This window comes from Chelmon rostratus, chromosome 2 (genome assembly GCF_017976325.1).
Source record: "Chelmon rostratus isolate fCheRos1 chromosome 2, fCheRos1.pri, whole genome shotgun sequence".
Taxonomy (NCBI): domain Eukaryota; kingdom Metazoa; phylum Chordata; class Actinopteri; order Chaetodontiformes; family Chaetodontidae; genus Chelmon; species Chelmon rostratus.
In genome coordinates, this window is record NC_055659.1 from 6,592,116 (window position 1) to 6,880,473 (window position 288,358).

Here is a 288,358-nt window from a genome sequence, read left to right on the forward strand (position 1 = left end):
AACAATGGAAAAATACTTTTATTTTAGGAGTCGAGGTCCTGCACTCAAAATCCTCCTCAAGTTAAAGTTTTATCAGCAAAATGTACTTAAAGTAGGAAAGTGAAAGTACTTGTTCTGCAGGAAAATGCATTATTAGTATTCTATTGTTAGATTGCACATTTTACTGTTGTAGCTGCTCGAGGTGTTTGAACTGCTTCGTATGCGGTTCAGTAGTTTAATCTAGTGGTTCATAACCTACGGATGGGAGGGTCATGAGGTAAATCCGAGGGGGTCGTGACTTGATAAATGTCAGAAAGAAGAAAATACAAAAAAAAATCTGCTTCACATATTTGTATTAGTTTTCAGATTTTCCTCTTTTTTGGTAAGACACTGGATAATTTTGGGGTGGGAGAAGTTGTGTGCATGAAAACGTCTGAGGGGTTCAGAGAAAAATCACTTTGATGGAACTGCCAATAATTCACAAACATCTGACAAGAAGCCAAACTAAACACTGCTCTGTTGTATTTTTGTAAGGCGTCTGTGTTTTTTCATTGGTTTTGTATTTTTCAGGAATATCATTTATGTGAAATCTGAATGTGAAAGTAGCTGCAGTGGAGTTAAAAGTGCTTCAATGAGCAGAACTCCCAACTCAGAGCTTGTATTTGTAATCAGGAGCTGGTCTAGAAAGTATTAGTTTTCCCTGTGAAATGTAGTGGAGTAGAAGTATAAAGCAGCATGAATTGGGAACTGTAGTAAAAGTACATGGGTGGAGTAAATGTAATCACTGTCTACCACCGGGTCAGAGCATGCGGTTGGACTCTGGAGGTAAACGAGCATCAGGATCTGCTGAGGAAGGTCGACGCTGTTTGTCACACAGACCGATTCCAAACACGTAATCTCCCCCCTGAAAATGAGGATTTCTGAGTCGGTAATGAGTCGGCCTCTGTTTCCGTGTGCCGAACTGAACGCTGCAATCTGTGAAGCTCATTACCCCCAAACTACCCTGAACTGTGTCAGAGCCTTTGAATGCGAAGCTTACGACACATTAGAGCAAGTACAAGCAATAACACGGAGCGCGTCTCCGTTCTGAACACACAGGGCCCCCGAAAATCCATCCGTATCAATATTTGATTAGCTGGAGAAACTAATGCTCATTTTTCTTTCCTAACCACCAGCTCAGTCGGACTGCGATTGTGCCATCCTGATTTACGACCACAGAATAAAAGCAGTAGTGATGTATTTTTAATACCAACCTCTGACAGAGTGCTCTGGTGGAGTGCCCTGTTGAAACCTGGCCAACAGCCAGCCGAGTGATAGATTACACGCAGCCACGTCCCGGCAGAGCTGCAGCTTCACGTCGCCGGCACAAAGGCACTTCTACCTTTCTTAAGGCTTTTCTTGAAGTAATTAATTACCAAAGTTGTGATCTTAACCCAACTTCTCAAGATCAGGGCGCTCTCAGCAGGACAGCAGCGAGAGCAATTTACATACGGGTAAACAAAGCTGAAGGAGATTCTGCAGTCTCTCTAGAGCTTCAGACACAATAAAACAGACCATAAATCATCTGAAGCATTTAGTAAAGATAAAAAAGTATAGAAATGAAGCGTCCAGATTTAACCCAATCTGGCCTCTAGCATCACATCAATGTCATTCACTTGCTAATCTTCTATTTCTAATTACGTCAGCTGCTCCAAGAACTGCTTTTCCTCTGATGGTTAAAGACATTACACCCCAAATTAAATAACATGTCCCACATTTGTCAGTGTTTGAAAGCATAAATACTTCGATCGCAGTGAAAGATCCTGAGTCTTGTGCTCTCACAGGGTCAGAGGTCTCCAGGAGGTCAGGGGTCACACTGGTTATGGCGGTGCGGGCGCCATCTGCCACGCTTCAGGGATACAAAGGCTCATCTCCTTTAAGGTGTACGAGAACAGAAGCACGAAGGGATGAGTCACGCTCAGGAGACGAGAAATCACCATGAAGCCACATTAGCATTTTAAAGACTTGGCTGCCGCCCTCGTCCGTGGTATTTACAGTGAGTTCAGGAGTTAAATGTGCTTGAATTCAGTCGTTTCAGACAAGCAATGACGAGGAGGGTAAACGTCAACATGTCATGGTTTTGTGAATTTAGAAAAGTAAGAGATGAAGAGTCAAAAGTGAAAGCAGATTTGTTTATCTGTGTTATACATTATTTATAGATACATCAACAAGGAGGAACTTGAGCTTGGTAATAACTCAAAGTTCACTTTCTAGCTTTTTCCAGAGCTTTTAAACGCATCTCAGGGTCTTCATCATGTGATCTAATGATGGAACTTCAGTCACATGATAGCAGCTGTGAGTGTGATCTTTTGTTCATAATTGCTATCAGTAATGTTTCCCATTATGCTCATTCAGTCATTACTGAGCTCTGTCTGATCAGTTTTTTTTGCGCCTGCGGACTTCATTCATTGTTGGGATGTCGGTGTGTTCACAGACCTCAGCATTTTCTCTGCCGAGTGAAACCCTAACGATCCTAAATAGAGACGATGGGAAATAAGACCCAAATGGATAATAACACGAGCTCCATTTCTTCCATTTGCAAAAGTGCAGCTGCAGTTGTGACCACAACAAGACGGCAAAAGATGAGATCACGCTTTATTTATCCTGAGGAGGACGCTGACGGTTATAAGTGAGAAAGAGAGAACACCGACGAGTTGTCCATTATCAGAAATTAATGTACGATATGTGTGTCGGATGTTTGCCTCCATAGAGGCCATTAATTCCTGATTATGGACACCTCGGAGGGCATTATCCTGCTTATGCCAAATAAAAAAATGAAGGCCACTAATAGTTTCATGCACTTTTAATGCAATAAAATTCTAAAGTTTTTCACAATGAGGGTCTGACTAATACCTGGAACAATCACTACCATCCTATAAGGTTCTTATGCAGTGAAAACGTTGTTCACTATGCCAGGAAATGGGACGCACCTCAGATACGACTTCAGTTAAGAGATATATCTCGTCCGCTCAGCTCATAGAACTCTTTGGCTCAGCTATGATCTGTTAGCAAGATTCAAAGTCAATAACGCTGCATACAGTCGACATGTTACCGTAATTTAACACCATGTTTAACAACAGGACAAGCTAAGAATCAGCCTCGTCACTGTCCCCAAATCTTTTTTCCAACTCATCAAATATAAAATTGATTGACTGCTGATTGATTGCATTGATTTAAAGGTATTGACCATGAATACAAATTGCATCAAAAGCCTCCTCAGTCACAGTAAGACCTTTTCATATTATCACACTGCTGCTGGCATGTGATGAACTGTAGTCACGTTCAGCTGTAAAATGCAAAAAAAAAAAAATCACTGATTTTAAAGTGAGCAGAAAGTTTTATTTTCATTCTTTAAACGCTCAAACAGACACGCTTCATTCCTGATCATTCATAGTGAACCACTGGAGGGACACCAGCTTACTGAAAGCGGGAAACTTAAGAAAAAAAAATGTGACCTGTGTCGACGCTCATGTGCTTTCATCCCTCTTGAGAGACTGAAGGCTGGAGCAGAGCAGAGGGAGGAGGAGGAGGAGGAGGAGGGAGGCAGTCACATGGGAAGCAGTCAGGCTGCTGTCACATGGTTCATGTTTGCAGGCTGAGCCGAGAGGAGGAGGAGTTTTGCAGAGAAGTTTGTGGTAGAGGAAACCTGCTGTATTCTTTCATGTAGCCCCCTCAACAAGTTGAAGAGCTGCTTTGACCGTTATGGAAATCCCTGCCATAAATCTAAAGGTGAGTTTGTTTGATTGTAATGTTGAATGTAGCCTCTGTTTGTACAACCATGTTGCTCAACTCTGTTTGGTAAATCCTCTGTGTGGCAACTACCTGCTTGAGACACAGATCACAGTAAAGTAGAGGAATGTTGCTGTTTTTTCTGTTAAGCGTTGGAAGAAAACCATAGTTATTTCAGAGACGTAGCCTCCAAAGTGCATTAAAATGAGAGGGTGCACTTGTGTTTTCAGCAGGGCTGTGAATGGAGTAAACCACATTACTGGATGTTAGAAACACAAACACAGTGATGAGTCTGTTCACTCAGATATGGATAAGATGTGTTTGTGTGCAGCTTTGTTTGACAGTGAATTTGACGTGTTGTTTCCCACATGAAGCATCTCCTCCGAGCTCATCTCTTGTGTTTAAATGTTTTTAGAGGCAGTGACTTCTCTGTAACATGATGCACATGTCATGTCATAACCTTTAAAAGGGAGAAGCATTTAATTAAATTACGCCCTTGTAAAGCAGCTCCTATTCAAAGCTCAGAAACTTTGACTTACATGTGATGCTAAAAGTCAGAGCAGAACATATGACTCATAATTTGGGTTGAAGACATGTCAGACCAGACTTGTGTCTGACGTGCGTTCTGATGCAGCTTCATGTCGTTTTTGTCGAAAATGGTGAACTATGTCCATGAAGGTGTCGCTTCAGAGAGATTCTGTTGAAAACGACATGAAACTCTCGCTGTGGAGAAGCTGGAGACGCTGAATATTTGGAGTTTTGTTGACGACTGACTAACTGTTCCTGAACAATCTGTATTTCTTTTCAACACTTGTCTTCTGTTCTCTATCTTAGGCCATAGTACTGGTGCACTGGCTGTTAACAACATGGTGAGTGCGAGCGCAGGTTTCTTTTCCACAAACCTGAGGAATTTCTCTCCTCTTCTGACGCACACCCTCGTATTCACACAGAGACTCTTGATTCAGGCCTCCCTGCGCTCGTTCCTGTTCAATCGAACGCGACTCTTGAAATGCGATGTGATGCATGAACTGTGTGTTTGCTGCAGGGGATGCATGGCGTGGCTGCCCACCTCCTTTGCTTGGGGGAACTTCAGCGTTTTAGCCGTCGGGGTCTGGGCCATTGCGCAGAGGGACTCCATCGATGCTGTGCTCATGGTGAGTGTTTGCCTTGATTCCTCCGCGCTGGCTGCAATCTTAACATCATGTGACATGTACAGGAGTCTAACTATAGGCGCGGCAGTGCGTATCCATGCTAACCTATTTGTCGATGGAATGTAGGACAATCTGTGAGCATCCCTTTGAGAAAGACAGCCTTCCCTTAATTCTGCACAGAGAACAGTTACCGTGGCTTTCATGGTGCAGCAGCACCACAGGCCGGATTCACAAACATGATTTAGACTGGCTTGTACTGTTTGGCCAGCCTACACTTTGCTTTTAGATGAGTTTAAAGACAGTTAGCGACTATGAGCTGTGTTTCCAATCAGTGTAACCTGCTAAAAACTGGCACCAGATGACAAAAAAGAGGAAAACATGGCTTATAATTTGTGGTTTGCTAACAATGTTGGGTTGCGAGTAATAAGAAGTAAAGCAGTTTTTAGAGAGCAGAGTAACCTGTTGGAAATACACAAAGACGCTATCGGTAGCATGACCCCTAAAGTCCACCGGGCATAATGTCCATGTTCTGTCTGCAACGTGTCCGACAAAGTAAAACACCCTGTGCCGACTCCCGATTGTACACCAACAATATTTTAACAACAATTTAACGACCCATGACCGCATCAGTCAACAAATAAGAAAGGCAAAATGCTCCACCTCTGAAACGTGCCGGTGGAGGACGGCACAAAAACACATTGCGTACGAGCGAGACGTGGCGAAGAAGCCACAGCCTCTCAGCTCTGCTCTGTGCTCAGACTTCAAACTGTTACTGGGATTTTTTTTCTCAATTTTCCAGCAACATGTCCTGAATTCCTCCATAGAGCTGGGAGGAGTGAAGGGAGCAGAGTGGTTTGACGTGGTTGCTCGGTCAGCCATGTTTTTTAGAGGTCTTAATTTACCCAGAATTCATGGCAAATCAGTCCTACTTAAGAAAGTCAAGAACTACTTTGTGCAGCGGATGAATTTACAGGATGTCTATTAGTTAAATCTAAGCCACAGTCAAAGTCTGTCTTTGTGAAAGCCAGTATGCCACATCAATGAGTTTCATGCTAAACAAATACACAGCTGAGGGTCAAGGAGAGGCACCTGAAGAAAAAGCTACCTGTCCACTGTCTCTTCCAATGACACTTTTGACAGTAATGGATTCTGACTGTCACTGCCGTCAGGAAGTAACCGTAGGGGAGCCTTTTACCTTGTGTGCTTCACAGTCCAGTGTCACTGCAGCTCACATCCAGGGTCCCGATCAGGAAGGACTGAACTGGCCAAAGTGGAAAAAGGAAAAAATGAATGCGCAGGATTCTTTGCGGTTCGTGATGCATCTTCAAAGTCTGTACGAGATCTGGAGATAAGATGGATTAGAGATAGTCCTGCTTCCTTACTGCATGCTTTTTTTATGAAGAACTCCAGGCTTCACTTGTCTCAAGTGTCTGAAGTGATTTCAGTGTAAATTTTCTCAACTCATCAACTCACATTTCACTCCAATTCCTTTTGTTTCTGGCTTCAGGAGTATTTTGTCACATTCTGAAATACGGAATTGACTCTGTGTGATAATAACAACGATTATTTTCTTCTGCGCTGCTTGCAGGTTTCATTCTGACCTCCTGGCATCACATTTTTCTCTAATAACTTAATTTTCCACTCGCAGTGCGTTGCAAAGAAGATTTCCCTGTGGCATAATAACATTAAAAATGTGTGATACTGACATGCACAGCCAGACACACCATCTGTGTCCACTGAGACGTCCCTCTCTCTTGTTCTTTCCCTGTAGTTTCTGATTGGGATGGTCGTGACGATATTGACCGACATCATCCATTTCGGGATCTATTACCCGCTGAATGACCTCTCGGTGGACAGGGGAAGGGACGTCTTTCGCTTCAGCGCGGGAATGGCCATCCTCAGCCTGCTGCTCAAGCCCGTGTCCTGCTTCTTCGTCTACCAGATGTACCGCGAACGTGGAGGCGATTACAACGTTAACTTTGGTAAGTGTGCCGAGATGAGTCACGCACAGTAGCACGAGGAGTACGCAGACTTTAGAGGAAGTGATCATATGTCACCATGAGGCTTGTTGTGAAGAAGGGTGAGTGCGGCACTCCCGATCATCAACATGAATTAAAATAAGATCTAAAAAAATTCTAACAGTGGAAACTGATGCTATCTTCCAGCATACTGGAAATTTTTCTTAGAAAATTAACCAGCTGACACAGAAAATTACTCATCACAGGACGAAACAATCTTTCATTTCAGAAGCAGGGAGAAATTATCTAAAATATCTGAGGTTTCCGACTAACACAAATCGCATAACAAGTGTGACCAAAGCTGGAGGTGCGCTGTGATGCATGTGTCCAGGGGCGCTTTGAGAGCCTCCCTGTGTTGTTTTATGCTGTTTGTCATGAAAAACCTTCCGAGTGCGGCACAAACTGGGAGGACTCTGTGCTAAACCACTGGCAGATGATTCCACAGTCAAACTAATTAGATACAGTCACAAGACATTTCAAATGCAAAGCAAAATGTCTGAGCTGCGGTGCGGCCGGGCAGGGAAATTATTTATCCACGAGTTGTTTATAACATTCATGTGCCGTCCTGGCCAACGATTTATACTGCACGGAGGAACATATTAAACCCATGCAGGCTGGAAAGCTAATAATCTGCAATAGGAAAACAGACTGATGTGGAAGAAGCAGAGATGGCGTCTGAAGCAGAAACAGAGATTCTGTGATGTTATTGTCCGTTGAGGGTGCAGCTCTCTCCTTGTGGGCAAACAAACGATAAGTACACTTCTTCCAATGACCGGTCAGGAGATACTCATGATGTGCTCTTTGATTAACCGTGTGCGGCCATTGATTTTTTTGGACTTGGACTCGCACTGCCGAGAGCTTTTCCATCAGCAATCCAGCTGAGCTGCGACGTGTGCCGGACTCTTAAATTCTCCAAAACGTCAATCAATTCATCTGTGTGGATTAACCAAAAGTGGCAGCATACACAGGGCTGGATAGCTTTTCTTAAAAAGAAGACAAAAATAAACCAGGATATCACCAGCTGAAATAGTAATTTATTACCCTCTGCAATTTCTCCTGCATTGCAACTAGCACTTGACAAAATACATCTCCTGATTTGATTGTTTGGATAATTGAATATTGATGAATCTGCTCTCGGTGCTTTTACTTTAACGCCACATACACACAGCAGGTACATCCATTAGACTGTGATTGGCTGCGTAGTGACTGATGAATGTTAGTTTCAGACAATGTGTGTTTTAATTGCAGTCTGATTGCATAGCTGGCATTAACATGGTTCCCTGCTGCACCGAGCACTCTGGGAACCAGGCAATCAGGGCATGTGAGTGAACTGTTGATTCAGGCATACAGCGAGCACGCTGAACTCAAGGTGGCGGCGCTCTTATGCTGCTTTATATCGCTCACAGTTTTCTGTGTTTAGTTGCTTAATACAATAAAGGATGTAGTGATCAAACACACAGCCTATAAACTGTGGCATGTCAGCATGGAGCTGTACTAACAGTCAACATATGAGTTTAAGGGTTGTCTTTTTTAGCCTTTTTAAAATAAAAAAGTGTCTCGAGCCACAAATGTTAGCATGCTAGGCTAACTAGCTTACCAGCTGCTGTATTAATGTTTACCATGAAGCTAGCTCTCCATTAGCTCACAGTATTATTTTGTGAGGTTACAGGTGGTGCCAGAAGAAGCTTCATGACAATTATTAAGAGTTCATGGTAACGTTAGCATTTGAAGATTATGCTAAAGCAACCCCAGCTCGACTCATTACCCGCGATAGCTCGTCCTGTCCGTGGGTTTTCAGGTTGTTGTGAATGTGATATCTCAGGAACGCCTTGAGGGATTTTCTTCAAATTTGGCACAAACGTTCACCTGTACTCAAGATGGCGTTCGAAGGTGAAAGGTCACTGTGAGCACATTTTAGACCACAACTTAGTGTGTGACGACATTTTGCATTTTACATAGAAAAGGTCAAAGGTCAACTTCACTGCGACATCATAATGTTCTGCAGATACACTTCTCTGGCCGTTATTCAACACCATTGTACAGATTGTCGGCGCCGCCTGGTTAAAGATGTGTGTGAAGCATTTACGTTTTGCAGTTTGTAGCGTCTTTGCAGCAACATAGCGCTGTCGTCCACCAGGAGCTCATTGGTTCTGCTGATAATGAGCTTCAGGTGATTGTCGTTGCACCGTGTGATGAAGCGCTCTGTCAGTCCTCTGTGCTCCTCTGGAAAAATAGCATGTTTTTCACTGGTATCATACATGTCAATACAGTGAAAGGTCTTAACTACATATGTTATGAGTCTGGACTGACATGGATGCAACTTGAGTCCTTTCCTGTTATCAAACTGTAGGCCTACTATAATGCTAGGGCTAGCTAGCTAGCTAGCTACCTTGCGATCCCAAGCATCATTACAGAGCGTTGGTTTAGCTGCCATGTTGGCATCAAACGTGTATTTAAGAAACTTAAAGGTTTTTCATTTTGAGACGTTTCAGCTGGAGACAAAAATCAGTCAGAGGTCACAGAATTAATGCTAATTAGCTAGCTAGCTAAAGCTGCGACAGTCGTCCTTTCAGCCTGAAAATCGAATCACCAGCTAAAATGAGAAAACTGCTTTTCAAAACATAATTATTTTTAGCGAACAGCTACTGCCCGCCATGCTTTCCCCTGACTGCTCTCAGCTGGTTATGCAGTAAATTAATGTGAATGTTTGTCAATGCCTGAATGTCCCTGTTCTTTTCTTGCATGTCATCACGTCCACTCTCACAGTCTGTCCTGCTGTCCGTCACACTTACATGTTGTTTTTTTTCTAAGTGAAACCTTGTGCTGTCTCATGTTATGATTTCACCATTTGTCTTGTGTCTCTTCTCTTCTTCTCCTCTCCACTGCTGACCTTTGACCTCTCAGACTTAGAGACCTCTGTGGACAGCCGATGCACTACGGATAGTGCTGACAGTGCCTTTATTGGCCGCCGCTATTGATTTCCAGCTTCTTCCTTTTTACCGTTTCTCTTCTCCAATCATCCTCTTCCATCCTCTCCCACGCAGGAAGTAAGATCACAAATTAGGCTTCAGGACAAAAAAAGATGCTTACTTTTATTTTGTTAATTGTTGTCTTGTTGATGTTGTCCACCTTTCTCTTTTTCATTATTTATATCAATTTCTCTTTTCATCCATCTCTTCCCACCTCCATCAGTCGTCATTACTCTCCCACACCTGGCTGTATATCTGTTTGTCAGTAAAGTCTGCCTGTATGTCTGTTGTGTTCTATGGGTTTATATGATTCTGCAACTTTGCATCTATGTATTATTCATATCTTTTACTCTCCAGACACCTCATTTGTGTTTGTGTATTCTGTTTGCATGCATTTAAAGCAGAGCTTCATGATGGTGCACATTCTCAAAATCAGCCTAATTAAAGTCAAGATAATGTTCACATATGATAGACAATGAATGTGACCTGCTTGAAATGCACAATTGGAGTAAGATGAAGGTTTGTTGAGAAATGTGATGCATTTTTTAAAAATAATTATTAATGTATTTTTATGCTTTTAAATAAAATATAATGACGAAACATCACCGTTTTTCATCCAAATCCTCCACACTGATGGTAAATGGCACATGTGATGAGCGTTAAAATGTGCATGTTTGTCACAATAATGGGACTCTGGGCCATGCAGAGGTAAGAGTGTGCCGGTCTTTGAACATCCAAAAACATGTCATTGGTATTCTGGCCATGTCAGAGCTGGGGCTGCTTGTTTTTGAGCATCATAGGGAGTCCTGTCAGACTTTTCACATGGCTTACACCGGCGTAGAATTCATTATTAAGCGTTTTTACATGAGGTGTGATGCACGCAGGCAGGTTTCAGTGTGAACAGATCCAGAAGCCTTAATTACGTATTAGAGGATGATTCTGCTCACATGAGAAATGCTGTTTTCAGACTCAGTCTCAGATCATTGATGGTGGTCTGCTCCTCTGTGCAAATTACCTTAACACAGCCACAGTACAAGCAGCTAATCAGAGCGGTAGTGGATGTGAAAAACAGAGTAATGAAGTGGGAGGAATTTAAGCTCCGTTCAACAAGGTGTTTTTAAACGTAATTTGCCGATTTCTCAGCCCGGCCTCCATCAGAGGGAGTGTGTGCTTCGCTGTGTGTTGGCACAGTTTCCAGCAGTGTAATCTATATTTATCCAGAGGGGCCAGATGCTCAAGTCAAGATAACAAATCTGCCCAACTATCATTAATCTATGTGTGTAAAAAATTCAGGAAAAAATCATTCGTGTGGAAGTGTCTTTTCTCCTGCACACAGCTTTAATACTGCAGCATCCTTGATTAGTCGCAGTGTTTCTGCATATGATTATGAATAATGCATTTGCGTGGCAGGGGTCGTGTGTGGTGAAGACCTTCTGGCTTGTCTCTGCAGGTTTCCCCTCTGTGTCACGAAACAGGGACGACTACCAGTCCATTGACCAGCAGGAAGAGTCTTCCGGCCCAGCGAATCCCTTCAACCAGGCCCAGGACAGCAAACCAGGAGTCCGCACATACTGAGAGACCCAGGCGGGGAACAATGCAGTGTTTACCTCTGATTTTTTTATGCAGCAGTTTGTTGTTTGTTAATTTTTACAATCGATTCCACATCGATCCCTGTGTTTTGCACAGTTGGCCTGCTGCAGATTACAGCACTGGAAACAAATTGAATACTTTTATTGTGGTAAATCATTAGCTCTGTTAGGGTTTTGCAATGAAACATGAAGTAAATAAACCCATTTAATTTGTCCTTCAAAGGGGGTGATGTTTTTTGCTGTGCTGGCACATCACTGCTGAATAAATACAGAGGAAATACTACCCTACAGCTCCCACGCTGTGTTGTTAAAACCTGCTATTTTTAATAGAGAGGTGCTGAATGGAGCTGTCTGTCTGCAGCAGATTTGCCAGTTAACTTTTTTAAGTGAGTCATCCCCTTCTGCAGTAATTATTAGTTTCCAATTAGTCTTTGCTTTACAGTGCAGGAATGTTTAAAGCACTGGACTTCTTTTTAACACAGCAGGGCTGAAATGAATGGTCAGTGTCACGCCTTAGAAGCCACCTTGTGCCTTTTGTGCCTTTTTTAACTAATACAAGCTTTGAAGTTCTTAGACCATTAAGGACATAATGACCAAAGTGAAGTTACAGCTGGAGCACAGCACAGCACGCCGACAGACACTGTTCAACCGTCTCGATCTGTGCAAAATGATAAGAAAACTGTCACATCTTGCACTGCAATTATGAAGAATCCATCAAAACATGAAACCTTGAGAAAAGAAAAATGAGGGTTTTTGTAAGGATCAGTTCACTGTGCATAAAAAACAAGATGTTCTCATTTCAAACCAGTTTCAATTCATCATTCTTACAGTTATTGTCAAACAAGTGAAGGGCCGCTGCTCTGCCATAAACACTCTTTTGTAATGTAAAACCTGTTTTGCTAAATTACAGAACAGAAGCTGCGCAGCCTCTGATAGCTGTCGAGTTTTTTAACCTCTCAAACCTGTGTAGTATCACGCATCATTCACTGACTGCCAAACAAAGGGTGCACTCTCAGTTTTAGTAAATGATGACGCGGTTGGAGGGTGAGGAAAGCGATCAGTGTGGCTGCAGGGTTGATTTTTCTGACTGATTGCATCATTTGGACCTTTTTTTTAACAATCAGTTCTCTTTTGAAAGTGATTCAAGCTCTGAGTTCCTGTTTCGAAATCATGATGGCCGACGTGGCAGAACGGAGATGTGGCAACTGTGTTGGTCACGTTAGGATTGTGTGTTCACTGCTGCAGCACCACAGGCTCGAGGCATGTAGGTCATAAGATTTGCTTACAAGCCTCATGTAATTCAACCTGAGACACACTATACTGTCCTCTGGTATCAAACCATACAGTTATTAGTTCCACATCCAGTGAGCCTGTGAGAAGCTCTAATTAAATCACTGCAATGGCACCCACTTACAGCTGGGGGGTGGGGGTGGCTCGGCCAAATAGCGTCACCGCTTTGCATCAGCAGTTTGTTGCACTTTAAATGATGTTTTAATAAATAGGAATGTTCTGCATGGTGCTTGCAGATGATTGTGGATTGAGAAACACCTGTTGAAAGGCAGCGGAATTGTTTCTGTAATTATGTTCATAATTAGAAAAATACTTTTTTGTACCAGGACCACTGTAGGTGTGAATCAGGTCATCAATCAAGCTAATTGATTCATTACATCCTGTTAAAAGCTATAAGATCATATTTTACTGTGGGAAAACCCAGCACATAGAGTTAAAAACAGTTTTGTGATACCTGTATTAAAATATATATTTTCTAGACATCATATCTAACATGACGAGAAACACTCTTTTTTATCTCGTGCTGTTTCATTTGCTTCAAGGATCCCTCTGGAAAGGTGGGAATATCCTCAAATAAGGCAGCTGTAGTGGCTTCAGCTTAATGTCTGTGATGAAGAACGGGTCTGAAAGGCACAAAGCTGCATTCCTTTAAAAGACTGTTACAACTGCTGAATTCTAGTTTTCACTAAACTAGGATCATTGGAGAAAAGATGAAACATGTGGGCTGAATTTTTTCATTAAAATCCTGCAGCTCGGCTTTAATTTTGCTCCTGATTTTTCCAAGCGGTCTTTTTATGACTGGTCATAAGAGCGTTTGTTGTGGACACGCTTTTTCATTTCAAGGTTGCGTCTGATGGGAGATTTTCTGTGGTTAGCTGTCTTTTTTTTTTCTGGAGAATAAAGAGCAATGATGTCGAACATTTTGTTGAATGACAGGTTATAACACAAATAAACCGCATGCACAGAGTATTTGCATAGTATTTGCATTTGTATGCCCTGGAATATTAAACATTTTCAGAGCGTATGTATTCTTTCTTCTTCTCCGTCACCTTTCCTCTGCTCCTCTCAGAGATCTCTTTATTGCCCTGCTTTTATTTATCCAACCAGACAACACATTTATGTTTCTGCTTTTCCCGTTTTCACCCCCTTTCTCTACTGTGCATATTCATACAACCCAATTTCCAAAGATGTTGGGACTGTGTGTGAAACATGAATAAACACAAAACGCAAACAAACTGTGTTTACTGACGACAGTTTTGTGAACTGCTCCCGAGCTCATGCAGTAATGTAGAAATCTTCCAAACAGGTAATTTTGGAGCTTTTAGCAGTCTTTTGTTGCTCCTGTCGCAGATTGTTTGCAACGTGTTGCTGCATCAAATTCAGACTAAATTCAGAATAAACAGATATTTACAAAAATCAATGAAGGTTAAACATCAAATATATTGTCTTTGTATTATTTTTAGTTGAGTACATGTTAAAAATGATTCGCAAAATATGACATTGTGGTTTATTTAGGCATCCCAACTGTTTTGATACTGGATTTGCACCTTCTGTGTCTTCACTGAGTGCCAAAACTTGTCAAACCTCAGCTCAGCCACACTACCTACAACAGCACTTGGTTTAAATGTTAAAAAATAGGAAAAAGCATCATGAAAGTGAAAGATTTCTTTTCTGTCTGCTTGCACTGCAAATAAAACGAGTGATTAGAGTAACTGCCGGCTGCACCTGATCCTTCTGTTTCAAACCCGGTGAAAACAAGTGTTCCTCAGTAAACTACATAAACACTGGGAAAGTACACACAGAGTATGAACTTGCTTTCAAGGTTTCTGTGCCTGACGGCTTTCATTACAGTGAAGCAGCAACTCTGGTCAGCTTGAATGGTCCATTGTCCTCAAGTGTGTAGGCTGTGGAGCCCTTGAGGGAAAAGCATTGTCATTTGTTTGTACACTTGTACATTTATAGTTGCTCTCGTCCTCTTAAGAAAGCATGAATGGAAATTCTACTCCTGCTGAAGCAACAGTAGCAATCTTGCACACACCCTTATAAACACACCCTCACGCCCCCCTGTAACACATCAGAGTGCAGCCTGTAACGCCATGTTTACTTGCTCAAAATGAGTAGCAAACACCACGTTTTCATGCGAGTCCGTCCGCCATGCTGCAGAGAGACAGACAGAACGATGTCACCACAAAAAGCAGCCTCGCATCCATCTTTTCTGAAAGCAACAAGTGTTTCCGCTGTCTCACGGGAGTGTGATAAGAAAAGCAGTAAGAAGAAAAGATTGGAGGAATAATTCATCGTAGAGAAGATGCATGTTAATATAATTCTCAGTGGAAACAAGCTTGGGATGTCAGCTCGGTAAATGACTTGCAGTTAAATGTAATGCTTTAGTTTATGGGTCCATAATTTAAGAATAATTTCCTGATTCTTTCTTGGTAAGTTCCCTAAAAGAACTATGTGGTGCTAACCATGGGGAAATAGAGACAGGGTTAAAATGGTGCTGTATAATTAATGAATTCCAAGTGAAACTTTGAGTCGTTCTGTCAGTGCACAGCAGATCAGCTGAGCATGAAAACAATGTGTGCAGATTAACATGTAAACAGAGAATAAAGTTTCCAATAATTAATGAAAATCAACTGTGGTTTTCTTATTTTTCTTTCCCCTGTGATTAGCAGCACATTACGTAATGTTGTCCCAGAAACTGAATAGGAAATTATTTGAATTTTCCCAGCTACTGTGAATAACTGTATTAATCAGCATATTTTTGAATAAACAAACACAAATGTAGTTGATCAAGTCCTGAATTATCCAGCTGACACTTCACTCTTCAGAAAATAAGGATCTAAGTTCCTCATGAATTTCTCTCAAGTTAACACGACCAAACTTCCAACAAAAAAGGAAGATTTTTGAGACTGCAGAAGCAGTTTGTACTGACATGTTCACGTCTACAGCTCATTGGTCGCTTGCCATGTGGTGGGTCAGCCAGCGGGGGTGTCAGCCAATAGCTGCCTGTAAAACTCAAAGAATCAGACACTGAACAGATTGCAAAGGAAACAAGTTTATGCGTTATTGCCAGAAATTTCAAACAAATTTCTCCTAATTTGAATCTAATTTGGTTATTGAAAGCCAGGAAAGATGCTAAAGTCATTTGTCCAAATTGTCCAAAAATTAACTGAGTTGTCTGTCAAAATTATATATTAAATATCTTGTTTTTTGTCTTTTTTCCACCATGAATCCTTAATTTCTTTCTTCTATGAAAGTGTGAGGGAGGCGTCTAATTAATGAGTGACCTGTGCTAAGCTCCTGACCAGACTGGGAGGCTAAACAAGAGAGAGAGAGGTGGAGGAAGAGGATGGTGGGGGCATAGATGGAGAGGGAGCAGGAAGGAAGAGGTGGGGGAGGAGGTGAAGATGGAGCAGGGTTGGGTGGGGTGGGGTGGGGTATGGCCGGCAGCCCAACAAGCTGTTGATTAATAAGGAGCTGCTGGGCTGCCTCTCCTGAGCCTTGCATGCATGCAGGCCTGGCACATCCTCGGGCTCGCACCTGTGATTCCTAGGAGTCAAGGACACGCTCGCTCGCCGCCATTGTTGGTCGATGCAATAAAAGGAACTCAATTTGTCAGCCCTGTTATTGCATTAGTGGCAATCCTTAGAGACGTGTTGAAAGAATGAATTCATGGGCTTCAGGACTGCAGACTTCCAGCACAATAAGAGACGTCTTATTTACAGCATCTCAAAGAGACCGATACGTCTGAAATCGAACTGACCCATCGGTTTTTTAAAGGAATTCATGTTTTTTATTCCCGAGAAAATCTATGATGGTGAAAATAGCACCATAAATAGCTTTTACTCCTTCTTTGCAATATATATAATTGCAATATAGCAAATCCACTGAACATATGACAAGTGAGCTGCCTGCAGGCACCTTGTCATAAATAATCATTCAGACTTTGCACGTTTGATGCAGATTTCTTGTTTCTTTAAATTTAAACCTTAAAAATATCAAAATCAGCTACATAATCAAAGTCGAACAAGCTTAATTTACCATTTTTATTCACCACATTTTTGCCCTCTCACCAGTCCTCTCTGTTTTCATTCTTGATTCACAGAAAACAAGAACTCAGTGCAAACTAGACTCTCATACTGAGCCCAGACCCCCAAAATATCTTTGCAAACATTTTAAAACACAAAAATAGATTCAAAGAAAAATGCAAATAGCCTGTTTTCTTATTGATGCACTTCCAGATGTAGGCCAAGAGTAAAAATATGACCCTCAGAGCTGCTGCGGTCACATGGAAACCCTTGGCTATGACTCCTGGGTTAATTATACAGCACTGGGGGGCAGTGAGTGATCAAGAATATTGACAAGCTTTGACTCAAATGTCTCTAATTGACTTTTAGGTCCACAGAGGAAATAATTCCAGGTGGGTGTGGATGGGAAGACCACAGCAAACAAGGTGCTGGAGTAATAGTCTTCTTATCTTAAACATCTCACTTAACCCCAACCAGCAAAACTCTGAGAAGCACTCGAACCCCTCAGAGATTAAACCAGCGTTCATATGTGAAATTGATTCAGGAGTGACATTTTTATGCCTCAAGCATCTCCAGTCCCCCCAGGGGGGGCTCTCCCAACCTTTGACCTTTTCACACTGCGGCCTCGTGCATCTGTCACCGGCGATAACGGCATCAAAATTGATTCCAATTACCCTCCAGCCCAGCGCAGCCGACAATCCCTCGCCGTTAGACCAGGGAGTGATTGGTTTTATTTGCTAGAAGTGAAATAAAATAAAACACTGTAAAAAACACGCTGCTTGTTGTCTCTGGAGGGTGCTCCCGTAACGAGGCTAAGAAAAGCTAGCCTTAACAGCTCCAGAGGTGCTGGTAGGTGGCTAGCTGTTTCCCCCTGTTTCCTCTCTTTATGCTAAGCTAAGCTAGCCGGCTGCAGGCTGTAGCTTCATTTTGGCCGTACAGAAACAAGAGTGGTATCAATCTTCCCATCCAGCTATTGGCAAGAAAGCAAACAACTCCCCAAACGTTCTGTTCCCACGATAGAAAATCCAGGTTTTCCACTTAATGTATTAATCCTCCTTTCTGTAATCGCCCCATATGCTCTCATCTTATTAGAAAACCACAATCCATAAACCAAATACAATAATCTATTAAGACACCTTCACACGTGCATCTATCTTTATTCAGTAAAGTCTTTGCAGCCAGTTCTGCATGCAGCATAATTAAGACTCTTAACTGCATTTTTCACACTCATTATATAACCATTTGTGGTTTCTAAATCAGCTCTATTTGCTCTAATTGTATTCTTCTTAATGTCACACTCTATTATTTCTTCAGTGACCCAATTTTTCCACAGAGATCATTAAACTTTCATTTTATCTCATCTTTATCTTTCTCCTCTGTCTTTAATGTTTTTTTCAATTGCACGTTGAAGACTTTAGAGTTGGAGAAGCGACGCCTCGGAGGCAGAGCTCTTCTTTCATCACGTCCCGTGCGAGCGTGCACGCTGGCAGCTGCTGGGAAATCAACAGGGCGAAGGTGTGTCCCGGCGTAACCGCTGCATCTCTCTGTGAACTGTACCTCCAAAATGTGCCTCTAAAAAAAAATAGCTTTTTTTTCTCTGGGAGTGAAATAACCTTCGGATTTGTTCCCCCCCTCGAGCAGGAGGTGCGGGAGCCCAGCAGAGACTGAGAGAGAGAGAGAGAGAATAATGAACATGGACCAGGTAGTTCGATGAGTACAGATGATGAATGACCACGGGGAGGGAGTACAGGACCAGAGCAGAGGCACAGCCATTTGTTACTCTGCTGTCACAAATGTATTTTTAATGAATGTGCACCTCTGACTCCTCTGCAGAGCAGGACTGTTCCTTAAGGCCAGCGTGACCCCAATATTTCCTGTAAAGCGGCGCCTCTGAACAAACCTACTTCAGCTCAGGCTGTGCAATGTAAATAACCTTCCTCTTCTGAGCGCTGAAGCCATCAGTCTCGCTCCTCATTATCATCCTTACCTGCGCCGAGAATAGGGGCCCTTCCCGTCTGCGCGCTGGAAGCAGGTGGGGAGGTTTCACCTTGAATAGCTCCTGCGCACTTAGCTCTTCTCAAAGATGCTGTTTTTCTCGGCAAAAAGTCCTTCGATAAAAGCCGTTAAAGTCAGCAACACTATCTCCCGAAATCATTTCAGATTCAAATTTTTCTGGTGATGTATGGCAGCTCCTTAGATCCCCCCACCTTTGCTGCAGCAGGGTAAATACCGCTATGTTCCACTTCTCGTCCGTTTTAACAAGGCGTCTGTTTGGAACACATGATTAATTAAGAAGAATATATAAGAGGAAGAGGAAGAGAGAGGGGAAGTAAGTGAGAAGGAAAAGCTACCTGCTGATTTCCTGCAGGGCAAGCGCCTTAAAGCATGCTGCTGACACTGACACAAGCGCTGGAGTCAAGAGCCAAAACCAAAGAGGAATATATTTCCTGCGGCGCCGCGGTCGGCTGGGATGTCGAGGGTGAGCATGGAGTCTGGAAAAACTAGCAGGAGATCGAGGTTAAGCCAGGGCCAGTTCCATTCACACACCTCTGTCACTGTAGCTTCTCCACTTTTTACGTGGCGATGTGGAAACTGCAGGGGGGGGGGAGAAAAAATCCCCAGTGCAGGCGGGAAAAGACGGCCTCATTTCAGAGGAGACTGATGCATGAGATGCCACACATGACACACATCAACATGTGACCTACGCCGACACCCGCAATGACACACACATCATTGCATTTGCTGTGTTCCATCTGTGCTGTCACACCGGTTCAACAATCTTACGGGGGATCGAACCTGGGCAGCCATCCATCATCAGCCTCCAGCACCCAAACAAAAAAAAAAAAGTGTTTTATGCAAAGAATGGATACTGCAGAAGCAATTCCACACACACAGGAGGGGAAAAAAGACAGAGCGATAATTCACACTCTCAGCATACTTATCATTTTAACAGCCAAAGCACAGACAGAACAACACAAGGCAATCCAAGACTCAGATATATTTCACTCTGCTTCCTCACTGCAGCAGTGTGCGGCTTCTTATCTTTATCCATTTTGAACAAGGCGGCTGACAGCAGTGAGTCTTTGACCTCGTGTCCGTACGTCCGCTCGGTGTCTGAGTGTCTCGCCTCGGAGCCGTCGGCTGCTGAGAAAATGTTACGTCCAGTTTCTGGACGGCAGTTGAAGTCAACTGCCGTCCCCGGCCTGTTATGGTTGAATTAATGCACGTCGCTGTGCAGGAGCGGGACGGGGAGAGGGCGACAGAAATCGAATGACATGGTGATTATGAAGGCATCTCGTTGTGGCTGGACGTCTCCGTGGGAACCCTCTGCCTGCCCGGACGACTGTTCTTGACGGAGCTCTCCCCCGAGTCGAGGATCAGCGGGCGGCCGCTCTTGTCTCTCTCTTGGTCTGTGACGCAGGTCTGGTTGTTGCTGCCAAGACAAAACAAATGAGTTGCCTCACCCAAAATGAACACATATTTAAGAGATGTCATTATTTTGATGGGAAAGGCTTTGGGCTGATAACTTGGTTTAAGGTATTGCTACTTGCAGCTTTTTGGTCCTGAGCAACACACGTGCCATGACATCATTACATCCCCTCACAATGCTAGAGTATACGTGTCAAACGTTTTATGGCCTCAGTGAAGTCAAAGCCGTTCAATGTCCATGCAAACGTATCGAATGATGATGCCCTGACAGATAATCAGCTGTCATTGCTAACAGCCGGCGACAATCCCACAGTTGGGACACTGTGTAAAATGCAACATGTCAAATTTCATTGTTTTTTGGACATTATATCCCCATTTATAATTTGATGGCAGCAACATGTTTTTAAAACGTTGGGTCGTGGTCATGTTCACCGCTCTGCTGCATCACCTCTTCTTTGAGCGTCACTCTGTCAGCGTTTGGGAACTGAGGAGATGAACGGCTGTCATCCTGAAAGTGGAATGTTTTCTCATTCTGGCCAATTGGTGTCTCCTCTGTCGTATTTTGTGTTTCATGGGTGATGAGTCAGGACTGCAGGCAGGTTGGTTTTGCAGCTGGACTCTTTGACTACGGGGTCCTGCTCTTGGAACATTTGCAGAATGTGGTTTAGCATCATCTTGCTGAAATAAGCGAGGCATCCCGAAAAAGATGTCATCTACTTGGCAGCATATGTTGCTCCAAAACCTGAATATGTGGTTCAGCATTAATGGAGCCGTCACACATGTGCAGGTTACCCATGTGCCATGTGCACTACTGCACCTCCACTTCGCTTCAGTTCATCTTAATCGAGCTCAGGACCAGAGAAGGGGGCGGTGTTTCTGGATCTGGTTTATATTTGTTTCCTCTTCCGCTTCTGTGCTGCAGTGATGAGCTGTGTTAAGGGTGGTGACCCCCTCCCCATCTTCGCTTCACAAAGACTCCACCTCTCTGGGAGGCTCTTTTTATGCCCAATCATGTGACTCACCTGTTGCCAGTTAACCTGATTAACTGTGAGATGAACAGCTGTTTTCTTTTAGCAATTCACAGCTTTTCAAAAAACAATGAATTTTCTTAGATTCAACATTTGATATGTTGCCTTTGTAATATTTTCACTTAAACATGGGCTTTCAATGTTTTGCACATCATCATATTCTGTTTTACATTTTTCACAGTGCCTCAACTTTTTTGGAAGGTAAGAATGTTCAGCCTTGTGGATTTATGACGTACCAAATATATGATAGAGAGGTCAATAAATAACATAAATTAGTACGCAAACAAGCTTTCCTCTCCCAAAATCTGCAAAAAAAAAAATCAAGCACAAAGTTGTCTCCTCCATAACAGACAACTCAAGCTCTTTGTTATCATCCAGCCGGAGGGAACATAAAGCCCACAGCTGTGTGCAGAATATGTCAGTACCTGTCTGGACCGTCTTTAGCGATCGTGCTGTCTTCGTAGATTTTCAGCATCGTCTCTGTGCGGTCGTCATGGTGCTCTTTATGCTCCTGAAGCCTAAAAAAAAAACACACGTCAGTTGTCAGTGCTGTAAAAGGACAAAGGCGGTGTTGTTCTTGAATTATTAAAGAACAAAAACAACAATGTGTTAGTTTATCTCTAACACTTCCTGACTTCTGTGCTCTCTCTGTGGCACTCAGCTCCAAGCTAACTGAAGATGTTAAACTTTAAAAACAGATCACAAATATTTAGTGTTTGAAAAATAAGGAGTCAGGAGTTTCCTCAAACAGCTTCTCACTGTAGATTTTAGGAAATATTATGCAAACAGGTGTAAATATTGTATTTGTTGGGGACTATTTTTAGCTGCGGATTAATACAGATTTGCTGCTCCGGTCCATATTTGGTCTTTTTTGGGATTTGTTGCCAATAAAAAACAGAATTTAATAAGTTGTTTCCTCATAATGTCTAACCCTTATTTAGTTTAGTCAAATTATTGTTTAAAAGGAAAATAAAGCAGCTTCAAAGTGGGGAAAACCTACACCAACTTTGGTAGAGCGACACATCTCCAGAAAATTTAATAATATAATTAAAATACCTATTCCTGCTTACAAGGCAATCAACATTTTTTGTTGTCTTTTCCTTTATCCATATTCTATATCTTTTACATACACCCCCCTGCTTCATGAAGTGCATCATATCAATGCCATGGCAACAGTCTCCATTTCCATCCAATCACTGTCATCAGTCAACCAATATGGCAGCAGATGGACAACATGGGGAAATAAATCCTGTGATTAGGACACCTGGGCTCCAGCCTCTCTCTGACTTTGGCGATGGACAGGATGTAGGGGCTGATCTGCCTGGCGATGGTGGTCAAGTAGGAGTTCTCCTGCTTCAGCTGCATGAGGTCATGAAGCTGGGCTGGAATCAGCACACGAAGATGATTCGATCAGAATCAGGACGTTAAAATATGACGGAGATACGTGTTTGAGTAACGAATAGAAATGTTCACCTTCATAGATCTCCTGCTCGTTAGTGACCCTCTGAAAAGTCTCATCCCAGATCTGTGAAGAAAATGTGGAAAGTTGATTGAACTGCCATCACTGGACATGTGGGATACTTTGACATTTCTTTTCACTCTGTTTGGATTCCCAGCAGTTAAAATGTATAATATTGGGTGAAAACAAGCTTGTTTGTATGCAGCTGGAGGTTCTGACTGAGGACAAATGTAGAAAGTTTGTGCTGTCAGAGCTGCCTGGCAGAGGCAGGTACACACTAAAGGTCAAACCATCAAGGTATCACTTGACGCACCTCTTCAAACATGACTCTCATAGTTTCCACAGTGGAGTACTGCGCTGCTATCTGGCTGTCAATGTGCAGCGATCTGTCCAGGATCTCTCCCATTTTATCTGTGTTGATGGTGGTGTGGTGCTTGGTCAGATCTCGGTGCAGCTCCTGGACCTGGTCCTTCAGATTCTGAATCTCCGTCTGGAAAGTCTGTGAACGCACACACAACACACGAGACATGACACCGCAGGGCTGTTTGGATGTCTTTAAAGCAGCAGAGATTTGATGGGCGTGCATGTGGCAGGTGAGGTGCATCTGAGCGTGAAAACAAGCTTGTTGCACACTAGACAGGTTGAGGATGAGATCCTCTGCTGACTTTCCATTGTTCTACTGTGAGGATCAGAGACGGCCTCATCCCAGGAGGAAAAGACGCTGTGGCAGTTAGCTAATACAGGAGATTTTTAAACTGTGGCCATAAAACTAATAAAATACTTTAAAAGTGCTTCTTGCCAACTTATCAAAGATCTTAAATATTAACTCTGCTCTTAGATGATGACCCTCTAGCAACAGGAGCATGAGCCCCTCAGAATACAATAAGTTCTTCATCAGCATGTTAGCACTGTCATTGTGAGGACGCTGCAGGCTGATGTTAGCTCAAACTGCAGCCTCACAGACCTGTTAGCACGGCTGCAGACTCCTTTAAGCCTGAAGCACGATGTGACGGTCAGAGCTGTAAATCCACATCACAAACCACTCACCCTGTAGGTGTTCTCATAGTTGCGGCAGTGCTCGGTGAAGGGCGTCTCCGTCCCCTCAGCCAGGAGGACCTTGGTGCAGATGTTGCGGTGACAAGTGGGCCTTCGCCCGAACACCGAGCCCAGGGGCATCTCGCTGAGAGACGGGGAGCGGCAGGACACGGAGAGAGGGGACTGGTGCCTGAGGCGATGGGAAGAAAATCACAACTGCCTTTAATCTCCCATTAACAACCATCACCAAAACATCACGGCCGGCTGATCCCTGTCTCTGAGACCACATACAGTCAGCTCTGTTCTGACTGCATAGATATTACTGTAATACAATATAAGTGCAGCATGTTCAAAACACGCAGAACCCAATGCAATATACTTAGAATGTTAAATCTAGGTACCTTTTAGCAGTTACTGCTGGTTGACAGAGCTAATCATTCAATCATCAACATGCATACATACACCTTTGTTTCCTTCCTCTATATACCTTCTTATCTAAAAAGACATATTTTCTACTTTCACAATCATTTCATTTTGCTTTGTGTTGTATTGTGCAGTGACCTTCTCAGCCAGTAAAACCGATTCTCATACGGCACGCTCATTAACGCGTGCACGTTTCTCGGTACAGCCGCTTCTGCTGCTGGCCTCGGAGCAGCTCCAGCGGAGCTGAGTGCTCCACTCAAGTGCCCCTCCGTGGCAGTTTCCATCTCTGCGTGAAAGGGCGGGTGAGGAGGTCAAATGTTTGCACAGACCCTTCTTTTGAATCAAATGAACACTCACTTCCTTTGACCTGCCTGACATTTATTTCTCCGAGTTTCTTTTTATCCTATAAATACGATGAAAAGTGTAGGACAGGGCTGTGACTGCTGGAGGTCTGACTTCATGTCTGAATATGTTTATGTTTGAAAGTAACCAAACGAGGGGAAAATCAGTTACCCTTATTTCAGTCCTGAAATAAGTAAACCCCAAAAGGAAATATGTGCATCTATTCCTCTGGTGTTTCACTTGCTGATTGAGATCTACCTGATTAAATATATATATTTTAGATATGTGTGTGCGTGTGTGTGTGTGTGTGTGTGTGTGTGTGTGTGTGTGTGAAGTACATCAGTACACTTGCTGTCACTCAAAACACTCACATCTCTTCACCAACACCTTCACTGAGAGTGTGAAAGCACATATGAAGAGCACACAACCACACACCTAGATAAACATGCAGTTATCTGGATTTATCCAGGACCGGGGTCTTGGCTTCATGCATAAGCACGGCATAACTGCCCTGCAGCCAGTTTCTAATAACCCGGCTGTGACTACATCCCCCTCATATGAATGTTGTCCTGTGAGCATCCGGACTGAGTCCCAACACGGCCAATTAAAGACACGGTCGGCACTAAAGCAGCAGCATCGGTTGCGTGAAAGAACACGGCTGTACAACTTCACTTCTGTTCTGTGAAACAGGGCCAGCTGGCCATCCACCAGTCCTTGCCCGGTTTGCGTCCTGCATTAGCGGCCGACAAGTCCGGGGAAGGAGCTTTCAGACAGCAATTGAGGATGCATCAGACACAACAACACATTCAGTCACACTGAGTAACAGGCTACACCATGTGGGCGGCATTCTGAGGCGACCATATGGTGAGGAAAAGCCCATTTCCTCCTCCGACTGTGAACTGAAATATGGAGTGGACTCAGAAAATTGTGGAGTCGAGCACCTCGTCTAACGACTGTCATCCTACAGCGTCGACGGCGTCAACGGAGATTCACTAAAGAGAGTAGAAAGCCAGCATACGACTCCACCTCTGATCCCACACTGACAATCCGGTCGGTAAAACACTCCAGCCTTCACTGTAATCACCATAAACACTCAAGACATTCAACGATAAAAGCTGAATTCATGCCAGGTTCACACTGCAGGCTAAGCCACTTACTATTGAGACTCTATTCTGTACAAGAGAAGCAAACTGCAATGCCTGGAAATAAAATACACAGAAATTTACCTGTGGTCTGGTGGGCTCTTACTCCTGCTTTCGTGCCCAGGGTTGATGCAACAGAAGACCTGCCTGAAACATGTATCGCCCTCCCTCTCTCTCTCTCTGCCACACACATGTCATCCTCTGCACAACCAGCTTCTGTCCCCCCATCACTGACGCCAATTAAAGACTTTGCCCGTGCTAAAGCTGTGACCTCAGCGGCCTGGAACAAAGCGGCCCGGCCGCTCCTGCATGCCAACTTCCAGATGAATCCTGGAGAGTTCTGTGAAATTACGATAAAAATAGTGCCAGCCGGCCGGCCACCAATCCCTGCCCACTTTGCGTCTTGCTTTGGCGGGGGGGTAAGCAAGTTGGAAAAGAGAGTTGTCAGTATGTTGGCATTAGTGGGTGGGCTTAAAGACCTGTGAACAGTTGGGAGACGCTGATGTGGAAAAAAATCAGTCAGGGGAGTGCGTGTATGTGGACGGGAACAAGACTCTTTGTTCTGAGCAGCGATGGGTGTTTAAATAAAGGTTGTATTTACCGGTGATTTGACATAATTCCCAAAGGAATCTACTGCATGAAGGGGAAAGACCGCATCTCATTATCAAAGGGCTCTCCGATATTTTGTTTTTCAGCTACAATGCAACTAAATTCAAGTGAAACAAAACCTAAAAATGAAACGTCTCCATCCATCTGCACTCACTCATGCACGCTGTCACGTTATCTGCTGTGTTTCTGGCCCGGCTGCAGCCAAACCAGGGCCCTCCAAAGCAGGATCGACGGCCTCCTTCCCAGCACCCGTGCAGCAAGGTGAGTTACGTAAACGTATCAGCGCGCAGAGCTTACAGACAGACAGAATGACTGCCATAGTGGGACTCAGCATGGCGCCTCCTTTCCTCTCACTGCAGTCATCGCTGTCTACCATCTGTACTTGCAAACCATTTGGGGATTTAGAGTTTGGATCCTTCGCAAGTGTGAAATTTTCTGCCCAGACTTTCTGATTTCTTGGAAGAATCCCAATGATGCCATGGTGATGTTCAGGCAGCGAGAGCTCATTGTCAGAATGAAACCTTAGAATGAGGGATCACCGTCATGCAGGTAGATGATCTCACCTTGTTGCGACACCTGTAGATCCGGCAACAGAAGGAGGGCAGCGCTGACCCAGCAGCAGCAAGGGCTCCAGACAGCGAGCAAACTCACTCCTGTAGTCTGTGTTGATCTAATGGAGCACAGACAGGAAGTCACTCAGTCTTCTATTAGACTTGTATATAGTTAAAATAAGGTGCATTTAGAATAATATATAAGAAAAGAGAAAGACAGAAAGAAAGAATAACATTTTGGTTTTGTACGATTCTGCAAACTACAGATACGTTAAATTTGTACATTTCATACCCATCACATCAAAGTTTCTACAATAGGTATCAAAATGACATAGTTCAGAATACCTGTACATGCATATGAGCTGAATTTGGAGCGTCAAACAGCAGACTGCTGTACGAACCGGATTTGTGGCGACCAAACTGGATATTTTAACAAGATATTTATAAGAAAAAAGAAAGAAAGAAAGACCCTAACAACAACATCGACATAATAAATATTACAATAACAACAGCTGTTATGATTATTATTCTCTGATTATAATTCCTATTATTATGATCATTTAAAATGAAATAAATAAGCTTAACTTGATTTGGCTTGACTATTTTTTTCTGGAGGTTGAGTGGATCTTGGGTTTTTTTTTATGTTAGTACAGAGTGAACTTTCAACCTCATAAAAGACCATTTTTAAGACCATTTGTGATGTTTAGCTTGTTCGTTCCTCTGATTGTCATATGATGACTTCCTGAGTCTCCTTTCATTAATGCAGTGTCCTCCTATACCTGCTTCTGATGTCTTATGTCTTATTTGTTCCTTTTAATGGACAGCACTAACTGTCCAGGGACAGATCTACATCGTATTGATGTTAGTCCCTGACAGATAAAAGAAAAAAGCTCTTGATAGAAGGGGCTGAACTCAACTTTCATACAAGAAAAATTAGTTCTGGGCTTTCGGGCCACAGAGGAAAAGCCGCAGAAACTGCACTGGGAACAAATGAAGCATCTAATCAGAAGCCGGCAGCAGATCACACTCTGAACGTAACCTTTCCCAGCTCTGCGTGATGCTGTTCCTACTCACTTTGCTGCTCTGCGCTGGTCTCAGTCGATGAGGGAGCTTTACGATCCTCTTCAGCCTCTCCATGAGTTGCTGTGTAAGCAAGAAGATCCGGGTGTGATTCAGCGACCTGTTTCACCCCGCTGACACGTTCCGGACAGCCTCCACTGAAAGGCCGCTGCAGTCCACTTACTGCCACCTCTCTCTTGGCAAGTAAACTTCCTCAGAATAAACTTTGTTCTTTGTGATGTATGAACAGAGGACAGGATGCTGATAGGATCACTGATAATGTGTCATCCCCACATCACAGGAGCAGTGAATCATCCTGTTATCTCTATTCTATCTACTTTCTCTTCTTTTTGGGTTATGTATTCATTCCCCCTCCCCCACACACTCCTCCTATCTTATCCACTCATGTCTTGCATTGCAGCACTCTGACTCTTTATGCGTATTTTCTAAAATATTCGTGAAATGCAATAATAACAAAACGCAGGTCGTAGTGTACGAAGCTGTACTCACGTAGCCCATGTCCAAAAACTCAAACTTGTTGGCTGAGCTGAGGAAGGCCGAGCAGGTGACGAGGTGAACCTACGACCATCACAGATTAAAGGTTCAAACAGAGTGAGATTCACATTAAATGCAATTAAATTCATCCCATAATTAACTGCACACTGAGCAGGATGAGTGAGAGAAGTACAGAAGTACAGGCAGTGGCGGAGAGTAACTAAGTACATTTACTCAAGTACAATTTTCAGGTGCTTTATTTGAGCTCTTCTGGTTTATGATGCGTTATACTTCTACTCCACATTGTACTTCTTACTACATTTATCCAACAGATAGTTTTCAGATTAGAATTTGACATAAAAAAACACATGATAATCTTATAAAACACAGAACTGTGGATCAGATTAAACCATTTTCGTGACTACACGTTGTGTTTCAGATGTTCAGAGCTGGTTAGCAGTTCTACCAGAGAGCGACTTCTCATATGTTTTCATTTGAACAACGGCTCACAGCCCCAAAACTAAATTAGCCAATATTTCAGCAAATACGTACAGATTAAAGAAAACCAAAAAATTAGAACATGAACAGACCCGTCATATTGGTTGGGAACCATGGGACTAAATTACAAACTGTACATAAAGTAGATAAAAATATCTCCAATGTAAAACACTGCTCAATGCCATGCTTAATAAATATATCAGTTTTTACTGCAGAACGAGCACCAATATTTGTGCAACTTAAAGTACATTTTGCTGATAATACTCTAGTACTTTAGCTGAAGTGTGACTGAATGTGAGTCCTGTGTTGAAGGAGTTCTGACAGGTTTCTCTCTGTGCTGTGGTTTTTTGTGACTGACTCTTGTGTCGGGTCTTTATTTTGCTCTACCTGGAGGGTTGGTAGGAGGGCAGTAAGGTGTGAGAGCTGCTCCTTCAGTGCTTTCTCTTTCTCCTCGTGTTGACTGCAAACACACACACACACACAAACATGTAACGCTACACCTTCACGTCCACGCCTGCCGAAATTCTCAGAGGATTCAGCTCAGGAGGCGCAACCACAAACAGCATGCTCCATATTTCCAGCAGCTAATCTATCTGTCTTCTCTATCTGTAGCAAACATGCAGACGCAGACGCAGGCCGGACACACAGAGCCTGACATAAATAGCCTTTAACACCCTTCCGGGAACTCGGCCACTGGACTGCTTCCAGGCAATGGAGAGAGAGAGAGAGAGAGAGAGAGATGGAGGACACTGGGCACAAAAAAATCTCATTAAACATCCCCACAGTGTGCAACCCGATACACTCACTCACATGCACAAAATTGCTCTCATTCAATCAGGCGTACGTACACATGGAGCGCACAGTGAAAAAGAAAAGTGCTCCGAAATGGTTCCCATCCAGATTTTGTCATTTGGAATTCTTGCTGCTTTTGGAAATGAGACTTTGCAGATTCACAGAGAAAACAGAGCCCGAGATGAAACACAAAATGTCACACATATAACATATATTAGCCAATAATCTTACGTAAAATGTAACTGATGTACAATAATTTGATCTTGGAGACTAATTAGCTGCAAACCTTGGAAGGCGTTAAATCAAACTTTAATGATTGCTGTGGGGATGTAAGGTTTTTAATCATTTTAGCGGCTGGATACTTAATGTGGAGTTAATGTTAAATTAATGGTTTTGTCATTATCCTGTTTCTGCAAAGTTATTTCTTTATTTTTTTTAGCACCTTACAGTCTTATTTCTGCACAAGCAAGCAGCTACTAACTCATAGCAAAAAGTTATGATCCTCCTCTCAGGACAGTGTTGTGTTGGAAATGGCTCAACGCCACATTAATGGCTGCTGCAAGAGACACATGTTGGCCTGATGGCAGGTGCTAAAGGAGCTGGTGGTGCTCTGGTTTTCTATAAGGGGAGGATATGCACAGGTTTTCCTACAGCTCTTCCTGCTGATTTCCTGTAGACTTGAGAAAGTTTGTCATTTACATACTTTGTATATTTGCCTAGCAATGCTCCTCAGTTGGCTTCATTTTCATTGAGTCCAGGCACAAGCTGCAACCACTGGCTTGAAATCTGTAATCCCACTGAGGCGGTTTTAACTCAGCACCAAAGCTTTTGTTAAAATGAAAAACAGCCAAGAAAATGTGTTTGGTGAGGAGAGAGATTATTCCAGAGCAAACAGGGTGCTGCTATTCATCCCCCTGAATACAATGCAGCACGATAACATGGATCAAGTGACCCGGTGACAGCAGGATAATAGCGTTCAATTTGGTAAATATTGTGAGATGAGCTTTGTGTCAACAAAAGAGCATTTTCATATAATGACTGTAAATCTTTACATATTTTGTTTTACCTCTGAGCAGCTTTCAGCAGAATCTTCTTCCTCTCTGCTAGTTTTTCCTGTCAGATGAGAGCAGAGAAAACACCCCCTTTTATTCCTCACACTGCTGTGAAAATGGCCTTGAGCTCTCTGATGCCTAATGAATTTTCAAGATAGCGGGGAACAAAGTGGTGCAAATTCCACAATGCATCTGCTCTGGCGTCTGCTCTCTTGGATTGTTCATTATGCAAAGAAAATGCACTCTTTGCTCACTATTAGGTTAACAGAGACATCCAGTGGCCAGACGGTGCACACGGTGACGGACTGAACCAACTTCAGGCTCAGATCACAGACTGTCTGATACTTAGACTTCAGGTTTGCTTTGTAGAGGACACGATGTGTTTCAGACACATGTCACAATAACAGTCACTTACAAAGCTGATGCAGTGAGTCTAATAATTTAGTATACAAAGCAGCAGTCAGATAAAAGCCCACTATGTTTCATATATAGATGAGACTTCACTAGCTGCTTGAAACGACGATGTTAATTCTCATAATTGAGTATAAAAAGAGTAACGGCTGCACGCTGACTCTACAAACTGCAATTTTTTGATCCCATCCAGATCTTTATCAGGTCAAAATGTTGCCGTGGAGCTTCAAACTCTGACACAAGAGGCATGATTTCAATGCGATTTTCTATATTTACATATATTTGATGATAAGATGTGTGTTACTGTATAATAACTGAAAAATATGCATATTTTCTGGGGTCTTTGCGATATTTCTTACACTTGTATAATTGATGTATTGTCTCTTTGCTGCAGCTCTTTGGGGTTAATGTACATTTGAGTGTGTTTTCACTGCTGTATACTGGTTGAATCGTTAATTGCTATGGGATGTTTGTCGCCCTGAGCTGGTTTAGAATCATCTGTTATGTTGACGTTTGTCTTCCTTCCTTCAATAACGGCTGGAACAGCAGAATTCAGACATCAAATGGAATTTACATTTGAAGTCACTTTGGCACCATAACAAGAATAATTAAATGATTAAAACTTCCATTTGTTCGATGTCCCACATTTTTTCATGACAGGGGAAAATTCTGCTGTAACCATTTTTCCCCTGAACACCCCTTGATTTTAGATTGTTTTCCAGTCCAGACAAGCGTTACTGACCCTCGATCACTCGATTACGGTGAAACTGGGCCCTAAATATTATGGGAACCTGTTTTTTTTTTGGGCCGCTCAGTGGTCAGACTGAACAGGTTTAAACTGTGATTTATTGGTCCATAGTATGTTCAGCTGGTATTAAGTAAGTGGTATTAGCATTATTGTATTCAGTTACAATAATGCTAAACCTCGACTAACCTCCTGCTTCTATTTTGAAGTTTTAAGAATAGCTTTGTTAAAGCAGCACACCTGTTAGTTCCAGCTTGTTATAGGCCAGTGGTTCTCAAACTGGGGGTCGGGCCCCACTGGGGGGTTACAGAGCCACTGCAGGAAGGCCGTGGATGACCAAGGGGAAAATATGGAGTGAAACTAAGTAGAATGAATATTATTAATGGAGGGAAAATAAACAAAAAAGAGTTTTCTGATCATGCTACCCTTTATTTCACTAATATTCAACTTAGGTCGTTTTCTATCCGCTGCTTCATCATTGTTAATGATTGATCGAAATTGTTGGGTGCATGAGGTTTTTTCAGCTTCTGATGGTGGCCTGACGGATAAAGTTTGAGAATCACTGTTACAGGCATTATTGTGCACTGTGATACTGAACCTGTTTCTACTTAAATCAGCACAGACTCTTTAGAATGACAAATGATTTCTTATATTCACATCTAAATGGTGCGCTTTGTCTCTTTCTGTCCTTTCTGTTGTCAGTCTGGTTGAGTCATTGTCCAGCTTTTTGTTCCTTATGTACAAAACATAACTTTTTTGTAAACCCTTCATACAAAATCTATTTTCAAAGAGGACTTTCTAACACCAAACAGCACGAAACACCATTCAAATATACAGAGCATTCGCCTCAGTCATCTGTACTTAATCAAGTTTTATAGATGTAACACTGTCTGTTTAAAGGACCAGTGTGCAGGACTAAGTGACATCTAGTGGTGAGGCTGCAGATTGCAACCAACTGTAAATCTCTTACTTTTGGTTTGACTTTTTGGTTTCACACAGGACACAAACCCAGGTGTGAAAGTCATGTGTTTGTCTGACCCATCCACCCACCCCACCTTCACCTCATCCTTCCCCATGGAGGCTGAAAAAATGCGAAGGGAGCTTTCTGGAGCCAATGTTTGGTTTGAATACTCTGGGCTACTGTAGAAACGTGGCGGTGCAACATGGCGGACCCTGTGGAAGAAGACCTTCTCCCTCTGTAGATATAAAGAGCTCATTCTGAGGTAACAGAAACTTATCCATTAACATACTTATTTTAAAGTGATTTCACATGAACGAAAACATACTTTTATTCCCTTTCTGCCATTAAATCCCCTTAAATCCTACAGACTGGACCTTTAAAGAAATGTGCGGTTTCAAGTCAGCATGCAGGATTTACTGCTTTCATTGAGTGAAAAAACAACAGCTGAGACAACACATCACATCAGAATCATTATATAACCTGCAGGCTGTTGAACAGAGTACAGATTGCGCTCTCCTCTTCCTCCACATTCAGACACACTTCTCCTATCATCGCTCTCAGCAGAACGATCGCCTCTCGTGCTGACGTCTGCAGCTCCTTCACCACCTACAGATGGAGGAGGCCCACTGTCAGTGAAAGGCCACGTAGGCGAGTGCACCGCCACACATTTGTCATCAGAGCCTTAATCAGAACTTCAGGCTGAAACAGGCGAGCACAGCAGAGGACATTTTGCTGGTCAAATACACTAATTAAAGGTTACTTCAAGCTTGAGGTAGAGCAACCAAAGCCAAGCTATTTACTAATGTTGGCTTTGGTCCTCTCGTTTCATATAAATAACCATATGCAATGCAGTGGTGGAAATACTCGGAAGTAAAAGTAACAATACCACAGTGTTACAAGTAAAGATATCAAAATGTACCTAAAATCCTAAAATCCTACCTAAAAAGTGCAGAGTAATAGAAATTGATTAGGTTTTAGATTAGAATTTTTAATTCAATGATATTTTATAGATTATAGTTACTGATGCATTAAAGTGTTCATTAATTTAATGCCACAAAAGGTAAAGGTGTGGCTAATTTGAATAAGTTTATATACTGCTTAATCTTTAATAATACATAAATATATTAGTTGATTTATATCTATATTAATAAACTGAATCTGCAAAGTAACTAGTAGTAACTGAAGTTATTGAATAAATGGAGTGGGGTGAAAAATACAATATTTGGCTCCCAATTGTAGTGCAGGAGAAGTACAAATTAGCACAAAATGAAGTACTCACATGAAGTATTAATACCTCAAAATTGTACTTAACTTGAGTAAATGTACTTAGTTACTTTCAGCCACTGATGCAATGTTGCAAAACTAACATGAGCAGTGCAATTATAGTGAAAATGATTTGTATTTAACCTCGGTTGATTCAGCAATGCTCAAAATATTATTAAAAACTAGTCCTCATTTGTATGTTTATGTATTCAAATGGCAGTGTGATACAATGTAAAAATACAATATACTGTACACATTCATAGTATCACTGTATCATCACTGCTGCTGAGTGCTTGAATTATTCATTGAGCCAAATGTGCAGATGAACAGACACGACTCTCTCACCAGCACAGCCTGGTCCAGCATCTCACACCCCTGCACGTAAGCTGTTTCAATATCAATGCAGTGAGTGCGACTCTCCCTGTGACACACAAGCAACAACAGCTTATTTAGAGCGCAGAGGAGGAGATAAGAGAACGTCCAGCAGCCACACATTGCAGATAGCCGATTCACTCACACTTGCATGTCTCTGAAGCACTTGATGCAAAGCATAGACTTGTTCTCTGTTGAGAACAGGATGTAGGGCTCCTCGTGGAGAGCTGCAGAGAGAGAGAGACGCTTTTTAGCTTCAGTCCACAGTTCAATTATTCTGTTTTCCCAGTGAGCAGGTTTGTGAAAGGCAAATACAGCCCAAACACAAGTCTGCTGATTAACATTTGCCACCAAGTGTTAACATCATGCCTTTCACGCTGCTTTGTTAGCGCACAGGAGGGACTCTCGCGAGCAACATGCTTCTACACTGCTGTAATGAAGCCTTGTTGGCCTGTTATTCTCCTGGAGTAAATTACAGGTGGCACTCACAGCACTTCCTGTGTTTGGCTTTGCTGCGTTTGGCCAGGGACACAATCTCATGGTGGGAAAACATTCTGGCCTTGTGAGTCAACTCCCTGCAGGCGCTGCATAGCGGCTGGCTGCAAGTGTTACAGTAGTACATCACCCCGGTGTCCTGTATGAAAACAACAGAATACAGGATGCAATTAGAAGACGAAGCGGAGAAATGTCATTTTATGTAGTTTGAGGCAATATTTGATGAAGAATACACCTGCCTTGGAGCTACTGTGTCTGTCATTTTAAAAGTCCTCCAGTGGCAGTATCCGAAGACTCAGATGCATGAATAAACAGCAGTAATATTCACCACGATTGTCTCATTTCTTTATAAACAAAAACTTTAGCTGTTAAAATGACTTGAAAGATGCTATAATCACACGAACAATTCTACACAGAATGGCTTTAGCATCCAGAATCGTTGTGGGTCTGTCTTATACCTTTTTATTACTTTCCTGGTCACAGTTGGCGCACTGCACTGTCTCCTCAGCGTCCGCATTGTTGTCGACCAGGAACCTAAGCAGGCGGTCCTCTGGTGGGAGGGAGCTGTTCCCTTTTATTATGGAGGGATAACTGTGGCAAAGACAGACATTCAGTCAGCCTGAGTGATTTGTTATACATTTATACTGGCAAGTATCCATCAAATAGGGGTATGCCAGGAATATTTATAATTAGTAAGTAGTTAAATTATTACTTAAATCTATTTGAGTATTTGTATATATCTTAAAACAAACAAAAATACAATATTGCAGTGCACATCCCTTGAAACAACAATAAAAAAATAAAAACAGCAAGCATACAAAAGGCAGTCACGTATATCTAATTTGAGATATCCATGTATCTGTCTATGCAACATTTCCACATGAGCAGTCCAGCAACACTGAGATCTTCCCCAAGTTAAGTTTTTTTAAAAAAGAAAAAGAAACTAGTAGCAACAACAATACAATAATTTGAGCGAAAAAAAAACCCCATAGAATTGAAATATTCGATTTTTACATGAGGAATTTAAAGTAATAGCTCAAGCCAACTCATGTATAACAAAATTCATCTAGCAATACAGCATCCGCTCCACAGCTGGACAACTACACGTGGCCACACATCTGAAAACCAAATCTGAAAAATATATACTTCTTTTTAAAAGACAGAGTAAGGCAAGTTTATTTGTTCAACACATTTCAAGAACAATGTAATCTAAATCCGTACATAAAATATAAAGAGGCACATATTTTACATATAAAAAATCATATAGCCTAAATCGAATTTTTAAAATTGTAAATAAAATTGTAGATACTCATAAACTCCAATTGAATAAGTAAGAAAACAGAAAAATAGAATGAATAAATTATCATAAAAATAATGGTTTTAGGAACTTTTTTAAGTTTAGGGCCCAATTTAATTTTTAACTGGGGAATAACTTCTTTGCAGTACTGCCGACAACCTGAGGGGGGCAGCAGTGATGTCAGGGACACGTCTACGGTAGAAGAAGAGAACGCGGAAGTTGCTGTAGAACACGGTGTGTGAGGTGTGTTTGGGTGAGGTGCTTCGGTCTGTCTTCTAGAAAGTTCCAGCAAAAGACACCACTCAACGAGGGTTGAGAGCGCACGTCAACAGTTTGTCCACCGAGGGAAACGCATTCGCCGTTGAAAATGTCTGTTATTTCCGAGGAAAATGTGCGAGGTGGGAGTCTTTTCAAGGATATCAGCGCCGACAACGAAGACTTGGAGCCCACGGAGATCGAGAGCATGTGTATGAATTGCTTCCAGAACGGTACGACACGTTTACTTCTGACCAAAATCCCATTCTTTAAAGAAATAATCATCAGCTCATTCAGCTGCCAAAACTGCAGCTGGAGTGACACTGAAATCCAGTCTGCAGGCCGGATTCAGAAGCAAGGCGTTTGCTACACGCTAAAAGTAAAAACAAAACAGGACTTGAACCGGGAGGTTGTAAAAGCAGATAGTGCGACCACCAGGATCCCCGAGCTGGAGTTTGAGATCCCTCCTTTCACCCAGAAAGGTGCACTTTCAACCGTTGAGGGCCTCTTAGACCGAGCAGTTGCAGGGTTGGAGCAAGACCAACCTGTCAGGCGAGCCACTGACCCCCAGGTGGCTGAGAAAATAGACGAATTCATCCAGAAGTTGAGGAAGCTGAAAGAGGTTGAAAACGAATTCACTCTGGTGATTGAGGATCCATCTGGAAACAGTTTTGTGGAAAATCCATTCGCCCCTCAAAAAGATGAGGCTCTCAATCTGTCCTGGTTCAAGCGGACGGTCCAGCAGGACATCCAGCTGGGACTGAGAGCTGATGACGACTTGGACGAGGAACCGGCTGGCAACAACATAGAGGCCATGAGAAATGAGGTTTTGGTCTTCGACACCAACTGCCCAGAGTGCAACGCGCCAGCCTCGACCAACATGAAGCTCGTCCAGATCCCTCACTTCAAGGAGGTCATCATCATGGCCACCAACTGCGACAGCTGTGGCCACCGGACCAACGAGGTGAAATCAGGTGGAGCCACAGAGGACCTGGGCACCAAAATCACCCTTCACATCACCGACCCTTCAGACATGACCCGAGACGTGCTCAAGTCAGAGACGTGCTCCGTCGCCATCCCCGAGCTGGAGTTTGAGCTGGGGATGGCAGCCGTTGGCGGGAAGTTCACCACCCTGGAGGGGCTGCTGAAGGACATCAAAGACTTGATCGTCGCCAAAAACCCCTTCATCTGCGGCGACAGCGGCACTACAGATCGGTTGCAGAAGCTGAATGAGTTCGGGGAGAAGATAGACAAGGTTGTAGCTGGAGAAATGAACGTCCATGTCATCCTGGACGACCCGGCAGGGAACAGCTATTTGCAGAACGTGTACGCTCCGGAACCAGATCCTGAGATGACCATTGAGAAGTACACCCGCTCCTTTGAGCAGAATGAGGAACTCGGCCTGAATGACATGAAGACTGAGGGATATGAAGAGTGAAAATGAACTGGCAACAGCAGCTGAAAGGACTAAATATCCTGTCAAAAACCCAGTGAAATTATACTGCTCCTTGTTTTCATACATTTTAAGTTAGAAACTGGGTGGATGGTTGTTCATGTCAGCATATTAATCAGTAAGAGGAATTCTGAGTTGTCTAAATGTACATTAAAGTAAAAATCAACCATAAAAACATGAGTAACTTGATTTGTACACATGGATACTGCTGTTACGAAAGATAAATCCTCACTCTTGCATTCTTGTGACTACCCAGAAGATGGCGCTCTCTTATTTCTGATTAAAAGGGTTATTTTCTCTCAGGACCACCCACCATGCGACAAATTAATATTTTTATACACCTGTAAGCACGGCATCATCTAAATAAAGTGCTATCTGAGTTGATAGCTTAGGTCTTTGGATTGGCAGATGTTGAAAGACAACGCAAGGTTTAGGTTGTGTTTTACAGTCAAATTCTAATTTTCTGCACTAATCTGTATGATTATTAGAGCAACAGCCAGAATTTCTGCTGTACAATGAGAGTTATTGGTTTAGATTCTTCTAAAATCTGTGTGCTTTTCACAGATTGACATGGCAGTTTCTACTGGATCATAGTATAATTATAATATATTTGGGCTGCACCTAAATTCGTTGCCAGGAAATAGTGGAAAAGTATGATTTCCCAGAGCCCAAGGTAAGATCTTGAAAGTCTTTCTTTTATCCAACCATCAGTCCCAAATCCAAAGATAACAATAAAATTACCAAGAAAAGCAGCAAATCTTCACATTTGAGAGGCCAAAACCAGAGAATGTTTTGCTTGGAACTGCCTGCCTTGCTGAAATCATTATCAGAATAGTTGCCATTTAACTTTCTCTCACATTAATTGACTAATTCTTGATTAAAAGCTTAACTCGGTCAGTTCTTGTTAGCCCACAGAGTGAAACAGTTGTGCACGGTGACCCTTTAATCTCAGGTAGAAAAGGACGCTGGCAGACGCAGTGGCCAGTTTCTGCCACATCAACCTTATTTACTCAGGCCTGTTTGATTCAAACACAACGCTGTTTGCCTCATTTTGATTCAGTTGCAGTTACACAAATGCTCCTCACCCCTGTCTGATGTGCATGTTTTATCTGGTTTTCATAGCAACAGGGATCTATTGTGCTCTACTAATAGCAGAGTAGTGAATTCCTAGATTACATGGTTCTTGAGTGAGCAGCTGTTAGCAGGCTGTCGATGATGGAAATAGTAGCTGCCAGGCAGCGGGCCCCTGCAGCCTGAGCCCAGACGGCAGAGCACAGTGGCTCTGTGCCCGCAGGCTTATTTCCATAGAAAACCGATGATTGCCTGGGTTTTCCCCCTCATTTCTCACTACCTTGCGCTGTGAATAAAAGCACTGCTGTTGGTATTACTGTGATTTATACAGCTGACTCGTGCACATTATCTTCCTGAAAACAGGTTAATATCAAATTCAGCTAGTTTGTCTAAGCAATTTAATTATTATAATACTTTCACAACAATTAGCTCATAGTAAAGTGTTTCTGAGCCCATGTAGTAATCTCCTTTATACAATCATGTGTTCACAAAGTGGTGAACCTCGCTCCATCCTTGCTTGTGAACAACCAAGCCTCTGTATGACTAACCCGCACGGTGGTGCTGTGTGGTGCTGGTAATTGTTATTTTAACTTTTTAAAGTGATCCTCTGGGATCAAAAAGTTAATTCATCGGTCAGTTAAACTGTATCAATGGGAATAACACAGTGAAGTTGAAACTCATCATCACTGATTTTCTTCATCTACACTGTAGAAAAATCAGAAGAAATCACTCCTGGTTTCAGCGCCTGGCACCTTTTCTATGCATCCCTGCGTGCTTTGATGGGAGAGCGTTAATACTGCAGACCTGAAGGAGACCGTTAACCACGTGTCATTCCTTAATAAGGGATGAAATGGATTGGTATCATGTGACTGCTTTTGATTGCTCTAAGCTGCTGGCACCTGTGCCAAATACCAGTATGCTTTGTTTGCTGTGTGACAGGTCTTAGAGGAACTTGCTGGCCCCGCTGAGCGCTGCGGCCAAGGACTAAATGAGAGACTGGGTTGACCCTGCAGCTGCTCCAGCCACTCAGGGCTGCCCGATCCAGACCAGGCCAGCAATGGGTCACTGAGCGGCACCCTCAAACCAAAACAGAGAGACTTGATGCTCTGTGAAACCAATGGGATTCCCCTCAAATCTCCTGCATGAACCAAACCAATCTACTAATCAACTTATGTGGAACGAATCCCTTTGAGCAACGCTGCCCAAAACTGGGGCCTGTGGGAAAAATTTGGCTTTTCACATAAAGTGTTTGACCCTCCGTGGGGATTCGAGGGGCAAAATTATATTCTACTGCAGGAAATAAAACAGCTTAATAATGTTTGAGCTGTTTGAGATCACCTGCTCATTACACAGCATCACCACCATGACACAAGACGTGAGAGGTTGTAATGGGAATCGAGTGTGTCTGAAAGACATCAAAAACAGTGAGTCCGTGACCTTTGGCCTCCATATTTTCACTTTGTTTGGGGATTTATGGCTTAGTACAATAGATGTGATATCCAGGCTCAGATATCCCACACAGAGACCAAAAGACTGTGTTCATCCATTCCTAGTTCAGAAACTTAATTTAAACATTCACTTTTTGGGGGGATTTTATTGTTAATATATAAGGAAACGTAATTGCTTGAGAAGTTCAAATAGAAAAAAGTTCCAGAGCAAAGCATCTGTTTCTAATGCAATCTCACTGTGGAGAAAAAAACATATGTTTACGTTGTCCATAAATCACAGACTCTTTCATTGCTTTCAAGATTGCTAATGTATACTGCTCCTGATCAGCGCCACAGTGCAACCTCTTACCCACAGAGGGGGCAGCTGAGACGACTGTCAATGGTCCGGCCACGTAGACAGCGGGCACAGAAGATGTGGTAGCATTCCAGCAAGCATGGGGACTGGTACTGCTCGTGGCACAGGTGACACACCAGAGGGTGGACATTACTGCAATCCACATTACAGAAATTGTCCAAGTTGGTGAAGATTCCTCCTGCCATCTGCCAACAGTGTGCTATGCGAGTATGTGGATAATGACAGAAAGTGAGAGTATCACTCGATTGGCAATTTTTAAAAAGCAACATCATCACATCACAAAAAAATAGTATGTGTTATACACAAAAAACTCCTGTTATTATACAAGAGGCCAAGTGTTATATAAAATAAGTATGATTTAATCAAGAGAGTCAAATATTAATGAAAATAAACAAATGAATGGTTTTCTTTTTCTCTCTTACCTCTTCAGATGTGTAATGAGTGCCCGAGGCTTCAGTGATGACACACAATCCAAATATGGCAAATAAATAACATCAAAGACATTGTCGGCACCAACATTAAATCCAGCTAACAAATCCTACTATAAATGCAGTAGTAGTCTGCAGGAAAGCACAGACAGCCACTGTCTTACCTCTCTGCGGTGCTATCAGCTACCCCCGGCAGGAATGACAGCAATGCAGAAACTCTTCAATAGTAGGCCGATGGGGTCCCTCCGCCAGGCAGCTGACAGCACACACCTCATGCCAGCCCCCAAGTGTTGCCAAAGTGCAAAAGGGACATTTAATATTGGTGCTCCCATACAGATTAAAAATACAGTTGTCCTATTTCTAATGTCACACTGCTGGACTCCATGGCAGGGTGAATGGAGGGTGAGGGGTGGAAATTACAGCACTGCAAGTAATTTAATCTGCTGCAACACTTACAGAGGAATACTTTCACCTTGCCACATGAAGCATTATTTTTATGCCTTCTAAGCACTTTGTAAACACTGTTTTCGAAAAATGCTACATAAAGGATGCTTGGTATTATTATTTTTATTATTCTGCATCAAAGTAATACCATCACTTTCCATATCCAGAGGCATTATCAATTTTAATTCAAGAGCAAGAATGTCTAAACGTTTAATGCGGTGAATGAGCTTTTCTGGAAGTCCATAATTTTTATATAATTTCTAACTAATTTCCTTGGAAGGTAACTTGAACTTTTACTGACTGACTGCTATTAATTTAAAATACCTCGAGATCACGAATTAATTATTTTGTTAACTCCTCCGTACCAAATAATTATGAAGTCGTTTTCTCGTGATAAGTTATCTCGAGAAGTTAGCCTTTTGTTTTTCTGGAGATGAATTAACCAGTTATCGCGAGACAACGAGCCTTGTTATCCCGAGATATGGAAGCAATTCATTCTTGATTTCGAGATAAAGGCATTAAAAATAATTGCACTGTCTGTTTCCGTATGCACGTATACATGATTGTCTGTTCGTAGATAATTAGGAGTAATCATAATGTTACTCCGAACTTAAGCATAACTCTTGCCCCTGCAAGAGGTTTTAACATTGTTTCTAAATTGTAATAATAGTTTAAAAAGGCATGGTTGCGTTTATTTAGCATTGACTAGCTACACGATTAAGCTAACGCAATGCAGCTGGCTCACAATCATACTTACTGTAACTTACAAATGAATTTGGAATCCACACTTTGCTTAATCAATTCCAGATAATTCGATGCGATCGATTTTTCGGCCGGGTACTGTACTTCCTGCGTAGCCCACTTAGCTCCTTCCTTTTTGCTGAATGTGTCAGCCATGGCCCCGATTGTGAGTAGTAAAACGATCAAATAAACTACATACAGACCATGTTTTTTAGCTTTTGTTTGGCACTCACAGAAGTGTTTATACTCTGTGTACCGCCATATATGAGCCAGGGATGTTTTAGCCTGTTTTGTAAGCTTTGTTTACTGTGTAGGTTAACACCACGTTGGGTAAACTGTTATGCTAACGATAATGCTAGCGATAGCTAGCAGTAGTTAACAGGAAACATCAGGAGCGAAGTTTTATGAGTGGTACAAAATTTGGAAGTCTTTACTTAAAGACTATTCTGACATAATCGGTAATTTTTGAAATGCGTCTATTAGCTGTTTTAAAGGTACATATTCATTGATGGTACGTTGTATGAGTTTGAGTTTCCCTCTGTATTTCTGCTAGAAAAAGCAGGTGGTCAAGAAGCAGGGTGGGAAGAGGAAGAAGCAGATCCTGAAGTTCACCCTGGACTGCACTCACCCTGTAGAGGATGGCATCATGGATGCTGCCAACTTCGTGAGTAGACCAGTTCAGCTGTGTGCAGTCGCTGTCAGACACAAACCCTGAGTATCAAATACTGCTGTCACATCAGCGGGATATCTTTAAGTCATTGGTTATGATGGTTACAATTCAGAATAAAGGCAGGACTCTATAATCCTGTTTGGTGAAATCTTAATTTCTGTTCAGGGTTGCATGTACCAACCTTTGCTGTGTCGTCTGCACTTACAGGAGCAGTTCCTGCAGGAGCGAATCAAGGTGAACGGCAAAGCTGGAAACCTCGGCGGGGGTGTGGTGTCCATTGAAAGGAGCAAGAGTAAAATCGCCGTCAACTCTGAAGTTCCCTTTTCAAAGAGGTACAAAACAGAATGCAGCTCATATCATTCAAGTAAATATGGAATATGTGTGTTTGCATATCACGGCTTGCTACAGTGCTGCAGCGATGTGTCGAAAACAGACATGTCTAATTTTTTTTTACAAGTCTCCCAGAGTAGCTAAATGATTAGAATCCCCACCATATACATATATTTTATATATTTTGTCTTTTTGTGAGAGAGTGAAAAATCCCATTGAAAAATAAGACAATTTGAAAAATAAATTTCATTGAATATTCAAGTATGTAACAGACTCAACTCGTAAACAAATATAGCTCTACTCAGCCTTGCTGACGGGCTATTAAATATTTTTGGTTTACCACTTAATGGAAGCTGCAGTCAGCCTTTTTCTCTGTCGTCATGCACTACCATGTGAGAAGTTGAGAACTGAGCGTAACATTTATAAACTTAACATCCTTAGCTGAATGTCCTTCAGTTTTGCCCCTACCACACATGTGATTAAGATGATAGAAACGGATCATAATTCAGCTCAAAGTGCTAAATAAATGCTCTTCCATAAATACAGGAAGCAGCTGTTCTGAACAGTAGAATTAAAGTTGCAGCACTGATGGAATAAATGTGGCTTCAACTAAAGCTTTGCGGGTGTTTAAACACACACAGGACTATGACATATGCACATCACAGCACTGAAGCAGACATTTGGTAATGTATTGATATTAATTTTTTAATAGTCAGCAGTGTAGATATACTATGCCAGTGTTTCATTATGCCTCTGTGCCGGCGACAGCTGAGGCTAGAGGCATTATGTTTTCGGATCGTCCATCTGTCCCATTCCTGTGAACACAATATCTCAGGAAGATGAAGAAAAAAGTTTGTTTTGTTCAAGGATTTTTTTTAAGGGTGATGACTTTACAAAACATGACAACTCACATTTGAAACTTTATTAGAAAACCTCAATACGTTGAATGAAATTTAAAAAAAAAACCCATTTGGTACAGTCCTACTTGAAACTGTGGTGATTGCATAGATCTTCTGTGATTGAAGTGTTAAGCATCCATGTGTTAAACTCTGCAGCTTCTTTGCAGTAACAGCCATATTTGAAGCACTGTAGTCCACCACAAGCTCATTGGTTCTGCCCATATTGAGCTTCAGGTGATTGTCGTTGCACTTGTGAATGAAGCTCTCTATCAGTCCTCTGTACTCCTCTGTAAAATAGTCTGTAAGTGAAGACGGCATGTTTCTCACTGGACATTATGCATTGGAGTCATGAATGTCAATATACCTAACTTCCATTTTGCAAAAAAATACACTTTAATGCCTTTTATTAAATTCCTTCAGAGTCCTCAATACATGCATTATGAGTCTGGACAGACGTGGGTAGGCAAACAGCTGTGTGACGGTAATTCTAGTTTCCATTAAAAATCAAGAGTTTTTATTCTATTTTCGTAGATGTGAAAGACAATTTCTGCTTTTGCCTTCATGGTGGTGTCCAGCCTTGCTGGTTGTTGTATTTGTAGAAGTTTTCTGAGGTTTTTACTGCAGAGGCTTGTGCTACCAGCCCCATACCATAAGACTAGGAAAGAAAGTGGAATTTTGTTAAGACATTTTCGTCAGGAACGACTCTAATGAATGAACACTCCACGACCTTTTTCACAGGAGACATTTTGACTTGTCATGGGAGGAAAAGCACCGGTGTTTCTCATGACATTAACAGTGACTATGTTCTATTCAAGTGTCTAAGTAAGCTCTGACAGTGTGCCAATGAGGCACCATGCTCACCTCCCTGACCCTGAAACCAGAGCAGCTAAATGGAATTCAGCCATCATTGATTTTATTATTTACACCTGTGTTTTCCTTCACTGACATGTCACATGTCTTCTTTGAAAAAAGCTTGTTTCCAGCAAGGTCAGTTATTATGAGTTACCAGGACTCTGTATGCCTCCTGGCGTCCGAGGCCAGAGGCATTATGCTTTCAGGTCATCCACCCGCATCCATCCATCCCATTCTCATAAATACGATATTTGGGGGAGTTTTTTTTCTTCTTTCTTTCTTTTTTGTTTTTTTTTTTAAGAAATGTTACTGTGGAGCAACCACAAACAAAATCCATTTGGACTCAGTCTGCATGGGTGTGCACCACTAAGGTTAAAGTTGTTTGCACACAACAGACAGTGCCTAAAGAGCACTGCAGTTTTCTGCTGCTTTGACAGTGACAAATGAACCTTATGCATTCAAGAATGCTGTAAATAATAATACTCTCTAATGTTAATTTAGAAAAAAAAAAATAGAAAGTCTATACAGATGCATAAATACTGAGTGAAGTGAGTCAACGTATTTTAATTTGAGCTAGGAACACCACCACCAGAGGGTGACTCCACCACTGTCAGTCTTAAATGGAGCACTTGATACTACAACCCTGATCCCAAAAATGTTGGGGCGCTGTGTAAAACATCAATAAAACAGAATGTGATCATTACCTAATATTTTTTGACGTATGGGAACAGGAGAAAGACTATATTTAATGTTTGACCTGATTAGCTTCATTGATTTTTGTAAATATCTGCTTATTCTGGATTTAATGCAGCAACATATTTCAGACAAGTTGGGACAGGAGCAACAAAAGACTGGGAAAGTTGTGGAACGCTCCAAAAACACCTGTTTTGATCATTCCACAGGTAAACAGGTTGATTGGTAACAGGTGATAGTATCATGATATGGTATGAAAGGAGCATCCTGGAAAGGCTCCGTCATTCACAGCGAGGATGGAGCGAGGTTCACCACTTTGTGAAAAAATGATGGGATAAAAGATGTTACTGCATGGGCTTGGAAACATGAGGTTGGATGATGGAAAAAGCTCAGTGGGAGATGTTCTCAGATTCATTCAAATATACACAGACTGCATTATTATTTATCAGTGTGTACCTGAAGTAATATGAACCCCAAGTTTGCATACTGCTTTTATTATTTGAAATGACTTCTAAGTTACTGTATCTTGAAGCAAAACACGAACTGCATCTAACAATTACAGCCCTGCAAACTCTCTTATTCAGTTTCAGAGTAAATAGGAATAAGAACTGAATATTAGCTCCTTTGACTGATCTTCTCTGTGATGGTTCCCTCTTCCCCCTCATCTCTCTCAGGTATTTGAAATATCTTACCAAGAAGTATCTGAAGAAGAACAACCTCAGGGACTGGTTGCGGGTTGTGGCCAACACCAAGGAGAGCTACGAGCTGCGCTACTTCCAGATCAACCAGGACGAAGAGGAGGAGGAGGAAGATTAAACCTGAGACCACTTTTAATAAAATTTCGAAAGAGAGAAGAAAGTCCGTGTTGTCTTTTTGGAAAAAATTGCATTTGATTAAGGTCTCTGGGCACCACACACAGCACCACTTGCTTATGTACATACCAGAGCTATGGATATTTTTTTGCTGTGTTGTGGTAGTTTTTAAAATCAGAATTATTAATGCATAATTAAAACAGTCCAATTAACAGTGCAGCTACTGCTACATTTAAAACCAGCCATTTGTACAATATTGGTACCTTTACCTGAATTGGATGTCCAATGAGAAAATGATTTTCTTTGGTGCCCTATGTGTAGAAATTAGCGCCAGCAAAGCAAATCACATAAACGTGAAATTAAAAGTAGATAAGTGCTTTTTGTTATTAGGGAAGACAAAAGCTGAAAGCAATTAAGATGCTTGTGACTAATTGAGAGGCTGCAGCTGAATAAAACGTGCAGAACTGGAGGTGATGAGTGGAGAAACTGCTGCAGCATGTGAAGTCAGGACACTTGCAGCTCTTGATTTGTGTATTTTGAGACAGTTGAAGCTCATGTGCTCTCTCTGGTGAGCTCTCTGCGGGGCATCCTGTGTTACAGCTGTGGTAACCTTGACAACAGTTGGACCACTGGCAGTCAGGACTCCTCTCGCAGCGTGCAGCCATCACGCTGCACTTGTGTATTATTATTATTTTTTATTTATTTTATTTTTTTGTCTTGAAAAGTGGAATTCTGCAAAATAAAGACAGATTTCCGAGTCGGGTTATTTCTACTTCAGGTTTTAGGCGTTAATCAAAGTGTAAATTCTGCCTGAAAAATAGAAATTAACATCAACATTCCCCCCCCTCGAAAGAAATCGTGTGTGCTTTTTCCCCCCTACTGGCTTCATATTTGGAGTAAAGGTTGTGAGTGAACAGCGAAGCAGCTGTGCGAGGAGGCAGGAGAAGTTTCTGTCTCGATCCTCCGGACTTGAAGAAGGAAAAGGGCAGGCGACGGGCGCGTGAGTGCATCCGCCTATTAGCGGCGCGCGGCGTTGCCGCACGGTGTGTTTTTTCGCACACTACTAGTTGAAGTGGTAACTAGGAGAGCATGACTAACTAGTTGTGGGTGAAATTATGGGATGCATCGTCATGGCAACAGACCAGACGTCACAATCTGGGCATGTGTGTTCCATTTTTGTCTTTCTTATTTTTCAGACTGGAAGACCTGGATAGAGATCAGTGGGGAAAAAAAAATTATGAATGTTTTTTTATTTTCTGCTCCCGGAGAGAAAGCCCCAGATTCACTGCAAAAAAAATAAAATTTAAAAATTCTGAACTGAGCGACGAATACATTTCTTTTTTTTTTTTTTTTTTTTTTTTGGGTGAAGAAAGAGACTGGGCTGCGGCGTCTGGAGGGTTAACTTTCAGTATTCTCAGCCTAAAAGGGGTTTGGGGGCTATGAGATAAAGATGCCGGGGTCGCTGAGTAATGAAGACGAGGGACAAGACGACATGGATTTTGAAGACGATATGCCAGGTGAGGGAAAGGGGGGAGGCGGGGTGTCCTTCAGATTATTTTGCGCCGCTACGCCTTGAATGCGGGGAAAAGGGCTTGTCCTGCGTTCCTGAGACCAGAGAGGAGGAGGAGGAGGGGTGGGGTGCAATAAGCAGAGTCATGCTATTATTTTTTGCACGACCCAGTGTCTTAAAGGTGGGAACGGGTTTTTGGATTTGCCTCCGGCCGTCCTCACATCCAGCCTGATTTTGGGGGCATGATGAAAACCCTGCTGCATGGTTTCTGACGGCTGTCCCCCCCCCCCTTTCGCAGGCTGCATGCGTGTACAAGTGAATGGCTTCGCCTTAAGTGTAAAAACACAAGTTTGCGTCGGAGGGCTGTGTTAAACCGTGTGGATGTGGTCGCCGCTGTGTCGGCGTGTGCCGTGATGCCCCTCAGTTAATGTGTGCGTGTGCTTTTAAGCAGAAACGGGCTACAGTGACAACATCCGCGTTGGTTTTGTTAGAGAGGATGCTGTTTCCACTTGTGCTCAGGAGGCTGCTCCAACTTTAAATGCTTTCCTTTTGCAGCCCTGCGTGGCCGCAGAGGTGCGAAAGCCACGTGTAGGCTCCAGTAAACAGCGCTTATGGAGCGTGTCTTGCTCCTGATGACCAGGGCCAGGGCACCAGCGTCCCTTCCGCTCGAGGTCGTGTACTAACTGAAATTAACAGTAACCCACATTCACGACATGCGGCTCCTCACGCAAGCCAAATGTGTGCACTGTGGCTGTGAGATGAACCTTTCAGCCGCTCTGACAGCGCACCAAATGTGGTAGAAATTGCATTTTCACTCCTTGAAGACGTTAAGAACTAGTCAAGGCACAGGAGATGTTGTGATACAGTCATTAATGGCATGTGCACAAGGAGCTGATGATCATTTTTGTTTTCTTCTGGCTGTAAGTTTGTCAGTCACTTAATGATTGTGCTGAAAATTGTGCAGGTGAAACAGATAAAGCACCTGATCAGTTAGGTTAGCCAGTTATAGTGATAACTTGACTGAAATTGTGTTTTCTTAATCGGTACAGGTTTCATTTATAAGGTGCTCTGACCAGCTGGTGCGGTTATTAAACATCTATGTCCATGTATAAAGAAGGTTTCCTCTATTTTCTTGGCTGGTGCATCATGACTTCAGCTCCTCTGGTGATGAAAACAGTGGTGGGATTAGCTACAGGGTATAGCTGCCATGGCTATGACATGTACTCAAACTGATAACTGGGATGTCTGTCATGTGCAGCCAGGGGCCGGCCTCATCAAGATCTACATCCGTCTTAGTCAAACCAGGTCCTAAAGTGCTTAGGATCTGTTTCCTGGTTCGGTGTGTCAGGGGCGGTGATGAAGTGCCCCGCTGTGGCATTCTACAGGGGAGAGTAGCCGGGCATCTTTATGCCATGGTGTCAGTTTGGCCAGTGCAGTCAATAGATTCATATTTTTCTTCTTCCCTTGCAGCTCGCTCAGAGCCAAGCTGATTTGATGTCAGGGGCAGGACTTAAAAGATGCTGCCTGTGCCCTCTTCTTCCCTTTTACATCACAATGTGGGAAGGTTTCATGGTTACAACAATAGACGGAGCATGAAAGGACAGTTGAGGGAAAAAAATGCAATGCAGTGTTGTCTCTAGCCATAGGCCTGCCTCTCATTAGCTGCTGCTAGAGTTCATTTTTGGAGTTGGTGCAAGTTTTTGGTCAAAATGAAGGAACTTTCCAGTTTGAGAAAAGGTAGCATGCGTAGGCTAACCCCTGAAAGGGTACACGGAACAATTAGCGGCAAAATGATGAAAGTAAATGAATAAATGTCGCAGAACACGGTTGCCATGGTGCATTTCTTGGTTATTTTTCATGCTTAAGTCCTTGAAACTCAAAAGATGGTATATTTTGTACTGCTGTCACAACAAAGGGAATAGATTAATGACAGTATAGTTTATGTCATTGTCAGATTATTATTTATGTTTCTGAGACATATGATTTTCTAGACAGGTTTTAGAACTTGGCTTTTGCCACACTGTCACACTGTGGAATCAGCATATATGCCAACACATTTTTTTCCTGTATACACGCAATATTTTTGATTAGCCAGATTAATACCAGCAGGCCTGCATTGGAAGGTGTGCAGCAGGGAGACACAGAGACGAGTGTTGAGCTGTCGAGGCATCGTCTCTGACTGCCAGCCGTAGCCTGAGGGAGAACACAAGCACTGATGCGTGTCCCCAATAACCCAGGAGGTGGTGGTTAAACATGTATGAGACAGGAAAGGTGCAATTGATTATGTTGGGTGAGTGAAGACATGTGGGTAGTAATCCAGTTTGAAAAATCCAAACATTGTCATGTGTCAGTCAAAATTACTTTACGTCCAACTAATTTTGTGTTTCTATGTTGTTGGTGATAAACATATCAAAGGGACTCTGTAAGTCAGTCTTTGGTGTGATGCATATGCTCAGAGATATATTAGTGAACAGTAAATGTGGATACATAACCATGTCATAACAGAAGACACGATAATTTATGTTTATTGTGTCTTAATGAATAGTCTTGTTGATAAAGATATTCACACTATATATACATATATACATACACAGACACACACACACACACACACACACACACACATATATATATATTGCACTTATAAAGAAAAATCATGCAAAGTGGAACAAAATCAAATTAGAATCAAGATATAAAATAGATATATAATATGGAGTAAAATGTAATACTGTGGCAGCCAGGAGAGTAATATCAAATTGTATAAAATAAACTGTAACGTAATGGTTGTGCATTAACGCAGTATGTATGTACATAATAAGAAGAGACCGTCGACAAGTCGCATAGAAATATATAAACTGTTCAATACATACATAAATATATGCACTGTAATGGATAAACATCTGATAAACAGGTAGATGAACAAAATAAATACATATGCTGTGATGAACATGTAGTAAGGAATATAGATATGCTGATATGTGACCATGATAAAGTGCTGCAAATCCGTTGTTATGCTGCTGATACAGGAAGCAGTTTTCAGAGAGTTTGCGACCTCAAGCCACAGGCGTCAAAGTGACAGACGGGTCAGGAATCCTGGGCAGATTGTTCCCAGCATCAAGATGCTTCCATGCAACAATGTAGAAGCGTGTCCCAGGGGGACTTTAGACCCCTAAATGCTATCCCATCACAGCCTTTACTTGTTGTGGCACATAAAGTGTCCTAATTCCCTTTGTTTCACTCTGGGTGCTTACACTGTCACAGATTGTTCCATTGTGTTTTCTGTTTTAATTGTTTTGTTCTTCCCTAAAATTGAAAGATTATCATGGGCTTTTGTGTGCCTACAAATGTTATCCCCAATTGGAAAGGGGTCTATTTTTGGATCCCTCACTGTGAAAGTTGACACCATTTTTTCCTGCTGCGCGTGCACGAAGGCTGCGCATGAAAGATGCTTTTTTTAATGTGTATTTGCAGATGAGGGCTGCAGCGTTCCAGTGGGTTTTATATCGCTTTATCTCGCACACATTATGATGCATATATTTGCCTGCAATAGATATGATTTTAATGGTGTTACTTGGACTTAATCCTTCCATCACTTTGATGATTACGTTTCCTAATAATAGTCTATGGATGTCTTTGTCTGAAGGCGTTTGAGGCCTCAGTCATAAGTACTTAATCAATGAAGAGAGGAAGACCTACGGCTCTGCTTTTCCTCTTTCATGGCGAGCAATGCTGGGCAACATTAAGTGAGTATTTCCACGCGGGGGCCAACAGAGAAAGAGCTAATGCGCCTTCCAGTAAACCTGAGCTTCCTCGCTTGGGAGTTGCTCATGAATCTCCGTTCTAATAGGTCAGTCCGGTGGCCAAGCCCTTGCAGGAAGGTCATAACTGTGTCTGTGCCATCCGTCCACACTTTACAGAAGGCTTGTTTGCCAAGTGGAGCTTTGGTCCTCTTTCTAACAGATTCTGGTGCCAGACCTCCCTACGCCACATGACTGAGCGACCTTCCCCCATTCCAACACCTGGCACAGCCTGGTCCACTCACCGAGCAGAAAGATTATCATTCCCCCGATGGGTTTCCCTTCGGGGCCTTCACAGGCCATTTAGGCTGTTCTCAGCTTATAAGGCAATGCAGGTGTTAGACACAGACACCTTTTGTGTGTGTGTGTTTTCAATCAGTTGCATTGTTGCTGAGCCATCTGCCTATAAATGAGATTCCATTTGAGTGCCGTTTGTATATCTGTTCAATATTATTGTTTGGTTTTAAATCTGTCTGTTGCAGCTGTGAGGCTTTACTTCAGGCACAGTGGTGCTTTGAGCTAAAGGCTAACATCAGCATGCTAAAACACTCACACTGACAATGGTGATGTTCAGCATCTTAATTCAGCAAGTCAGCATGCTAACATTAGCTAATTAGTGCTAAACACAAAGTACAGCTGAGAATGGTGGGAATAGTTTTACAGGTCAAATGAAAAAAAAAAAAGCCTAGTTATGGAAAGAAAAGTCAGAGGATCACCAAACTAATTACAGTTCATTTAATAGGGGGCATTCATTTCGGCATTTTCACTAATTTAACCTCATTGTGTTGCTAGAGGAAAAGGCAGAGGGTCAGCAAAGTCAATAGGATTCCTCATCTGGGTATGAATGTATGAATGTTTTAACAGCCCCACTCCTAAAAAACATTGAGAGGCTGTGGAAAACTTAAATTAAAGCAGAATGCAATCACTTGCAAGCAAAGTCCTTTATACAATCATGTGTTCACAATGTGGTGAACCTCGCTGCAGCCTTGCTTGTGAACGACTGAGCCTCACCTGTTACCAATGAACCTGTTTACCTGTGGAAGGTTTTTTGGGGGCTTTTCACAACTTTCCCAATCTTTTGTTGCTCCTGTCCCAACTTGTTCGAAAAGTGTTGCTGGGATCAAATTCAGAATAAGCAGATATTTACAAAACTCAATGAAGCTGATGAGGTCAAACATTGATTTATTGTCTTTGTACTGTTGAGTATATGTGAAAAAAGATTAGCAAATCAATACATTCTGTCCCAGCTTTTTAAAAATTGGGCTGTACAAAATGCTGTGCCAGTCCATCCAGTAGATGTTGACATATCTCACGGGATAAGTGAAAACTATGACCAGCTGGTGGCACAACAGGGAAAGTCAGAGAATCACCAAAACCAGCAGGATATCCTCTGGGAACCGTGAATGTCTGTGCAAAATCTCACAGCAGTCCATCCAGTAGTGCTCTGTCCTGATTCACAAGCATAGCTAGTGCATCTAAACAAAGTTTTTAACCCACATCAGTAACACCACACTGCAGCTGAGAGGTTTCAGTGATTTATTGTACAGAAAGCAGACAAAGGGACACACAGTCCGCCATCCTCTGGTGTATCTAATCAGCGATGTGTGGTCGACCTGTCAGTCACGGTTCACTCATCGAAAGACGGGGGTACCGAGTGATGGACTGTAATCCAGGGCCGTTTCCATCTGCATCTGAGCCATGTCATCATCTGTGAGTCTAAGAGAGATGTAAGGCTCACTGTGCTGCCATCATGACTTGCCTGGCAGGCAGCTAACATACATCTGAGACATAAAAGAGCCCCCTGTTTGAGATCCTGGATACATAAACTCAAGGCTTTATTTAGAAAGAGAAAAATGAAGCAGAGAAGCACGTGGGCCTCCGTGTGAGGCAGAAAGAAAGAACGAGGAGACAAAGCACAAATACAAAGAATACAAAGAAGATAGATTCTAAAGCAGAGTTTCTATGACATTGAATGTACATCGGTGGTTATCCCGCCTCAATCAGCCACTAACCTTCAAATAAATTAATTTGGGCTGTGGCGTTTTAGTGCTGCAAATGCTGTCGTAGAGGCTTTCGCATGCCGGTTTAAAGCTCAAAATGTACGGCTTGCATTTTTACGTGAAAACTGTGAGACACCAGAGGCAGGTGTTGTCAGCTTCACTGTAAATATACTGAGCACACAAATCACAGGTTACCCTCAATTAGCACTAAAGGAGGGGAGACATATTTCATTTGGTGGTCAAAGGAGACACAATGAGCCTGACATTGCAACTGATTAAAGCTTTGAAATCACTGGTGTGTATGTGTGTGTATGTGTGTGTATGTGCGCACGTGGGTTACCTCCTGCTAGCTTTGCTAAATAGAGGATAAGTGGTTGGTGAGGTTTGTGTGTCTACTACAAAGGAATCCCTCCTCCCCAATCTCTCACTCCAGCTACCCAGGGGAGTGGTAGACTGCAGGACTAGTGTTGGCTGATTGACTCTGATACATGTGCTGCATATTTCATGCCCTCCAGTCTGTCTGCATGAGACGCAGAGAGCGAGGGAGACACGCAGAGGAGAAAGAAAGACGGCTAGAGACCAGATCAGATGGAGCTCCGCGGGGAGGTTGCATCCTATGTGCACCTCCATGCGTGTCTCTTTACCGTGATGTATTGTTTGGGACTGCCGCTCTTCCTTACTTACTCCTCTGTGACCCACCATGGCATCGGTGAGGGCTGCTGCGCTCAGCAGTCAGCGCGTTTGCACACAGCAGCTCTGAGACAGTACAGCTGACAACCAGCAGCAGGTCGCTTTAGTCCCAGCAAGCATTAAAGGCAGGCGATATGCTCAGTATACCTCGGTGGTCCTCCAGGGAGTGCCCATTTACCGGCAGGGCAGGCACTCAATCTATTTGTGCTTTGACGGGTAAAGTTGATCCACATTCAATGATGTGTGATTATGAGCTTTATTTTGCCAAGTGCTCCTGTTGATCTGGCATTGAATCATCATTTTTATTTCCAAAAACGGACTTGACACTTTGCGGTATTCTCTCAGTATACCAGGCCTGCAACTAATGATTGTTTCATTATTGATTCATTTCTTTGCATATATTTATTGTTTCATCAACATAGTGGAGACCAAGGTGATGTGTTCACACAGCTTGTTTTGTCTAAGAAACTCTCCAAAAACCAAGATAAACAGTTTATAATGATGATAGATGCTGGAACACCTAAATATCCATCACTGGTCTTTGACAAATTACTTAAACTATTAATTATTTTTTAAAATTGTAGTCAAATTGCAGGACTACAGTGCATTTGTCAATATAAAGATTCAGGCTCATTACAAGTTGAACTGGCTGTTTATGTGCAGTACGCTACATTATGTTCCTAAGCAGATCGTGTTTTTGTTTCTGTGTCCAGATGAGGATGATGAAGGTGAGCGCAACACTGTTCCCCTCACACCCCTCGACAGCTTCTTCTCCGACAACGACTCGCTCAAACAACAGAAGAAGAAGAAGCCCAAAAAGATGAAAGAGGGGAAAATGCCCAAAGTCAAGAAGAGGAAAAAGGAGGTAAGATGTAATTCACGCTCAACACAGTCTGTCATGACCTCGGACACAAGAGGTTGGCAAGCGTTTCGGCCCAAGCTGTAGCATGAATTCTCTATTTCGCAAACTATCGCTCCTTTGATGTCTCGGCAATTGGATCAAAGGTGTGTTTTGGCTGTCGGTCTGCCTCTGTGATCTAAATGAGAGGCAGTAGACCGTCTCAGGCTTTGGGGAGGTTGGCAGCAGTGTCACCGTCATTGCCAGTGTAAGCTGTGGCCACCGAGGGCCAGTTTAGAGCGTAGATTTGTGCCTGTGGTGCTGGTGCTGATGGCAGGGACTGTGGGTCAGAAGTAGAGCGTTTGTGCCAAGCTAGCGGTGGGGGTCGGAGCTTTGACAGAGAGGTTTTGACAGTCGAGTTTCTGTAGCCTTGAAGTCTGCAACGTTTAGACAGCGGGTCAGAGATTTGAGCTGCTCCCAGCTTTAACACCGGTCGCTTACTTTAACCAGATGTGTTATGGAGAAATCACTCACTCCAGTAAGCTAATCCTATACACATAAGCTACTTTTAAAGCTAGCTTATGTGACTTTAGCTCAGCAGTGCCCACTGGGGACAAACACGATAAAGACGTGATTGTAAATGTAGTGTAACAGCAGTGAACTGAGTCAGTAATGTCATTTATACAGCAATAGCTAACACAGATGAAAGTTTGCTAACATTAGCTAGCATTAGCCGAGTAGGCTGTAGCCACAAAACCCCAAAATGATTGGAGCAAGGTTGTGTTAGCCTCTCAGTTCATTTTCGATTTCAAAGGGGCATTATCAACAGGCCGAAATCAAAATGCCTCTGGACGCAATTCAATAGACCTACAACAAATAGAGCAATGAAATGTATGATGTAGCGCTAGAGCTAGTGGAGCTAGTTAATGGGACGGCAGAGCACACAAAGCACACGTGAAATGTAAGCTTGTTAGCTCCCTCTGAATCAGAGTTTAGAAGCTAGCTAGCAACTACTAACGTTAATACAAAGAGCAGCATGAATAGCCGCCTGCTGCTTTGTTTGTGTTGCCGTTGCTCATACTGTTATTATGTCATCAACTCAACTCTGTAACTACTAGCAAGCTAGCTTCCGTCCATGGGAAGCTAACTTATCCCAGTGGCAGCCTCCAGGGCCGAATAATGAAGCCTACACAAAGTGCCAAAAACTGCAGTTCCTTGAATGGCCACTTTAGACTGGTACCAAAAGCTGGCCAGTCCCCATAGACCCCCATATTAAAATGCCCAACTTTACGGCAGAAATAAACATGTAGCCTGGTACAAGAAAACCTTTTGGTCTCTATAGCCAATTCCCCATTCATGCCAACTGTGCGGTGGGTGAATTTTTATATAGGCACTTGTTAAAATGATGTTAAAGCTTGAAGTTATGCATAGTTATAGAATAGCTAGGAAAAGGAATAGCTGCTTCCAGTGACAGCTAGCTGGTGGGTTTCACCATCAGGCTTCATTTGGCCCATCTCAGCTCCACCCACACTTCTTTGCCCATTCTTGGATTAGCTGGGATTTTGGTGGAGTCAGGCACTGCCAAGATGGTGATGACAAATGCCACTGGCGCCACTGTCACGTGTGAAGTGACAGTGGAGTACTTCGTACAACCCTACTACTCATGCTTAATCCCCATTGGCTCCCTGAACATCGTATCAAATCCGTTCCATATTAGATTAACAGTTTTGATTGGCAACAAATGCAAAGGCTTTGTTGTATTGCTCACGGTTTCATCATTATTTGTAAGTGGAGTCAATGTGATACTTCAAGCGTTACAAGCTGCATCAATCAGACATATCATATCATCATACTATGACAAATGTTAGCAAACACTGACCTATTTTCACATCCACAGGACACAAACCATCATTAGACGTGATTTGGAGCTGCGTTTCTGGTCACCTAGCAAATCCAGTATTCACCTTTATTTGAGCTCTGTTTTGGTCTCCACCAGTATCTCCAATGCATTCACCAGCTAGTTGCTAACTGTCTGTGTGCTTTGTCTACGTCTTTGTCTATTGGTGTTGCAAGTACTGTACAGTGGGTTTACCAGAGTTTACCAGCTCCCTACTATGATGATAGCTGGGTTTGAAGCTTCCATTCCACTATATTCTGTGACCAGCTTTGCCCTACCCCCAACCATCTGCACAACTCCTAACAATAACCTAACTTAAGACATAGCACCAAGGTGACACTGACTTTGTCACAAGACATCTTGTCAAGTTGAAACTTTCTAATCAGGTCACAGAATTTGAAGAGTTACAGAACTCGGTGTAACGCCAGAAAACCAAGACAATGAGCTAAAAGAGAGGTGCAGCTGGGTGGTAGCTGTCAGTAAGCGAGGGGAATTTGACAAACAAAGGCAGCATCTCATGAAGTCACCTCTCACGTCGCTGTGAGAGTCTCATCCACCTCAACTTTTTCCCGCCAGTTCAGCCAAACTCAGACACAATAAGAATTTTCTGTTTAGTGATTACAGGAATTCACTGTATTCCCGCCGTGTTTTCCGCCTGTGCTGGGGATGGCTTTAACAGTGTCACTGACACAGCCAGGATGTTCCCCTCTGCTGGCTGGAGATGCCAGCAGTGCTGTGAGGAGCTTGGCTGGCCAGGCTGCCTGCCGGCCCTTTGGCTGCTTGTGGTAAACACTGAGCTCTGGGTCTCACTGAGCTAATGAGGGGGGGACTCCCTCTGACACTCTCCTCTCCCTCTCCCTCACACACAGACTCTGCTCTGTATTCTCCTCTCTCTTCCCTCCCCTCTCATCTCTCACACGCATCACCTCCCTTTGCCTTGATCGTGATGCCGCTGCTTTTGTTACGGCCTTTGCGTCACAGGAACTGCAAATTTCTTTCTTTCTTTCTTCCCTTCTTTCTTTCCTTCTTTTCACCCTCCTTATTATTTCTTTCTCTCTCACCCTCCCACTGAGGAATCGCTGCTGCTGTAATTCACTTCCAATCACTCCCCAAAGGTTGGTGTCAGACAGGGGCCAAAAGTCAATTGGGGTCAGAGACTGTCAGTGGCAGATCCCAGTCTCAGGTCAGAGCGACTGGCGGCACAAATGGTAGCCAGGGAGATACATACTTGCCTTCTCTCTCTCATCTGCAGTGAAACAAAGGAGCTATATAGACATTAAGGGATGTTCTGTGTCCCTTTAACCAAAAAAAATCTGCTAAATCAAGGCAATGTGAGTTTATAGAAGGCAGTTAATTTTATTGGGAAAAGAAGAGGCTGCAGTTTGGCCACAATAAAACCTCCATGAGGCTGCGAGGGAGCTGCTCGTAGCTTTAACATTTTGCTGAAATACAGTCGGTTTGAGATGAGCCTCTGTCTTGTTTTTATAAGTTTAGTATCCTCTCAGGATTGTGAGTCAACAGAGAGCTGTTGCTGATTTCTGGGAAAAAGAAGAGGCTGTTGTTTTGGAACCATAAAGTGTTTTTACAGCAGCATTTTTTTTCTCCTTTTTTGTCCGTGTGCAACTGGATTTTATTGAATATCCACGTCTTTGCTCATTTGATATTTTCTGTGGCGTCCTCTGCAATCTCCCTGAGGCAGAGCCATTATGGGGAAGCATCTAATTTGATTACATTATCAGCACTTATCTGATTTTCCTCCCTCTGAAAGTAGAGACACCCTCTTTGTTGCTGCCAGTGTCCTCTTTGGTCCTGTGATGTGTGTGTAGCATTGAACTCTGGGCCACGGCGAGGTTGTTGCACGGTTCCACCTTGTCTTTGCAGTTGCTCTCAACAGTGGTTCTGCTTCTTTGCTTTTCCCTCCTCCATCTCCACCCCCACTCCCATCCCCCATCCACAATCTTCAATTTACTCTCTCTCTCTCTCTCTCTCTCTCCTTCTTCTTATGCATAAATGAGATTTGTCTAGACGGGTGCTGGAGCACCAGCTCTGCAACCACAGGCCTCTGCATAACAAGCTCGTTATGCAAACGTGTCTGATTGGATGGCGCCGTTCCATTGGCTGCCACTGTGATAGAGTGTGTGTGTGGGGTGGGGTGGGGGGGACGTGGGGGCGGGGAGTGAGTGGCAGGATAGAAAGAAAGAGTGAGAGAGAAAAAGAAAGGGGGAGCTGTTGAGAGAGAGAGGGAGAGTGAGAGAGAAAATAGTGGGGGGGCTGAGAGATGTGAAAGAGAGAAAGTGAGAGGAAAGGAAGGCGTACGGGGGGGGGGTGAGCTATGAGAAAAGAGAGAAAACTAGGAGAGAGAGAGAGCTAGAGCCAGACACTGCTCAAATTTGGTCACCATGGCAACACAGCCAGGCTGCTGGTAGGGTTGGCGGGCGCTGCGGCAACGTGAGCCTTTCCACTGCGCTACAGAGCAAAACGCCTGTAAGTCTCTCCATGGAGCCACACAGGCCTGCTGAGCAACAGGCAGCGAGCAGAGCACAAAGCTGCTGTGCACTAATTCACTCCATAGCATGTGCACACACAGACACCTACGTACTGTACGTGTACGCACACAAATATGTCTGTGCACAAACGGGAATGAAACACACACACACACACACACACACACACAAAAAAAAAAAAAAAACAATACCAAACCCAAAAAAGGCAAACACAGGAACTGACAAACATGCATCCAAATAAAATTCAGATACATACATACTGCACACGCACAAACACGTTTCCCGTCTCCCGCTTTCTTCCTCGCACACAGACGCACGAGCATGCACCAGTGGATTTGTTCATATGCAACACTCTTGATCACACAAACAACACCTGTTAACTGTTAAATCCATATAGCCTTCCAGATGTCTCATATTAAACAGGCAGGAATCAGCTCAGTCCACAGACCGGCTCTGTGCGCCGATTGGCTGCAGATCTTCTGTTTCTTGCTTTAGTTTGTTGTCGAGGCATCTGGAAAAGGTGAACGTGCTTCTGACGTGATTCTCCTCATCAATGCGCCGCAATCTGTTGACTCGTAATGTCATAATTTATAAATTTCATCACAGGCAGAAGAATTATAATATTAGCAAAGCAGTGACACTTTCCAATGATGTAATTTAATTTATGTAAATACCATCAAGAAGAAGCTTTTATCCAAAGTGCTTCATACACTGACAGCACATTTTTTTTAGCGTGGGTGGCCTCTGTGGGAGCTCTAATCCCTAACCCTGGCAAAATTAATGCTATGCTTATTTGCCCTATCATTGAGTTTCATGTTTTAATTATTCCCCCTTTTTTTATCGCCGTATTTGGAATTTGAAGATACCTCTTGATTGGAGACAGATTTACTTTGTCGTGTCAGTGGTGAAAGTCAGATCTTGACTTGGGTTGTGACTCAGGAATCTGGCTTTGATGCCAGCTTTAGTCAGTCACAGTCACGTCTTGAGGTAGAGCGCTAAAGCAAGATTCAAAGTCAGATTGTACCTGTTTACGTTTATAAAAATAGCAGCTTGGCAGGAGCTTTTGACTACATCTAAGAAATGTGAAGATGGCTGGGGTGAAATTTTACTCGTAGTTTTGTGGAGATTACACACATCTTCATGCGCTGGAGGATGAGAGAGATCAGTGAACCTGACGTGTGCCCATGTCCTGCCATAACAACCAATGTTGTGCGTTCATGTGTCCATGTGCCTCAGGGAGGAATCCAGGCAAGAGTTGACAGTGACCTGGAGGAGACCTCAGAGGTGGAGGAGGAACGCGAGCGTCCAGAAATAGGCTCCGAGAGCGAGAGCAGCACGTACGGCCCGACCAAAAAGAAGAAGAAGAAACCGAAGGAGAAGAAAGAGAAGAAGCCCAGGAAGAAGAAGAGAGACGAGGAAGATGACGACGATGACGACGACGACGGGAACATGAAAGTGAGTCTGGGTCGAGGTCCACGAGGCCGGGCAGATCACGCCTCGTACTCTGCTGGATTCTGTATTTTTAATTACTTTAACTTGAACGGAGGGCCTATAGAGTCACATTAAATTTATCGTCTCTTGATATGATCATCTAATAATAATAATAAATTGGACTTGAAGTGCTTTTCACATACCCAGGGGACATGTGACAGAAGAACAGCTAAGCCTGTCAAAAAAGAGAAGTCTTAAAGGACCAGCCGGTTTACAAGGATCTGCTGACAGGAAAATATATATCATATTCATAGGTATGTTTTTATTAGTGTTTAATTACCCGAAAATAAAAAATGTTGTGTTTTCATTACCTGCGAATGAGCTCTTCATATCTACAGAAGGAGCAGATGCTCTTCCACGGAGTCTGCCATGTTTCTACAGTGGCTCAGAATGGACAAACCTAATGCTGGCTCTGCAGAGCACCTTTCATGTGGTTTTTTTTGCGAGTTTCATGGCCACTGTAGCTTCTCCTTCACGCTTGGAAAGGGAGGGTGAGGCGTTGGTTGCAGTCTGCAACCTCACCTCTAGATGCCACTAAATCCTCCACTCTGGACCTTTAAGTCTAGATCTGCAGAGGGGCTCAGACTGAAGCAGGAAAGGTGTGAAAGAGCTGCGGATGATACTTCACTGATGATCAAATTAATGATTCATGATTAAATTAATTAACCTTTCACTCCTGCTCCTTCTATCTAATTCAAAAATCCAGACAGTTTATCTGCTGGACACAAGACGTCTCATACTTTACTCAAAAGTCCGTCCCCAGCGTATCAGCGTGTGAGCACTGGAGGCCTCCACGTCACACTGTCAGCTGCATGCTGCGCCATGATTGGCCTCCAAACTAGCCGTACATGTAAAACTGAGGTTAAAGGAGAGCACGGAGAAACTTTCCTCCTTAAATAGGTGAATTTGAAAATAGCCTTTTAGTGTCAAACAGAGCACAAACATCATCATGGAAAGAAGCAAGCAGGGTTTTTAACCTTTAACCTTTTACTTTCCACCTTCGTCCAGACTCGTTCATTCATCACTCCCATCTGTGTTTCCTCAGGAACCCAAATCATCCAGCCAGCTGATGCAAGAGTGGGGTCTCGAAGACGTGCAGTATGGCTTCACCGAGGACGACTATAAAACCATCACTAACTACAAGGCGTTCAGCCAGTTCCTCAGGCAAGCATCTAATTTTGTTAACTGTCCTGTTTCTGTGGACTGTCAGAAGCCCCCGCTGACACGTCCAACAAAAACTCCACAGTGAGACCAGAGTGCGGTGTGACGCGCAAACACTGCTCTTTTTGTTTGAGCTAGAAAACTCGGCTGTTGGTATAAAGAGTCTGTCTCACCTGGGGCTGTCTGGCTCGGCTAAGCCTCCGCTCCGACAAAGTGGAGCATGAGCTCCCGCGGTGCCCCCTGTGAGTAGTCAGCTGCTTACTGGATGCCTGTGACAGCCGGGAGGCTCTGGGACTCGGTGCTCTGACCCACTATCTCTCACAGGCCAGCGTGCCAAACCTCAAGCTGTTGCCTGACAAATCACAAACATGACATACACACAGCAAAACAGGGAGAACAAAACTTAAGGGGCACCGGGGTGTCAGCAAATCAAGACCCACTTCCCTGCAGTGCTGAGGGAAGTAGAAATTACATCAACAGGAATGAAGTGTGACATAATAAAGCTGCTGTTGTTGTCTCCTCTCCCCCCTGGTTTTACTCAGGCCTCTCATTGCCAAGAAGAACCCGAAGATTCCCATGTCAAAGATGATGACAGTGTTAGGGGCCAAGTGGAGAGAGTTCAGCGCCAACAACCCGTTCAAAGGCGCATCTGCCACCGCTGTGGCCGCCGCTGTGGCCGCCGCCGTGGAAACGGTTACCGTGGCGCAGCCGACGTCTGTCAGCAGCAGCCAGCCGAGCTCTCAGCTGGGGCCAATCAAAAAAGCCAAAACCAAAGAGGGAAAGGGTGAGGCCCGGTGAACCGTGACAGAGGACGTATTCATAGAATAATAGCGAGAATACCGCGTGGTTAACCCGTCTGATGTCTCGGTCTGTGTGTCTCAGGACCCGGAGTGAGGAAGAGGAGTAAGTCTGTGAAGGAGGTGAAGAAGAAACCCAAGCCGAAGAAGACCAAATCAAAGTCGGGCCAAAGTGGGAAGAAGAAGAAAGCGTCCTCGGTATGTGTTGTTTTTCTCATTTGAGCTTCTCCTCTACTGTATATTTTCTCTGGCATCAAAGTGACCAGACTGTTTACCGCTCTGACTTTGAAAGTTGGTTTAGTTTAAGTTTTTGCATGTTTCTGAGGTCTTCACTTGGTGTGTGCTTTCCCAGAGCGAGGAGGACTTCCTGGAGGAGTCGGACTTTGATGACATCAGCGTCCACAGTGCCTCTGTGCTTTCTGATACCTCGGGGGCCGCCACCAAGAAAAAGGCCCGACGTGGGCGGAAAAAAAGAAAAAGTATGTTTACTGTCTATGCTCGCCATGCTCTGCGGTGTGTTTTTTCCCTCCAAAATCCCTTTGAAATCTCTCAGAACCAGACTGTTTGATTATGGGCAAACCCGGAAATTAAAATGTATTTATTTAAGCTTTATTTGTTTTGGGAATGTTTTCTGAAGGCACATGCTCTTTCTCAGCAGCTATTACCCTCTTAGAGTCTCATGCACATGCAGAGCTTGATCACTGTGACGTGTAAATTGTTAAATCTTGTGCTGTTCATAAAAGCTGCATTCAAGTGCATTTCTGAACGTGGGAACCGCTCACGTTTGCCTCTTCCTTTTCCTTCTCCAGAGGAAGATGGTGACGGTTATGAGACGGACCACCAGGACTACTGCGAGGTCTGCCAGCAGGGTGGAGAGATCATCCTGTGTGACACCTGTCCCAGAGCGTACCACCTGGTCTGTCTGGACCCTGAGCTGGAGAAGGCCCCCGAGGGCAAATGGAGCTGTCCACACTGTGTGAGTATATTAGCTTGACATGTAAATATATTCAGGAAGTTTTATGTTTTTATGTATGACAACAACCTGTGGAAGTGGTCATCTGGGAGAATTTTGTATAGACTAATTCAAAAGTAATCCCTCTCAATCATCTCTAATGACCTACTAGAAGTGTGTGGCGGTGTATTTACCTGCAGAGCTACCTGTATTTTCTTATTTTCTTTTTTTGGTCGTCACATTTCCGGGCTGCAACCTTTGGGCAGTTGGTGTTTAGCCCAGAACAGAGCAGGTGAGATCAGGACTTTATAAAAAGTCATCCAAGAGGACGCTACAAAAATGGCGGACACAGCACCCAAAACTGTTGCCAGCAACAGTTTAAGCATTTGAGATACTTTAAGATTATATTTCATTCGCACACCCCGAGTCCTCTTATCTCAGTTTTCACAAGCCTGCTGCTAGACTGCCGTGATACTCAGACATCTTCCACCACTTACTGTCAGGTTCTTCAGATCAGCACATGTGATGCTAACATTCTGTTTAAACAGCACACGTGCTCATATATTTGATAGGAAACGGGAGATTTGTGAGTGACACGTAAAGCGAATACGACCTCAGTTAGAACTATCTTCAACAGTGTTCCAGTTCTTTTTGACGCCTTAAAATGAAGCAACGTGTACCTGCAACCCGACATCACAGGTCGCATATATCTGCTGGGTGTGATTAATTCAGCCAAAGAGTTATTTTACTTTTCTCAGATTCTGTCATTTGAGCAATTTTAAAGGCACTAAGTGGTGAAAGTCACAAGATTTGAGAGATTTTTAAAGCATATACACTTTTTTACCTCATGACCTTTTGGATTTATTTTGTGACCCCTGTCGGTGGGGATGGGGGGCTCCTATGTACAAATTTGGAGCAACTCATCTACGATATTGCTGCGCTCAAAATCGTTTCCTGCTCCTTTTCACTCTGCAGTATGTGGCTGTTGCCAGTGAATATGTGAAAGCTCAGTTTGCTCAGCGTTTGAAAGTTAGTCATTTATGCTTTTCACAAATGTGCAAAATTGATTGAACACACAACAAAGCTGTGATCACGCAGCCTTTTGGAGTCACTCTCCCAGTATGTTAACGTGGTTTCCACCATAAAAAGACAAACACTGTAAAAGTAATCAAATAATATCAGCTTCATTTCACAGAAAAGGTGGGTGAATTAGATTAGCAGTGTTTGACTCTCTGCTACAACCCTCACCAAGTCCTCTGTCCCTCAGGAGAAAGAGGGTATCCAGTGGGAGGCCAAAGACGAGGAGGAGGAGGAGGAAGAGCCAGCAGGCGAGGAAGAGGATGACCACATGGAGTTTTGCCGAGTGTGTAAAGATGGAGGAGAGCTGCTGTGTTGTGACACCTGCCCATCTTCCTACCACATCCACTGCCTCAACCCACCTCTGCCCGAGATACCCAACGGGGAGTGGCTGTGTCCGCGCTGCATGGTGAGCCCACGCCGCGGCCCAAACACTGGCTAACGTTAAAAAGATGTTCGCCATCACAGTGCACGACTCGTTAGAGACGTATGCATGTGCAGCCTCACCTCTGCTCAGCTTTCGGTGGTTTAAGAGACCAGATTTAAAAGATTATTGAAAAAGCTTTATTCACTTAGAGCTTTTCTAACATTTAGCATGAACTTTAGCTATGAGTGATTTTCACCACCTATTTATGCACACTGTGGTGTCTAAATATAGATCTAGTTGCCATCATATATTGCCATATTTCAACTTTTTAACACCTTTTATAATACTCTCCTCAAAGATGTACTGTTATTCTGGAGTTGTTAATTATCTCTCCCACTTTTTAAAAAATTAATTATTTGTGTAATTGAACTCCTGATTGAAGACTCCATGTGAGGATGAAATTGTGAAAAGAGAGAAAATTGTATAACACAAGTAGGTAGTTATATCATTCTTTTGTGCTTTTTACAGTCTTTTGTTTGCTTTGTGTCATGTTTTTCTTTCTATTAATGCATAACGTCAACCTGCAGAGGGCTAAATGCTAAATGTGACACATTTCCCTCACATTGATGCTAATTAACGACTGTGTTCCCTGCTAAATAAGTGATGAAGTGTGATTAGTAAAATACGAGTGGGAGCTTATCTGTGAGGGGCTGAGAGGGGCCAGTTTAAATCTTTAGGCCCACTTTCTGAACTCATATGACTGTGATGTCAAATTAGCAGTTTGAGCTATCCCATTAGCCTGTTTATGTTTGAATTACTCTGTATAGTAATGTGGACTAAGACTCTAATGGTGCTTGTTTAGGCAGGTGGAGGCCCCCAATAATGAACTTTACCTGCTCTGAAACCCTCCACTAAGATTTTGCGTGTGTTGATGCTTTGACACAAGCTTTAAATAACTGCGTGTATCACATCACCTCTTTTTTTCCTCAGTGCCCTCCCCTCAAAGGTAAGGTCCAAAAGATTCTGCACTGGACATGGGGAGAGCCCCCGCTGCCAGCTGAACTGCCTGCAGGCCCTGACGGCAAGCCAAGTGATCCACTGACCAAGCCTCCACTCAAGGGCCACCCAGAGAGGGAGTTCTTCGTGAAGTGGGCTGGCCTTTCGTACTGGCACTGCTCCTGGGTCAGCGAGCTGCAGGTGAGATACCAGAAATAGTTGCAGTCTCAAATTAACATTTCTGCTCTTTGGCCACAGGAACTGTGCGTCCTCTTTGCAAAAAGTGGAACACACCCAACGAGCCAAGGGAGTTTTCACTGGAACCATCTTTTACAGTTTAATCTTAAGTGATAATGCATGTCCCTTTAGCCATTTAGCTGCCAGTCTGTAAGAAATATGTGTATATAAGTGCGCATTGTTGCACGCGTCAAACCGTCAAAGCACAGTTGCAAAGCAATTCAGAGGCTCAAACCTAGCTGACATTTAATTTAGTGACGTCTGAAGAACTGCTTGTTTAGAAACACGACAGCTTTCTTAATCATTTTGCATCCGTCTTCCTTTCATTAAATCCATTCTGGAGCTTGAAGTAGTTAATCAAATTAGTCTCAATATTGTGGATAAATTGTGCTGTAGTGGTGGCGCTGAATGAAACTAAGCACAAGTAATTGTCTTGTCTGCGGCTGTGCAGTTGGAGCTGTATCACACGGTCATGTATCGGAACTACCAGCGTAAGAACGACATGGACGAACCTCCGCCGTACGACTACGGCTCCGGAGAGGAGGAGCTCAACAGCGAGAAGAGGAAGAGCAAAGACCCCCAGTATGCTGTGATGGAGGAGCGCTTCTACCGCTATGGCATTAAACCAGAGTGGATGGTCATCCACCGGATACTCAACCACAGGTGGCTGCTCGCAGTTACACAGTTCTTACAGATCTCAGATCAGGTCCCAATCTGAATTTGAAGTGGTTTCACAGCCGTGATCATGAGCTGCTGCTCAGTTTGGTTTAAGCTTGCTGTCATTTTGCCATTATTTGCTCTGTAATATCACTTCATATATGGAGAATTTTCTTCACAGCACAGAACATGGGGCATGTTTCAAATCACAGGAAATGCATCGTGATGGACAACAGCAGTAAATTATTTCTCATATGTTTCCACGTTCCACGTTCCATGTTTTCTTTACAGGCCTATTGCACATATGCAGAGACATATATTTTAGACAGATTCAGATTTCCTGCTGTAGTACGAGTATAATTTTTACTATATCAGATACACTCTGGAAGTTTCAGCCCCATCAGGACAATTACAGGAAGGACAAAAAGTGACTTTTGTATGATTTCATTTTAAACTTGTCCTTAGAAAGAGTGTAATTACTGATCAGTATGTGAACCCCCTACAAGCTTCAAACACTCTGTTTTTTTTTTGTTTGTTCTTTCCAGTTTTGATAAAGATGGCGATGTGCATTATCTGATCAAGTGGAGAGACCTGCCCTACGACCAGTGCACCTGGGAGGTGGACGACTTTGACGTCCCAGAGTATGACAGCCTTAAAGCTTCTTACTGGGACCACAGGTTGGTTAACAGCACTTACGAGTTCTTTTGAACCACAGCTGTTGTCAGTAGCGTGGAGATGATGATGAGGATGACGAGAGTGAGTCCCCGGCACTCGAAAATAAACGAGGCATATGCTGCTGTTTCCTCTCTGCCCTGCTCTATCTGTGATGACCCTGTTTGAGCTTTCTGGCTCATCATGTTGCTGCAATTACTTGCCAGGGAACAAATACTAGGGGAGGACCAACGCCCTCTGGTGGTGAGGAAAGGAAAGAAACTCAAAGAGGACCATCCAAAGAGGGAGGTCCCTCCTGATGCTCCCATCATAGATGTAAGTTGGGATGTTTAGATGTTTTTTTGGCTCAATGCGTTGCCTTATTTACTGCATTCCTATTGTAAATGCAACACTGCAGCAGCTTTCTACCGTAAATCTCTCAGAAGTCGCACTGTAGGTGCCACTAATTATCAGGATTTTTCATGAGTAACCCACTCCAGAAAACACAACTGTATTCTCATATCACCAGCCGACCATCAAGTTTGAGCACCAGCCGTGGTACATTAACGCCACCGGGGGAACGCTGCACCCGTACCAGCTGGAAGGGCTGAACTGGTTGCGGTTCTCCTGGGCGCAGGGCACAGATACCATCCTGGCAGACGAGATGGGCCTCGGGAAGACGGTGCAGACAATAGTGTTTCTCTACTCGCTCTATAAGGAGGTGAGGGTGGAATAATGTCCTCTTTTATTATGCCCATAGCACATAGCGTCACACAGCGGCTCTCACAGTGGTGCGATTTATTCACTATTAGTACCAGTACAAGTGGTGATGTAGATATAGATTAAAACATATTGGACAATGAGAAAAGTACATGATGAAACCTCGGTTACATCTGCTGCCTGTGGTGTGAGAGTTAGCCTTTCCTCCTCCTCCTCCTCCTCCTCCTCCTTTCTCAGGGTCACTCTAAGGGGCCGTTCTTGGTGAGTGCGCCCCTTTCCACCATCATCAACTGGGAGAGGGAATTTGAGATGTGGGCTCCGGACTTCTACGTGGTGACATACACTGGAGACAAAGACAGCCGGGCAATCATCAGGGAGAACGAGTTTACCTTTGAGGACAGTGCAGTAAAATCAGGACGCAAGGTGTTTCGCATGAAGGTATGGAGCATATTTTCAAATACTTTTATGTATTGTACATATGCTCTAGTTGGATATGGGCCTTTGTAGGTTGGGTTGGGTTCGGGTGGTTCACATCCTACTTGACAATTTCCACTTACAGAGAAAAAACATTTGTACTGCATCCTGCAGCTTGAAATTAGTATTTTCAAGGAATACCGTATGTAGATGTAGTCCCAAATCCTTTTTCCATCACCATATGATCCCACATCTAAACTCAACATTTGCTATATTTTGTTGATGTTCTTCCTTCTGTCCCCTTGCAGAAAGACACTCCAATCAAGTTCCACGTGCTGCTGACATCCTACGAGCTGATCACTATAGATCAAGCCATTCTGGGCTCCATCACTTGGGCCTGCCTGGTGGTAGACGAGGCCCACAGGCTGAAGAACAACCAATCAAAGGTAAAAACGGCTTTCCCGGCACTGAGAGCAGCCTGTTCCAGAAGCAGCATGGATGTTATCAGGGGTGCAGAAAAACAGGAAAGGAGCAGGAACACAGGCCGATATGAGTAGGAAATGTTTGTGCATAAACGTATCCATGAAATAAAAAGACTGACGTCGAATAGGTGATTTTGGAGGTATGATTGGAGCTTAACATTCAGGAAGCTTTAATGCGTCATCGCATTCATTTTGTGTCTTATCTCAGTGTGTCAATGTGTCCTGTGCAGTTTTTCAGAATTCTCAACGGGTATAAGATCTACTACAAGCTGCTGCTCACTGGGACTCCTCTTCAGAACAACCTGGAAGAGCTGTTCCACCTGCTTAACTTCCTCACCCCAGAGCGCTTCAAGTAAATCCTTCCTCCCTTATCATCCCCTTGTCTTTCTATCCTTCTCCATCTTACCAGCATCTGCTAGCTGGTGCATCAAATATCTCCCTCCTTAGACTGACAGATAGATCTTGTGTCATTTGGATGTATGGTTTAAATTAGACATACGTGTAAGCTGTCTTTACTGTAGCTTCACTTCATTGTTTAATTTGTCTCTGTCTGGCCTGTGGTCTGTGCAGTAACTTGGAAGGCTTCCTGGAGGAGTTTGCCGACATCTCGAAGGAGGACCAGATCAAGAAGCTCCACGACCTGCTGGGCCCTCATATGCTCAGAAGGCTGAAAGCTGATGTATTCAAGAACATGCCCGCAAAGACGGAGCTGATTGTGAGAGTGGAGCTCAGCCCCATGCAGAAGTAAGAGCCTGCATGAAAAGAGGAAGAAGTTGATACCGTGTGTTGCTTCATACAGTAGATTTTCAAATAATACAGTGGAGATAAAACAGGTTATAAATGCGTACAATCAAGCAACTTACTTAACACTATAGAGAAAAAGTATAAATGTAAATTACAAAAGGCAAAGAATTAAATTTGCTGTTGTAGGTTCACCTGTAAGCAGCTACATGTTCTCCGTCTGTGTCCTTTAAACACACGTTCTCTTACTCTGGTGCATGTTTCAATCAGGAAGTCCATTTATTCACCTCCACCTCCATCCACCTGTAGCTTAAGTACCTTAATACAGTACTTGCCTGATTCGGACAAGCATGTTAGCAAATTATTTAAATAACCTTGCATAGTTGTGAATGCTTAATATCTTAATGCTGTGAATTTTCAAATGGCTTGTAATCTCCACGTCACAGGTGGTGTTTTTTATATATATATATGTGTGTGTGTGTGCCAAAAGTGATGTTTTTTAAGGAGTGGAAGTAAAGGAGTGTGATTTTCACTCACCGATTTTCTGACCTGCAGGAAATATTACAAGTTTATTTTGACGCGAAACTTCGAAGCTCTGAACTCCAAAGGTGGAGGGAACCAGGTGTCCCTGCTCAACATTATGATGGACCTGAAGAAGTGCTGCAACCACCCCTACCTGTTCCCTGTGGCCGCTGTGGTAAGCCAGATTGATCTCAGTGAGTGCTGGTGGCGTGGAAAGACTGTCTGTTAATGAGATTCAATCTGTACACCACAAACTGTACCCTCTGTCTATCTTCTAGTGGGCGACATGGCACTTTGACTTAAAGACACTGCTCATGTATTTCTCCAGTTGATGCCTGGATTTGATTTTTGTCTTTGCAGGAAGCTCCTGTATTACCCAATGGCTCGTATGATGGTAACCTACTGGTGAAGTCCTCAGGAAAACTGACGCTGCTGCAGAAAATGCTGAAGAAACTCAAAGATGAAGGACACAGAGTTCTCATTTTCTCTCAGGTGACAGTCGAATAAATATTGTGTCTGGGCTGGAAGCCATAGCTTTCATTGACCGGTGGCCGTGAAACACAGAAAATCCAGCCATCCATATTTTTAGCCTTTGCAATGTCAGCTGTAGGAGCTAAATCATCTGATATTCCAGAGTTTAGATCAGAGATGTTTTTGAGAAAAAGTGCAAACTTTTCGTACATGTTTTCTACAGATGACAAAGATGTTGGATCTGCTCGAGGATTTTCTGGAGTTTGAGGGTTATAAATATGAACGCATTGATGGAGGGATTACTGGAGGCCTAAGGCAGGAGGCCATTGACCGCTTCAATGGTGAGTTTGTTAATCCAGAATCAATCTGTGTGAGTTCGTATTGATGCATACATGGCTTTCACTCACTCTCACTCTGTGTTTTTGTGAAAGCGCCGGGCGCTCAGCAGTTCTGCTTCTTACTGTCAACGCGAGCTGGAGGTCTTGGCATCAACCTCGCAAGTGCAGACACTGTCATCATATACGACTCTGACTGGAATCCTCACAACGACATCCAAGTACTGATTTTTCAGTGACTTTCACAGGAAAACTTGCATGCTTTTGTTGTAGCTTTGTGAGATCTTTTGATCTTTTTTGATCTTCTCCTTATACTACTAACTTCAGCTGTAAGTCTGTGTCGTCCCCTCTAACTCTCCTCTCTCCCAGGCTTTTAGCAGAGCCCACCGTATAGGCCAGAATAAGAAGGTGATGATCTATCGTTTCGTGACGCGGGGCTCAGTGGAGGAGCGGATCACTCAGGTGGCAAAGAGGAAAATGATGCTGACCCACCTGGTGGTGCGGCCCGGCCTGGGCTCCAAAACTGGCTCCATGTCCAAACAAGAACTGGACGATATCCTCAAGTTTGGCACTGAGGAGCTTTTCAAGGATGAAATGGAAGCGGCGCGAACCATGGGTATGTATATGCGCCAGATTTAGCTAGCTAGACTGCTGCATCTTTATTAGACATCACTGTTGTTTGATGCTAACAAACAAATGAGACCTCGGTCGAGACATTTGGATGTTTCGTTGTTTCTTTTGCTTCTTTATAATAAGGCTTATTCTGTTACTTTCAAATGCACGGATGGGGTGTTTCCTCTCGCTCTGTTCGTGTTGGAATAGGTGGGAGTACTGGTGGCCTCTTCTAAAAAATTCCTATGTGGATCCATAATTCATCAAAAGTACAACTCAAAGTGGAGACAAGTGGAGGCTGCTGATCTCAGAAAAGCCACTGAAGGGTTTAAAAACTGACAAAAATCCCAAATGCGGGTGAATACTTGTGATCGTGGGTCGTTCAAAAGTTCTCTTTTTAGGTTAAATCCTTTTTTTTTTCATCAGTTAAAGCTTTAAACGTGGGCCAACATGTTCTGCCTGCTGGGAAAGGCCTCCTATCAGTCTTTAACTAAGAGCTTCTCATCACCAGGTGACAACAAAGATGGCGAGGAGGGCAACGTGATTCACTACGACGACGACGCCATCTCGAAGCTGTTGGACCGCAGCCAGGACGCCACCGAAGACACGGAGATTCAGAACATGAACGAGTACCTGAGCTCCTTCAAAGTGGCTCAGTATGTGGTGAAAGAAGAGGACGGAGAGGTGAGAATAAAGCCATGTTGGAGAAGTGGAAGTGGAGAAGAGACCACCAGTATGATGTCCAGCAGACTGGAGATCTCATGAGATTTGACTGTGTGTGTCAGGTTCTGCTGCAGAACCTCAAAGAGAAGATAACACAATTTAAAACCAGCATCACTGCAAAGAGGCGGTGTCAGGGTTTTGCTTCCTCGTGATGCTGAAAGCAATATTTTGATGAGCAGGTCCTTGTATCGTATTCTGCGAATGTGACACATATTTTTCCTGGTGTTAAAGGGCCGGGACATTTTAAAAGGTATTACTGGAGAAATAAAAAGTCAGCATTTGGTAAACCTTTTAAAAAAGTTTAAAGAAAGCTGAATGTTTAATGATGCGGGGAATGCTTTCAACATGTTTGTCAGGCCTTGGGGACGCACATGTTGTGTAAAGTTATTTGTTCATAAGGAAAAAAAACTCAAAGGGTACTTTTAATTCACAATCGCTCCACTGGGAACATCAGCCTTGTAGCTTGGTGTTACTCGGTGTTGGCACACTACAACATAATTATACAATAAAATATATAAGACAGCATCAACAACACAAAGGCATGCAGAGAAATACTACATGCATATAGTGAAAGACAAGGATTTGGGTTATTGTAACAGTGTCAGCATAGTCACAATGTATGCAAAGTAAAACTGGTTTGGTACATTTTCAGAAAAACTGATCATCATGTATCTGTGTGAAATAGTTGAATGAGACTGTAGCATTCAGTTAACGATGACTCATTTGACACTGATTTCAGCTATAGCTTCAACTGTTCACAACTAAGTCCAGGATTTAAAAAAGGTGACAATATCTTTTTGGATGCACGTAGTTTTGTCTCTGCCACAGACAGACAGAGGTTTACTTCGTATTTACTCTGAAACACCAGTCAATATATTTGCCTTTGTGCGTGCAGGAGGAGGTGGAGCGGGAGATCATCAAGCAGGAGGAGAACGTGGATCCAGACTACTGGGAAAAACTCCTTCGCCACCACTACGAGCAGCAGCAGGAGGATCTGGCCCGCAACCTCGGCAAAGGCAAGCGCATCCGAAAGCAGGTCAACTACAACGACACGACCCAGGAGGACCAAGGTAGGCTCCGCCGACAGACGCGTGGTGCTGGTCTGCCCGCCTTTGTCTTATGCTTTTACCAAAGCTCATGTCTAAAGTGTTAACCTTTAATATTTACATGCAGAGTTATTTCTTTAGAAGCAACAGCCATGTTCTATCGTTGCCTGAGCTTTCTGGCTTGTTAGCCATCAGTTTACCAGCTGGCTTGTGGACAGGTGGCAGGCGAGCCCAAAGCATATTTCTAAGAAAGAAGAAACATTATTTTCTAAAATAAACCGCCCTGTTCGGGCTTTATTCAATAGATCAGTTTCTCGTCTTCTCCAAATGATTTTCCAGCAGTTTGCAAGCCTCCAACAGTCAATACTAAACGTTGTTGTGAATGGCATTCTGGGAGCTGTTACCCACTATGAAAACACACATAATCGAACCAATCACCGCTAAACAGATCATCTTAAAGATTAACACTTTGTTCTGCTGCAGAGATTTTTCTGAGCCGAGCGTCAGAGCTCGATGGGTGTATTTTGACCAGTTTCTCCACGACAGAAGTTCGTTTGTGGATTTTAAAGTGACACGTTCGAGGCTTCAAAGACGTCGCTCAAATCTGTTGCATCAATCTGCTGCCATAATGAAAACACATTTGCAGTGTCCAAATAACACTGTATCTAAGTAATTAGTGGCCAGTTTGTTGATGTGATCATTGGCGTAACAATATGAGAAAACAGCTGATGGAGTTGATATGTTTCTGTTTGGTTTATCATAATATTGCACAGACCAGTGTAACACCCTCTCTGCTGGCTTAGTGCAGGTCAGTAGCTCTTGTTGTAGCATAAACATTGTGATGGACTTCGACATCTGCAGAGTTGGGTAGTAATAGATTACATCTATAAATTCAATATTTTCAGTGATTGACTTTGAATTAATCCAAAAGAAGATTCAGATTATGTTACATTTGTCACTAATTCAAAGAATTTCCATGTATTTTACAGTCAATAACTGGCATAAGTAATCTGACCCAACCCTGGATATCTCTAACAGCCCCATCAGCTGATTCAATAACCGAAGAGAGCTACTCAAGCTGCTGTCTGAGCTTCACGTGCTTGGCTTCATTAGTGAGTTAACAAGGTGACATTATCTTAACACGGAATAATTTGGGTGTATCAGTTCAGGCGAGAACAGCACAGAAATTAATCACCATGTTTATTAAATCCTCTTAGGTTGTAAGTCTCAACAGGAGCTGTTGACCTCCATTAAATCTGCCACAGAGTGTGTTATACTGGCCTAAAGCTCTCTTGTATCACATGCATTTATATAGTCTTCTCAGTGGGTTTGGAAGCACTTCTTCCTAATAGTTCAACAGTTTCTGTGTCTGATGGACTGACATATAACCTGTTTCGTACTTTTAAGAGTGGCTTCGAGGTCCTGATTGTCGCAGTTCAACAGCAGTTGAGTATGAGAGCGTAAAGATGTCGAAGCCCATCACAGCTTAGAGTACACTCTAAGTTTAAAGTGATTGTCTGGCAGAGTAGTCAACTCTCACCTCACTTCCAGAGGACAGAAGTGGTACAATATGTGCATGCCCAGCTGTAGTGGTCTGTAGTAATCTGCAGTGCCATGGCGCCCTCAGGTGGCCACCAACAGAAGCGAATGCAATGTACTGTTTCTCTTTGATGTGTGGCTCAGAATGGCAGGATGATCTTTCAGACAATCAGTCGGAGTACTCTGTGGGGTCCGAGGACGAGGACGAAGATTTCGAGGAGAGACCTGAAGGTAAAACATTAAAGCAGTCATTTAGGTGTGACCGGTACGAGATACTCCTTCACACAAATGATTCTTGATCAAGGTTCACGGTTAGGCGCCGGAGCGAGGTCTTCCTGACGATGCATTTAATGTTGTTTTTTGTAGGTGGACGCAGACATTCTCGTCGGCAGCTGAAGAGTGAGAAAGACAAACCTCTGCCGCCCTTACTGGCTCGAGTTGGGGGTAGCATTGAGGTATGAATTGCAGGTTGTTGGTCCTTCACAGGACAGCCAGTGCATCTTAAAGTGGAGTTATGCACCCTGTTGGGAGCAACTCGTAACATTTTTGGCCGCATGACTTAGTTTGCAAGAGGATAATTCTTCATTCTGTCTGTCTGATTCTGCAGCTGGCCCTGTGCTCTTGCACATTACTCTGTGGAATGAGGCAAGCAAGGGCAGAATCAGGATCAATACATGATGACATTTACGATATAGAACAGACAGCAAGCGGCATATTGTGCTGCATTACTGTTTTGATGTATGTGTGAGTGTATATAAACTCAGTATCCACAGATTGTTCTACCAGAATGTTGTCCAGCTGGACAAGCTGCTGAGTTTGTCCTGTTTTTCTGATCAGTTCTGACTTTTTGACTCTTCTCTTTCACTTATGTTTACACCATTTTCCGTCTAAAGCGGTTTCTTCTTATTGCAAGGTGCTGGGGTTCAACGCTCGCCAGAGGAAAGCATTCCTCAATGCCATCATGCGCTGGGGCATGCCTCCTCAGGATGCCTTCAACTCCCATTGGCTGGTTAGAGACCTGAGAGGGAAGAGTGAGCGTGAGTTCAGGTAGTGCCCTTATATAATTTTTTATACTAATACTGTGATGAGCGGCGTTATTCGACTCTCCATTCACACAGTGCAATTCTTAGTCAGGGGCTGGCTGCCATCAATTTAAGAGGCAGCTCTGGGCTATGTTATTCACTCCTCACATTTAATTGGTTAGCCCAGGGCGAAGCTCCAGAACGCTCACATCGAGTCTGCAAAAGGTTGGTCTAGTGGATTTCAGGGTGACTTCCTGTCAGAAAGCACCGCAGCCGAACATCACACAAACAGATATTTGGAGTGCAAATAGCTCCAAGTTGTGTTTGTTATTTCTAAATTAAAGCACCTGTTCTCAATTACTGCTATCACCCCAACTACAATTACTACTGCTGTTGCTCCTGTGATTAATATTAGTGGTAATAGTACAAATACAACAACTTGTACTACCACTGCTGCTGCCAGTAGCACTGCAGCTGGATTTGTACTGCTTAGCTGCGCTAAGATTATTATTAATGTTGTTATTACAATTATTGTTCGGCTACTATCATCAATCCTCATCTACTATTACTACTGCCATTACTCTTAACACTGTGTTCTTGCTGTTATCTTGCTGTTATTATGAATACTTCTTTATTTTCTTATATTACTTAATACCATCCCACCCCCACTGCAATTGCTTCTGTGACTATTGCAATTACTACAAGTATAGTATAATAACTAACTCGTCCTTTTTGTAAAACTACGATATCTTCTGCTACCAGTGCATTTAAAATATTGTGTTAAAATATGGTATCAGTGCTGGCAAACTCGGAGGAATGGCTCTTGTCACAAAGTGTTTTTTTTTTTTTTTTCCATCAGGGCCTATGTGTCTCTGTTCATGAGGCATCTATGTGAGCCGGGGGCAGATGGAGCAGAGACCTTTGCTGACGGAGTCCCACGCGAGGGACTGTCTCGTCAGCATGTTCTTACCAGGATTGGAGTCATGTCCCTTGTCAGGAAAAAGGTACAGGTTATTCAACCAAAGGTGTCTTTAACACAGCATACCAAATCCTCTGCTCGAGCACCGTGAGATTACAGAAAGTAGGTCAAACTGTTCAGGCAGAGGCAAATGCAGACAGGAGGAAAAAGTATACTTTGGGCACCTTCCTGTCTGACACATCACACAATCCACAAATTTAGATGTGTTGTTAGCTTTGATTTGCCATGTACACATCAGAAGTGGTCTCCGAAGTTCTCAGCAATTTATTGCTAGTTTCAAACTGGGTTTACCATTAAAACATCGGACATGTCTCAGCTAGCAAAGACTTCAGTAATGTGTAAATTGGTTGCTAGGAAACGTCTGTTCAATCAAAAGCAGTCCACTATGTAAACAGGAAGTCATCGTAGCATCACAAGCTGCAGAGTAATATCCAAAAAAATACAATTTTAGGGGGCTGAATTACTATTAGACCTACCTACAAATTCTTTGTAAAACACAGAGAAATACTTTTCACAGTTATCCAGTAGTATTAATTTAGTATGGGGGGGATATCAGGTTACACTAACCTAGCACGTGTCATTTAGCTAACATTACTGGCACAATGTTTTTGGAATTCAAGCTCTATTTTGTACTTTTTTGTTAAATGTAATTTAAAATCCTCTCTGTTTGCGTCATTATTAAACAGCATTTGGTTGTCAGGTCAGATATGTCGACCATACTCCATATTAGCTCTGTTACTCTTCACTCTAAACATGTCACACATTAGCATGCTAATGTTAGCTTTGACAGTTGATACAGTTAGCTACAGTTACTGGCTGGAGTTCAGTTGCAACTTCTGTCTGTATAACAACTGGGTTGTGTGGCACAATATGTTTTAAATTTAGTGATGTGTCCACAAAGTAGACACTTTGCATCGTATTAATTTAAGTTAAGTTAATGTTTAAGTGCTTAGTTGGAATTTAAGAGGAGTTGGTGCAATGGGATACAAGCAAATGAAATTACTACTTATTTAGTATGCCACCTCTACTTTTTTTTTGTAGGTGCAAGAGTTTGAGCATGTAAATGGAAAGCTGAGCTCTCCAGATCTGATTCCCATTGGGATGGAGCTGAAGAAGCTGACCGAAAGTTTGTCTTCTGATCCCAACACCCCCGTTCCAGCCAGCCCCGTCGCTACCCAGCCTGGCACTCCCATCCCTTCAGGTCAGAACAAAGTGTCTTGGTGATCATGTTTTATTTTTCTCTGACTGCAAGGTTAAATTCATCCTCAGGAAAAGTTTTTGATAGGAAGGAAAGTTTGAGTTGTTGTTGTTTTTTTCTGGATTGTAGAGAAGACTGAGTCTCTTTTGGGTACCGCTGATGACAAGGAGACCACAGAGCAAGATAACAAGAAGCTGTCAGAGCAGGAAGTGAGTCCTTTTTTCTTCCACCGTCCATCGCTTTCATTCTGTTCTCCTTTATTGTCTCGTCCATCCTCTCATGGTTCATCACACTTTAACCACACTCATCATCCTCAGAAGACACTTCTGTCAAACTTAGACACCTTTTAACTTGTCTCTCTGCCCTCGACCAACTTTCCTCTTTCTCCTCCCGATGCCCGTCTCCCTCAGCAGACCTCCGGTGCAGAGCCAGCATCTGCACCTGAGAAGGCAGCTGACAGCGAGGAGAGCAAGGCCAGCTCAGAGGAGAAAACAGGAGATGAGAGGGACAGAACTGAGTCACCCTCCACAAAGACAGAGCCATCTGCCAACCCAAAAGACTCCTCTTTGAAACAGACAGAGCTGTCATCCAGTCAAACCTCGCCCAAAAGTGAGTGGTGCATGATCCGTGTGCTGCAAACTTTATTCTACTGTGAGGTTGTTTAATTGATTCTTTTCTGTTTTTTTGTTATCCACAGTGGAGCCCTGCAAAGAAACAGAGAAGTCTTCAGAAAAAGGAGATACTGATTCTCCTCTGGCAAAAACTGAAGACAAGGAAAATAAGCCAGGTATACATGCTGTGAATGCTCAAATTAAACAAGTACAAATGGTACGATATTTGCTTTTATTTTTTTTTTGGGAGTCCGTTATATAGATATTTATTTTAAGAAATCCTTCTGTCATCTATGATGCTGTTGCAGATGATATGAAGAGTGAGGATGCATTAGACGGTCGATTGAATGGAGACAAGGACACTTTGGATGAGATGGACGAGAGCAGGAAGGAGGACAAAAACGGATTCAAAGCCAAGTTCATGTTTAATATAGCTGATGGAGGTTTTACAGGTGAGAATAAATCTGCCTTTGCTTTGACCTTAAATGAACAAGAAGTGTCACTAACTTAGTGTGCACATGATGGAGGAATATAGCTGCATAACTTTATTGTATTGTCTAAAATAAGTAATCTGTACTCAAAATGTAAACTTTATGAGCACAGTTCCCTCATAGGAGAGCAGGAGAGTTTCATAGTTTTTATATGCAGCCTGATTCTGAATCATAATATGAAACCAGTTAACAGATTGTGTTTGTCAGCAGGACACATTTGTTATGGTCTAAAAAAAGGACAAAAACGCCAACATAGCATAGAAATATGTTACGAAATGCTCCTGACTCATTTCCGTAACGCTGGTCTGTAACAGTGTGAAGCTCAGTTTTCATTTGTACATTTGAACGAGGCTTTTCTCAAGCAGAGAGACAAGACTGCTGCGGCGTTATCTAGAAACAAATGAACACACATTTGTCAGGTCTGTCACGGCAGAATGAAACGGGTCCATTTTCTGTCTCACCGCTGGAAGCCCTACATTTAAATAAAACTGTTTTAATGTCCTCAGCTCACAAAGACACTCAAATTCAACATTAGTGGGAAAAAGTATCTGAAATCGATGGGGTGCTTCTGGATTGTTCAAACCTAGTGAAATGGAACGAGGACACGGCAGAACTGTCCCCTCCAGCCCCTCTTCATCTTTAACACACTTCAACTTTGTGCTCCTGTGCTTCACCACAGGTTGTTTATTTCTGGTGCCACCATGAAATTGCTTTGTTTCGTCATGAAGCATGTTTGTGATGTTAATGTGCTCTCACTTCTCTGTATATGCTGGAAACATCTTGAATACCACTTTGTGCTAACACTTTGTAAAAACTGTCTGTCTTCGCACTTTCCTCGTCAGAGTTGCACACCCTCTGGCAAACTGAAGAGCGAGCGGCGCTGTCTTCTGGAAAGATGCATGACATCTGGCACCGTCGCCATGACTACTGGCTGCTGGCTGGCATCGTAACGTATCCTTTCCCAGATGTAGGAGCGAGACGCTCAGCATCTGGAAAAGTAATGTAATTACTTATGACCAGGGGGAGCTGCAATGATATTTACAAACTGGAGCTGAGGAGCGATATATAACTACGCTTTCCACAAACCTATCTGCGGTTTTTATTTGAAGAATTTTATGAGGTTCTGCTCTCCATTTGTTCTCCTTGACCGGGAATCTATCTCAGACATGGTTATGCTCGCTGGCAAGACATTCAGAATGACCCACGCTATGCTATTCTGAATGAGCCCTTCAAGACTGAGATGCATAAGGGCAACTACCTAGAAATGAAGAACAAGTTCTTGGCTCGCCGCTTTAAGGCAAGCTGAGTCTTTATAATTAAAAATTACTACTTAAAGCTGCAATAATTCAAGGATTAAAGGATTTGTTATGTCTGAACACAAATTGACACGAACTGTCTCTCAAGCTGTATCTCCCTCTGCCCGTCACTCTCTTCTCCTCCCCCTCTTCCTGTGCAGTTGTTGGAGCAGGCTCTGGTGATTGAGGAGCAGTTGAGGCGGGCAGCTTACCTGAATATGACCCAGGACCCCAGTCACCCGGCCATGGCTCTCAACACTCGCTTCACTGAGGTGGAATGTCTGGCAGAGTCCCACCAGCACCTGTCCAAAGAGTCTCTGGCCGGCAACAAGCCTGCCAACGCCGTGCTGCACAAAGGTCTGCGGGCCAGTTTCGGAAATAGCAACGGTCACATTTGTCAGAATTTCTGCGTCACCTGCCAAAGGCTGGAAAACCAGGAAACTAATCCAGCACAAATTACTTTTACAGTGAAAATGACTAACATTAATTTTTCAGAAGACATTTTCAGTCCTCAGCTTGCTTGTGCTGTGTGTGTGTGTGTGTGTGTGTGTGCGAGAGAGAGAGAGAATGTGTAAAATCAGGTTGTGCATGAAACATTCATTAAAGTGGAAATTTTAATTAGAAAGCCCCTAAATCCCCCTGGAATTACCAAAGTTTCACTATTGCTGGTTGCAGAAAACATATTTTTTTCTGTTGGTGTCCTTTCAGATGCTGCACCACTGGAAATCAATGCAATGCTTTTTCAAAACAAGTAAAAGCATCTAGTCCCAAAGAACCCACAATTATCATAAAGGTAGTTCAGCCAGACTAAAAACAAGTACATTCTTTTTGGATACAAAGAAATTCTGACTTCAGCTAAGCAGTTTTGTACAGTTTTGATCAAACAGCTTTATAAGTTAAAAGTTATGACGTCTTGAAACGAGTGAGATGCTCTAACATAAAAACTTCCTGGTAATCTTGCCTTGATTTGAGATATTTAATCTTAGATGTCGCTTTTTGCAGTGTACGTTTCATTCTTTTTACCCTGAGGCAGTTGACCTGCCTCACTCTCTCTTGTTTCCAGATGCAGACGCTTATTTGTAGATATTCCTTAAAACAAGATAAATTCAATTGGAAACAGGTTTATCCATCCGCCCAGACAGGAAATGGATTGCAAAAGACGTTTCCACACCGCTGCTGAGTGTGGAGCCCCTAACAGGCAGATCCTGTTTGACACAGTGGCTTCATTTTCCGTTAATTTGACTCACCGTCTCAACATGCTCACAGTGATTAGTGGGATGGAAGTTTGGGAAGAGGCCAAGACGCAAGACTGTTGTTCAAATGTGATCGTTTGAAAATGTTGCTGCCCGTGACCCCTATTGATTTTTCTCTTGGTAAAATATTTTATGGCATTTTAGTTCTTGACAATTTTTAATTTCAGGCCCTGCATCACAAAATGAATGAGCTTAAATGATTTGAGGTTATTTGCGCTGTTTTTCATGCAGTTGTTCACCATTTTTTTCTCATTGATCTTTTACTCACTAAATGACGTGTCCACATTAAACGAGTGTTAAAACAAGTAAAACCCCCGTTTTTTGACATGGATTGTGTGTGTGTGTGTGTGTGTATGTGTGCGCGTTCTCATGCTCTTACAGTGTTGAACCAGCTAGAGGAACTTCTGAGCGACATGAAAGCAGATGTGACTCGACTGCCCAACATGCTGTCCAGGATCCCGCCGGTGTCGGCCCGTCTGCAGATGTCCGAGAGGAGCATCCTGAGCCGCCTCACCAGCCGAGGGAGCGAGCCTCCGCCACAGCAGGTGAGACGGGACACGGTGGCCAAGAAGGTCAGGGCGGCTTCAGAAAACGCTCTTAACAAGTAATTAATTCCTCTGAAGTAAAATCAAGTCTTCTATTTGATTTGCTTAATGAAAACTTCATGAATAACAATATATAGACTCATGCAGAAATAATAACTCAATCAGCGCTAATGACCCACTAGAACTTCTGTCTGTATTTTCTTATTTTCTGTGTTTTCAGCCTCAGAGGTTGGATGCTGGTTTGCAAACAGTAACTGACAAATCCTGCATAGTGCGCCTTTGAGATGGCACCATAAGATGGAGAATGTTCTTCACTGTCTTTGTCGAATTATGAGCTTCTTTCCTTAAGCCCTTGACGCCTGAATTTATTTAGAATTATATTAAAAAAATATTTCTTTGTGTTTTTGCTTTCAAATTGATCCTAAACTAAGAGGAGTTTATTAATTTTTCTGTAGCACATGCAATAGATATAAATTCAGGTACGTTCACCAACTAGAATAGGGTTCAAACAAACAGTATATGTCCACTTTTTCAATGCTTAAATGCAGTCAAAACATCTTTTTTATGTATTCAAAATTCATTTATTTCATCAAAACAGCCACAAAATTGGCTTACAGCCATTAGATTGTAACAGCAGTTACAACAGTTGTCCTTCACTATGACCGGTCCGACGAGAAACCAGTGCTTGCCAAAGGTTCCTAGGTGTGTGTTGAATATGCACAAACCAGCATGTGGATTAAATCGGTATGATGCGAATTTGCGACAATCGGCGTTAACGGGTTAATAGTTTGGACCTGGCTGGTTATTTCTATGCAGTGGAGGCTGGTGAGGAAATAAGGCTCACTAAAATGTTCAGCCAGACGGGGTAAATTCAAGAAATAAAAGGCTGTGGCCCAAAAACTTTGAAGCGTTCTGTAGTCATGACTCAGCAACCTGAATAATTCTGAATATTCCTTCAGATACCTGTGGAGGCTCAACCTCGCTATCCCCCATGGAAGCATTTCCCCAGGTGTAATAAAAAAAAAAGAGTCCCTTAAGTTGTTTACTTTCAGCTCCGAGCTCCCAAAGGACTGAACAGAGGCTGTGTTGTCTCATTACTTTCATCTGTCCTGCACCTGTTCATCACAGTTGAATGTGCGACTTTTATTCTCTGTTATACAAGACTCCAGCCCAGCAGTGTGATTGGTCTTGCACTCAGACTGCGCTTTTTTTGGTTGCTATGCCAACTCTTGTCGTAACCAGGGAAACAGTCGGCAAATCTGACTTGCTCTGGTTTGTGTTGTTTTTTTTGTTCGCTTGCTTTTCTTCTCTGACAGAGCTGCTCACTCCTGCGAGATGCTGTATAGAAGACTGAGTCCATGCTGTGTCGCTGTAACCACAGACAGCACTCACCCTCATCACGGAGTCTTGTGAAGGTGTAACATCTCTTATGCTTGTCTCTCAGCCTTTCAGTCAGGGTGGGTTTGGCTGCTCCCAGATGTACAGCAGCAGCTTTGGTGGAGGATTCAGAGGACCAGGTGGACAGCCCATGGTCAACTACAGTCAGATGCCTCTGGGACCCTACGTCAGTGGTAAGGGCCAACCTTTACAGAAGGATGTTGTATCACAGGTGACGTAAAACAGGCTGTTCATGCAACTCTAATGATACTGACTGATAGTAAGCTTTCAATAGACTGAAAGTTACTGTGAAAGACGCTAATATTAAGAAGACATTTCCATAAATTGCACACAATTACTAAAATTGAATTGATGTGAGTTTCTATGAAATTAACTGAAACTATCTGATATCAGTATCACACCTCCGAGGAATCAGATAGGGCAAGAAACGCAGCATTCAGACAATCATGCACGTGTTAGACACGTCCACAGGTGAGCCTGACTCATTTTGGGAAAACTAAGGAATTTAAATTACTACCCAAACTGTCTTTGTTGTAAACATCCATCACAGCTCCCAGACAGGCGGCCTCGTTCAACTTTGACCGGTATGCATACTTTAGCTGCACACACAGTGAGGGCTTGCAGACATTTTGGGTTTGCTCACTTCCAGTTTTGTTGAGATGCTGATGTTCTGCTTGAAAACCACTCGAAACATTTTATCTCAAGTCAAAAAGAGAAAAACATAAAAACCTGAACTCTCTTTCCCCTGTAGTGTCCACTAATGGCCCTCCACCCCCTACAAGCCATCTGGACAAGAAGTCACTTGACTCCTTGAGAGACGTGGCCACGCCTGACCTCAAGTCAGGCAAACCTAGTGATGTCATCTGCATTGAGGACTAGACCAGCTACGTAACACTGACCTGAGGTCAGAAACTCCCAGGGATGGATTCTGTATGGATGACAGCTGCCCATCTCTTCCGCCACATCCTCCTCTTTCTCCTGCTCCTTCCTGACTTAAAATCTACAAAATCAAGCTCTCTGTCTGCGGATAAGGCGACTAACTTTTTGATTAATGCAGATGTATCTATCTTAACAATTGCACTTTTATCTTTCAAGGATTCTAATAGAAGTATTTCAGTAGATATTTGCTTTTCGTTAACCTGTGCTGGAGAGCTGAGGATGGGGAGGGAAAATGAAGCAGCTTTTGTGAAAGAGATTTTTTTTTTCAGCCCTGCACTACAAGGCGAAACTCAAGCAAGTTGGCATGACTGAGTTTCTGATGCTCTTGATTGGGGGTCGTTCTGATCTTGGAATGTGTGATTTGTTCGCGCCAGCCTCGACTTTTTCATTCAGCGTGCCCCCCCCCCCCCCCCCTTGCTTTTGTCCATCTGCCTATTCACTGTACACTGTGACTGTGCCCCACTGGAGCCTGTTCCCTGTGAAGAGGAGTGAGGAGTGGACTTAAGGACGTCTTCAGTCATAGTTTGACAGGAGGCTGTTCTCCCGAGGGCCGATATTGTTACTTTAAGTGAATATGTGTTCTGTCATTCATGTAGTAACCAGTGGATAAATTATTGATTTGAACGCATTAAAAACTATTATCATGTATGCAGTAGCTGGACACAGTCTGTCTGAATCCTCTAAAGACTGCCACCCACTGGTAATTTGGAGAAAGTTATCTCTGCCAAACCTGCGTCTGCGGTGCCAGTAACCTGTGAGGGTCGGCTTCTTGTACTGTATATACTCAGAGACTGCTGTTTATTTTACCTCACATAGGTCTAATCATAGTGAAAATATGTATATGGATGAAATCAGAAGCCTGGCTTGGCGTCCTACACGAAGATCAAGCAAGAGAAGAAAAAGCTGCGGGAGTGGCAAAAATGATTTTTAATGCATTTCAGAGAAGACTGAGTGTTTCTGTGTATGGTACAATATTTGTGATTCTTATTATATTTGAATGTTAGTAGTGGCTGTAGAGCTTAACCCTGGGGCCGCGACCAGTGGGACTGCACTATAAACAGGAACTCATCTGGTCCGCATCAACATACAGGGCTTTAATGTTCAGGCCTAACTGAGAACAGAGTCCTGAGTGGAGGGTGGCTTTTTTCCCTCTGACGTACATCCCAGGGACTTTCCCGGTTCCCTTTCATTGTTAGAACTGAATAAGAACGTATGTGCTTTTGGCCCAATGTCACCTGAAGTCTAGTATTCGTCGCAAAACGAGCTTTTGTTTGCTTCTCTTTACGTTAGGGTAAAATAAGATGTATTGGTCACTTGGTGCCATTCAAGAAGATGATCTTTGTTCGTCGATGCAGTGCGTTTCCTCCACAGGGGTGAACACTGTAATTGGTAGTGTCACGGTGGAAGCCTACATTTGGAGGGGTTTTCTTTGTATATCAGCTTCTAAGGACCAATGTTGCACAGCATTACTCTTTAGATAATGTCTTCACTTCCAGTCTCCTCAGTTATGTTTGGGTTCTGAGAGTGTATCTTGCTGCCTATTGCTTTACCTGGTGTGAACACACGTTAGCATGGTATAGCTACATATCTTGTCCATTCCCTCTCCTACTATTATGTGCTAAAGTGACTGTCCACTAAGTAAAACAATCTTTTATAAATTCAAGCTTACTCTGTTTCCTTTTCTATGAAGGCATTGCTCGAATGTGTGGACTCAAAGTGCAACTTGTTATTGACATATATTTGTCTTTTTTTCTTTTTCCAAAGATCCAGTGGCATTACCTGTTTGTATTATTATTGCCATTGCCACAGCACTTATGACATTGTTGGGATGACGATTGTGATTGGACTAATCTAAACTGAAGAGGTAGTGTTGTACAGAGTTGGTGAGTGTATTTTCTTACTCTCCTTTTTGCCACTTCAAACGGTTGTCCTGAGGTGCTCTCTTCTGACCCCTTTTCTCTTACTTAGATTGTGTCACTGCGACCTCCTCGCCCATCATCTCTCAGACAACATGCTTTAAAAGAACTATAAATTCACTTTCAGAACATCAAATGAACCTTGAAGTGCATCCCATCCGTTTTTTGCGCTCTTCTTTGTTCGTGTTTAGCGGTGCCGTTTCGTTCCTCGTGTTTCCGTTCACGCCATCAGCTACTTGACCATGACATGTATTAGGTTGCTCGACAGATAGAACCTCAGAAACATGTAAATACTTGAAAGATTTTTCAGAGATAAGTCCATCTCATACAGATTTATGTATCAACCTGAAAAAAGATGAATGTCTGCTGGATGGTGTTGCCATAGAACTGCAGTGTGCACCGTATGTGCTCATCAGTCAAAATCATGTCCTGTTCCCTCTGGAGTGATGACCATGAGATGACGTCAAAAACACAATACTCCAATGAAATGCAATCAAACTGAAGTCAGTATGAATGTAATGTCTGTTAGAAAAAAAAGGCTTCAGTCTAATATTATAAATATGTTAACAATGTATGTACATGCTTATTAACATGGCTTCAAAAGCTACCAAAAGACCCTGATTAAAGGCACCTTTATGAATGCACAGCATGTGAAGCGTTTGATATGACGGTTCACTTCGGGGAGGCGGTAGTGTATCTAGCATTTACAGACAATGAGCTCCAAGCAGTGTTATGGTTCTGATATTTGTGCTGTATAGCAATTGAATGAAAAAGTGAATTGTCATCTTTTTATTTGTACTCTGTGTATTTGTTCAATGTGTTTTAATAAATCTTCTGGACAACAGTAGCATGGTGTGATTTTCTGTTTTTCCTGTGTAGCCAGTCAGGAGTGAAGAAGCACGCGTGTGAGCGATTGAGCTGAGCTGAGCTGAGGAGGGCTTCACATTTAATTAACGCAGTTAACTTTCTTGACTTGTCCTCACACGTTACCTTGTGTTCATTGGGCAGCGTCTTTCAGCGCTGCACGTCAAAATCTGCATGAGCATGCAGTGCTGTAAACATGATCACAGGCAGAAATAGGAACTCTGGAGTAGTTAGTCGGGCACAAAAATAGCAGAAGCCATTCACAGGGTAGTTGCAGGACGGCTCAAAGACAAAAGATAAAATAAAACACTAAGTTATGAGTAAAATCTTTAGAAACACTCACTCTATTTTGATTATGCCACCACACTGGCATCAGATACAGATATGTAATGTTAGTCTACCATACAGCCCACAACAACCTGTACTTTTAGCATAATGTCTTTACATTTTTTTATATATTTTATGAATTCATTATGTTTTATCTTCGAGTCCTTGTTTTGCTCTTTACCTGGCTGCGAGACAATTCCCCCCTTGCTGATGATAAAGTTAAAGTTGAAAATTGAAGGTCAAAGCTGCTGTGTAACTAAATGAGCGTCCCAATGAGAAATGTGGAGGCAACAATTGAGTTATGAAAAGACTAACCCTTTGGCCAATGCATGGCCTAAAGCAATAAGGCAAACCCGAGCTAAGAAGAGTAGTTGAATAGGCAGACAGAGCATTTTTTCCAACCTCAGCATCAGGGAGGATATTTTCTCTGCTTTTATTGCTATTTTTGCATCAGAAAAACCTGCAATTTCAGCAATCCTGTCATTACGTTTCTTTTCAACTTGGGTACCAGTGTGCTTATTTAATGTTTTTCAGTCCAGTATAGGCTCATTTACAGATGCATGATAAAACTACACATAAACACACACAGTTTACACAGTCAGTAGAAAGATGATGGCACAAAGTTTGGGCTATGTCAGCATATTCATTCCATATTCTGAGGTTTCATTCACACTTTTATTCTATTTTGTCAATATTCTCATAAATTATTACCTGAACAGTAGCATATAATAGAATATGCAGTATATGATATATAAGACTTTATAAAGCATAATGTGTTGAATGGGTGAACACTCTTTTTCTTTTTCACACCTTAGTCTTATCATATTATGCTATTATAATGTGGAGATTTCTTGATTAAATAAAGGTTAAATAAAAAAAATCTAATGCTGTTAGTGCGTTTCTCACATACTGGCAACATTTTCATTAAAGCTACTTAGAACAGTCAGAGTTTATATTTTTAATACAAAATACTTAGTGAAGTATTATTTTGCCTTTTCTAATTTTATCAAACGTATCACACGTATTGCTCCAAATTCGTGTGGCTGCTCACTTTACATGTCCTTTGTGTTACTGACCAGGAATCAGTTCGGACTTCCTCTTTTTAAATCTCAGCCATTACTGAGAGATTCACACAGCTGACCGCGAACAGCGTCAATCGCACCGCAACACGGAAGTGCTCTGAGACAGCATTGCCCCTAATTCCTTTCGTCCAGCCCACTTGTCCTGAAAAACTCCGCTGATTGGTTGAAATACCTCGACCTAGGCTTCCCATTGGCTGAACGCTTGACTTTACCACTCTGCCATTGGCCGGTTGTGTCTGAGCGCTCTCAGCCTGCTTTGTGCCGCTGTCTGGGCAGCAGCAGGGGTCTGAAGAGAGGGAGGAGAGTGAGGAAAGCAAAGAAAGGACAGAATGAGACCGGAGGGGCTGAGGGGGTGAAAGGACCCACCTTAAAAAAGAGAGGGACAGAGAGGGGAGATAGAGGGAACAGAACCAGAGAACCGAGAGAAGCAGAGAGAAAGGGGAGGGAACAGGGAGGGTTACCTCATCTTGAGCTGCTAGTGCACACGGTGCAGGGGAGAAGTTGTGGGAAAGTAAACAGCAGAGGAGAATTCCAATCTGCTTTCAGCCACTCGCAGCCCTCGCAGGAGACTATAAAGATGAGTGTGCTGGACCCGGCAGTGTGGTAAAAACTGAGAGTTTATGGGAGGTTACCAGGATTAAAGGGTCACCAGGGAGTGCCTGAAGCTTCTCGGAGGACACACTACTGAGCACAAGGAGGTGAGAGGCGTATGTATTTGTTGTCCTGGAAACACTGTCCTTCTTCATTCTGTCTCTCTTCTTTCTCCCTCCTCGCTCTCAGCATGGTTAGCATGTTGCAAAGACAGCAGCTTTGTCCAAAGGGGCTGTTGAGGGAGTGGAATTGGGGGTGGGTGTGCTGGTCTGTGCCTCTCCGTCTCAGTCCACAGCTATAAGGGCAGCTGAGAGGACGTGGGAAGGTGGAGGAGGAGAGGATGGGAATGACAGATACCCGTGTGGCCCTTTGACAGAGTACACACCATCATGGACGATTAAACCTGAGCCTGCCTCAAAGAGCCAGTGGGGCTACGGAGCGTGAGGCCTTGTGATAGCAGCAGTTCCTGACACCAGGAAGGATGAGCGAGAGATTGGCGGCTCATCCCAGACCCACGCCTCTGGCCGGCAGTTTTTCAGCAGCGCTGCACTGCTCTGCTCTTCCACAGCCTCGGGCTATATAAAGAGAATCCCTGGCCCGAGCCCGGCCTTAACCATTCCAGTTTGACGGTTGCTTCCCGGAGTACAATAGCCCCTCCCAGGATGGATTTCACGCTGCCTCTATACTCTCAGCAGAATAGAGAGGGGGGACCGGGAGGAGAGGGGTGAAGGGGGAGCTAAGGGACCTCTGACCAACTAATTTGCATTTTGAGCAAGGGCACTGTTTCTGCTTCACTCGCCGGATGTCCAAGTGCCTTTCTTTTAAGAAACTCCATGGACTCACTGTATCAGATTTTTCTCTCCTTAGTCACAGTCCAGCACTTCCAACAGACATTAACAATCCATGCATGCATGGCCTGAAGCTACCACAAAGACTGCGCTATCAATGGAAACCCTCTGCTTTTGCCACACATTCACCCATGAAACCTCATGCAATCATATGTACCCATGCAAGGCCTTGGTGCTCAAGCACACAATCGATCATTTGATAGCAGTGATACGCCTGTCAGATGTTTACAGGTGTACTCCATTACACACTGACTACATTCCTCTGGGAATGGCAGATAATTAACTAGAAGCAGGGAATCAGGGCTGTCAATAAGTTGAGACTTATTTACAGCGTTTTATAGCCACGCTTGCATCTTCTTATCAAAACATGACTTGTCTGTTCTCCTGTAAGCTCGTCTGATAACAGACCCCAAGGCCGAAGCAACTCAACCACAGTGGTTAGAAGAACCCATAATCAGCACCTAGCATCTTGATCTTGATTGTACATTGGATTGTAGGAAGATCTTAATTTGGCCAACATTAAAAGCACTGTGTGACACTTCCTGAGGGACGTCTTCACACTTGTCATTCGTGAGTATATTTTCATATGTGATGTCTGACTTGACTGACACATCAAAGGAGCATCCGCCCCTCGTTTTGCAATGATGGTGACATCAGGCTTTGCTACCTGAGGCTGCACGGCAGCTAACACCAAATAAACCCAATGACTAATTTCCACTGACTGTGGGAATCTGAGAGTTTGGTTTCCAGAAGTGGAACCGTTGGAGACTGTTTACATCGGACATCTGGTCACTGTGGTCCCAGCTCCAGTCGTGATGCTGTTGTCCAAAGTAACAAGTCTGTCATGCAGGATCAGACACATTTCTGCAAAATATTCTGTCTGACTGGTGATGAAACCTCACAGTTATTGACTGAACCCTGGACTTCTGTGAAAGTGAGGCTCTCTATTAAAAAGGCAAAGTAGGACAGAAATTTGACGAAGATGGTGGCGAAGATGGGGTTGGCTGAGCTCTGAAAACAGCTGTATGAAACCGCCTGTGGCTTTGTAGAAGCTGTCTGAAGTCTCAGTAAATCACCGTGATGACATCTCTTGGCATGGCTTGGGCTTGCAGCGTGTAAGTGTGGAGTCGGAAAGGCGTGGGCATGTCGCAGGCAGGGAGTGTCTAACTGTTGCATTAGTCAAAGTTTGACATTGTGGGGCCCTCCCAGACAAAGTTGAGAGCCCTCCCAACCTCCCGTCTGCATCACACTGTTGGCTACAACTTAATTTTTATAGCCTATAATTCGTTATTTGTAGTTCTTGTTTGGAATGTACCAATAGATGCACTAACCAGGGCTGTGTGGTGTGAGGATAAAGAAAACATGTCTCATATTATGCTCTGTTGTTTAGAAGTGGTCTATCTGTGGACTTGCAGTAGCTATGAGACATGACTAATTCATGATACACCCTCGAAAGGCTTAGGTTTAAAAGAATACTGTATCTCAGGGAGTTTGTGTTGTGCAGTGAAGTGGTTGTGTCATGCAGTAAAGTGGGTGTGTCGTGTAGTGTGCGACGCAGCAGACAGACTTCTCATCATTTCTTTCACTGTGTTGCAAATCGCACTCTTTACGGCATTTGTGCAAAGCTTTTTGATCCTCCACGCTTCCATGCAGGCAGGAAATTTACATGAAGCAACACAAACAAGAGTGGAGGAGAGTGAACGTAGACGGACTCCAATCAGCCAAGAGAAATCAGGAGCTCATGCTTAAAAAGAGGGGCTACTTCTGTTGCATGGACGAGGTTTGGGTATGAAAAGTCTGGCATGGTCCAGAAAACTGCTTTGAAAATGATGCTGCAGACCGGTCCACGCAACACACTGAAACACAACTAACCTCTTTTACCTGCTGACGTAAGAGCAAGTGCAAAGTAAACAGTGCAGACAATACTTTTTTACATGCTTAAAAAAGGTTCTAAATAAAAGAATCTTTTTTTTTTTGGAGTATATAATTCAAAATATGATAAGAAATATGTCTTTCCGTGTGGTCATTTTATATAAAACGGCCATTATACGATGTGATCTTTCATGATATGTATTGTTAACAGGATAGGAAATGACCTACATCAGGATATTAAATATGGGTCATATCACACAGCCCTTCTGACAGTGGTCACTGGACTAATTCGATGCTGAAGAAAACTTAAAAACTTGACAAGATCGTGATGGAGCTGAGCGGCTGGCGACCTGTTGCCGCAGCTACCGAGTTTCCCATCAGTTTAGGTTTATCTGATTTTATTCTCAGGCAGGTCAGGTGGGCGAAGGGAAGAGACCGAGCGAGGTCGTGTTTTGAAATCGAGAGAAACTGACACGGAGCATTAAATGTGGAGTAGTTGGCATTGATTAACATCCCCGTCGAGCCTCTGCAGATACAGCAGTCAGTTTGTGTTACAGGATTTATCAGTTATCTTGAAGTCGTCATGGGCGGAAACACTGTCTGCCAGTGTTACTCAAAGAAATGGCTCTGCGCTGTCTAACCTGGGCACACTGTATATTTATGCTATCGCTTTCAAAAATATTTTTCTTGATAAATTAGTCAACACATCGAGCACGTTCTTATCTCTGCTCAGTATTTGTGCACTGCAGGGCACACACACACACACACTCACACACACACAGTCCAGTACACTATTGTGCTATGAGCACAAATGGCAGATGGAGGCTACTCACACAGTGTCCTTGACTAATGTGACACCACCAGCACATCGCCGCTGTTGTGGACTGACGTTACTGGAGCTGCTCTCTGCAGCAGAGGGCATACGAAGGCCAGACAGGCTCCTGAATGAATATTATATCCCTGAATGTCTCAGCAGTGGCAACATGATGGAAAACCTGGGGGAAAGCAGGAATAAACTCAAATCTCAATCTCAAATATGCATAGATAAACCTTTTATCATGTTGTGTTTACAGTGTGTTATGATATTCCACATGGCCTTTGGCACACAGTCGTCAGGAATTCATTTAAAGCGAGATTTAAAATATTCATAATGTTCACGATATATAATGCACTAGGCTTGGATTCTTCTGTGCTGTAAAATCGTCAGTAGGGCAACGTTATGTTTTAGCGAGTCCATGAAATCCACAAATGTCTGTGAACAGCCTCCCACTCAGATTGTTATGTCTTTTGACAGCCAAAGAAAGACATATTCCGTCTGTTCTCGAGGAGCTGTTTGCAGTTCCTAAATGGGCAGAGTCACATTTGTATCTCTTGATAGGAAGTCCTCGGGGAAGCTGAAGACGGAAGGAGCGCCAGAGGCAGAATCGTCTCTGCCTGGCACTGTTTGTTGTTGTCAGCGGTCGGCCGGTCTCGCATTGTCTCCGTGTTTGTGTGCCATTTTCTGTTGTAGAAAACCTAAAGTGGCGGTACTCTCAGTGACTTTCTGTTAGCCTTTCCAATGCTGTTTATTCAGTCGTCACCAGCTGCTGTCCGCTGCCATTGTCTATTGATATACCCGACTGCAACTGACCAATGGCTGTGAAGGTTTGTTTGCAGTCGGTCAAACATGGCGCTCTGTAAATCAGTGGCTGCGAGTAAATATGCAGCCCAGCAGATTCTTCAAAATCCCAACGGAAAGCTTTGAATCCAGCTACTGTTCAGAAGCTCCTCCTTTTGTCTTTAAACTCTGTCATTTCATTTCTTTTCTTAAAGCAGATTACTCATCCTCACTGCTCTGTGAAATGAAGTACAGCACGATGGGGGAGCGGAGATGGAATCAGGCGACATGAAACAAATGCCAATTACACGCACGATCCAATGGAAAGACAGGAAAAAATATTAAGAAAAAGCTAAACATGCAAATCCAAGAGCTGCTACATTTTAAACAAGAGATACTACAACTTTGAAGTTTTCTGTTAGGTTGTCGACACGCATGCGAATGCGACGTGCACCACGGCTCGCCCACGAAAAGCATACATGCAGCTGACTTTCCTCTGCACACGTACAGCATCCCTCCACTCAGTGCAACATTTGATACACAGCGGGAGAGTTGTCAGAGCTCTATGTAGGTCAGGGACAGGGTGTGTAGGAGTTGGTTTCATCTCTATTCTGTGATGTGTCTTATTTTCCCCTCAAGAATAGCTTTCACACAGCACCGCTCCCGAGGCTCTTTATTTTTCTAAGCTGGGGTTTGTTTGATGGCTTGTCCAAATGTCTTCCCTCAAAGACGGCGGCTCGGGACACCTGTCATTTTGATTCTGAGGAGGGCCTTTTAAGTGAGAAACTTTTGAGTTTCAGTGTAGCTGAACTTTTATTCAAGGCACCAGTTGATCGTAAATGTGAAAATCAGTTATCTCCATGGTTTCAAGGCGCTTTTTTTGCTTGCTCAGCCCATGTCGCTCCAGTGAACGATCATGAATGTTGGTCGGCCAGCACGGCTTTCATATATAGTGGCAATGAATTTTGATAAAATCTTTCACCGAGGCTTTCTGCGACGTCCGTCCAGAGAGGATGCTGCTTTCTTCTCTGACGAAAATCCTCCATTTCTCAGTTACACAAGCGATAGCATAGAGCGCGCAGCCGTGGCCCAAATGACCTGTGAGCTAATCAGTGCTGCAGTGACGAATGTAGAAACAAAGCCTTCTAAGGCTCAACAGAAGTTTTTTTCCCTCCACAAAAGAGCCTTTGTTGATTTGACCAGTGAGTGGGCCGACTGGAAAAACTGTGTTTGTGGTACAGAGGAGGCGACTGGGTCCAAAGGCTGCAGTGGCACTCGTAAACAGGCAGAGAGTTGATTTCTAAAGAAGGTGTCAGTGCTTCACATAACTTTTATTTTCACTGTAATTTTAAGACTTCTTAAACATGCATGGTGGTAATTGAGGATTCAAAGTCCTCACTATTCCTGAACCACAGTGCAAACACACAGCATGCCCAGATTCAGCTGTCAACAAGCTGCAGTAAAAGATAATGAGAACCATAATGGACATCGCGACAGCCCTCGTATCCAGGTTAAACAATAAGTGCTGACAAAGAATTTCACAATCCACAAGGCTTTCAGGGCTGCTTTCCCGTGCAGCCGGCCCACGTTCAGCCGCCTCCGCTCCATGCTGTCATTTTCCCAAAGGAGCCTGACAGACTGCCCTATCAGGCCCAAGAATGCTCCGGCGTTGGAAGCTGTTCGATGCTCATCAAAATGCAAAGCAGATGCTGGGCGCAGGAGTGGTGCGCTAACATGTACAGAAACAGCGCGTCATAGAAAATACCCACTTTGTGAAATAATGAAACAATTACTGCAGTTTAATACCTTGCGGGCATGCGTGTCATGGAAAAATCTTGAAAACATGCTAACAACAAATCTAATTTACATGATTACAGCTGACAACTTACATGCCCGGCTATTCGTTTTCCATTACCATGGGTCCAAAATCACTGTGTGCAAACACTGTAGGTCTGTACTGATAAACTCGCATTAATTTTTAATTAATTCCTAAAATGTCTTGTCTGTTGTCATACCTGTTTCACTGATAAGACGAGATGAAATTAGCCTGGCAGATAATTGAGGTCTGTAATGTTATGGAACATGTTTTCGTCAGTGGGTGTGCGGATATCTTAATTAATCTGCCACTAAGCCTCGCCAGACTCTTTGATTTAACTAACAGTCTTTTCAAAGGCCATATGTCATGTTTACATTGCTAGGATTATACCGTTTCTCTCTCTGGGCATGTCACATATGGAGTGGTTGTAAATGCACTGCAAACAGTTTGAAAAAGTTGCTCAGTTCAGGATGTTTTTATGCACTGCAAGAAAACACTTTGCTGCATGCACGAGAACAGAAGTGTGAGACTTTCAGTCTGACTTTTAGTTGTGAACACACTGTCGGGTTAAGAGTTTGTTTCAGTTCAGCTCAGTGTTTAGAGCAACACTGATTTTTATCTCAAAGGTATTTTACATGCGGCTGTTTTTGTAAAGCAGCTTTCGGATGTTTATAAAGACCAGAGTACATTCCAATCCTGAGTCCATTTATCTTTTTCTGCCTTCATCAGAGTAATGAACGGTGGAAGTTAACAAAACGGTCTTAATGTCACTGCTTTGGAAATAGCACATAAAGGTTCGAGCAATAATTCCTGAGTTCATATTAAAGGCAGCTTATTATCAGATGCAGGAGGGCAGACTCGTATTAAAGCAATATTTCAAGGGTTGCAAATCCCTGCAGAAAGAATAAACATTATCTAAACTTCATTATTAGTGGGCTTATTATCAGAAGATTAAGTGTTATCATTCTGTCAGTCAAAGCCTCAAGAAAATCTTTTCAACACTAAAATCTTTGTCGATTGTGTGACATCAATCTTTTTGTCACTTTCACCTCAAACGGTGGGCATCTCATTTTTGTGTTAACACTTGAATTTTGCCTTTTTTTTCAGGGATTATGTCTACTGTGATGTCTCAGCAGCTGCCAAAGGAGGACGAAGAGGAGGAAGATGAGGAGCAAGGGGAAGAGTTTGTGTTTGAGGACAGCACGGATGAGGAGAAACTCCAGGAGGACAGTAAAGGGATCAGCTCTGACTCTAGGCCTGCCCAGCTGTCAACAAAGGAGGGCAGTGAGACGTCAGACAGTGCTGCACAAACAGGCACAGACAGCACTCCACATGTCAGAAGTTCGCCTCCTGCCGGACAGGAGGGTATCAGCACCAAGGATGTGGCTTCAATTTCTACACCAGGTAACACATTTTCATGAATGACATATATATTATTAAACCGGTGCTGAATCAATGGCGGTTGTTCACCTGCAGAAATGATAGAGCTCTGGTTCAACTGTTCAATGAGTGAGAGATGTACTTAGATCCTTTATTCAAATAAATATATCAATATCATGGATATTGGTGTAATTCAGAACTACAGAGAGCAAAAGTACATTATTATTCAAGATATTAGCCGACTAGTACCTGACATCTTTAATTCTTTATTTAGGTATTAGTGGTGAAAGAAGTTGTACCAGTACTGTCTCAGTATTTTAAAGATATTAAAGGGAAGATGTTTCAGTTTATGGGCCAAAGAGAGGGTCCAGAGAAAATATTAAAGGGGACTGGGCGAGCCATGCCTTTTTTTACTAGGTAAAATAGGTTCAAATTCCGTTACAGTTACCTATTCGTTACGTTACTCAACGTAACTCTTAGCTCAATGGAAGGTGCAATTTAACAACTGCAGAAGCCAGTCTAGCTTTGGGGGTGTTTAAGCGAACGTTATGCTAATGTCACTGAAAGGCTAGCTTAGCTTCGGTGACAACTCCGATCATTTGCAGCGAACCCGCGGGGTGTACACACCCTCCAACCCTGAACAAAGCCACCATCAGACCACCTGTATGTAGGCAGTGACCTGCTAGCCAGCTAAGACGACGCAGTGTAACGTAAATGCCACGTACGCCGATTTACCGGAAGGCGTATTCCTCCGTTTTTGGCGTAAAGATAGCCGCGTTCCCCACAACACCAGATCCTTCATCAAGCTAGGTTAGCAAGTGTGGGACAGCGTGCGCAGTAAGTAGAGATGTAGCCCACAAAGTATGACAATATAAAGCTCATAAGACAGCAAACAAGCCACGCAAAATGTCAAAATATTAGTAGCTGTAGCGTAAAATAAATTAACTTTCAGCATGAACAGCTACTAATTTATACAAGGCGTTACCGTTACTGAAAAAAGTAACACTAGCTTGCTAACTTAAACACATTACTGCAGCAGTTTATCGTCAGTCACAGTAGTCTCATGTTATAGCGTTACGGTCTTATTTATAATGTTATCATACATATCATATTTGGTTAATATTTAATCATGATTACTGATTACTAATGTAATTGATAGAGTTGAAATAATTTGCATGTTATGTACTTATGTACTATAGTTGTACAATGAGTCATATCAGCAACAAATCAATCATAGATCAATCACGTGTATTGTATTGGGTTTGTATTTGAATATTATAACTAATAGTAATTAAAATGTGTGATTAATATTCCTGAGTGTTAGTGAGTTAGTGGCGAGGAAGTATAGCACCGTAAAATGGAAAAACTGCCATAAAGGACAAATAGATCCCTTCACACCCAGAGAGACGTGACATTGTGGTTAAAGTTGCTGTGCTGTAACTAAAACCCACAGGCTTCATCCTCTCAGCATGTGCGCTGTCATTCAGATGCTGCTGGGCATTAAACTGAACCATTACCTACTTAGTCACTGTGCAATTATCAGTCTTTGTAAAAACAGATTGACTCTAGTTTGTCCATTTTGTGTTTCTTCTTGAGTTAATGTAATTTGATCAGTTCCCATAGCCAGGCACTGCGTGAGTGACTCCAGCCAGTCATATGTGGTTTTAATCTCCATTTAACAGGATTTAAATTTAGACTCGGGCAGACAGGCATAATTGAGCACATTTAACTTCCCCCTTAATTGGATGAAGTTGCGTAGATATACATACTATGATATATTTACTACCTGGCTAGTGTTTCCAAACTGGCCGTGGTAATTAAACGCCCAGATAAAGAGGGAGATTTAGGTCTTGGAGAAGTTCTGTTGGACAAAGTGAAGTGATTAGTGCTTAATTAGAAAGCTTTTTTACCAAGTCTGTGTGTGGTAATCCGTTAAGTGGGCTCTGGAGATGCATAGGGGAATTCCGGGTGTTGATAATGGTGTGTAGCGGAGGTCTGTTATGTAATCGAGGGCTGAGAGCAGCTGAGACTCAGATCCCTCCCTCGCCAGATGACTTGAGTTTACATGGCGGGACCCAAAGGAAATCACTCAGAGCATTTGTTAAACAGCACCTTCCTTGTGCATACCTTTGCAGTGAAAGTACAGAACAACCATGCAAAATGAGTTTTTAATTGTAACTACCTTACACCATCTGCTTACTCATCCCAGACTTAGGTGTAGCCTGGGATGAGTAAGCGAGTGTGATTTAGTTTTTGATGGTAACTGTAAGTGAAGAGTGAAGACTAAGTAATTGCAACACAAACCGTCTTTTTACAATTCTGACCAAGTTGCATTTGTCATTTTTCAAGTCCTCCCTTGTCTTTGGAATAGTTTGTCTCATGGTTGCTGTTTTCCTTATTTTGACAGATGTTCCAGTTAATGAATCACCCGACTGGTAAGTTGCCTGTGTGATTCCTATCACAGTATGGGGAAAATTACTAATGGGCGGTGGAGAAAGTAAATCCAACATCACACCACATCAGTGTCATGTCATTGTGTCTGAGATAAATGTCATTCTCACACTCCATCCAAACACACCAACACAGTGGGTATGAGTTAGATGTGATGTTACGATGATGTTGCATCTATTCATGCCAGATGGCGTGTCACAGCCACAGTGGTGAGGGATAATGTCAAGTATAAAGTGATGTTGCTGATGCAATTCTAGAGGGAAATCACAGGATTGCTCAATTCACGATGAAGCACACAGCATGATATGATTATCTTACTGTTACGCAGTGTTAAGATGAGCTAAATTAAGTTTTATTCGGTTTAAGTCATTTTTCCACATTGCCTGAGTGGTATGTAGCCATGCAAACAATGCTGGTTTTCTCTGCCTAACCATCTTTAAGATTGCTGCTGCCACTGCAATACAATGGAGGTAAATGGAATTTAATTTTGTTGACGCTTAAAGCACTGAATCATGATATTTGAAAAAAAATTAACAGCATAGCCTCCCTCTACAGACAGGTCTTTTTCATAGCACACATTTAGACTGTTAGCCGCTTGCCATTGATGGTTTAATTCAGTTAAGTGTTAAGTGTAAGCCATTCTAGTGAAATTTGACCTGGGACACCCAAATGAAATGCTGTCATAATTAATGTGATTAAAGGTGAGGTGAGTCATTCTGGAGAAAGATTGTTGATATCGGCTGAATTTGAAATATCTCCTCACCGTTCGCTAGCTGTGGATTCTGTGCGTGTGCCGAAAAAAAAAAAAAATCCAGTTTTTACACACAGCCCTGGCTCTGTAAATGGAAAACAAACCAAGTAGCTCTGACAGAGCCACACAATACTATTCCAGCCAATCAGCAACAGGTGGTGTTCGTGCTAGTGCACAGGAAGGCGAGAGGGATGATGAATCTGGCAGAGCTAACGTGTCGTTGCATTGTGAAGAAGGAGCGCTGGCAATATCCGCAATCTTTCTCTGGAATGACTCACCCGACCTTTAATTGCACCTGTGCTTCGCCTGTTGTGACATGTTAAGATATCTGCTTTGAAAAAAAGCTTCTGAAAGTATTTTCTACAGGTGAAATAGTCCTGAAGGAAACTGTAACCAGTGAGGTGTGAAGCGATTATCGACTGGGACGTTGCTCCTGGAAAGACGTGTTTCTGCCGAGTATGTCAGATGTCATTTTTTAGTGCTATGAGTTGCACAAATGAAATTTCATTCATCTTCAATGTGAAATCAAATTTGGGTGGTGGTTTAAGTTAAAAGCCCTGCACACCTATTGAACACCCACACAGGTGATTTCAGTTATTTTGGCTGATTAGAGCTCCTCTCAGGGCTGTGTTACGCTTATCATTCTTAGCAGTACACAGAGTCTGGCCACCTCACATAATACCCAGCACAGGTCTGCCTGCTTTCAGCCTGAGCAGAGGTCTAAACAGCCAGAGTAACTGAAAACACCTGTGTGGGTGTTCAGAGCCTTTAAGAAGCAGATATCTGGAAACCTTGGGATATAAACTGAAACAGACTGTGCAGGGGTTACATTTATTTTCTTGTGACTTGGGTGAAGTGACATCTAAAGCTTATAGAATTTATGAATGAGAGTTTCTGTTTCCACATATGGGGACATTGAAATTCACCAGATAACCAAAAGCTTTCTTATTGATTGTGTGAATAGAACTGTAGTCTCAGTATACAGTTCTGGTTGAGTAGGTGTATGAATGAAATGACCCCAACCCTGGTGCAGTCAGACAGCATTTTTCATACATCCAAGAAGACGGTTTGCTTCAAGGCCTCAGCACAGTTCATGATAATGTGATAGTTTATTGATTCCTCTGAGGCATCTTTTTTCCTGCCTCCCCCCATAGGGAGGTCGGCAGCCAAAGTCACCTACAGAACAGCAGCCCCGGAGCTGATAGACAGAGACAGAACCTTTTCTAAAGGATACTTTAGCTTGCTATCAGTGAGTTTGAACCCTGGCTCTCCATCTGCGAGGTAGCCATCCTGTTTCGTGCCTTAAGCAATCTGAATCCCATCAGTCAATATGAAACAAAGTGAACGCTGAAATATTGTTTCAAGTTGTAAAGCTTAATCCACCTTTATCCTACAGGAATTCAGGGACACACACAATTATAATATACTGACTTGTTTTTTTACATACTTTCCTTGTTTGCTTAATCCAATGAGATTTACTGCAACTTTATAAGCTAAAACAAACCTTAAAGAAAATTCAAACACTCTAGTTCAATTCCTACATGATGAAGGCTTGCAGGGGCCCTGATTTTGGTGAAACCCCCCCACCTGTACTTCTATAGGAAGTGTGCTCAGAAACCTCTGCTGCCACCACTACCAAACTTCAGGGTTTGGATTCCTGTGGGCTTTCCTGTGTTAAAAAGAAGCGCCTGTATTTGTGCACAGGTGTGAGCATGTGCATATGTTTGTGCACAGTATGTGTGTGTCTGCTGCATGCTGACATGCATTTGTGTGTGTGTGTGTGTGTGTGTGTGTGTGTGTGTGTGTGTGTGTGTGTGTGTGTGTGTGTGTGTGTGTGTGTGTGTGTGTGTGTGTGTGTGTGTGTGCGCGCGCAACAGAGTCGCAGTGAGGTCTTGGCAATTTCTCATGCAGGGAGTTTTCTGCTGAGTGCACATTTCCACTTTGGTTTAGTCAATAGTCTGCCTTTTAAAGAAGGGCTATCAATAGCATTTTCCAGCAGCAAGGTGTTCAGCCTGTCAACGCATCCACCAGATCTGTCAGCAGTTTCAGAATAATGTTGCCAAAATTACTTTGCGATTGTTATTGCGAGAAATATGGGTTTTTCTTAACGCTGCAATGACAGCACATCAGCTCATTACAGCTATTAGGCTAAAGGCAGCATTTCTCTCCCGCGAGCTTAATGTGCGCTCCAGGGTTTGATGCCAGCATTTACTTCTGACTTCGCTTTTCACCACTTGACAGATAGTTTTCATTAAACACATCACACAGAACCTTGGCAGTGAAAAGATTAACACAAAAGATGCCATGACAACGTGGCATGTATGTGTCTGTTTTACACACGGCTCTAACCTTAGAGAGTATCTCTTTACTGCAGCTGTTTGGTTTGAGTTCACCTTCTCTCCCTTTTAGCAGCCTCGCAGAGCTTCACCTTTTTGGCCCTGTGACGTATCTCAACTCTAATAAACACATTTATTTTACACACTCCCTCACACTGTTGGATGTGAAAGCACAAGTAAAGGTTGATACTGTAAAAGCATAAAAAGCAAATATATGTCTGTAATTATAACGAGAAGCCATGAGCCAAATACTTTGAGAGCTATCTAATTGGCGTGGGTCACGTACAGAGCGACTTTGGGCGGTAACAGTGGGTGCATCGTGGGAATGGTTCAATGTGAGGAGGAGTGGGCTGTTGTTTATGGAGGAAATTTATGACCTGAGGACAAACAGAGCCCCATCAGTATGGTCAGCACAATGCTTGCGCAGTTACAAAGAACCGCTATGCTCAAGAGAGACCAGGGGGCAAAGCAGGTAGAGCTATGGCGGGTTGTACTGCCCTGGCACAGTAGCTGCCCTGGCACAGTAGCTGAAGGGAATGGAAACAGATGGAAGTGAGAGATTTGCATTCAGGCAGCTTCTGCTTTAGGCTGTGCTCTGCCTCAGGCTATGTCATTTGCATTGAAAAATGATTCCTGCTTCTCTCCTTGAGCTATATGACTCACTAGGGCTTATAGGCACAGATAAGTTGTGAAGGGGTGTGCAAATATATGCCTGGATCGATAGCTGCACTGCTGAAATCAGTCACACCTGACATGAACGGCGTACAGTCATGCAGACGAGCGGTATATCGCTTTTGTTGTGGTTCCACTCTTTTCCCACACAAGCGATTTTAATGACAAGAGATCAGTTTACCTTGAGCAGTGTAATGACATATAGCTCTTTATTTTGTCTTCATGTGGGTTGTGATCATTTTTGGTCTTTAGATTGAGATGAATGATCCAGCATCGTAGAGGGTGCAGCAGAGTAATGCTTTGGAGTCTTTTGCAGCTTGCTATCAGTAGCTGCAGTATGACATGTGAGCAGTGCGTTACATCTACTTCCAGATATGTGGTGGGCATTTATAGAACAGGGACGTGGCACAAATAGTACTATATTTATATGAAGTTTATAATGTTCAGAATGCTGCACTCGCAGCTACAAGGTTAAATTTACGAACTTCCTTGTATTTAAGCATCTAAATCATTCTCATGTGGTGAATCTTACTTATCAGTATTCTGTGTATGGTAACACAGATGCTGCAACCTGTCTGCTATTATTTTTTTTTATCCTTGTGTGCTCTGGGCATGCTTTCCTTCCTTTGTGACTCATAATACATGGTTCACCTGGCTCTGCACCCTACAAGAAAAGATAATGGTTTGTAAGATCGCTGAATACACATAGTTTTTTTTTTTTTTTTTTTTCCATTGCTGCTTTAATGTAAAGTAGGAGTCTGCAGCAGCTACAAATTACAGCATTTTGTACACATTATTTTCCAGGCATGTCTTGTTTGTCTGCCAGTTGCCCATCATTCTGAGTGGCTGCTGCTGCTGGCATTGCGTTGCTGAGGTGTTTAGCAGAGGGACAGATTTAATTAGTGTAGATGGGTCTCTCCTACACGCTGGGTACAGTCACATTATCAGTCATGTGGGGGAGGACAATCCCTCACTGGCAGCATCAACACAAGCCATGTGATAGCTGTGTCAACAAGATTTTCCCCTGTGATGTCAGAGTCTGTTTTTAATAGCTGGTTCAGGGCATGTTTTCATTCAAAAAGCCAGCGGTGATTATGGTAAGCCCGCAGGCATGACAGATAATGATTTGACAGTGCTCAGGGGCAAGTTTAGTAACTCAAGTAGCAAGCAGTAGGTGTGATTTATTATATATACATGTGTGTGTATATGTATGTGTGCCTGTGTGCATGTGCATATTTAACAAATGTGTTCTTGCAAAAGTTCTTCTGCATTAGTGGATCAGCACAATTCATCTCACATACGGCTGAATGTTTAGAATATTTTATTGTTTTTAGTTTCACTAAAGGGCCTGTGTGGGTGGAAAAGTTTCATGACCAAAGGGCCAGTTTAGCCTACATAGAAAAAATTAATATAAAATAAAGAAAGCACTTAGAGAACCCATACCTCCTCCGAGGCTGAACGATTTTCTAAATGTGTTATTTGATGATGGAAAATGTTTTTAAAAGGTTCAATCTGTATCCGACTCCACAACTGCATCAAAATACACATAATGGTAGACAATCATGGACTTAATGTGCTTTTTATTTTGTTTCATTTCATTTTCAGTTAAGTGCAGTACATCATATGAAAATGGTAAAAAAGTAAAAAAAAAAAAAATCTCTATGTCACAATACTGAGTTATACCATAACAAAAAAGTGATCCACACTGTGCATAGCATCCGTTAGGGCTGAACAATTAATCAAAATATTATAAAAATCTTAATATGGCCAAGTGCTGTATTCAAATCGCACGAGCTGCATTTTTTTTTTCCACTTCAAAAATCACAACAGACCATTATACATGAAGCATTGTGGTACTACAGAGATCCCCCGGCTTTCAAATCATATTTTCCAGAAGTAAGAAAACATGCTTGTTTGGTGCAGACCCCAGCAGAAATCACGTCATCATCATTTTATTTTATTTTTTTTTTCAATAATCGCTTTTTTCCCCCATATCATTTATCCCTAATCTCAGAGTAAGTATAATTCTAGCAAAAGCTAAAGCTCTTTATGTATTTGCAATTATGTAAATACAAAAAGTGATACAAAGAATGGCATTAAAAAGGGGCAAAAAGCGCATTATCCAGTATATAAGATGAACTATCTCAGTCTGTACATAAACCGAATTGACATAAAAAAAATGAAACTTGTTCCTTGACCTGTGACCACACCTCTGTCCGAAGTTCCTTGAAACCTGTAATTCTTTTCTGACTTGTCTCTGCTAACTGTCAAATAAAGAGACAAACAAAGGGAGACATAGCACAGCCTCCATGTTGGAAGTAACAATTCACAGCTGCCCGTATGGAAAAAAATAATTTGACAACAGCAGTATGTGTTCTGTCAGACTTTTGGGAGTGTGCATTTCCATGCTTGGATAGCAAGAAACTATTTCGACCCCCACCTCCAGCCACTCTGCCTCCCCTTCCTCTCCCTGAAATTAACTCATAATGAGGCACACGGCACTCAGTGTTGGTTGAACTGTGCTAACATTTGGGTACCTTCCAGGGTCTCAGCAGCAGCAGCAGCCGGGCCCAGTACCTCAGCTCCTTCTGTGGGAGAGGAGCTCCGGGGTCCCCCTGCGGTGCAGCCAGCCGCGGAGACGCCGACTTATTCCAGAGACCACAGCAAAGAAATTGTGAAGGAAAACTCCACCTCCAGGGATACCTCTGAAGGTACAGAACTAAATTATATTGACAGGGAAGTGATGCACCTTATATTGTAGATCAAGGGTTCAATTTCAGACCGAAAAGATTAAACCTAAGCTTGCCTTGGGATTTAGGCTCATTCCACCTATGTATTATAGTGTTCACATCTTGGACAGATCTGTTAGAAAACCAATTTGGCCTCCGGAGTTGCATAAACAGCACTGTGGACCACACCATAATGACACTGGCAATATAAATTGCATACAAGTATTTTGTTAGTACTGCGCATTGCGTCTCTTGACCTTGATCAAAGGTGGCAAGAACACCATATTACAGTCGGACGGTCATCTTATGGTTCATTGATTTCTATGGCGAAAGTGGCCAGACGCACACATCTATAGACACATCCATGTGCACAAACACACACACACCCCATTCAAAAACACAGCGACACAATACACACTGGCTCACGCACACGTATTCTCTGCCATGATTTGATTTCTACACAGACATGACATGAATCCAATTAATTCAGGATGAGGATCAATAGAGAGCCATTTCCATGAGGGAAAATTGCTTTTGGATTTCGACTCAGTCAGCAGTGCTGCCGTTATTTGAAGGTGGCTCAGAAATGAGAGATGTAAAGGAGCCCTGCAATGCTGCACGACATTTTTTACATCGCACCCTTCTGATGTATTTTCACACACAGGCTTCTGCTATCATTTTGAACATGTGCAGTGTATTTAAAGTGATTGAGTAATAAAATTATGTGGAATCTCTCTCCTAGATATCTGAAATTATAATCCAGAAAGTGCATCTTAAAGCAAGTTAAATGAATACTACTTGTACATTCATCTTCATGAGAAATCTATTACAATGCCATATTTGTGTTTTTTGGATGTGGTGGTTTTTAGGGAAATATTTTGTATATGTATGACCCATCTGTGGACACAGTCTGTTTACTGGGTTTCAGTTCGACCAAATGTACTTTTTATGGATCATTTTGACTAATTAAGGACTTCCTGTTTGGAAAAGCAACCAACCTGACATTGATTTGCGAATGCTTTGCTATGACTTTTTCTTTCACATTTTGAACAACTAGGTCGTAGTCGTAATGGCAGTGCGTTTTTTTGGATTGCCTGCAGTGTCAGTGTGAACTGTGAATGAGTTTACTGGTGTGTCATTGTGTTGCTGTAGAGAAAAGTTAAATAAAAGTAAGAAAACACAGTGAGGAACTTCTGGCGTACCATGTTTGAAATAACAAGGCATGTTCCCAAGAGGCCCAGCCACTTTGCAGATATGCTGATAGTCAGGCTGATAGCCCAAATCCAGTTGTTTTCCTCTCTATTCGGAATCCTTTCTGAATGCACAAACGTAGGGAAGTGAGCGAGATATAAAGAACATTTGTGTAGCTAATCCTCTTTTGTAGAAAAACAGTTGCTCTTTGTTCATCTCCTGGATTCTGTCCAAGGTTATTTTAAATTTTAGACTGAACAGCGCTGAATAATCCATGACAGAATACACATCTCCAATCAGATTAATTGAAAACAGTGATTGTTGCTGTTCGGGGCTTAGGAGAAAGTGTTGCAGACAAATCACAGTTTAAAACCAAATCGATAGAGCTCACTGAGCTAAATTAGGCTGAAACACTTTCAAAGCAGTTAATGACAAATCCTGCCAAGCGTGGAGATAGAACGGGTCAATAGCTCAAACAAGCTGGATACAATCATGTTGCGTCACATGGACAAAGCCATTATGGCAACATGTACGAGTGATGTGCCAGATCTCCCTGAGGAAGAAGACCTTTAAATGCAAATGATACAATAAGTATGTAAATATTCAAAGGCTGTGAAAATTCTGGAGGGCTTGAAGATCTGGCGTCTTTCATCTATTGTGCTTTGCCAAAAGGATTCAGGCAATGTAGTTTGGAGCTGTGTGTGCGTGTGTGTGCATGTCTTTGAGTGTGTGTTTTGGGGAGAAACGTAAAAGAACGATCTAACAACAGGACGTGCAACTATCAAACGAAAATGGAGACAAAAAGATAGAAGACAGGAGCCGCTCTTTTTCCCCATTTGAAAACAATGTTTGTTTACTTTGATGCTACTGGTTGTCTCTGCCAGCTGTGTGTGTGGCAGAAGCTCAGCCGCAGACGGTGGAGGCTTCAGAGGTGATCTATGATGATGTTCCAAGCGAGGACCCCCTCTCTCCCGATGAAGGTTAGTAGCTGTTTGTTCAGGATGTCTCTCCGCTCATGGATCTCGGTGTAGAGCTTCCGATGTGTAATACTGTGTGTGTTTTAGCAGATATGATATATGAAGATGTTCAGAGAGACAGTGGTCCTGTGGATGCAAACAACGGATGGAGCTCCAGTGAGTTTGAAAGCTACGACGAGCAGTCTGATAACGAGACCAAACTGCCCACACGGAGCAAGGTAGCGCGTGTGTGTGTGTGTGCGTGTGTGTGTGTGTGGATGCACGCCTGATGTGTGTATTTACCTCACCCAAATCATCCCCTCCGTTTATTCTGAATAGCTTCATGACCAGCCAGGTTGTTTGGGTTGGTTTGGTCCAACGCTTAAAAAAATAATCAAGTAGAATATTTCATGTCCTGCTCCTCTGGCGCAGTTGTCTTTATTAATGTATAGAACTGGAAGGAAACTATAAAGTACATGAAAAATATATAACAGGCTGTCCAGGCTTTATACTTTCATTGTGGGATGAAAGTAAACAAGAGGCATTTCTGTTTGGAAGGCGTCAGGTCTCCTTGCCTCCTCTCTGCCAAAGATGCTGTTCATCATTGTTGTGCTGCATGGCTACACAGTGCCGGTCTTCCACATGATGGCACTGTGTGCACATTCACATCGTGCTGCATTTTGCCTCTGCCTTTATGCTTCACCGGCCTTTCACGTGCATGCACCGTCGCCGGCATAGTGGAACTTTGGAGTCACACTAATAGAAAAGTATTTTGCTGAGTTGAATCATTATTAATGTATAGATTTATACCTACCTTTACATATTTTTACATATTGAAGATGTTTATGTGTGGATGCTGTTCTATTGTAATCCAAGAAAATCCTGAGTTAAATCAATGTTTTGAGAAATGGAGACCGAAGGGGAAAAAATATTTGTTGTTTTGGGACTGAAAATGAGTGGCTCAGGTAATTACAGGAAGGTGCAGCATGAAAATCCCCTACAGTTCTCTTGGTGTGCTTGTCCCAGGCCAGTGAACAAAATAAAGGATTCAGCCGCACTGGTTTAACAATTAATGAAGAAACCTTGACTATTAGGGCCCGGCAACAGTTTTCGGCTAGCGCAGCCTTCATCAAAAACACATTGTTTTTAATTAGTCTCGCCTGATTAATTTTTCACCAAGTGTACCTGAAGTTCTCCCCTTCTCAGTTCAGTGCTTAATTCGAGCAGCCTGGGAGAGCTGTGACAGAGTTTGCTTCTTTAATATTTGCCCTAAACTGCCTGCGCCCCTCCCCCTATCCTTCTATCAATCAGTGCCTCAGCGTAACCCCTTTGACCAAAGCATCGCTCCGAGCCTTCACTCTCTATGCTTGTGATTAATTTCCGATGTTGCGTAGCTTGTTTGCCTTGATCACTTTGCCTCCATTTCCCTTTTCTATTTCCTCTCCCCTACTCTTTCCTCCTCCCTCCGCCTCTTGTGGCTAAACGTGACCGGCCCCCATGCCTCGCCTGTCCCCGTCCAACACCTGTAGCTCTCTCCTGAAGTGCGTCGGCTGAGGGAACGGTGCGCCAAGACCAAACGTGAACTGGCCATGAGGCTGTCTGGCAAGCACAACTATGACATCAAGGTATACCTCCAGCAGCAAGTGAATACCGCTGTAACATACTATTTCTTTGCAGAGCTCTTATCACTCTGCTGGATGTTTGCCATTTGGATCGATGATCACTCGTAGCTGAAATATGCTGTGTTATATGCTCAGCCGACTCAAAGGCTGAACTGATTCTCTGCACTATACTTCCCAGCTTTCTTCTGGACTGTGACTTTGCTTTGAGACTCTCTGTCGGCCTCTCTCTTTCCCCGCCTGTTTTAATATCGAGACGCATTTATGGGACACATGAATTATGAAATAATAATCTGCGTATTTACTTCCATCGACACCAGTGCAACTTGCCCCCAATTAATGACCTACTTTCCTGAAGTAGCATCATTTAAAAATACTACCACCCTGGGTGTATTCTTGGCCTGTGGAGTCTGGTTGCAGGGCCTCTGTGATGCTCAGGGTGGAGTTTGTGGTCAACCAAATTCTCCCACACTGAGCAATGCAGCCGTGTTACTCTGATGTGGAGCTCGCTCCGTTACCATAATCTCTCCATGACATGCTCATAGCCTCTCTGATTAGAGGCTGTACAGCGACCCACAGGGAGTCGCAGATGATGAGATTCATGATGAGCACACTGAGCGCCACTTCTCTCCATCTCTCTCCAGAGGAGCCCCGTAGGTTATCAAATCTCCACAGCATGGCACTTTCCTCATGCTCTAACGCTCCTTCGTTGTTTCTGTGTGCTTCTTCCAACCAGGTTCAGCAGCTCATGAAGGCGGCGAGAAGCGGAACAAAGGATGGGCTCGAAAAGACCAAAATAGCCGTCATGCGAAAAGTTTCCTTCCTGCAGAGAAAAGATCAATTGGGTAATGCAGGGAAGTCTGAAAAGTTTGTAACTGTTGGTCAGCTGGCTTTTTTGGATGAAAGTTAAACTATTTTTAGGAGTGGGTATTGGTTATGAAGTTTGGGTTTTGTAACTCCTTACAGTTGACTCTTTGAATTATAGGCAGTTGCTTATGTTTAAAGCTAGCCAAGCCAAAGCAGTGTTTGAGGCAGATAGAGTAGAAAGTCATACTTTCTCTTTCTACAAATCCCTTCAGGGAGAAATGAAAGCACTGTGAAAAAGAAAGATCTCACTGATTATAACTATAATAAATAAAACAGACAGACGTTCTCGGTTGTGAGACGGACGATGTGGTCAAGTTTTTGATGTGTGAGAAGGAGGAAGATGAACTCATGCGGCACGATATAGGTCGCGTTATAGGAAGCCTTGCCTAACAATAGAGAGAGATTAGCATCCATTAATGGAGTATCGAGCAGCTCCATAAAGCATAGATCCCAGACCCATGCCTCAAACAAATCTGCGAACCATCACAAAGAGGTAAAGAGGCCAGTGTTGCTATTTTTAGGTGTTGATCGAGGGAAATGTGCACAGCATTATATTTCTTTTCCACCAATCCTCTGTTATCATTCCAAAGTCTTTAATTGGAACGGTGGAAGCTTGTGGTATCTATGTCTTTATGGTGAAGAGGGGATTTTTTTTTTAATACCGTTGAATGTCTTTGTGCCAATGCAGAGATGAGAATGTTTTGCAGACACACTTCTGTGTGCCTCCTTTACTCCTACAGAGATACAGTATTGTTTTGAAAGTTTTCTCTCTCTCTCTCTTTCTCTCTCTCTCTCTCTCTCCATTGCGCTCTATCTCTGTCTCTCTGTATAGACATCTCTTCATGTTTTAGAGGTAATATACTTAGTGTGTCACAGTGTGTCTCCAGCTGCAGTGAGATCTGAAGGCTGCCTTTCTGTTGTTCCCTCTCTATCATCTCTCTCTTTCACACACACACACACACACACACACACTCTCTTTCTATATCTTTCTCCTTCTCTGCAGAAGAGGAGGATGATGCAGGATACCTGGATGTGGCTGTGTCAGAAGAGAAGCATCCTCCCCCACAGCTGAGCCCTATGCCAGAGGGGCTGACCAGCCACCAGGTGCACCTGACAGTTTCTTCTTTTCCGAAATAAATGTAACCCGCACATGTAGAAGCACGTACTGTACTTAGCATCTCGCACTTCTGTGAACATATTCTGTATCCAGTAGCCTTGAGATAAGGCTCTAGGCTGTCATGTTAAAACTATTCATTTGTTATTTCAGTATGTTTACATATCTATATGCTCTATTCTCTTTATCCTGTTTGATGAAGCAGTGTGTTTTATAACAGCTAGAACAGCTGCTTTAGTGTCACAGGAAGTCCAATGATTCAGCACTCCAATGGAAGCCTTGTTCAAACAGACCTACTCCTCTCTAAGTATTTTTCCTCCTGCAACAAACACGTGATTATAGTGCAATCCATCAACCTTTGCCGTGCTTAACTGAAAACATACCGCACACTGCAGCCCCATCATGTCCTCTTAGTGCTAGGTTTCCTGACTGGTCTGTTGTCTATGCAGGTTGTCAGGCGCCATATCCTTGGCTCCATCATTCAGAGCGAGCGGAGCTACCTGGAGTCTCTTAGGAGAATCTTGCAGGTGAGCTGTTTACTCCCTCTTGTCCTCCTCTGCCACATGCAATATCTTCACCATTTTGCTATTATGAATTACACTGAAAAGAGAAGCGTTGATATCCATCAAATTACGGAGGTGTCTCAGCAGAAATAATCCTGATAAAACAGCCATCCTCATTTCTGTGGCATTGTGCTGATGCTAAGAGAGAGGGACTGTCAGGCTTGCGCAGGATGTGGTGCAGCCTCTCCTCTTTAATATCTCTTTAGTGAGGAAAGGGAGACTTGTTATCTCCTCATCACAGAAAAATAAGAGGAGCACCTACTGAAATGGAATCAGCAGCAATCAATGGCTGCCATATGCACTGCAAGATCCTTCACTGTCAAGATACAATACGCTTACCTTTGTTGTCGAGAGACATGATTGCATGTGATGCTTTGGGAGGTTTAGCTCTTTTGAAATCTCTCTTGTTATTCAGAGAGTCCAGCCAAGTGGTAAATGCAGTGTCTCCAGACAGATAGCATAAAAGATGAAAGGCCAAAAGCACAATTAGACATTGAGGGTTGTAACTCCCAATATTGCTGTAAAACAGATTGCACTCATGTTTTGCTGCCTGCCCATGTTCCTTCTGTCGATGGATGAATTTGCGGAGATAAGACCTGCAAAACATCAACAAAAATTACCACCGCTGTTGCTGAGATTGATTAATTTTTGGTGTTAAATAGTGTTTTCATCTTTCATGTTTGGCTTGTACACAATATTATCTATACTTCAGCATGTCCAGATTCAAAGAAGTAATGTTTACTGGCTTCCACAAAGAGCCTGTCAACTAATTTCTGTAGCTGATGCTAATATCCCCATGAGTGCTGACTGAAGAATCAATCAATGCCTCTTTCACCATGTTGCTTTTGCATCTGTAACTCTGCTGGGAGCTGTTTTTTGCCATCGTTATTCTGACTGTTATGATTACAAGTCACCTTGAATTCTGAACACATTTGCTTGTGGCAAATGCTGTTATATGGTTAAATCCATTGGATTGTTACCAACTCTTACATGCTACGCGATGCATGCAGATGCGGCAGCCAATTTCTACATTTTTGCTTTTTTTTGTCTTTATTACTGAAGCATACTTACATAAATACACTCAGCGACGTAGGAAAGGAAGTGCATGGATTGGATTAAGTGCAGTGGACCTCGAGACGATCATTGCCAGCTGCATCTTCCGACCACCCAGCCAGGCCAAACGCCACCGCAAGCAGTGTGTCTGCTCCAAGAACATAATAATAATAATAATAATAATGATAATTAATACAACTGCTTTACAACATCTTCAATCAAGCTATTGCAATTGAATGGCGAACTGTGTTCGTCACTGACAGAACATGGTAAGAGGAGGGGAGGCGGACTCTGTGATGATGATGCCTGGTGCTCAAACACAGTCGAAGTAGATGAGCAGTATATCCTAAATGTTGAGTTTTTAATATTAAGATGCTGGCCATATTATCTGCCCAGATAATTCACCAGTGTGATTGTCCCTCCGGATGCAAATAACACAAGTGCTCTACAGGATTGTTTTGAGTGCCCAGACTGGCACCTTTTTCAGAGATCCCACCACCCACGAGAACCACATCAGTCTTGAGGAACGTACATCTGCAGTGACATCATACATCAGCAAATGTGTTGATGATGTGGTGATCACAAAGTCAATAAAATCATTCTCCGTTCCCCAACCAGAAAGCCTGGATAAGTGGACAGGTGAGGGCTCTATCCAGAGCAAAATAAGCTGCCTTTTGGTCAGGTGGGAAGCTCAGCTGTGGGGGAGGAAGCATACAACACCAGAGCAAGACTCAAAGCTGACATCAAGGAGGCATCATCAGAAAAGGGAAAGAGACCTCAACACCAACAGCACCGAAGATATGTGGCAAGCAATCCACAACTTCACAGGCTATCAAAGCAGGAGTGCCTCCATCATGAGGCCGCGTTGCCAGATGAGCTTAACACATTTTATGCTCGCTTTGATCTCCTCAGCAAACAAAGAGGCAGCTGTAAGGTCTACTCCGCCTCCAGAGGACCTTCCACTGTCAGAATCCACAGCGGATGTGAGAAGAATCCTGCTGAGAGTGAATATGAGTAAAGCTGCTGGGCCTGATAACGTCCCCATTAAGAACACGTGCCAACCAGCCGTGTCAATGTCATTACTGATATTTAGATACGATTTTAGACAACATATTACTGTCACAGGAGAGTGCTCCCACCTGCTTCATGACAGCCACCATGCTGTGCCTAAAAAGTCTGTTGTGTCTAATAGAAGTGACTGTAGCACTCATCACCATTCTGAAAAACTGGTTCTCCAGCACGTCAAAAGAAGTATCCCAGCAAGCCTGGACCCTCACTAGGTTTGCATTTAGAACCAACAGATCCACAGAGGATGCCATCTCCACTGCCCTCCACTCAGTCTTCATACATCTTTATTGGGAAATGTAGCACTCGGGCCTTGAGACCCCAGTCAACAACTGGATATTGGACTTGCACACAAACAGACTACAGACAGTTTGGATTGGCGTTCACATCTCCTCCACTCGAGTGCTCAACACCGGAGGCCCCAGGGCTGTGTGCTCAGCCCCCTCCTGTTCACACTGCACACACCCATGACTGCGATCCCAGACACGGAGAGAACTGCTGTGAAGTTTGTGTATGGCAACACAATCATCGGGCTGGATTTCAAACAAAGATGAGAATTCATATCAGCAGTTTTGCCAGGTGGTGCACAGAGAACGTCCTCCTGCTCAGCATCAGCAAAGCCATGAAGTTCATTGTAGATTGTGGAAAAATGGAGGCAAAGACACACACCCCTGTTGATGTCAGTCGAACAGGTTTAAGGTGCTTGGGATCAGCATCACAGAGACCCTATGATGGACATCATGCATCTCCACCCTGGTAAAGAAATCACAGACACAACTGTATTTCTTAAGGAAATGTAGGACGGCAGTAGAGAGGCAACAGAAAGTATCCTGACTGGAAGCATCACAAATTAACATGGGATCAGTACGACCCAGGACAGGACAATGCCCACCCCAGCCACAGCCTGATTACCTTGCTGCTATCTGGCAAGCAGTACAGAAGTATCTGCTGCTGTACCACCAGACTACAGAGCAGTTAATTTCCTCAGGCTGTGAGACTCCTCAATTCATCCTCCCCTCTCCACCATAAATAAAAAAAATCATTTTTATGACTTATTATTTATTCATCCATTTATTTATATAGTTTATGTTTTGTGATTAGCACAGAGAGACTACAACTAGCATTTCGTTACACAGCCCTGTGTTGTAAAATGATAAACAAATTAACCTTGTACCTTGATGTGCTTCCAGGCACCATGACTACATTTCCTCATTTTCTTCAATTCATAGCATATTCGTCTGTTACCCCTCAGTTCTCTTTTTATGCTGCTGAGAAGAAGAGATGCTTAAGGAAGGTGGACTGCTGATTCATCTTAAGCGCCCACCCACACACGCACATACATATGCACATATCAACAACAATAAAAAACCCAATTTTCTCTCACAATCTCACCAGGAATACCACAGACCATTGATGGAAGCTGATCCACGCATCCTGAGTCCAAGGAAGATCCAGCCTATATTTTACCGAATCAGGGAGATCACACAGTGCCACTCCATGTTCCAGATTGCACTGGCGTCACGTGTGGCTGAATGGGACAGCAGTGAGAAAATTGGAGACTTATTTGTTGCCTCGGTTAGTGGCATCTTTTTGGTATGTCTTCATATGTGTGAAATAGAAATGCAAGCTGGAGGCGTATTTGCTGCCAGATGTTTATATTCACATTGTGGAGACTCGTCTTCCTTATGGGGATAAAATGCAAGTCCCCGTGATGTAAATCATTACATTTTAGGGTGAAGACTTGGGTTAGGCAAGTAGCGGTTATGATTATGGTTTGGGTAAGTCCCTGAAAATGAATGTAAGTCTGTGTGATTTCTCCGAAAGTGATGGAAACACGTCTGTGTGTGTGTGTGAGAGTGCGTGCGTGCGTGCATTCTTTGTTTGTTTCTGTCACAGCCAATTGCAGTGCAGTCAAAGACTTGCATTCAGGGTAAAGGCACTCATATTTTTCTTGGCATTTCTATCTAAAATGCTTTATAACACAGTCTCTGCAACCAGAGTTATAATGAGCTACAGGTTTTAGATAGAGCAAACAGGGATAGTTTACCCCAAACATGGAATCAATTACTGTTGTGATGAATATCTCCACTGCATTCAGCGATCGCTGGGATACGTGTTTACAAATTTTGGCACTAGAATAACAGTGTTCAGTGTGAGTTTTCTGTCATGAGTCTGTGCAGTGTGCTCATCCATAAGGTCTGCTCATTATTTGCCTATTACAGGGGCTTATTCGACCCTCTCCTTCTCTGCTGGCCATTATAGTGTTGTTCCATTGATATCCTAAGACCTACCATCAAATGAGGCCACACTGGAAAAGAAAAGTGCTGGGACTGTGTACTCCTCATTGAGTTGCCCCTTTTTCATCTGGCAGCATATCTGTACTTGCAGGCTTGTGGTAATATCTGAGAGGCAGGGTCCTAAAGGAGGGTGTGAGCATAGAGGGTTAATTCCATCATGCGATTTGCTAATTCCCCACCACTCCTCAAACTGCCGCTATCAGCTGCCTGGTGTGGATTTAATTGAGGAGAGAGAATAAACGTCTACTGCACAACAGACACACCCCCTCACACACACACACACACACACACTCACTCGTACACCCTGCCACCTCATTTCTCTTTGCCCAACCTCTTAAATGGCTCGTGAAGGGTGTTGCGGTACCCGCGATGGTAAACAAAACAATTTTTTTAAGTACTATACTTAAATGGCCATTTTCTAGCCTCTCTTTACATTGAAATTACGTACGGGTTGCCCTGCAAACAGAATGGTTAGCCAGACATTCAAGATGTCAGAAGAAATTACATGACAGTGTTTTGTGGATGCTGGTGGAAAGATAAAATCACAAGCATGGCAGAGCACTAGACCCTCTGATTGTAGGGCTGTTGTTAGAAATTCAGATAATTATTCTTGTTTCTATTTCCACAGTTTTCCAAGTCCATGGTGCTGGATGTGTACAGTGATTACGTGAACAACTTCACCAATGCCATGGCTCTCATTAAAAAGGCATGCATGTCCAAACCAGCTTTTCTGGAATTCTTAAAGGTGAGCGCATTATTTAGTTTTTGATGTTTTTCCTCAATTTTCAAAATAAAGTAACTCAATTGTGTTTTAGCTCCTCTGTTTGTTTTCCTGTGTAGTGTTCAGCAGATGCTGAATCTAGCAAAGCCCCACAGCTAAAGGCTTCAATAATACATGTCTCAGGTTTCCAGAGACACAGACGAATAATTCAGAGTGTAAAAAGGCGATTTACATAAATGTGTTATTTACACGGGGTTCATGGATAGTATAAATGCGTGTCCTGATTTTGTGAATTTGCGTCGTCCACCGTGTATTGTTCACCTAAGACAGCAGTTACACTGAAGCACTGTGTAACCCACTGCGCTAGTTCTATGTCCGAAATGTCCAAGGTTGTCCAGGTAATGAACATTTCCTCGTTTTCATGTTTTAATCACATGATTATTCTCAGAATCTGGCACCAACAGGAATGTATTTGTATGTTTCCCAATGCACTTGACACTTTTTGCAGTATATCTTGAAAAGCTCTTTGATTTTTATAATGAAAATGCAAATGCATGAAGCAACTGCAAAGACCTGAATGCAAATGAGTGCAGACCTGAACTGCAATACAGGCTGATTCACAAAAAAGTTTGCAACGTTTCTGTTTGATGGATACATGTAATTAAAAAGGTGGGAATTTAACAGCGTTCCACAACTGGACACTCAAGACATGTTCTTCTGTTTACTTAATGTTTCAGTTATAAAGTAGGAATCATGAGCGAGGAAAAATAGTGCCAGGGTGCATGGTGCCAAGAAATGATTTAAATGTGCTGAGTTTAACAATTCCCTGCACGCCTAGTATTCATGCATGAGTATGACCTGGATCATTGAGCTGTAATGCTGATTTACAGAACCAGATCACACAGCTGACAGCCCTGCATGTTACTCCAGATAACATGTGTCCCTTCCTCTCTGCTGAAAGGTTCCTCTGTCTCTCCCACTGCCTCTTGCAACTCTCACCGACAGTATAAAGACGAACCAAATAATAAATTGGCAAGACATGCTGGAATATACACTGAATCAATGACAGACTTCATTATGTTGCTTTTAAAATATTGTGGAGACAGAGACTGCATACACATGACCATAAGCACACACAGGAGTTTTACAGGGTTGGGACTATTGAATTCAGAGTTTGAATACATTTGCAGGCATTATAATGTAAAATGGAGGCTGCACTTGCAGAGAAGCATGTTTTTCTCTTTTTTAACCTGTATTTATTCAGGGAAGTTTCACTGAGTGGAAGCTTCTCTTTTGCAGGGATTCATACAGTTACACACATTCACGCCTGGATGCTGCCCAGTACGATCACAGTTTCATCTGCTGGCCACTGAGCAGCTCCAGTGTTGTATACAGTCATGCCCATTTTGCCCTTTTCTTGACATCAAAACTAGGTGTCAAGCGCTTTAACCCAAAATTAGCATAAGGGACAGCTCCATTCGGGCATGATAGTAAATGCTGAGGCCACTCGCTATTAAGATTGCCTGGCTGGCGTCAAATGATGTTCTGTTCAGTAGGGTAGGTGACATTGCCAGAAATATGTCTTACACAGCAAATTTAAATATTCCTGATCGGTATATCACATCTAGATCTGTGTCTGTTCCATTGTAATTTGTACAGTGAGAGATGGATACAAGCTCCTGTGAGTATACTATAAATAGCAGCTAACAAATCCACTCTGTTTTCTGTGTTAAGAGAAAAAAAAAAAATCACACCCTGCTCTGTTTCACAGGTTTCGCCCACTAATGCGTTCTTAAAGCTCGACCACTTTCCCCTGCAGAGCGGCACGCTGAAATTTGCAGCTACTTGCTCAGCCAGTCAGCTCTAATCTTTTCCAGTGGTACTAGAATCACCTCCATTCAGTAACTTCGAATTAAACATGACATTGAGATGACTCACTTGTGGTCAAGGAAAGCCGTCTCTCCACCTTGAGGTTTTCGGTGCTACCCCGACTGCCGAGGTATGGCTGGTGCTCATGGTGAGCATACCAGTGCCAGCGTCCAGGGGGCTCATGGTTGTCTGGACTGCAGTTTTCTTACTTCAGATACTCAGAGGTCAGTGGTTAGGACGACAGTGGTGCCGACTTTCTTGCATCGACCCACGTCGCTGCCTCCAGCAAACTCAACCTGAACTGGATCCTTGGTAAACCTGATGTGCATAAATTAATTGAAAAAAAACGAAATGGCACTGAGAATAGTCAGACCTGATCCGAGAGAGAACGCAACACTGGCAGCAGCATCTGCCACCGATTAACAGTCTTGCCTCAAAAAAAGAAATTCTCCTGCATTGATTATAACAAACCATGAGATCAGAGCTGACCACTCTGATCCGTTTTGCTTTCAGATACACAAATGCAAGACCTGTGGCAATAAAACAGGACTCTACCTAAGCCGATTAGACTAAACATAATTTGAACCTGGCCTGACTTGAGTTTTAATTACTAAAAACCGAGTGGACCCCTGTAGACCTGTAATTTTTTAAACTTCTTTAGTTTCCCCAGCTCTCATGCAAGCACTCCTGCTGGTGGTTGTCCATACTGCCTTTGCCTGTTCCACCTCCCCAACCATCCCCACGCCGTTGGGTGCCTTCTGGCTGGCTACATCCGATAACCTGCCATTCATGTGCTCAGAGATCAGTCAGGTGAACTGCTGCTCCATTGATGTCATCTCATTCGGTGTTGTGGTTTTAGACACCATCTGTGTTGGACAGATTTGACTGAACATGACGGCCCTCCAAAGGAGAGATAGAGAGCTTTTCGCTCTCACTTCAAATGTCTCTCTACCTGACGCCACTCAGCCGTTTTCAGTGAATGAAGCAGGAAAGAGCCCCCCTCCAGTGACATCTTGACCTGGTCAGGTGTGGTGTAAAGATATTTACTCGGTGCGTGTGAAACTTTCACGGTACCACTCAGGGCTCACCTTTGGTTTTAAATGTGGAAAGTTACGTATCTGTCCAGTTACTAAACATTGGATGTGCCAGATTATAATAGCGTCTTTGAGATTACTGCCTTTCTACCCTCAACTGTGATTTAAATAGTTGGATGACTGCTGACCACTGCTGTCTTCTTCTAGTGACTGTATATATATATTTATATATATATGATGACTTGCTAGGTTGGTGTTTGCACTTCAGTTAGCAAGGGGCTTTCTCTTGAGGCCTATTCACACTGTGCAATCCTGGGCTGACCCAGACAGATGAGAAATGGGGTGAAATCAGAAAAGAAATATAGTAATTTAATCAATCTGTGAGACAAATCTGCCTATGTCTGGCGTAGAGCTTTGGTGACCAACGACGGGCGGTGTCCAAAATTCAGAATTCACTGCGAGCTAGTGTTATGCTCCTGCTAACACTACTGCCAAGACTTTCCTTTACCCATTTCGCTCAGAGTGACATGCAAAGAAGATTGATTTTATTGCTCAGTGTGTAGGTGTGCACACCAGTGGGAATGTTTCTGGGCAGGCTGGGTGTGGTGGAGTGTTTTTGCCTGCCTCTGTGTCAAGCTGGTTCACAAGGTTCCCAACAGGCTTGAATGTTATGTGCAGGTTTTAAGTAAGAAGACGTACCTTTAAAAATGGTGGAAATATTTGATGAAAATTCATTATTGACAAAAGCAGATAGCGCAGCATTTTTGCCCAAATATTGTGTCTTAAAATTGGTTTTAAGTTCATTAGTATAATTTGATGGAACCCATTATGTGATGATCAGTAACTGAATGTCTAATACTGTGAATATCTTGACCAAAAGACTCACCATTCATTCACTCAGCTGGAAATGTGAAATATTAATGGCTAGGGAGGCGCAAATTTAGGCTGGATCATGACATTACAATTGCCAAGATCGAGCATCAGAATACCAATATCAAACTAATGTATTTTATAATATGAAGAATAAATTACATTGACATCTTCAGCTCTAATCTATGTGTATCATCTTAAAAGTGCAAAAATAGTTCCCTAATGTGAATAAACAACAAGTAATCTTAAAGTAAAAAGAAAACAGATGATATGTCCGCTGCTGCATTGTGAAACAGATGAGGTCAGATCTCTCAGGTTTCAGCAACCGTTTATTTTCTCTTTTTTTCTCCTGTCTCGCAGATATTACATTTACTACCATGCCACCCAATAAATGTGTCCAGTGATTTGCCTTTTTATACTGATGGTGTTATCGCTACACAGACTTGACACTGCGCGAAAAAGGACATCTACTCCTGACCTGCGCCCACAGTAATACATTAGACATATAACACACTCAAAAAAATCTCCTCTTTCATCCTATCACATGACTAACAGACCCTGACTTTCATACCTTATTCACCCACTCACACGCCCACACATGGCCCATAGAGAATTCTGACAAGCTCCTCTTAAAGTAGGAATGGCATAGTTTCCCCTTCATGGTCTTTCTGTGCAAGAACATTTTTCCAACTGCATTATTTTTTTTTTCTCTTTTTGTTTCCAGAAGAAGCAGGCATCTAGTGTTGACCGGATCACTCTGTATGGCCTGATGGTTAAGCCCATTCAACGATTCCCTCAGTTCATATTGCTCCTGCAGGTATAAAATGTTGTTTGTGAAAAGTCTTCCTGCTAAAACACTTCCAATATGAGAAACTGGAGTTGAATTAAACATTCAGCAGCACAGGACTTAATAGAGATGCAAAGCTGCAAGGCCACAGAATCGATTATGGATTTTAGCTAAAGAAGTTGTACCTCAGTGGTTAGCTCAGTGGTTCTCCAGCTGGCGGGGGGAGCATAGAGCCACTGCACTGCGTGAGGATGGAAAATATGGAGTAAGGCTAAGACTATTGTGCTGACCTTTATCTCAGTAAAACTTGGACCTTTTTTATTAGTCGCTTCCCCCCATCATTTAAATGATTGCTAAAAATTGTGGGGTGGAGGTGTGAACTTTTCGGCCCCTGAAGGGGTCTGTGCCAGAAAAAGTTTGAGAACCACTGTTAGCCAGAGCTTGAAAAGTAGCTAGCCACATCAGTTTTTCATATTCCTGCCTTTACATCCCGACTCTTCCACTTTCTATTCAGAGCAAAGATTTGGATTTGAGCTTGACTTGCTGGATCTGCAGTAGCTCATTTCATCCCTCAGTAGGCATTGATTATCCATGAATTCAAAAGATAAGTTATGAATGTGAATCAGGCATTTTCTTCTAGCCTAAACTCAGTACTCCAAAGAGGAAGTGTATGTATTAAATCATACATTACAGGGAACTAGAGCTCAAGGCGCCGGGGTACATCTGAGATGCATATCAAGACAACAACAAGCGCCAAGCAAATATAGACATGCAAGCCACAAAGCCTACAGGTAGACAGCCTTTGATTATTTGTGTACACTGTAAAACAATGAGCTTTACAACGTTTACATAACCACTTGAAAGTCAGAGTGGTGTACGCAGTTACCTAAATCCTCATAAATCTGTGATATTGACACACCTAAACCTGAAGAGAGTATTTGACCCAGATTTAAACCTTTCAGGCCGAAGACAACACTCACAGCCAGAATACATTGTTTTGTTGCAGTTCAGTGTGTTTCTGGATATGGAGGAAAGTATTAAATCATAAACAGAGAGTGGTTTTAACTTCTATTGTCTTTACCTAAAACTTTCCTTGTGACCTTTTCTAGGACATGCTTAAGAATACGCCGAAGGGCCACGTGGACCGTCTGCCCCTGCAGCTCGCTCTGACAGAGCTGGAGATGCTCGCTGAGAAGCTGAATGAACAGAAACGAGTTGCTGACCAGATTGCAGAGACTCAACAACTAGCCCGCAGCGTCAGTGATCGCCTGCTCAGTAAGGTGACTGGATGCACATGCACTCCCTCGCGCACGTGCGCGCACACCGTCTCGCACACGCACATATGCCCCAGTCAAATCATCTGTGAGCCGGCCTCGGAGCCCTTTAACTCCTCTGCGTTGTTATCACTGCGAGCCAAACACCTATAAATTAAACTAGTATATAGCAATCGCTTATATCACTTTCCCACACATTAATCTTGGGAGGCATTTTTATTTAGAGAAATTATCTCCTAGAAATGATGCCCATTATCATCCCTAAACAGTAGCAAATGCAATGGCAGAGGCGTTGCCTCTCCATTACCACACTGAAATTACAGTCCTGCCGCTGCAAATCTGAACAAATGCTGCTCTGAATAAGAAGAATTAGGGGGTAAATGAGACATTTAATTGGAAACTGTAAGAGAGCTATCTCTTTCACGGTGTCGCTCTTCCTCTCTCTCTCTCTCTCTCTCTCTCTCTCTCTCCCTCCCTCCACTTTACCTCTCGTGTATTGCCCTCTTGCACTTGCTTGCTTACTCTCTTGCTTACTCTCTCACTCCACTTATACGCTGTTCTTTTCTTTCTCTAGTATGACTGCATCTTCCTCTCTCTCTCTCTTTCTTTCTCTCTCCCCCTCTCTTCCTCTCTCTCTCTCTCGCCCTCCCCCTCTCTTTATTTCTCTCTATCAGCCCTTGCTTTCCAGGACTGAGATGAGCTGATTCGGCCAATCTCCTCCACTCCACACAAAATTCCATTTGCTGCGGTGACACTGCAGAATTCCAATAGGAAACAGTCTCCTCTATTGCCCCCATAACCATCCAATGAAATATTCATTCTTTGTCTCAAAGTATCTAAGTCGCCGGAATAGGACAGATAACAATGTGAGTGAGAATGGGTTTTGCACACATTCGCACACACATGCACTCCCACTCCCACGTGCTCGCGTGCGTGGTGCATTGCCCTCTGTGCCTACTGATGCTTGAAGACTTTAAGGAGGGTGTATTCTTATAGCAGCCCACCTCTTGAGGGAGCTGTACGGTTTTGTGGCCATCAAAAGGCAGTCCCACTCGGACTAATGACTCATTTTGTGTGCTATCCGAGCCACAGCCGAAAGCAGATACAGATTGCCTGCAGATAGGACATCCTCCTCTGTGAAATCTGGTCAGATGCGTTACTGCACTGCAGGTCGTAGAATGGACGCAGCAGAGAGATCCATTATTTGCTCAGATTTGTGCCTTTCAAACAAACACAAACATCAAAGTACCAGGATTTGAATTCCATATTATCTGTCCTTAAACTCCTGCTTTCAGGATTGTGACTTCACCTAAATTGTGATGCGCCTTGCTTTGATTGGCTCAGTATGCATAAAACTAAAAGTATTGATTTAGGCAGTCATAAAAGAAGCTGGACAAGAGTGATTAAAAAAATGCTTTCTGTTGCTTTTTCCCTGCGCCAAACATATGGATGACTGAAAAGCACAGCGTGTGGGAACATACTGTACCATAAGTTGCATCTGTTATTGGATTCTTTAATTGTGTTTCTGCGTGTGCTTGTGTGTAAAGGTGTTCATGCAGCAAACTGTTTATGCATTTATATCCATATCCAAGCTTTGTTGTGGTAGGAGGGATTGTGCGTCCCACTGCTAATAAACTAAGCCACTTTGGACTCTGTGATAGAGGTGTGGTGGATAGAACATATATAGCAGTACAGACAAAAAGACAAGGAATGGTGTGGAATGCTCCTAATGCCCCAGTAAGCCGATGGTTCCTCTCATCACTATAAACATGTCTTCAAGGCAAATGTACATTCTCCTTTTCACCAAGTTCGCTGCCTGAACAGGCTAGAGATGTATGCATGTGTGTTTGTGTTTGTGTGTGTGTGTGTGTGTGTGTGCGTGTGTGTGTGTGTGTACGTAAACACACATTAAATGACCTTCAGCAGTATGAATGTGTTGCTAATCCCTGATGAGACATCTGTTCCTCCAAGCCTGACTTCTGTGTCCTCCAGGCACTGAACTCTGGAGGACTGGCCCTTTGTGATGCTGTCTCCTCCTCCTCTGATCTGATTGCTGTGTCCCTTTTAGCAACTGAACTTGGAGCAGGGGTCACTGGTCCTTTGTGAGACGCTCATTGAGACTGTGTATGGCGAGCGGGGACAAGTCCTGAAGTCGAAGGAGAGAAAGGTCTTCCTCTTTGATAATGTGCTCATCTGTGCCAACATAAATGTCAAGTAAGTCCCTGTTGTAGAACAAGTCGAGCTAAATGCCCTTGCATTCTAAAATACTTGGCTAATGCGTTCATAATTTGTAGTTCTAGCATGAAGTTCTGTGTTTTGAGGCTTGAAAGGAGAGTCTGCTGAACTGCACAGTTTGAAAAAAAAAAAAAAAGGCTATTAGGTGGCATAGGGCTCTAATGTGATGCCCTAGGTTTTGCAAGGATATTTTGGCAAACTGCATAGGAAAGAGAAATAGCTGCAAGGGGTTTTGAGCACTATCTGGAGTTGCAGGAGCTTTATCAGCTTTAAACAAATGGTAGAATGCCTAACTACAACTACAGGAGTCCTAGATTACTGACATAAAACATTTTTTGGTTTCTTTCCAATTTATTTCATGTGACAGCACCATTGATCACATCTCTCCCTCTCCCTCTCTCTCTCTCCTCCTCTCTCTCTCTCTCGGAGGAAACAGGAAAGGGATTTTGTATATTTTGCAAAGCTCCTGTCAAAGATGTCGCTTAAAGCCCTCTTTTTCGGCCTTCAAAGTAATTATCACTCTATGTCTCATTCAGCTCGAGTGTCCCGAAGTTGACTTTGTCTGCCCTCCAGGATCTTGACAAACCGATCACAATGTTGATTGTATGCGTGATTACAGGAATACATGAATAGCAATGAGCTCCTCCTCACAGCCAGGGGTACAATTTTGGCGGGGAACATGGGTGATCATACAGATTCTAATTCCCACTCCCAAGACTTCTTTGTGACATTTCAAAGAGCGTCTCCTCCTATGGAGTGCTGCATGTAGTGCTGTGAGCAGGATGCGGGAAGAGAGGGAATTTCTCTCAGGTTGTTTTTTCTTAAAACACCACTCCACTAATTTTTTTCTACCTGTCTCCACCAGGGGGCCTCCAGATATCAGCAGCCTGGTCCCTGTCGGCCCCAAGTACACCATGAAGTGGAGCGCCCCCTTACAGCAGGTGCAAGTCGTAGAGGTGGGCCAGGAGGGCTCTCAAATCAAAGACACCTTATTCCAACAGAGTGGGGCCAAGCGGCCAAGTGGTGCCTGCACTTCAGGTAAAAACAGAAGAAATATGAACCAGTCCTATCTCATTCATTTCCCCCATGTGTCATCCTCTAGTTAATCTCATCGCTTGGACTGACTTTTAGCCTCAGCCCCTTACTCTGACTCAGCAAGGCTAATCTGTTTCTGTTCTCAAGTGTCCCACGGAGGGCTGGAGATGCATCCGTGCTGCTTGTCACTCTGATTGAGGATGTGTTTGTGAGGAGGATAGTGATGACGGTCACTTGTTCCCATCTGCCTAGGGTGTTTTATCTCGGAGAGAGATGTGGGGGTAGAGAGCCCCCTGCCGCAGCATCCCCACAGTCTCATTTCACTCTCTGATAGACCACAAACACATCTAGAGTGGAGTCATCAATCTGCAGAGATTATTCCCTCCCTTTCTAGGCCCAATTAGAAAGCCAAGAGGAGTAGATAGGAATCAGTGGTTGAAACACTAGTTCTCCCACCACCCCTCACTAAACTCTGGTGTATACAGAGCTTGACGAGATCCCTGATAAATGCACCATGGGAAAAGGGAGATACAAAGCCTTATCAGGATGTAATGGTACAGGCTTTTAAAAGTTGCAGCTCCACGACTTAAATATTAATGGTGCCTTCTTCAGAGCTACCCGTGTCATGCTCAGCAAGCAGCTACTGTTTTGAGAGCTGGTTTAGATTCTCACTGGATTAAATTTCCACTTTTGCTTCACGTAGTGTGCTGTATACTCGTAAACTCACAACTTTGCTGCAAGGTTTGCAAGGAGATCATGTAAGGTTAGCTCTCAATGCAGATTTCTCTGTGCCTGCGTCTAACCCGCATAGGGTGCTGGATTCCGACTCTGACATTGTCTTTTTTTTTTTTTTTTTACCTTTTCAACACTGTGCGGTCACCTTAATCACGTCTACCCAGAAACCTCCCTGAACATCTGTGGGGCTGATATCCAAATTTTCATTCAGACAGGCTGTCCCATCTATTTATAGTATCATCCCCTGTGATGTCATTCAGTGGTGTCTAGTCTAAATCCTGCACTCCCTCAGCATGGCCCAAAATGGAGTCATTTTTCATCTTCTGCAGACCCTGGTGCCCCTTTTTATTGAAGAAAACCAGCCTTTAGGGAAATGCAGGCCCGTCTTTCTTACTCTCCCCATTTGACTCTGCCAGTGTCTGTCGGACTGACTCTCTCCCAGTCTGTTCCGATCAACACACAAAAAGCCCACCGATGTATGTGCTCTTTCTTTGAAAGCAGTGTTTCAGTTGTTTACTCTCACGCTGTCTTACCTTCATTCTGCCCCTATTACACCTCTCTTATTGCTGCTTCTCTTTTGACCTGCTGCCAGGAGTGCATTTTTTTTTCGTCAGAAGTGTACCAGTGGGCTTTGGCTGCGGATCAGACAAGGGTTTTGATGCAGGTGTGGAAGCTGCATTGTCTTTAAATCCACTGGCTCGCGTCACTGGCACAGCAGCTGAGTGCTAGATTGCTGACTTATTCCAGAGAAAGCAGGGATGGACCCCTCTGGGCTCTGTCCTTCCACACCAGTGAGCTACGTGCCTGGCGGCCGGTGTGGATAGCCGTGTCCGAGTGTGAAAACCATATCCTGCCTCACCAACGGGATTACGCTGGATTACAACTCAGCACATTCACCTCTCGGGCTGTAGCCAACAGCAGGCCCCAGAGGACTCAACGAACCTGTACAGGGGTCCAGGCAATCCCTCTGGAGAGGACAGGAAGACATTGTTCTTGCAGCTTGCAGCACACCCTTTTATATTCAGATGTCTCACCTATTGATTTTCTTGCACAGATGACAGATGTCACTGGCTGCCTGTGACAAAGATCCCATTAAACCCCAAAAGCTACAATGGAGCTCTTTAAATGAACAATCCCAGCCCACCCCTCTCTTCCTCTCACTCCCTTTCCTCTTACGGGCTTTACTCTCACTCCATTTATGCACGTGGATAGACAAAAGGCGCCAGGTCCCCTCGGAGGAGCATGCCTCACTAAGCCTGCCTACCGGCTCAGCTATCCTGCTACTTTTATATGTGGCGGCAGTGACAGTGCAGCACAGCTCTCGAGCAAAATCTACCTGCAGAATTTAATTAGGCAGCTCTCATAGAGCCTGCTGCTGGGAAGATGTGGGCCAGGGGAGCTGGGACGGAGGATGGCAGACAGGAGGAGACACAGCTATCGATTGGCGGCAGTAGGAGAGAGAGACTTTGAAGGTAGTGGGCCTCAAATCGATGCTGAATTTTGCGTCTAATGAGACACCTGCATACCTTTTGGCCAGCAAAAGGGCATCATAGCTCCAAATAACAGTTTCTCCATCTGATTGTTTTTACTCATAAATTCACTCTCTGTAGTTCAACAAATAATGAACATTGATCCATCTACACATCGACCCTCTTTTGTTAGTGCCGCTGGAGTTTCAGCAAAAGCAGCTTTTCTTTCTGCACTTCCAGTAGTTCTCAGAGGCGTTGTCACTGTTTTCACTTCGTGTGTAGAACACTTTAACCTTGAACTTTCATGCTTATTCCATGTCTACATCAGGATAGTTGGTCCATATATGGTTATTGTATATACTGTTGAGTTTGTATCCTTTAAATGATTAGTTGGTGACGGAAAATGAATTCATAGTAGATCTAGTCAAGGACAAAAGTTAAACATTCACTATTTCCAGCTGCTCAAAAATAGTCTGATTTGTCTCTCTGTGTATTGAATGCCTCTGGATTTTGACTATTGGTCAAAAAAATCACCTTGAGCTTTGTGAAATTATGACAGTTGTTTTTCATTCTTGTGTCCTTCTTGTTCTCTTGCATACGAATCTGTAATATGTTACAGATGTCACCAACTCTTAGGCTTCGTGTTCTTCCCACCTCTTAGGTAAAGCGATACTGGGCCCTCCAAGGCTCTACCAAGAGCTGCAAGAACTGCAACATGACCTTTCTGTCGTGGAAGAGGTCACGCTCCTTGTGGGCACGCTACAGGGGATGTACCAGGTACGTGTCACTTCATGTTATACTTGAACTCTAGACTGTCGCACTGAAAAACGTGGATCATACAACATATATAATGCAACAAAGTCAGCCGAAAGGCTAGCTCGCACGCATACGTTTCCTCAGTCCGACAGACTCTACAGGCCTGAACACTGAAGTCACTGTTTGTTGCATTTATCGCACCAGTTTTCTTTAAAAGCCTCAGTTCAAATCGGCCACAGACTGACCTTCAAACGTGTTATTCTCTCCTCCAAAAACTTCTTTCAGTATCACAGATTATTTATAAGAAAGTTATCACAGGATTTTGACTGGAATATCAAAATCTTTGTATATATAATATATGAAATATGAAATCTGTAAACTGCAGCTTACCTCACAATAGCTCTTAAACCCTGAGTGCACTCTAAAGAATCACAGAAACCGCGAAGACGAAGCTGAAGTGTGCACAGTTAATTTAAATTGCCGGATTCAGTGGAAACTAAGAGATCAAGTTTGGATGGTACAAGAATAATCATTTGGGGAAATCTCTCTCTGCTATTCCTCTTAAAGAAATTGCCAAAGTATTCTAGATGTTTAAAATGTGATCAAAGAGCAGCCTCGCAAGCTTCTTGAATCATCAATTTCTAAAAGCATGAAGTCTCCCATCTATCTCCTCATCAACTGTGCCACAATAGTGGGTATGAGATGTTCCCTCTGATATGCTAGACAGAAGTGTCAGATTTGCTATGTTGCAAAAGAAACCGCCAGCGCCCCTCCTGTAGCGCAAAAATCAGGACACTTCCCAGGGTTCTGCCACTAACACATTAAAAGTATCATACACTACATAACACAGTCAGGAAGGTGTACTCGAGCAATCACCAAAGAGCCTCTCATGCTAATGGTGGCACCTTTGCCTCCCTGCTCTTAATGAGCACAATGTCCTCAGGACGAGTGATATTGGCCTGGCACGAAAGGACTGATTTTCACTTTCCACCCAGTTATAATATTGTCCACCGAACAAACAGACAAAATACGTCTCTGCACATCTCATTGACTTCAAAATTGATTTGATTCCATTTCACCTGAGGGAATAGGTTTTACTGTTGAATGGATGCTGCTGTTGAAGTACATTCAACGTTGCATTTGAGGAGATAAAAATGCCACAGCCATGTGGCTTCAAATAATGGCCTGCAGTTTTACGTCTGTGTGAGATTATCAATATGTAGGTACATCTACAGTATGCCGCTTTGGCCAGTATGCATGTAATGCTACAGCCGAGAAACAAGTTTTAACTGTGCGTTTTTTTCATCAAAGAACCTGAACACCACTGTGGCCCAGGACTGGTGTCTGGCTCTGCAGAGGCTTATTCGCATCAAAGAAGAACAGATCCAGAGTGCTAACAAATGTCGCTTACGCCTGCAGGTGCCTGGCAGGCCAGACAAGTGAGTAGTATCTGACATACAAATGTGGAACATTGTGCTCCAAGTAAAATGTGCTGTGTATGTCTGAGAACATAAATGACCGCAACAGCAACAGCAAGGTTTTCCTATGTTAGTAACTGATTGAAAAAGTTCCTAAAGATATGGAAGTACAGCGGAGTTGGTTCTAGAAAAGGTTTAAACGTTAAAAGGCTGTGATATACACCACTAAAAGATAACATCCAGCGATCTCTCCTGCATGCACTATATGCACTTAGATCACTGGGCCAACAGGACACCTTGCCTTTTTGCAAATTAAAGGCTAGAACAGTTTATTCTGTCGTGAGTGGGTAATTAGTTGACTCAAATAATTCATTTCCTTCGGTACTTGGATGGAATCATGAATAGCCTCCACAAATTTTTCCTCTTGCAGGATTTAGACACTTTTTGCCTCCTCCTTTACCCAGTATTGTGCAGGACTTTTCTGAATTATTTTATGTTTACACTGTCTGTGCTGAAAAGCTTAATATTCAGCATTTGGCAAAGTAGTACATGCTTCTGCTTTACAGTTCTAGAATTCACCTGGTTGTGTGGTACCTCAGTGTAACATTGAACAAGAGTTCACACACACAACTGTCAATAACCTATACAGTTTAGTATTAATGTATGGTTTCCCAGCAGATTACTTGCAGTGCAAAAATGACCACTGGTAATGTCATCAGTCCAATCACAAAAGAGCAGCAGTTGCAGTTTTGTTCAGATGAGCAGATGTGCAACCCGTAGCAGGTTACCTTGTTATGCTAAGGATGTTAAAGTGGTTGTCTTCACGTGTCAAAGTGGAGCCTATTGGGTGGAGTGACTACTGAATGACTGAACGCCTACTTAGCGGAGAACAAAGATGGAATGGAGAGAGCATGTGAGTAGCTTAGAGTACTGCACAGGAACTGGGAATAACAAATAATGGCAGATTATAATGGATCCCATTTTGTGCCTTGTGATGGGGAAAGGATAAGAAAGAGGCAGGGGAGGACAAAAAGGGAAAGATTTTGCGATAGAGGAGCCAGAGCCCTGCTGAGAGAGACGAGGAGGAAGGGGAGGAAGGGGAGGAAGGGGAGGAAGAAAGAAAGAGTGAGAGTGATGATCGACCTCCCCCATGAAAGACTTGGCTTGGTGCCGGCAGGGCAGCGGCAGTCAGAAGAGTGGGCCTAATGCTTCAGAGCCAGGGAGAATCTAACTGTGCCAAGCCAAGCTAAAGTGACAGCTTGAGCAGCGGAGCTGTGCAGATCAGTTCTCCCACATCTCCCAGCTTCCTCGTCGGCTGTCACACCAGGCCTGCAGGGCCAATCTGCTTACTCAGATGTTTGGTGGAGCCAGATGTCATGCTTACAAGAGAGTCCCCGAATTCCCCTTCAAGGGGTACCCTATTTGCTGACTTCTTGTGATAACGTCATTAGCGACTGTACTGACAAGGAGATTTCCCACCCCTACATATGTCCAAGCTCCAGATTTGTGTTTCAAACTTAAATAATTTAGGACGAGACCTTCGCTGAAATTGTACTTTGAGATGGCCACAGAGTTTTCGTGGAGAGGTAGAAGATAACGGTGTCGGCTGAAAGAGAGAAATCTCCTGTAGGGAAAAACAGCCAATCCTGGTTGTGTGATAGCAATCTAATTGAGGCTGGGCCTCAGTGTCGGGTGGCTGGACCGGCAGTAAGCCTCAGGGCTGGGGGTGACAGGTGGCACAGCGGGTGCCCAAACCATTCTGACACTACCCAGGGTGCAGCAGTGGCAGATTGCAGGGGAGAGCAGTGGGTAGACTGGCTCTGTCTCTCTCATAAACACAAACATATCCACAAAAAACACACACACACACGTATGTTTTCCCCTGATATCCCTCTCCGTTTTGTCCCTGAAATGAGTGACAATCTACAGGGCAACGCAGTGCTTCCAGAGTCTGCGTGTGGATGTCATGCACATGTATTCACATGTGCTGCTTGCTTACAAATGCACCTGCACACAAGCGAGTGTGCATCTCGGACAAAGCAGCGCACACATACAGGGACAGAAACACATACATACACTCCCGCGCAGCGCTGAGCCTTTGCTCTGCTGGTGAGTGAGTGGGACCGCAGCAGGGACCCCCTGTACTGAGTTGGTCCCCTCCTGTCTGGCCGCAAGCGACTCTCTGCAGTCAGGCAGCACATCACAGCCTCCACACTGCAAACAGACTGGGTACGTGGAGAGAATCCTGACTGCTGCCTCAAAGGCACCAGCCTACGTGTGACAGCAGTTCATTAACATCCTTTTTTACTGCGTCTGCTGGAGCAACCACAGGCACAGATACAGAGGCCACACTGGCAAGCGATAGATACAGAGTTCAAATTTCATACTTTAACCAAATGTGTTTGTTGCTTCATCCTCCGTTCCCACTAGCTTACATGAAGGAAAAGTATTGTAAGCCTGAAGCCTCTTTTCTTCATGGGCCCTTTCATGGAAGCTGTGCAGACTACCTGCAAGGCGAATGGCAGACCTTACATTCTCAGTCTTTTGAGTGATTCAGGCTCCATCTCTAGTTCATTCTGGCTGAGAGTCTTGTCCAAACAGATGTGCTCCCGAGGAGGCTCTGGAGAATCCTTATGACCTTATCTCCGTGTCTGGACAGCAGAGAGGTTTCTCTGATTGTTGCATGTGTATGAGGAGAGGTGTGCTGTGGATAGGTGCACGGCAGGATCCCACTTAAAGGATTCTTCACCTCAATTACAGAATAACAATGTTTCTTGCTTACCTCTAGTGACAGCTAGCCTTGCAGATAGTTGTAATTTTATTTGTCCAGACTTCTCCACCCCAATAGAATGGGGTGAATGGAATTTTACTTGAGGTGCACTGACAAATGACAAACACGTCAGAAACGGTGGAGGTTATGTTTTATTGGTGTACTTCTCAAGATGGTGGAGCGCTCCTATGAGTATAAATCTGTCACTCCTTGAGCTTTAGTGCACAACGGTGTGTGAGCGGCACCCCGACTCCTGCTCCACCTCATTTGCTTGTTTGCTGTTTTTTTGCTTCATATCTTCACATTCACACGCGTAGACACATTCACACCTGGAAGTGACCAAGAATAACCACAGTCCTCCACTTTTAGCCAGTTCCCAGGTGCAGTGGGGCTGGAGCTGAAGGGCACCTACATTTTCTTTGATCAACTGCAGTGTAAAGGTTTGTGTTGCTGCTTGAGTAGTCAAAGCAAATTGGGGAAATGTGCTCCTCAGCTCATTTACTGAGGAGGTATTTTATCTAATCATCCCATACCGTTTGGCCTAGATCCATTTTAATAGACGGCTTTTGTTGTATGCTACAGCTACTCAGCTTACTCCATTTATACTTAAAGAGATCTCATGTGTTTGGTTTGACCCCTTTAAAAATTAGAGATTAAAGCCTGAATTTTCATGCTGTCCTAGTGCAGTTATTTGATGCCACACAATTGTGAATTAGTTTTTCTTTTTTTTTTTAAGCTGTCCAAGGAAAATATACGTGAGAGCAGTAAATAGTCATATACACTGTACATCCACTAGGGAGTGACAGTAACCCCAATTAGATATCGGGGGTGACACATAGCCTTCTCAGCTATCAATTCTGCTTGGCTCAGTTGCAAAGATAGTTGAAGAGGATAAATGTGAGTTGCTGCTTTAACTCTTCTTGCATAAGGTCACCCCCCTCTGGTTGCTATTTATGCAAGGCGTGTCATAATTCTATGGTTTAGCAGAGACAAGTATGTTATTAAAGGTACAGACCTGGGTCTCGTATAAATGGTGACAACCAGGTGTTAACTGTGAACAGTTGGATGAAAGCTTAAGCCAGATTGAATTATTACCTTATTATCGTGAGTTATATGCAGGAATAGTGTGTTAAAGTGCTGTTTGTGACTCATTCAATGGCAGCACATTTAGTTGTCCGGGGGTGGGGCTGACTTGATACAGTTATTTAGTGCTCACATTACTCAGGATATAGCAATCTAAAACGACGTTCAGACACCAGTTCTTACCTTTCTTTATTAATTGCACAGGACTGACTGTGGGTGTGTGTTTATGTAAATGCTCAGACTTCCCTGATTGGCTGATGTCTAATCGACTCCAGATCTTTCTGCTATTTCTGAGCTAATTTTCTACCTCCTACACAGAATCATGCGTATGTTTCTCCACAATCCTGTCTGAACCCACTTTAAGTCCATCTCTTGTAATATTTTCCTATGACTGATTGTCAAGTCCGTCCAGAACTAGATCAACAAACTCTTGCAGGGACACTGAACCATGTCCTCTAACTCATCTCAGTATTTGCCGAGCAGACTTTTTCTCTGACTGTTTGTTTCTCTGGAGGGTGGAGGTGAACTGAAGGATGGGTGCATGACAGGCTGCCACTCAGCACTCACTCCTACATCTGTCCCGTCCTTGTGCATTAGTGTCACACGTGTGCTTCGGCACTGACCTGCTCCCATAAATCAGCCGGGCCGGCTCATCGCTCCGCTCCCTCGCCCCCGCTCTGCCCTCTCTCTCGCCTCCCTTCCCTTTTTGACTCTTCCTACCTCTCAGCTCTCCTCTCCTCCCCTCCGCCAGCATACCCGAGTCTAGTTCTCCATTCTGGCAGTGCACCACACCTGCACTGCGGCTGTCAATCAGCAGGCAGGAGGGAGGAATCGGAGACTGTGCTCAGTTTAGCATGTTTGAGGCCGTGTGGGCATGAAGTGTTGCCTAAGGAATCCAACCAAGTGAGTAGTTGTATTCTCGTCACACCCGGTCTCCCTTTCTGTCTTCGCCAAATTGCCTCTGCTATATTTAAGCAGCGAATGGTATGAATTACACCTCTTTGTGAAAGCTCCACTTTTTCAACATGTCAAGGAAGTTTGAGATCTTACTTTATTCTGTTCCTGTCTGTAGTGTCTCTTTTCTATGTGTGTGTGTCTGCCATTTCCTTCCTTCCTCTATGAAATGAAAATGAATTTGCAGCGGGCAGCAGCAGGTATGACAGAAGCTGCACGCTGCTCTCCACTCTATTACCTTATAATGATGTCTGAATGTGAAATTGTCTTCCTTATGTGTGGCTGAGACCTCAGCACCCCACTTCCACCCTCAATTTTCTTTTTTTCTACATGCTCTCCCGGACTTTTTTTTTTTTTTTTTTTTAGTCCCTTTCATCGCCTCAGAATCACTGTGGAATAGTCGTACAGGTGACTGAAGCAAGGCCATTATTTTGAAAAGCTGCTTGTGCTTTAAAAAGGCATCTCATCCTTGGCCAGACAGCTTACTTGTAGTTGTAATAAAGCTTGATCAATCCAGACAACAGAGTGCCTCTGTCGATGGATAGACACTGGCTGAGTCATTGCTAACTCAGGGCCAATGCTGCCAGTCTCACTTCAGCATTAGCAAGTTATTTTATTTTAGCTGACAGGAGAGAGTGTCAAATATTTAAGCACAGGCGTGACTCGTGGTCTAACAAGCTGACAAGAAATTGACTGAATAGTTGATGTTTTGGTGGAAATTTACAACTAGTAGATGAGTTTGTATGTTTCTCTACCTTCACACATCCTCTGCAAGGCCGCATATAATACCCATTCTGTGTTTATTAACAGCCATTTGTTGGCTTTAAGGCATGGCTCTCAGTTGAGCCCACAAAGAGAAAATCCATTTAAACCACTTTGCTCGGGGAGAGACCTTGCATTCTGGGGCCTATTTCAGCTTTTACTTAGATATTGACTTTAGGTGTGTTAGCTCTTTTAAATCACTCTCATAAGACTTTCCCGTGGTTATCTCTTGGTTATTTCCATTTTTGGGAATCTTTTGTCATATTCAGGGGACGTGACGATGGCTGGGGTTATGAATTCCGCTTTATGTGCTGTTACATTCAGAAGCATGTATTTCCTTGGATAGCTCCGAGCTTCGTCCGTGCCAAAGTGTCAAAATTCAGCTGCTTAGAATCTGATTCTGACACACTGGCCTACAGTAAGACATATGGAAAGAATAAGCATGTTTGTGTTATCTCTGCACAGAAAAGTACTTGTTTAGCTCACAGCATGCTACGTCACAATGCTCCAGCGCCTGCTTGGCACTATGGAGCAAGACATGAAAAAAATCTGTCTGACACACCTGAGTGTCTCAGTTTGGGCAGTCATGAGGAATCAGGCTATAAAATTCACTGTTTGACATTTATTTGTTGACCTCACACTGTTTTTGTCCACTGTGTAGCCCAATAATAGCTACATACTGTCAGCAACTCGAGTCTGTGAAAGTCCATGTGTGTCTTACTGATGCAAATTTGAGGTAAGAAGCCTGCTGATAGAACCCAATTTGAAATTATATCTGTATAATAATCAGTTTAACAATTTTCACCTCAAATTGGAGCCATTCTGTTAGATTTTAAATAATTCTTTATATTAAAAATTTGGTCATTTAGAAGCACATTAGAAGTATAAAAGAATGCATTTACTTTATGCACTTAAGCACAAATTAAACTTTGAGTTTTGCTTTACGTTTTGCATGTTGTTTCTTGTCTAATTCTGCATGGGAACCACAAAGAAATACATACTTACTCACACCTGAAAGGAAATGACACCAAATTAACCACTTGCCAAAATCACCTAAATTACCATACAGGGACAGAGGCAATATGCAAATTCCAGTGTAAAGATGTGTGATCTGACATGTCACAAGGCCGTAAGCAAACTATATTCACATGATTTACATTGAAAGACATTTTTCAACTCTGCTAACCTTTAAATTATGCGTTCATATTGGAAATACGTGCAAAGATTAGTCAGTGTTGTGCGCAAGGCACATCTGTCTCTAGAGGACTTTTGGTAAATGATTCTTTTTTCATTGATTAAACTTTGAATGCCTTCATTAATTCATGAAGATTAATCACTAAGTTTGTGTTTTGGTTTACTGTAATTCTGTGTATCTGAGGGTTAAAGGAATGTTCCACCAAAAAGCTATTTTTTGAATATCAAACGCACCCCCCCCCCCACCCCCCACAGGCTTGAAAGGTGCTTCTTAAAAGTTTGTAGCTCCTTTGGTGAGGATAGCAGGTGTAGTCGGCTTGAATTCATGGCTTTACAATGGAATCCAAGGGTGACCCAGTTTCAAGGTGAAAAAGGTTCATGAAAACTTTCCAAACCAGTCCTGCAGCATAATACACTTCTCTGTCCATTTGTATGTTTGGTATTCAGTCCCTTTTTTCCTGTATTAAACCAGTTAAAAGGCTTATTGAGAATGAAATCTCTTTTTCAGGAAGGGGCAAGAATGTTGTTGTACACTACACAAAACAGTACAAAGTCAAGTAAAGGTGGACAAACAGTTTTATATATTAAGTAAATATGTTAAAGAATGGTTTGGTTAATGCAGAGCTTTCATTTGTCACTAGAACCTCCAGCGGTATTTTTAAAAAGTAGACTCAATCCTTTCAACAGTTGCGCAACCCCACAGAGTTCATACAGACACTCAACCTTGAGCTGCTAAGCCATTGTAAGACGCTGTTGAGAAGGACATTGGCTTGTAAATCCTGATGTGGTCTCAACACAGAATGTTTGAAAGGATTTCTCTCATTATATAACCTGACCTGTAAACTCACATCATCTGGTTCCTCTGTCTTTCTTCTTTGTCCCTGTCTCTCTCACTCTCTCTCACACACACACAGGCACACACATCTAAGGTCTGGTCTCCCACCGTGTCTGAGCTTGAGTTGGCACCAAAAAGCCCTCACTGATTAGAGCCTGCACTGGCTGTGCCTGATCCCAGCAGAGCCCGCACATTAGTGGCATTTTGCGCGTCGGAGCTCACCTTGAAGCAATTCACTGTGACCAGGCTGTGCGGTCGTCACAACCTTCCCTGAGTGTTGACGTGAGGGCTGAAATCATAAAGCCTGAGCTTACAGGACTGAACCGCTGTAAAACTACCAGCAGGCAAGCAGCTGTTCCGACAAAAAAAAATCTTGATGTATTAAACTTAAAGTCCCATGAAATGAAAAATTTCTCTTCCTTGTTGGTACCCTGTTTCTTTGACTGTATTGTTCTGCTTTCTTTTTTATATATATAGCCTGTCTACAGTATATGTCAAAAATGCACTTTTGCCCATTTTAAATCAAAATCCTTCACTCCCTTGCTCTTTTGTGATGTCAAAGCCCAAATAAATTCAAACCTGATGTTCAGGATAAAGTAAAAGGGGACAGAAAAGTCGTATCCAATTCGTCCTCCAAGGCTGTAGTTAATGTCCATTTGGCATTTTTTACTGCCTGCTTTTGAACTCAAGTCTCACACCAACATTTGGAAGCAGATTAAATAGATCTCTATGCTGTTACCTTGGTTATACACATGCATCAAACCTCAGCAAGCACACCTTTGAAGATCAGTGTAATTCAGTATTATTTGAGTGTCAAAAGCGATTGTTAAATTGATTCCTGACACAGAGTTTTAAAATGCAGAACTTTAGATAAATCATCAATAGTTTTAAACATCAAATACTTCAATCTTTTTTTCTGGTATGTCTTCATACCAATTGCTGGTTCTATGGGAATGGCCATCACTTTTTAGCTTTCATGTATCTGTTTATAGAGGATCTATTGCACGTATCAGTTAGGGTGTGGCTGTCTTCTGCGTGCGGAGCTCCACCTGTTGAATGTTCACCTGCTGTCCGCTTTTGGGGATGGAGGCTGAAATATCTGCCAAAGCCACTTTTTAAACAGCCTGCACATTTCTATTTGTTTGAAGGTGTTGCACTGTGGTTTATTGGCATTTTACAAAATCCTGTCACACTGATGACCTGTAAGTAGTTATTTTAGCATAAATAAATAATTTCAGGAAGCAGCTGAGTCTGAAAATTGATCTGGTTCAAGTACTATAACGACTACATTTCAAGGATGTAGTTCATTGTTTAGCTGTGACACTTACAATAACATTGAAAGGGCACTGCACTGATTTAGCATTGCACTGCTATAACATTGTGGGATTCATGAAAAAACCTAAATCAAAGCAGCCGAACCAGAGCTATTGTCTTTTTTATTCCACACATTCTTCTGTCTCATCAAAAGCTGGCATCCACATTACCCACAATGCAACTGGGCCACTGACAGTCCGGTTGGAGATTCGGATGTGTAAGGCTCATAGCGGCTAATGTAGCCTTGAACTGCTAGCCTCAAGCAGGGATGAGAAGTGTGCTGCAGTGGTCTGCTAAGCTCACCTCTTTCTAACACCAACCCCCCAGATGTTTTTTATTTTCATACTTCTTCAGTCATGACTTCTGGCAGCTTTGCGCAGCTCCCTCTGGAGCCACAAAAGGCTTTACGCAGCCTTTGTCACGTATGCAGTTGTTCTCCTCAAGACCTGTGAATAGACTTTGATGTGTGAAATCAGTGGAGTTATCCTTTAATGCAGTTTGGTGAAGGTGGCCCTGTTTCAGTACATACGTTATACCTCAGCAAAAGCAATCCGGTCTCCTAGAAATCATGTTAATGCACAACTAATTTGCAGCAGCAAATACATTTTGAAGGAGACTTTATACTGCTCAGATCATTACATTTCAACAAAATGTTATTAATTATTGTATCTGGCAAGTTGCTAAAATGTTAATACTGAGAGCATCTGCAAAATGTTTATTGACAAGATGTTTAATTTTTTTTCTGCCAGAGCGTCCAATCTCCTTGCAGTACATTATCTCTATGTACAGCATTATTAAACGTCTTTATGGTTATGTTTAGGCGCCCCCAGCACATCGCTAAGGTTAGGGAAAGATTATGGTGATTCAAGTCTACAGTCAGTGGAATCATGACACAAACCGTGGTCTTTCCCTTACCTGAACTCCCTTAACTTAACCACACTTTGACATGCAGACTGGAGGAGCCGGAGATCCGAACCACTGCCCTTCTGATCAGAGGACGACCTGCTCTGGCTCCCGAGCCACAGCCGTCCCTATAAATGTGCTTTGTAAGCCTGACCAGCCTCCCTACAGCTTCGCTGCGGTACATAAATGTAGCACTCCTTTAAAAAAAGGTTGCCTGTGGACGTAATCCAGGGAGCGACTATGATTTGGGAATGTAATCAGGGAAGCACTTTGGTGATATTAAATGTAGATTCTAGGAGATGGTGTTACACACACAGGCAAAGTCATGCAGCCACATGTGCTAAAAATGCTGTGTTCCTGTGTTTTTGTACATGACAAGGAATGCATGGTTCAATGTTCAGCTTTACTGTCACTACACAAAGCAAGGTTTGCAGCTGTCGCCCCTCTGTTTGGGTGTCAAATCCTAGAGGATCACAGTTTGTGGGCCTCAACAACATAAACCGTCTCACCTGATCAAATGAGGAAGTGAAAAAAAAGAGACTAGACTAAACCTGCAATAATGTTTGTATTCTGTGTTGTGAAGACTGTGAGGAACATGTCAGTACTTCGGCATCAGTATCAATGTGTGTGTTTGTGCTTGTTCTCCTGCAGGTCAGGGCGTCCTGTCAGTTTCATGGTGGTCCTCAACACTCCCAACCCCCTGAGTAAGATCTCCTGGGTCAACCGTCTGCACTTGGCCAAGATTGCACTACGTAAGCACAAACACACACACACACACACACACACAGAAAGGATTACGATGTCATTTCTATTTAAACAGGATGATGTAATGCAATGAAATGTAATAACAATGTTTTAAGTCAGAGGCTCAGACACACCATCAGGGTTTGTTTCACTTTCTATTGGCTAAGTGCACAACTGGTGTTAACACTTACATAATCATAGAAAAAACAGGACTCAACTGGGTCATCAGAAGTTTACGTGCTGAGGAAAGACACAAACTGTTTGAACAATGTTAAATGAATACCCTCTGCTCTAAAATAGCATCTAGTTATTGTGAAAACAAACATTACTCATCATTCAGGAGAGATTGTGTTACCAGGTGAGGACTTTGCATACTAGTTCTTCAACTCCTTTAAATTGTGTACTATCAATCATTTGTGAGGCAAAGTCTCCCTCCTTCAAATTCTGGAAATCTCATTGATTGTGGAGACTCAGCAGTGGTCAGTGTTGATGAAGGAAAAGAATGACCAGACCCTGCCCAGCAGGGAGCAGCACAGTTCTTTTTTATCTTCCTAACCTCTTTCCTCCAACCCTTGCCTCGCTCTGCCCAGGCCTAAGCCTACTATGCAGTCTGACCACGCTGTCGTATAGGAGGTCTTCTCTCAGGGCTTCATCAATGCGTGCTGTCATCCAGTGGCAAAAACAGAGACAGGACTACCGAGGACATTAATCTGCTTATTTGGCCATGATCGCACGCATATTCAACCCACTCATCACCCCGGTCCCCTTTTACCCATCCTTTCCTACTTCCTGTGTCGCCTTGAGCGCTCTTCCTTGTCACACACACTTTATTCTGGGTTTGTTGTGCATGCGGTATGTCTCTCAACACTGCGCTTGTGTGCAGCTCTTATCATATTGTCGTGGCTTCTTGCATCCCAGAGGTCATTGCTGCGAGCATCAGCACAGAAGCGTTCAGGGTTTCACAGGAAGTTCCTGGTAGATTGCATGGCACTCAGTTAAATGCTGTGCGTAGATGAGTGGCCAGAGAAACATTTGCCAACGTTCTCCCCTTGAACATTCCAGTTAAAAAAACACCACACAAGGACACACGAGATTCTTCCCCTGTGCTGCTGGCCTGCTTTTCACAGGGGAGTATGGAGGTGCATGAGGCACACAATATATCTGTAGACTCTCCTGTAGAGCTTGCTGTATGTGGTTTGTGTCAGAGTGGCATCAAAAACATCAGCCTGAGTGCAAAGGATGCTGTGGCTGCAGTGAAGCGCAGCATCCTCAGCCTTCCCTCGCTGCTCACACCTTTATCAGCAACACAGCAGGCGTACTGATGAGGACAAGGGCATACTTATAGCATGCAGCTCTCCTCCCCTATGGCTGCTGTTTGGACATGGGTGATATTCAAAGCCAAATCATGCAAGTTATCCATAGCTGTCACACGGACCAGGAGCCCCCCATGCTGCAATATGTGCATGGAGGCCATGAATATCAAATATGAGTCGAGGAGGATAAAATGAACAGAGGAGGATCAAAAGTATGTCATTCTAATTTATTTGGCATTCACTTGGAAAGAGAACAACAAATAAACATTTATTGAATTTTCTCGCTTTCTTAGGATCTTACACCTGCGGAAAACACACCCTGAACACCCTGAAGACAAGGGATAAAATGCTATCAAAATGTAAATACTGCACATTGCTTTCACCCTCGTATTGACTGACTCTATAATGGCACAACTGTCAGCACCAATCTGTCTTTGTCATGCTGCCCTACTACCTTGTAGCCTCGAGCGCTTGTCGCAGACGTGATACTCCTCCGTGTTAAGATCAGCCTGAAATCTTTGCCTTTCTTTGACTCAGAGAAAAGTTTCAGTTCCATCCACTGATCAGGGAAAATAGACACATCTAAGTTTGTAAGGTGTTAGGCCTTTCGCCAACACGACCGTCCAGGGCAAGTTACCATGAGAACAACAGTAAAATAAGCTTCGATTCCTCCATCGCCAGCATGACAAGCAGCCAAGTGTAAGGAGAACAAGCTTGGAAGCGCAAGGAAAAGTAATAAAATAACAGAACAAAGACATGAAGACAGAAGACTTTTAGGCCAAGTGGAATAAAAGGGGAGGGGGATACATTACAGAGAAACCCCAGCCGCCGTCAAGAAATCAAACAATTAGATGATTTCTATAAATCAAACTTGAGACTCATATTTGTGCAGTGGGACTGCAGAGAGAATAAAGACCATCTTTCAACTAGAAGACATGTTTTACTCAGATATTGATTCACTCATCTTTTGTTAAAATGATTGGCAGCGAGCATTTAAACAATTTCAGGGTGTCTCCTTTATGTCTGAATTATCTGGAAACATTCGCACCAAATGAATCTGTGTTTTGTGTCAGAGCGAGATCACATATTTACAACGAGCAGAATGTCTATCATGTTTTGCACTTTGATTCACACAGGAGACTTCACACTCCTCGACAGCTGTTCTGCCGTACAGATGCAGCTTTTGTTGTTTCACAATCTCTTCTCCTCTGTCAAGAAGCAATAGTAGTAATTCTCATATTGTATATCATATATTGCTGCAGTTTTAAAATCCCTGGAGTCCTAACTAACCACAACTATACACAGAGAGAGATGGTGCTGATTGGAAGAGTGAAAAGCCTGTGCTCTATTGTACTGTTTTTCTTTCAAGGCAATGATCCGAGGCCCTTTCACATTTACCTTCCTCTCGAATGGCTGGGATGAATTTGTCTGCATATTTATAGTCCACAGCCCACACAACGTCAATCTTCTACATCTGCAACGTAGCCTCACAAGCTGAGGTTAATGGAGATGTTAATCATGATTAGCAAGTAAGAGCAGGGGGGTTATAAATAAACAAAAAAGGCAGCTTGGTTACATGGACTGATTGGAAAAATATTTTCAAGTGCATAAAGTCAATGACCTGCCTGTACTAAGTTCATATATCTGTTCATTTTTCAGCTCCTTTTCCTCAATAATGGGTTTTTTTTAATGATATTTAGTGTCTGATATGAATAACCAGCTGTATTGCTTATATAATTTCGTTAGGATGAGAACACATTAAGAGAACTTCATGTTACATGCATGCTAATAAACGTTTGTGTGTATTACCCAGATTCCTAAAAGAGTGTAAAAAGTGTAAAACAAACAGAAACTGATAATCCTTTTGGACATATACTCAATTGAAAACAACACAAAGACAATATATTTGATGTTTTACCTCATGGGCTTCATTGATTTTTGTAAACATCTGCTTATTCTGAATCTGATGCAGCAACACGTTTTAAACAAGTTGGGACAGGAGCAACAAGAAACACCTGTTTGGATCATTCCACAGGTGAACAGGTTGATTGGTAACAGGTGATAGTATCATGAATGGGTCTGAAAGGAGCATCCTGGAAAGGCTCAATCATTCGCAAGCAAGGATGGAGCAAGGTTTACCACTTTGTGAACACCTGATAACATAATAATAATAATAATAAACTTCATATGTATAGCTTCTTTCATAAAAGAATTGCAGCTGAACAGATCACATGCAGCAAGTGAGTGCTTCACATAAATAAAAGATAGGATTGCCATAAAAACAGGGATAGAAAATTAGGATGGAGAATAAAACTTGACAATAACAGTAAAAATAAGATAAAAAATAAGGATGAAAATAAAAGACAATGCATAACTCCCAAATAAAACCCACTGAATAATAGTAATAAAATAAAGCTGAAAATAGAGCACGTAGAATGTATAAAGTAAAAAAAAAAAAGCAACATTTTAAAATGTACAGGAGTGCATAAGTGCAAGGCAAAGTGGCAAAGTTTCAGGGCTGTATCAGGAGGTCATAGCTAGTTAAAGGCTAAAGTGAAGATACATGTTTTTAGCATGCTTTTCATTGAGCTGTCCTCCTTGATATCTGTAGGTAGTGTGTTCCAGAGCTTTTGGGCGTAAAGACTGCATCCCTGATTTTCTTTCAGCTGTTGCTGGAAACCTCTAACAAACCAGCAGCAGATGATCTCAGTGAAATAATAAACAAGGGATTCAGCAATGTAGCTTGGTATTAGCCCATTAAGGGCTTTGTATACAAGGAGGAGGACAGTAAATAGTGCGTTACAGTGATTGAGTCGGCTTGAACGAAAGGCATGAATCAGGTTTTCAACATCTTTTTGATTTATATATGGTTGTACTTAAGCTACATTTCTGAGGTGGCAAAATGAAGTTTTCGTCACCTTTTTGATGTGGTGAAGTTTAGATCTGAATTTAGGAATAACATGAGACTTGTAACCTCAGATTTAATGCATGGACTAAATTTCCCCAGATTATTAACAGCATTTCTCTTCTTGTTTTAGGGCCAACGAGTAGGTTTACATTTTGTCCTCATTTAACTTCAAGAAATTATTGCTCATCCATTGATTTAAAGCCACGAGTCTCTATAGCTACTGCATCATTTGGTTCAGCAGAGATGTACAGCGATATATCATCTGCGTTACTATGGAAACCTACATTGTGCTCTGTAATGATGTCAAGTGACAGCATGTATAGTGAGAGCAGTAATGGACTGAGGCAGCTGCCCTGTGGAACCCCAAAACAAATTACATGTTCCTCAGACACATGATCAAACAGACTGATGTAAAACGTTCTCCCTTTGATGTGTGATTTAAACCAGCTGAACACACAGTCAGAAAGACCAACCAACTGTTCAAGACGATTGGGTAAGATATCATGGTCAATCGTATCAAATGCTGCACTTAGGTCTAAGAGAACAAGAACTGAGACCTCATTTTCAGCAGCACTTAGTCTGAGGTTGTCAGAGCAGTTTCAGTTAAGCCTGACTTAAATTCCTCCAGGATGTTATTTGCTTTAAAAACTGAGTTAATTTGCACTGAAACTGTTTTCAAGTATCTTACCGATGAATGAAAGGTTAGATATTGGCCTATAGTTGGTGAGTTACTATCTAGGTTGTGTTTCTTTCTTTTATAACAGCTGTTTTGAAGGAATCTGGGAAGATGCTTGGTTGCAGAGATGTATTTAGAAACTTCAGGACACGACTTGAAACACAGTCAAACACCTGTTTTAAAAATGCTGCAGGTACAGAGTCAACACATGAGGTGTAAGAGAGTCTAACTCCTCCACCTAACCACAGTTAGTGTAATACAGGAGAATTTTACCGTGATGACGTCTTTTTCACAGGGTTTGGGGAGGTCATATGTGTTTAGATCAGCAGCAATGCTGCTCCTAATTGGTTCTAATTAATTTGGTATCGAAAAATGATGCATGATGCCATGATTGCATCGTCCTCAACATCCACCTTCTGCTTATGTGCCTTAACCTTCTACTTTCTAATGCCAAACTGCAACTGCGTCAGCGTCTTTAGTTGCTTACACATTTTAAATTTCAGATTTTAAATGAAATGATTAAATGATTGAACTTAAAACAGTATTTTCTTCCTTTGTCAGTCAGTATCAGTTGTATGATATTTAACAGTTCTTTAGCAGTTCAAGGTCTTTTTAAGTTTCTTTTCTACAATATTTTGGCTCAAAAACATAAATTAATAAAACATGGTGATATTAGCAGATGAGAATACCTGCATGTATAACTAAATTGTGATTTTAAAAAGTCAGAACTATATAATTTCAGGTTAATCAGTAAGGCATTGATCAAATATAATACTCATAGCCACACATACGCTGCAGCAGTGTGAGACGCTGGTACTCATCAGATCGTTCATTCAAAAAGAAATGGTAGAGATGAGGGAGGGGTGATGGACTTCATTGAGTCCCTTGAGGAAATAGATCAGCACCAACCTGGTCAGGATGACAATTACATGTTAATTGTATTACACCCACACTTTGCCTTCCCATTTAACCAAATGTAATTACAATAAGCGAGTTGTTGATTTAATTTCACGGATGGCGTACTGTCACCGAGGCTTCCTCGTCATTGCAGGCGGAGGCAGGCCTGCCCTGAGACCTACAGTTGAATCAGCATTTGAAACGCACCGAACCATGGTCTTGTTTAGTTTGAAATGGGTGCCGTGCTCCGAAATGTCCCTGAATGGTGGACACCACAAATAGCTAATGTTCTCATGCATGATTTGGTGAGTGATTAGACATCACAAAACTCATTTTCCCAGACCCATCTTCACGCCAGTGTTTATCCTGTTATCTCCATTTAAAGGAAACACAGCAGTATCCCACTGCTGTACTTTGTAGCCTTCCCTGTGCCATATGTGTGAATATCAGTGGCTTTCCGAGACATTCCTGCATGCTGCATTAAAGTCCTATCAGTATTGCCCATTAACAATGCCTTGTTAATGCTATGATGTGATCTCTGGACCCTCTTGCACTGTGAGTATTTCCATAAAATTTTGCAGCCCATAGTTGGGGGTGTTTTTCTTTTAAAAAGGTTTAACTGGAGATCGTTGTACTTGCGCAGGATTTTGAAGCTGCTCTGGTAGTTAGGCTCCACATGATATAATATGGAAGTCAAGCCCGATAAGTCACATTCCCAGTAAATAGCATTCGTCACTGTGAGTGCACGTGGTGTAGTTATGAGGCCTTGAAATAGAAAGTGAGAATTACCCCACGGTGGTGCTTCACCAGGAGCCCCGGGGTCCATTAATAACCTGGTGTGCCACTGCATTTTTTATGCCTCTCCGAGTGGCCCTACTGTTTCTGAAGGGTCTTCATGAAATAGCCAGAAGCATTGCCTAATTAATGGACTTTCTCACTGCAGAATTAATTGCTTCCTACCATGCTGTCCCAGGCCTTTCAGACAGGGTTAAGGCTGCAGACTTTGATGGCCCTCACAAGAAGAACAAGAGGCCGTCAAATCATGAGAGATTGCTGCCGAGCCGTTGGAGACAGAGGCAGAGGAATGACTCTGGGCAAAGAGAGGGAGATGTTAAGGTTGTGGGAGTATGTGTTTATGTGTGTGCCTGTGTGTGTGTAAAGGGGGAGGAGGGGGGTGGTTTGGGGGGGGGTGAAAGGATGATTGAGACAAGCAATCAGCCCCACTGCAGGGAACAGAGGGCAGGCAGGGGGCTGTTGCCTGCTGCTAAGTGTGCCGGTCTTTCTCTTTTTCCCTTGCATGCGGATCAATAGATGAGTGGAGTGCGGCTTGGAGGTTCTGGCACACACTCTGACACGCCTTCTTAATCCACTGTGAGATAACCTGTGCCATGCCGATGTATGCTGCGGGGGGGGGGATGCAAAATTGACCCCGCTGCTCTGGCTTTAGGGGAGACTGCGAGGGCTTTACTTTCATTAGCCCAGCGATTGTGGTTGCACGGTTGCTGTGGTGACTGATTTCTTTGCATCAGTTCAAATAAGATGAGCTACGCCTCGCGTAACTTTTGGTTTTGTGCTGTTTGTGATGTCCACTCAGTGAAGAAGCTGGAAAGATTTCCTTTGATAACACTTTTAATATAAACATTCAATCGAAGCCTCCCCCTTACAAAAAAAGACGTTCACTCTATGTGCTGGAAGGATTTTCCCTTAGCCCTAAAATTAATCTGTCAGACAGCAAAGATTATCTCCCTATCTCGCTGTGCTCAAACATGGGAAATGTTTATGATAAGTAAACACATTCACGGATTTAATTAACAGATCCCACACTCGCATTGATCCATGGGAAATATCAATTGCACTGGTGTATTTAATTAGTTTATATCTTTGCCCTTTGTGTCACTGGGGTTGATAGAGCGCCATGCTCTGCAAATTAATCTTCATCAGCAAAAGACTTGAAACAAAAGCATGATTGGAATAAAGAAACTGAGAAACTAAATCTCCCTACTTGGTATTCCAAGCCTACACCTTCACAAATTATATTGTTACACATAGTTATTGTACAGTAGCTGAGGCTGAGTACACAGTATATAAAACTGACTTTAACCTTTAGCTTGTGGAACCTCATCATTCGTAGAGTTTGCCTTTAATTAATATGTAGATAAATTAACAACACATAACAGCAAATATGACAATATAGAACTTTTTGTTTTCACTCATTTAAAACTGTTACCATAGGAAATAGTTTTAATTGTATGATGACTTTTTTCTGTGCAATAACAAGCTTTAGCCATGTTTTACATCATTACAAGAACTTCATTTGTGGTGGACATTGATGCAGAAATCAACATAGCTCTACTTCACTCAGCTGAGTATGAATTTGACCCGCTGTACATGCAGATAAAATGCAGAACTATCATAGGGGACTGTTATATATTGAAGCATTTGATGTCTGTGATAATATTTAGAATAGTTGGATTTTGTAACCCCAGTTTTATGAATTATGGTTCTCTAATCCAACAGTATTACTTCACAGGCACCACTCATTTCCCAATCGTGTTCGTTCAAAGTGACTTTAAATGGAATGTTTTAACTATTAATTATTTAAGGAGGATATTGTGACTGTGTTTGTTTGTGTTTTTATTCAAGACCTTATTATCCTAGAATTATTGATGTGTATGTTTTGCCTCTCTTCAGAAGATTTGGTCAAATTTGCATCAGAACTGCTGTCACACTGGCAGAAGCTGGAAGTTTCAACTGTATATCCATTCAAGAAGGGTTGAATCTAGGGCAGCTTGACTTGGTTGCGGAAACTTGAAAACGTTCCCCCTCTCACTCAACGCTGCTGAGTCTTACTTACTCTGTGACTCTCGCCACCCACTGGAGCATAATACCGAGCTGATAGCGTACCAACAAGTGCCCGGGCCCGAGAGAAGGAGCACAGATATCTGAGGGATACACTTAAAGCTTGTGGATACTCTAACCGGACCTTTGTACAAACAGCCACGAGATCCAGGAAGAACACCAACACTGCGGGTGGCGAAGAAAAGAAGAACAAACACAACAACATTGTCATTCCGTACATGTCTGAAGTATCTGAGAAACTCAAGAGGATTTTCAACAAACACTGCATCCCTGTGTTTTTCTAACCAGGCAACACAGAAAGACACACTCAAACTAAAGAAAAGCAGTCTAGTGTATGCAGTTCAATGCAGTGAGGAATGTACAGACTTGTGAATCAGGGATGCTAAACAACCGCTGATAAAATGCATGGCTCAACACAGGAGGGCCAACTCCTCAGGCCAAGACTCGGCAGTTTACCCCCACCTGATGGAGAAGGGACACTCAGTCCAGGACAACAACGTGCATATTTTGGACAGGGAGGACAGATGGTTTGAAAGAGGAGTGAAGAAGGCAATTTAAGTAAAAATAGAGAAACCATCCCTCAACAGAGGAGGAGGTCCACAACACCACTTATCCTCCACCTACAATGCTGTCCTTTCATCCCTCCCCAGGAGATTTAACAACTTTTCATAGTTGGTCTCATGTGACAAACTTAACGACTGTCGTTCACACTGGCAGACACACCCAAGTGGTTTTAGCGGCCTTGACCACAGAGGTTAAATACCTGGGACTCCCTTTGAAGCCCTTTGGATGAGAGGGGACACATTTCAGCTCTCTACAACCAAGTCCAGTTGCCCTTCATTCAACCCTTCTATGATAACTACGACCTGGATGACTGCGAATCTGCACACAGACATCTCTATATCCAGCATTTATAGCTATTTATTTGACCTTCCTGCTTTCATGTGAACTGGTTTTCACATGCACTGTATCAGAATGTGGTGTTGAGGCGTTACAGCTGAGTCACATCGCTTCACATCAGTTTGTAAAGGTACAAGTGTTTGTTCCAAAACAAAAAAATAAGTGTTGTTTTTCTGCTAAATCTTATTATTTTGAAAGAATCACTGGTTGGGAGTCACTACACTGATCTGTCTGCAGTCCTCCGTGCAGGGCGCTCATTATTAGGCAATGGAAATACGAATTAGAAGGTTGTTACAATTCTAAAAATACGGGCACAGCTGTAAAAGCCCACTGCTCTCCTCCCTGTGGGTCAAGAACAAAGGGCTAGGTGAGCATGCAATTAGAGAACGATGCACACACTAAGAGAACTGTTACATCCTGGCAAGTTAATTTAATATGTGCCTCAGCATGCATGTCTTTTCAGTTAGGCTCTCTATTGCGGTGTCAAACTGCCCAGGTGAGCTTATGTCCGAGCCAAGCTGGCAGTGTGCATGTGAGCGTTTGACCTTGAACACGAACATGACATCCGTGGCTCCTGGATTTTTTTCTGAATCACAGTTAGGTGTGTGCGCTGCAGTTGTTTTCACTGTAGAGTTTAGTATGATAAGGCTGATTGCTTATAGGAGATATTTTATTTCCTGGTCTACACTGAGCCCAGGTGATGCACATGACTCCTGTTTTGAAGTGTTCCTGAGTCCATGTATTTATCTTCTTTATCCAATCATTTGTTCACTTGTGAGCGACCGAGCCTTTCCAGGATGCTCCTTTCATACCCAATCATGATACTATCACCTGTCACCAATCAACCTGTTTACCTGTGGAATGATCCAAACAGGTGTTTTTGGAGCAGTCCACAACTTTCCCAGTCTTTTGTTGCTCCTGTCCCAACTTGTTTGAAACATGTTGCTGCATCAAATTCAGAATAAGCAGATATTTACAAAAATCAATGCAGGCGATGAGATCAAACATTAAATATATTGTCTTTGTGCTGTTTGTGTCATTGAAAGGATTAGCAAATAATTACCTTCTGTTTTATTATATTTCACACAGCGTCCCAACTTTTTTGGAATCAGGATTATAAATCAGTGAAATCTGAATATTTTGCCTGTGACTGTTTTCTTACCGTGTTTTTGTATGAGGATGTAGAGAAGTGCAGAATATATTATCTGTGTGGTTGTTCTGTTTTCAGGAAACCTACTCTGACATGCATTAGCATTATTTCTTTCCACTGAAGAAGGAGTTTATCTTTAACTTTCGCTAGCTCTTTTGTCATGGCCTCAATCATACTTTTTTTTTCATACTATTTTTTTATTTGTTGAAGATTCGGTGCACATTTGCACATATTATTCAGTTTTCTGTGCTGTTTTCCTGCAGTGGATTTACAAGTATACTGAGTAACTTCGTGTTGGTACAGGTGCTTATGAATGAAGTTAGAGCTATATACAGTGCAGTGACTACTGTTTATATGTATTAGACATTAGTGTGCGTGTGTTTGTGTACCATGTGTTCCTTAAGTTGTGGGGACATAAATCTGTTTACACAGTTACATTGTGGGGACTGGCCTTCCTTATAAGATAAGATAAGATAAGATAGACTTTATTTAGCCCCAGCTGGGGAAATTTGGGTCTTACAAGCAGCAAGTTATGGCAGTTGGGAAAAAAAAAACAAAACAAAAAACATATATATATATATGTTGCTGCAAAGAACTATAAGAAATTACCATAAAAATATACTGCCAAAAATTCTGCACACAAACACAAATTGCACATGGTGGATAAAGTGACTACAGCATTAATGCTGTTGCACAGAAATTAATATGTATATGTCACAGTAGAATACTATGTACTGATACGTAGAGTACTCATCGAGAGTGGAAAAAAGCAATATTGCAAGGTAATAAGTGTCTATAGGGACAAAATGCAGGTCCCTATAATTTAAATCATTAAATTTTAGGATGAAGACTCGGCCAAGTTTAGGTTAAGGTTAGGGTTAGACAAGTAGTGGTTGTGGTTATGGCTTGGGCAAGTCTCCAGGAACTGAATGTAAGTCTATGTAATGTCCCCAAAAATGATGGAAACCAGACTATGCGTGTGTTAGCGTTTGTGTGTATGTGTGATGTCACTGCTTTTAGCTATACATATTTCTAAGCATCCTCATCATACACGTTTTGCAGACTACTGAAAGCGGAAGGGTTTACATTTGACTTATTGACTGCTGACATGCAGGATAACCAGGTCACTCCATTACTGGAAACACAGCTTATGGTTTTGATTGTTACAATATCCGACTGCTGGCATCAGTGGCCTTGCTGCTGTTTGCTGCCTGTGCCGACACACGTCTGCGATTTGACACTAATTGTTATATATTGTGAGTCGCAGTAAAATGCATGTCCAAGGCTTCCACTTGTAATTACCATTAGGAGGCTGACATGAATCTGTGTTTGTTTGTTTTTTTTAGTCAGTAAGTCATATTTATGGTAAAGTCAGCGTGATGTGAATGTAATTGAGAATTGTCAGACCACTGTACCAGGGGAAACACATAGAATAAAACATAGAGTCTTCTTAGTGATAACTTCATTTCCTACAGTCACTAAAACTAAAAAATGATGTTTTCTGGTTGTACTTTACGGAACAGATGAGCCTGCATACTTGGCCAAACGTAACAAATATCAAGTTATTTGTATGGTTGTTTCCTACAATTCATGGTGAGACAAAAATACAGAAAAAGGGAGGGGGGCGAATGCGGCGCAGCAACAACTCTCAGGTGTTGTTTTCCTGTGCTTCGGATGAAATTATTGCGTTAATGAAGGAGAGTAACTGTGTGTGTCTATGAGTGTGTGTGTGTGTGTGTGTCTGTGTTGAGGTGAATGGCGTCCGTGTCCCTATTTGGTGCCGTTTTCAATTTAAGTCAGTGCTTATCATTTGTTCACCGTTATTCATCATCATTACTACGGCAAAGACTGAAGGTTAAGGCTAATTTGTGCTCTCTCTCGCACCCACTTTCTCTCTCTGTCCTTCCGTATGAGTCCCCCTCTCTCTCTCATTCTGTCTTTCCATCTCTCTCATCTGTCTCCCTATAAAATTAACAGCTACGTTCATTTTACTGACTGACAAATTCAGCAAGTGAAGTCAGCCTACCCAAACGGAACATTATTTATGCTCATCTAATAATTAGCTGAAGAAAGTTGATGATTACTCTGGGGTAAAGGAAACCACTGGACCTGCTGCCCCACCCTGCAGCAATCTGACCTCAATTAAAGTCTTTTAATAAGTGACCTCACACCTCTCCGTATCCTGGCAGGGGCTCGCGAGGGAGAGTCGGCCCACAGGCCAACCCTCCCACGAAAAAAAAAAAAAAAGAAATTAATTATTAAAGAACACTCCACAACTCGAGATGACTGTAAATATAAATGAGTGAATGATTTAAAACCTTATAATTATCTACCCCATTCTTCAGTAACCTTGTGCATAGCAGGACCGTTTTAGTCAGTATGACTGTGTAATTAAATGGATGAATTATACTTAAATTGCACAATATCTTCTATCTTTGACGTAAAGAATCATCAAATTAAATGTTGCTTAGAAAATGCAAATTGGTGTTTTGCATAACATAGTTTGAAATATGTGATTTCTCTCCATTGTCAGTATTTTTAGTTAATTTAAACACAAGATACTTGTGCTCAAAAAGAGGATTCATTCTCAGTGAAGAACCTTGGAGCTCTAATCTACCTCTATACATGCCAAAGAGCAGTGATTCCTAACACGTCTCTGGGGGTCATCAGGTGGAAACCTCCCTTCAACAGTGTTTCGCCTACTTAGTCCCACTACACCTCCAGGAGGTTAGGCAGTGAACTCCGGCGTCCCAGAGTCACCCCCCCTAGTGCCAGTTCACACTGCTCCTACACAATCCAAACAGCACCGCCACGTTCAACTGACCCAGAGATGCTCCAGGTAGTGGCCAGTACCGATGCTACCATTTAACTATTGCTAATGCTAATGCTAACCGCTAGGAAGAACAGAAGAAGACAATACAGTTCCGATGCTACCGTTTAGCTAATGTTACGTGCTAACCGCTACCTGCTAAGAGGAACAGAAGAAGACAATAAAGCTAGATTCACCTATACTGTTAATGTTAATTGCTAGCTACCAATACTAACTGCTAAGATACTATCATACTCTCACCGCTTTAGCTATTGTTAGCTGCTACAATGCTACCACAGGCCTAGATGCCACATGTAACTGCCGATTGCCACACTACCATCATCTACCCCTGCCTCTCACCAACTGCACCATTGTCAGTATTTTTACAATGAATGTGAAGTCTCTGCATTACAACTTGTACAATATAGTTAACTTAATCCTGTTTTATTTCAAACATCTTAAACTTGTATTCATGTAGCTAGCTTCTGTATTTTTGGTAGATTTATTGATGTAGCCACTGCTGTGAATACAGTGTAGATGAATGAAACTCTTTGTGCTTAAAAGGTCAAAAAAGGAAATACAAAAAACACTGAACTCAACATTGAACAAAAATTCAACCAGCACAAAAGTAATTGAAACATAACGTAAATGTGAAGACACGACACACTCATCCAGTGCTCTTCATTCCTGTCCATCATTCTTGTAGCGTCTTCCATTATATGAACACTTTTGTTCAGATGTACTCAAGAATTGAAGGATATCCTCGGGAGTAAGGTGCACATCCTTTTTATAAGTATAAAGGTTTAGATTTTTTTTCAATGTGTTTAAAAGGCTGAGTGCATAAAGGAAAAAAGTTAATGCAGCACGACAAGTGATGTATCGGTGTGGCCAAAATAGAGAAATGAAACCAATTTTCAAACCTTGGCGACGTCTATGCGACCTCACCCAGTTGTCCCTCAATGCATCTTTTTCCAAGGTAACAGATGCAAACAAACCAGGAAGCAAATTTTTGCAAGCTGTCAAATTTCATGCACAATTTAGTTTCTGTAAATAGAAATTTATGATTACAAAACTACATAATAGGAGTACTTTGGCAGATTTGCCCGGCTCTTGTCAGAGGTACACCTGCTGTAGGGCTCAGAGCTGTGAGCGCAGAGATGCCGCATACACCAGGCAAATCCATTATTATAACTCAAATCTAGCAGTTGCATTTTTCCTGCTGGGACTGACTCTCACTGTTGATTAAGTGCAGATTTAATCACTGTTGAGACCCTGTGTTGGCAGTACCTGGCCTCGCCTCCTACAACAGGGAATAAGCCTCTGGCTGATTCTAACATTCTCATGCTAATAACACCATTCATATCACATACTGTACCTGAGGTAGCGAAATGTCTTTCTGATTATTTTGCATGGTTTTGACACACTAGCTTGGAGGAGAGTTTACAGCTGGGCTCAACTGCGAGGGTGAGATGCATGCTGTCAATAAGTACAACAACAACACAAGTTGATAAACTACAGCAACATGAAGTTTGTATCGCCCTCATGAGACAAAATAGGAAAAACCTGTTTCTCTCTTATTTCAGGAGAGGAGAATTCACCGGGCTGGCTGTGTGGAGAGGACGAAGGGAAGACGATGGCCCCGTTTTGGTGTCCGCTGCTTGCCTGTCACATGCCTGTCTTTGCCACGAAGTCACCAGAGAGAAAGGTAAATCCGCTGCCAGGTTTACCACATGCCACAAGTTTCAAAAGATCGAAATCGGATTGATTATCATCCAGTGATGAGTTTAAAAGGAAGTCATTTGCATGTCATTGTCTCTATATTTGCATGTCATGTGCAATGCTTAAAAAGCACGGTTTAAACGAAGGCTAACAACTGTTCACACATAAAGGAGGACGACATTATGGGATTTAATCACTATTAATGATCAATATAACACAGCTAGTATAGTTCATGTGTCAGTAAACACTGGAAGACCATACCTGGGCCTATAGGTGTGGACAGTATGGATACATTCTAAGCTATCAGTACTGTATATAATTTGATATTGCATGTTTATATTGCATGCAGTGTTGTTAAATATTGTGATACAGAAAATCTTAAATGTAAATTAGAGGAAACCACTTGCATATAAAACAACTAGACAAGAATGTCTGTTTGTAATAATACAGTGAATATAATGCCTGACAAATCAAGGTACTTAATCACCTTTATGCAAAAGTCGTGTACATTTATTATAGCATAAACAAGTCCTGCTGATGAGTCAGTCAGAAATTTAAAGCAGTAGATTTCTCTGTGTCACCAGTCTGGCAAAACCTCTGATGGCTGAAAAATTTCTTACACCTCCCAGTACAAGTTGTCATATTGCTCAACCATTTCTGGTCAGTTTGGATAAAAACAATTTCATGAATTTAATACAAGACCAAATGAAATACATTTAGTGCTCCCAGTGTAGTGAAGAATTTAGCTGTATGAAGGAATTCTGCTGTTTAATCTGCTCGCTGTTAACAGTGACCTTTACTTTGATGCACAACAATAATACTAATACTGTAACTATTAATAACTCATGAAGTATCACAGAATAAATAATGCAGGAGATGACATTCATCTTCCTGTTGCTGTCAGTTTAAAGTTTCAGATCACTGCCTCTTTCTGAGCTCATGATTTGTACTTGAGCTGCAAAGATCTTGACACGTTCGATGTTTATAAACTGGAGGTGTTTATACTCGGGATGCAAAGTGCCTTCCTTTGGATCAATCCGTCAGAGCGATTTGACTTTCTGACGCTTCGTCTGAAGCAGCCATTAGTCCACGGTGGCGCCGGAATCTTTATTTTAATGAAGATTTTGTCGAAAGAGATCATAGTGCCATTTAACACAGTCCTTCCCCATTGAAGGCAATCAAAGCCCGCTTGCCTTGCCCTAACAGCTAAAAATACATTGTCTCAGTGATGATCTCACTCAAACATACCTTGGCTATTGAAATTACAAGGTGACACGAGAGCATCCCCTCAAGATGCTGGCTGAAGAATTTCGATCAATACAAGCTGTTAAGACCTAGAAGCCTCCGATAGATCAAATGGTCAGCACAGGTGAGAGATAGACTAAAAGGGTTTAGAAGTGGTCTGAAATCAATTTGCAGGGGCTGAAATATTATATTTCCAACCACATTTTCTATCGCTGTGATGTGGTTACAGGACTTAGTGAGCAAGGTGTGAGGTGGGGGGGAGCTAAATTACCGTGCCCACCAGGGGAGGATGTTATAAAGTGATCATGCAATTATCTTAATGGCTGCGGGACACCCAAGCATAAATCAATGTTCCAACATTAGATTAAGACCTTTACGCCAACTCATAGTCTGCTGGCCATGCGGACAAGAGAGGAAGGTGAGTTGGAAAACAGCAGCTGGAAGAGCGGAAAGTGTAGCTTTGACACGGTGACGGGGGGAGGGGGGGGAGTTCCCCGAAGATCTCGCCGACGTTAGTGGAGTATTCTGCAAAAGTGTGTTACACCTGGCTGGAAGCGGAGCCAAGTCAATTAATATATTTTTGAGCTAGTGGGACCCCGCGGTCTCTGAGGATCTACTCATATTCTCCACAAACAAATGAAGCACCTGAGCACGCCAGTGAAGGGCATGGCGGCCGTGTCAGTCACGAATGTGCTTCACCATGAAATTGTTTCACGTGGCTTTACATTTTGAGGTTTATCGAATTGAGCACGTATGTTTTCACATGAGATGTTGCCGTAAAGAGCTGTGATGGCCCCCCCTGTTATTAAGGCTAATGGGAGATTGCGAAAAGGGACGCTTTGCTGTGTGTGCAAGTTCACGTTCTTGTGTGTTCTCCTGCCGCTGTGTGTGTGCTTGAGTTGCACATTTCTCCTTATTTGTTTGACCATATGCTGTAGCTGTGCACTTCTGTGCATCACAAGAATGGGTATGTGATAGGAATGGGGGCCTGGGTATCAGAAAGCTGAAGAGGTAAGCAGTAGTATTTCTTTCCCTTTTTTGACTAAAGAGAAGGTAGCATTAAATGGAGTGACTTTAAGTCCTTCATGCAGAGCAGACTATGATTAGGGGCTTAACTCAGCAGCAGCCCCCCTCTCCCTCTCTGTGTCTCCATCTTTGCCTCAGCCGCTGCCTCTGGGACACACGCGCCTCTCTGTGCCAAAGCTCCGCAGCATCTCTTTCTCCAGCTCTTGCAGCTTCTCTTGGCAGTCTGAGTTACAGTGAGTAGAAAGGATGAAGAAAAGGAGGCAAAAAAAAGAAATCCCAGATTAAAAGAGATGTGGCCGAAGGGGCCAAAGCCATTTCCTACAGAAAATAAAGTTCTAAAGCAGCGTAGCATGAACAACACGCACAGGTCACCTAAGGGAGCTCAGCCCACTGCTGGCTGTGTGCCGCTCTGTGCGCCCCGGTCCACACGGTGGGAGCTGGAGAGGGCTACTGGGCGAACTCGTTAGGCACCGGAGATAAACCTTATCACAAGTCTGCTGAGTGAGAACAGCGGGGGCAGACTGAGTCCTCTCAATTTATCTCCTTCACTTTCTCTCTCTCTCTCTCTCTCTCTCAATCACGCATACACACACACGGAGCAAATCAGGTGCTATCTTGGTTAATAGACAAACCACATTCTGATGGTCCGTGTTATTTAAAGAGTCGGCGCACGATCCGTTTCGGTGCCCTCTCTGCCATTTTGAAAGATGAAACAGAGCAGATTTGGCAGCTGGCCCAGAGCGAGGGTGTGAGGTAGTTGGGTTAAGGGATTAATAGGAGACACTATAGCAGAAAGGGTAACAGCTGAACCAGATTTCTATACAGGACAATCAGCTGTTAAATGGAACGATTAATAGCATTTTCTGCACAAGTACCGTGTTGGCGCATGATGTCGATCTTAACAGGATTGATGCCTTTAATTATTACAGATAAATAGATTAAATATCAGCTCAGAATCTTTGACTGAAATCTTATACTGAAGTCGCACGTAGACATGGCTAATATTTGTAGCCCTCTTCCTAGGTGCACTCAGGTGATGCTAGCACACAGCACTGTGCCAAAACAAACCAGTGCTATCAATTAGATAACCAACACCAAAGAAGTTGTCCATCATATTGATCATAGATTAGATTAAATGTTTAAGGCATTTTTCAAGGAAAAATTCCAAACTAAAGCTTCAATCTTTTCAAGATGTGACTTTCCTGCTTTATGGAATGCAAATTGAAGACTTTTGGGTTTTGGGCTTTGTCAAAACCAGCAATTTGAAGATGTCGCCTCAGGCTCTGATCATCTGGGATGGACACTTTATGGACTAAGCAATTAATCAACAATGAGAACAAAAGATATTTTCAGACCTAAAATTTTGTGTTGAATATCATCTGACTTTCTCAGAATCTAGTGAAAAATGACCTTTTTTGCACTAAAAGCTTTCACAGAGGCCTTCTGCTGGCATTGATTGTGACTGTAGATACCACAGTTGCATGTTGTCTGGAATTTAACTAAGCTGGACATCCACTGTTCCTTTCATCTCCGCGTTCGACTGTATCAACAGAGTTTCAGCTTTTTCTTTCAGTTCTGTCCAGCAGGCTATGCAAGTCTGAAGCCTGCAGACTAATAATGGATGTATTTATGAAACCCAATAGTCTGACAGCTCAGCAAGCTGTAAAACAACATTTGATGGCGTCACATAGTGCATTGGGAGCTGAATGGCTTAAATTATCTGCCTGTCTCTATCTAGGACACATGTTTTCCTCTGCTCTGTATTTCTGTGTAAGGGTTCATTCAGCAAAGCTCTGAAGAAGACCAGTGCCTGTTTCTTGTCCTGATCTGAACGTTCTCAGAGAGGTGCGTGTGCATTCCGTATGTGCGGCGTTTTATGGTGAGGGGACAGGAATCCCGAGGCCGCATAATGATTCACAAATGCCTCATATCTCCTCCAGGAGGAAAGCGCCTCTTCCTCTGCAGCTCTAAAAGGTTCTTAAAGATCTGGGGCTACAAAGACTTTCGAAATAGTAAAGGGACATGTTTCCAGACTCCGTTTATGAGGCATTAGGCTAGGACGGGGTTGAGGAAGGCTGCTACGCCAGAGCTCTCATAATACCTTGGGGGATTTCATCATGTATGCTTTGAAGTGCGGAATGACAAACTGGAAAAGGGTTTGGGCTGCATCAGGGTTAGCTTCCTTTCTCTTTTTCTGAGAGGATTAGCTTCTGTGTCTCAGCTCAGAAAACCGCAAAGCCCGGCCACATCTCAGCCCTAATACACCCCACAAGTTTACATAGATCACACAGATCACCATAATTATTTATTTATGCACACTGGCTTTTTCTTTTTTGGAGTGGGTGCGATTTGGTCTTGAAATCCATTAAACGTGTTGTAGGTCATTTCTGTCTTTGTCATCTGGTGAAATCGCACCGTACCTGGTCGCCGGGGTCAGTGCTTGTTTACCGGACTAGCCGGTGCTTTTGGGGTCATGTTGTGCATTTCCCTCTCATTCGCTGTGTCATCCATCTTCCCTGCTGATGGAGTGATAAGAGAGCAGCACTGTGCATTCAGCTGGCCACATGAAAGTGACTGCATGTACAGAAAATTAGCTTGTTGTGCGCCTTCCCTGACAACAGCGTATACGCTGTGTTCATGGTTACGCTCATAGCATTGTCTGGTGAATGAGTGATTTATGAACATAATGACTCAAAGCTCTTACAGCCAAGATGAAGGAAAGGGCTCTGTGTGTGTGTGTGTGTGTGTGTGTGTGTGTGTGTGTGTGTGTGTGTGTGTGTGTGTGTGGCACAGCACAGATGAGATTCAATGTTATGAAATATGGATTAAAAACAGAAAAGGACAGTGTGAGAAAGTGGCCTTTCCTTGCCTCCCTGATGATTTATTACCCCCCCAGTGTGTTTTTTATTCTAATTTTTTTTAGGCAGTAGGAAGTCTTCAGGTTGACACCTTACACAATGCTCCCCCCTCTGTTTTTCTTGAAGGTCGTTTGCTGCCTTTCAGAGCAGCAGATATCAGCCATCACCTCTCTGATTTGTCGAGAATAGACGCCACAGCGTGGATTAAAAGCTCGTTCTAACCAGAGATCCACCGGGGTGTAGCGGCTCCCTTCCTAACTCTGCAGCACTATCCTTCTGGCAAACAGAAAAACACAAACAGTGGGATGCGCATGTGCTTGAGACTGTTTGGGAGAGCACACCGTTCTCTCTCAGACCTGACCCTCGTCGCGATTCTTTTTGCTTTGCTTATTACGCATTTTGTTTAATCTACAGTATGCAGGCATTTCTATGACTATCAGGGTCAAATGAATCGTGATAATCACCAACAACGCCGACTGTGCTGCGATCCGTTTCTCTACTTGGCTGTTTTGACTTCATCATCATTTCCACAAATGATGCTCAAATCTTTTGCCAGTGTGCCATCAGTGGTTACCCACCAGCTTCTTAATTTAGGGGACATGTTTTCCACTCCGCTTCCATTTAAACCTACGAAGTAGCGAGTTCATAAGCAGAACATTAGTTTGAGTGCATGATGTTTCATTTCCAGCTTTTCCATTTGCATGGTTAGTATTTCAGGTTTTGGAGACTACATGTTATAGCACTAAATGTTCATCATACTGATGTTTTCATGCTGAAGACATCAGCATGATCAGCATCTACTACCAAAATCAACAAGTGCTGTCTGCAATATTAAATTCACAGATGCTAACGTATTGCCTTATTGCCTCTGCAAGCTTCTCTCTGCAGAGGTGTATTTACTATGGAATTCAGTATAGCACTGAGAATCACAGAGAAAAACAACTCGCATCAAACCTAGTTGTAAATTATGGAGCCGTTCTTAGTGTTTAAAAGACGTTTTTAAAACAGTACCACAGTTCTCTCGACAAAAACAACAGACCACTGCTGTTCATCCTCTGAGTTCAGACGGGGCAGACAAGCTTTTGGCATGCAGAATATGAGAATGCAGGAGGAAGTGTCAATCTAATTTCTCTGTGTGAAGCCGGATCACAGCAGACCTGTCCCTGGAACTGATACGACTTGGCCCCTCTGGTCAGCGCAGCTCGGCTCAGGAAAACCCATCTCCAGACACACCAAACTTGTCACTGTCACAGATACAGGGGGCAGTGACAGCACACAAGCTCTGACTGCTTAACACTCCCGATCAAAGAGGACCTTTCGCTGAGGTCAGGGCAGAAGTCAAACTTTGGCATTCGCAGAGAACAACTCTGAGGGAGTTGTGACAGTTTCCAACATCTTGGCTAATGTACCGGGAGTGTACAGAGGTCAGGCTTTCTTCTTTGTAGATCTGGATCTCTACTCCTCGAGGGCAACGTGGCATCAGCAGTCAAGTTTATTGAACTCAAGTAATGGTTAGAAGGTACTTTCAAGCCGAAAGGAGCAACTGGCAGCTGTGAGACCTCCCTTTGCAATCACTTTAAATTCTATGTCAGCAGCAAACACTGATGCAAGAACCACCCTCATAAGCACCTGTGAAATAAATGCGAAGACTAGAAGAATCACACAAAGATGCTTATTAGATATTTGTTTGTTATATAGTGGATGATGTTACTGGCCACATGAGAGCGGTTGCATTATGAGTGGCTGCCATGCTTGCCAACAGTGCAGCCTTTTCTCCCTGCCACTTATTGGCCAGGACAACAATACTGGTTGTGCAGGCAGCAAAGTTGCTGCTGTGTGCTTGTGTGTGTGTTGAAATGAAGAGAGGTGTATTGAAATAAATAGCGCAAATGCCCAAGAGGCTGTGTTAGCATCAGCATGCTAATATAGTCATGTCATCATTACATCCTGTATACCGAGGCTTTTAATTAATTTATTACACAGCTGGAACAGGGGTGGTGAAAGGGATTTGGGATTTTTAATTTGCTGCTGTAATGACGGGATCAAGGTGGTTTTATAACTGCTGAGTCTGGTTTTCACAGGGTGCACTAAAGAGATTCATTCACTGGATGTAAGTTCAGTTCTCTTATTATCATTTACATGGTAATTACATAATAGTTACATGCTTCGCGCCGCTCACTCTGCACACATTAGCTTGGTGTCCATACTGTGCATTTCCTTTTCCCCTCATTATGCTCCTTGCCAATAGAGGGCAGCGTTTTGCCTGTTAATATATATGTATATATAAATATATATATATATATATAAACCGAGTAGACACACCCACAGCTTGACAGCGAGGTCATTCGCGTAGGGCCTGATGTGTTGCTGTGACAGTTAACATACTAATTACAGGGAATCATGCACACTCTAGCAATGCCTCAGAGTAGAGTCCCCCTTTTCTGGCCCTGGGTTTCTGCTCACTCTGTACTTGTCAAGATAGCATGCAGGAACAAATTATGCACCCAGAAGGGAAATCCTGCAGATCTGCTAAATGTGCTAATTCGGTCACATTCTTCCTCTGTGATTATACATCAATGTGGAGAGGACGATAGGCAAAAACTGCATCAATTTAAAAGGAAACGGAAGAAAGCCCTCTCTCCTCTTTGATTTCCTATTGTGCCAAACCAGTCCTGTCTGTTGCAGTGATATCTTCTCCCCGTATTCTCTGTTCTGCTAATTAGTCTTCCTGTTAGTTGCTTTCAAGACACCGACAACCACTACTCTGAATGCTGCTTAATTTATTGTTGTTGGCCGGTGTTAAGAGATTTAAGGACAGGTTGTCTTTACCTTCTGCTCACTTTTAAAGTAGGCGCAAGTGTGAACTTTTTTGTGGTTTATAAAGTGTTTTCAGACAATTTAATTGCTGTATGTTGAAGCTAATGAGTTGAATTCATATTTTGTTTTTTGGTTCTGTTATGAAATGCCAACTCTTGACTTGTTCCGTACAAGAAAATCATGGCTAGAAAATAAAAGATGTGTTTAAAAATTTCTAAATACAGGCTTGAAACAAAGGGCCTTAAGTGTGGTGGTATAACAACCAGATTAGTATTTGTGAGACAGTTGTGATTTGTGCTCTCATGTTATGCCAAACAGGCCACCATAGAATTAGGATGCAAGGATTGTAAGGGGTAGATTCAAATTTGGGTGGTGCTCCTTGATGTGCAGAGCTTCCTTGGCAAAAGTAGCCGCAACCACCACATGGCTAGGACTGAGCTGGCACCAGAGCTGCCTTTGTTCTGCGCTTCCTGCCATCTGATATTAAGGATTATGGAAAGCCTTGTCCACTCTTGTGCCCAGGGTTTCATCTAGGACCCCATGTTGACAAACAGTTGTGTCAGATTCTGTCTTTGAGGTGTGAAAAGATCGCTCATCCAGAGCTTGTCTGGGCCCTGTGCGGGTGTCTCCTGTCTCTGGCAAAAGGGAAGCGAAGATGGAGGAAGTGATTGACTACATAGAGAAGTTTTGGCCCCTAGTCCTCCTTTGAACCCATTAATGCAGGGGCAGTACACTGCTTTCATCCAGAGCTGGAACTGCCATGGCCGCAGGAGTCAGCGGTGTGTGTGTGATGGTGTGCGTGTGCGTGTGTGTGTGTGTGAGTGTGAGAAGAGGGGGCATAGCGACACAGCGAATTTGCATCACATTTGTTGGGCGTGTTGCAATCGTTCAGCTAGGAGCGGTGAAGGACACGAGGAAGAAAATCTCAGTCGAGTCATGAATATGAGTTTGTGATGTCCTACCAATGTCAGGCTGTGGCTCTGAGCAGTGATATGCAAAACCACTCTCCAACTTCATTCCACTTATTGCTGATATGATCTGTGGCATAGCCAGGGGAGACAGGGAATCGTTACTGTACAGACAGTGGTTATTAAATTGAGGGAAATGTCCTGAGCCGGTTTTAATAAAAAGCTGATAGCCATATGGTTTTGCCGCAAGTCCTAAACACCTCTAAAGGGCCTGATACAGGCCCATCAAGAGTTAAACATCAGACTGTCTACTCAGCCTTCTCGTGCAGATGGTTTAATCTTATTGTCTTGAAATGACTTTGAATATTCTGAACGTAACGCAGGCCTGCAAGCACAGCAGGTGGTTGGCCCTTTGATCTCTGCTTGTAGATGCTGCTGGAATTTAAATCACAGGGTGACATCCAGCTCATGAAATCATAACATGAACAGTAAGTTTCAACTTTGATCCTGTTGTCCTTTTGTATTAGTTTCATTAGCGAGTGATGCATTGGAAAACAGATGATGAGCAAACAACAGTTTGCTGTCCCTGTACGGTTGTGTCATGAGTGTGCATGTCCACAAGCAATGTGTGTATAAGGGCTTATGCATCATAATACACGCTGTGCTGTGTATACACGCAGTTCCCGATCATTCTTAAGATTTACTGTATTGCTTTATACAGACAGATGTTTCTGTTATTTAGCTGACCCTCAGTGATGTAAAAGCAGTGATGGTACTGTAGGACCATGCAGTACAGTTGTATTAAATTGCATTGCTTTAAGTTTTAGCTGGTGAGTATACTGAGCATATGTATCTTGAGTTTCATGTGACGTGAAAAAATATTTTTCATGCTAAAATCTGTGAAATGCCTTTGAGTTCTGATCGAGGTCTATTTGTCTTTTACTTGTAGATAAAAAAGACAGTTACTACAAGTTTGGTAAAAACTAATTAGTTACCTTAAAATATAAGATGTCTGTTAGTATGAAAAAAAGTCAAATAATCATTGTGTCCAACATCTCTGCCTATTTATTAGCAGAAGTGCACCGTTTATTTAAGTGCGTTATTTGCCCAAAGTGTAAAATGTGTACATTATATTGTTCCCCCAAACATTCTCACAGCGAAAAAAAAAAGGGTTTTGCCTAAATGTCTGAAATTACCTTTATGCACACTACGCCTGTCAGTCATACTGCAAAATAATGATGATGCAAGTGTGTGAAATCCTAATTTATTTCTTACTGTCGAGCAGTGCCCCCAAATCGTTTTGGCTTGTGAACCCTTAAATTCCAACCCCTCAAACTGGCAAGACTCTGGTCAGGAACAGCCTGTAGCTTTTGACGCATAGTCTGCAATTAAGGTATCATTTTAGGGCACTTAGCCTTTTTTTCAGAGTAAAGTGTATTGACCCTGTAATCCCAGTAATTTGACTCAGAAAATTGTTGCTTGCTTTCACCCTATGCAGATGAAATAATGTGTGTCTAGTTGGCCTACTTCTGGTCAGTCATCCTAATTGAACAGCTACTAAACATCACATTCTTCTTTGTTCTTTTGAGATCTCACCAGCTGTTTTTCAGTGTTTCCACAGACCTTTTGTGGTTTTGTGGTCCAGTTTTATTACAACATTTTCATGTGCTTTATTGCATTTATTACAGTCTGAATATAAATTACCTCTTCAGGTCATATTTCTAGGTCACGGGGATAAACTCAAAGAAGAAAAGCCTGAATGGTCCTGTGTTCTTCCTTCTATGTCGGCTGTTGTTCAAATGCACACTGGATCTAGTATATTAGCCATTTGAAGGGAATTTTACTGTGAAGTCAAAAATCATTTACTCAATCAGCTGCAGAACGTTAATCATTTGCATTGCATTGCAAACATACCTGTTAGTTACACAACATGCTGGCTTAAAAGGTCAAATCAAGACCACACATGGTTAACAAACTCGGCTTCCTTTTATATTTTAGCAATGAAGAAACGCCACCCTTCATCACAGCTTGCCTTCTTGATAACCCGAGTAGCAACTTTGCAAATCTCTCATGTTAGTACCTTGTTTAGTGTGCATTACCTGTAGCAGTGCACTGGATGTAAGTAATTTCAGATTGACTGGCAATTCACTGTGGCTGTCCTGCCTGTAGCCTTAGGCAGAGGGGTTGCAGTGGGGAGGGAGCACCAACACCAGTCAATTACCAGTTAATAAACAGTGGAAGTTTTCTATTAGTGCTTGTTAGTGCGTGTAAAAGATTGTTGGTATGTGGAATTGGGGGAAGGCACTGTGACTATGGAATGAGGAAAAAAAGTAAAGCCATATTTTCTTTCCCTGCTTCTAATATACATCGCCCAGTTCTCTGTGCGCATGCCGTTTATGGAGACAATATTTGTTATTTGATTTTCAGCAGGCTATACAGTGCAATATATAGTATTTGCAAACTCATTTTTTCCTTTGAACAGTCCAGAAATGTGTGCTCAGGAGTTTCACTTAATGCAGTTTTTCGTAAGTGACTATAGAGCATCCTTCCAATAAAGAGAATCAGTTACATAAGCATGGTGAAAGCCCCACAATGCAATGCTGGCTGCGCCGTGTCTTGTCAGCGACATTATGGGCCCCTGGTGGATATGATGCATGGTCCCTGTTTGAATAGTAGTGTCACAAATCTGATATGTGGGAAATCCTCCATATATCTGAGAGCAGATTTCACAGTGCTTAATGGAGGAATATGGCTGTAAGGTAAAACAGAGCACCTGCGTAGCCTTGGGAAGTGAAACAACATTAATTGGATTTGGGGAAGTCATCCAATCCAAAGGGACACCTCTCTGACAGTCTGACAGTCAAGAGCATGAATCCCTAAAACCTTACCCTGTTGTCATATTAGACCACCACCACCAGCCACGCTGCTTACATTTGTTGACGCACAGAGCTGAGGCGGTGTGTAACCAGGTGAGAAATGTCACAATAAATGGTCCCATCTATTCTGCAGGAATGGCTGTAATTACAGACATTTTACATTTATCTCCCAGAAAAGCAATGGATGCTCCTCTGCTAACCATTGCCACCTGGAACCGGCATATGGGCCGGCGCCCTCTTGGGGTAATGGGTGGGGCGGACTCTCTGACGACCACTGGGTCGTCGGTAACCAGCAGCTGGGAGTCCGCCCTCTCATCCCATCAACAAATCTCGCTTTAATTAGCTCACCTGCCCGTTTCCTCCCTTTTCCTCCCCGCGCTCCCCGAAGTCCTCCCGTCAAACCTCCCTCAGCCGGCTTACAGGCTCACCTTCCTGTCTCATCATGCCTCCACACCTGGGAGCAGCTTCAGCCTTTCAACTTGATACCTGCAGCTCTGCAGACACACACACACACACAAACTGTGCTATAAACCAGACTGACAATTGACTTCCAGAAAGCATTGATTTTTAAATGGTGCCTCACTGATACCTTATTAGCATTAGTATCACCACTGATATGGTCATCGCTGAAGACCCGCGTGTCCTTTGTGCCTGTCGATATAATTTGCACATTCACAGGTGGAAATGATCTCACAGGCTTTGTTGTTAGGCTCACCCGGTCTCTGTCCATTGGCTGTTTAAAGAAGTTCAATAAGTGGACCAGTGGTTTACTGTATTGATCATAGTCACTGTCCGCACTTTAATGGAAGCGCGATCTATCCTCGCCTCTGCATCCTTGTGTGCTTTCAGCCCTGCGAGCCGTTCTCATACAAAATGTTGTTTCATTCCAAATTGACAATATGTCTCATGCTAATTATTGTATGATTGTGTGGATTTAAATAATTGTCCTATACGGGAAGTGCTGTTTAACATTTTTACGTGAAATAGGATGTCATTAGCAAACAGCTAATTACTTGTAGAATATTCGAAAGTAGGCGCCACATTTTCAAAAATGGTTGATGTCTCATTAAGGAACAAGCCTCTCCATTTACACATCAGCTCTTTATCTGAATGGACCCAGTGCACATTCCTGCCTTTGAATTCCCCGTGATGCTACTGTTCTGATAGAGTGGAAAGATCCCACATGCATTGCCAGTCTGACTCTGGAGAGTGCTAACATACAAAGCAATCTAGGCCTGGGAAGATTGGCCTACGATGCTTGCCAGTCTCAGGTGACTGATAAAATCCAACCACCATCGAACCGCCAGCCTGTCCGTTATAGTGTACCAGTCCCTCTGGTCCGCCGCCGCTCTCTCTCTCTTAACCACAGGGCCTCCATATGGACACCTATTATGGCTGCCGCTTAATTACCTATCAAAAAACATTTCACTGCACTTGACAGAGGGCTAGCAGAAGGGGAGAGGGAAGACAGACAGAGGAAAAAGAGCAGGCGTTAAAAAAAAAAGAGTGAAAGATGGGAAAGAGAAATGGGAAAGTAGGGCTGAGAGATTGATAGAGAGGACGAGGCATGCATCTGTGTAGTGAATTTGAATGGATGGAGACACATGCGGGTGGGTGGAGGAATAGCTGTAGTGCAGTGCAGATGGGGAGCGCGGTGATCTGGCCACTATCCTGTTTTTTGTTTCGTGTTTACAAACACGCTCAACAAGAGAGAAGAGGGGGAGGGTCCTGGCCGGGGGAGGCTATAAATTACCTGTGATTGATGCTTGCCGCCGTGGAGGACGACAGTTAAAGACATGCGGTACTCATCGCTGACCCTCTCCTCTCTCCCTCCTCCCCTTCTCAAACTCACCCGCTCCGCACACCACCACCACCACCCTAACAACACACAATTAGCTGTCCTCTCTGCCACATGGCCCACCCTCAGCGGTTATACACCAAAATAATAATCACTTCCTACCAGACAGACTGCTGGTTAGAAGAGCAGCTCTCACCACAGGGGGTTTGATGCATTAGCCACAGGCTCTATGCTGTAAATGTCAGCCTCCGTCACTCCGTTTCAGGCAAACAATTCTGCTATATGTCTAAGGAATATCGATTTCTTTTCCCTTTTTCTAAGATATTGGCTCTTTTTATTGATGATTTAAAAGTTGGACAAGTGCTTTGGTTCAGATTTTGAAGGCAGACAGCATGGTTACTACAGTAACTAGAACTCAAGGCAACTTCATTAACTTTAACTGTATTATACTGCATTAGTAGGAGAAAGCAATTTAAAATGTAGCACCTGCCAGCTCTTTTCAGTACGGTGTTTTCACACGTCTGTCAAAACAGGAACTTGTTGTGGGCTCACAGCAAATTATATGAAATCGTAAGAAGACTCCTCAGTTGCTTTGGAAGTCCTGTGAACAGATAATCTATGTAATGTATGTATTCATGGAAACAAAACGATGTACTGTGTGAGCAGCCGATGCGTGTGGGTGGAACGCCGTCAGCCCCCACGCAGCATGACAAAGTCCTTGCAGGTGGCAGAGGTGAAGCATTTTGTTGGTAGCAGGAGTTTTGATTTCACATGTATCATCGTGAAAAGTGACCAGCCAGTACCATAAGGTGTTATTTCAGACTGCATCAAAAGAGTGAAATAGAAAAATAAGGTTGCTGTATTGATCCATGATACATATTAAATCAATGTTCATTTTGTCTCTCGTAGCTCGAAGCTGCCCTCCACAATCCTGTTCACTGTGCAGTGTTGGGCTTCTCTGCAGCGAGCACCTCCTTACCGCAAGGCTACCTCTGGGTAAGTAGCTTGTTGCTTGCACGCATGCATGTGTGCATGCATATATACACACCCACACTGTCAGGGGCGTCTGTGGCTCAGGAGGTGGAGCAGGTCATCCACTGATGAGTTGGTGACTCGAGCCCTGAAGTGTCCTTGGGCAGGAAACTGTGTGAATGGGTGAATGTGGCATGTGTTGTTGAGTGCATTGAGTGGTCAGAAGACTAGAAAAGCGCGATATAACTGCTATATATGCAGTCCATTTACCATTTAGCTACACACCCAATTGAATGCCAAATAACTAAAACCAATGATAAGGCAAAATAATGCATATTTTACAGTTGCTGATGATTTTAGGACAATTACCATGGGTGTTTCAATGTGCTTCCTGTATTCTGTTCTCATTCATTAAAAAAAAAGGATGTATCTCAAGGCTGAGAATGGGACATGCACCATTTCTCTCTGTAAAATGCCGCCAGGAAACTGTGAATTAATACAGCATAAAGGCTAGTGGTAGGTAACTGCTGTAGAGTGTTTTATGATGACTGGGGCAAGTTGTGCTGCCAGACTACCACATCACAATCCCTGGACTTGTGGGAATTTAGCTGGAAAGAGGGCGGAATTCAGAGAAGAAGAAGAAAAAAAAGATGCTATTAATCTTTATGTTTCCACTTTTGTTCCCCCTCCTTTTTGGAGATAGTGTGCAATTTATCAGGTAATCCTCTTTCAACCTTAAAGGTGGCTAAATCAAGTGTAGGCCCTCCAAGACACAGAGTGCAGCCCAGTGTCTCAGGCTTAATTGCTTGGGAGGTGCTATTCAAAAGAGGACAGGGGTGGAAACTCGGATGGGGAAAAGGAGATATTGCGGAGCTGACGTTTAGGGTACTGTAATGTCAGTGTTTGAAGGGGCATAGGCTGCTCTGACCCTCAATTTCCCCTCTGACCTTGGCCTCCCACACTATCTGGAGGGAAACAGGTAGCTTGTCCACATGCTGTGTCTTTCACTGGTGGAGAATGTATGCAGTATACAAGTTAGTGAAGGCTACACTTTCATTAAAAGCTTTAGATTCCTTTACACCCACATGCGCTCAGGCACAATAAGCCCTTAACTGCTGCTGCAGTTATCTGTAATGCTGGAGTTCGTAGCACAGCAGCAAGGCATTGAGCAAAGAGCTGAACATTATTAAGTCAAGACCCAGTTAAGTCTCATGTCATTCAAGATGAGCTCAAGTCATGTCTCACGTCTGTCAGATCAAGTCTAAAGTCAAATCTCAAAGTCCTTTGCGAGTCCAAATAAAGTCACAAACCTTCAATGTGAACTGCAACTTAAGAACCAAGTCCTTCATTGAAAAGTGACCATATTTAAACTGTAAAGATGCACCTGCCTCTACTGCTGCCTCGTTATTGCATTGATATGATGATGACAACATGCTTTTAGTACTGTGGTCGACCTTTTCAGATGTAAAGATGGCCCTTAGCATGCTGTTAACATGGCATTTAAACATTTTTCCTTTTCTTTCAATTAAATAGGACTGATAATCGAATATATGATGTTGTCAGTTTTATGGTTCCTGGGAGTTTACCAGGTCAAAGTCGACTGGAAGTTAAATTTCAAGTAAAATTTTTGTGACATTCCCAGCTTCAGTCGGTCTGTGGTGTTTTCACATCACCGACTCAGCTCGACTCAGCTCGACTCAGCTCGAATCAGCTCAGCTCAGCTCGCTTGGAGCTTCGACAGAAGTGAGACCAGAAAATGGAAAAAGAAAAACGAGTCGAGTCGAGCTGATTTGAGCCGTGCCGAGCCGAGCCGAGCTGAGCATTACCATGCGGTGGACAAGGCCTATTAAGTTTCACTGAGATGGAGCATTGCTCAGTAAACAATAAATATTCAGCTCTTGACTGAATTATAATTGCATTTTTGGATTTGGAGGCAGTCACAGTTGATATTTTCTGCAATATTTTTTACAGCCTTTTATTTTCATATAACATATAACTCATCATATAATTACTACATTAACACAAAACAAAGAAATTAAAGACAAATGGTAATCAAAAGGCGCATGCTAATAACAATAAGTAAGTATTTCAGAGCAAAAAACAAAAATTGACGAGCTTGGAAACTGCATTGTCCAAATAAATTAGTCACTTGATCATCTGTTATAGTTAAATCCTTAACTTTGCTAGTGAAGGGCCTCCATATACTCTCAAATATATGCAGGTTAGCCTTTCCAGGGGGAGGCTTGTGCGTCGCGTAGTGCTCGGTTTGTGAAAGTTTTTTGGTGTAAGCCAAGCTGATGTCTGAAAAAGCTCCTTCATTTTTACTTTAACTTTGTTTCTCTAGATGTAAGCGTGAGTGTATGTCTGGTGTAAGTTTTGTGATATCAATTCAATTCTATCGGTGTCACATATTTCCGCATGGCACGATTGATTTTTTTAATAAATTCTGGTACACTTATTTCACTTACTTGGAAAAAAAAAAGTCTGCCTACAGAAACTCAAGGACTGTGGCTCCTTTGTGTGTGAATACTCTCTGTAGCAAAGTCTTAAATGACATCCGACGAGGTCTTTCACTAAAGAGTCGAACTTTTCAGCAGAAAATTCTTGTTATGAATGGAAATGGAATCTCAAGAGTAAACTTGCCTTGTAAACAGGACAAGCAGCTCCTCGAGTCCTAAGCGCATCTGACCTTCTTCCAGCACAGTCAGTGTCTCATAGTGTACAGGACAGCATGTAAACAAAGCAAGAACAAACTGGTATCCACAAAAAAAAAAAATAATAGTGAGGGCCTGCGGATCCGGCAGAATAATTAGTGACTGAGCGTTCCCGCCCCCAGTTGGTTCTACCTCCCTGGCAGGCTTGTCAAATAAGGGATGACACTAATCATGTTAAAGTGAGATGGGCCGTGGGGATTTCTGTGTGCTTTGATCAGGGTAATGACATTGTGTCTAATCAGCCTGATACTCCAGTGTCTCCCTGTTGGCCTTCACCTTCTTTGTCCCACTTTACCCAACATCCGACTACCAACTCTGCCGTAATGTGTCGCTTATTATTCGGGGAGTTAGAATTCGTGGTTTCAACGATGAGAAACTTAAAATGCATCCGTTTCCGAGTGCATCAACAATCTGGTGACCCATGGTTTTGGCGCTCTTAATGTGGCGAACGCAATTAAGCAGAGTGTGCTATCATGACCATTCTCCCACGCTTCCCCACAGCATCCAGAGCAATCTAATTAATGCTGGCAGAGCATTTACTGTTTGGGAAGTTTTTGTTCCTCCCAAGCTGAGAGGAGGAATCCGTCCAGGGCACGACTCCAGATATCTATTTCTCTAAATAAGTAGTGATGACTTTGTCAGGACACAGTATTTGCACTGGATATCGGGCGAGGAGAGAGAGAGGGGGTGGGGGGAACTGAAAATAGGAAGAGAAAGCGTTCATTGACAGTGATAGTGATGATGGTGGTGTGTGGAGGGGTTTAGGAGGTATAGATGGACGCGTAAATGTATAAATTGTGAAGGAGTCTGGGCGAAGGGGGCCTTGCCTCTGGTTCTGGTTACACAGAGTCACATGAAGCCGTGTTTTTTCGGGCTCCTCGCTGCAAGATAAGTCCTCCTTGTCTTTTTTTCACCCTGTGCAACAGACCATTATTTGTTCTGGCTCATTCTCAAGAGCCCACAGGATCGCTCCTGTCCAGATTCTGCACGCTGATACAAATCAAACAAATGATTGCATGCAAATAAGGGTGAGTGTGGAGGAGAAGAGCTAAAGACTATATTTAGCTCATGTCACATTCACACAATGTGATTCATACAGAGAATAAATCTTGTGTGTCGAGCAGCAAGCAGCCCTGCTTCTTTTCCAAGAAGGACGTTGTTTTTTGTCTGGACAACCACCCAGGCCTCATGCAGGAGTAATGAATGAAATTGTATTGAAAACCCACAGCGACACTTTAATTGTTTGGGAATGGGAGCAATGCCACCTTAATTGGAGTTGCATCAGAGATAGGTTGGAGGGCTCCTGCTGTCTTCGTTTTCTCAGCATTGGCACTGACAGGCTTACACAAAGGCCAATATGAATGTGGTACATAGGAAATGAAGACACTCAGCCTGTGGGGTGTGACTCGCCTTCGAAGCTTGTTATTATTGGTGGGCCTTTTTTGATAACATCTGAGGTCGCTTTCTTGTTCGTTAGGCAGGTTTTTTTTTTTTTTCACAACATGTGCTCGCTTCAAAAAGGGGACGGACATCTACAGGCGTCAAATGGTAGAAACTTCCAGTCAATCCAAATTGAGCCACTGAAAGCTCCCAGCTGACACACACTGTGCGTGTATGCATGCTTGTGTTTACTCCTTTAATAGCGCTGCGAGCAGAGGCTTAGGTCTTCCAGAGTGACCTTGGACATGCTAATACCAGACGTCAGTTTAATGAATTGAAAATTATTTTATTTTCATTCTATCCTGAACTGACACCGGCAATAGATCAGTCACTTGATCTTGTAAAGTCATAAAAAACCCCTCATTGCTAAGCAGCTCGTAGCCTTTCAGAAACTCACGAGAGCCTCTCTGTTCTGCGGTGATGAAAAGATCGCAGAGTTTTAAGAATTGTTTGATGTTCCAGAGATGACATTGTGAATCCGTTACATAATGTGTTTCAAATTCTAAGTGATATTCAAAAACAGTGAACGAGGACTACAAACGACAAGGTCTGAAAGGATAATTGATTTGAACTTTTCTGAAATCTAAATTGCTGACAGGTAGGGAATGTTTAACCAACGACACGATTATCCTCTGGCCTCCACAGTTTGATTAAGCTAGTGAACACACTGCAAGTGTGATTTAAGGGAGACTGGCCTGGTTCTGCTCTCTGCTCTTCCTATCTCTTTTTTTTTTCTGTTTCAGCAGAATAGTTTATTACCCGTGGCATTATGATTCAGTCCATTGGTACAGCTTAACATGGGGTCTCGACCTTTTTCAACCATGTTTTTTTTTCTCCCTACAGGTGGCTGGCGGAGGAGAAGCTTCCCAGGGGCACATAGAGATATTTTCCCTCAACAGGCCCATGCCAAGGGCTGTAAAGAGCCTGCAGGTCGGCTCTGCTGTCCGATGTCTGGAATATGTGCCAGAACCTTCTCCCAGTGAGGAAGTGGAGGCTGGAGTTCACAAGGCCCCCTCAGGGATCGGCGCTAATATTTGTGTTGGCTCAGACGATGGGCGGTAAGAGACTGATATCATAGAAAACAACAGAGAAAAAAGAGAGACCAGCTGTTGTGTAGATATAGAAAATGGTAAAATTATTAAATTAGATATATATTTTTTAAACAAGCACAAATCTAAAGGTAAGAACAGAAATGCTTTTCTCCTGTTGTAAAATAATATCCGGTATTATCCTTTGTTACGGTCCCTTGAGATTTCCAGCGGTATAGATTTGCTTGTCAATATTTCATCAAAGCAGGAAATCAGAGTTGATGCCCTAACACAGCATCAATACTGCTACTGCTGCTAAGATCACTGTTTCATTTTCAAATCCAATAAACCTTCTGATCCCCACTGTGTGTAACAGAGGATGGGTTTTAATCTCAGTCTCCTGTCATAGTTACAGTGAATACATTCTTTTGTTTGATTGTTTTCTTTTTGTGTTCAAACAGAGAATATTCTTGGATTTCAGATTCAGCCATCATGTGACCGCTTTATGTAATTTTCATTTACAGTAGTGTTCAGTCATTTCTGTAAGATCACATGTTGTGCTTTTTTATGCTGACTCATTCCCTCGCGATGCAAGTGTCTATGCAGGGAAAAAGCACAAAAACATACAGTAAAGTTTAAAAAAAACAACAATTTCAGCATTTTAGCACACTCGACAGACTGTCACCTTCTTCTCAGACAGAGAGAAACTAACAGCGATGTGCATTTGTCATTCTGAAGAAGACAATAAGATGCAGCAAAGTTCAGATGGCATTTCAAACATGAGAAAGACAGAGTGGTTGCACATACACAATGCTTTACTCCAAAGTGCACTGCTAAATCAAACTGCATGAAAACGAGGCGCTCTGTCATTTCAAATGACACTCATTTATCATGTTGGCTTGTGCTGCTTCTGTTCTTCCAGCGTACTGGTCTACGGCAGTGTGGACACTGCAGCACAATGTCTATTGACCCTCCATAACCCAGAGGGCTGCCCTGTGCTGTGCCTGAAGCACTCCTCTGGCTTCCTGTTTGCAGGCCTGCGGAACGGGACCATGATGGTTTATGGAAAAAGAAACAGTGGTAAGGTGCCTCCAAGGTTGCTTTGTTTTCAGACTGATGGCTGTTGTTTTTGTTGCCTGTTGTTTGCTATTCTCAGTGTGTGACAACATATAACTGCTACTTGTGCTTTTTAAAATCTGTGTTGCTAAATATGATAAAAGAATTACGGCAAAAATAATTAAAAATCAACATATTTATAAAGACAATGCATATTTAAAAATGTTTTTTTAGAAACATGCATGTCTTGTAGATACAGTAAATGAGGCCCATCATTGTTGTTGTGTGTAAATTCCAGCATTTATTATATATGTTCTACCAATGCAATACAAACACGATTAGACGAACATGGTGCATTAATTTCACTATAAATTACATTTCTAGTACTTTTGTTGATTATTTGCTGATATGAGGTTATCCATGTTTCGTATCCCTTTGGCTTTTGTGGATGGGAACCTGCGTGTCAGCCACTCTCCTAATGAGATGTGACGTGAAATGGACTGAAAAGTTTTTATTTAATTTCTAATGGCTGCTGTTATTCAACAAAGTATTTTTTCCTGCAGTGAAATAATTAGTGCAAATGGGTTTTAATGTTTTCATGCATTATAAATTTCTAAAAAAGCTCTGTAGTAAACATCTCTTGTGTTCAATATTAGTGTTTTGTGTCATGCGTGATTAATTAGACCTGATTAAGTGAACCCGTTTTCAGAATGAGAGCATTTGTAAAATTCTGTAAATTTTGGACTGCCTGTCAAACGGTTGCTTTAAATCACTTTCCCTTTATGCTATATGCTATCCCTTCTCTACTGATTCTCACACCCGCTGTTAGTATGAAAATAACACTTCACCATGTGGTAGATGGCATGCCATGTTTAGTCAGGCATTGCACAAGGCCAGAGGGGGCTTAACACCATCTCAGCAGTGGTTTGCAGTCTTCACAGCCAGCGGGAACACAATAGCTCTATCACCAGGTTCTTCTTACCTGGCCACAGTATGTCAGTGTGTCTGCCTTCCTCCTGTGCTCCTCTCTCCTCCCAAGCAGAAAGGATGATTAATTACTCCAAGCTGCTGCATGCCGATTAAATATTACTATTCATGTTTTGTATATAAAAAAAGGACAGGAGAAAAGCTCTGGAGGGTGCCGGGGAATGTTTGCAGATTCGGCACATCTGTTAAAGATTTATGCCCTTGACTATGCATGCTGCTGTCTAAAAACACGCCGGCAACAGCCAGGAAATGCCAAGTTCTTAGTTGAGACTTCTATCAAACGGCGTATAAATACGCGGAACACATTGTTGCTCCGTGAATGTGTTCCAGCTATCCTCACCGAGATATGCACATCAGACATCATGTCAGCTCACGATGAAAATATTCTGCAAAATGAGACAGAGAAGTTTGGTTTGGTGCGGCAAGCCGGGCCCCCTCTGTGTTAAAGAGGGAGAAGCTTTGGCCTGGCTTTGCTTAGCGCAAGGGGCCGGAGGGACATTTACAAGAGTGAATTTTGAAAAGGTGGAAAAATGACCTTTATAACATGCCAAGCAATTAACCTGTGGAAGTCAGAAGGCATTGTAAAGCTATTCTGCTATGAAAGGCAGAAATAAACAACTCAGAATGTTAATTAAATGGCTGGGTGCACTCCTTTCCCTAATTTTGCTTCATTAACACACAGCAAAGGAAATGCTTATGCAATTCACTTTATAATGTGCTTCTGTGGTAGCTGCAACGTGTGCCCCGTGATTAAAGCTCAAAGAAAAAAGGTCTGCTTCATTTTCACACTGATGGAGCAAAGGAGAGAGCAAGACAGTGAGAGAGAGAGAACCGATTGTAAAGAAGTTGGAAAAGTGGATTAAAGTGTACAGCACTTATTAGCATGTGGGTGGCAAGGGTACAAACATTGTGCTGCACAGTGTGTGGCGATTCAGATGGAAGTCCACAGACTTTATTAAGTCAACCTGCTGTACATATTCTCTCACATGGCTTTTTTTCATGTAAGTGAAAGAAAACAAGCCTTCACTGTGAGCCCTTTCCACTAATGCTAGTAATTGCTCAAAAGCATTAAATAGCTTTAAGAGTATTTTTTTTTCAAGTAAACACGATGCAAACTTGCTGTGGTACAAGTGGGAAGAATTGAATTTAATTGCCTCGCTCAATGTGACAGTGCTCAAATAGAAGTGGGCCATGTGTTCAGAGTTTCTAAATATAGCTGTAGGCTAGCTGTGATAATAGCCAATGATTTTAAGGGTTTCCTTACATCCTTTTGATTTGTTGGTTGCAGTTTTGAGCAGTGCATTTGTTTGTTTGTTTTTTTCAGACGACCTTTGGGACCCTGACTCCTGCAGATGTGTAAGCCTGGGCTCAGAACCAGTGCGAACACTGTTGGTGTTAGATGACTCAGTGTGGGCAAGCTGCGGGAACTCTGTCACAGTCGTGGACATCTCCAGCCTCACCACTCAGGTAAATGACTAAATCATTGCTGGGCACATAACGCTGCAGTTCACCTTGTAACTACAAAGATAAACAGGCTCAGGATTGTGCATTATTTATCTCCTTAATGAGGGAAAATGTGCAAGCAATGACAGAACTTAAAGTGCTGGAGAAATTTTCACACTTACAGTTGATAAATAGAGATACTGTCCCTCCATCAATTCACGACAGGTCAAATACATTGTTGAAATGTTCTAAACTCGAGTCATTTACAAGAATACATGCTCATTAGATTGGATTATTATATATAGTATATGATCACCCTTTTTAGCATCCTTGTCCTGAAGACTGAAAAAAATAATTTTAATATGCACTGAAAGTGTGTGTGTTGTAGTTTTTTTAAATTTTTTTATTTATTGCTTATCCAGTCGTCATAACAAGCATTTTGGTGCAACTGAATGGAAGCAATTCAGGTGGTCATGTTGTCTGACATACATCGCAAAAACCATCAGGAACACATCCATCCATTTTCTGGGTCGCTGCAGCAGGCAAAGAGCAGACAAGCAATTCTGAAGTCACCAAACTGGACACTTTCCTCCCCCTGGGTGCGCCTTGAGATCCTATCCATGTATATCACAAACAAATGGTGACAAGGGACAACCCCGGCAGGGCCCAACACCCACTGAAAACGTTCTCCTGTAGTACCCTCCACAGGACTCCCTGGGGGACACAGGCAGAAGCTTTCTCCAAGCCCACAAAATACATGTAGGCCGAATGGGCAGACTCCCATGACTCCTCCAGTAACTCTGCAAGGGTGAAGAGCTGGGTCACTGTTTCACGACTAGGATGGAATCTGCATTACTCCTCCGGGATTTGAGGTTTGGACCCTCCTTTCCAGCAATTTGGCATAAGCTCTCCCAGGGAGTCTGAACAGTGTGGTACCCCGCTAACTGGAGCATAGCTTTCGGTCCACCTTTTTTAAAAATGGGAGCCACTACCGCGGTCTGCTATTCCGCAGGCACTGTCCCTGACATCTAAACGACTTTGAAAAGGCGTATCAGCCAAGACAGACCAACAACGTCCACAGCCTTTAGCATCTCAGCGCGAGTCTCATCCCCACTATACCCATATACCCTGAGTCTCAAACACAGAGGAGCGTTCAAGTTCCTCAACGTGCTCTTTCCAGTGATCGACAATATCCCAAATCAGGATCAGCAGTTCTCCTCCCCTGCTGAACGAACCCTGAGCCAAGTCCAGCTTTCCCTTCCTGAGTCAGTGGTTTGCCAGAACTTCCTCCAGGCCAATCAAAATTCTTTCTCCATATCTTTACCGAACTCCTCCCACACCCAGGTTTTTTTCAGTTGACAGCTCTGCTCCTCTCTTCACCCGAGTGTCCAGGACATAAGGCCGCAGATGTGGTCATTGATCTTTGGCCTAAGGTGCTCTTATACTAAATACACATATAAATTACCCGCTGCTCGAACATGGTGTTTGTTACGACCAATCCAAGACACACCCCTGACCCCAGTGCCCATCCCTGTGGGTGATGGGCCCTATGGGCTCCACGAAGTTCTTACAGCGCCCAATGGAAGCCTGTCCACCAGATACTTGCTGGTGAGCTTCCCTCCCAGGCCTGGCTCCCCCTTTTAAGAAATATTAAAGTATATGTTAAATACAATGCCCTTTCATTCAAATGGTTACTATAGAGCGAAAATAGTGCTTGTGTTGTATTTATTGTTTTGATACTATTTTGTAACAAAGATTATAATATTTAGGAATTTAAAGACTCCTGCTTGAAAGCTTTGTCCAACCAGTTAAAGAGGGAATTTATTTTGTTTGTTCCAGCCTGACTGCCAAGGTCAACTCCAGCCACCTTGCCAGCAGATAGATATTCTCAGTCCTCACTAAAAACATAGTTTGAAGACCTAAATGGATGGTTTCAGAAGTGAAACTGCTAGACAAAGTGCTTTTTTTCCCCATTATTTATTTATTTTGTTGTTTTTGCAGCATTTGAGGAAATTTTCCTCTCCTTTCATTTTCTGAAAAGATTTATGCACACAGCCTTAGAGAGCCGGCTTTCTAATCTGTGATGTCATCAAGATTTACTGCCTGGAGCTGCTGCATGGACAACAATTCAAAGCTTTTGTAGATTCATACAATGTTTGTTGGCGCTCTCGCACACAAATAAGCTTCATTTTGCTCATTTAGCACTCTGAGTTATGGTACGGGAATGCGCACCATTATCTCCAGAAAATCATCCAGGGTGTTGTCTCTGTCATGCTTTCCATTTTCGTGCTGTCATTCTCCAAGGTGTTCATCTGTACAGTGTGCCATGAGAGGTGTACTAGAGGGCCACTTCTCCGGCTGTAGTAGACAATAGAGAAAGACAGAAAACAAACTCTTCCGGGTAATGTTAAAGGGTGGTTGTGGTATTTTTATACCTGGGCCCTCTTTTACTGTGCATACTTTTGGGTCTCAATGACTAAAAGGTACAAAAAGTTTTGGAATTGTTCCTATAGATCGCCTCAGCCGGCAGCTGCGAAATTGGTTGCAGTGTCAGCAATGTTGAGTTGTTGTTTTTGCCAGTGACAGACTCAGATTGCTTTTATAAATGTCTGACAACATTATAGAAAGGATCCCTACAGAGAGGGAGTAAAAAGAAAAATAATAAAATCCTTTTAGTGTAACCAGAAACAGCCGTGATATCACTCTTTCTAAAACAGCCAGACTGCTTTGACAGAAACATTTTATTCACATTATTCACATTTCATTTATTTATTTTATTTAACCTCACAGAACACCAGAGTTGCTGGTCTACTGCTGCCTCGATTGGTTAGTTTGTGTATGTTATTTTGTGTCTTGGGTGTAACACTAACTAGGAATAACAACATCCGACACTTAGAATAATAACCTGAGCCTGTCAGGGGCAAAAACAGTGGACGTACTCGTACAGGCAAATTTGCAGCCATAGCAGCCAGTTTCTTGGCTGCCAGCTGAGGCGATTTACTGGACCAATTCCAAATCCTTTTGTAGCAATTAGTCATCTAGACACCAAAATATATAAAAATATGGCCCAGGTTTAAAAATACCAAAATTACCCTTCAATATGGTATTCAAATGCCAAACTGCAAACCATTACCATTTAATTATAGCTCCTGAATGTGAATGCGCGTAGCTGCGTAGATGGGTCCAAGGGTTCGTGTTGAAAAGGAGCTTGTGTGTTGAGCAAGCCGTCCTGTACGAACATTGATGACATATGAAAATATCATGTTTAATTCGAACAACCAAGGAAATTAAAACACTAGCAATATTAAAAAAGCATGTGTCTCATTGCCCAAATGATATAAATTTGTTATCTATTTTCAATGTAAATGAGCTACATGTCCTGAAAGAACAGAATTAGGAAAGTGGAAAATATACAACCTATATTTAGCCACTAACTCCATTTGAAATTACAGATGTTTTGGTCGGCCTCATTCCAGATTTAAAATGCAAATAAACAACATGCACCAAAGTAGCACAAACAATCTTTAATCATATAAAGTACAAAGTTAATAGTAACATGCATTTACATTTTTATCTCTTAAAAATTGCAACAAATTAGAAGAAGCAGCTAACAAACCATCCATACAGAGACAGCTGCTTATAGAGTCTGCCTCAAGATCCTCATAATCAAGAGCGAGCTGAGCTAGGGATATCTCCTTTTATTCCTTCACCTCTTTTCCCTAGCCTAGTCCTCCGGAGACACAAGCTTAATCAGCCGAATGGCCACACTGTGGAGGCACAGTTCTGGTTCAGTGTATCTCCCACAGAGCTGAACAGGTCAGCTCTGGTTACTCCTTTGCTAACCTTGTCTTTCTCGCTAATGTGGACTCAAGAGGGCTGACTTCACAGGGGCTGTGGTGCATATCCAGGATCTAGAGAAGCAGTACTTGGCACCTGTAGCTAGAGATATGACTCGGAGCAAGGCTGGAGGGTCATGGACTCATTTTAGCTTCACTTCTCTCCATTGTTTTCCCCAATGGATATTCACCACTTTGTCAGATTTGCTGCACTTTTGAATCATTTATCCATGACTTTGCTGGACACAGTCGCCTGTCTCGTTTGACGCCACTGATCCTTGCACCCTACTGCTTGGTTTAGCCTCTTTTTAAATCTTCACAGTCGATCATTGTTGACGCAGTATTTTTTAAATACAACCTTTTCAGTCTTTTTTGGTAAACATGGCTTTATACTTACTGCAGGGTTGGAAATCGCCTCCAACAGAAACCCAAAGGATCATCGCCACTTAAAAATTTGTGTGTGCTCTCAGCTTTGTACCACTCGATTATGTACACTTCACCCCAGTGGGGATACATAAAAATCATAGTGCTGACAAAACCTCAGCAATAGAATGGCTGCAAGGAAAGAAACAGACAAATATGGCTGCAGGAGTGTGAGGATTTAGAAGCTGTTGTATCAGTGCTAAGATGCATATATCTTGTACCAAGCTCACAAAGCCCCAAAATGATACCTCGGACAGTTTTGACAATTACATGTTACCACAGAGGTTTAAACAAAGGAAGTGGCTTAGAAACAAGACGGAGATTACACATTAGCAGCAACGTGAGGCTCAGTGGTGGTTTGAAGTAAATGTTAACCACAGCCTGCTAGCATGCCCACAGTAAGAATGCTAACATGATGATGTTTAGCTGGTATAATGTTTAGCATGTTCGACATCTTAGATTAGCGTTGTAGCATGCCAGCATTTGCTAATTCCCAACACAAAGGGGACCTGAATCGGATAGCACTGTCATTAGTTTTGCAGGTATTTTGTCGTAAACCAAATTATTGGACAAGAAATGTTTTACCTGATGGTTCTAGATGAAAAGTCAGAGGGTCACAAAGGTTGTTACAGTTCAGCAAAAATGACAGTACTAAATTTCATGGCGATCCATCCAATAGTTGTCATTTTCACTCTGAAGGGGGAGACCTCTATGAATGGGTCCACCATGTTATACCACCATGTTTCTGCTGGAGCCCAGAACAGACAAACTAAACACTGGCTTTAGAGACCACTTTTCATGCCACCGTATGTTTTCCTACACGCTTGGAAAGGAAGGAGCGAGGCGAGGGTACTGAGTTGGTTTCAGAGTGCAACCTCAATCCTGTTAGAAGCCACGAAAGCCTCCACTCTGGTCCTGAAAGTGAACTGGATACGATGTGGCAGTCAGTCAGTCCCAGTGGCCAACTGAGGTACTGCAGCAAAAAAACATCACCAGTTAATTGGGCAGAAAATGAGAAAAACCTGAACCAACAAATGTGTATTTTATTTTGTAGGAATCATGCAGTAGAGTCTGATTTGTATCTGATCATAATACAGCACTTTGGTTAACATTTGTGTCATGATTTCAGACACTTCTCAGCTTTGTCAGTCTCTATGTTATTTCAGAACTTCACAAGCTTTAACACTTTGTGGAGGTCTGAGTCGCTCCCATGTAACCAAACCTTAACAAAGTAGGACATGCAAGGACATACAGGCTTTGATCAGTACTGACTGGCAGGCCTGTTCCTTCCTCGTCCCATTACTATTTCTTTTTCTACCTGCTTTCTCCTATCACTCACACGTCCACTCGACTCCCTCGCCATAGCCGAGAGCTGAGATGTGGACTTAGCGCTCAGTAAAGGACAAAGACACCTTGTCACCGAGCGTAATGAAGACCTAATGAGCTGTTCAGACCAGCTGTAGTGTTTGTGGCTTTAGCTCCACTGTTACTTCCCTGCTGGTGGAGGACTATAGGAGGGATGCTGCTGTTAGTGAGACACTGCCGAGTTGAGTAGAAAGGGCATATTGCTACTGTCAAGCTTCACTGACCACCTCATCTCTGTGAGCAACGCTGGAATCAGCAGACTAACACCAGGTTGTTGGTTGGAGGCAACAGTTGTGGCTTGCACTTCTCCCGTGTTTGACACAGAGCAACAGCGATCAACATGTTTGGTTTATATCCGTGATAAAGTATTATGAGATGCTGTTGCAAGATTGGCTTAAAGGTGAATTGATATGGATGTAATAAATGTTAAATGAATGATTTAGTCACATTTTCAGGCACTCTTTGAGATCCTTGTGTATCCCAGTCAGATGAAACTATTGTATACATGTAGTTTCCCAGAATGCCTTCCAGGTGGTTTGAAACATATGGTAAGCAAGATGGCAGCCAACAATTACAGCATGTCAGCCATTGATTAGCTGGTCGTCCCATTTAGAGCCACCAGGCTTGATAATGATTAATGTGATAATTATGCTGCATGTACACTGCAGTAGGGCTGTGTTTTTCTTGACAAACTTGTCAGCTCATTTGAATTGCAATGGGTTATTGAAGGTGAAATTTGCCTTTTCATTATGGGTATCAAATTTTCTGATGGCAGCACTTGAAAAACGAAGAGATGCATTGCATATCCTTTCCCAGGCAGAGCAGGCACCCACTGCTGAGGAGTCAATTAAAAGAGAAAAAGCACATCAAAGTCTTCCTTCCTTTTCCCTAATTTCAAACAAAGGAGGGCCCACTGGCAAGGGCACATAAACAGGTGGTAATCCCTGTCCGCCGGTGCACTTGGGTTGAGGTGGGGGGTGCATTCTCATCTTCGCTCACTCGCTCTCACTGACTAATTGCCCAGCCTCATGCAACTCATGCATTGACAGTGATACCGGCTCCAAGATGATGCCCAAACCAACCCTTGTCACGCCTTGGACCGCAGGGGCTGCATGTGTTGCCATGATAAGGCTCATTGCATTTATTTCAAGCTACTCATTAAGACTGTGTGCCTGAAACTCTCTTTTTCCATTGTGCTCTTAAAAAGATAGAAACCAAGGGAATGATGCAAAAATATGCCCCATGTGTCAGGGACTCTGTAAATTACAAAATTAGGAGGTTCAGTCTGACTTTATTTACAGAGAAGTGTGGAGCGACGACTGAATGTAAGATTCAGGGAGCTTCCACTGACCTCATCATGCCATGATTCAGTCATGACACCTTGTTATGTTTGATCTAAATGAACACTTCGCTTTGAAATGACTGTCACGATAATTGGCGTGCAAGATAAAAAGCTGTGTTATCAAAGTGTTTTCTATGAGGCACAATACAACCAGCACAGTCATGACTTCCCTTGTTGTGATGGTTTGTATGTTTTTGATGCATTTATATCAAGTCAAAGCAGCACCTTTCCTTCTCTTCTCAAGCTTTATTCTTTTCCTTTCTTATTTTTATTATAATATTTTGTTTTTGTTTTTGTTTGTTTATGGACTCTACAGTTTGGAAAAATGGCCACATGTTTAATGAATGAAGGAGGAGTGTGAAATAGATGTGATGTTGCTAAACTCTTTACAGAATGGCTGGCTAACATAAAAAAACACTAAAACATTTTTTTAAAATAATTGCACTGAGGCTATAACTGTAGAAATGTACAAGTCCACAGATTATATGGAGAAAAATCCCCCCCAAAAAATGTCCAAAATAAGATACCAGAGAGAGCTGACCTTTCAGTTTTATAAATGTTTCATTTTCCAGCCATAGAAATGTGATTTGTTGATGATGCGGATGATTGCATTTTCCTCCCACGCTGCCTTGATTTATAACAGTGTTGTTGTTTCCATCACAGAAATTTGAAGTCCATCCAGACCCCATGATCAGCGTCGCACACATGGCGTGTGCCGGCGGAGGGGTGTGGATGGCATTCTCCGAGGGTTCCTCCATTCGTCTCTTTCATACTGAAACACTGGAGCTTCTGCAGGAAATCAACATCTCAACACGCTCAACGCTGCTGAACACCGGTACAAATTCATCACGCATCACACCTGGGCCTCACCGCCACATACAGAGGTCAACCTCTGTCCTGTAGTGCAGCAGACACAAATTTTGTGTTAAAAACAAACAGTTGCTTTTCTTTGTGACAGTTTATTGTTATTATTCGTACTGGTCATGTTTTTGTCTTTATAACGTGAGCGCAATGACGGGGGACCCGTTTAACGCTGATGGTGCTCTCCTACCCTGAATGGTATTCTTGTCTTGTCCTGCTTGGGTCTTGCACTTTGGGGACTGACCTGAATACGTATCCATCTCAGGCCTCCGTAAAGCCATAATAGAGCCATGGGGGTGAGAGATAGGGATTAATAAAGAAGTCACTGTGGAGCAGTAAAATGGCAGCCTTAAAGATTTTCATACTAAGGGTTCCCATGGAAACGCTTTTGTCTTTCTTGAAACGTCCATGCTTCTGTTCTATCGCGCCCGTTTTACCTCTTTTTCTCGACATGTACCTCCCCACTTTCCTCCCTTTTGAGTTAATATTTTCCTTTCTTTTTGTCCCACTTTCTCCCTCTAACACTCCGTTTCATCTCATCCGCTCTGCCATAAAATCCTCTCATCCTGCGTTTCCCTTCTCACTGCAGTCCGTTTAGGATGCCACAGATAGCCCATTACTTCCTGTGTGCCTTCTTTCATGATGGATGAAATATTTATCACACGGTGTGGGTGTTCTCCCTTTTTCGAGGGGAGAACTATGGTAAACAAATTAGATGGCAGTGAAACGTACCTAAAGCTGTCCACTGGTGATAACTCAAGCACATGTTACTCAATGCCAGCTTGCCTGAAACATGTTCAGCCACTGGCACATGGGCCATTAGCTCATTCAGTACATGTGAAGATCATTTTTGGCTTCAGGGAGTGGTATAAATGCATCTGGATTTAGGAAATGTTGTCCTTTCCGTTGAGTCACACCACGCTGTGATTGATGTATTTAGAGCAACACTCAAAGCTGTGGTAGCCCCTCATCTCGTCAGAAAAAAAGGTTTTCTCTCGTGAGTTCAGTAAAGAAAGAAAGAGCAAGAAATAAAAGCAAAAGCTAGAAACATGGATGTGTTTCAGACACCAAACCTTCCTCTTACCAGATCAAAGTTCCCTTTTTTTGTTCCAGAGGAGACTTTAAGGAGAACAGACTCCTATGGTCATGCCACCAGGGGGGGATCCAGTGACCCAGAGGTCATTTGCACCCAGCGCCAGTGCTTCCCCCTTGAAATATGCAGCAGAGTTTAGGGAGGGTGGCAGCCTCAAGGCACGGCCCTGGGGGAAGTTACAGGGTGAAAAGGAAAAGTTGCTCGGCTCATGTCTTCAGGGTCCACAAAAGGAAGAGGATCTTTGACTTAAGTTGTGATTTGTTGAGCTCACAAGAGAAAAGAGGATCCCCTGACACTCTACAACCACAGATACTGCACATGAAGCACTGGTAGTTTCTCTCTATCAACGGGTCTCTCCTCTCCTAGGTTTCTCCTTGACTTATGCGAGGACATGCAGTAATGATATACCCCCTAATCCTTTCCCCTTAATGTGATTTATACTCAACGGGGAATTCCAGTTGCAGTAAACAACAGAGAAGTTTCTGAGGCAGAGGAAACTGCTGATCTCTTCTCTACTAATGCCTTTAATAGTTCTATCCTTAGGGTGAAAAAATAATATTCCAAAATAAAGTCCTCAGTGACATATCACAGGGAAGCATTTATCTTTGGAGACATCGTCTTTTTAAGGCAAATACCGGCTCCCACGATAAACCCACTTCACACTGTCGAGTGTGTGCGTTGCCGCAAAAATTGGAGGTGCAAGATTGCTCGAGGTTAAGATATACTTCCTTAATCTCCAGTGCCTTTGTCATTATCCCTCTTTATCACTGCTCTTAAAGACAATACCTGGGCCCACATCTTCCCACTAACTTCAGATTTCATGGTAACCCGAGAGTGGGTGTTCACGAGTATCTCCCTCTCTCACTTAGGATCGCTAACCAACGTACAAATAGACTCTGAGGCGACGTGAGCAGGTGGCAGACAGTTTCAAGATAAAGGCCGATTTTGCCGGCGCCTAACTCGCTGTTGTGACCCTCTGAGTTCTCCACCTAAAGGCTTCTCTGTTTGCTGAATATCCTCCTCTGCTCTGCCTCCACTTCCTCTTCCACGCAGCTTCTTACTAGGAATGATTCATCCCTGCGCAGTGAAATGAATTCATTAATGACACTGTTGGGCCACTCAGGCAAATCATCATAATCTGAGCATGACACAGAACAAACATGTAACTACAGCTACACATGTAAGACAGCATTCTCTCAGTTGTGATCAAATGAGTGTTGGTGTAATTCAATTATGATTGCCATGGATATTATGGTAAATGGTTCTATAGATAACTAGGCCACAATGGGAGCCAAGAGCTGAGGGACCACAGAAGGAATACAAAAATAAATCCACAACAAACAATGTTTTTCATTCCTTTGTTAAGTGGAAACAAAGGGTGTGCATGTATAATAAGAGCGTGCAATTATTCTTTCCCCGTCACTAATTCAGTGCTACAGAAACATTTCTGCTCTGGAAAACTTGTCAACAGAAAACGTACGTTGACTCATGATGTACTCCGGATGTAAAAAGTTAACTTTATCCAAAGAAAATCGCAGCTTAAGATCACCCTGAGGATTATTACCACACTCCATAAGGGAAAAGAAAATCACCTTCAGTTACATCCTTTGTCACATTAGCAGAGAACGACGATACTGACCTACTATATCTCATCAGTTCTGATTCGCTACGGACGGACGAGAATAAACTAACTTACAAACAAATGAATGCAGCATCGTCTATGTTTGCATGTTGTTTCTACAACCACGTCAACCTCCTACGGTAACTACGTGAATATAAAATATGACATCAAAATATGATTATGCAAATTTGCGTGTCCAAATGCACAGCTGTCTTCTTTTTTAATAACAAGTCAGTATTAATGTTCCTGCCACTTACAGACGGCCATATAGAGTGCTTTGTTTGAAAGATGAGTCCTAGACTGACAATATCTGTGAAGATTCTCAGTTATCCAAGGAGGGTTGAATCAAAGGCAACTGAACTTGGTCATTGTCAAGCCATTGGTACCACTTTATAGACAAAAGCCTGGCTGTGCCATGAGCTCACCAGCATCCTCAACCTCCATATGGGCAAAATAGAAGGCAGAGACCTGAACTCCGTCAGAGAACCAGCATCGAGCCACAAAGTTAGGAGTTATCAGAACCCTGCAACAAGTGCCCAGAGCCAAGAGAAGAAGCACAAACATCAGAGGAATACACTTAAAGCTTGTGGATACCCTAACCGGACCTTTGTACAAACAGCCACAAGATCCAGGAAGAACACCAACACTGCGGGTGGTGAAGAAAAGAAGAACAAACACAACAACATCGTCATTCCATACATGTCTGAAGTATCTGAAAAACTCAAGAGGATTTTCAACAAACACTGCATCCCTGTGTTTCTTTTACCAAAAAACTCACAAGGACAGAAACTAAACTAAAGAAAAGCAGTCTAGTGTATGCAGTTCAATGCAGTGAGGAATGTACAGACTTGTGAATCAGGGATGCTAAACCGCTGATAAAATGCATGGCTCAACACAGGAGGGCCAACTCCTCAGGCCAAAACTGCAGTTTACACTTAGTCCAGGACAACAACGTGCATATTTTGGACAGGGAGGACAGATGGTTTGAAGTAGTTAAGAAGGCTTTCAGTAAAAAATAGAGAAACCATCCCTCAACAGAGGAGGAGGTCCACAGCACCACTTATCCTCCACTAAAAAATGCAGTCCTCTCATCGTTTCCCAGGAGATTTAACAACCATTCACATTTGGCCTCATGCGACGACTCCAACGACTGCTGTTACAGCCAGGAGCACTAATGACCCAACAGGTATCAGTGACCTTAAGAATGAGCATAGATGTTAAATACCTGTGACTCCCCACCAGCCAGTTAGAACTGGAGAAGCCTCAAGGATGAGGGGCGAAACCTTTTCAATTTTCTACAACCAAGTCCAGTTGGCCTTGATTCAGCCCTCCTGACAGTGTGCAAGCTTGATAGAGTGAGATGCACTCTCTGGAATGAGAGTACCTTAAAATCAAAACCTTGAATGTTATCGACAGTGCAAATGCTTGTGTTGTTTGGTTCTGTCTAAACTATTGACGAGACTGTTTGAAGTGTGGTGTGTTCAGTGTTTAGTGCTTATGACACCAAACAAGAACACTTGAAAGAATCGCGAAGTTGTATGTTGCTCTGCCACAACAGCTGCAACAAAAATAACAAAAATGTCAGGAAGGTGTCAATCAAGCGCCGACTGAACGTGCCCACACAGGCCCGAGAAGAAGTCTGATCCGAACCGAAATGATTGAACACCTGAGTGGGTGAACCATGAGCTCGTAGGATCTGACTGATATGAAAGGATTATGATGTCTGTATTTGAAGTGCCTTTTAGGATGTTTGTCGTTTTACCAGTAAAAGAGAACTTCCCTGCATATCAGTTTGCTATGTACAGTAGGAGGTGAAAACTTTAAAGCTCAATATTTCAAAACCACACAGATCTCAAGCAGCAACATATAATATCAAGCTCACAGAGGTTTGTTTTCTACTTTGTGCTCTTATGAGAATTTTTCTTTCAACTGGGTCAGACGCAAGTAGACAAATCCAATTTTTCATAATCTTATGTAACCCAGAGCCCTAGGTGGCTGTGCTCTGCATGTGTTAAGCTTGTCAAATACAGATTGATCACAGAGCTTAAACCTCACCCAAAGCCAACACTGATAACCAACAATGAAAGTATTTTTACTTTTTTCATCATGCCAGGACTGAACAGTTCATTTAATACAGCTGGAAAAACCTGATAATAATAAAATCAATGGAAGTTTGTAATTTACTCTCTAAAAGGGACCATCCAGTCTGTAAAAGTTGTGTCATTTTGTCAACAGGGTGTAATCTATTATTCTTTGAAAAGACCCCATAATCTGTTGTAGTTTTGAGCTGTCTCTAGGAAACTCAATTCAATTTTCTGTCAATGTGTTCTATATTGCAGGTCAAAAGAGCATGCGAGTCACAAGTCTCCTAATTTGCCAGGGGCTGTTATGGGTGGGAACTGCCCAAGGCTTAATTATCACTCTTCCAGTTCCCAAACTGGAGGGCATCCCCAAAATAACAGGTATGGATCAGAGGGAGGCGGCCGACCGTGATTGAACAGCCTCTCGAGAGGTCAAAAGAAAAGTGAAGCGTTTTTTTCCTGATAGAAAATTACTCTGCACTGCCCATTATTGAGGTCACTCTTCACATTTTTCTTGTGGCTCTTGGAATCAGTACCGATATTACCAGGCAGGAAACACACAAATCATACTGTATATATATATATTCTTGCAGGGTTATTTAAAAACTGCCTGACAGCATTTTGTTAATTATGCAAAGTTCCTACTTGCACAAACCTTGCTTCATCATCATCTTCTTCCATGCTAGTTCATTGAATACTATGTAAATACATCACAAACTATAGCCACAGTTATTACTGTTGCAGCGGTAGAATTATGATAAATGAATGCAGTTAACTGTCCATGACATACAGTATAATCCAGGGTTGAGTTCAAGTCATTTTCAGCTCACACAATTCAAACTGAAACTTGCATAATAACCTCCTTTAAGTGATCTAACTGACAGTGACTTGACCTCAGCCCAGAGGAGAAGCAGCATTTATTGTCTGGGTGACATTTAAATATTGTGTCTGCCTACAGGAAAGGGAATGATCTCTCTAAATGCCCACTGTGGGCCCGTGGACTTCCTGGTTGCCACCACCAGCACTCTGTCTCCCGAACTGCTGAAGAGGGACTCTGTCGTGGACGGCCCAGACTCTGCCTGTGGAGGCGAGGACCGCAGCGACACCTCCTCTCAGGAATCCCTGCAACAGTCCAGCTCCTACCAGGGCGAGGGGCGAGGCAAAGGACGCGGCGTTCTGCTGCAGTACAAGCTGCGCTCCACGTCAGGACTGCCCGGACGGCCGCTGACGGCGCTGGGCGACGAGGCGTCGGACTCCTCCCTGGAGTCTTTGGAGCACAGCGTGGAAGATGGATCTATCTATGAGCTCAGCGATGACCCAGAAATGTGGGTTCGGGGACGTCCTTGTGAGAGGGACGGGGGACGCAGGGACAGGGTGATCTCTGCAGCAGTTATCTCTGGAGGCAAGGGCTTCCGCAGACTGAAAGAAGGAGCAGCAGCAGGTACCAGGACAAGCGGGGAGGGTTTAGAGAATATTCTTATGGTATGGCAGCTCCCGCTCACAGTGTGACATGGAAAATATACGGCAAGGCGGGGTGTATTTATAGATGTCTACCCAGCTTAGCCTTGAATCACTTGTTCCAGAGATTCAAGGCATTTGAATATATGATGAGAAGGTGTTGCCACTGTGACACAGCTTGACATCGTTTGATTTAGCCCGTGGTGGAGGCTAAGACGTGTTGTTTATTAGAGGTACTGTCACCCCATAGGCCGCTTTGAATGTTCAGGATTGTGCGTCATCATCTTCCCAGCAGAGGCCACCTCAGATTAGTTCCGCGTGATCGTTTTGATCTGGTTCCTCCTCCTGCCTTAGTTAAGACTGACATGCCTCATTTTAACCTCATCACTGCTGCGCGTGCTCTGCAACGTTTATTTTATGCGAGGGACTTCTGCGCGAGCGCCCGTGGACAGCGCGCCTTTGAGAGGCAGCCTTTGTTGAATCTGCCATGCTCTGCAGAGTTAGAGATGGACATCTTTTATCTGATCCTGTGGGAGAGATCCCATCTGTTTAGAGCTGAAAGCTGGGGACTTCCACCGCATCACAAAGCACATTAGCATCACTTTATTAGCTTTGCCAACCTTTCTGTCATCCCATACAATGTGAATGTGCGATAGCTTCTATTGTGGCTCAAAATTGAAACTGTGCTCTCTTGTTAAAAAAAAAATCATTTTTCCTGTTTTGGTGCAGCTATTGCAAAAATGATTTTTGGTTAAAAAAATCGAGTTGCTTCCAAGAGTTTACCATGACTTTTTTTTGAGGAGGGTCATATTAGTGATGGGCTAAAACTAATTTGGAAAACAAAACATGAGAGTCAAAAATATAATTGCTCTACAATACAGAATTGACATTTGTGCTGCAGAAATCTTGTAATTATTACAGAGTCATTTGAGGAAAAGGAACTTCTTGGTGCCACATCATCTTGCCTGAGCACTGTAAATGCCAGATATCTCTTTCATTATTCTCTTTCATTATCATCTATCAGCTAGATAAAACAAATGTGCACACAGGGTTGTTCATAAATAACTCACATTAGCTGTAAACTCCAGTTACACATCAAAAGCAAAACTCGATAAACGAGTGATGAAATAAAAGTGCTGCAGCCATCCAAACTGCTGTCGGCCATGTATCAACAGAGGGGAACCAACCTAACAGAGATACCAGTTATTAATTTTCAATAATATACAATATGATTCTGATTAAGGGTGGTGTTTTGCATTAACAGCATAAGCCTGAATTACAATTAACAGGCACTGGTGTATATTATGTGTCATGCTAATATTTGGTTAATATTAGTTAAATGCAAACATTAATATCATATGATCAGGATACGAGGATGGGCATAAACAACCCTACATCCCTGTTCAGTGGAGACCTTGCATCTCCATTTTGGGGTGGTTATAAAGTCTTCTGATCATTTTAAGATTACATGGTCTGTCTTTGACCCGCCAGGCCAATAAAACCCTTTTAACAGCATTGAATGATTTAAAAATGCCGTCATTAGGCCGTGTACAAGCTGCTCTTCTTTTTTTTTAACTTGTAGAAATATTTTGGATATACACAGTTTTTATCCAACAACAGCAGTGTGTTGAGCCGGTATGAGAAGCGCTCGGTGGTGCTGAGCCTGTAATAATGTAAAGTTTTTGCTCCGTAACTTATTAATTCTAAGTTATAGTCGCATTGGCAGGCTTGTAAACACGGACTGTGGCAGCTATCTCGCAGGCAAAATCAAGAAGTCCATTCTTAACAATGCACATTTTTCACAGCGTGTTGACACAGGAGTTGCAGGCCATTAAGAACACAGCTTTGTGGCTTTTGAATAAAACAAGCGACGGTGGGGGTTATGGTATATCATTTTTCTCCACCTGCATTTCTACGGAGCCCCTCCGCCACACGTGGATTCTCGTCTCATCCCTTCATCACAGATGAAGCGTAAAGTTCATGTTTACTATTTCCTCGAGGCACATCTGAGGTTTTTCCCTTTTCTTCTCCTCCTCACGACCGAAATTCAGAAGCATCTTAAACATCCTGCTTTCAGCCAGAACCATTCAAAAAATAAGATGATGTAAACCGTCCTCGGATGCTGTCATCTAAATGTAAATCTCAATGTCATGTCAGAAATGTATCCTCCAATTCATGTGCGATGCAGTGCTGCCGGAGCCACAATGCCACGATGGTCACTGCAGAGGTTGTTCATTCAACCTTAACCAGAGGACAAGTGTGTGTTCCTGCTTGAGTGGCCTGATGAAATAAACATGGCTCCTTTACAGAGCCGCCATAGAGGTCGCATCGTTGCACTTTTTGGCAAAGTATATCCGCTAACAACCGAACTCAAAAAGTACCGTGATGGCGATGTTATTGACTCACGCATTTCATTTGCTTACACTCCATGTGTACAGGTATTATCCATGCACTGAATATTAATACTCTTGAATGAACGTACTGTACTACTAATTAGAGCTGTTACTGTACTAATGAAACCTGTATTCTCTTTTCTAAAGAGGACTCTGCATCAGTGTTGGTGTTTTAGATGAGACTGCGTAAGCCGCAGCGTGCAGGTTATTTTCCTGTGGTGTTAAAGGGTAAGTCCTGTTTATTCGGCCTTCATATCTATCAGTTACAGCAACATGTGCTCCACAAGTTAATAGCTGACATCTGGGAAAACGGTGACATCATTAAAAAGAAGTCACATGATTGCACAGGTTTTAAACAAAGCAGTTATCTTTTAGAAAAAAACGGGAAAGCGTCACATTTATCGGCCAAATCGTCCGCTGAAAACATCTTTCACAGTTTACTGACCAACTTCCAATCTCAACTTTGACCTACCATACTTGCGGTTGCCGTGCGCACAGTTTTCCTGTGCAATGAGCCATTATTACTGACATATTGGGTGCATCGACCTTTCGTTTTACCACCTACGACTGTTGGCTTGTTTACAACCTGTGTGATCATCCGACTGCTCGTTCCGTGACCCCTCTGGCTCCGTTGGAACGACGTCGCTGTGCTCCCATATATCAGCGACTACTTTGGTGAGCAAAAAAAAATTACAATAACCGATTGAAATGATGGCCAAATCTACAAAAATGATAACTGGAATTATCCTTTAAGCAAAAGTATTACACATAATGCCATCACAGGCATACGGAAACCGTGCTCATTTCCCTCTGGTACAATACTTTACTGTTAAATGTCTAAACGTTGTCTAACAAGCATATGCTGAATTAAAAACATCTTTAAACGTGAGTTTGATATATTTGTTTTTTCACTCATGACTGATGATATCAAGGGTTCATTAGTTTACTGTACATACTGTACATCTGCAGCATTATAATGCAAATGATGCCACACTTTTTGCTGCTCCTCTGACTCAGCAGCAGAAAATCCCGTCTTTGATGTATCATTTGGATTATCTCTTCACTTTTTTTTTTGCTGTTTGCTTATTCAAATAATAATAAGCTTACCTCAACATGTGCTGGAAGCCATCGCTTAAAGAAACGACACAAATCTTTTTGTTGAGTGAAAGTAAAGGAAAGGACGACTGAGCATTAGAGCCACGGTCAAAAACATAATGGGAGGTTTTTTGAGAAATAAGTCCTAGTATTAAGAGTTGTCATAGGAAAGTTTGCTTCATGTGTTATGCTCATAGGTGCACATGCATGTTTTGGCATTGTCTGACAGTCAATAGGCTACTGTGCAGTTATTTTGACCTCTAATTCCCACTCACTTATCGGCACCACAATAAGCTGCACAGAGGTGAGATTTATGCCTGATCAGTGTTTATTTTCCAAGAGGACCTGCGGTTAGTTTAGCACATGTCGACCCACATCCTGTTGCTGTAACTTCTCCACCTCTAATAAAGAACAGCTGCTTCCCCACACGGGCTCCCGTGTCTGTCACATGGTCGTGTCGCCGTGTCGGCCTGAATGGGAGACCGCCGTATCAGCAGAGTGCAGAGCAATAACATAATGCACAGCAGACTATAGGACAGGTAGATTCTGGCTGCCTTTCAGCTCGTTTGCATAAAGTCCATTGAGCTTTAATCACTTTCCGATGTCATGACTGAACTCTTGTCTCAGCTGGAGAAAACCAGGTCCCTGCTGTACTCCAGCTGCTGCTTACAAACAGTTATTGACTCATACATCATGGAACTGGTGTCATTTTCTCATCATCAACCTAATCTCACAAAAAAAGACAGGCTGCTTCTCAGCTTTTTTTTTTTTGTAAATAATTGGAATATCCTCATAATAATTCTGACTATTTTCTTTAAATTCCAACTCTATTCCAAATTTTGACTGATTTTCTAAAAATATCATGACTTTATTGTTGAACTCCCGCTCAGCGTGGCTCTGATATCCTGTTGTAGGATACAAAGAGTGAACGGTAAAAAAAAGGTCAAGTGTAATTTTGTGCTCAGCGGTGTTCCATCTCCAATACACCGCTACTCCAGACATCACATTATGGGACACACAGTCCAGACTGGACTTTTTCTTGCTGACTTACAGTCAAAAGGAGAATCAACAAACAGAAAAAGATTGCTAATTAAAGGTCAGTCGTGGAGGTTTTAGTGGCATGTAGAGGCGAGGTACCTCTCTCCTCACCCTTCCTTTCCAAACATCTGGAAGAACCTACGATGGACGTGAAACTCACAAAAACCACTTAAAGGATAACTTTCGTTTTTTACAACCTGGACCTTATTTGAAGCATTAAATACGACCATTTACTCACCCAGACAACTTTGGTGGCATTGGAGTCGTTTTGAAGAAATTAGCCCCAGAGGAGCGGCGCGTATATCCGTATAATGCGAGTACTCGGGCATCCATGCGCAGCCTCTATATAACTCGTTCATATTCCAATATTTTGTTATGATATGCTGGTGCTATTCCCCTCTGAGCCTGTGGTGGCATGTTATCAACATCCGCCGTCTCTAGACAACTACCTCTGACATGGACTAACTCTGCGGCGGTCGGCTACGAATACGCAATAACGAACCATAGCTGTGCCAAACTACAGCTAAACTAGCCGACCGCCGGCTCAGAGGGGAATAGCACCAGCATATCATAACAAAATATTGGAATATGAACGAGTTTCGCCGCAGATTATGCGTTATATAGAGGCTGCGCATGGATGCCCCGAGTACTCGCATTATACGGATATACGCGCCGCTCCTCTGGGGCTAATTTCTTCAAAACGACTCCAAATGCCACCAAAGTTGTCTGGGTGAGTAAATGGTCGTATTTAATGCTAGAAATAAGGTCCAGGTTGTAAAAAACGAAAGTTATCCTTTTAGGCCTTCTCTAGAGCCGGTTTGGTTTGTCCGTTCAGGGCTATGGTGGGAAGAGGAAGATGACCTGCTCCCTCTGTAGAAAGCTCGTTCTAAGGTAACAACAACTCGACTCTTACTGTGGCAGTTAAGGGAAAAAAAAGTTGCTTAAAATCCCTCGAATTGGCTGTTTCTTTTTTTCAGTTTCAGGCAAACTGCACTTTCTATGAGTGCAGCATTTGAGTAAAACTTCTCAGCTAAATGATCACCATTGAGACTTGGTTTTGTCAAATCCTTCATGCCTCTTCACCTTCATCCGAGGTGGAGTGCCAGTGGCTTATGTCGCTGCTACACTTCAGGGAGACGAGCGGGATTGTTGCGAGCGAGCTTAAACTGCAGGTGAAAACACACACAGGGGAACCACCGCCTAACTTGGCTTTATCTTTGTCTCTCTCTCCCTCGCTGTGTTTATTTATGCCTCTCTCTTTCAAAGCGCGTCAGAGAAATCCACACAGAGTACAAATTCACCATCCATCATAGCGGGAAATGAAGCGGTGTGCTATTTCCTCATGACCAATCATCAGGTCAGCGTGTGCCGCTGCCCTTTGACCTGAAAGTTGGGTTAATAGCATCCTCCTCCTACTAGCTCCACATGGAGCAGTCAGGCCACATAAAGGCCCCCCTCCGGTGCTGACATTGTCAGATAAAGGCGAGCAGGGCGGGTGGAGCGGGGCTGTGCATCCACTGAAGTGAGCCTCAGCAGTAGCCAACAGGAAATTATCAGCAAAGGTCACCGCGAAAAGAAATCATAACTGATGGGTGAGAGTTAGACGGAGGTTCAGGTGTGTGCCGCAACATTTAGACGATTGCGGCACATGACTAAACTGATGACAGCCAGCTGAGGCTTTCAAGCATTTAAATCAGCTTAAGGATGAAAAAATTGAAAAAATGATTAAATGTGCTGATGTCTCCAGTCATGCAACAAAACAAAAAATGGGCGTTCTCTGCCATTAATATGCTCCTCATCCTCTGTGGATGTGTATAATCTAGGCTTTGTTTACTTGTACTCTTTTCAGTTCTGCCGCGAGCTCTCGTTTGCCCAAAGTTTTTGGCTTGTGGATGTTACCCCGGGAGCACCCAACACGCACACCAGCATCCAGCAACACAATGAGGATCGCACCACCACAGGAGGCTCCTGAAAGGCTCCATACAGCTCCAGTGAGAGCTGAGAATGTAATACAGATCTGATGAAGCAGTGCTGAGCTGCCCCTTGTACCTGGGTCAGCAGCAGAACGCATCCCCGCCTGGGAGCAAAACGACAGAAGGAGAGGCCGAAATGCTTTGCGAGCGTCTCATTGTCGAGACTCAAACACTATACGGCGTAAATACTCGTGCTTTTCCTGGTGGGACTTCACAAACCGCCTTTTCTAAACCGTCTATAGATATTTTCTGCCAATTAACCCTGCTTCAGGACAGATTTTGCTATCTCAAGCCGCAGCTTTGCGCCTGTGCAGCTCACGGCGTCACTCTCCCTGCGTCTCAGGTATAATTTGCATGCCTCGGTCAAGGCTAAACTGAAGCGGATGAGGCGTCGCGGTTTGAAGGTCTCCCTGCTTTATCTGCCGACTCCTAAAAGCCTGACATATTTGCATTGCTTTTCATTTCCGCAGGCTTGGCAGTGCGAATGATAAAGGAAGAGGAGCGCACTGTACAAACCTTGCTCGACAAAGGAGGCAGCAGCTAATGATTTGCATGTGGAGAATGCGAGGATAAGGCCCACACAGGGCTGCTGGGATGTTATTATCGGCCTCCCATCGTGGCTGGGAGCTGATGCCTGTCAACATCCAGTACACAGCCTGAAAGAGAGGGGCTGGGTCACACCTTGGTGTCAGACGTGGCTGTCTCCTGCGGCAAAGTCAGGTTCACATGAACCAAAAAAAAAATCTATATTTCAATAGAGGATATTGTTTTCCAGTTCACCAAACTTCCAGATCTGAGGACTAAACTCCCCCAGCACCCGCTCTGTGCTCGGACCCATCAATCTCACGCTGTATTTTACAATGCTGTCAGTGCTGCTCCCAGATATGCTTTATTTACTACCTTTTAATCATGCAAAAGATTAATGAAAATTTGATCAGTGTACATTATTCGACTTGTCCCCGACGACAGGGGTCCGCTTAATGGCACGACACCGCGCCTGTATTGAATAGTTATCATCCCCCGCAGTGTTTATCTCTCGTCTATCCGTATGTCGCCTTAGAGGTTCAGAAAAATAAATGTAGTGCTCCATAACGGTGGCATCTCTTTAATGCTTTCCTATTCTGCGCCTTCCTTTGGCTCTGACATTATCGCCTCTTTTTTTTTGCAGTCTGTAAAATCATAGTAGGTGAAGTGCAGCTGAGGAGTTTTATAGGCAATATCCTCCAAACACATTTATATAATGTCTCAGAGCCTGTACTCCTATCTCCACTTCTTATTTACTGTTATATGTATAAACATGCTGGTTTTACATGCTCTGCACTTCCCTCTGTCCCGCAATGTTTTATTTTCTAAGACTGTTTGGCCCTTTGAAGGGTGACCTTCAATTCATATATCTATTGCTATAACTCTCTGCTACTGTCTCAGCGGGACCTCAGTGGAGGAGATAAAATTTCTTTTTATGCCTCACAGTGAATCAAGTCACTTTATGCCAACGTTTCTTTGACTATTCAAACAAAATGAGAATATCAGCATTCCGGTCGAGGCGCTCTCCTTTTCGCATCCCTGTTGAATTTGGATGGCGGCCAGAGAACATTTCAGAGGTAAATAGCGTGTTGAATGTGGCTCCGACCTGGCTGCATTTCACCAGAGGAGCGAAATATGTCCTGAATCATTTACGGCATCAAAAACATCCCGTCTTTTTCTCGCTCTCGCTGTCTGTTTGACACGCTGACGCAACGCTTGCATCGCCTGCATGCATTCACATGAAGGCTGAATAATGCTCATCCTGGGCCTGTTGTCTTTTACTAATAGCCAATCAAGTGTCCAGTGTTTCGACCAGGATGCAGTTAGGTCCGGTTTAACCTTTTTCTTGCTCTCTTGCTCTCAAATCTCTCGTTCTTTCCTCACTCCTGCCCTCCTGGGGGAAGATGTGCAGCAGCTTTTAGTGCTGTCGTCCTCGGAGTGACAGATGGAGGCTATTAAAACACATTTTCATTGTAGTACGGTAAATAACGCAGCCATGTTTTGTATAATATTACTTTCCCCAAGACGGTGCTAGGATGCAAAAGGAAGCCATATAAGCGTCTTGTCATGGTTTTACTATGCGTGCACGGTATATCTGTGATTTAGTTCTGGAGGGTTTTTCACTGAGCTGCAGTTGTTAGATTGAAGTAGTCAGTCCGGAGCGAAGTATGGGGAAAAAAAAAAAAAAAAAAAAAAAAGCTATGACGGCACCTCATCAAGCCTGATTTCCAATCTCACAAAAAGGGAGGGTGACTGAGTAATGGACTTTTTCCACAAGGCATCAGCGCTGACAGCCGCATGCACAGAGCAGTTAAGATTCTTAGCTTTTCAAAGGTATAGAAAATCAATATCGGCGGTGGCAGGTAGTATGATATTTATTCAAAATGCACTCCCTCTCTCGATAAAAAGAGGAGGTTTGGCTTTGCAGGAAGCTTGGCAGCTTAGAAGCTGTCTGTTTCATGGGGTGGACATTCACAGTAACCGACGATGACAGTTTCTATTTTTATACCCCTCACTCCTCTGAGAGATCCTGAAATCCAGCACTGTCACAGCGGTCGGCTGGCGCAGGGAGAATTTTTGTTTAAAATGATAGGATGGGAAAAATATTTGACTCGGCTCAAACATCCACTCCTGATTATCTGCAACCGGCCGAATATTGCGAGGGGATACTTTACGCTATTTACATCATAAGTGTCAATAAATAACTGATAGTGTTGTTGTCGAAGTCGCAGCTGCAGTGGAGGGTTTATTTCCAGGACGCGCATGCTGCTGACACAGTCAACCACGTTGCTGATGATGCAACCTTCAAATGCTGTCCTTCACCGATGATACCAACCTTTCCAGTTGTATTGGGATGTTATGGGAGAATAAGAGAACCAATAAAACGAAATGAGTGCTGTACAAAATGATCAATGGCACGAAGTGTATGAAGTAAACAATATAATCATTCAAATCTGGTGCAATAAGCGCAGATTCTAAAACTCTGATTACATGTTGTGGATGAATCTGAATGATTTACGTGATAAAAGCATAACTGGACATGTTTTGCACAAGTTTCACCGTGTGTGCGAGGAGATGATCTGGCTATGCAAAGGGTTAATGCGAGGTTACAGGTGTCTGTTTTCATAATGGCTCTAAATCACAGTCGCCTGCTAATGTAAATGGTTTCTGGTCCTGCAGATCCCACTGAGACCTCACCGTGCGGCAATCAGCAGCTTTTAGCTTTAGCTTATTGTTCGGTTTTGGTTAAGTCACTTCATCTTTCGCCGACTCTCCCAGTAAATCAGTAGGCAGACATTCATGGCTCACTCCACGAGCTATTTGGATGCTGCCTGCCCTGCATGATGCGGCAGCTGCAGCAGGGGGGCTGACCCGGGCCCCCGGTTCCCTGAGGGGTCCACCTTGAGCACTGTCTGCCTGACTGAACATGCATTTCTGTTGTTTAGCTGAATATATTTTAAATAAAGTTTGTTTGTGTCTTCATTGCAGCAAAGAAACAGCACCAGCGGGGGCGCTGTGACCTCTATGCAATGTAGTTAGTTCTGCCTTCTTCGTACGCCTTTAACAGTGCCGCCCCCACTCCGAGTCCATTTGGCTGCTGGGAGTTTTAAAAGCTTGCAGCCTGTTGCTGTTTTTGTACCAATTAAAGTGCAAGCAGACACCTCACAAGCTATTCTCACTCTCAACAGCTCAACCCTCCATGTTCGGTAAGTGTCCTGTTGCTAACTCAGCTAGAAGCCAAGCAAGTGAAAATGTTAGCAAGGACCATGCAGCTAGCTCCTAGCAGGTAGCCGTGGGTAATATGCGGAAAGGGAACCGTGATGATGATGATGATGATGATGGGTGTGAGGATTGCCATGTTCATGCATGTTGGAGTTTTGGGACGTTGGACATTTCCTATAGTATACGAAGGATTCCATCATTTTTGCTGGGTTGGATTCAAACTGACAGCTGCTGGATGAAAGCATCATTGCAAGTTGTTTCATGCTCATTATTTCTGATGACACAGGTTTGTCGTAGGTGCTCGCTTCCTGGCCTTTTTCAAAAATGGCGTTTTTCATTGCTGCCTGTGTTGTGCACCTCTTGGTTATTGCAGTACAGCCACACACTGCCTGCATGCTGGTAGTTTGTTGTCATGCATGGGTTATTTACGTGATCGCTGCATGGCCGTGTGGCTGTATGAACATCCAACGTCACTGAATGTCAACCCGTGCATTCATTTGCCTTCTCTCCTTTGCTGCTGCCCTGCTAGTTTAGTTTGCTTTATGCTTTGTAAATGGACTGGTAAATGGACTGTATTTATGTAGGCTTTCCTAGTCTGCAGACCACTCGGGGCGCTTTACAACACAAGCCTGCATTTTCCCATTCACACATGGTAGCTGGGCCACCTGCCCATCACGAGCATTACACCCCGAGCAACTTCGACATGCGGACTGCAGAGGCCAGGGATCGAACCACCAACCACCTGATGAGTGGACGACCCACTTCCCCAAACGCATCAAACACCTTCATGAGACCAGCTCACGCGGCATTTTAGCGTAGCTGCTCTCATCACAGTCAGAAACAATAAGGCACTTCCCCACATTCATAAATCCACACCTTTAAAACGCTGCACGGTTTTACAGCATCCAGCGCAAACTGTGAATGGAGCGGCTGAAACACCTGCATTATTAATCAAACACAAGCAGGTGATTATAGATTTAAAAAGGTCATTTTCAACCTCTGGGATGTATTTCAAATCATATGAAAAAAATTAAAATATCTACAAATGGGCGGATTTTTAATATCTATCTTATTTCATTCAAACAGTTGTTTTCCTGTTTTCTCACCTCCCACCAGTCTTATTTTACCTTAATTCAGTAAAAATGGTCATTTGCTGTTTGTCTGGAGGATTATCAGGTCGGTAAGCTCAGCCGGCGGAGGTGTGAGACACTCCCACTCTGTCTCACCCCTGAAAGACCCTCCTCAGCCATTGTGCTGTGGGAACACTTGGGAGAGAAGGTCACCCTCTGAATATACAAACAGGAACTCGGTCGGTGCTCAGAATTCATGAGCGGCCCACTATACAGTAGTTTGTTGCCAAAGTACAAACTGATGCTCATGATGCCCTTCGTTTGGACACTTTGCATAATGGGAAAGGTATGAAAACAGTATTAATGTCAGACCAGCTGTCAGCGAAATACATGCCGCCCTTTGGTTCCAGCTCTGCTTTTGGAGATATTAACACAATAAATGCAAAGCGCGAGCATATCCGAGAACATTCTTCGACACCCTCGTGCTGAAACAGATGGGACTGGCTGGGTGTTTCTCATCGCTTGAGGTGGTTGTCACAGTCTACATCAAAATGGGCCGTGCAGGCAAATAAACCAGTGGTTATTTAAGTGATTATGTTGCTGTCACGGTGTGAAGTGTTTCTGTGTGTTTTTTCCTCTCTCTCTCGTCACTAATACTGGATTACCCCACTGGCTTGCGTTGCGAGTTAAACTAAACAGTTTGCTGTGCTGGTGCCTGAGAATTACTGCGCAGCCACAGGGGTTTCCCGGCGCACATTCAAGAAATTAGGTGGCAAAATAGAATAAAGTCTATACCCTGAGGGGCTTTTATTGTGATATCCACAAACCAGGTGGCAGAAGGTAGAAAGTAATCTTACGCAGGATAAATGCTGGAGACAGAATGTGTAAACACTTCAAATTGGTTGGCGTGTCTCAGGTTCAGAGCTCATGCGAGATGAAAAGCCCAGCGAGAGGGTGTCAGGGACAGTTAAAGCGTTTCAGAGACGTTATTTAAGGCTCTCCGTGGACAGGACGCCGATCCTGGAGATGGGAATTCCACATGCTGAACAAGCTGCAGTGAGATCAATATTTATGCCCGTCCACTCAAATATGCAACTAATTTGCTACAGACAGCACATTAGGATGAAATATGATGCAGACTGATTGCTTTTTCTGTTAACGTGATGAGGAAGTGTTGTTAATTAACGTATGGACACTGACCGTATCAGTAAAATATGTTTTTAATGAACAAATCAGCAAAATACATTCAAAATAGGCAATCTTGCAATGCACTACCCACTCGTGGTGACTCCAGCGTTATTCAGCTTGTTTATGGTACGTTTAGGTGCCGGCAGCACTTGGTTAATGTTAATGGTTAAGATTATGATCTGCTTTAATCCAGGAAAAGTCAGCAGTGATTGAGGTTTTTTAATCAACATTTAACCAAAATCAGGGTCTTTCCCTCAGCTTAACCCAAGCGCTCTTGTTGCTGACCACAGACAGGAATCTGGACCTGAACCCTGGATTCTGGTGTCGCCGCCCAGCATCCACCCCAACCACCACCTGGCCACTCCAGCGTGGTACATGCTCAGCATAGACGACGCTTCTGAGACTTCCCACTAGAGTCCGGCTGATCACAAAGGAAAAAATTGGCTAGCATATGTAGAACAGGCCTGCTGACTTTAAATGAGCTAAAAGTGGGACTGTAGCATCGCTGTTTTTTTGCAGGCCCCCCTGCGTAACGTTCGCTTACCAATTGGAGGCGATTCAGCTGTGCAGAGGCCACGTTTGCATCAAAGAGTGTAATGTGGCTTTTGATATTAAGCATTAGCCTGATTTTATTATTTGGGATGTAGTGGAGGGTTAGCACACACAAAACCAGTGTGCATTGCGTTAACTCACCTTTTTAAGAGTGCACCGTTAGTTAACATTGGACAGTCCAGCCACCTTTATTGTCACCGCTCGGTGTCTTTGGTGATTTTGTCCAATTACTGTTAATATGTGATGCTTTTTCTCTCCCTAGCTTCACACACAGCAGACTAACCCAGACTAGAAAAGGCAGTACGTTGCAGTCTTGGTTTAACTAATCCAGACTAGTGCAGGTCGCTGTTTCTTGACTTAATCTAAGAGGTCATCCGGTGCAGAAATGTAAGAAATTTCTATTTGAATTCCATTTTTTTTTTTTTCTGTTGTACGTCTGTCATTGTTTGGCACCCATGATAGTACACCCACAGTGTTTGATTCACTCAAAGAAATGTTGTCTCTGGACACAATCCAGGCAGTATTTATTATGTTCACCACAGCCTGATTATGAAAACACTTCTGTAATATAGAAATGCAATTTCTAGGAGATGGGTCCGCCATATTTCCCATCAGTCATTAAAGTTAAAACTTTGTGTCCTGTTTCCTGTGAGGGTGAGATTAAGATGGACAGCTTAATTATCAGCGTTTATGTTCAAAGTGAGGGTGGTGTACGCTGTTGTTTAGAAAGTAACAGCATCATGCACATTAAGCAGAGCAGTAAATTGGCTGTTCAGTTTCCCACTTTTTTAGGGTTACAAATCAATCCGTTTTTTGCGGCGCTGGCAGCGAAGCTCTGGGGATGGTGGTATCCATCTGTTGGTCCACCGCTTGAGTCCACGCTGAAACATCTCCAGACTAATGGAAGCACTGCTGACCCCCTGACTTTCATCCAGTGCTGCCAACAGGCCAAAGTTCTGACCAGTTCAGTGAAATATCTCAACATTTTCTGGATAAACTGGCACCAAATTTGGTGCAGACATTTATGGTTTCCAGAATTAAGATGAGTCTTAATGACTTCTGAGTCCCACAACTTCTTTCGTGCCACCACGAGATTTGTGGTTCAGAGTGAAATGTCTTTACAGCGAATGAATGAATGGATGATGAAATTTGGTTAATGTCCCCTCAGGAGCATTTGTAATTACTTCTGCTATTCTTTTAGCACCATTTGTCCAAAACTTTGGTTTCTCAAACATCCGTCGTCATGTTAGCGTGCCGACATTAGCATTTAGCTCAGGCGTCTCAGCAGTAGACCTCCTCAAAAGCACTGTGCCTTTTAAATGTATTGTTAAACGTTCATCAGTAAAGGAGGAAAAAGGCCTCTCTGGAAATATCAGAAATGCTCCTTTTCATGTCGGCCGGCTGGAGGGGCGCGTCGGCGTCTGTGTTTGATTGTCTGGCTCAGTGTGGCATCGACCTTACTGCTTCGTGCAAGATTTGATTGGCTGTACTGGAACAGTATTCCATAGAATTAATGTAGTCCATAGAATAAATGCAAATACCCCCCCTTCATACATTTCTGCCTGCTGCTCTCTGATTTAGTCTCAAAGGAGAACTCAGGTGCTGCACAGAGCAGATATGTAAGCTGTAGCAGACTGAGAACATCAACACTTAACTGTTCATGAAATGAGATGCCTCCTTTCCACAGGGCAGTTTGTGACTTTTAGGGGACGAGTGTCAACTGGCTGCTGTATATTTGTCCTTTCCTTGCATCAAACATCCATATTTACTCGACTCCAACAGCCTCTAAAAAGTTATTTAATCGTATCTCCCGTTTAACCCGACTGTTACCGCCAGGTCAGTGCAATTCAGCTCTGTGTCCTCACAGTGAGGCCCACAAATGATTAACTTGAGGATGAGGTTACCTCGTGCCCAAGAGAAAGGAAATAGGCTATTACCCTGCAGGTGGTTCTGGCTCCGAGACCTCTGATTTACTGTAAGTAATATTTTATGTTAGATATCTTATCACATACTCATTGTGCTACAACCCCAAGCTTTAGACCTTTAACATTAATAGCTCTTGAAGTGTGAATTCACCATGAAGGGAAGCCCTTTCCTTCTGGTGCTTTTGTTCTGTAATTGAAATAAAGAAACTCAGAGAACCTGGAAATGTTGTTGCGCCTTGTTGTAATTATGCTCGATCTTTGCTGGATGGATGGAACCCTAAATAATAAACAATATGAAATATGTTAATGTAAATAGGCAAACTGTGTTAAGCTACAAGAAATAGCAACTATCTATATAGAAATATATCTGATGTGCAATATTCTACATCAAGTAACAAGAATAATAGGATGCTACTATTGCTAATACTGACACTAACGATGATAATACATAATAATATGTAGTAATAATGTATATATATGTATATATGCATAATAAATATTATGCTCGACCTTTAATTATTGCATGGACAGTGAATTTAAGGTTGATGTTTGATGGCTGTAAAGGGTGTATAACTGTTGATTCTACTGCCGTTTGCATTTTGTTGATAAACCACTGCAGTTTTTCATGCTTTGAAATGTGTCGCGTCTGCACATCCTGGATGTCACAACACAATGGAGCTGCTGTACATCTCTTCATGAAGTACTTCAGGTTACACATAGAGGAAAAACCATTATTGTTGTTTTCAAGAGAAATCGTAGCTTTTCTATGTGCAACCTTTTGCAGCAACTAGTAATAATCTATCTTTCAATCTAAATATTTCTGAACTCACAAGTAAACAAATTAGAAATACAATTTCAAGGGTATCATCCAGCAGCTGGCCGACGATGATTCTACTCATTCAGACTGAAAACAAATACAGCTGGAACTAAAACTGAAATCTATAATCCACATACGCATTTTACAATAATGCACAACAGTTTAAAAGGCTCTGCTGGTCTAATATGACCGCCTCGTTCTCGCAGTCATTTATTCTCAATTGCAAACCCACACAAACTCCTCCTCACCACCTACGGGGCTGCCTGTGGAGCTGCATTCCTGCACCGCTCTGTATACTCATGATATGCGTTAATGCCGAAACATTATTGCAGGGCTGCACTTATCTCACGCTGTCCGTCAGCGGAGGTTTTTGCACACTATCACACTTTGCAGCCAGAGGAATTACCTCCATATTAATGCAATCTTGGTAATTTTGTTCACAGGAAACTGTCCACGCAAACCGCAAAACCGCGATCGCTGTATATTTGAAGCTGTCTCGGTCCAGTAAAGTGGCTGCACGTTCAGAGGATGCTACACATGGTTCTGCCAGCTGCGTGTGCCTCGCATTGTTCCTTTTGCTGTATAAAAAGATGTTTTGCTCATGTAATGTGTTGGCATGTCAGTTTATCTGGAGTATTCTCCTGCAGCTGTGACGCCAAGTACCACATCTGAACCGGATGACAGGGCCTGCAGTGAAGCTGCTGCCCTTTAGTGACTCGCAGTATCCTTGAAAGACAAATGTACATAATAATAAAATATAGTGGGATCTTCACAGCAGGAGCCGTAACCTTGTTTTTAGCTTCAAAGTGCCAGATGATACACGACTTTGTTCTTTGCATTTTCTGAAGGTGAAATCGGTTGAAGTCGCAAGATTTATCTGTTATCTTAATTTCCCTTCATCTCAAGGTTCAGGCTTAGTAAGCGCTAATAATTCTTCCCTGACCTTGCCTTGCACTGCCTTTGTTGATCTTATAATTTGGATTTTAAGTGGTCGTTAGCCAACATGCAGTATTTCTGCTTGTTTGATGTCAGGCGATCCCATGAAAGATGTCCGCACACGTGGAGAACTGATTTCCACGCTTTGTCACATGAGCACATCATCATCAGTTCATGCTCTCGTGCTCAAGTCCTTGATGTCATTATTATGTATAAGAATATCTGTTCGGTAATTACTACACAGAGTTTACAGAGAAAGGAAGGGTCACATCTGTGTACATAGATGGGAATAAAATCAAGTATAACCTCTGCATAATAAGTAAGTAAGTAGTAAACATGCCTACTGAGCTCATATTTTAAAAGGAGAATGCAGAAATATAGAAAAAATGAATCTCCAGCTCCATTTTAATGAAATGTAGCATCATTTATCAGAACCATTTCATCTTCACCAAAAACACAGAGACGGCGTTGTGGGGTTTGAGGAATGTAAATGGAGGACAGACTGGGTGAGGTCCAGGTTCAGAACAATGGATGAGGACAGGAGGAGGGACTATGGGACCGAACAGGTTGGAGACTGGAACCAGGAGCTGGTTCTGGTGGTTCTAGGGGAATTCGGACCTGGCTTTAGACCTGACGCTTGATTGGATTCTTGGCTGATTATCGGTCAAAAAAGTGGTAATTTTCACCATCAACCTTTGCAAGAAGTTGCAGCCTAAGTGGTGTCACAGCAGTGGACTGGTTCCAACACACAGTGTTTTTGTGATGTAGAAATTACTTACAGGAATCAACTTTAAGCTCACTGTGAAGTACTCAGGCCTGTCAGATATGTTCGAAGTGGAGATAAAAACTATTGTTGGAGTAACAGATGTGAACTTTTTTTGGTAAGTTTCAGGACCGTGCAGTCCTGCTGAATAACATAATGCATCTCCTGCTGCCTTATTAAATTATTTTAGACATTATCACCAACAAATGTCTCATTAGGCTTATATTTTTGCCAGCCAGGTCATCAAATACCAACGTTTTTTCACGCCCTTCAACGTCTCATGTCGGGCTTTTAGCTAACGGCAATGTGAACTCAACCGCAGCAATATTACACGCTCATAGCAACAGCCTACACTGTTGTAAAATATGTAAAAAAAAAAAGATAAATGGCTTTGTGTTTAAGGCTGGGTATTGTGTGACAACTTGCTTTCATTGGCAAGGTCATCATTCAGTTTGTTTTTTTACATTTTATTTCTCACATGTGAACAATATTAACAGAGAAACAAAGGCTGCAAGAAGTTTCCTGTACAGATTATCCACTAGCTGAACATGAACACGGTCGCCAGGATAAATGTTGGCATCGTAGATTTCTGCGAGCCATTTCCATTTTCAATTTTACTGTATGTCCTGACAGCGCTGTGGTTAAGGTGCGGTTAGGCTTAGGGCCAAAATTACGTTGTTAGCATAAGGAAAAGACCATGCTTTGTCTTATAATATTCGGATTAGTCGCCTCAAACATGGCTGGAAAATGTACTGATGTCTAATGGAGGTTGTCTTGTCTAGCCGTCGTCCCACCGCCATCTCACATACGAGTACCATTAATCAGAAATCAGTCACTTTAATACCTGTCGTAGAAATGCTGATCTGGTACATATGCAACGTGCAAATGTAACGCAACCGTGGTTTGCAGGAACACACGATGCCAGCATTGTGTTCTGCCGCCTTTTCGCTTATGTGCCAGGCATTTTTTCGTTTTTTCCAAAAGTTTCAACCTAAAGTTTTACGTGTGGAGGGAAAGCAGCTGACACTCAATATCCTAATGGCACATTAGACAGCAGGCAGATTTTCAATTTCATGGCAGAACGTAGCTTTTTTTGTCTGCACCTGTTCCGGAACTGTGCGAGCAATCAAAGCACATTCAAACATCCTTTTGATATACGAGATGGCTTGGAGGACTTGGGAGTTAGTTCCCACAGGCAGAGTGAAGCACCTTTGAGCCCTAATGATGTAAACTGTTGGAAAAGAGTACAGGCTGCAGTGGCATCAAGACTTAATTGCGCTTTCAATGAGACTGCACGCAAAGCCGTTCTCCTGCTCCAGGACTTAATGAGGGAGCCACCGACGTGCTGCAGTCGACTCACCTCTTCACGTGTTGCGGTGATGATGATTAGAAATCACTTGGGCGCGCGCTGGTTTGGAGTAGTCCCAAATCAAACCAACAGATCAACACCTGTGCCCGGCGATGTTTGCGGTGATGCTGGTTGCAGCAGCGAAGCATGAAGGGAGGAGAGCCTGTGGTGAAGTGGGCAAAACATCAATTGCACTGGCTTCCACAACATATGTACACATATGTTTGCATGCACCTGTGCACCACTGATGTTTTTCTCTGTTTTCCTCTGAAGCGAGCACCCTCCTTTCAAACAGACGCATGTATGCACTCGGGGAGCGTTTGTTCGATAAGCTGGCAGCCCCACTGAGCACGCCCGAATGCTACTTATAGTCTTTATTTATTTTAAAGATGCGTAGAAACATAAAGTGTAATTTGATGGAGGAAAGTTGACTCCTTTTTAATCTTTGACCAATAAATAGAGAATAAGTGTCAGGTCTCATCAGGTCACACATGTTCGTCTATGTGAAAGGTGCAGGGACATTTTGGATGTTATATTTCTCTGTGCTGTAGCGCGTGCTCTGGGTTATGAACTGCAATGTGGCAGCTTCTGGTAGGTGTGAGGCACGAAACAGCAAAAATGAGCAGCAGTTCAGCATCGCCGGATCAAACTCACCCACTTGTTCCTCAAGCGTTTGCCGTTGTTTTAATGTTTGCACCCGTCTGGCACAGAAAGGTCATGAGGTCCACAAGTGAATCCAGAACGTGTCAGACGCTGTGAGATGTCTTTCATGAAAAAGAAAAGTGCTAATTGCCACTGAAATACTTGCAAGTAATCTTTTATTTGCGCTATTTGATTCACTTTTATGCCTGTTTGTCTGGTGTCAAGTTGTGTTTTAAGAGTGCACGAAAAGGAACCAGATTATTTTTAAAATCTTTGTATTGAATATGAGGAAGGAGAACCTGAAAAAAGGATTTGTGATGATATCTTGACTATGTAGAACTAGCAAAAAAACATAAATGGCATTAAAAGAAAGAAAAAACAGAGCAGATGCATCACCTCGTGAGTTTAGTGTCTGAGGATTGAAGGTGTCTGTCGTTTGTTCAGACTCGAAAGCTTCTGAAACAAATAAACGGCCAAAATAAATAAGATTTACTTCCTGAAATTGTTCCTTCCATCTGTTTCCATTGTGTATTTGTCTGTGCTTATACACTCAATGCATCTCGGCATGCAGACATTGTCAAGATGAAGTTCAAAACAAACATCAAAAGGGGGGAAAAAGGTGATTTAAGTGACTAGTTTGAGCTGTTTGTTGGTTTGTTTGTTTGAGCTGCTTTGATTATTTCAGAAACTGCTGAGCTACTGTGACTTTAACGCAGGCGTCTGTAAGGTTTACAGAGACGGTCTGAGAACGAGGAAACGCCCTCTGAGCGGCGGTTCTCCGGGTGAAAACGCCTTGTTGACGGCAAAGGTCAGAGGAGGGTGGCCACACTGGCTCCAGCCGATAGGAGGGCGGCGGCGAGCACTCGTTACAGCAATGTTGCCTGGTTTAATTAGATTTTCTGCTGCAACATTCAGGTGGTGGCATCAGAATGGAAGCATGCATCCGTCCTGCTTTGTATCAACAGCTTGGGTTAGTTACAAACGCCTCAGCTTACCTGAGCATTGCTGCTGACCACGTCCATCCCTTTCTGACCACAGTGTCACCGCCCTCTAACCGCCATGTCACCAGATCTCCGTCCAGCAGAGCGGTTTGATTTACGCTCAGGTTAATTGCTCACGCGTTTACTGCACATCGTCGTGCATTTTAAATGTCTATGCATGTGTTTTTTTCAGCTTCACAAAGCGTCTCTGTCAGCTGTAAGGTGCAGTGATTGCTCTGTATTAATGGGATTAAAAAGCTCTACAGTGCAACACGAGCAGTGCAGATTCAAGTCTGCAGTCTGAAAATAGCCTGATATAATGTTTAACAGGGGTTTCATGGACTTTGATCAGGTTTTTGATTGTGATTGATTGAGAGAGGATGCTTTATGCATTGTTACTGTTTCATGTTGTGCACATGTCTTGCACCCATCGTCACCTGAGTGACTTTCCGGCGGTTTGAAGCCAGCAGCCGACATAATGGAGCATCACTGTAACCGGTGGTTGGTGGTCCGTGATCCGAAGCCGGTGGGTGCAATTTTGCTGTCTCCTCGTGATCACATAATCAGCGAACAATATTTCATTATGTTTTGATCTGATTGCACGGAGAAGGACCAAATTAGAAACATAGCGCCCCCGATCATTTATCCTTCAGAGCGTCAAGCCTTTTCAGCGGAGCTGTTAACACCGGAGTGTTTTCCTGTCTCAGCTCTCTGCAGATTGGTATGAACCCTCTCCATCTGACGGTGTACTGTCAAAATACAGTCACTTCACTGATGTGCTTTGTGGATTTACACTTGAGAATTTATCACCTGACTAGCTAGCTTTGCATTATTCATGGAGCAGGGAGGGAGAGACCGCAATCTGAATGCAGACAACGCTGTATTCACACTCAGAGCCATATGACAGCACTGTCTTCACAACGCCCTTGTTAAAACTCCGCTTTGGGTAACAGGAGGCAAAGACAACCCGTAGCCTCATTACAGTCCTCGCTGCATTTGTTGAACACTAACAGCCGAGAGAAATCTGAACTGTCGTTTTAGGGCCATTTGCAAGACTTTCTCATTCATTTTCAACAGGTGAAGACTTCAACTGAAGCCCCTTCGGGTCAATGAAAACACGTTCCATCGCAGTAAATACGCAAACAATAATATCTGCACACCGACCCCAAACTTTTCAGAATATTTCCAGGTAGTCTGCACGTGCTGTGCTGTGTGCAGCCAGTCGCAGCTGATGGCACAGAAGTTGAGGTTAAATGCTGCTCAGACTGCGCGGGAAAGCTTTGACGCCACAGACAAGCAAAGACCTGAGTGCGCGTCGTCAGTCTGTGCAAACAGCGACCGACAAGATGGAAAAGATCAAAATTTTACATCTAGAAAGATAAACACACATCAACAGGCAATACAGCAAACGCAGCAGGCCGCAGGAAGTGTTATTTTGTTGTCATATAAATATATTTGTAACCTGAGCAGAGGTCTAATCAACCAGAATAACTGTGCGCAGGGCATTCAAACAAAACAAATCTTCTCCGCAGCTGTGGTAGCTTCCTGTAATGAATGCTTCTGCCCCTCTTTGGAATTTAAATGCTGCTCGGTTTGTTCCTGCAGGTAGCAGGCAGGGACGGTCGTTCAGGGTAACTGGGAGCACCTGGGCCAAATGCTCCCAGCCACTATAAAAGCTGCCACCTCTGACCCCTTTGCTTCCTGTTTTTAATTTTTCCCTCAACACATCAGCTCGTATTGCATCAACAAGTGCCACATCTCATCTTTCTTGCGTTATATTCATGCGTAGTTAAGTACAGCATATTTATTGGTCATGGCCGTCAAGCTGGTCGTGACAACACCTTCACGTGGATTCAGATTTTGAAACGCTCATGAGAAGCATGTTTAATCTCAAGATTTAGGATCTGTGGTGGTGACATTTAGAGCTAATTCACGTGTTTTTTCGGATATGTGGCATCTGTCCGCATACCTGATGCATTCATTCTTTAATTTCCACATTATATTAACTGGTAACCTGCCGTCACTCTGGCTCTCTGACTGATTATTACATTTATTTCACCTGGATGTTGCTGGAAGCCCGTATGTATAGAATATTTATCAGACTACACCTTCTTTCAGAATACTCGGCCTGGAATACATTTTCATTTGTTGAAACATTAGCATGCAGCGCGTGTGCGTGTGTGTGTGTGTGTGTTGTAAAATCAGTGAATGTGTTTGCGTATTTGCACGCTTTTTTGTCTGCATTTAAAAAAAAATATGCATCATATGCGTCTCTCAGCTGCTGTGTTTTTAAGCTGTGTGATGGCCACAAAAGCATGGATTGATATTACCTGTGTGGTACACAAGCAAACCTGTCGGCACTGGGGTTTGAAGATAAGGGACATTTTCATGAGCCACACCCTGCACTGTCCCACCACCCTAACTACTGTCCACATAGGCTGCACACAGCGAATCTTAAAACCATCACTGGGCGACCACTCGCTTTGAGGAAAGCGACACGCTGTGAGCATCCCTGCAGTATATAAATGAAAACACAAAGAGGCAGATGAACTCGGCTCTTACTTGACGGACGTGCACACTCCACTCGCGCGATGTGCCTCAGTTGTGATTTTGAGAGAGGCTGCTGGCGAGAGAGCCAATTGGTAGAAGAGGGTGATTGAGAAAATGGATGGCAGAGATGGTAACAATGCAGTCATCGGTGCAGAATGTTTCTGCACCTCTCGGGCTCTTATGCTCGGTAGATTTGTTGCTTTTCACACAGACTCTAAAATCTGTGGCACATTTTGCAAAAAGCAGGACTTTAACTGATGTTGCTCAGTGAGATAAGTACACAGACTTTTAGCCCTTTTGCCAGATACTGCAGCCCTCTCATGTTCATCCCTCTGGTTCTTCTTCTTCTTTGTGTTTTATTGGCAGATCTGTTTGAATGAATGACTTCTCATCAAGATGTTGCAGCTAATCAGCTAACAGCAACAGAAAACTGAATAAAAACTGAACTAAGCTCAAAAATAACAAGTAAACAATATACATGAACTGCATGGTGCTACATGCACTGATGGTTTTGTAGATGCTAATCGTTCTTGCGTACAGTTTGCAGGGTCTCGTGCTCTGATCTCCATCAGCAGTGCGCAGAGAAACAGATCATAATCACATCATGTACGAATTAAAGCTAACAGACAAGTTAAGTCATCAAGTTTTATCAGCAGTGACAGTCTGTGCAAAGAGTGGATGGCAGAGCTCGTCTGAATAACTGGCTCGTTATACCTTTCCAATCTTCCCCCGGGATTCAGTGCTTCAGACCTGTATACATCAATGAGGTATCAGCAGTCTAGAGCAGTCTTGTTAAAATATAATTGGCTATTCTTGTAAGCTCTATTCATACACTCGCTCTTACTGTCCCACCGCAGAGCCAGCTGCCCTCCCTGAGTGCCTGACACACTAACCTTTTCATAGTTGTCTCTAAATGGCAAAAGATCAAAAAATAGGAGGAGTCACTGAGCAATCTACCCTTGGGTCTGATTTATATATTCTACCAAATAGATGCCTGCAACCAATAAATCCATCTCGGTCCATTATACATGAAAACAGTCGAGACCTGGAGTGTGATGTGTCTCAACCAGTTTAATAAATGCTTTAATCACATGGAATCGACCACAAAGCCAGTTAACTGGAACTGAATATAGGTGGACCAGTGTTGTTTGCCATGAATGACCATCAACGTTAATGGTTTTAGCAGGTTTTGGTGCTTCGCTCCTTTTCGTAAATATTGCAAAACGTGCTATTACAGGACCGTCAGGCCCATAATTGTGTCCAAATCCAAAACAAAGCTATAAGGGGGGTCCTGGATGACTTGAGACCAGGACTAGAGCATGTGGAGCGAGGCTGTAACCAGACAAACCTTGCAAAAAAAAAAAACAAAAAACAAAAAACACAACCCTTAAATCTTAAGAATTCTTAAAAATGGAAATCCTCTGTATTAGCAAACATGCTAATTCCTATCTTCCATGTAATCAGTGCTGAGGAGTGAACGTGTCTGCAGATGCAATCTCTTAAATTGTTTGTTGTGTAATACTAATCAAAGTCATTATCATAATAAATAGAAGTAGAGGAGGATACACTGGAACAACGGCAAAGACCCGCAGAGAGAGAGGAGCCACGTTCTGTGTCTGGTCTGCATCAGGTTACACGACAAGCCGAACAGCCACAGTTTCAGTCAGGCTAAGAGAAGATCAGCAGATTGTTCTTTTCTATTGTTGGATCATTATGACAGCTGTGGTCCCAGGCAAGGCTGACTGACGGGCTGAGCGCCGTGGAGCTGACAGGCTCAGCGCGTCCATTGGCAGATACAGATGTCACACGCACCACAGGTCCATCTCGCAGCTGGGAACGGAGAACAGGACGGTCATCACCAGAGGGCCGGGGGTAGACACGGGGCAGCCTCGCAGAAAAGTCACAGACTACTCAGTGTCTCGAAAGGCTGAACACTCACCCCTTCTGAATCACCAAGTGGGTCGCGATTCAAGCGGACGGCCCGTCTCGCAAAGCGCGTTTCGTATGCGGGCTGCAGAACAAGCCCGGCACCTGCTTCTCGCACGTGCTGCAACAAGCCGTCATAGCAAACGCGCCTCCACGCTGGAAATGTATGGAGACGCTAATTAAATCCAAGAACAGGCCACCAATTATCAGGCATGTAATGGAGAAGTTGTAAAGCCTGTCTCAGTGTAGCTGACTCGTGCGACCTAATTAGATGTGACAAAGTTTAGCATCTCTTGGGGGTAGGATTAAGAACACATTGTGGAATGCAGACCGTTTGGACAAAATCGATTATGACACTAATCCTTGATGAATAATGAATATAGTCATTTACCAAGAATGCTGCAGGGGGAAGTCCATTGTGTGATGATAAAACGATGCTCGGAGGTAGGCTGGAATGGACCATTTACTAATACGTGGTGGTAATGATAGAAACCTTCTCTATGATGATAATGTGCGGAGCCCTGAGGCGCCTGCTTAAGACCTTTTCAACCTATGGGTGAAAAGGCCAATCCGGAAAACCCATTTAACTAACACAGCTGAATGTGTGTGAGGTACTCAGTGACACAGGTGAGTTACCCGCTCCTCTGGGAGGATATAAACTCACTTCCCTCAAGCTGTGGCTCTTAAATAATTTAGCACATAAAAGACTACGTGAGGGATGTGTTGACTGAAAATCAATTGGATGTCCACAGCCTCATATGTCTCTTTCGCAGCGTTGGCACTGGCACTTCTTTAAAAGGTGCAATAGGTTTTCCCTGCAGGGGCTCTACTCAGAAAGTACTTCAGGAATCCAGCGCATAACAACAGCGCGCTTCCCACAACATCTGAAAACATTTCAGAGGCACCACGGCAACACTGGAGCTAGATGCGCCTTTCCGCTACGTCAGTCATTAAAATTTCATCCTTGAGTGTGGAAAGCAGAGGTAACAAAGACGCCACTCTTTGCCTAACCGTGATCCGGCGGCGAGTGTTTCCAACAAGAATTCAAATTTCATAAAGTGAGCTCTAAACTTTTTGTTTTTGTGCAACGCTGGGTAATCCTGCAGGATTGCAATTACGGAATAGGAATTCATCGGAGAACCGCGCTATTTTGGAACGTTACGATCCCCGTAGACACTCCAGCAGACTCATTATAATCCTAAAAGTCATAGACGCAAAGCTCCGAACAAAACAGAGAGAGGTGGCCACACATTCATAACTCTGACACGGTGATGAAGACAGGATGAAAGATTTTCTCACTTTTACACACGTGAATCCGCCTCTGTCTGATGCTCAAGCCTAAAAACCTACGAATAACATATAACAAATAATAATTATTTTGATTTGGATCGTTATGCAGGTGAGCACACAGGCATTAATAGCGTATCCATCCATTAGGAGGAGGATAAGATGATTTTAACTTCAATACAATATGGGCTATTTAAAAATAGATCACAAAATGCTGCATCTGTTCACTCTCACAAAACACACTCTGTCTCTCTCTGTGTGTGTGTGTGTGTACAAAGGATGGACACCTCATGTCCTAGTTTCAGGCTCAAAATTCGGTCTTGCTTTGTCACAAAATGCTGCCACCTGAAAAGCACTCAGAGACCAGCTGGGAGGAGACTCTCTGTCTTCAGGTATTAAACCGACGGAAGCAGACCAGCTTTATTCCACGTCTGGGAAGCTGACGTGGAATAATGAGACGGAAATACTGTAGGCTCTCCTTCTCTCTCCTCCTACACTCAACGTAGAAGATTCATGGATACAGCAGCTTTGGCGAGATCACTCAATTTGTAATAGCGCCAGAGCTGAACTTCTGATTTATGAACAGTCAAGGGTCTACAAGAGGCCATTAACCATAGGGAACATGGAGGAGCAAGATGTATATAAATTAAATTAAAATTCAAGATTATAACTCTGTAACTTCTAGGTTCTCTGTCAGGATGGTTTTGCTGGTTTGAGAAATATTTAAAGCTTGAAAGAACCTAAATTGCAATGTTTGTCGCACATGGAAATTACAATGTAATTAGTCTGCATTAAATTTATAATGTGACCTACATGCAGTATTGTCATTGTGCATTATATATTGTGTATAGCCATATAATTTAAAACAGTCATTTATGCAGCATCCAGTGTGTATATTAACATACTGGGTTGTGCACTAATTAAACGAGTGTGTGTTTGTGTTAAAGAGGGAGCGAATGCAAAGCAGGCCTATGCATGTGTGTTGGTGTGCAGCGCAGTCAGCCAGGCTCAACTTCACTTCGTTTGATTTCGATTCAATTCCACGAGTTTGGACAGAGACATTTCACAGAGCATAATTCCGCTTTGCAAAGACACCAAAAACTCAGCGAATCATACTTTCAGGGCCTTGGAAGTTCCACAACGTCGAAGCGCTGATCCAAGCATTTCCATCTCAACAATGGTTGTAGTAATTTAAACGATTTGACAGGTACATCCTCTCTCTTGACAGAGGCAGGATATAACAAAGAAGTCTGTGATTCACATATGGGCTGAGTTAAGACAGCTTTACCACAGAAGCACACAATCCTTCCCATTCAGGTTTATTCCCCTGGATCTCCAGCTGAAGCCACAATGTAAAATCTGTGCATGTAAAAGGACGCACAGACAGTACAACAGATGCTCAAACAAACACGCCGCTTTCTGCTTCAGCCAGCTGCTTAATGAAAACCATGTTGGCCTTAGGATTCTCGAACCATATTGCAGTTGTCAGGTGAAAATCTGGCATCTCAAATCTATAAAGTGGAGGAAAAGATCGTAGTTCCTGTGAGCGCCACCAGAACGCGCTCTCTCTTTTGTGTCATCCCTGACGGCGAGATCGGGAACAGCTCAGAGGGACTGAAAAGCCGGGAAGCCATTTTGTTATGCGCAACGCAGACGCTCGCTTTGGCCGTCAGTGGAGGGTGGATCATACATCATAATATAAAATGTGGGCTTCAACATAAAGTGTATTGAAAAGTGACGTGCACAAACACACTGAATGATACTGTCTGCTGATGTGAAAGCCTGTTGAACTGGAGGTCACACCAGCAGCATGACTCTAAGGGTGGCAACACTGACCTGTCCTTATTCCCATCAGCACCACCTGCACTTTAGCATTCATGGTCATCAAGACCCCTGCTGTGCACGCTGGTTTTTTGTTTAAGATTCCCCTTGTGTGTTGTCTTTATCTGGTTTTTGTCACATCCTGTTTTATTTTGAAGGTTTATGTTAAGTTTCTTTGTTTACTTCCTGTGGTTTCCCGTCCTTGTGATTGTCTGAAGTGTTTCACCTGTGTGTCATTAGTTTTCCTGCCCTGTGTATATAAAGTCTGTGTCTTCCCCCCAGTCTTTGTCGGGTCGTTGTCTACGTCACCTTGCTGTCTACTTTACCCACCATTGCCCTAGAACCCTTGCCTTTGCCATAGACCCTCTAAGGGTTCAACCCTTAGTTCCTCTAAATCCCCACCATGGGGATAATGGCAATGGTAACATTAAATAAAATGCTAAAATCAGCGCACTCCAATAAACCTGCAACTTCAGACCACCACAGCTGAATGTCTCAGCTATGAACTAAAGCTGCTGGAAAGCTATCAAATACTGGAAAAACTGAAAAACACACAAGTGATGCCAGTGGGGGGAGTTGGTTTAAGATGGAAGAATGACATAATGCAAAAACAACAAGCTGAAAGGCCCGTCTGCCACCTTCAGTGGCAGTTTAGTTAGAAATAGAGCTAAAAACTGGTGCGTTAGATATAAGGGGATCTATTGGCAGAAATGGAACACAATATTCACAAGTATGTTTTCATTAGCATATAATCACCTGAAAATAAGAATCATTGTGTTTCTACAGTAGCCCAGAATGGACAAAGCAAACACCGGCTCTTTTTCTTTTTATTAGCAGGCGCCACAGGGAAGGAGGAGGGAGGAGCATTCAGTTGCTTGCAATCTGCCGCATCACTGCTCGATGCCACTAAATCCAGCACACTGGTCCTTTAAGTGTGTTAGAGACCTCGTATGGCCTCAAGTAGTCTTGCAGAGTTGAGAAGAGGGTCAGGGGTCAAGGGAGAGAAATTACATTTGCTCCCGTCTAAGGTGTGTCTCCTTTGAGTCCGTCTCAGTCGAGGGAGCAGCACAGACCCACATAGCTGCAGTGAACCAGCGGCATGTGATTGCCATCTCAAAGACTTTAAGATGTTTCTTGGGGTTTTGCAGATACTGTGCGAGATTTCGGCAGGGTTCCCCTCATCCGTCCGGTCCCTTACATGATGTAGCATTCAGAGCTGCACAATCCAAAGTCCTGTTTTGTAGCATGTGGACATCGGAGTGCCGGGAGCCTTTTGACCAGCTGAAAGAGAAAGTGCTTCGCCACTGAACAATACTGATTCATCTCTCCCTTTATTGCAGAGACACATGACAGCAGCTTAGATTTAAGTGCTGTTCTCCACCAGCTGTAAGGGGCGAGGCAGGAAACACAGCACACAGTATGCCAGTAGACTGAGAAGTACAGAGAAGAATGAAAATTTTAGCAGCCTGAAACTGGAACTCCTTGTTCTCAAGTGGAGTGCCTTACAAAAGTACAGGGATTTTAACATCACGAGGCTGCCCAGCTAGCTGCATTCAGGGAAGTGGGAAAGGGGTGGGTGGTGTGGGTGGTGTAATATATATATATTATAAAAACAAAAACACTCATTCAGACACATTAACAAGTCTGAGAGAATGCTTTTGTTTTTTTTGTTATATCATTATGCACGGTGGGCAAGAACAGACAATTAGTGTGGTTTAACTTGTCCAAAAGGCTGTTGTGAGCAGCATGCGAGAAAATACATCAACACACAACAAGCATCAGCAAATTCAGTGAAAAACTATGACCCCACCGCTCACAGCACACACCAGCACTCTTTCTAATTTGCCCCCAGCATTCAATTCTCAGATAAATAACAACAGGAGAGTTGTTTAAAATGTTTTCATACGTTTAATTTCTTGTAATTGCTGTCTGCAGCATGACCCTTCTCCAGCAGGGGGCGCTGCAGCGCCCGCAGCACCCCTACTTTCCACTCCCTGGCTGCAGTTGATCATGATGTGGAGTATTGCCCTGGGCAAAGTAATACCGCGGCTGACACCGTATCTAAACAGCTGTTAGCAGGGGAGCCCCAGCCAGACGGGAATCACCAGGAATTGATGGGGAAACGTGCATCTGTTCGTTGTCGGGAAGGGAGCGGCGGTAAGCACAAATTTAGCGAGTGTAGGCATCGTGTCCGTGTGACCTAAACTGAACAAAAAAGGAACAACACTTGGCCAATCATTTCTCTACTCAAAGGGTAGCCAAGCATTGGGGATATTGATGGAGCAATAAACCATATGTGCACACAGGTCAGTGTCGGTGCCTCTGACTTCCAGCATGTTGCATCAATCAATAAAACACATACAAACCTCTATGAGACAGAGCTGTCTCTGGGTCTGTTCTCGCCATCATGGGAAAAGCTCCGATGAAAGAATCTCCAGCGTGGCACCTTCAGGTTCTTCAAGCCTTCCTCAGATGCTTGTCAGATCATGTCGGATACAGAACTTCCTCCTCTGGTGATGCTTTATGGAAAAAAAAGTTTGCTGAAGAAATTGCATTCAAATTACAGTACATTACATTTATCTGACTCTTACAATAACCAACCATGTGGATACAACCCAAAAGTTGCAAGAATCACCCAAGAATCATGGGGTCCATCTTTTTATAGGGTAGACTGATCGACTGAAGGTTGAGTTTCAGGGCAACACATGCACAGTAGATCCGGTCAAAAGTGGTTCTTACAGTGTCCAAAGAGCTAATCTTGTATCATTCCTGCTCCACATCCCAGGAGAACAACAGGAAGTGCCCCTCAGTTAGCATTAGCCTCCTCTTCTGAGGTTACCCCAGAAGAAGAGATCCAGAGTATGCAGCGCTTGGACCGAAGGGAAAAAAGAATGGACTCTGATCAGGGTTCAAGGCCAAATCTCTTCATGTGGTTTGGTTTGAATGCGAGGTCCTGATGTACTTCATGCTCTGATGGAAGCTTTATGACGGAACCCTTCAGCACATTTGTCAGCTTACTGTTGTTGTTGTAGATGAAATGATGACGACATGAGGCGACCTTTTCCATCACTGGTGATGTTCCGGCTCGGATGTTGCCCGCTGTGGGTGCTGTGCTCTTCAGGAAGGCTGCGAACGCAGAAAAAGTACGAACACTTTAATTGCAGTCAATGTCCTTGTAGTTTCTGTTCCAGCGTCTGTTATCATAGCAACAAAAATCTGAGTCATCACACTGCGTGAATCTTCTTTCTGGATATTGAATACAAGAGAGTCTAATGATGTTTGGGAACACACACGTATTTCATGGGGCAATTATCATTTTGTTTTGAAGCTGTGCTGCATTTGCATCATCAGCGACAAAGGTGCCATTATCCTCTTGATGCTGCTGCAAAGGAGTGGATCGTGTGATGAGAAGTATTGTCCCTCTTTACTAGTCATTGTTTTGCCAAAATGCTGGTTTCCTCTCCCAAAAAGCCCAACAAGAATGTGCTTCACATAATTGCGAGACACACACACACACACACAAAAAAAAAAAAAAACTCTGGTGGGATCCATTGACAGGCAGAAAACCTAATCCTGGACATGTAAATGTGGAGAGCGAGGGGGATAACAAAGTGGGCTGCTAGAGCGTGAGCTGTGATTATTGATTGTGCTGCGTAAGTTGAGAGATTATAAACACATCACCATTACCGTAGGCGCAAATTAATATTTTTTCAGTTTTACTCCAATGAGATGCTCCACTCACTTAAGATATTGTCCGATGTCAATTGCCAATCCACTTACTTAATAGTGTGTGTTTGTGTTTGTGTGTGTGTGCGTGCAGCAGCCATAGCCGATAATGGTTAGGTTTTAGAAAATATCAGTTGAGACTGTAACAGACTTTGGGATATGAAAAATTATGTTGCCACGTCGTTACATTTGTCGAACTGCTGTGACCTCTTGCCGATGTAAACTGATCTATAAATGTACCAGCTTAAACAACCTATGAATATTTCAAATATTGTAGCATGTAGAGTCATGGAATGAGCCATATGGCTAAATTATGCATCCTTGAGTGGTGAGCTCATTAGCCCCCAGGAGGTCCCTCTAAATAGACCAGAGGCCTCATCTAGGCCTCCATTTAGAGACTATAGAAAGAAAATAGCTTTGGAAACCATGCTAATGGTTCACAACCTGACGAAAGCAACCTGATAATGGCACAATAGTCACATAATGAAATCAAATTAGAGGCCTCCGTCTCATATTGTACAGTCCATTTCTAACTGCAGGCGAAGCATCCATCTGTAAGTGATTCATAACAGCGTTTTTATGAGTCATCCCCCCAAAGATTGTGTGTAATAAAGACGGCTGAGGAGAATAAAAGTGTTTGATCACGCATCCGTCCGGTGGCGTGACTCTAATCCAATAAGAGCTCCTTAAGGAGGTCACGCTGAAAACTTTGGGCCGTTCGCAGGCAATACAGGAAAATTATGGACGGTTATTTCCCTTATTCACCATTACAGTTTTGACTGCTGTTATAGTGAGGCAGATGTGTCATTCCGTAACTAGTACGACATTTCATCTCTAGACACACAGCATGACCCGCCTTTGGGGGGCTGCTGACATGAACAATCTGTATGATGTAATGAGCAGCAAGAATCCTCCAGTCTACCCCAATAAATACTCATTCTCATCGTAGGCTGTTATACAACAACAATCCCACCGCTTCCTGTAGCTGCTGCCAGGGAAGCCTGCGCGGTACTTCCTAACTGGAGGAGACTCGCATTCGGTGCAGGCGTAGAGTCCCTCTGGGAGCCCTATTACTCGTAACAATGCCACAATCTCTGCGTCTCACTGCTCAGAGGGTGGACGCCTGGTGTGATATACACCTTCACATTAGCCCCTGACAAGAAAGGGTTGTTTTTGATGAAGTGCAGTTCTTTGGTGACAGCCTCCTCTCTCGTGAAGAATATTTACACGGCCACAAGTGGTGGGCTGTAAATAAATTGCCTTGTGGTGAACCACAAAGTCGCCAGGCCTCCTCCCTGCAGAGAAGGCAGAGATCGGGGGAGATGACAATCTTTCTCTCCTCTGTCTCACAGTAACTGCAGCCACGGATCAATTACATTCAACGTCCTGCGTAGAAGAAACTGCAGTTTAGCATTTTTATGGCTTGTTCGGCTCGGATTACTACAACAGCCTCACGCTGCGTCGCCAGCTCTTTTTGAATAAAAGTTACTGTGGCTGCTCGCAAAGTTTCTACAGCTTGTCAGATGTCAGGTTCAACATGCTGTTAAGAACATGAAGGGATGGAGCCGATCTGTGTGAGTGCTGCAGTGATCATCGGACGTCTTCGGATGAGAAGAAGAAGAAGAAGAAGCTCACATCACCGCGGACTGTGTCGGATTCTTGTTGCTTCTGTGAAAAGTCACTGCGGACATTTAAAAGTGTTAAATACTGGTGCAAAGCTGCCAGGCTGGCAAGAGCATCAAGCTGTGCAAAAGCTTGTTTTTGCATGTCAGACAAATCAGACAGACTTTACTTGAACAGTACTTTAATAGCTGATTTGTCCCAATGCTCAGCCCACAATCCAGAGGAGCTACATCTAATTCTGCACCTCAGGATTCACGTCCAGTGACGCAGGAGGTGCAGTTGTGCAGCTTCGTTCCCTCCTGCCACAGAGTTTTATTAACCTGCACTAAGCATGAACCACACTGTAGCCAAAATTTATTTGCTATAACTACAATCCTTTCCTTCACAAACTGTAAAACATCCACCACCGTCGCTGCCGTGTGCAGATATTGCAGAAATATCTACATTCTTGTGCCTCGACAGGGCTGATCTACTCCACTCTCTGGTATTAAAGAGCTGTTGAAGCATCCACGTAGGAATTTATATATGTATGCAGATGATGACACGTTGCTACTTGCAGGCCAAATACTGTCAAAAGCTTATTATTGCTGCACCCAGAGATCACCCAGAGATCCGACAAGCATCAGGAAAATGTGCTTAAATCAGATCGAGATCATTTTCAGTGATACGGCTCACCAGACTCTTGACATATTGTTTCTTTTCTTATCTCAGAGATTAATGCATAATTTTATCTCGAACCTCTCAAAACGGGCACAAAAATAATTACAGATTTTTAATGGACGAGCCCCCCCCCCCCCCCCCCCCCCAAAAAAAAAAAAACCCAAGACAAAATTCATTTCTGTTTATGACCTTGCATCTTTCATTGTCCTAGAATTTTTCAATTTTGCTGGGAACACAGCGCAATTAATATTGTATGACGGCAATTTGAATTCAGCCGCTGCCATGCCATTCCAATAAGATAAGCCTCATATTGCTAAAACTGTGAGAAAAGCAGGTGCTCGAGGCACTCTGAGTCGACTGCATCACATCCGATCACCACACTGAGAAGGTCTGTGCCAGTTACACATTCTGAAAGCTCGTGGCTCGGCGTGATAAAATATGCAGTAGGTGCACGATACATTATACTGGATGGCCTAAGTCAGGTACCATGCTGCTGGAGTTTGCTAAAAAAAAAATCTTTTACCCTTCCTTGTTTGTGCTGGCAGCTGCCATTTTGTACGTTTGTGTTGTCTGTGATTGGGTTTTGTTTGTTTTTTGAATATGGAGACGTCATAAATGAGGGATACTGTCTCCCATACCCGACTTTTGATCTCCACATTAATGCATGATGTCAACGAGGCCACGTGGTATGCATGTGTTTATGTGTGCGAGCAGCAGTCGTGGATTTATTATCATCATTATCGCTGTCTAACTCTTAATTAATCAGACGGCGTCTCTTCCTGCGAGGCCTTTTGTTTATTTGCTGATTTGCTGTAGGCCCTCTGTATCAGTACAGTGATTTTAATAGACAACGCCATCTCACATTGAAATCTTTCAAATAAGACACATCCTGAGTGGTGTTCAAATGAGAAGACGGTTATAAACAGCTCCCCCGACCGCGGCTGTCCTGCTCCGTCCCAGAGCAGCTGCGGTTATGAAAATGCTAAAGGAACTAAACTAAAGCAACCTTTATTTTTCAGAGTTCAGATAAGCACGGTGAGATAAGTTGAAATTTACTGCGGGCTGGGGGAGTTTAAGATGTGATGAGAAACGCGCCGCGTCTGCTTTGGAGTTCGTGTGCTCGCCACAAAACAGCAGTCCACATTTGCAACGACTTGACAGAAGTGTTTTGGAAGTTTCACCCTCGAGCAGCATTTTCGTGGCAGGTGGTATTTGGCGATATCAAGAAGAAAATATATATTCTTGGGGGAGCAGCGAGGGTGTTGAGTTTTAGTGTCTACAGCTTATAAATTGAGTGGAATAATTGCAGGCACCTGACATTAATGGTGATTCACTTTTCGTCTGCACCAGCACACGTTTCTGCTTCTCTCTTTCAGCGGTGTGTCGTGTCCCCTCCCCGTGTCGGGGCCAGCGCTGACAGGGGTCGTTTAGAGTGGTCACCCTGAAAGCACATTCCTAAATAAAAGCCTCTCCTCTGTCTTAAAAGTGTCCGCGCTCGTGTTGCGGCTCATTTAACAGAGGGTGATGCTGTCTGGTCTGAGGCAGATCTTCCAAACACAAGTTCCACGGCCCCTAATTAAACACAAAGTTACTTCTGGAGGGGGGAGGGTGTGTGTGTGTGTGCTGACAATCACACACTGTTTACTTCAATCAGGCAGCTTCACTTGTGCTACTGTGCACATTGTAATTAAACTCTGCCTGGACTCACTGTAGAGTAGATTAGGACATCTGTTCATTTCTTTTCATGCAGAAGTTGCTCAGGTTGCAGGAAGTTACTGTGAAATACTGACGCGTCAAAGGCTACTGATTAATACGGCGCGGATAATTATCGTATGATCACATGCTTGCAATATGTTAGATGTTATGCAGGGGAAACACTGACGGTCATTCTCTCCTTGGTAGCTTTACCCAACCATAATTCATGATGCACCTCCTTAAAAAACATGTATAAGCATTGATGTTTACGGCATCCTGCGTCAAGGTGATTACGGTATGAATGCACCTGTGCGTGCTGGAAATCAGATGATATCAAACGCACAAATCCGATAAGTCTTTCCACATCTGCTGCGTGTATTGCTCAGCTGTTTTGGGGGTTACAGTTTTCTCATGTCTCTTCCAGTTCGTCTGCTTTGCTCTCATGCTGAGCTTTTATCCGTCCTCTCAAATCAGGGACAATCAAAACAATGACTGCTGTGTACACAATAATGCAAAATGCAAATAAAAAAACCCCACATCTCTTCACCTTAAATTGCTGATTATTCAGAGAAGCGACGCACAGCCGCTAAATATGCAACTTAACAATGGGCAAGTCTAATTGAGGAGTAACACCACATTTATTGTATATGTCTATTCATAAGCCACTAGATGAACACATAGCAGTAATCTAGTGCTTTCTGGGTAGAGAATGGGCTGTGGATGATGGGACCGCATGGTGAGCTTGTCTTCATCTGGCCCAGCAGGGGTGCCACGCTGGCCATCCTTCCCGTTCTCTGAACCCCTTGTCAGAGCACCACTTATCTGCTCACCCAGAATAGTGGCTGGCTCCTGTCTGGGTTCATCCTCTCCGTCCCCTCAAGCTATTCCGCGGCATTCCTTTGTGGAGATGAGGGCAGGCTAATACCTGTGCTATTTTGCAATGCTCAGGAGCATCTTATCGCATGCAGGCAAAATCCCTGGCCTAGGAAGGGAGCAGCTAGGCCAGTCTTGTTGGGAAGGGGCTGAGGCTGTGGTAACCAGTGGCGGGCGGGGAGGCAGCCTTATCTCGGTGTGAGCAGCCGTGGCACCCCTCCCTATCCGTCTAAACTCCACACAAGCCTCTCAGATTAACAACAGCTCGTCTCCTCCCCGCACCCCTCCGCACGTGCCCTGCATCCACCTCCCCGGCTCCCCAGCGCCCTTGAACAGGCATCATTACGGTGATTATTACTGTTTATCAGGCTGATGTATACGGAACAAAGCGCTGGCCTGTTCAGGAGTAGCTTTGTTCTGTTTTTTTTGTGTTTGTCGGTTCATGGCTTTGTCATGGAGGTAATGAGGAGGCCTATCAAGTGTGTGTTAACAGGCCTTCTGGGGAGAATGCTTCCATGGACAATGAGCAGGAAGTGGGATCATATACGACACCCTTGATTTAGACTAGCTTACTGTTTTACCTTCATCCCCGCTGTGTGAGTCACTGCTTTCCTGAAGCTTCCTGTTCTGTGGCTCATCATACAAACACACACACACACACACACACACCGCTTTAAATATTGTCAGTTTTTTTTTTCATTCCGTTTTATGTTCACGTGCTTCGTTGCTTTGTTGGGCTGTAAATTTTTTTTTACAATGACCCCGTGTGTTAAAAGCACCTTATAAATACATTTGGATGGCCTTGAATTGACTTGATATGCTTACGGCTCCCACAACACTGAACGCGCAGTGGAAAAATCCATTTTTCATTTTTGAAAAATCTGATTTGGGTTTTCATTACTCAATTATTCTCCACTGAAACTTAACCTAAGGCCGGTCTGTCATCAGAATGTGCGCTGCTCTCCTGGCAGCACGACACGCTCAGTAACATCGGATTTCTCTTGTCCCAAAGTACTAAAATATGCAATTATGTATTTATTGCTGAGGAAGAAAATGTAATGCCAAAGGTTAAGGATTTATATTTTATGCAGTGTGCCTATACACCTTCTTAGCAACAAACTTTGCAATCCACAAAAGCCGGCCTCTTTCTGTTCGCTGTTTCTGGCTGGCAGAGCACATTCTGAACGCGGACCGGGGCATCTGTTGATTTAGGAAGACAAACAGGCATCTTAATTAAATTCAAATGGTTAATGCGAAGGCATTATTTAAATCGCGCCGACTGAGAAATTAAGTTGGAATGCGTTCGAAACGCGAAGTCAAATATACTGGAAGGGGAGGAAAATCGTTTAATTAAATCCCTATAGTTGTCATTAGCATGCGAGCTTCCGGAGCCCTGGTCACAGATTACATGTGATGTGCTAAAAAGCTGACGAGCACTTTTATTCAAAAGTTATTAACTTCTTAAGCACCTAATTACGTCTGCTGGATTGCAAGCACACAACTTATAATCTTCTAAGGCAACTTTGGCTTAGGATCATTGTCCCTCTGAAGTACGGCCAATTAAGCCCTGTTGGGGCTGACGGAGGAAACACAGACCTTGTAATGTCAATACGATGCTATTTCTTCCCCCTGAAAGTTAAAGCACAACTGTTCATACAGGGAGATATACCTTCTGTCTGTATAGAGATAATTAACATGCACAGCACAGTGGAAGAATGTCATGATGGCACAATTAGCGAAACTGATTATTCAGCTTTCTTGTCTGCTTTTTATGAGCTGCTTGAAAGCAAATCACAGCTGAAAGCGTGGAGGTGATTTCAACAGACTATCAGAGCTCTACCTTCATGACACGCTGGATGGAATAAAAGGAAAAGCCAGATTCACCCCGAGAGAGGAAAGAGTTTGTTTTTGACTTACCTCGGCAGAACTCTATGTATCCCGCTCTCATCTATCCCTGTACTTATCTGTTGACCGCACTTTATTTACTCGCTTTCACAGCTTTTGGTATTTTTCTCTCCTTCGCCCAAGCTCTTTAAAAAACATAGAACACCCATTTTTTGTTTGTAGCAGGAATGTGCTGAGTTATTGCAAAAGACTGATGCTAGAAGAAGTCTGATTTTGGTCTTTTCATGCCGTCAGGGAGCGGCGACGTTCTGCACAAAGCTTTCAAAGAAAAACAAAAAGGGGGTCTTTCTCGGAAAAGCCGCAACATCATTTTTTACAGTGTTAGTAAAGTCGGTTTCAAGGAGCGCCGTGTTGCTCGCCATCAGAATTCATACGTGCAGGGTTGGTTTGTTTGGACGAGAAACTGCTCGCTGAAACATGTCCGCATGCCACAGCGTCCAGAGGTCAGCCTCGCTACTTGTCAGCTCATTGGGATTCTGTGAGCCAGGTAGGAGAGGAAGCTCATGGCGTGAAATTGTCATTGCGGCCGCTGCAGACGACCTGAGGGACGTGGGTCAGTTGTCAACCAAATGACGGGGCAGTCCAATCCTTGACTGCCTCCCAGGGCGTATGTCTCCGTGGCACACACTTCCCTGCCAGGAGACAGTGCGGCACAGCTGTCCTAAGCTGTTGTGGCTTATGTTGGGATCTATCCAGCCCCCCTGTTGTTACATCTTTCTCAACTTTTTAACCCGGTCGCCCTCTCTTCCCTACGTAAGTCCAGAGCCCCGACACTGATATCACATCAGCTTGATAACGGCAGCGCCGCGACCGGCTGGATGCACGGACGCACGGGGCGAGACAGCCTGAGCCGGGATGCACTTCAGACAGGTCGCATCCGCTGAGACAAAAGATGAATTATTGATCAGGAAAATGCCTCTACTTATTGTATTCCACTTAAAATCACAGCGAGTGTAATAAGACAATAATATTAAGTAATAATTAAAAGTAATATGCTGTGTGCCATATCATCAGGTGTCGACTGACCATTGGCTGCTCGGTCTTTTTGTCCCCCCATTACATAGCCTATATACAGATAATAGATGATCATGGCTGCAGGGACGTGGCTGGTGCAGTCGGTAATTGCAGGTGGCGGTTGCCATCACAACTGAACCTGGAAGTACGTGGCACACGGGCAATTAGCATTCCTCAGAACAATCTAGCATTCATTGGCGAAACACGGGTGGAAAGAGAAAACCTGCGACTGTGTCAGAAAAAAGGAAAAGAGCCGTCTGGCTGATGCTGCAGAGCGTGCTGAGATGACGGATTTATTTAAGCGGTCTGCAGGTGACGATGAGGACAGTGGCGAAGACGCAGAAACATCAAAGAGGAGGGAGCGGGGGGCTTTGTCATGCTCACACGCTGTGAACTAACTGCACAAAATGTTTTTGTTAACCTTGGGTTCATCGCCGGAGTCCTGCTGCAGGTTTGCAGGTTTAAAAACTCGACACTTAGAGAAGTTTGCAGTAAATTTCTCTAAAATGGGTAAAATAAACATGTAAATTTGACACTTTTCTTCTAGACTACTCATCAAGTCCTTTCTTTTTTCGCTTTATTGCCTTTGAGGCATGTGATATTTGGTCAGGGTTAGTTTCCTCTACAGGTGAGCATGACTCTGAACGAGAAAGAGAACGGGTGGAGGAGGAGGAGGAGGAGGAGGAGGGAGCAGCAACCTGCACCGATCCAATTAGAGGTGCAATCTTAATGTTATTGTGTGACTGTGAAGTAAATTAGAGCACAAAGCATCATTCATATCACCAGGCTGGACTACTTCATTCAGGTTATTTATTGTCAAATTACATGAAATAGAATGAATTATGTTGCATAACACACCACGCGCGTGTTTGTCAAGGTCGGACATGGATTTAATGAATTCAACGTTATTTGATGCTCACAGCCTGTTTTATGAAAACAGAGGAGTTTGAAGCACTGATACGTCTTCGCACTGACGGGATACAGCTAATTACTGGAGATTTCAGCTGCACGGCTCAGAACAGTTCACACAAACACGAAGGTAAACCTTGGACAATTACTTTCTTCGTTTTACACATTAGCCAAACACAAACAATACAAATTAACGTCTATACATACTTTTTTAATTAAAGATCTGCTGATTCGTTCTGTCCGTTTGGTGAATTTGGTGCATTAAATTGGAGAACAAATTCCAGGCCTGCTTTTTGTTACCAGCCCACCCCTGCATGTCAAATACATCTGATTTCATTGTAGCTACAGAATAGTGGTCACAACTTTTTGCGCAATCCCACTTTCTTCATCCGACTACTCACACTTTAGCCTTGATTTTAAATAACACAGAGCTTGGTTGGTCAAAAGATCCTGCGCCAAAAAGACACGCAAATCCCCCCAATAAGCTACAGTAGCAACCAGGCCTGACAGCAAATCTTCGACTTAAAGCTGACGTGAAAGTGAATAGCTCTCACCCGAGCCCCTGGTTTGACAAAACTATATTTGCTTTTAATCTTCTTATTGAGTCCAATGCTGGCCTTTTAAAGACCAATTGAAAAAATGTAAATCACATACAAATGAGGAGTAATTCTGATTTCCTCAGTCCGCTTGTCCCTCAGTGACCATATCCAATTTTCAGAGTTATATTATCAGGCTTGGTGAAGTGGTCAGCACACTAAAAGGAGCTAATATCTGCCAGACCAGCTGCTCTGCCAGAGCTCAGAGAAAGCGTGAATCACACTCTGCTCTGTTGCCCCATTTAAATGGACAGACTGGAGCTAATTTTAAATAAAGTCTAATTACGGACATGCTTTTGAAACGAAGAGAAACATAAGCTGGGGCTACCATCTAGTAGCAATTATTCTCTGGCATAATGTGTCTTAGAAAATGGAGTGAAACAGACTGAAATGCATTAATCTTTCTTTTTACTTTCTATGGACCGTACGAAGTCAAAGTTCATGGGTCATATAATCATTTTCCCCCCTTTGAAACTTTATCTCGTACGTTGTGTGACAGTGAAACAATGATTTCAAAGCATGTGCATGTCCCCCATCATAAAGCGCTGTCAATGAATAAACCAACCTCCTGCCAAGTACCCCCGAAATTAAATATTGAACCACTGAAATGGGAATAATTCAAATGTATATGATTTATATAATATATTCGGCTCTGTGAATGAGAGCGGAATACGGATGACTGATTAGGCTTTTATCTTCACCAGTTCCCACTGATTATACTCAGTATGGTAGTAAAGAATGTCAGGTGATTGAAAGAGACCAAGGAGAGCGGTAACAATAGATGGAGTTCACGAGGTGAATGCAGCAACAGCACAGTAAGACAGTGCACCTCCCATTATACCTCATTTGATTGAGAGTTTTCAAAATTCTTGTTTATTTTAAACGTCTCGACCTTCCACCCAGCAGTTGCTTTTTTTTGTTCCAGGCATGTCAGTTCTTGAGCTCGCTGAAGCAGGATGTGGGGGTGGCATTGTTATCCTTTGCACTCACACAGTAAAATCCTTGCACCTCAAAGGCTTTTCCAATGTTACGGGCGAGCGCAGAAGAGCCGTGCTGCCAAAAGTATTGACCGCTGTAAACCATAAGATATAGGAGCGGCTATATGATCCATGCTCAGGAAGTGCTGTAATGTACTTACGGTAATGGTGTTATGTCTGTAGTTGAGATGGTTATTAACCACAAGATCCGTCTTCCAGAGTGCTGGAAGTCTGATCTTTGGAGCGTGACTTTACATCCTCATTCTGCAGCCCTGCGAACAAATGTTCTCATTTATGTCTAAATATATGACGCATTCTTAATATGAACATGCACTAAACTGACAAACGCAGAAGTGTGAGAGGTGTTTTTCATTCATTGCATCCTTTACCATACAGCACACCTGCCGTCACTCTTCCACGAACAGGCTGAATCTGCTAAATCTTTAAGCAAATATAAAAAAAATGTACGTCAGTGCAGTGCAGCTTCCAGCCGTGCTGCTGAACGGCTGCCAGTCATGCCATGCTGCGCACTGAAAGCCCACATCGTGCTCGTCTATGGCTGCGTGTGATTTCGGTGCATAGCCGGCCGTTCCTCCCTTTGGGGTTTTGAAACGCTTCCCGCTACGACGACGGCCGAGCTGGAGCTGCACGTATTGACGCGAGGAATAAAACTGTGACCTCTGTCGAAAGGAAAGGTCAGAATCCCAAATGCTCCTTCCCAAAAGGCGTCCTGTCAGCTGCTATCACAAACAGTATTAACCCAGCTTGGTGGCACTCCTGCAGAAATCCCACCAGCAATTTTCACCATCTAAATGAACTGTCATTCTCTTGTCATAGTTAACTCTAACTGATTCTCAGCCACTAATCTCCTTAGCAGATATCCCAAAAGGACACAGAGATAAAAAAAAAAAAAAAAAGAAATCTCGTGGAATGATTTCATAACAAATTCACATTTAGGTCATTTGACAGTCATTGTAGTTCCTCTCTGAGGGGCTACGGCTCACGACAGTAATGTTATTCATCATTCTGCACAGTGTTTAATGGACATGTTGACATAATCTGCATTAACCAGGGATTTTAAATGTGAGGAGCGGTTAAGTGCTGGACAGTGACGGCCATATTCCTCCGGAATTCAACTGTCATTCAACCTTAATGCGCTCGCCTACTCTACTGTGTTGCTCGTTACTAACTTGCTTAACAGTTTAAAATGTCCAATTACACAGTTGGATGACCATCATGACTACATAAGCGAGCGGCATGACTGAGCCATTGAAATTGGTTTTGCTGGGTGAAATAATCTGAAAGCCAACTGATATTATGCAAATGATGATAAATATTAAGACAAAGAAAGCGATTTGCTTGTAGCCACATATGAGATCTGCCTTCATTTTGCTAAAAACATAATACGTCAACTGGAAAGCACGGGAGATAAAATGCCTCCGAGCAAGAAGGACATTTAGGCTGCAGCTGGAAACAAAAACTTATTTTTTTTTTTGGGCGTTTGGCTGTCACAATCATTCAAGTTCTTTGTCGAGCTTATTTTCATCGCCACATCTTGTCAGGAGTCTATTCATCACAGTCCACATCTGTGCCACGTGTGATTGATGCATGTGTTTGATGGCAGCCAACTGCAAAATACCTCCATCAGAAGTGAGGGTTGCTCCTCGCAGGTCGCCTTTACTTTTCGTCTCGCCGATGTTTTGCTTGCACAAGCAGTCTCTGCCTTCCTCACATGCTTGCATCAGTCATATCACAGGCGCCCGCCTCTCTCTCTGGTGATGGCTCTGTAAATAATATCCTTTCGCGCAAAGGCTCCACACCCTGCACCAGCCGTATTACTTCTTCTGGAAACTGATTCCCGTTTTGCATTGCGGGCCGATGACTCTTGTCTTCCAGGTTCCTCTGTTGTATGTTCCTGCAGCGTGATCGCCTGCACCCGCGGGGGAAATGCAAGAATCAGAGAACACAAGTGCACAGGAGCCACAAGCTACACAAACATTTAAATGAGCGTTTTCCAGCCCTGCTTTGCAATTGCAAATAGTTGCCCGTAATTGACAGGCGATAAGGTTGCTGCCTCCTGATACGTATTCCTGCATTCCATTTTTTGTCTCCATTTGAAGCGGCTCATTCTCGGCAAGTGCTTTGAAGCTCACTGCGCTTCATTCTGTGGAAGGTGGAAAAAGGTCATCCTGTCCCAGCTCTCCTCACACCTGTAAAGCACAAATAAATATATCGAAAGCCTAAATCTTAAAGCCCATCCTATACAGATATCTGGAGATGGTGGTGCCCGGTGCGGGTGCTGATAAGAGGCTGTTACAGGTGCAATAAGGGCGTTTTTTCCTGCTCCACAGCACAAAATGATCTTAAAACATCTCTGGTGGTTTGATTGGGGTGTTGATCAATACCAATGACACAGCGATTGCTCTGCTGGCTTCAAAACTCGCTTTTCCGAGCTGTGCTTTGTCCAACACCAGCTTACCAGCCTGCTTTGGAGCGCAGTGACAAAGCCGGCGCAACTTGTGATGGTGGACATTTTTTGCTCAGTTTCTGCTCCAATTAGCTCACTCGCTTCACCTCGATTTGTGAAAATGCAGCTTTTGTTTGTGGCAGTTATGGTAAGCGGTGCCGTGGACCTGCCAGTGTTGCTGCTATTCCATGTCATTGATAGAGGCTCATAATCCTCGACCCCTTATTACCCTAATTAATCAAGCCTGAGTTACAGCATGTCAGATTATTCCACTTCTAACGCTTTACATGTGCCACCCACCAAGGACAGCTGGATTTATTTCTGCCATGCTTGTGTCTAGCTGCAGCTTGTTTTCCGCCGCCGTGACTCCTCTCACCTATCCTCGTATCAAATGACATTGGAGCACAGACGTTTTTCCCTCTGCCCTATTAGTGAGCGATACAAGTGTTCCTCAATTAAACATCTCATTAAAGACATTTGATAAGTCTCCCGCTCCCTGGGGGATATCAAGAAATTCACTAAATCCCAAGATAGGATAAAGTCACTGTCACAGGAGCGGAGTCTGACAGATCTTAGGCCTGTTTGTATGTCTGGGGAATGACAAAATGAGACGGCGCGGACTCGACGCGCTGTGTACTCTGGTGGTGATTAGTCTCTACAGTGCAGGATTTAATAGTGTGGATACAGACTCTGTGCAAAGCGTGGTCCCCTCACCCTCCTTGACCTTCTCCAACTGAGGCGCTTGACTGAAACAAATGACGAGCATCTGCTTTGGAGTCAGCGTGGGCAGGAGAGAGGCACAAACTCTTCGGGCATCCGGGATGGGCGACATATTTTACCCCAGGGTGCAAAACCCTCCGGACCCCACGGCGCCCGATCCGATCCAAAAGACGGCAAAGCGAACTCTCCACAAGGATTCTGACCTTGGTTGGATGATTCCCTGGTTACTGTGGAAATATTTGGGGGCACGTAAAGTAGGGCAAGGCCCACCTCACTGTATATATCTACACTGTTTACACTGTTCTGTTTGTACTGTTTATCAAATCTCCTGTTTCCACTAAATGAATAAACAAACCTTCAATTAGAAAGCAACATGTGAATACAGTGGGTTGACCTCCATAATATTTCCTTTTTTAATCCTCGTAATCCCAGGTGTGCATGTAATTTCTGTATTTACTCTACGCATTAGGCAATATTGCAGTACAGTGAGTATTTCCACAGTGAGAAGCTAGAACATTATTTAACCATAATAAGACTGAAGGACTGAATACGGCACGTCCTGGGATCTGTGAATTCATCCTGAAACATGTGGTCGACTCAGTGGGACTCTCTTAATTTATTTACCATCCAGAACTGCTGATTATTCAACCATCACAGATCACACGCAGCAAGAATTGCTGTAAATATATCTGAGCGTCAGAAACAGGAGTGAGATTTCTTCCTTCCAGTTGGTCAGTCGTCGTTTCATCTTTCCAGAGAAAATGGACGGTTGCCATTTTCATCACCAAACATCTGCTGATTCTCTGAATCCATCCCACGTTGTATTTAACTTATGAAAATGCATCTAAAAGAAATTAATACAGTGTGAGCGTTTCATCTCTTGCAATCAGTGAAGTGAAATCATTTTACCTCCTTTTCACGTGTCTGTGTGCGTTTAAAGCACAATAAAAACATCAGAAAAAAGCATCTCAGACCTTTGAACGCCGTCTTCTGACAACATAACGTGGAATTAAGTTCCAGAGACGATACTGTAGCCCAAAGCTTTTCCACTTTAGCATCACGATCTTGTTATTCCTACATTTTTACCATGGTTAGAGTGAGTGGCCTCATGGTGGCTTGATTGAACAGGTAATTGAATCAACAATGAAAGTGCTCAAGTCTCAAGACTTGATGAACAATCACAAATCTTGTGTGCAAATGAAAATCTCACCATAATCAGCTGGATTCATCCCCTGGGGACCAGGAACGTCCACAGCAAATACACAGCAGCGTCGGCCGCAGCCCACACTGTAGCCATTACCACTGTCGACTCTGCTGCTAGCTAGAGATTAGCATTTTGAATACAGTTAGAATGAAGAATGGGATATCACAACATTCTTTGAATATTAAAAAACGAGGCTTACGAAATTAGCAGTGTTGTGCAAATTATTGAAAAGTAGTTTCACTACTGTACCAATTACCTCATATAAAAGTAATTAGTTACTAGGGAAAGTAATTTTTGTGTTTTTTAAATTTCTTCTTCAATACTCTGTTGTTATTGCACACAGCTGCATTACTTTAGTGTTGCCGCAGTGTGGGACAAGACAACTGTCAAATGTTATCTGTCCCTGTGCTTATTATCACTGTACCGATATTAACCCTCCTGACCACCGGAGGGCAGCAATGACTAGTGTCCGACCTACAAGCTACCTTGTCCTGTGTTGATTATACAGTAGGATTTGGAAGAAGAACACCCACAAGATGTTGGATGTGCATGTTAACATACGTGTTAAGTTTGACATTACAATCATGATGATGACAAGCAAGCTCATACGGCTGAACTATCTGTGCGATTAGTAAATGAGAATCCAGTGAATAGCGTGTGTTTGTATGCCAACGCTGCAGTTGTCCACTATTTTCAGTAACGAGCCCACTGAAATGTCAGTAATTGTAATTTGATGAAGTAATTAGATACGTTTCTAAGCACTGTCAAAAGTAGTGGCGTTACAGCAGCTAGCGACTGCAACAGAACAAATTCATAATATCGCTAACATCTAGTTAGCTATCTAGCCTAGTTGGCCACTAATGAAATCAGACAAGACCCATCGTGTTACTTTCACACCAAGGATTTAAAAAAATAAACAGCTCTGGGTCATGTTTGAGCCCTTTAGCGGGCTCTCCGTCTTGGAAAAGCCAGACGAACGATGAATCGGGCCTTACCTCATCTTTGTCGGAGGCCGTTCGGCCGAACGCTTCAAACTGCATTCTGCTTCTTCCAGTGCTGCGTGGGAAGTCGCTCTCTTGGTCTCTTTATAAATGCATTAGGGCAAACAGTTCCACGTGGAGGGACTCACATGCACCAACGTGCACGAGCAGCTGACCTGGCTGCCAAAACAAACGGAGTGGCTCAGATTACAACACCATCGGAGGGAGTGTGACTTAATTCTCTGCTCAGGATGCCATTACTCCACTATATCCTAACCCAGCACATGGCTGTTTGCTGCTATATAAATGCATTAATGCATGAATACAGTCCCTTTAACAGTTTGGCCTGTGGGTGGTGCAACAGAAAAGTGGAAAGAGTTAAGAACATTACTGCTTTTAAATAACTTAATGTCAATCTGCCAGTAGATTTAGACATTTCTTGTATAACTTGAATAAGAATGAGACGTCAGCCGACTGGACAGACGTTTCATAATAAAGCTGATGAAGGTCATATAATCCCATATAAATGAATATATATTGCAGGAGTAAGCGGTTGTGCTTTGACGCACTTGCCAGATGTGCAGAGCCCTTTTAACTATTTGAGGATATTTCTTGAACGCAGCTTTTGGACTGTTGGTACAGTAGCCCCGTAGAAAAGGTCAAGCTCTGTATATTGAATAAAAGAATGTAAACACAGTGATGGCATTGATTGGGAGCAGCCTTCTCTTCATCAATGAGACGATGCAAAGTAGAAGTTAGCTGGATGTAACTCCAGCTCTGCTCTCATTCAACATCTCGAACAGTAGGGGCCTATAATTAAAGCACAATATGGCCTGAGCTTAAACTCTGTTAAGCTAATATCTATTGTTCATAGGTAAGAAATTATTCTTTACGTGGCTCTGGAAAAAGCATTTTAAATGATCGCCATGAAGTCATTTGATAGATTTGAATCACGCAGCTCCTCATAGAGACGTCTTTGAAAAATAATCACCTCATGTTGATAGGCAGCAGTTTTAATTACTTGGTGCTGGTCACTGAAGGAAAAAGAACGCGAGGAAGAAAGAGAAAGCCAAAGAAAGACATAAAGAAACTCCTCAGGCGACTGTCTCTTACACCTACACGACACCACTTCTTGTGCCAAACAGTGCAGCGTATTAAAATAAGAAACAGCCTTATCATTTTAGACGAGCTGTTTTCCGACATTACACAGTTTAACACAAGAAAGAGCCCAAACAGATAAATTCTTACAGACAATCACATTACGCTGGCCCCCTTGCTTCCACTGTGTCCGCCATGATGCATTTGCTTTGCACCGTTTGAGGAAGTTGAAATGCAAATATGAATCTGGCGTGCCTCATCACAAAACACCTGCTTCATAATTCACCTTTGGTACTGCATTTTGTGGCTTAGTTCAAGCCTACATTCAAAAGAACTCATGGGCAGAGACTTAAAGCAATAGATAATGAGGATTAGACATATGTAATTATAATTGTAATACCACAGTGAGTGAGCATATTCATGAATATCAAAATGCCTCAACAAAGCAGTTATTCTGGCAGGGCACTGGTACAGAGTAGCTATTGTTAAATTCTTGTGACCTGTTTCAAGCTGCAGGGAAAGAGGTTAACTAGTCTAAAACATGCAAACGCTCACATGCAGCAGGGCTTTCTAGCATGCATGAAGTATGTTTTACAAAGTGTAACACAGCTGATTAAGTGGCGTCATTCACAGCCTCGAGGCAAAGCAATCGACTCTTTAGACAAGTAGGTCAAACCCACGTTCGCTGAAGTCATGCAGAGAACCGCTCAGTGCGAAAAGTCAGCTGGACTTTATTGGTTTAATTAGTCGTTCTTAATGCTATTGACCTGCCCTCTAATGTAGCTGTGTAGCTATTTAACATCAAACAATGTGATAAAACAGCAACAGGATTGCAGAGACGCAGCCAGGTCAATGAATCGCACCGAGGCTGAAAAGTGGGAGCGTAATTAGCACTTTGTTGATAATCTCGCCCCATCAGTCTCATATTACCTTGAAGTTGCTGGTCGTCTTCCCTCCTTTCAGGTCCTCTACTTGTGAAACCTTCATGAAATGCAATAACAAATGTTTATAGATCTTTCCCCGCCTATAGGAGAGTGACCTCAAGGGGACAGAGCAGCTGCTTCATTTGAAATTCACTAACAGGTGACAAAGGCAGGAGCAATTGTCAAGGAAAATGAAGTTATCCAACGTGAAGTTATCCATAAGTCGAAGCTGTATTCAGATTCTCAGCTCACCCGAGATCCTCTCATTTCTGCATACCTCAACTCAACTCTATACCGTTTCCATCGACTGCAGTCCATGCATTTAAATAGGATATTTAACTGAACTGCAGCAGCCTTTTGGTATATATGGTGGTCAGTTGTACAATTCTGGAAAGTCAACCTCACATTTTTAGCCGCAGGATATCACATTTTAATTTATTTATGCCTGATTCTGAGTGAATATCGTGTGTCAGTGAAATACTGTATATCTCTTACGGGACAGTAAAAATATGTTGAAAGTAAAGTTGCGTTCACAGAGGAAATTTGCTGCATTAGCAGTTTCTGATTCATGCGATGCATAGCTTAAATACTGTGAATGTGCTTAATTCTGTGTCATGTAATTCAGTGTGTACACTGCACTTGTTGTGCCCAGTTTTAATTGGTTTAATGGCCGGTGTTTTAAAAATAAAGTCCTTGGTTAACCATTAAGCCACAAAATTAATGCAGAACAAATAATTTGGATATTCTTAGTAACAAATTACCTCGCATTTGTTGTTGTGTTGCATAACTGCCTCGGGGTTTAAGGTCATGCTCTTCAGTCGTCTGGTAGGAAAAGCCTCGATACAGTTTGACAGCTGCAGGAAGAAAAAAAAAAACCCTCACAGGCTCTGTGGAGCCATGACTGAGCAGAGGAAATTACTTTTTACTAATACCCAGCCTGGACAAAGGCAGACAGAGCACAGTTTGATTTGGGTATACATCTGGGACCTCAGGTTGGCTGCATTCAGCATTGTGAATACATACATCTTAGACATTTACCATAATTAATATAATATTTATAATAATATTTCATATATTCATTTTATGGACTTTTTGTTTTGTTAAAAAATACTAGTAAACTGAAAATGTAAGATGTGTTTTCATCATCTTTACCTAAACATACATTAATTAAGAAAGTAATTCAGAAAGTACTAAAACATGAATGTACATTTATGAAGGGTACTATGAATTTGTGAGTACCTGAAAGACGAGACAGGGGCTGACTCATACTGCAAAGCTAAATCTTATGAGCTCAGCTGAGCCTGGCAGCTCGAAGCTCGACCAATTGGTTAAGATGCCAGGGATAAGCAGTATGTTTTCTCTGAAATGATTGCTAATTTAAAGTTTTTTAAATGGTTTTCACATCAACATCCAATTCATAATTATGACTGGGAAACAGATTTGCTAAAATCTCTGATATATCTGACTTAATCATAATAATAATAATGAGTAAATAATAAACTTTATTCATGCAGAACTTTTAAAAACAGTTACAAAGTGTTTTACATGGTTAAACAAGAGATAAAACATTTAAGGACTGTAATGAGGCCAATAAAATTAGACAATTAAAACAATACAAAAATAAATGGAATAAAATACCCAACAATAATTATGATAATAAAAAACACCTCCACCACCGACAATAATCATGCTGAAAATAAAACATTGTGCTAGCTTGAATAGAAAAGCTGTTTTAAATAAGTTTGAGAAGCGATTTAGAAGATGTCAATCGTTCTGCAGCCTGAGAGCCTGGTCACCTTTATTCTTGAACCAGGACTCAGGAGCAGCCAGCAGAGTCCTGCCTGAGGATCTGAGGCTGTGCTCTGGCTCACAAGGGAGCAGCAGTTCAGCAGAATAACCTTGAGCTAAACCATGAAGTGCTTTAAAGGCTCTGCCCCAGTAAAACCTTAAAATCAATTCTAAACTTACTGGCAATCAGTGAAGAGAGTCTGAAACAGGCCTGATATGATCTTCTGGTATTCCATAAAAGCCAAATGACTGCGTTTTGTACCGCAACCCCGAAAAGCTGAGAGATGCTTTAACACAATAAAAACAGAATTCAGTCATTTGCAAACGTTTTTCCCACATTTTTGGGGATAATCACAATAATCTCATCAAGATGATTTAAAAGCATTAACATGATTTTTGAGATGCTCCTCAATATCCTCAACCTTTTGCCTCAAACTTACGAGGAAACAGATTTTTGTGGATGGTTAGAAATCAGACAACATTTTGAGAGCACCTGGCCTGCTTTTTACATTTTAAACACCTGAAAAAAAGCCTACAAAGTGCTACATTAGTCCAATCAGGTTCAAGAAGGGTTCGTGTTGATGTTTCATTAAAGAGGAACACTTGCTAATCATCAGTCCGTTAGTTTAATTCTGATCTTACTGCATAACAGGACAAGCAAGAGTTTAACTAATGACATTGATTTTGGGTCCAATTCCATTTAGTTGAGTCAGTAAGCTTTACCAGGCCATGGCGCTGGAACAGCCAAATGTAGTGCAGTGATTATTAAGGTGACTTACTGTGACACCTGTGTTTGTCTAATCAAACCGTCATCTGTGAGAGACGTCTGTTGCTTGTTAATTACCTATTGACGAGGCCCCTCCTGTATAGTGAGCGAATGAGGCTTTGGCAAAGTGAGGAGGATGCTTTCTGTCACGTTCTACCTTTAGTCCTCTGTCCCCTACATTCAAAAATCCAGCATCACTCTTTGCGACAAAGGATCTTTCTCCCAGCATCCCTCGATCCAATCAGTCCTCGGTTGCCGGTCTTTAAATATCATTGCAATTCTATCAGTCTGCATTTCAGTTTTGTTGTTGCGCTACACCACCCCCACCTCCCCACTGCCTCCAGGACGTCAAGGGAGATTCGGCTGAAAGTTTCAATCAAGCACCTGCTGGCTTTACTCCATCACCACCAGCACTGATGCTCCGGGGATCCTCTCTGCCATCTTCATATGGGCATACACTTAATTAATGTTTCACATCAATGGAGTCTAATCACCAAAGCCTTCCTCTGTTGCTAACCTCAATAAATACTGTTTTTCTCCTTTTTGATATATTTATGATTCCATAGTATATCACAAATAAAGTGATTTATGAGCCGTATGTTTTCAAATCTATGGTATTTACCAAGAGTGTCACAAATAACAGCACTTAGTTGTTGGAAATTGAAACCACTGGAATAATAGTTGAGGCCAGACTTCTGGCAGACGTGACATAAAGCCTAGATCCTGGACTACGTGCAAGGCAACACTCAGTGCGCACGAACAAGAGCAGCAATCCCACGCTGCTCAATATGTGGCAGAGTAAAAGAAACCAGAGGGGGCATGGGTCTATATGCCCTCACACTGGCCTGCTCAATGCTTAATCAGCCACCCAGTGTGACAAGCTCAGCTAAAACGGACGCTGTCACACTGGGGTGTGAAGAGTCTGTGCGACTGTCTCAAGACATTTACTCAGAAGCTCTAGTGCACCAGTTCTTTCTTCTTTGACTTATTGTCCCCCATATAAATCATGCAATAGCCACAAAAGTTTGTATGTACACAGTGTGCATATAGCTATAATGTGGCAACATGTCACCGGGGCTCGGGGTTAGGGGGATCCGATAGAAGAGACAATATCCTCCACCTCATTTGAAAGCAAAAAGAGAAATAAAAGTTTTTACACAGAAGCAGATCATTGAGCCCAGACTCTACAGAGCCAGCATGGAGCCTTAGTGTGCGAGAAAGACTGCCACAAGTGCAAAGGTTGATCTGAGGTGCACGAATAGACTCCCATCAGCCCACAGGGAATATCATGAGGAGGTCAGAGGCAAGAGCATCCGGCACCGCTAACCATGAACTGCCAGGACAAAGAAGCAGCGAGACAGGCCAGGCTAGCTCTCAACAGAAATACCACCGTTTTCCAGAGACGCCTTCTGCCTCGCCCTCTTCCTCCAGCCTCTGCAGGACCGTGGCGGTGCAGGCCACTGTTGGGATTACTGGGGCTGGCACCAACAGGAGGAACAGGGATTAAAGAACCACATCTCATGGATTTGGACCCATAGAGGGGTCTGGTGATCATTCCCCAGAGCAGGGAAATCCTGGATAAACCGAGCTAGCAGAGCATCACGGACAACGAGAAATGGAAAAGTCGGGGCGGCTTCACAAAACGAGTATTTAGGATCACACAGTCATGCAGACAGAGACACTATCCACATTTATTTAGTTATATTCCATTTTATTAAAATGTCACCTTCTTGTGAGGTAAGTGTTGCGCAGCCTTGGCAGTGGTATAGCTCACTGAGTCCTTGCTAGTCCATCTTATGCTGCTAGATTTGTTTCCTTCCTCATGTGAGAGCACATTGTTTTACCTGTGTTAAGGTCTTTTTGTTCTGGGCTCCAACACCGGCCTCAAAGGAGCAGTCAGCGCTCTCACTCATTTAATTACGCCCATGTGATGTACTGGCCGAGAGCTACGCCTCGCCTGGCTTCCCTAATCTGATGGCAAATAAGGGTGACATCCATCTCACCATGTCAGAAATAGTAATGGCCACACTTTCTCTTCTCTCTTTGGTCTACATTGATGCAAGACAGCCATTCAGCCTCCACTCCCCTCTCATCCTTCCTTCACTCTCACCATTCATCACAGGAAGTCTCAACAGATGAGATCGTTTAACAGTGGGCGTGAACGGCGACGTGCACTCTCTCCTTCTGTTAAAGAAGAGCCTTTGTGATTTGGAGTTCAGAGCCTGGCTTCAAAGGAATTTGTCACTGGGACGGACATTTTAATTGGACCATTAACTTTTGGAAAGACTCTTCCAGATACCTTGATGAGTGGGATTTTCTCCCCCTATCCAAAACTCAGACTCGGTCCTTTACACGCACCTCTGACAACATCTTCATACGCGCCATTTCCACCTATTACTGTCAGAGTCTTTTTCTCCCAAGTGCATCGCACACTGTCCCTGTTCCAGCACTTGTGGCTCAATAAAAGAGACATGAACAGATTGGTGGAGATTATTGTGAACAGTGCACAATGCCTGTTCTGATCCCATTGTACGGCCCCAGACATACACCTGAATTTCAAACATTGAGTGAAATACAATCATAAAATGTGACAGTAGATAAAAAATATATATTTTTATCTGCCAGTGTACAGACATGTAAGTCAGTTTGCACCTTGGTTTCTTTAAACATTATTTTTGCAGTCTTAAATGGTTGTAAATGCACCAAATACTAAAGGGACAGAGCAGCTAGCTTAGCGAAAAATGCTGCACATCATTATTGCGCCACAATATACCATCATTTAGATTGTTATAGCTCCAATCTTTACTGTGGTGCCTGCAACGTTTTCACAAATGAGGCGTTAATCTAATAATAATAATAAGAAAAACTATGTTCGTACCATGTGCAATGGTACGAACATAACTCTGATCACACCGAAGCACGTTTATGTCTCTCTGGATTCGCAGCAACATTCCTCGCAAATGTTTTGATTGCAAATGAGCCCACGCGAACACAAGGCAGAGTGAAACGTATACGCTCGGACTTTAAAACACTGCCACGCAGCAAGCAACGGCAATAAGGAAGGGGAGTGGAGGAGAGGGTGGCAATTCTCAAAACCGAAATCGAAAATAACTCTCGCCAGACAGATGAGGCGAGAATGAAAATAGAAGCATACAATAGAGGAAAGACATTCGTTTCTTTCTCGCGCCTGTGATCAGTAATCACTGAGGCAGACAGGAGAGAGTAATCTCAGAGAGGGTTCAACAATTCTGCCCATCCTGAGATTACATTATTTTCCCAAACTACAAGTGAAGCCTCTCAATCCGCCACCCAATGAATCAACAGTGTAGGCAGGGAGGATGCAGCGGCGTGAGGTGTCATCTAAGACGAGGCGTGTGCGAGGCATCCCATTAAAGAGAGAAAACAAGTGGGAATACTCTGCGTGGAATATAGTGGCAAGGCGGTACAATAGCAACAGCAAATTATTTCGGTCGGCCCTGTTGGAAAGTTTCTGTGGAGGAATTCTAATCTCTCGAAAACAAATAAATGACGTGAAGGTGGGCAGAAACATATGTTTCAAATAAACAGTGATCATACTGACGAGCTGAAGTGGCATTGATGATGTAATTTGGAAATACACAAATATATCAATAAACACAGTACTAAGATTTGGGGGTTTTATACCACATCAAATCTCTGTCCGACTTTGCGAGGCAGCTCCATTTGTGGGATCACAGGAACACACAAGATCATGCAAGTCTGGAATCTAGCCTGCCAGGCTTCAGGTTATGTGCAGAGCAAAGAGCAGCAAAGAAGGCTTGTCTCAGTGGAAACGATGCTCTCACTCCTCCTACCACGTCATGTGTTCCGCTGATGTGATTGGATGAAGTAAGTCAGAGATGCTTAATGTGGTCACCTGCAAGTATTTATTGACAGTTTCCAGACAGTTACCAAGGACGACCACCCAGATGGTTCATCCTTGCATCAGGCTACCAGAAGTCTCCTCAAAGCATTGCTTCACTGTAGACCTTTATTCATTACCCATTACGAAGCGAGGAACTAAGGCCTTTCAGCATATCTCAGGCTTGGCCGACAATTTCAGGCTCACTTAAGTTTAAACTCTACTTGGCAAGGTCTAGCTCAACATCAGCTAGCCTCAGCCATCCGCTTTATATTAAGCTATATTTTGTTAGCCTCGGCACCAAATAGCTCCAAAACAGCTTGATTTAACCCCTTAACGCCGACTGTTGCGAATTCGCATCGTAGCGCTTTAATCCACATTGCAGCCAAATCGCGCATGCATTCCTCTAATGCCGGTTTGTGCATATTCAACACACACCTAGGAACCTTTTGCAAGCACTGGTTTCTCGTCGGACCGTTCAAAGTGAAAACTGCATCCGTTGTGTTGATGTTACAATGTAATGGTTGTAAGACAATTTTGTGGCTTTTATGATGCACATTTATGAATTTTGAAAAACAGGCGTTAGTGCTTAAATGCAAGCACTAAAGGATAACTTTCATTTTTTACAACCTGGACCTTATTTGTAGCATTAAATACGACCATTTACTCACCCAGACAACTTTGGTGGCATTTGGAGTCGTTTTGAAGAAATTAGCCCCAGAGGAGCGGCGCGTATATCCGTATAATGCGAGTACTCGGGGCATCCATGCGCAGCCTCTATATAACGCATAATCTGCAGCGAAACTCGTTCATATTCCTCTGAGCCCGTGGTGGCATGTTATCAACATCCGGCGTCTCTAAACAACTACCTCTGACGTGGATGATGTCATTACCGAACGCTGCGAGCAGCCAGTCACAACACGGCTAACTCTGTGGCGGTCGGCTACGAATACGCAATAACGAATCATAGCTGTGCCAAACTACAGCTAAACTAGCCGACCGCCGGCTCAGAGGGGAATAGCACCAGCATATCATAACAAAATATTGGAATATGAACGAGTTTCGCCGCAGATTATGCGTTATATAGAGGCTGCGCATGGATGCCCCGAGTACTCGCATTATACGGATATACGCGCCGCTCCTCTGGGGCTAATTTCTTCAAAACAACTCCAAATGCCACCAAAGTTGTCAGGGTGAGTAAATGGTCATATTTAATGCTAGAAATAAGGTCCAGGTTGTGAAAAACGAAAGTTATCCTTTAACAGCTGTTGTCACTAATTTGCATCATACATAAATTTATGTCTAACGAACTCCTCTTAATTTAGGATCAATTTGAAAGCAAAAACACAAAGAATTCATTTTTTAATATAATTAATAAATAAATAATTTAATATAAAAGTAAATTCAGGCGTCAAGGGGTTAAAGAAAACATGTGTCCTCTGGGGTGGGGGGCTCCAGTGGGGAAAATGTGATGCAGTTTCATATTGGCTGCCCTGCAAGCTAGAAAAATAGTTGACCTCTAAGTGCCTAAAGAGTTAATAGCTCACTTTGTGTTTTTAGGTGTAGGACTTACACATTAAATCTGAGTCACATGATTAAAAACTCTGTTTCAACATAAATGCATCACGACTTTATGCGTGCTGGTGCTCCACTGCATTTTTGAGCGGCTGTGTGGTGGTTAGTTGGTGTGATAGTTAATAAATGCATACACAATACAATACGTACTTAAAATGATAGAAAGCTTATCAGTGTAACACTGTAGTGCTTTATCTAATAATTAGAAAGATAACTTCAAGGCATCCATTTCAGTTTAGTTCTTTTGGGGATGACAGGCTTAAACCAGCATGTTTGGGTGGCAAATCAATGAGTCTGATCCACCGAGGAAAAGAATCTAAAGTACTATTGATTCTGAAAATCTGTGGCACCTTTCACAATCTCTAGAGAGACCCTTAAGCACATCTTAGTGTGTGGCCTGTTAAAGACATCCGAGGATACGGATTTTCATTTTCTGGTGGAACTGGAAGCCTTTTGATTCTCATATCCTTGTGGTAATTAGCTCAAGTCAGGTTTCATAACAATACAACGTAAAACAATTAATAATAGAAGAGATTGGACCAACATGAATAGTGTTTTAAAGCCATAATGGACACACACGGTATGTATTTGCATTATTAACATGATTAGCGGTTTCACTTCTGTTTTAAATGGAGGGACTGTCTTTCAAGCACACACGGTGGTGATGTGCTCCATGTGCACAAGTGCAGTCCCTCAGTCTCACAGTTCCACAGAAGGAAAAACACTAAACAAACACTGGGCGCAGTGCATGTACAACCTTAGGCTGTTTTTATAAATAAAGTGCAATTTTAATATATTTGCCATCCTCTCTGTTCATTATTGGTGTTTCTCAGGAGCATGGAAATGACTAGCCTTATTCAGTAAAACTGGGCTCCAGGCAAAATTGGTGGAAAATAAGAAAACATATTACAGAGACTTGATAATACCAATTAACGTTTTGCAAAGGTTGTCTCTGGGTGAAGCCACATTCCCTACTTATGTGTACATGATAGTTGAATGTTAATGTTTACCTTGATTCAGCCATATTGTCCTTGTTCTCAGGTATATGTCCATTTCTGTGTTTCTCTGAAGCTGCTCAAAACCAAGTTAATGATAGCAAAATTCATTGTTGTTTCTGAAATTACAGACCTGTAGTATACTACAATTTATGGTAAACTGATGAAACAGACTTAATATAGTATTTTATATTCAACAGTTAGCTTAATGGTAAGGGTTTGTTTACACTAAAAATCCAGTTTGCTGTTTGTCCAGACAGGGAAGACAAAATGAAAATAAGAAAGCTGGTGCTCATTTATGACATAGGTTAAATATCAGCCAGGAGGAGGATGATTGCACCATGACGCCAAAAATATCTACAACCCTGAAAAGTTGGGACGTTGTGTAAAATGTAAATAAAAACTGAATGCAAACAAACTGTTAACTGACAACAACCCACTACCCAACCATGATACTATCACCTGTTACCAATCAACCTGTTTACCTGTGGAATGTTCCAAACAGGTGTTTTTGGAGCGTTCCACAACCTTTCCAGTCTTTAGTTGCTCCCGTCCCAACTTGTTTGAAAAGTGTTGCTGCATTAGATTCAGAATAAAGATATATTTACAAAAATCAACAAGGCTGATGAAGTAAAACATCAAATTATCACATTCTGCTTGATTTATGTTGAGGTTGTATCTAATATCTGGGAAATAATTAATGCTTTAACCGTAACATCTTGCAGTTTGCTCTAAAATAGCGTGTTATTATTTAGAGTACAATCCTACACATTGAACTTTTTGCTTGTTGTTAATTTTTGTTTTTTACTCATTCCTTTGTAATTTCAGGTCTTTGTATATCCAGTGATCCCTCGCTATAACGCGGTTAACTTTTCATGGTTTCGCTACTTCACGGATTTGCATCGTGCATTGTGTTCTGCATTCTGATTGGCTAAAAAGTCACTCCGCTTCTTCTATACCTGTGCGTCAATAACGTTGCAGTTTAAAATGTACATGTACGTAAAACAGCTTGCCAAATTCTCTTGCAATTTCGAGTTTTGCCTATCACTATGTTCTTCTCCCGAACAAACACACCTGCACCGCGGACTTCAAAAGAAGAAAATACTGCAGAGCGGAGTCAGGATGCAGCGGCTCAGTCTGAAGAGCAGTGAAATACACCTGAGTCACTATTTGTCCGACTGTACTTTGTATTTTTTCATAATCATTTTTAATTTTCTCCCGTTTAATCCAATTACTCGGGTCGCGGTGGGCGGTGCTAATCTCCGCAATTTGAAGCTTTCTGTTCTTATTGATGATTCAAATTATTATTTGACAGTACAGTGCAGAAGTTATTTGTTGAAAAAAACATTTCTAAAGTACTTTTATTTGTGAAACAAATGTTTGAGCCTGTAAAATGGTTTGTTCTTTCTTTTCAATGTATAAAAGAGTATTTAATTGTATAATAATTGTAAAAAAAAAAAAATAAAGGTTTGTACTTCACGGATTTTGCCTATCACGGGTTCTTTTTGGAACGTAACCCCCGCGAAAAACAAGGGTATACTGTACCTTAATTAAGTGTTACTGTCTTTTTCATATAACTAGTTAACATTTTCTAATTATATTTTTTCAACCCATGCCAAATTCAACAACTGTGTGGGGTGCATGTAATTACAGAAAACAATGAGCTTGAAAAACATCGTTCAAAATGTCAATGCAAAGACTGAAAACGACATAAATCTGACCTGACTTGACCTCCTCTGCCCGGCCGCGCCCACAGCAGGTATAGACATGTGAACAAATGGACGTCACGCTGACCTTCGTTGTAATTGGAGTTCAGCATCAAGTAAATGGTCTGAAAAGTTGGTGGTGATCCCGTCTTAATGTGATCTGATCACAATAAGTCACACTGATTGCATTTTAATGCCATGTGTAAAAAAAACAACAACGTTAATGGTCGGGTGTTGGCTCGCGGTACCGAGCATTGACGGAGACTTATCTCACCCACTGTGGAGACGAGTCAATCAGCGTGAGGGCTCGTGCCAGGTGCTTGCTGTCACTTTGTGTCGCTGCTGGAAGGGTCACAGTCATCGTGCCTTCCGCTAATGCATCCCGTCCCTCGCGTCCCAGGATACCTCACACCTTGACCACGTCGACTGATCAGCACCTGCGACTCATCTCCTGCATATGTCGCACAAGCAGCGGCCGCCTCATAACAGCATAATTGCCGCCCTGGACTTTGCATCTAAAGCGTAGGTTAGAATAATGAGCTATGATCTCGTGGCCCCGTTGCACAAAACGACCATAACAGGTCTACTGGGGATTGATCGCTTTGTTCATCAATACCAATGACTCACTGATTGCTTTAGCAGATTCTCACACTGCTGGCTTTCAAAACTCATATTTCATCGTGCATTCCGTAAAGGAGAAAAGCAGCAGGGATTGCTGCATACCTTTTTAAAGCTAACCGCTCCCACAGAAAACTCGCATCAGTTTTCGTCTTTGCACTTTGTGGAAGTATGCCCTGTACTGTCGTCCAGCAAGTTTTGAATTTGTTCTCGGCAACTGTTCAAACCCCCGAGGTCAAAGTCCAGTCTGTGCTTCTCAGCTCGCAGGGGTGAATTTTCCAGAGGCGACATAAGGTCACAGAAAACCTGCGGTTCTAATGGTGGATAGAAGCTCAACTCTGCATGAGCAGGGCTGCACAAGTCATCACTCACATAGGTGCGAAGGGGTGAGGGTGGGAACCTCCAGACCAGGATTTGAGAGCTGACTGATGGGAAATTGCAGTAAAGCTCTGCCACTCAGGCTAGCCGTCCATTAGCACTGGCCCTACCAAGTGAGCCCCGGGTCCGGGGTCCGCACATTGTGGCCATGGAGCATGTCATTTCACAGCACATTTCGTAGTTAGATCCACAACATGAACTACGTTGCAGCTCCTCTTGGATTTGCAATTTGAAAGTGGCCAAAATTATAGCAAGTATATTGTAATTATGGCAAGAAAGTAATGGGGAGGCAAACCTTTTTTGCTTCACCCAAAAGTGGTACTGCTCTCAGCAATTTTAAACATCAATAACTCTGTCTGTCCAGTTTTGTGCGAGAACCATGCTGATTGCAGCCAGATGAAAATTGAAGTGATTTTCCATACAGGATTCATTATGTGTGATGACAGCATGTGCCGAAAAATGAATCTCAAGTGTCAGTCGGCTCTAAACATGTTCTTTTCATGCTTCCTGTTGCTTCTACTGTACACAAAACACATAAATTTACTGCATGCTTCCTCCTATGTGACACCTGCAGGGGATACAGTTATAACATTAGAGCCTTCAGGAGCAGCAAATACAGTAGAGCTTTTTCAGAGACTATAGATTTAATGTGTCTTTTTTTCACTTTTTTAATCAGAATAACTCTGCGAATGTGGCCCTATTTCAAGTGAAGGTGGCAAGTTAAAACCTGCCTCAACAGAGAACTGATGCAGGACGTGGAAAGATGAGATCTGGCCCACATGGTCATAGGAAGAGCTTGTAACAGTGGTGCTATATAACTCAGCGACTGAAGCATTGTAAATATGCTCTGTGATTTCCTAATGACGATGAAGGCGTAGCATTTTTTTTTAAACATTTTTTTAAAATGGATTTTGTATTGACAGTAATTGCTGCATTTCCTAGCAATGTCTTGCTTCATGCCATAAATCTAATTAATTCATTTCGGTCTTTGTTCCTTTTTAAGCTCATTGTTTTTCTTCTGCTTTGAATGCAAACGCTCAAAAGGTGAAACAAACGTTTTCTCACCTAGAATTATGTAAGAGAAGCAAACCTATAAAAGGCCAATTCATACTGTCTCCCACAAACTACAACAATCTGGCATGGACACACTACTATACCCTCGCACATGCACAATCATACTCACACACTTACATCTGGGCCATAAATCAGAGTTACTTAGACACATATGTGTACTTTCTTGGGAACACGTGCACCATAATACTCTCTGTGGTAGTGCAAGCAGGATAAAATGGTGATGGGTATGAGAAGGAATGATGTTGTGCATGTGAGAGAATGGTGGTGATAGAGTGTCATGGTGTGTGTGAGAAGGAATGATAGCGTAAGAGAGACAAAGGCTGGTTGTGAGAATTAGTGTAATTATGCATGCGCGAGGAAGTACGATGATGTACGTCAAGACTAAATGAGTGCGTGTGAGCATGCAAGGAGAAAATAATCATGTGTTTGGCACAGTAGGATAGTCTAAGGGACAGTGGTTATTGTCTTCTCATGACTGATTAAATTTTATTATTGTGTGTGAGAGAGCATGATTAAAAAGGAAGTTAGTTTGATCGAACAGGGAGACAGTTAAAATCCTCCTTCCGCCGGCGGCTTGCCTTGAAAACAAAGCCTGTACCTGCCCAGAGCACTGGTAGCCAAATTGGAGATAAGTTCACATGACAACTCAAGATTAGCGAGAAGCGAGACAATGTTTAATTCAACAGTGCCGCTAACAGTCAGAAGTGGTCTTCCTCAGTGCAACGTACGACATGAGCAAATTAGCCGCTGTTTGTCCCTTGGAATGAGTCGGGAAAGTAGAAATTGTTGTGTGTTTTGGAATGAGCAGGAGAACATTGCACAGGTGCAGACAGCAACCGGAAACTGGCCCACTGGCCAGTACAGGTATATTTGATGAGGTCTTAACTTGCACTGCCAGTGAGATCCTTTCTTTTCTGTAATCTTGGGGTAAATATTTGCCTCTTGATCGTGGTGTTTAGGGCCACTCTGAGATATCTTGGGTTATTTTTGCCCTTTGGTCCAGTTAACCGCAGATGCTCCGACAACTTTATTTAATGAACTCAGTTTTGAGTTTGATCTCGATGCGGCATCACTTGGCTTTCATAAGGCCTCCATCACTCACTGACACACCTGATCCAACTCCGCGTTTGAATTATTGAATTATCGTCGCGTCCGAAGTCGTCTTCAATCCAACGTTCCTGACGTCGTCGTGACAACGGTCGGAGGATGCAAAATGTAATTTGCGAGGCCAGAGGCTTCATTGAGTCGCTCACTGTCTCACCTCATCTGGGAAGGCGGGCTGTGAACTCCCTCGTCTTCATGTATAAAGATAAGCCAATCAGGAACTGAGAATTTATCACTATTTCCCAATCAGTCTGTTCCTTTCACATGACTATTCATTCACTTGTGATTCCTCTCTGTTGTTGTGCTGTTATCCTGTTCCAAATGTATTATCCTCTCTTAGATGCCAGAATTCAGGTTCACACACACTTTAACTCTAAAGTAAACTATTCTCCTCTCTCACACAAACTATCATGTGAGCGTGCTAAGGATGCACTTTTCTGTTAGAGAGAGTGATGTGTGTATGATGGCGCATATAAGAGGGTATTATTTTTTGTGTGTGTGTTATGGAGAATAGTAATCTGTGTAGGAGAGTAGTAGCATGAAAGAGGGTGTAGTTATTTGTGTGGAGGAATTGTGTGTGAGACCAAGTATGAATTATCACTCATGCAGGAAGTGGTCTATTTGCTCCTGCTAACAACGTCTCATAAAAAAACATTTAGAGGCTGTTAAAAGAAGAAAAAAGCCCTCCTATAGCATGTCTTCCTATAGCTCCTACACCTACAGCTCTGGCACTAACTCTCCCACCCACCCAACCCCCCAAAAAAGTCCCGCTGACACCTGGTTAATGTTTAAAATCACCGCACATAAATGTAAATTACACTTTGTCAGAGGCAAATGCATGCAAAGCGACTATTATTTACGTTCTGGTGTGCTGTGGATCAAAATGATGAAACACTAACAGAGTAAGAGGTGGGCTCAGTCGGAGGCTGGACCATAGTGAACAGTCAGCATCTGTATTGCTTACATGGAAACAGTGGGGGAGAAAGCTGTAGAAAAATATTAGACATTGTTTAGTGAATGACGTTTTTTCTTCATTTTCCTAAGCCTTCCTGCTTTACAAACCCAGGCATGCACAGGAAAAGCATTGCTGGGTGTTATTTTATTTTTTTATTAGTGAGCCATTTTTCCCACGGGACATGCTGGGAAATGAAAAATCCCGACTTATGAGAGATTTTTCAGTTTATGAGATTTTTTCATTCAAGTGAAATGAATAAAGGAAACGGCGAGTTTAAGGGTTGAGGGAAAGAATAACAGAGTTAAGGGCCGCGCTGCCTCTGCCTGTTCGACAATAATCAGCAGAAAACTTATCAGCGTTATTGCCACTGCGTGTGTCGTACAATGCAAAGATAACACAAGAATCAATAAAATGTTATGTTTAAAGAGCCAAAAATGGTTTTGGCCCTCCTGTTCAGTCTGCTGTCAGTGTATTTAATTCTACACTTAGGATGACTCAGACGCATTCACTGTAGCTCGTTCGCCTCTGCATAACAATCCTCCCTTTCCCTTTTTTTTTTCTTCTCTGCATTCAGAACCTCGAGCTCCTCTTGCTAGTTTTTATTCTACTTTGTGTGCTTGCAGACCTTCTGTCTCGCTGTGATTTTCATATCCACCTCTCGCAGTCTCCGGCAAGTATTTGTTCTCTCTTGACTCCATCTCTGCGTGTCCTTTGTTGTCCTGTCAAAGACTTTGTGCTTAATTGTTTTGATTAAAGCACTTTCTAATTAAATGTACAGCAACTCCATCTGTAAAAGGCATTTTGATTATATAGCGGTGGCCTGTATAATTCAAGGTCTTCAAAAGGAAATGGATTCTCTGACCGGCTCCCCGAACCTGTTTTATTCTGTATATCTCAAGAGAGAAAAGAAAGGGGAAAAAAAAAAAACTAATTGAGAAGAAAAGCACAACCATGATGTTCAGCACAATGATTATTTCTCTCCTGCTGCGAGTCCGCCTGCGTGGTACAGCGTGCTGTAAAATAAAGTTATACCTACTGCACTGTATGTCCAAGGCTGTGAGGCTCCTTTATGCGCAAGTTAAACCTTCAAGTTGGAGTGAAAAATAACATGTTTTTCTTGGATGTTTGTGGCTCATTACACTTAAGCCTGGGGACAGTAATCTATGAGATTACAAATAAGTGGGCCCTACTGCTGGAAGGCAGGATCACGCATTTTTTGCGTGGGGAGAGGGAATTTGGCAGGCTGCTGTCAAGCCAGTGGATCAAAGTCCTTTCCCCACTGCAGTGGCTCATCACAACAACAGAGAATGAGGGAGAAAGGGGGAGAGAGAGGGAGAGACAGAGGGAGAGAGAGATAAAGGGAGACAGAGATCTTGGAGGAAGACAGCTTACGCCACTCATGGTTGGCTTACTGTGCACACTTGCTTCACATTTTAGATCCAAAGCCCATACTGAGCATAGCTCAATAAAGCACTCAAGTCAGCAGGGGAGACTAGATGTGCTGTCAGTGTCAGTACATCCAAATGGATTGTGACAGTGACACACGAGTGCATACAGAAGCGATGTCTCCATGCAAATGCAAAATGCGAACAGGATGTCAACATTCGCAAATATTACGGTTAAAAAACTGTACCAAACTTTAAGGATTCATCCCTGCAGAGTAAATTACAGAAGACCGTGCTGCTGCAAGCTTGCTGTAGCCGCTGGTGGATAACGAAAACATTAGTTGTGTTTGCATGCAGGAGTACAGAGTAGGTGTTTCGAGGAATTGTAATAGATGCTGTCATTAACTACAAAAAAGCCTTTCTGCTGTCTCATTTTTCTCATCTCATATGACTCAAACCTTCGCTCAGAGGGAGTAGGCTTGTAATCCATGTGCTCTCCACCTCGCTGCAGCAGCCTGTGCTCCCTCTCAGCCCCCCCCTCCTCACACCAAGGAGTGCATGTAAGCATAAAATTCAGTGTCTGGCTACGGGCGTTTTCCATGTGACTTGATATCTGTGGACATTAGAATAATGCCAAAGCCCAGGAAAGAAAACAGATTTACCCAGACAAAAACAGAACTTCAATTAAACCAGGCTGTGCGATTACTACCACTACTATCAAGGTGCCCTTGAGCAAGCTACTTTATCCCCAGTTGGTCCAGTGGAGCTACACAGTGGTCAAACCGCAAATCCCTCTCACGCAGCACTGGGATGCCGGGCTGATTATTCTGCCACGACTCCTTAATCGAAAGGAGAGAGAGACGAGCTGGAAGCATCCAACACGGAAATAATGTAATGTAGCATAATGTGACGTATTGCAACATATTACACGTGTTTAAATACTTCTCTCCAACAGCGACATTTGGACATTCAATATCTGCAGTGCTGTCACAGTTAGGGAGGCCTCTCCCTCCCTCACTGCATCTCTCAGCATTCATTATTAATCAGAGAATGTTCTTTTTGGTTTCATGATCGCTTTGATAATCAAGGTTGCTGATGGGAGAGCACACATTCAAAATTGATAGTTTGAGCATGGACTACTCAAGGGACAAAAGTGTTAATTAATTAAGCAGTAAGGTGAACAGAAAGTGGCTGGGGCTGTGCTCAGAATTCTAGAGCCCCTCGAGAATTCACCACAGACCACCCAGAAGCATCAGTCCCAATGCATTATTTTTTTTAATGATTTGTTATTATCGTCATTGTGAAACCACGTGTTCATTGATTCAGAATCTCAACAAACAATGGCCACAACATGAAGCACATGGGTCTCAAGAGAGAAAGAAAGAGAGAGCACACTTGAACCAAAACAGGAATGAGTTTTGAACAAGCTTGTTTGCTCAAGTTGCAACGAACCGAAATCCTGTAACGTGCCGCTAGCGTTGTGTCGTTTATACGCACCGAATCACTTCCACTAAAGTTTGAAAAGATTTTAAAAACAGTCTTTTAAAAGTTGTTTTTTAAACGATCTGAAGATGTTGAAGATGTCGATTAGTCTGTTCAGTCTCAGCTCTCGCCATTCATTGGCTGGAGGAAGGAGGTGTGTTCAAGATGCCAAATACATAGCTGTTTCAGGAAGCTAACGTTTAGCTGCAGTGATTCAACTGGACTGGACTGCAATCCAGATATAGTACATGCATAGGCTAACACTTATCGCTTTATAATAAAGATAATGATAATAAACTTTAATGCCTTTCAAAGCCAGAGTTACAAGGTGCTTCACAAAATACATAACTATACAACACAGATGCAAAGACTGTGAGAGAAGAGCATCAGACACAGAAATAAAACAGGGAAGAAGTGGTCAAACGTAGAGAGATAAAACAAATTATGAAAGAACAGCATCATTGAAATATTATACAAATCACTTTGTGCAGGTGTGTTTTTAAAATCCTTTCAAACGGAGCCACTGACTGAGCTGATCTGATATTGAGGGGGAGTTTGCTGCACAGCGTTGGACCTAAAACAGTAAAAGCATGATCCCCCTTTGTTTTAGGCCTGGACCTGAACTTTAAACAACCTTTGATTCTCTAAACTGAGGGGTCTCAAAGAAGAATAAGGGTTAAGAGTTCTGAAATGTAAAGCGGAGCCAGACCATGTAGGGATTTAAAAGTAATCAATAGGATCTTAAATTGAATTCTGTAGCGGATGGGGAGCCGGCGTAATTCGGCCAGGACGAGAGTGATGTGTTCCCGACATTGAGTGTTTGTGAGAAGTCTTGCTGCTGCATTCTGCATCAACTGTAGACAGACTGCTGCATCATTTAGGCAAGTAAATAATGAATTGCAGTAGTCTAGGCGGGAGGAAATGAATGTGTGGATCAGTTGTTCGACTGTGTTTCTGGGGAGCATTGGTTTGACTGGCAATCTTTCTGATTTGTAAATAGACTCTTAATATGCTGATTGAAGTTGAGGTACTGATCAAAAAAACCTCTGAAGTTTCTAGCGGAGTGTTTCGTGTTAGCGGTCCATGGTGGGGGGTGACACTGTTGGAAATATGATCCTGCAGATATGATGGCAGCAAACCAGTGGTGCAGGGAGTCCAGATTGTTACGATCTCAGGGCTAAACATCAGCACAACATTGTAGGACGCACGGGTGAAATGGCGAATAACATGATCAATGGGCATCAAATACAAACTGAACAAAAGAGGACCAAGGACGTAGCTCTGTGGGACCTCACATGACATGAGAGCTGTTGAAGGACCAAAGTGGCTTTGAATACTCTGTTCCACCAAGGACAAACTAGCTCCTGAGTTTCTTGAGTAGAACTGTATGATGAACCGTATCGTAGGCTGGACTCAAGTCTAGCAAAATGACAATTAATGAGACTCTCTGAGTTTGTGCCCATTAGGACATCATCTGTAGGACTGTTTCTGTACTGTGGTTCTCTCTGAAGCTGGATTGGATTTTGTCTTTTATTTAGCTGTATGATTGATTTTTGAAACAGAGGGAAATTCAGATATAGGATGGCAGTTATGTTGGATCTTGAACCCAGATGCTGGACACAGGCCTGTTTTTAACAAAGAGACTCATTCACAATGCTAAGAGGCCAAGGGAGGATGACTCCAGAAACCTGCTTGGATAACTCGGAAGGAAGAATATCAAGTTTACAAGTAGTGAGATGGATATTGGACACAATGTCGACCAAATCACAAAGGGTAATGGGGTTAAACCGATCTAACAACATGGTGGAGGGGGCGAGGGCTCGAGTGGAGGCAGATGTGACCCAGCAGCAGTAACTGATGCTTTGATGTGTTCTATCTTTTTCAACAAAGTAATCTAGGAACCTCTCACAGTCTTTCACAGAAGTAGCACAAACAGCAGCAGGGTTTACTAGACTGTTGATGGTGTGGAAGAGAAATGTTGAGTTGTACCTTTTAGAGGCAACTAGATTGAAAAAGTAAGAGAGTCTCTCACTCTTTACCAGTGAACTCAATGACGATAATAACTCCACGAGTCCATGAACTTCAAGGGGAGAATTTTTTCCACTGGCGCTCAGCTTTTCTACATTCTCTGCTTAGTTTTCTGATATTTTCAGTCATCCAGGGCTTTGGGTTGGTGGGGCGACATGGTCGAGCTTTCATAGGGGCTATTTGATCCAGACTTCTCAATCATTTACATTGTTGCACTGAGTAACTATGAGCACTGAGGGTAGCAGCCATGTCTGCCGCCGATTCGCCATTTGGGACGCATGTGCACACCTTTTGCTTAGAACAGGGAATTAAAATCCCTCAAGAACAGGGAGTTTGTCTAAACGCAGAGCAAAAACGAAATCAAACGCATGGCCCCGTTCATGTGCGGGGGATGAAACGTGCTGTTTTGGATTAACGGATTCACATGTAGTAAAAAATTCAGATGTAAAACGACTCTCGGGGGGGGGGAGCAAGTGGTCATTAGTGAGAACACTGGAGGAAATAAAATCTGAAAAACACGATATTAACAACTAATATTTGTTTTGGGAGGGTGAAAGACAATAACACAGAACTCGGGGAGATCAAGACTGACTTGGAGCATCAGTACGTCAAAGCTGGAAAGTTTCCTCACTGAGACGAGGGCATAGTTTAGATCTTTTCAAGTCCACCTCCCCCACCACTGAGCCTGGGGGAGCCGAACAACGCATAATTTGGGAGAACACAATTCAGAAAAAAGCACTTATGTCGCCAGTTCTGAGCCATGTCTCAATTAAGAAGAGAAAGTCCAATTTACAAGTTCATATGAAGTCATTTAGGATAAAAGTTTTATTAGCCAGAGACCTTATATTCAAGAGTGCACAAGTAAGAGGGGAAGTGCATTTATATTTTACATCTCCGTAAGATTGTTTTAATGGACGCGGATTTAGGCATTTACAGCACATTTACACGTTATGTATGTGTACGTGTGCTGCTGCTAATCTGTATGTAATAAACAACATAAACACAAACAATACTGGACACTTTCAGAATATGATATGTATATTATATTAGTCAGCTAATTTGCTGTGGGCTATAAATTGAGCCTTGCTTTTGCGGCATATAATTGTTTACACTTTACACTGTCAAAAGAATGCTGAATTAGCTGTTAGCAGTTTTCTGTTTACAATGTTTCATGAATGTACAGACAACTATCACTGAATTACTTTGATACTGAGGAGAATTTCTAAACGTGATATCATGAGGAGCGTCTTTTTTCCATGATTTTAACGGATCAATGGATGTTTATCCTCGATGGACACTGGAGCTAATGACATCCTTGGAAAGTGTAAATCACACTTAATCATGCAAGAATATGTGTATCTGTTTGTGTTCAGATTTGATCGAGGTATGACTCACTTCCAGCTTCAAACTGTGACGCTCTGAGTGGCCCTCTATGGTCAGTTTTAGCACGTGCAGGGGTCTGCAGTCAAGTTAGAAATAACAAATATGCAACGTCAGGTTAGCAACAACCAGTTAGACTTTCAGAATAAAGCTCACTGAGAACAATAATAAGGTTAAGGTTGTGAAAAACAGTTTGGTTAGGTTTAGGAAAAGATCATGGTTTGGCTTAAAATGAGGACTTCTGTTACGTACATTAAGTTTGGTAAATTATGTACTTCACTGACAAAAGAAATCAAGTCCACTTTCGGTGTCGCACAGGACGCGAACCCCAGTCTCCAACCTCCTCAACCTCCTCCATACGTAGACCTTTCTCACTCTGTGTTTTGATCTTTTGAGCAGAGCAAGAGCTGGCTGTCTATAGAGGTCCATGTCTGCATGTCGAAAAATGATGTGAAAGGGGTCCCCAATGCTTTAAAAAGTGACGCTAAGGAGTCCAGACCAAGCATCCGTATGTGACGATTTCAGAGTGAGACAGGTTGGATATTGAGGCTTTGAGGCTTTTAAATAAAGCCTCTGCAGTAGACTGATAGCAGCTGGCCAGAGTTGACATTTTCCTCATCTATCAGTATTTATGGTTTTATTTTCACCATGCAACAACCTAAGATAATAATATTCATTTATGGTGTTTTCCGCCTGTCCTGATCCACACTGGTGATCCCTTGAACCTGTGAGGAGGTTTGATAATTACGTGTTGCGAAAATATACGTGCTGTACGAAATTGTTATAGCAGCTTTCAATTTGCAAACCATCTTTTTCCAACTATATTCTCAGGTCAGCTGCTTTTCCTTCACGAACGACTGCTCTCGGTTCACTGGTTAGCGAGCTAAACTGAATGTTTGGCCACGTTTCGGTTCAGTGAGTGGGACGACACAGCACCACGAGCACTGAACGATTCGGTGAACAAATTTTTTAAATGAATCTTTTTAATGAACGGATTCTAATGATTCAGCACACTGACAGGAACTTTTTTTACCCAGGGCTGTGTGCCACTGCATGTCCTTAACTCCTCTTCCAGTGTACCTGCTGTTATGGCATCAAGGTGTAAATTACATTCAGCTAATGGTTCATGGCTTCGGATGAAAAATCCTGTCGTGGGCATTTGGCCTAAGAGGCTACAGTTGGAGTCACAACCGACAATAATGATGTAGCAAGCGGGGGTAAACTGTTAAAAAGCAGCAAGAGGTCACAGCACATAAAGCCTACACAGCAACTGAAAACCAAGTTGATGTATTTCATGAACAGTGGGAGAGATGCCTGTGGGCGCAAACAGATAAAGAAAGCCGTGAGATTGCACTAAACGTGTGATCGATGTAGGAGAAGCCAATTTCATGGGTGCCACGAATGCCTGGCAAAGTATGCTGCATGCAGCCATTTTATGAATAAAAGAAAAAATAAGCTGTGAGCGTGGACGAGGACAGCATGTACGTGGCGAGTAAATGGAGTATGTGGGAGCTCAGGATGGTATGATAATGAAATAAACGTTACATTTTGGTTGCATGGAGGCTTCAGGTGCTTTTAGCTCTATCGGTATATACGGCAATATCAGAGATAAACCCTTGCACCTCTCCAAGATTAGACTTCCTGCTCAAAGCAGCAAGAGGCTGGATGTCCTTGGTCAAGCTGAATGCCAAACAATATACAAATTCAAGGCCTGCAAGCTCAATTGCAAGGAGGATGGTGTATCCAGTGCCCCCAGTGACTGCAGGCAGAGCTGCCAGTCCACTGAAAGATGAGATTAAAAAGAAAGTAGCCATAGGAGCACAACCCGTGGTTATTGTACAGAATGCTGTGCAGCCTTCCCAAAGCTGAATGAATTTGTGTGTACACCGGTACATCATTGCTCATCAGCAGAGCATATATTTGTGCTTACCCGGCCAGGGTGGACTCCGCGTCTCACCCAGTGTCGGCTGGGATCATCTCCAGCTCCCTGCAACCCCGCAAAGGATGAGTGGAAATAGCAAATAGGTGGATGGTTGGTCTACTTTAGGTGTTTTTTTTGTTTTTTTTTCTTCTTCTTTGCCAAATAATACTTGGACTGTTCAGTTTGTTGACTTTTTAATATGCTGTATCTTCACAGCTTGAACACGTTCACAATGGTACGTCGCATTTTGGAGGGGGCCATTTGTCCCGTAGAGGATGTGCTCCACAGGAGACATGAAGACCACTATAATCACAGACTGAATGCAGTAATAAGTATGAGGCTGCAAGACGTGATGGTGAATACAGAAGAGAAGAAGGCCTATACAGTTTCAGAAATGATGTTTGTTCAGCAAGGCTTGAAATGTGCCTCACTTAAACACGGCCAAGGACACGGTGCAACAAGTGTACAATTTGTTTTCCATTTAAGATGCAGGATGCTGACTGCACCACTGCGGTTTAAAGGTCTAGGAACTCCAATACTGTATTTTTGTTTACAGGTTACAAACACTGGGTTCTGAAACAGAGGCTGGAGAAGTTAAACTGAGAAGTTAAACTGAAGCTGCATTCAGAGACGCAGAGGCAAAAACACAACCAAAAGGACCTGTTTGTAGTAAAGGATAAAACAATATCAGTTTCCTCGTCTTCGAATGTTTTGCGCAAGGGAAGAAAACATGTCAGTGTCACTGCTCCTCAAATAGTTTGTCGTGAATGATAAAAGATAAAATAGTGCACCTCGCATGCATGTGTTTTAATAATAAAGGATAACAGGTGCTGATGCTCTTCTGCGTCCCACTTCAGCGTGTGAGGCAGCATAAAGCTTTCACTTTGCCCTCCGAAGAGAACAAAAGGGAACTCATAAACCACAAGGAAACTCATAACCCTTAGAAAAGAAAACCAGACTCTGCTTCCACCCGTATTGGGCCAGAGGGGCTGGGTCCACAGGGCTCGCAGGCTCTGCCTTTTGGCAGGTCTGGGGAGCAGTTAAAATGGCGAGCGACTTAATGAAACACTGTTGGTGCAACATTTTCTTCAGATTTAGACAGTTTGACGTGAAGCATGATTTCTTGCACAAGACAAGAGGACAACGGACTCCAACTCTGTCCAGCTTCAAAGGCCATGGCCATGAAATATAACAAGATATATGGACTTTAGAAAAGCTTCTCTTTGGTCAGAGATATACTTTCCGAGACATCCTTTCGTATGAACTCTGTGTGCTACTGGAGGACACCACTAGAGGGCGCACCTGAGAACTTGGACTGCATAGAACTTCCAGATTTGCATGATTTAAAAAAGGAGGATGTTACCATTTTGTTGATCCTGTGATAACACAGCGGCACCATCGTGGATGTATTTAAGGCCCCTAAAAGGAAGCGCAACGTCGATGTTTCTTTCGTTCTGCCGAGGCAGGAAATTGATGATGAGAAACTCCACCAGTCACAACAAATACAGTGAGCCAGTCAGGTCAGCAGAGCAGCTTGCCATCACTCTCTGCCTCCTGGCAACATGCCATCTGCCTCCATCCCCGTACTGCCCCTACAGTTCATGTGCATATTGCGTCTTTTGTACGTTACCGCTCCAAATGGATGCAGGATACATGAGGCAGCCTTGATGCGCATGTAAAAAGCAAAGTTAAAAACAAGTACATCCCCCAGCTTAGAGTCATGCAGCATCATTTTGCTTGCACTGGCATAGAAGCTGTTTGTGCTGCAGAATAGTTACAGTCTGCCAACTGGTGGCAGTAATATGCAGCAAGATATTCAGGAAGAAGACAGAAATTGGATAATGACCTGTTACAGTTTCCTGGATATCAGTTCTGATTGGATGTCAATCTGTCAATATAAATGCTGCGGGGTGTGGGCTACTTGAAGAAGAGTGCAATTCGAGGACACTAACTTTGGGTGATTCCCAGATTTACTAAGAGAGCTTAGCGGGGTAGTGTAAGGTTAGACTGCTGATTTTAAAGTCAATAAACAAAGGAGTGAATTCAGGTTGCAGCACGCACAGCTGCCTTTCAAAGCTCCACAGAGTGGGTCTACCCTATACAGGTGTACAGCCAGCATTGAGTAAAGGCTGACACCTAGTCAGTCCCATGTCACCTGTCAGACATGTTCTATGTGTGAAATGTAGTGTATATACTGTGTGGCGCTATGAACAGGCCTTCACTCAGATTTCTGAAAACGTGTCTTTATTATAGAGCTGACAGGAAACAAGGGGAGCGAGAGAGAGAGATGGGAACTTGCATGCAAAAAAAGATCTCAGGCCACGGTTGATTGTTTGCACCTTAACCCCGAGGCCACCAGGTTGCCTTTCTAACAAAGCTTCCACGAAAACTGCTGACAATGTGCTCATCACGTGGCGCCACAGCAGCGAGGATGAGGTTGGTATGTTTTCCCTGGAACATATATTCTGTATGTACTGCACAGAGCTACATAAACACACTGCACACAGCTATTATTTCTTTGGAATGAATATTGATTAACGAGCAGTTTGTGATTTCGGCTAATTTTACTGTTTATTTTGTCACAATGGTTGTTTTTCTGTGCCACCGGGGGAGAAGGTGGTAATGAGCAGATGGTTAGGTGTGCCCAGGTGACGGCACGACACCAAGATATGTGTGTGTCAACATGCTGCTTGAATGCAATTGGCCTCCAACTGTTGTCTTGGGCCTTGTGATTAATTGATGTATGACTAACAAAGCCTTCAGCCTGAGGTCTCGTGAAGAAGCTCCCCGCAGCTAGCGGTGCTGCATTGTGTTTATTAGAACATTTCTGCTGATGTAGGAGGCTCAGGCTGTGACGGAGGATTCCAGCTGCAGTAACCATGGGACAGCTCGCCTCTTCTAACGTGAGAGGGAAAGAGATGGAGGATAAAGGCACAGGCATATGTAAGAACTTCAATAAATGTATACAGCGCGCATGGAACGAGGCTACACAATAGTGATTCTGTAAACAGCGGAAAGTTTGCAGGACTTTCAACTTTTAAAGCCAACGGAAAGAAAAACATACAATTTTCAATAAGGTTATCACAACTTGCATATTTCAAAGCGCTTCTGCAGGTGCAGCTGAAAGTTTTTGTGAGTTTGTGTTTGCAGAGACAGCAGACGCTTGAAACCCTGTATTCACATTGTCAGTGCTTTCATAAAAAATGTCCCAATTGTCTAAATTGTCAGTGTTTATGTTTTAAAAGCATGGCTCGTCACAGCATCCGCAAGCCAGCGGTGAAAGCCACAGCTAAGTTGCTGAAACATTACAATTACTGAGCCAGGAAGCTAACAGGAGATTCTATTTACTGAGAGAATAGCTAGATACCAGTGTTCACCTCATCTCCAAAATGCACAGTATCTCATTACAGCTGTTTTTACAATCAGCTGTTTTTATGGTAATGACTTCCTTGTGATATAAGAAATCTGTCTATATGGATTTCAGGCTCACAGCATGCTTCATACCACACTGTGCTGATCCTCTGACAAGCTGTGGGTCTTACGGCTGCACTGCAGTTATTGATTTTGTTTTTCTGTGCGGTGGTTCTCAGGCCCTTCCGCGGTAAAGTTGTTCCAAAAGGTCATACCCCCTTCGAGATATATGGAATCCAGACATCTCACCACCCAAAAAAACAAACAATTTCACACTCAACAAGGCTGGAAAGTTTCAGACTTCCCACCAGAGTATCCATTCTCCAAAAATACAGGGGCTTTATTGTTGTTTTCAAGCGTATTTGCTTTCATTATGTATTTGCACTCATGGTTATGACACTATTGACAATCCATGGAGCTGCGCTGTCACTCAATTGATCGCTTGGCGGTTATGTACAGTACGCTCCCCGCACTGACTCATCACTCTCTCGCAGACGCTATTTATTTTTGCACGGGTCATAAAGAATTACATCAAACAGAAATGAGCAAAGCATTTCTGTGGCATTTGCAGCCCTAAATGACAGAATGTGGGAGTGGGCGAAGAAGAAGGCGGGAAGGAGGATTGATTCGACGCGTGCGAGACTCCACGGGAAAATCAATATGCTCACCGCAACCCACGATTGACTTAACAGCACACGCCAGCCACCTCTGAGCGCGGCCGAGAGCAGATGTCGGCGCAGTTTGTTATAGACCATCTGTGCCGATGCGATCTTAGAAGCCTGTTTTTTAGTTCAGCACATCACCCGCCTGCAGGACACTCGCTCAGCTCCTCCCCAGCTGGATCTCAATAATATCATTGAGGTGGGCGGCTAAGATCTCACACTCCCCTACTATTTTACTGCTGTCGAGCTCCGGCAAGTGTCAGGATAAGCTCTTCCTGTGGGCGCTTCAACTTACCTTCATGACAGGCCTGAAGAATGACCAGAGAGAGATGCGCAGAAAGCTTTTCTTTGCATTTTATCTACTTTAGTTGTTGTTTTTTATGTCATTTGTTTCAGTTTTTGTGTAATTGCATGCATTTTTTCATTACACTGTATATGGACTGCTTTATCTAGGGAGCAGCATCTGCCATCTCATATGTGTCGCACCACTGTTCTAAACTATGCACCTTCAAAATGGTATTTCTTGAAACTCTTTAATAAACAAGCAATGTTTCTGTTCTGAGGCTCTGAATTTTATATTGATTTCACTTGAATATTTATTAGATCAGCAGCAAACCAAGAGGAAGAAAAGTCTGACATGACTGAGCTCTGAAAACAGGCCACATTTTGGCAGTTTAGTGCTTCTAAAGTTCAAAAAAAGGGCAAAACTGATTATTTACTGAAGAGGCTTCTTCATGAGATGGAAGCCGGAAAATGTTGACAACATTGTGGCGCGGCGTTTTAAAGAGTTGAGCTGTTTTACCTTTAATTCTAGTTGCAGAGATCCCTTTACATTTGTGGTCAGTGTCGTTGATGGTGAAGTTAAATCACGCTCTAATGAATAAGAATCATATGTTTTGCCCTGATTTGACGTCGGGCCAGTTAAAACTCTTCTTGAACGGCATGTTGGACTTTTAATTTCTCTACAGTGACCTGAAAGAACTCAAGTTCAATAGCTAACATCTCGAAAATAAAATTAGTGACTGTCTACATGCCACAGAGCCTCAGTTTCTGCCGGCAGTGAATTCTGACACCACCGTTTGAGTGTTAAGTGAGCGACCGGAAGCCCCTGTCAATCTTCACTGACGGCGCTGTTTATCTGAGCATTCAGCTTCTGTCCCCGCTGAAATTAAACCCCCGCCAGGACAAAGTGGCTTCACGCAAAATGTGGGCTATAATTGCTTTTTAGGGATGAAATGAATGCGACACTATGCAATAAAATGAATCTTCTTAGTTATGGCAGCACTTTGGAAAATGTTAATGGACAGCACAAACCCCCTGGGACGTCGACTCCAGAGGAATTCAGGCCACAAAGTCAGAGCAGAGCAGACCTGCGGCACATTTTAAGCTAAATCTGGAGGTCGTCATCTCTGTATGGGAGTCTATAACCTCCTTATTATTTATTCCACTTCATCTCTGTCCAAATTCACTTAGGTTGAACCCGCTAAAATACCTACAGTAGGTGAACAAAGCTGTCACACATTAAACACACACATTATAATGTGAGACCTTTCAAAAGCTGCAGGAGTTGAAATTTGAAACAAGTCTGTGAACACAAAGCTCAGAAAATCTTCTTCTTTGACGTTCAGATTCAAAAGCCTTCGTGTCTGACATAATAGGATTTCTAATTAAGAGCTGGAGTGACACCGGGGTGCCGAAACTCCTCCGAAAAGTAACCTGCAGTGGGTACAATCCCTCTAAAAGAGCCCCGTCCTTTCATTACTGCACTTCTCAAACCTACGTGAGCTTTCATCTGTTTTCATAGCGCATAGTTTGCAGTGCTAAGCCCTCTCTCGTATCAGAGAGAGGCTACCTCCACTTCCTCCTCATTACCGCAACATTTCAGCAAATTCTCTGATTTCTCCTCTTTAAACACATGCATTTATTATCTGCTTTACACTGGCCAAAAAAACAGCCCATCAACCATTTTGCAGAATACAGAATCCCCTGAGCCGTAGCTACATTTACTAATTGCTTAAGATTTAAGGCTAATGATGGGGATTTTTTCTCTGGAGCCCTGTCAGATCTATTTTCTTCACTTGCCAGTGGATTCTCAGTTTCTGCTGGTGCTTGTTCTTGCTGTCACAGTGCACGTTGAAACCAGGAGAAATACCGCTGTGTGAAAGTGAGGCTGCAAAAGTGTTCGCAAAGCTGCTACCAGGCCGCGTCTACTTTATTAACAAACATCTGATTCACTTACGAAGCAATGTAAGAAATTAAATATTACCTCCCTTGAATTTTGTGACCAAGCAATTTCACATGCTTTGCAGTTAATATGGAGAAAGAGATCACAGCATGAAGTGTAATTTTGAATTGAAATATCCCTCATTAGAAATATGTGCCTCCCATATAAAATGAAACCCCACAGTTTATAAAACAACGTAAAGCAGCAGAAGATGAGATGTTTCATGTAAAAATGCTTCTTTCGTTTCAGTTTGGATGACAAAGTGACACTGCGGCAGCGCTGAGCGGCCCAGCTCCACTTCACTCAGGTGCAAGCATGCTTTTATATGAGCCTTTACAGAAGTCATGGTGTCCGTTCAGTGGGTGCGCTGTTTAAAGGCACTGTGCTGGGCTTTCCAAACGTGATGCCAGAAATATTTTCGAGGTCTGTTTTATTGAATAATTAACTGCATGCTCGCTTTTGCAAAATGGAAAGCGTAGATTTGGATGAAATAAATGAAGTGTAAAGGGCACTGAGACATGATATCCAAACTGATATCCACAAAAAAAGGAGGTACGATCGCTATGACAACAAGATAAACCGCTTGTTTGCACAAACTGCTGTGATTTTAAAGTGTGAATTAAATGGAGCGCTTAAACTCCAGTAAATGCATCTCCGTATTAAAGGGAAATATTTACACTGAGCTATTTAGAGTGCACTGGCCTCTGCTCTTCCCTCCTTGTAGCCACAGATCTGCTGCCAGAGAATAAGCGTATTCCTGCCACCCGCCTTCCTTCATGCCAACCGATGTAACCCTGAGTGGCCGTTTTGCAGCGTGGATCCACTCAGTAGCAGCAGACTGGCAGCGGCCGGGGAACGTGGGATGATGCCACTCTGATTTGCTGACGGCCCTCATGCAAGACAAGTAATGGGAAGTCTGAGTGTCTTCCCTGCTGTCTGGAGAAAACACGCTCCGGTTTTGTGGGTTTGGGACAATAATTTGTTGTGTCCACAGTTGGCAGCAAAGGATCTCCAGAGGGAAGGATGTCCCTGGTGGTGTGATTGACAGGGTGGAAGTCTGCAAGCAGGATTGGAAGAGGCTGGACCAGACTGGTGCAGAACATGTATCGGTTGATGAATGACTGAAACACGTAGTCACAGTCATCAGCTTATTCCTCCACAGCTGATAGATATGATTACTTCCTGGATATTTCTCTCAGTACCCCCAAAGGTTAGTATTTGGAGCTATTTTGCAATTATTGAAGCTGCAATTACTTCACCCCTGCAGATGAATTATCTAATAGCAACAGCTGAAATAAACATATTTTGGTTTGGAGTTTCCCTGTTGTAAATGCTACTGTGCTGCTATGCTACGCTATTATAAGCCAAATCTAATGGCACGTTAGCGCTGTGGTTGCTACAAAGTGTGCTGGGAAATTTAATACACCTGCATACTTTTTGAGTTGAACGGCGCTGCAAAAACTCACTTCAAAGCATCCAGCTGTCGCCGACTTGACTTGAATTTTAAAACCGGCACGCCGTTTTGTTTCAAGTTTCCGCTGTGATTGGCTCGCCCCCTCAGAATGGACACAAATTAAAGCGGAGGCAAAGCGAAAGTCAGCGGTTTGTAGCGCGCTTCCGATGCCTGCGTGCACAGCGAGAGGCTGCTGGTGTCGAAGTTTTGAACGTCAGGTTTTAATTGTTTCCCTCAGTTGTGCAAATTCTGAGGCAATGCAAGGCAGCGCCCATATGTCCCGCATACCTTAATCTTAATGTCTAAGAGGTTTATCTGGAGATAAATAGGAAAAGTACATTTTGCTGAGACAATGTGTTCCCTTCATGCCGTCTGTTCCAGGTTAGTTTTCTGTTTGTCTTTCCATGATTAAGCTTTAAATGGCTGGATATGCGTTTGATCGTAGTGCCAAATGTTTGTCTGTGAGGCTGTTTGTTGCAGGGCTTTGTTGTTCCTTCGCTGAGACACAAAGAGAGGAAAGCTGTCAAAGAGCAGAAGAAATGTTTTCTTGCCACAACCATTCATAACCACCAGATAAATAAAACAAACAAAATGCTGATTTATGTTTTTTTTTTTCTTTTCTGTTGCAGCCAGTGCATTCTGCTTTTCTAGCTGGACCTTGCAGATTTAGAGAAAGACCTGCTAGTAAATAAAGCTTGTTCTAGGAAAAGTCATCATTGCTTACTTACTTGAGGGATTATTGGCATTTACGTATTTAGAACTGAACAGACTTATAGCTTTACAAACAAAATCATGCTCATGCTGTTCCCATTTACAGTTTAGGCACTCGGCAGATAGTGGTTGATGTAAAATGTCATCAAGAGGGGGAATCAAAAAATGCTGATTTTGATCATGTGGGATTCACCGTGGACAAACAGAAACATTTCCATTCATGCAGCATACACTGCCTGTAGGCTTTTCAGTTAAAATCAGTTTCTTAAGTACACGAACAAAACCTCTTACTCAGACAGGAAACTGTGACCCAGACACTAAACGGTTGGCTATCACTTTGTGTATCTGTGCTTTTGAGTGTTTGACACCCAAATGAGTGTCATTCCATGGTACCGCTTAGGGCTCTGAACCAGAAAATGCAACCATATCCCTGGAAAATCAGCCTGGGTTCTGTGCCACAGTGTCCACAAAGCCTGCCCAGTCCTCACTGCAACTGAGGCTCCGGAAAGTGCTGTTTGTTGGCTTGTTGAAGCTCTTCCTCCACATTGTGAGGAAAAACTCATATCTGAGCTGACTATGTATGGTCTGTTGCTGATTTTATATGTGTCTTCTTATACTTTGGAATACTTTGACTCTTAATGGCGCAGTGCATCCAGGAAACACACCCAAACACTTTGCAGGTTACATGAATTCAGCATGTTATCTTGCCACACCTCACTTTATGCTGCTAGTTCTCAAGCGTTCTGTATAATCTTTTTCCATCATGTTACTCACTGAAAATTGCATAATGAATTGATTTTTCAAGGTCAGCAATTAGCGGCGATTAAAACCAACCTGACATAACCACATGTGCCGCTCTTCATTCTTCGACTGAGTAGCTGTACTCATTTCTGGCCAAAAAACTTCAAAGGATGGCTTGAATTTTCATATCATGAAACCTGATAAATGGGCCGTATTAGTTGGAATACATAAAAAACATTATCACAGCAAATTGCAGGTTTTAAATATACTTTTAGCAGCGACAGGCAGAGAACCCATTAGAAGATGAGGGATGACAATCAATATGGCAGCTGTAATCTAATCTGCAGTTTGCCAAATGAAGTGAGTTATTTGAGACACCATCTGACTGTGCTGATTGTTCTATTCTCCGACTGCACGATGCAAGACGGTGCACACTGCGGCCCTCACATCTAACAGCACTGACACCAGGGGGAATTCAAAAGTAGCTACAGTTTGAAGCTGCTGTTAAAATAACTCAAATTTCCATCTGATTGCCCAGATAATGCAAAAATCCCATCAGCTATGCGAGTGCAAATATATGGAATTGGCATCACAATCCTAAATCAGATGGTTCAAGGCGTGCAATGAGATTGGAATGTGCCATTAACTTCCTTCCCCCATTCATGTCTCAACATCAGCTGTGGCTATTACATCAGTCAGGACATTACCAGTAAGGTGAGGTGGGGGGAAAAAATAGATTTCATATGTGACAGGTCTTATCTGCCCTTCACTAAACACATTTGCAGGTAGGGAAGGGTGCATTAGATTAGTCAGTGCATCATGTGGAAGATGAGCGACAAGGGCAGGTGCCAATAACCCTGTGCTAGATTGAAAATTGAGAATTTCTCTGCAAATGTAGTGGAGTCACACCAACCGGTTAGCCGACACCCTCTAGGGGCACTAGGTTGGTAAATAAAGTGAAATTAATGTTAAAAAAAAAACACAAGCGGTGCAATGTGTGTGTGTGTGTGTGTGTGTGTCGGGGCGGCATTTTCAAGACGTGCAATTTAGTGCATTCGTCGTAATGTAGTAATACTCAAGCATCACATGATTTAAACAAACCTCTTGGCACTTACTGCAGCTCATATAATCCTTGCCCAGAGACGAAATAAGCTCCATAGATTGAGTCTTTTATTTAATTTTGCTTTTTGCCATTTCATTTGGGCCTGCTTGCACATCAGCAGCATGTAGTGCTGCTCCCATGTGCATTCCCAATATTAAACTTTGCTCAGAAAAAAAACCCTAAACAACAAAAAAACATCGACCTGGTCCAGATAGACGGGCCTGCATGCTGCTAAAAATAAGCAAGCGTGGAAATAAATAAATAAACTCAACGGCGAAAACTGCTTTTTCTCTCACACAGTGTCCTCATGTGCTGCTGTTGGACAGGTTTTACTAAATCTTCTCCCGTTACTAAGTCAAGTTAAGTAGCTACCTGGTTTGCCACCTGCAGCTGTTCATACATCCACATTTTGGAAGCGGAAACAACAACAAACGAAACCATCTGTTCATAATTCCACACGGCGCCTCAGTTTTGCAGTTTGCACTTTATCTGACAGTTGGCGTAAATGATATTTTTAATCATTTACTTTGTGTGATGTTTTATTCTTATAGCAGTCAGAGGAGCAATATCTTTTACACAACCCTGAAAGCAGAAGGAAATCTACCCTCACTCACATTATGAAGGCTTGATTCTCATAAACAGAGCGGAGCTTTAAATCTATTCTGAGGGGAACGTACGAGACATTTTGGAGCAAACATCCAAAGTATTAATATCGCTCTGTTTTCCTCAGGATTCCATCATTCTTGTGTGATTAACTCAGGCGCATACAGTACACGGACAAAGTGCATGTGGGCATATGCAGTTTAGCTTTTTAACACGTCGTGAGGAGGACTGAAAATAGACAGATTTTAAACAAGAAGCCAGAATTCAATAAATGGACATCCGTGCACACATGACGGATAATTAAACATTACCCACTCATACGCTGTGCAGCCATATTCCTCTATGCTGCACGCAGTTCACAGTCTGACAGGTGATGTTGTATTGGCTGCTCTCAGCGAGGCTCCTCCACGATGCATCTTTTGACCGTTAACGAGGGAGCACGGCACGTGAAAATGGTGACAGCTCTCCTTTCGTTCTTTTCTAAAAGTAAACCTGAGGCTTCTTGTCTCGTCTCGTACCTGCACTCATCGTAGCCGTTTAATATTTGACCATGAAAATGGTTGCACCCAAATCCGAAGGCTTAACCAAAGGCGTGATAATATACGTTTTCCTAACTTTAACCAACTGATTGAGTGGCCTGTTCATAGTCAGATGAATATTTATCTTATTCGCTGTGATCATGATGTTACTGAATGGTAACATATGCTGCAGAGTGCAGACAGTGTGTGCACGTAGCACCACCACAATGCAGAAAGAAGCAAGTTGTTCACATTTAATCATAAACTTTTCATGCTGAATGTATAAAATGACTAACAATTGTGATACTTGACCTTATAAACTACCCTCATAATTTGACTCTTCATGAAGGCATTGATAAAACTCTTAAAATGTGTCATGTGGTTGGCTATAATGCATCATAGATATGTGCATCATGAGAAGTGTTTCCAGTTTTAAGTCTATTTAATGAAAGCAATAAGCATTTCAGCACAATTTTCAGAAGGGTTTCATACTGTGGGGGGGGGGGGGGGGGGGGGGGGGGGGGGTTGAGCATTTTTGTACGTTATTAAAAAGGCGCCACGCTGAGATCACAAGAGGCACTTGGCATCTTCCTCTGATGCTTTCCTGGACACAAACAGCGGACTATCAGTGGGACACACATCACATCGCTTTTATAAACACTAATCCAACATGCAGGTGAGTTTGGTGCTTTATCTACACCCACATAGCATGTTCATTTGTTGTGATTCACAAGGGATGACAACACATCTTAGTGCTATAGTGTGCTGCGCTGCTCCACCTGATTTATAATAACGCCTCATTTACAATAAAATGTACATTTCTTTTTGAAGAATTCATGCGCTTCACCCTTTTTATTTTTCCAGTGAGAAGTAACAGGCATTACTACAGTTGACAATAACAGCACTCAGAGCAAAGTGCAGGCACGTTATAGAGATGTATCTGGAGCTGGAGCTCCTGATACTATTCTTGTCTGTCCCAGCCAGCAGAAGCACAGCCCAGTTTACCTGCTAGACAACGACTGAGGCTGCGGGTCTGCCATATCAAACATCCAGAGCCATCCTGCCTCCGAGCATCTAATTACTGACACAAATCATCCAGAGATAATGCATTCCCATTTGCGATTAGCATATAATTGACGATAATGCTATATCTATCGTGGGATGCAGAGGCTCTTACAAGATGTCTGCGTTTGACAATAATGATCTGAGCAGACTGTAAACACAAATCAGCAGGGGATCATGTGCAGTGGGACTGTTTGCAATGTAACCTTCCGTTACCAGGAGCAGTGATACTTGAACTCTGTGCTCCAGATGATGTAGAAGCTGGACATTTTGCAGCATGTTGGGCCTCACTCGTGGCCTTTATGTCTTTTTTTCGATTGTGTTTTCAGTAAAATAGTCAACACACTTTCTGGAATGCACCTCCAACATGCATCGACCTCGTTTCAAACATTTGTCGCTCAGTATGGCGTTTGCAGCACTGTTATATGGCACCTGCATCAATATTAATTTCCTTCTTACCCTCAAAGTCAACAGCTGAGAGGTTGAGTCACTTTAAGTTCATGTGATGGGAGGGAAAGCATCATTATTTATATCGTCAGTGACATCTTTCAATGAAATAATTATTCCTCAGGCTGCAGGAAACACAGAAGAAGACGGCTGCTAAATGCAAAGCAATAAACCGATAAAAATACACGTTAAAGTAAATAATATTAGCATTTCTAATGATGAGAGAAAAAAGGAAGCTGCTAAATGAGAGTAAAAGACGAAGAGTGCATGGCCACTTTAGGGCCAGGGTATAAAAGCACAACACAAACCTCCTCCTGTCATGATTTAGTACTGAAGCCTCAGCCCAGCCATCTGGACGGATAAATTAAACAAGCTCTTCAATCTACATCTATTACTGTGTTATCACGGCTTTCAAGTATTTCATTTGATTTCTGTTCTCTTTTCAGCGCTTGGGAGAAATGTCAAGCCGACAGACAGGGAGAAAGTGGAGGTCAATTGGCATGCTCCAGTTATTTAGCCGGCTGCGTGTATTTGTTTGCACGATTTAGAAACCTTCACTGACAAAAGACATACACTGAAACAAATGAAACATGCTATGTAAAAGAAATGGAGCACAATAAGAAGTATCTCCGCAATGGTGCACAAAAAAGGTTACCGGATAATAGGATCAGTATAAACTCGCCGAGATTTTGAGAAAAATCAAAGAGGCTAGTTGTGTTTAATTTAGAATGCACAAAATGTGTGTGATTGGCACATTTGGTCATGCTCTTTTGAGGTCCTGATTAGCAATCAGAATTTTGTTCCGCAATAAACTGGTATTGATCTATTTCCAGGAAAGCAGAAACAAACAGAATTGATCTTCTTTCAAAACTTCAAAAAAGAGACACAACTTCCTTCTGTCCATGGCATGAAATCCTGAAGCCTTGTTTCCAATAACTGTGCAGGTCTTGGCAAACTCCTTGTTGCTGTCTCTTCCTTTCAGCCTCTATTCTGGTGTGCTTCACCACTGATTTCTACTTCTGGACTGAATAACATAAAACGGCTTCAAAGTTAGCCAGGATCCATACAGAGATTAGAAGTGATGGGATGCAGCCAAAGAAACAACATTGTGTTTTGGGTTCAGGTGCAGACGTGGTTCCAGCAGATCCTCGCAGGCTTTAATTCAATGCACACCAATACAGTATGTAGAGAGATCTCTTTATTTAAAACACAAGAACTGAAACCACCAAATTTTATAGATTAGACGCTAAAGAGACATTTGCATGCTTCATTGAGTATCATTCAGGAAACCCAATGAAACCCTGGTGGAAAATAATGACTCTTAAACTCAGCAAATTTGTACCATAATGACTGGGTCAAGGCCAAAGCTAGTCTCTGTTTAAATGCAACCATTAATGTGGACTTATAGCTAAACAAGCACTGAAGCACAGCTGTTGTAGTGTGTCTAAATACCTCATGTGAACAGCCAGACGTTGCCCAGGGACAATTGTTATCTTTGAAATCCTACAAACAACACAACCCAGAAACGTCCAACTGTGCAATAAATCAGAACAGAGTTTAACAACAAAAATTATGACACTTTAATCTAATAACCTCAAAGACTAATTTGTGTATTGTAAAGCACTCACAAACCTTTTGCTTCAGTTAAAAAGACTTGTGCCAAATAATATCAGCCGCTCCTCCTACACAGATTAGCTCACAGGCTAAAACCTCAACAATAACAGGATATTCAAGGGAAGGTTTTAGTACCTGCGAAGGTGATATTTATAGTGCAGCCGGTGATGGATGTAATTTTAATTATCTAACAATGACTACAAGCTTTCCACTAAGCTTAAACCTACTTTAATCATATTCTATTTGCCACATTAAATTACTGAGGGGAAGTCAAGTTGAAAAGAAACTTGGAAATGAACAAAAATGATGTACATGTTTGGTTTGGTTTGGTCACTTTGGCTGGACTAGCCTACTTTATAGTCCTTTCAAATTCTTTTAGTGAAAATACAGTGTAAAAATAAATAGAAATGAGTGTACTGTCTGTGTTGGGCTCTGTGCTGGGTTTGTTTTTTACGTGACAGCACATGAATGCAACACGTGAGCTATTTCAGGCGGTAAAAAGCCTGTCCATACAGGACATCAAACCAAATCTGTCTGGGAGTTTAAAACTACTGAAAGCCATGCTGGGATATCGATCGTGTGAAGGCGTTTCGATTTAGTTCAGTCGACGCAGATGCAATAACGAAGCAGTTGGTTATGTAAAATGGAAAAGGTGTAGGCTCTGATGAGATATGACAGCGAGAAGACTGGGGACTCAGCCTCGCAGCGACATGTGGACAGAGGGTGCAGGACGCAGGCTGACTAACAAGAAGTGCGCGACAACACGCTCGGTGCTTCAGCTTACATTAACCGCATCGAGCTTGGGTCGGTCCGGACACAGAAAAACAGAATACCTATGAGTTTGGGTTGGCCTCGATCACTGTTCTCTGGGGACAGAAAAAACTCTAATGGTGGGAAAACATCCTAAAGCACACGATGCAAGCACAAAACATGTCAAAGTCACTTATTTCCAGTCTTACCATCAATGTTTCCAGTTACCTGCAGCAATAGCAAGGTTGAATCCACTATCAGTGACTCCACAGAGGTATACCTGCCAACACTGGCATTTGAAAACAAGAGAAATTGTCCCACCCTTACTGCTGTCAAAGTATCTCAGCAGTATTAAGACAAGGCTGCACACAGTGAATCCTAAAATCACCACCAGACATTCACTTGCTTTAAAACACCAACAAGGATTGGATTAACTAGTTCCTGCACGACGTAACTACAGCCAGGTGGTCAGAGTCGGACGCCTGGTCGAAAGTGAACTGCTGTGAGCTCTTGGTTTATTTCTGTGTGACTTGAAGGACATGAACACATCACGTACACATCAAGCTTCAGTTGTGATTTTTGGAGAGGCCGCTGGCGATAGAGACAATTGGCAAAAGAGGGCGATTGAGAAAATGGACAGCAGAGATGGCGTAAACGCAGTTATTGGTGGAGCATGTTTCTGCATCTCCTGGTCGATCTGTTGCTGTTCCCTCAGAGTGATACTCTAAAATCTTCAATCTTCACTGAGATACTTGCAACAACTTTTAGCCTTTCTGGCAGACACTCCATCCTTTTTCTTCTTCTTCATATATTTGCAGGTGAAGTTTAATTAAGTGAATGAATCCTAATCACTACATGTTAGATCTGTTCTACATGCTGCCACCTGCTTTAGGTGAACAGAGCAAACTTATCAAATAGGCGGCTACGCCTCTTGTCAATGTTAGAGCCAACTTTTTTTCCTTCCTTTTTTTGGATTCCATTGGAAAATATGTAAACACGTGGACAGCATGAGAGAAGGGTAAAAAAGGGTAAAATTGTGGGAAAAACAGGAGGTGAAAGAGGGTTCAGTGATGGCTGATGTGTCTTTACAATGTCTGCTTTCTAATGCACACAAGAAAGAGACACATGCTTATTGTTGGCGCTTTTGTATCCAGACACAATAACTCATTTTAGACTATTGAAGAGAGGCTGAACTTTGACATTTTTTCATGGTGGCATAATCAGTCTGTTCATACAAATCCTGGTTATCAAAAAGATTCATTTTCTTGGGAATGTGTGTAAATGCTTTGAAAAAAAAACATACATAAAACATTTTGAATACCACACATGAAATCTTGGCTTCATACAACAAATTATTCCGGATGTATTATTTTAAAATAGAGATCTGGTCAATTGGCTTCGAGGCAGTTTGACAAATATGTTTAATTTGTGCAAAAATCTAAATTACCAACTAATTCAAATCCAAATTGTGATCTGTGTTCCTGAAGGACTCCTGGTGTTGCGGATGCTGTCCGTCAGGTACTGTAGGAACAAGCAGCACAGCCAGTTAACAGCAGCGGTGACGTGAATGATGGGCACGGTGTCAGATTACAGAGATCATATCATTGTCCTCTCATGGCTACAACTTCTATAACACCTCTCAACAGGTCCAACACGACTGAATTGATGGATTAATCACTGCGTGAACTAATGGTTGCTTGCAGTATACAAAAGGTGCAGCAGGCCACTAATGAGCTTTCATATCTAAGGTTGTAATTTTTCAAGGGCGATCTGTTTGTTAAAGCTGAGCAATATGCAGAGGCTGTAATATGAATTCATACCTGACAAGAGACTCCTGTTGCTTTTCCAACAAATCTTCTCTAATAACAACCCCGCATTTGGCTTCATAGGAACAGAGATGATTCACGCTCAGTCCATGTTAACTCGAGTGGTTGAGCAAGGCCAAGGTCTGATCTTGGAACCGACAACAGGCTGTGCAAGTAGCTGATACAACCTGCAGCCAGCAGGGAATTAAACCAGTGAATTAAGTAAGTTAAATTAAGTCGCTCCTCGCAGTGTGTTTTGCACTCATTCACTGCTCTGGGTTCACCCACATTCAGTTTCACACCTCTCTCAGACTGCACTTTAATCAGTATTAGCACATTTGCTGCAGCAGCGACAGTAAGGGAGCGTGTAGACTGCTGTTTATTAAATGGCTCTTCTGCATTTCAAACATTTGCTTACTGAAGTGTTAACAGCCAAAGAGAGAAACCGTGACCTTTATTCGCAAACTAAAACACTACCTGTAGCGGCGTGGCGGACAAAGATTGCAGCTTCCATTTGGGAGGATTTAGTTTGGTTGAGTATATTTGGTGAAGCGATGACACGTACACCTCGGCTTGATCGTCAAGAACAACACACCGAAGTCACAAGCCTGATGTTCCGTAAATTTAATGCAACAACACAGAGCACATGATTTTGTTTGGGTTGTAATTATCAGGGATGAAACGCGTTGGAAAAAATTAGCAATCGCCCAAGAGACAGCCAATTAAAATCAACATGTCCTCCGTGCTGCATTTATCACTCACAGTGACGATCCACACCTGCGTGCGATTTCACGAACCACCTTCTTTGTATATCAGGATGGCAAAGAGAGGAAAAATGGATCTGAAGAGAGCACGGGGAGGGGGCACTGCAGGTATTTTTACACCTTTTCTGAACACCATATGGATAAAAGATAATAAAAACCTACTGTTTGCACTGTGTTATTTGTGTTTAACATTAATAATACATTACATCTGTGCAAATATCTTGTGCAATATGAAATCTTCTTTTCACTGTGCTTATATACTGTCATATATGTTTTCTACTGTGCAGCAGTAAACACTGTATTTTTTAGCATCCATATCTTACCATGTGCAATTCAAATATTCAAGGCAATATCATTTTTTATCATCTTTTTGTATGGAATGTACATTTTTATATGGTTGATTTCTATTTTGTATCCCTTCTCATTGTCTCTTTCTTCCTTTTCTATGCCTCCTCTTTATTTCTGCTGTTACTGCTGCCTGTAACATCTTAATTTCCCCAACGTGGGATCAATAAAGTTACATCTTATCTTAACACTAAAAGATGTTCGTTGTAAAAATTAGCAGTGTAGCCGAGGCTTGAACGATTGAGGGATAATTTGAATAATTTTCATTCTAACTGCTATAACTCCATGAAAAATGCTGGATAATAACGTCTGCCGTTAGAAATAACAAAAAGGATGGAAAAACAAAACGTAGGAAGGAACTTCTTGTTTTTGTTTTCTGGGTTTTGGGTACGTGAGTTAATGGCTTATTTTTTACATTTTTATTCAAAAATTTGTGTTTATTTTTGCTGATGTGTCTTTTTTCTGGTGACTGATCTAATTAATTCATATATTTGCTTTTAACATGTGCAATCCTGTCACCTTACTTTGGTTGGATAAGTTGTCAGATTTGACTTAATTCAAATCACATCTTTGTCATATCTATACATGGGTCTAATCAAATGTAACGCATAAACATGAAATTCAGGGCATCGTTTCTTTTTTCTAATGAGTCGCATCCTAACGGCTCCTGATGCTGTCAGTGAAACATCTGACGGACTGTTGTGCTGCGCGAGAGACGGCAGCTCAGCCTTTCTTTATTTCATCAGATCGCTGATAAGAACGGATGGCACGAGTTTTACCTCGCTGACAGATTTGTCAAACACGAGGGACAGGCTGCTGTGGGAGAGCCTCATGACTCATTGATTTCCTCTTGCATTTAACTGTTTCATTTCTAGCTCCAGCAGCATCTAATTGCTGGGTGGGTGTTCTTTCTGTTCTGTCTTCTTCATCGCTTTCTGTTTCTTAGAGTGAAAGGAGCCCGTATTACCTCAGTCAAGACACTAGACCTGTGTAATTACTGCCCAGGGCTAGTTTATCCCTCTACTCTCCCACTGTACCATCACTTGAGTGATTGGAGCCGTGGGAGGGGGATCACCAATCTAACAGGTCATTACTCATAAAGGTCTGGCCTTGCAATATAGAGTCAAACCTCTACGCAGTGGAAAAAAGCTCTCGCTTTAATAAAAGAACATGGATTCCTTATCTGCGATGGTGGCAAGCCCGTGGATCACTGTGCTGTAGATCAGTCGAAGTAGCTTTAACACAGGTGGAAGGATTTCTTTGTGTGTCACCACGAAACCCAGCACGGCTGATAGGAACTAAAAATAATGTTGCATAAATTATATGGTCTGTTAAAGGTTGATGAAAAAGGCTGCCATACAAACAGGAAGATAAAAAAAAAACACCAAACACAGGCTGTATTTTCATTAGAATGAACATAAAGCGTTGTATAATCTTACATGTCAGCAGCCATTCACTGCTGAATTCATACCATTAATAGGTCTTCCCACCAACATATCAGTTATGTTGGTAATTCGGAGGTTGCTCAAGGTGGCTTATGACCAAATCAAGAGCTAATGAAATGAGGAAATCCATCTGGAAATGGATAGATTACCCTGGATGCTGGCAGAAATTCCATTAACATCTGGCAAAGGCATGTTGCACCACCCTGTCTGTGCCAAAGACATTTGGCATGAAATTTAAACACCCCAGGAGTAAAAATAAGTGACACGTTACAATTTTATTTATTATTTTTGACCGGATGTCTCTTTGAAAGCTCTAAGTACGCTGATATTTGCTGGAGACATATTGTGTGATAAGGCTCAGAAAGCGTGCAGGGTGATGACAAACACATGCAGGCAATATGCGGTTTTGGTCATTCGTCAAGCGGTAGCATTTGTACGGACAGTTTCTATTGGCTCAGCTCCTCCAGACGTTAAATGTGCTCGCTGTTTCTCTGTCATCCTGACATTTTCTAAACATGTGTGACCAACATGTCCGAATGCCATCACATTTATAACATGTGACCTTTATTCAGGACTCAGCATAGACTTACAGTATACAAAAATATGAATGCCACACAAAATAATATCTAAAAATGAACATACCAGTTACCATGCCGATAAAATTATTGCAAAACACACCAACAAAAGACTTATTCATCTGACTTTTCGAATGATAAGAAAATGGTTTTATAACACATTAGTATTAAATTCTGGTATAATCTGAAGGTTATTCTGCAACGATTTAACTAGATTCCAACTATGATTCATAAACATAAAAAAATAAAACGTGTTCTCAGTTTTTAATCTACCACCACAGTGATTTATTGCATTTTTCTAAGGGTTTGCAAGAGTAATAAAATTCTCAAATTAATTAATTGTGAGGCAACGTGAGCCCTCCCCTCACAAATCGTTCATAATTACCACTCTAAACTAATTTAAACATCACATGCACATGCCTGTATGATTGCAAAATTCAATACCACAACATAACATATTTAAATAACCAAAGCATCTAATAGGAAAAGACAGAGGACGGATGCAGTAACCTCATCTAATTATGAGTTACCCTGTTGAAATATTTGCATTGTCTTGTTTCATAAATTAATTGTATCACCTGTCACATTTTATCAAGACATGAAGTCACACAGTCCATCAGCCATCTAGGTTACACACTGAACCCCCATCTGGGTGGTGATGCAAATGCTTGCAAGCATAACAAGTTTAATTCAGACGCAAGATGCTCATTTTGCAAAATGTCGTAACCCTTTCAACCAGTTTCAGGCAGTTCATGAAAGGAGCACAATGGCTCCAAAAGCAAATAACAACACGATCTGTGCATGAAAAGG

The 288,358-nt window shown here is 42.9% G+C and overlaps 6 protein-coding genes across 8 annotated transcripts; 5 read left to right on the top strand and 1 right to left on the bottom strand.

Moving 5' to 3' along the window:
• The first annotated feature begins 3,611 nt into the window (after positions 1-3,611).
• LOC121619359 (angiotensin II receptor-associated protein) lies at positions 3,612-15,295 on the top strand. The gene is made up of 5 exons (XM_041955020.1): positions 3,612-3,747; positions 4,582-4,616; positions 4,793-4,901; positions 6,670-6,880; positions 11,336-15,295. The coding sequence occupies exons 1-5, from the start codon at positions 3,721-3,723 to the stop codon at positions 11,458-11,460; spliced, it is 507 nt and encodes a 168-aa protein (XP_041810954.1). The 5' UTR covers positions 3,612-3,720; the 3' UTR covers positions 11,461-15,295.
• Positions 15,296-19,701: 4,406 nt separating this feature from the next.
• On the bottom strand, positions 19,702-41,020 carry rnf207a (ring finger protein 207a). Its single transcript, XM_041954993.1, has 17 exons — positions 40,830-41,020; positions 35,415-35,547; positions 34,951-35,095; positions 34,607-34,688; positions 34,435-34,510; positions 33,307-33,432; positions 30,724-30,770; positions 29,253-29,325; positions 28,383-28,451; positions 27,888-27,956; positions 26,826-26,932; positions 23,759-23,936; positions 23,025-23,210; positions 22,726-22,777; positions 22,517-22,634; positions 21,678-21,770; positions 19,702-20,228 (listed from the first exon to the last, which is right to left on the bottom strand). The coding sequence occupies exons 1-17, from the start codon at positions 41,018-41,020 to the stop codon at positions 20,078-20,080; spliced, it is 1,896 nt and encodes a 631-aa protein (XP_041810927.1). The 3' UTR covers positions 19,702-20,077.
• Positions 36,481-38,218, top strand: zpr1 (ZPR1 zinc finger). The gene has a single exon (XM_041955005.1). It carries the CDS (start codon positions 36,621-36,623, stop codon positions 37,944-37,946), a length of 1,326 nt encoding a protein of 441 aa, XP_041810939.1. The 5' UTR covers positions 36,481-36,620; the 3' UTR covers positions 37,947-38,218.
• Positions 41,021-42,575: 1,555 nt separating the features above from the next.
• On the top strand, positions 42,576-46,739 carry rpl22 (ribosomal protein L22). Its single transcript, XM_041953008.1, has 4 exons — positions 42,576-42,614; positions 43,002-43,112; positions 43,326-43,450; positions 46,567-46,739. The coding sequence occupies exons 1-4, from the start codon at positions 42,603-42,605 to the stop codon at positions 46,706-46,708; spliced, it is 390 nt and encodes a 129-aa protein (XP_041808942.1). The 5' UTR covers positions 42,576-42,602; the 3' UTR covers positions 46,709-46,739.
• A 1,371-nt stretch (positions 46,740-48,110) lies between these two features.
• On the top strand, positions 48,111-88,422 carry chd5 (chromodomain helicase DNA binding protein 5). Of its 2 annotated transcripts, XM_041945304.1 has the most exons (41): positions 48,111-48,221; positions 55,415-55,566; positions 61,177-61,395; positions 62,477-62,595; positions 63,135-63,376; positions 63,475-63,587; positions 63,742-63,868; positions 64,199-64,365; positions 65,609-65,827; positions 66,776-66,982; positions 67,470-67,681; positions 68,221-68,352; positions 68,554-68,662; positions 68,856-69,047; positions 69,284-69,484; positions 69,769-69,906; positions 70,173-70,294; positions 70,513-70,686; positions 71,239-71,380; positions 71,566-71,697; positions 71,900-72,017; positions 72,108-72,232; positions 72,381-72,627; positions 73,135-73,307; positions 74,242-74,416; positions 76,076-76,162; positions 76,298-76,386; positions 76,845-76,978; positions 77,813-77,957; positions 78,974-79,133; positions 79,260-79,339; positions 79,544-79,739; positions 79,828-79,915; positions 80,039-80,193; positions 81,075-81,183; positions 81,397-81,529; positions 81,689-81,884; positions 83,162-83,325; positions 84,770-84,922; positions 85,149-85,194; positions 85,475-88,422. In XM_041945304.1, exons 1-41 carry the CDS (start codon positions 48,155-48,157, stop codon positions 85,600-85,602), a joined length of 6,087 nt encoding a protein of 2,028 aa, XP_041801238.1. In that variant the 5' UTR covers positions 48,111-48,154; the 3' UTR covers positions 85,603-88,422. The 2 variants fall into 2 exon arrangements, with proteins under 2 accessions (XP_041801238.1, XP_041801246.1); XM_041945312.1 differs by lacking the exon at positions 85,149-85,194 and having other exon boundaries at positions 79,828-79,917; positions 80,050-80,193; positions 84,770-84,896.
• A 1,895-nt stretch (positions 88,423-90,317) lies between these two features.
• On the top strand, positions 90,318-196,011 carry arhgef10la (Rho guanine nucleotide exchange factor (GEF) 10-like a). 2 transcript variants are annotated; one of them, XM_041957453.1, is made up of 27 exons: positions 90,318-90,549; positions 97,683-97,979; positions 100,363-100,390; positions 106,710-106,876; positions 108,970-109,065; positions 109,153-109,280; positions 110,571-110,666; positions 111,397-111,505; positions 112,531-112,631; positions 113,091-113,168; positions 116,718-116,897; positions 118,248-118,364; positions 122,838-122,930; positions 124,010-124,180; positions 126,243-126,388; positions 127,275-127,447; positions 130,310-130,425; positions 131,716-131,843; positions 142,289-142,389; positions 157,477-157,598; positions 172,050-172,136; positions 177,110-177,324; positions 178,217-178,374; positions 180,662-180,804; positions 188,410-188,581; positions 193,661-193,783; positions 194,361-196,011. In XM_041957453.1, the coding sequence occupies exons 2-27, from the start codon at positions 97,688-97,690 to the stop codon at positions 194,909-194,911; spliced, it is 3,891 nt and encodes a 1,296-aa protein (XP_041813387.1). In that variant the 5' UTR covers positions 90,318-90,549; positions 97,683-97,687; the 3' UTR covers positions 194,912-196,011. The 2 variants fall into 2 exon arrangements, with proteins under 2 accessions (XP_041813387.1, XP_041813379.1); XM_041957445.1 differs by lacking the exon at positions 110,571-110,666.
• The last annotated feature ends 92,347 nt before the right edge of the window (positions 196,012-288,358 follow it).

Excerpts from the sequence above, each read along its gene's own strand:
- LOC121619359 (XM_041955020.1), top strand. The coding sequence starts at position 3,721 with ATGGAAATCCCTGCCATAAATCTAAAG. Across the intron at positions 3,748-4,581 it reads TCCCTGCCATAAATCTAAAG|GCCATAGTACTGGTGCACTG; the intron begins GTGAGTTTGTTT and ends TCTCTATCTTAG. Across the intron at positions 6,881-11,335 it reads CGATTACAACGTTAACTTTG|GTTTCCCCTCTGTGTCACGA; the intron begins GTAAGTGTGCCG and ends TTGTCTCTGCAG.
- zpr1 (XM_041955005.1), top strand. The coding sequence starts at position 36,621 with ATGTCTGTTATTTCCGAGGAAAATGTGCGAGGTGGGAGTCTTTTCAAG.
- rnf207a (XM_041954993.1), bottom strand. The coding sequence starts at position 41,020 with ATGGCAGGAGGAATCTTCACCAACTTGGACAATTTCTGTAATGTGGAT. Across the intron at positions 34,511-34,606 it reads TGCTTCAGAGACATGCAAGT|GGAGAGTCGCACTCACTGCA; the intron begins GTGAGTGAATCG and ends TGTGTGTCACAG. Across the intron at positions 27,957-28,382 it reads AGTTTTTGGACATGGGCTAC|CAACTCATGGAGAGGCTGAA; the intron begins GTGAGTACAGCT and ends TTGCTTACACAG.
- rpl22 (XM_041953008.1), top strand. Across the intron at positions 43,113-43,325 it reads TCATGGATGCTGCCAACTTC|GAGCAGTTCCTGCAGGAGCG; the intron begins GTGAGTAGACCA and ends CTGCACTTACAG. Across the intron at positions 43,451-46,566 it reads GAAGTTCCCTTTTCAAAGAG|GTATTTGAAATATCTTACCA; the intron begins GTACAAAACAGA and ends CATCTCTCTCAG.
- chd5 (XM_041945304.1), top strand. The coding sequence starts at position 48,155 with ATGCCGGGGTCGCTGAGTAATGAAGACGAGGGACAAGACGACATGGAT. Across the intron at positions 48,222-55,414 it reads TTTTGAAGACGATATGCCAG|ATGAGGATGATGAAGGTGAG; the intron begins GTGAGGGAAAGG and ends TTCTGTGTCCAG. Across the intron at positions 79,340-79,543 it reads AGAAGCTGTCAGAGCAGGAA|ACCTCCGGTGCAGAGCCAGC; the intron begins GTGAGTCCTTTT and ends CTCCCTCAGCAG.
- arhgef10la (XM_041957453.1), top strand. The coding sequence starts at position 97,688 with ATGTCTACTGTGATGTCTCAGCAGCTGCCAAAGGAGGACGAAGAGGAG. Across the intron at positions 97,980-100,362 it reads GGCTTCAATTTCTACACCAG|ATGTTCCAGTTAATGAATCA; the intron begins GTAACACATTTT and ends TTATTTTGACAG. Across the intron at positions 116,898-118,247 it reads GAGACTTATTTGTTGCCTCG|TTTTCCAAGTCCATGGTGCT; the intron begins GTTAGTGGCATC and ends CTATTTCCACAG.